Source organism: Stegodyphus dumicola, chromosome 3, assembly GCF_044657685.1.
Source record: "Stegodyphus dumicola isolate Sdum_Otavi_A_Nest chromosome 3, ASM4465768v1".
NCBI lineage: Eukaryota > Metazoa > Arthropoda > Arachnida > Araneae > Eresidae > Stegodyphus > Stegodyphus dumicola.
The window spans coordinates 12,652,254-12,932,111 of record NC_140770.1 but is presented as its reverse complement, the minus strand read 5'-3'; the positions used below and the strand labels follow the sequence as shown (position 1 = coordinate 12,932,111).

General features: G+C 34.7%; 3 protein-coding genes across 4 annotated transcripts; 1 reads left to right on the top strand and 2 right to left on the bottom strand.

Moving 5' to 3' along the window:
* Positions 1-11,109: 11,109 nt before the first annotated feature.
* LOC118196540 (UPAR/Ly6 domain-containing protein crok-like) lies at positions 11,110-54,953 on the top strand. Its single transcript, XM_035368002.2, has 3 exons — positions 11,110-11,414; positions 43,469-43,627; positions 47,377-54,953. Exons 1-3 carry the CDS (start codon positions 11,336-11,338, stop codon positions 47,595-47,597), a joined length of 459 nt encoding a protein of 152 aa, XP_035223893.1. The 5' UTR covers positions 11,110-11,335; the 3' UTR covers positions 47,598-54,953.
* A 32,762-nt stretch (positions 54,954-87,715) lies between these two features.
* On the bottom strand, positions 87,716-107,501 carry LOC118196539 (cysteine-rich protein 1-like). 2 transcript variants are annotated; one of them, XM_035368001.2, is made up of 5 exons: positions 107,341-107,483; positions 105,574-105,662; positions 92,994-93,088; positions 90,309-90,366; positions 87,716-88,021 (listed from the first exon to the last, which is right to left on the bottom strand). In XM_035368001.2, exons 1-5 carry the CDS (start codon positions 107,361-107,363, stop codon positions 87,978-87,980), a joined length of 309 nt encoding a protein of 102 aa, XP_035223892.1. In that variant the 5' UTR covers positions 107,364-107,483; the 3' UTR covers positions 87,716-87,977. The 2 variants fall into 2 exon arrangements, with proteins under 2 accessions (XP_035223892.1, XP_035223891.1); XM_035368000.2 differs by lacking the exon at positions 105,574-105,662 and having other exon boundaries at positions 107,341-107,501.
* An 8,301-nt stretch (positions 107,502-115,802) lies between these two features.
* LOC118182416 (uncharacterized) lies at positions 115,803-276,334 on the bottom strand. Its single transcript, XM_085812575.1, has 7 exons — positions 276,134-276,334; positions 188,857-189,007; positions 151,811-152,169; positions 146,737-146,891; positions 138,312-138,461; positions 121,596-121,883; positions 115,803-116,726 (listed from the first exon to the last, which is right to left on the bottom strand). The coding sequence occupies exons 2-7, from the start codon at positions 188,992-188,994 to the stop codon at positions 116,710-116,712; spliced, it is 1,107 nt and encodes a 368-aa protein (XP_085668701.1). The 5' UTR covers positions 188,995-189,007; positions 276,134-276,334; the 3' UTR covers positions 115,803-116,709.
* Between the last annotated feature and the right edge of the window lie 3,524 nt (positions 276,335-279,858).

Here is a 279,858-nt window from a genome sequence, read left to right as displayed (position 1 = left end):
ATTTTTTCAAACAATTTTAAAACCTTGAATGCATCAGAATAACAGCAAACACAAAATCAAAAATTCGTAAACATCTTGCACATGCACTCGTAATATTGACCGTTACACCGTTAGTGGTACCTCCACACTGAAACTTTCAAATTCATAATACGTAAACAGTATGTATCCAATTGGTTATACTATGCAGTAAGCTAAAATTTGTGTTTTGATTTAATTTACGTGACTAAATATGAGTATGTTGCCAAATGGCAACTACAGGCATTTAAGGGTTAAAAGACTTCCCTTTCATAATTTCATAAGCGCTGCTGTTTCATTCTTGTATCAATTATTAAAGACATTTTTTTAATTTAGTTCATTTCCATGTATCGTACAGTCGTACAGTCGCAGCTGTAACTGCTATTACAGCTGCGACTGTACGATACCAGCACAGTCAAAAATCGTTAATCCGGACTTGTCGGGACTTCGGCGATTCCGGATTATCGATTTTTCCGGATTATAGATCATCAGTTTAAATCTGGTAAGATGGATGAAGAAATTATAAAATTTAAAATATGAAACCGTAATTTATGAAATAAAGAACAATTATGATCTAAAGGGTGTCAAAATTTACAAAAACAAAAGCTAAATATTTGTTTACTTTATTAAACATTTCTTTCAATGTAAGTTGTTTAAGTTGCTTCTTTTTATGTGATAATACCTTCTCTTTAATTCTATAAACAGACATAATTTCTTGTTCAGTTACAAAGTTCCGCTGTTCAAGTCTTATAATTGCTGTGTCGAGAATACCGACTAATTTGTCAATCGAAATTTTTTCGTTTTCAATAACCTCTGTGTCACTTTCCTCACTATTGGAAGCGAATTATAATGACGAGGAATTTGATTTAAATCATATCAAAGACGGAGTACATCGAGATGAAAAAATACACGTTTAGTAAGGAATTATAAGCCAAATAAAATAAAAACATCTGCTCTGAAGATAAGGATAGTGCTGACAGTTCAACTTCCAATTCATTGCGCGCCGCGGCGTTCCCCCCTTCCGCCGCAGAGCAGCGTGAAATTGATAAACAGATTTCGGAATGGTTAGAGAAACAAAGAATATGCCTTTATCCATTTTTTGCAGCAATTCCACTTTTTGTTTGATGGACATCGAAACATACTTTTGCTTTGTAGATTCTTTGGGAGCTCCAGCATCGGAAATTCTATTTGACATAATCGAAAGTTCAAGCTTACTTTTATAAAATTGCTCTAACAGTCTGCAAAAATTAATAAGCCGGATCCAATTCGAAGATTAAGGAACAACGCAATCTGCAACATTAACTGAAATAGATAATTAGATAATTTTAACTTATACCGTCCGTTATACATTAAACGCGCATGCGTAAACTTATTATGCGTATGCGCACACGCATATGCGCAGCTGTAAAAAGTTTTACGCGTATGCGTCAACGCGACGCATGCTCAGGAAGTTTGTAGCTTTGAGGTCCGGATTATAGATCATTCCGGATTATGGGTGTCCGAATTAACGACTTTTGACTGTATTAAAGTCTAAACGATTTGATAATTTGTAAATTCAAAGGAAAATTTACGAGTTATATTCGGATCAAGAAATAGTAAATCGATGTTAATGATATCTTCGGGTAGCATGGGCGCTGTAACACTGATATGTTATACCTTACTGGACGGGAAATGGCGTAAACATTCGGTGCGCAAAGTACAGTGAAATCACAAATATAAGTTGCTTTTTAAAACCCGGGTTCCTCATCCGAAATGTGCGTAAAGTGAGTACTTAATGTAAAATGTATTACTCAGTTCAGACTTTTCAATAGTACTTTGTGGTACACGTTTGTAACGCAAAGCCAATCAAAATCATGAAATCTAAGATAACAAATCTGATGTCGACATCACTTGATTTCCTTGAGTAGCCTATTCAATTATACACCTTTTTGTGTAGCCTATTCAATTATACACATTTACACACACCATTATACACACACTTACATACACCAAAAAAAAAAAAAAATCCGAAAGCTTTCAGATTTTACATTACGCCCAAAGGGGATTTTTTAACGTTTTGCATGTTACCTTTGCTAAATATTATGTTCTTCGCACTTTAAAAATAAAATTCAATTCGATAGCAATATTGAAAAATAATTTTAAAAGGAGCATATCTTTAGAATTTCCGATAAACTGTGTATCGGAAATTCTAAAGATATGCTGTTTTAAATTCGTTCTGAAATCCAGAAGATCGCCAAAACTTCAGCGATGGATTTCAGAACGAATTTTCCATTACCTCTATCATATCATGATAACGCAATCATGCTCTTTTCATAACAGGAGATTATTTTTACCCACATGAACTAAACAAATGAAACCATCTTGCTATTGTATCAGAGTGAAGAAATCATTCCGCTAATGTAGTTTCAGATAAGTCCTACTATTTAAGAAAGCCACGTATTTATATTTCATTTAGAATTGTCACTGGATGATAATGCGAATATGATAGATTTAACTGAGGGAGCTAAATTTGGAATTATATGAAGAATTTTATTCACTAAATGAAGCTGATATTTTGCTAGAAGCCTTAAACTATGAATTTAAAAGTATTAATATTCAAATTAATGACAATCATTATACACCACGAAGAAGAGTTCTCGGTGTGGTGTGGTGTAGTGTATTTAATTATGGCAAAGCACACTAGGGCTATCTGCCTAAGGGGAGGAATGCCTTCGTGGAGGACTTTCTAAGGGAAACTGGCTCGTATACACGTTACACATGGGGAAAACCACGAAAACACCCATGCAGCCAGCCCGTTCGCGGGATTCGAAGCTCGGACCGAACTACCAGCGTTCAGCGACTTTACCGCTCGGCCGCTGGTGGGCCCAGAAAAGTTCTCGGAATTGGTGAGGAAGGAATCAGTTCGAGTTCTCGGGAACGAGTATTCGTGCAGAATCTTGGACGCAGTCTCTTCTAAATATTAAAGAAGACGTTGAAGCAGTGACAGGCAAAAAATATAATTTTATCTTATTGAACTACTATTTCGACGGACTTGCTAAGATATCTATGCATAAAGACAATGAAGTTTGTCTTGAATGTGATATACCCATCATCAGTTTGGTGCAAAACGTCGAATGATATTTTCCCGACTAACTTTTACATCGCATTCCGTGAACTTAGAAAAGCATGGATCACTCATGGTGATAAAGCGAATCAAACTACCAACGAATCAATTTTGGATGCATGGAATACCATCTCAACCTGAAGTTCAAGAGCCTAGAATTACTCTCATGCTTCGCAATATAAAAATTTCGAAAATTAAAAAACGGCGATTGGATAATGATGAGGAGGAACTTCCAGAGGATGACTGGCTTGTGAGCTATATGAAATCTACTCCTGAAAATATCTTCATGCCCGATAATCGAGAAAAGGAAAAGAAAAATTCTAAGTTGATAAAGCAGTGGACTCTTAGTTGGGGATATTTTGTATCCCTCATTCAGTTCGAAAACGGAGTGAACATTCATCTACGTGAATTTGTGGAACAAAAAAACTTGTATCCTACTAAAAAACTCAAAAAATAATAAAGATAGACGCCGTGTTGTTATGACTTCCTCTACATGGCAAGAATTTTCTTCCAAAATACAGTGTGTTTATAAAGTCCCGGACCCATTTTGATGTTTAATAACTCATAAAATAATAAAGATAGATTAACATTAATAACATAAATGGTTAGATAGACTCAAAAAGTTTCATGACTCTTGTCAATGAACTTCCACGTGTGCCCTCTTCGTCGCACGGAGAATGTCAAGTCGATATTCAATTTTACGCCAGTTACCGGAAGCATGTCGCCATCCACAGTCTTATACTTAGACATGTTGGAAAACTTCGTATTTCCACAACTAGAAGAGTTTCAGCCGCATGTCTTTTTGCAACAAGATGGTGCACCACTTAATTGGGGTACCATCGTTCATAATTCTTTGAATGACCATTTTACAGGAAGATGGATTGGGCGAGGAGGTCCAATTCCTTGGCCACCCAGATCACCTGATATAACGCCGCTGGACTTTTTCCTTGGAAGTGGGAATTTGTAAAGGACAACGTTTACAGGAGGAGAGTGTCGAACATGTATGACATAAAAGGCAGAATTACAATCGCAATAGCCTCTGTGGATGCCGACATGCTTGCCGGTACCTGGCGTGAAATTGAATATCGATTTGATATTCTCCGTGCGACGAAGGGGACACACGTGGAAGTTCATTGACAAGGGTCATGAAATTTTTTGAGTGTATCTAACCACTTATGTTATTAATTTTAATCTATCTTTATTATTTTTTGATTTATTAAACATCAAAATGGGTCCGGGACTTTATAAACACCCTGTATATCAATTCAATTTTGTGTATACAAGTGCCAGTCTCATTTGCGATAATGAGTTGATAGTCTTCAACAAAGGAGGTAAGTGTATTTTCACATAGCAGCCTAAAACAACTCAACTCAACTCGTGATTACCCCCCCCCCCCCGGTGTGATGTCATTGATGACGTTGCCCTTGGCTTCGCCCTCTGTATAACGTCATTGGCCACGCCCCTGACCCTTTGACACTCATGCCGCAGAACTCTCATTTTTATGCTACTTGCAGTCAACTGGGTCAGCACATTCTGTAATGTGTTATTTCAAAGATTTACGGAATGTCCAAGTAACAAAATTATATTCTTTAAAATTTGAAATTTATTATAACAGCTCTGTTTATTTTCAACTGTTACCAATCTACTGGGGTGTCAAAATATTGGGAAAAAATGTACAGGCAGGCAAAATGTTTTTCTGCCAATTTTCTTAATAGGCTAATTTACCTCAGCGAAGATTATTTAGATTTAAAAGCTAAAATAATTTTTCCTCACTTATGCGAGACGAGAGAATTAGAAAAAACGAACACCAAACTGTTATTTGATATGAAAAAACTTAAATTTACCAGTCCCTTTAGAGATACTTACTTAAATTTACCAGTTTTCCTTAGAAAGTCTTCCTCGAAGTCATCCCTCCCTTTAGAGTCTTCGAGGCTTTGTCGTCATCATATAAACCAAACCAACCTCTTTCCCGCATACTTTCGTGGTGGAACTGGCAGCACACTCCACGTGTATTCGGGAGGTACGGAGTTCGAGGGCATTGAAAAATTTTCAAGTCTCTAGCATCAAAAAACGTAATAACCCTACAGTGGCGCGCGAAATAAAATGTGGTGGACGGTAATTTGTGACCATCAGAACTTGGTCATTGAGTCCCTTCATCCCCAGTCGTCCTTTAAAATTTGATAGGCAGATATTTTAATTAATTAAAAAAATATTACATAATATTGTTACGTGTGTGTGTGTGATTATGGCAAAGCCTCGAGGGCTATCTGCCTAAGGGTAGGGATGCCTTCGTGGAGGACTTTCTAAGGGAAACTGGCTCGTATACACGTTACACATGGGGAAAACCACGAAAACGCCCATGCAGCCAGCCCGTTCGCGGGATTCGAATCTCGGACCGAACTACCAGTGTTCAGCGACTTTACCGCTCGGCCGCTGGTGCGCCCCTAATATTGTTACGAAATTCCCAGCTGTGCTAAGATAGCTTCACCGCAAAGCGGTTTAAGGGTTGCCAGAAGGTGGTGGCAAAGAAAGGCAGTGTTGCCAGATTTGCCGCGAAATCTCTCATTTGGCGACAAAATTGGCGCTATGCCATAGATAGAGCTAGATCGTTCTGGAAGGAATTCTTACCGGTGGTCCCGAGAATGTTCTCGAAGGCAGGTCAAAAGCTATTATCCAGCCTGTATCGTGACAGTGTATCTTGAGTTCAGAAGTTAACCTGAGAGTGATCGACCGAGTCGGAAGCTGTACTTTTAGTGCTTTGCCGTGAAGCTGTGTTCACCTTTATAGCCTGAAGGCTGTGTTGCTGATTGTTTCAGCGTATTTATCGTAGTTTTTAGACAGCTGTAACTTTGGAAATTTCCTCTGTAATACTGACGAATAAATTGTAATTGGAATCTTCATTAAGTGTTGTCATCAATCACTCCAAATCCATGAACCCGTAGAATTCAACAATATTAGTGGTATCAATGTTTAATTATGTAAATACAAATAACCAAAGGGTACTTTTCCGTTTCGCCGGCGCAAATTTCGGCAAGGAGACTTTATTGGCGACAACATACAGTATACACATAAAAAATGTTAACAAATGTTAGTTCTAAGATTTTTTTATATTGAAGGCATAAACATTTTAATATTTAAAATTTTATAAAGCGCCAATAAATAAAAACAATAAATTTGTAAAACGACATTAATTTAAGGATTTACTATGCTTTCAGGGTTCAACATCTTGATTCGCCGGTTCATATCACGTGATCCCAAATGATCTCATCTCGCGTAAACTACGCTACAAAAATCTAATTCTCTCAGTAATTCTCAGTAAATCTACATTAATTTCAAGTTAAATCTTAATTTGGAATGCAAGAATTATTTCAATTCGTACGAATAGCTTACTCAAATTATGTAAAACCGCAGTGCTTTACTTCGTTAGTGCATTCTCATTAGAATGGATGAAGTTAACCGTTGACTTCGTCTTTTCTATATTTTCGTCTTCGGGTGAGCGGTGTGATTGCATCCTAATTGACTTAATGACCGCGAATGGTCTTAGGGCATAAAATTGAACTATCTGGTAAAAATTCTATGTAATTTAATGCCAGTATTGAAAGAAACAGTGAATCTGATAAGAAATGGCTGCGACGTGTTTTGAAAATGATGCGTAAAAGGTTACCAGCGAGGATATTCTGTTTGGCATCAGTCGCCAACTGATGCCAGTACAACTGATGGTGGCCAGTACAACTGAGAGTGGCAAAACGGTAAAGTACCAACCAAAGTTTAATTGATTATAAAAACTAAGCTAAACATTTTGTATTTTGAAACATGAAAAACACATGAAATTTTAGATGCTGTTTTCTTGAGGAGGGGAGGGGGGTCTTCGTTAATGTAATAACATACATTAAAAAAAAAAAAAAAAAACTGAGATTTTTCTTAATGTAATTTAAAGAACGATTAAATTACGTTAACAAAAATATCTCTTAAATATTTTATCGGACAATTACACCATATACATTCACTTCCAAAAGTTAAGCACGAAGATGTAAAATGCAAAAAAATCAACAAATACCGCTTTAATTGACACAAAATTCGGCAGTAAAGTAGCATATATATTTATGCATAAAACAAACTCAATAATTATATACAGAAATGAAAGCAATATTAAATTTTGTAAGTTGTCAGATAATGACATACTGGAGACTTAAATAGAATTAAGTATAAAGGGGAAATAAACAGCATAAAATGAAAAAAAAAAAAAAAAAAAAGGACATTTATAGGGTATGTGATCCCCCCTCATCTGTATACAAAGTTTACACCTTGTGACCATGCTTTCAATTAGGTGGTCAACCACCGCAGAATTAAGCAATCGCCATTCTTCTTGTAGAGCAGTTTCCAGCTCAATAAGAGTGGCTGGAGGTGGGAAACGTGAAGATACAGCACGGCTGAGAGTATCCCAAAGATTTTCAATGGGATTAAGGTCGGGCGAATATGCTGGCCACGCCATACGTGCAATCCTTTCACTCTCCAGGTAGTCGTCGACGATGTCAGCTCTGTGGGAACGTGCGCTATCGTCCATTAAAACAAACGTAGGGCCAACTGCTGCAGCGTACAATCTCACAATGGGTTCTAGGACTTCATCTCGATACCGGGCAGCCCTCAAAGAACGCCGTTTAAAGATGTGAAGGTCGGTGCGGTATCCTAATGAAATCCCTGCCCACACCATAATGTTTCCGCTTCGGAATGCGTGATGTCTTATTGATTATTATTATTTTCGGTGATGTTTTGGGACTAATTGCGTGTTCGTTGTTCACGCCATATTTTTATACGCTTGTCATCTGGCTCCAGAGCAAATCTTGACTCATCAGTAAACATGACATTGCTCAGACACATTCCAATTGACATGTTCCCGGCACCACTGTAATCGTGCCCCTCTTGATTGGACGGATAGAGGAACACAAACTCGATGTACCTGGGCGTACAGTCCACTCATATGTAATCTTCGACGTACAGAAGCTGTAAATGTCGCCTTACCAATGGACGCTGTAACCATAGATGTCACACGTGTGGAGGTCGCTCTGCAATTCCACTTGGTTACAATAGCAATATATCGATCTTCCGTGGGGGTTGTAACCCTTGGGCGACCGGCTACGGGCCTTCGGACAACTGTCTGTGTGGTTTGGAGTTGTTTCCATATACGTGAAATTACAGAATGATGAACGCCGAAGAAAAGAGCAACATCTGTGATCGACTGTCCAGCTTCGATGCACCCCACAGCACGGCAGCGCTCAGAATCTTCCATTCATCTTATGGAAGTCATAGAAACACGCATGTCTTGAAAAAATTGTACGAAAGTTTTAAACACCTTCTATCAGCATTTACAATCAACTTCTGTAACCCTTCATAAAGCTGGCTTCTTATAAAACTGTCTTTTTTGCATATTTCTTGACATGAAAGCGCAATTGGCTGTTACCTAACATATTTGCATACTTTCATCTACCTCTGCAGCGAATTGCGTCCTCTTCAATTCTGATTGGCTTCCGGAAATAACCATTTTCCTCTTCGTGCTTAACGGTTGGAAGTGAGTGTATTTATAACTGCGAAACAAATGCAAATTAAAACGCAAACATACGCTCTCATGCGCGAAGATTTAGTGTCACAAGAGCAATAGCAGCTCATTGGTCCATTTTCGAAACCCCTCCCTCAGTGGCTACGCTGATGTGCACTTGTGAAATATGCTTCCCGCTCAGCCGTTAATTACTTTAAATCAGTTTTTAATTTGGTAACCTTGTTAGATGAGATCAAAAACCCACGTAATGGAATACAGTACAAAAGCAAATAAACAAACAAAAATTCCTCGCTTTCAGGCGACGGTTAAACGATTGTTGAGGGCTGAAATATGTAACAGTTTATGATTCATGAAATATTTTTTTATGAGTAATCTTCAAGTGCAAAATTTTATAGAAATTATCAATTAGATATGCAATAAATCCTAAGAGTTTTATGCGTATCAGGCTGAGGTAGTATAAAAATATTATTAAGATATGAATTATTAAGAAATATGTACGTTAGTTTGAAAGGCTTGGTTAAAAGAGCAATAAGCTGTTTTATTTTTAATAGTAAATTAAATATTAATATTATTATTTTCGGAGGTGCAGAAACAGAAAATCTCCGAAAGTAGGCAGTGTGACACTTCACGTGCATATAAATGAAAAATTTAATACCTCTTGCAACAGAAGTACTTGCCAAACCGAATGAATGATAAATGCTTTAGTAGCATAATGTAACCTAACTAGACAGTAATTTTAGAAAATCAGAAATAACAAAAGATGAAAATAACAGGATTTACCTGGCATATACCAATGAACTCTCTTCTGCTAAAGACACGGAAACAGAATTAAACTTACAACGACAAATCATTTTGAAGAGAAGCAGTATCTCAAGTATTTAAATTGCTGTTCCTTTGAAAAAATATTACACTTTCGCATTCTAAGCTTTGGAAAGAACGTATGAATTAAATCGTTATTTGAAAAAATGTTTACCGGAAGAGAATCTGGCAACAAATTTATACAAGCAAATCCATAGGGAAAACAGAATACAATTTACTTCAAATTTCTGGAATCGAAGAATTCTTACATTGCATTAATCTTCTAAAAAAAGAAAAATAGTGCCTTTTATTAAAAGGAAACTCCAAAATATTTTAAAAGTTACTCTTTTACAGAATTTGAGAATGTGGAATTAGACGATATAATATTTGATTTTCACAGCAGGAAGCTGCAGCGTTCGAGGGACAGAACAATTTTGATTTTGCGGACAGCAGTCTCTTCAGCTTAAATAAAGTCCATACTTTAAAATTTGCCCATATGTCGGAGCCCATCTTATTTAGGCTCTGGTGGTTTATGCTGTGAAGGTTTAGGCTGATGATTTAGGCTCTCATCTTATTTAGGCTTATGTGTTCTGAATCTCAAGTGAGAAGCACCAGAATTCAACTCCGCCGTAATTTAAGCATTGCTTACACATGGACAGTAATATAAATGTTCAACGAAAGTGAAAACAGCGTGAGAAGATGTTTCCATAATGTAAATACTAGATTAATCATTTATACCAACAAGAATCAGTATAAAATAATAGCCATAATCTTACCCAATAAATCTAAAGTGGAGATTTTATTTAAGAATTCTGACGTAGGAAATCTCCAGATTTATAAAGAATTGTGGTGAATTTTTGTTTTTCATGTCTCGTGATTCTCAATTCTCAAGAAAAGTTCTTAGTAAACTCAACAGTTCAATAGGTAATATCATTTTTTAGAAGAAGATTATTTGTTACATGATTTATTAAATATGAAATTAGCCCTTTCCTAAGTGTGTATCGGAATTGCATTTTTTTTACATGAGTTAAGTTGTGCGAAGTTAAATACCAGAAGCATACTGAACGGTTAATGAGAAATGATAGCTTGGATTATAATATTAATGCTCAATGGTTTCGATACGATGAGTTTAGACTTAGATTCATGGAATGAAATAACATTAAAATCATTAATTATTACTTTAAAAAGCAGGAATTTAATTACAAGGTGCAAGTCTGATCTATTCTTCACAAGACAAATCTAGGTAAAGGAATAAAATACTGTTAGTGATTATTTCATCAATTTTTCCTTATGTACAGGTACATCTCTCTATACTTATGCATAAGTATCTCCAGCAGTACCTCTGATAACGTACTGCTGGAGGATGGAGAAAAATTTCACGCACATAACCCATTTCCAAATTACTGCAAAACTATGGTAGTAACACGATTGGAGAGAGAATAATATAATTTAACCTTCTTTCCCGTGCCTACATCTATGGAGGACCCAGGGAAGGTGACTAAAATAATAACAACCAAAGAACAGTTTCACCTCAGGAGGATGGAAAGGACGACGAGAAGGTTCGAGCGCAGGATTCGAATATCGATCGCAGGACATCCGGGCATTTCATAGCAGGAAAAAGAGGGAGCGCATGCGTCGCATTTCCATCATTAAACACTTCCTTCTCCACAGCGCGAAACGTTTTTAGGGCACCTCCATATCTTATCTGTGAAATTTCGATATTAATTTCTTTCCACAACATCTATGGTCGACCATCATCCTTGAAAGGGAAACGCTCGGCCGTTTTGCCTCTGGATAGCAGCCTTAAACTGGCTGCTAACAGCTGCAAGGTCGTTGCTGCGTGACCTATCCTCTGGATTTCCATCATGGCCGCTTTCGACAACTGGACGAAATGCAAACTCTGGCTACCTCTCCTCGTTACCTTCGCCTTCACCATTCGATCAGGTAAGGATGGCTTGCTTTCTCAAAACTCATTCTTGAATATAATCTTATTCCGTAGCACTCCACCAGCTCACCTTAAGATGACCTCTATTTCTCCAAGAAAAGCCGGTTCCTTCTTGAAGATGGCTCGCCACCTTGTTCAAAGGAAGAATTTCAGCCATTTCTGGAAGTGGTACATAAGAGAACATGTACTTCATGTTCTTCGACCAGTTTTGATATATTATAGTATGGTTCCGGAATTAAAAACGGAAATATCATTTTGGTCTAAAATTTAAAGATCTTTGATTCAAAGTAAAAGACAAATTAAATGGACTTCACTTATCCTGCATTCTATCTACCCGGATCACTCAAAGTTATCTTTAGCCAAGTGAAATTTAGCTTGTTGTTAATTTATTGATGTTCTTTTCATTTTTACAGATGAACACCAGTTAGTGGGAAGCTAGTTGCTCGAAATTTAGTTAGCTACTAGATCGCTCTGTTCTTTCTAGCTCCGTAAAATTCATCTAATCATTAAGTTAGACATTATGTAATACAAACGCATATTTTATTATTATTTTAAATCATTTAATTATAGATTACTAATATATGTTCAAAAAGAAATGATATCTTATTTCAGTTGTATAGAAATGGGTTGTATGGATTTTGTTGTATTAGAATAAAAATGTAATTTCTTCCTTTTAATTTAGTATGAAAACGAAATGATTAAAATTATCTACCTATAATTTGTGTAAAGTATGTATTATAAAGTTTGCGTGCGTTTTTAAATCTGTGTGTTACTTTCTTTGCTTTATTCTAGTTGAAATATAAATGAGTTATGTGTTTAGGCAATAAAAAATTTCTTTTGCCTAAAGTATTTTATAGAAACAAAAATATTTTTTAACTCTGCAATTTTTCTTGATAAATAAAATACGATAACGCAAAAAATTAAATTCCTTTTTTCGAGTTAATTCAATACATAACTGGCTTACAGAAAAAGACCAATTATCCGGAGGATCTTTATCAATTTGGCCTCTGTTAATTCGGCTAACAGGAGCTCTTCAAGAAGCGAATGATTCAATTAGTTAATTAAAAAAATTCTTAATGCTTCATCAGGTGTGCTAAATCATCAAATCTTTTAAGAATTTTATTTTCGAAGTCATAATCTTAATTGGAATCGGCAGATTCTCAAACCTGGGTGAGATCAGGAGAAATCATTTATAAATTGTCTGGAGGGAGGGAAAAAATTAAATTTTTCAAATATTTTATATATATAAAAAAAGCTGATGAAATAATCATCTAATAGTATTTTATTTAACATGTATATCAGATTTCTGAATATGGTGAAGCAAATTTACTTTTATAATATTTCTAACATGGAATATTTAGTTCTCAAAAACGAATTGTACTTTGAAATATTGCTTTTAAATAAAACATTGAAAATATTTTATTTTCAATATATATATATATATATATATATATATATATATATAGTATTTTAACTCTTGGTAAGTTGCAGTACAAAGGAAGCTGTGATAAAACCGTTACTTTTTATTTGTATCCTACTGTATTTTTTTTCTATTGCCAAGCCCAACAATTCCCTTAAATATCATTTACCCAATATTTATTTTTAGCAAAATCTTCGTTACATTTTTCTCATCAAAAATTATAAAATGTTTCATCTCTTTACACTGACGGAAAAGTTGACAGCTTGGAATACGGCATTCAAATAAAAGCAGAAAAAAGCAAAAACATATTTTTACGATTAATGCCATAGTGCTATTTTTACATCATTGCAACACAGACATGAAAAAAATTCCATTCATTAGTACGTTCAGTGTAAGAAAATTTTTCAAGTACGAAATTAATTTTTAATCGCCTTAATAACCTCAAAGTTTGAAAACTGACATTATCAGGTTACAGGAAATACAATAAGAATTCCATCTCAGTCTAAGAAATAATAATAAAAAATGAAATTATTTGAATGCCCCATTCAAATAATTTAATTTTTTCAAAGTAACTTTCTGTTAATTTAAAAATATAACATATTTGAGCGAAATATTATGCTAAATTCCTTCTGTAAAGAAATTTTTGTCGTATAAATATTCTTTTGAAAGGTCATCGGGGACGGTCGATAAATGTCACTTGGTACGTCATATTCTATATTGTGAAGGTCATTGTTATAAACCTATAGCTCACAGTTACCAATGAATGTTCCCCACAGGGAGCATTTATAAAATAATTAAATTAATGATTTTATACTTTCTTAATAATATATTTATTTTAAAAGCTACCTCAATAAAACTGATTTTTGAAGTATTTTTTTATAACTGGAAAAATTTTGCCCATGGTAAATAGACTCTTGTGGAGAACTTCTGATATTTTTCAAAAATAATAATAACTATAAATAAAAAAATAAAGATCTGAAAGCTTTCAGATTTTATATTACGCCTGAAGATTTGAAAGAGCGTATCTTTAGAATTTCCGATAAGCAGTCTTGTGCGTTGGAGATAAAAATGTTCCCCCCGCCCTCCGTACAGTGTTGCCATTGCTCGATTTGAAATTGTTGAGTATCTTAATCAAAAATTCTTTAATATTTGACAAAATATTAAAGATAAAATAGAAGTTACAAAATGTGAAATAGATAATAAAACGAATTGCAAATTCGGGCTTCCAGATGCCCATTTTCGAATGGAGGACTACGTTATTCAAATTTGGATGTCTTTAGGTACCGTTGTTTTTTCACAGTGGGATAAACATGCAGATTCTTCATTATTTAATTTCTTTAAATATAATACAGGGCTTTAATATTTGGTGGCAAAAATTTGAAAAGTGAACCGACGTAAAATGCCAAAACGAAATTTATAGCTCTTCTGAGCAAATTGCCCCTTTGGAGTAAAATAAGAAAAGGAGGAAAGAAAGAAAGAAACGAAGAAAACAGAGAATTCATAAACATTTGAAACAAAACTTAAAATTAAAATTAATACATTAAAAAATTGCATTTTGAAAATTTCAGATTATAATCTAACTTTTCAGATTAGAATATAATGATTTATTAAAAAAAAAGGAATACTTATTAACCGATTCAATGACATATTTATTGTTAAATAAAAAAAAAGATACAATTTTTAGGCCTCAGATTTAAAAAGAAATATTTTTTTTAATATTTCGGTTTACATTCTAAAGCGTATAAGCGGGAAAATATGGAAATATTAAAAAGTTCATTTAAGTAAAATTTGAAAAAAAAGTTTATAAAGAAGATTGCAAATTGTATATTGGAACTTAGTTTTATCATTACCATTACATTTTGTTCTGAATGCTGACGATTCTGTACGCAAGAAAAAGAGTTAGAAATTTTGCACCAAATTTAGTCTAGGCTTTAGTATCTGAGTCTAATTTCATAAAAAGACACTTTTGGGAAATATTAATAAGAAGAAGGGGAAAAAATCTGAAAGCTTTCAGATTTATATTTTTATATTTCGCCCAATGGGCCCTTTTTTAACACATTGTGTGTTACCTTTATTTATTAAATATTATGTTCTTCGCACTTAAACCATAGAATTAAATTCAGCAGCAATATCAAAATAACTTAAAAAGGACCCATCTTTAGAATTTACGATACACAGTTTCGCAAGCTGGACTTTTTTTTTTTTTTTTGTTTTGTGTGTGTGTGTGTGTGTGTGTTTGCAGTGTTGCCATTGCTCGCTTTGAAATTGTTGAGTTTGTTAATCAAAAATTCGTTAAAGGTTTACAAAATCTGAAATAGATAATGAAGCAAATTCCAAATCTGGGCATACAAAGTGGAGGACCTTATAGTGTAAGTAAAAAGAATATTTCTGAAAGCAGTAACTTAAATGACTTGTTTGAAATACAGAATACAATAATATCCATAAATCTATTCATGGGCGTCTTTTAATTTACTAAGTTCTTCCTAAAAAATGGTACACTGAGAGGAAAAAATAACAATAATAATGGTAAAAAAAATCTGAAAGGTTTCAGATTTTAAATTACGTCCAAAGGGACTTTTTTTAACATTTTGTCTGTTACCTTTATTTATTGAACATCACGTTCTTTGCACTTAAACCATAAAATTCAGTTCAAGAGCACAATATCGCAAAAAAGTTTTAAATTGAGCATATCTTTAGAATTTTCGATATGCTGTATCAGGCGTTGGAGATAAATATGTTTTTCCTGTACAACATTGCCATGGCTCGCTTTGAAATCCTCGAGTTTGTTAATCAAAAATTCGTTAAAGGCTTACAAAATATGAAATCGATAATAAAACAAATTCCAAATTTCGACTTCCACATGCCCATATTCGCAGTAGGATTACGTTATCCAAAATTCGATGAATCTATGTACCGTTGTTTTATCACAATGCGAGAAATATACATACATTTATTCAGATTTTTAATTATTTAATTTCTTCAAATATAATGCAGGACTCTAACATTTGGTGGCGACAGTTTGCAAAGTAAAACGGACATTTATAGTGAACCAACGGAAAATCGCAAAACGAAAACAATAGTCCCTTTGGACTAAAAAAAAAGTTATCTCTTTGGTGGAAGTTTGTGTTTAGATGGCAGTTACGAGTTAATTCTTAGAAATTTGTGTTAACTACGCCACATACGATCAAACTCGTGGTATTTTCATGTTCTTTGAGGGCTGGCTGCATGGGCGGTTTTGTGGTTTTCCCCATGTGTAACGTGTATACGAGCCAGTTTCCCTTAGAAAGTCCTCCACGAAGGCATCCCTCTCCTTAGGCAGATAGCTCTAGTGTGCTTTGCCGTATTCTCAATACACCACCACCACCACCACCATGTTCTTTGAAGGTATGGCTTTGGGAATCAGAAAAATACGCAACAATTTGGCGCAATTCGATAGATTTATTATAATTAATAATTATAAAGTAAATAACGTAGGAACTGTCAAAGTAATCAAGCAATTTATAATAATCTTTGTTATAATAACTGTTGTTAAAATAATCAATCTTTGTTATAATCCACCGCCAACTACGAATGTACTCATTACAAGTACACTTGTAGTTGACACTATCATAAATAATTTTATCGCAAAACCCGACTACGATATAACTCTTCTAATTAATAAAGCAAATAAAATTATCCTAAATTCAATATCCTTCCCATAAATACATGTTTTGTATCTTTATTTTACAATGAATTAATTAAAATTTGTTTGCGGGGTCGAACTGTTTTTGAAAATGTCGCTCGGCAGGGGACGTGTTAAAACATTTAGTAGAATGTATCCTTTTGCATTACATTAAATTTAATGAAAATATCTAAAATGCATATTAAGTCAACAACAAGCTGAATTTGTTTCAATAAGAATAAGAAACCATCCATATAATTGGAGTTTCAGATAACTAGGACTCCATGCGTTTGAAGTTGTACTGCACTTCCAATTTCCAATTTCATTTTATAAAAATAAAGCAGATATAAGTTCAAAAGGAGTCCAGTTAAAATAATGCTCATTATGCTTTTATAAATTATATACAAGAAGTTTTGTGCCTTTACGTTAGCAAATAACGGAGATTTTAGTAATAAAGGTTTTCTCAGATCCACCTAGGAGCTAATAACTAAAGCTATTTAACTTAACATGGAAATATTAATCACCAAAACCAACTATTTCACTATAAGATATTTTCTCCCTCCGTTCTGCGTGCCTTCGAGGTGTAACGGTAGCACACTCGGCGCGTATTCGAGAAGTCCATGTTCGAGTCCATTGCTCATTTTTCGTCTTTCCTTCCTTAAAAATCCTAATGACTCTGCAGTGGCGCCCCGAACTAAAAGGTGATGGATGATGATTCTTCCCCACCAGGATTTGGCGACTGGATTCCCTAATTGCCCAGTCGCCTTTTAAAAGGTATTTTCGCACTCCTTCCAGCATGCCATCGTGGTGTAACGGTTAACGCACTCGGCGCGTATTCGAGAGGTCCAGTTCGAGTCCCGGCGAGTGCATGTTTCGTGTTTACTTCTTCAAATATCCTAATGACTCTACATCGCTTTGTAGTTTTTCTCTAAACCTGTGCAAAAAAACATTCAGATTTCAGATTTGCTCAGTAATAGGGTCTGAAATATGATTTAGCGCAGTAAATTTGCTCCAGGTTCCATGAACTTCTCGCAAAGAAGAAAGTAATATTTACCGATAATTTATGTAAGTAGTATTTACCGATAATTGATTATGTTTTAAAGTATTAAAAACTGATCAATGTTTAATTAGTTGGGAAGTTTGCTGCTCGATAGCAGTCTAGAAAGTGCTGAAATTTTCATTTACCGAACCTTCCTTCCCACACACAGTGTTCAGACTAATTTTATAAAATGTTTTGTTTTAAATTGAGAAATTTTGTAATAAAGGATCAATATTTTAAGAAATAGAAGTTTCTAGCCACAGTTCCCAAATATCCCGTAAAAGGCGTTTTCTTCCTCGCTTTGAATGCTTTCGTGGTGTAACTGTTAGCACACTCGGCGCGTATTCGAGAGGTCCAAGTTCGAGTCCCGGTGAGGGCACTGCTCATTTCTCGCAGCTCCAGCATCAAAAAACCTAATGTCTCTACACATGTATGTTACTCTCAGGATTCTTTTCCTAAGAGTGTCAGTACAAGAAATGAAAAGGAGAAAGGTTGGGAATTTCATTCGTGCTTAAATTACTAGTGATGAATTAAAATATACCTAAAGGGCTCTTTTCGATGTGTTATGTGGCATTTCAGGCTTTCTCAAATGAGGTTTGTTTAAAAATCATGCCATTTCAGCCTCTATTAATAGTATTTTCATTGACATTTTTTATTCCGTGTCTGTATGAAACCCGGAAACGCTAGAGAAGGTCGCGTGAGTGTTAAATATGTATAAAAGGATGTCAGCAGGACGCTAAAGCCTTTAAATCTATTTCAGGCACTGCTTAGGTACACCGTAAATTACACTGGTATTACACCTAATATTCCAGAGATTCCAGAGAATATTCCTAATATTCCAAACAAGATTTTTTTTAAATTTAAGTACAGTTCATTATTATTATTATCTTGAAGACCCACCAGCGGCCGAGCTGTAAAGTCGCTGAACACTGGAAGTTCGGTCCGTGGTTCGAGTCCCTCGAAAGGGCTGGCTGAACGGGCCTTTTCTTGGTTTTCCCCAATGTGTAACGTGGATACGAGCCAATTTCCCTTAGAAAGGGCTCCACGAAGGCATCCCTTCCCTTAGGCAGATAGCCTTCGAGGCTTTGCCATAATCACGTAAACCACTCTGGAACAGGATCATGTTGATTTTTGAAGACTAATTGCGGCGAAGATATTTTGAGAATTCTCTGTTTTGAAAATTGAAGCATTTTTTTTATTCATTACGTCCTCCGCCCTTAGGCACTGCACGGAAAGAGAGGAATGCCCCGTGGAGGTCTTTTTAACCAATTAACTGTGGCGCCCTCGTTTAAGAGTGAGCACTTTTTTGTTTCACGAGAATCGAGCCACGACGAGTATATTCATCCATCACAGACTAAGTTGCGCTAGTAAGATATTGGATGAAAAAGATGGGTTTATTTTATAAAATTGAAAATTTTATTACTAATATTGACATATTTGGTTAACATAAGCATATATTACATACATATTAAACTAAAAAAGCAGTAAATTAAATTAAATATTATGCATGTAAAAGTAAGAATTTAAATTCCTGCTGTGGAGTGATATTCAGCGAAACAGGGTACTATACACAATGGGACTTTGCAAATCGAACACCAGTAACGAGATTCCTTCCTGATCTTACGTTTGTAGCAATGCGAACACCTTCGCGTAGGGTTTTTTTTTTTTTTTTTTTTTTTTTTTTTTTCCAATGTTCCGGCTACATAATCCGGAACATGATTCCCGCCTATTTAGCTTATATTAAGTCTCAATGGCCGAGTTTGTGTCGATTTATTTCTTTCAATTGGATCCGTCGCGAAAGTGTCTTCAATAAATTGGAGCAAAAAGTGGATACGCGATCGTGTTCCATTAATTTTTTTTATGTAATATGAATGCATTCAGATCCATAATGTCTAAGAAATGGAGAGATATCTTTTTTAATACTTTTTGAGTCGTTTTCTTGCTGTGGAGTACGCTATGATAATTCCATCGCTCCTATCCACTCCACCCATTTTTTTTAATATAATCAGTCACTAGCTCCGGTTTCTTTGTTATTATTTTTCTTTTCTCTGTTTCTATTACGTTATTATTATGTGCAGTACTTACTAAACAAACCTCCCTCTTATCTTTCCATTTCATTATACGCATGACAAGTATACTGGTCACTACACAAAATCGTGCCGCTTCTCCATGACGAGTATACTCGTCAATCACAGTTAACTGGGTAAAGGAAACTGGTTCGTAACCACGTTACACATGGGGAAAATCAGGAAAACACCCATGGAGCCAGCCAGTTCGTCGGGACTCGAACTCCGGGCCAAACTACCAGTGTTCAGTGGCTATTACCATTCGGCCGCTGAAGGGGCAAACTGAAGCACTGAAAGCAAAAAGTGAAAAATTATGAGGATTTGGCTAGTATTAATGGTGCGTATTGTGAATACGGCAAAGCACACGAGGGCTATCTGCCTAAGGGAGGGATGCCTTCGTGGAGGACTTTCTAAGGAAAACTGGCTCGTATACACGTTACACATGCGGAAAACCACGAAAACGCCCATGCAGCCAGCCCGTTCGCGGGATTCAAACCTCGGACCGAACTACCAGTGTTCTGCGATTTTACCGCTCGGCCGCTGGTGGGCCCTGGCTAGTATTAAATCTGGGTTAAAAATACAATGCTCCAAAGAATCGTGAAAATCGTTACTAATTCTACTATTACAGTTTATAATAAAATAGATTAATCCTTTAACAGATTAAAAAAAAAAATGGTGACTTTCATGGAAGAGGAGAATATTGAGGCATGTATAGAAGAAAGGACTTTGTACAAGCACCTGACGAATGGAGTTACTACACGGTATTATAACAAAAGATATATCTTCTTCGTGGGGTGAAATAATTGTTCTTTTATGCATTTTAAAAAACCTCTTTTCTTCGATTTTTCTTGTTTCGTCGACAATTTTTCCGGACTAATTTAAAATATGCGATATTTTCTTACAACTTTTTTCTTCCACTTCCTTACCACCAATTATAATGAAAGGTTAAAAATAGACCTATGGCTAAAATTGTACGATTTTTGATATTCTCATCTGGAATATATGAAAAAGGGGAGGGGGGAAGACTGAACTGGCACGATTTTTATTGCCATCTCTAAAGAAAGCCAGAATTGGGAAAGCCCGAAATGAGACATCACGATTCGAGAATCGTTGCCATTCGCCATAAAAACAAATTGTAGAACCTGTGTGAGTGTTAAAATATTGAGAATCGATATATAAAAATCTCATTAATGCATATCCGTATTTATGAAAAGCAAATTAGAATATCCGTTTTGGTATAAAATAAGAGCCGAGGCTCGATATTTTTAGAAATACGGATTATTGATTGATAAGATCGATAGAATTATAGATTAGCAATCGAGAACGGATGCTTGGTGTGGGAAAACGGAGAATCGATATATCGAATAACAAATAAATCTTACGTGCTTTCCCTACGGTGCTAATTTTATAAGACTTCTTAGATTATTAAATTTCATTTTCAACTTGCAGTTAATTGCTAAAGTAATGCAAAGGATCTCCCAAGGGAGGTTGCCTAAACGTAATTCGCTACGGAAGCAAAGAGTGGTCAATTATGCCAAATCCATAAATTTTATCTGATTTCGATCATAAAAATATGATTATGAAAAGAAAAACCTAATCTGAAAGTTTCAGATAACAATCTAACACTTTAGAGGAAATTCTGCAATAAAATAAATAAAATCCGCTGTTGCCAACTGATAAAACTAAAACTTCACTTAAATTAAATCAAAACTCATCTCAAGAAAAGAATCTGAGTTTTGAAAATTACAGCGCTTGTTTGTGCATTTCTCTTTGGAACACTGAATATTACAAACCCAGAAATATCAGAATATGAAAAACGACAAATCACATAAAATTATAAAGACTTAAGGGGATTCATACACCTTAAATCTCATAAGATCTTCGAATAGGAGACTGTTGCAAGAATTGGGATAACTTATTTATTTTAAAAGCAATTACTTCCAACTTTTTACAGTTGACTACATAATATAGCTGCCTTTTGAAATAGTAAGCAGAAAGTTTGTGTTGCCACAAATATTTTTATAATTTAATCCGCTTTGTGGCAAAAGTTTTCGTCATGTTCCCAGCTTGCGAGCACAGTTTAAAACATTCTGTTGCATAATTTAGTTCCATATTTAATATATAGCTTTTATAACATTTGAAAACTACTCTGAAACAAAATTCCTAAGAACTTCATGTTAAATTTTTATTTTATTTGGAGTTGACTTTATGAAATGTATTTTTTAAAAAATCTGTAATGTTTTCGTGCATAAAATGTTTTAATATTAAAATATTCATCACATTTTAGGTTCAGTTAGAAAATAGTGCCCATATAAAGAATTCCTTCAAATTTCAAGTGTGTACCATTAGCCATTTTTAAAATATCATATGCGCAAGGTGGAAACATGACGAAACATTTTGTCACAAAGCGGATTAAATTAAAAAGATATTTGTGGCAACACAAACTTTCTGGTTACTAGTTCCCAAAGCAGCTATATTGTGAAGTGAGTGGTAAAAAATTGGAAGTAATTGCTTTTAAAATAAATAAAATATTCTAATTCTTGCAACAGTCACATATTCAAAGATCATAAGGAGTTTAAAGGTGTATGAGCCCCCTTAAATAGAAATTTTGCAATCGACTCATTGTAAGATGTCAGAAATATACTTTATTTGCTATATTTGTAAAATTTAACTCTCTTGGATATCATCCAGTGCTAAACTAGGTGCTATGCAGTTTAACCGAAGCCCTCGCCGAAACTGGAACCTCTCGAATACATGCCAAGTGTGCTGACCATTACTCCACGTAGGCATGCTAAGAAGGCGGGAGAAATACCTTATATACTACCCCTTTTAAAGGGCGAATGGGGGGTTAGGGGAACCAACCGCCAAATCCTGGTGGTGAAGAATCATCATCCACCACCTTTTAGTTCGGGCGCCACTGTAGACTCATTCGGTTTTTTTTTTTTTTTTTTTTTTTTTTTTTTTTTGAAGCAGGAGACATGAAAAATGTGTGTGTGTGATTATGCCAAAGCATGCTAGGGCTATCTGCCTAAGGGGAGGGATGCCTTCGGGGAGAACTTTCTAAGGGAAACTGGCTCGTATACACGTTACACATGGGGAAAACTACGAAAACGCCCATGCAGCCAGCCCGTTCGCGGGATTCGAACCTCGGACCGAACTACCAGTGTTCAGCGACTTTACCGCTCGGCCATGAAAAATGAGCAACGTCCTCGTCGGGACTCGAACTTGGACCTCTCGAACACGCGCGGAGTGTGCTAACCACGAAGGTATGCAGAAAGAAGGGAGAAAATATCTTGTAACTGTTTCGAAATTAAATTGCGTGTGATATTTGTGTAAGGCTTGAATGGCAGCTTTTTAGTACATTTCTTAGTTTTTAAGGCTGATTATGCTGAGCAATTTCTTATTTCCGTCATCGAATGATTGTGTACTCAATGAGAATTCATTTGTCTTGGGTGCCCACCAGCGGCCGAGCGGTAAAGACGCTGAACACTGGTAGTTCGGTCCGAGGTTCGAATCCCGCGAACGGGCTGGCTGCATGGGCGTTTTCGTGGTTTTCCCCATGTGTTACGTGTATACGAGCCAGTTTCCCTTAGAAAGTCCTCCACGAAAGGCATCCCTCCCCTTAGGCAGATAGCCCTAGTGTGCTTTGCCATAATTAAATACACCACACCACCACACCATTTGTCTTGGTATCGCTACAAGAACTTTAAAAAGCGATTTTCTAATTACTAAAAAATATATAATCAGATCTCGCTGCAGGATTTACACGAATTTCTCCGAATAGTTCATTTGTTCAAATAGTGAAAGAGGATTAATAAAATCTGTTTTTAATTGATTTGTTAAAGAATTTCTAGTAGTTGCATTTTGATATTATTGATTTCTTCAGCAGTAAATAGAGCTGTAACAAGCTCTCAAAGTTTCTGCATCAGATTTTTTCGAGGAATGTGAAATAACCTTTAGTAGGAGAAGACATTCTTCATTGTTATAACTTTCGTTTCTTTATTATCAGTTAATATAAAATGAATCGAGAATTTAAGCTTAAATATGCGTTAGACTATCAAAAAGCTTATTGATTTCAAGCGAGTCATACATGTTTCCGATTTTTCAAGCAGCAGAAGTGTTCGATAATAATACAAAACAAAGATATTTATTTTAATTCTCGGATTTTATAATCTGATAGAATAGAAACATTTTGTCACATCTTTCTAAGGAAATATTAGTTCCAAATTCCTGGACCTGCGATTTAGGGAAAAATTTCACAGTTACATCTTACATAATTAAGTCTTTCCTTTGCTAAATCAGTGAAGATATTGTCATACGATATTAATTTATAGCAATTATTAATATATATTACAACAATTTTTTATTGTTCTTTGTGATGGAATAGGTCTACCGTTTGGCAGTGAGATTTTGAATTGTTTGTTTTGTACATGATTTTATATTTTATTCCTTGAATTTTTCAGGATTCATTTTTAGATTAGTAGATTTAGTATAACTGTTTAGTTTAAAACCGCTTCCTATGCTAAACAGAATCTGAAAATGCATCGCGCTTTTTAAAAATTTTATCATTTAAAGAATTAAGGCTGCAATTTTTAATTTTTGAAATTTTTGTTTGTATTTAAATTTTAAAAATTTTAATGGTAAATTTTCTTTGAAGTTTTAGGTTGTAATTTAAAGCTTTCAGCGCGCAGTTTTTTAAAATTTGTTTACATTTTTTCCGAACTTCAGCTGCTTTTTTTATATTTGTGTTGTAAGCTATGAACTAAATTAAGTTTTTGACACACCTACATTTTATATCATAATTTCACTCATTTAAATTTACTCTTTTTACCCGCTTCTTTATCTTCTACTGCATTCAAATAAATCTTTTTTTTTTTTTTCCTTTCTCTCTCTTTTTTTCTCCCTGAAATGTGTGCAGTCCGTAAAGTAATGAACTTACGTATTAACGCAACCAGGCCAAAATTCGCATAAATCGCCAAATTTGGCGACCCTACTTACGGCAACCCTACGTGTTATACGTAGTTTTTCGTAAAGAAATTATTTTTCTTATTGGTTATGGAATTATACCGAACGAACGTACTCGTAAAAATTCTCATAAAATGAAACTGTATTTTGGAAAGCAAATCTTCTGGAAATATAACGTCGAAGAGTGCAATCAACATTTGGGTGTGAGAACCGGAAATTGGTTTGAAGGTAGCCGAATTTCATTTGTGACAGCGGTTTCAATCAGTGCTAAAAGCAATAGCCAAAAGATTTCCGCCAAAAAAATAATTCTGCAACTTATTCAAATTCGAAACCGGAAGGGTTTAATTGCTATTTTATATTTTAAAACAAAATAATATAAAAAACTGTATTAAAAATTATCTGTAATTAATAAATGTACATTTTCTTTCTATTCATACTTTTTTACTCAAACTTACAAATCGCGCCAACCTGGTTGCGATAATACGTAAGTACCAAATTTTCTAACTCTGTAATTTTCTTTCTCGTAAGCTTCAAATACATCAGCAATCAAGCTTTTTTCATTGGCTTAATTTGACTTCGCAGTTTCATTTGCTATGTCCAATTCGCCTAATTTCCATGAAATTAAAAATGTTACTCGAGCAGAGTAGTTTACAGTGGAACCTCGAGATACGAGTTTCATTCGTTCCAGTGTTAATCCGTTCCGCACTCCCAAAAATATCAACATAAAAATCCATTTTTCTAATAAATAACACTGGTAAATAATAAATTTAAACAAACATGTATATAAATTTAAACAAACATGTAAAAAAGCAAACTTAAAGTTAAAATAATTAAAAAAAGTGTGCAAACATATAAAAGATTAAATTTTCGAACTAATGTACAATATCATTTAAATTCAGATAGCATAAGTAAATCAAGTGCAAAACCAAACCATGAAAATAAATTCACCAATTTAGCAAATTAAAATTAATCTAAAATTTTTTTTAAAAATTCATAAGTGAATGACTGTAGAGCAGGCAGGAGACAGACTTATCAAGGGGAAGTTGCCTCCAAACCTAACTCCTCAATCATTCAATTCGTGTTTCGTCATTCATGCAGGCAAGGGTAAAAGTCAAAACCAAAAGTAAATACAGAGTGAAGAATGTCCAAAAAGAAATACCAATAAAGTGGCACTTTTAGAAATTAGTAATCAAAAATTAAAGGTCAAAAAGGAAAATACCAATGAAGTATTTTGAGAAATAAGCAATGTAAAGTATAGTATTAAATTAAATTTTTTAAAAAAAATTTTCCAGAAAAATTAATTTAGAAACCAATGCATTTTAGAAACCCTTGTCTACAGACACCTCCCCGACACGAATATGCATATCATTTAAAAAGAAACTAAAAAGGAACTAGAAATAATTTATATAAACAAAAAGAAACTAATAAGAACTAATTCATAATTCATAAAAAACAAATATATACTTAAAAATATAATTACATATCTAGAAATAGTTAGTTTCTTTTTAATTGATATGCATATTCGTGTCGGGGAGGTTTTTGTAGACAAGGGTTTCTAAAATGCATTGGTTTCTAAATTAATTTTTCTGGAAAATTTTTTAATTATTTTAACTTTAAATTTGCTTTTTTTCGTATATACATGTTAGTTCAAATTTAAATTTCATTCCTTGCAGCAATGGCGCAAAGAATTAATAAATTTGTATTTATATTTAATTTATTCTTTTGAAACTGGTAAATAATATAACCTCTATGATAGCTTTCGACACCGACATTAACTGCTTCTTGTTAACACCAACAACAGCTTCTAGGAGTTTTGGACGGTGCTCGAAAGTAAACGTTTGCTACATCAAATTTCGTAATTTCTTCCTTCTTCTTCAGAATAGTGCAGATCTTGGATATCGAAAGGCCGTAAGTCTTCGCCAATTCCGTCGTTCTTACACCACGCTTAAGTTTATCTATGGTTTCTTTCATAATTTCAACGGCCATGGCTTCTTTCCTTTTCTTTGCAGCACTATCTTCTTGGGAGGCATCGTGAAATAATTATTTTCACGTTAAATCTAATAAACAATTGACTCACAAGCATACAGACACATTAGGATTAGGTTATGGTTAATTGGTTTAGCTCCACGTCCTCCAACATCCAGAGCAAGGCCAGAAGAGGCCATACGTGAGACTCGCACCAGACGCCCAGACCCAGCACCCTATTCATCCGGGTAGCAGTCCAGCCGACCAAAGTGCCCCCGAGGAATACTTTAAACCAAAATGCCGGGTCCAGCATTAATTTGTTTCCAGGAGTAAAAAGTACAGTGCCAAACAAGGGCAGAATCTTTACATAGGTTTAACATACAATTACATAGTTGATTACAATAAGATTATAGAATTATGACATTATAAATAACTGGAATTATCCGCCATACAGTAGGTCTATTACAATAATATACATATGCAAAATTTTGGTTAAGAGTAGTAACAATTTGTGCGGATTATAGGATACTCGTATTTGACAAATTACCTTTTAAGTATAAATCGTACAATTGCACTTATATATGTCATGTTGTTTAGAAATTGATTACAAAATATAAATATGCAGACAGTGAATATGAGTTATAACAATTAATACATTATTCTGCAAATTAAGGCCTATTCACTTTGTATATATTTGAAATTCAAATTCGTACATTTGTACGTTTGAAATTCAAATCCTACAATTATGCATTATGTATTCAAATCATACATGATGGTGCAAGGATACATTACAAATACTTAACTTACCATTACATGTACACAAACACATGCAAATGTAAACTCCAGTTAAGAGTCTTAACAATTTGTACAGATTATGGGCTACACGTGTTTGACGTATTACATATTTTTAAAAATAAGTCTTACAATTACACTTAATTATGTTATACAAAATGGCAAAAGATTACAAGATACAAAATGCAAATATTGATAATGAGTAACAGCAGTTTTATACATTATTCTGCTGATTATGGGCTACTCACTTTTACATGTTACCGTTTTAAGTTTAAATCCTTCAAGTACATTCATGCTTTGTAAATTCAAAACGCACAAAATATTACATAGATATGATCAAAGAACACCGAGTGATCTAAAGAGAATTTCCCGAGTCGAGCCGGATCGAGAATAGGCGCCACGCATACCAAGAGCCTGGCTCATTGCTCGTTACTTGAGTACAAACTTACAAATTTTTCATTCATACTTTCCTCGTATCTCGAATTTCTCGTATATAGATGTGCTCGTATCTCGAAGTTCAACTGTATTTATTACGTGTTTCATTTCTACTCAGTTCCTACAAGTGTTATTGTACTACTATATCTGTAATACAAAGTCACTACTTATAGCTTTATATTAACAGTAAAGAACTGATTTAATTCTATTAGCTATATCTGTCATTTTACTGTCAAAATTCATATTCATAGACTCATATTTAGGTAAGTATGCCTTTTTTATTGAAGAAGAAACAAGTTCCCTCCTGAATATGAACTTTTAAGAAATGTAACAGTATATATATATTCAATTTCTGTTTATTTTTTCAAAAATTTCGTGTTTAACAATGGCTTTAATTTGGTATAATGTACTTATCAATGGTTATGTATCAAAGGCACAGTAAATAGTTCAAAAAGAATTTAATAATAATAATAATAATAATAATAATAATAATAATTAAAAAAACTCTGAATGCTTTCAGATTTTATATTATGCCCAAAGAGCGGGGGGGGGGGTTTAAACATTTTGTGCGTTTAACTTTATTTCTTAAATATCATGTTCTTCGATCTTAAACCCTAAAATTCAATTCAACAGTAATATCGCAAAATAATTCAGAAAGAGCATATCTTTAGAATTTCCGATACACAGTCTCGCGCGCTGGAGATAAAAATATTCCCTCCCCCCAACAGCATTGCCATTGCTCGCTTCGAAATCGTTGAGTTTCTTAATCAAAAATCCATAAATTGCTTTACAAAATATGAAATAGATAATAGAAAAAATTCCAAATTTGGGTTCCTAGATGCCTATATTCGGGTGGAGACGTACGTTTTTCAAAATTAGATGGCTCTAGGTACCTTTGTTTTATCGCAGTGCGAGAAACATGCATACATTTATGCAGATTCTTCATTATTTAATTTCTTTATAATATAGGGTGATAATATTTGGTGGCAACAATTTGGAAAGTGATTTTCAAACTTTTAAAGTTTTCGGGACGAAATGCTAAAACGAATTTGATAGCCCTTTAACGCCATTTCGTCTAAAAATAGGATTTAAATTTGAAATTTAATACGGTAAATTATAGTTAAGCTAAGAATGAATTATTGACAGCTAGATATACGATTGGTATGAACTGCTAATTAATTTCATTCAATGTAATTTGACTAAATAATATAAGATATACTATTGAACTTCTTCACCTCTTTACAAATGGTCTAAGTCCATGATTTCTAACTGCAACAGTTTTAAAATTATGAAAATGAAGTTTTAGATCTAGAAAGTTATTTTCATTTTGAAATGTGTTATCAAATCAACTATTTATAAAACAAAAGAAGCCGATCGCTTTTTGATGGAAGTTAACGCCATTCTTATCAAATGTTTTGGCATCAGTGTGTTTGAAAAATAAACTTTACGGTGCAGAACATGTCATTAATAAAAAAGAAAATCATTATATTGCAGTATTTTATTTTACTTTAAGTACAACGGGAAATTATAATAAAAAATAATCTCTTAAATTATCCAATGTGTTAGATATTATTTTTCAAGGAAAGCAATCAGTTTAAAATTTGATATATCCGCATTAGTTTATTGTACTTCCTTAAATATTTTATTCTAAAAATTTGTTAGGATTTTATTTTCAGACTAACTAATATCTTGTAAATGTTACTTTGCATTTAATTCTATTTTAAATATTAAAAAAATCTTCTGTTAAATTCTTAGTTTTTTTATGTTAGAAATGTTCACAGCGCAATCCTTACAATTTCTGAAATCGTAGCATTCCGGTACAGTACGCTACAAGCACATTTATTATCCACGTTTTCTGGAATGTGATATAAATAAAAAAAATCTGATGTGTACACCACATGACTTCCTTGTACGGAATATTAAATAACACGCATTTTTTCTTGCATTTCATTTAAACTTATTAGATTGAATTAAACCTACTTCGCCGACAGCGCATAAACCACAATAGAATAAATGCATTCTTTAAAATTCACTTTATTTACCATAGCGACACTCTGGCGCTAGGTTTACTTAACAGTATTATTTTTCCCTCGTATTATAACTCAGAATGCACAAAATTTATATCATTTAAAGAATTATCTAATCGTTGCCACATGTTTAATCAAATACTATAACAAAGCTAGAACGATGTATAAAAGAAATTAAGCAAACAAAACAAAAAAGAAACAGTTTTTCACAGACGATTGAGTATTTCTCATTCAATTAATTCAGTTTTCACTTCGCGACAAGGCAAAAATGCATAAAAACTCAAATAGCTGTATTAAAAATTACGAAGTAAATTTTAAACGCTTATTTCTTCGAAAAAATTCCAGAAATAGATAATAAATGAAGGTGTTATCTTTGTTGTTGCGAAGCTAAGTTTCTCTAGCTTGGCAACAAATCCGCTATCCTGCTGTTTCAAATGTAAACAAGAGCAATGGCCGCCATCAAAAACATTATTAGGCTTAGCGGCACTTAAACAATTTTAAAATTGTTGATAATTCTAAAAATATTACATACAGATTTACTAAAGGCATAAAAACCTTAACCTGAAGATAAGAACAACATAATTCAATTATTTTTAAAGCAAAAAATGTACAATTTACAAATCTATAAGGGTAAAGAAACTGAGATCACTGAGCCGGGTGACAGAGTGGATATATATATAAATTTATTTATATACGTTTGGTGCGGCCGATTGCAACCAAAATACGAGGTGCACATCTACATGTTATAGCAGTCCTATATACAAAATTTCAACGTTCTGAGGGTACTCGTTTTTGAGTTATGCGAGATACGTACGTACGCACTTACGTACATACGTTCGTACAGACGCCACGAAAAATTCTCTTCAGAATTCATTTTAAAGCAGTTTTATAATTTTTTTGGAGGAAAAGAGTGTTTTATTCTGTCCTTACATACAGATATCATGGAAATACATCGTTAAATTGCATTTGAAAGAGGTCAAAATGGGATATTTTCTTTGAAATATGCTGCCTGAGACTTTTCGCGATTACAATACTTCCTTTTTACTTCGTACAAGGAAGTAAAAATACATAAGGTCTTAAATTTAATTTTCATATGGTTAAATCACAAGGTATCACAGAGTATAGTTATATATTCTTTGCTATACTTTAAAATGCATTAATTTAGATCTCATCCGGTTAATAGTTTTTGCAAAACTATGCAGCATTACAGCAATAAATAACAAATGTATCCAACACGATATGTGACATACCTTAGGGCCGAATCTTTCTTTTCTGAGATTTTATATTGGAAATTATTTACGTGTTGCTCTGAGTAAAATAGTCACGCTATGGACAAATCGCATGTCATGAAATAATAACAGCGCTACTTAAAGAAATCTGATGTGTACACTACATGAGTTCCTTGTACAGAATATGAAATTATACGCAATTTTTCCCGCATTTCATTTACTCTTATTTCCCCCAATTTCAAAACAGATATATTTCTCTTTCAATTAATTTAGTTCTCACTTCGCGGTAAAGCAAGAATACATGAAACCTCAAAATATCTTTATCAAAAATTAAAAACTATAGAAAAATATAAAATACCAAATACAGTTAAAATAATTTAAAAACATTTTACAAATAAAATTAGAATTTCCACGCAAAAACAAGCAATTCGGCCGGATGGCAAGAAAGCAGATTTTTCGGTGCGCAAAACTGAAAGTTTACTTTTGATTACACCTGGCAAAAAGACACCGAAGGTGCAGAAACTGAATTCACTATTCTGCTAAGTTTAAAATGTAAACAAATATGGCTGCTATGGTAAAAAAAAACTTAGGCTTAACCGCACTTAAACAACTTTTAAATTGTTAATAATTATACAACTATTGTATGCAGATTAACTAAAGGCATAAAAACCTTAACTGGAAGAACAACATAATTAAATTATTTTCAAAGCAAAAAATGCACAATTTACCAACTTATAAGAGAAAAAAAGAGCGCTCACGGAGCCGAGTAACAGAGTGAGTATATATATATACTTTTATACTTTTGCTGTAGCCAATTGCAACCGAAAAGGGAGGTGCACAACTATATGTTATAGCAGTTCTATGTACAAAATTTCAAAGTTCTGAGGCTACTCGTTTTTGAGTTATGCGAGATACATACGTACAGATGCCACGAAAAAAATCGCTTCTGAATCCATTTTAAATCCTTTTTTGAAACCTGTTTTAGGAAAACGAGTCCTTTATTCTGTTCTTAGGTACAGATATCACTCAAATACATCGTTAAATTGTATTCCATAGCGGTCAAAATGGATATTTTCGTTGAAATATGATGCGCGAAAATTTTCGCGATTACATTATTTCCTTTACTTGCAGAAGGAAGTAAAAATAGACATGAATCAATGGAGTAAGAAGATTAACAATTCTGTAATAAATAAAAATTCAGTGGGATATTTCATTTGCTGTAAAAACTCTCCCTTAAAAGAGGAAATGTCATTACTGTATATAAGAATTGTATTTTAAACTGAATTTATCGAGAATAACTCTCAGAAAAGCATAACCTCATATTAGGAGTTATTACATTAAGACTATTATACTAATATTAACAGTATATTAAGCATCAAGCAGGAAACAAATATATTTGAAAGATAAAGCATTCCTCACACAACATTTTTAAGATACAGTGAAGGGTAGAATGGGGTCGAAGTTCAAACTAAAAAATAGGATGGTTCACAATTCTCTGCGGGGTTTAGAAAGCTACATTATTAAAGTCGTTTATATCAGTATATAAAGAATCTCTCGTTTACGCACATCAGTATATAAAGGTGGCATAGGTGGCATAACGCATTGACAGAGAAAAAATGCAACCTCTGTTAGTCCAAAGACCTGAGCACCAGACGTGTAGAAGACTGACTCAGCTCATTTGCCTGTAGGTGTTTAGCTGGTGTAGCGATTTGAGAACAGTCAGATTTTTATTTTGGGTAGCGTAAATAAAATATTATTTTTACTGAAGGATAGGTGTTAAATTACACAAGTTGAATTTTAAGGTAAGTTCAACTGCTTATCATAACAAAGTAGTTTGCTTAGCAAAATAGTCCGTTTACATAGGAAACGATAATCACTTGAGTTCAAAGTCCAAACAGAGGTAGCGGAGAAAAAGTCCGGCTACGCTTCTTTGAGAGTTTCTTTTTCCGCTCTTGACAGAGCTTAGTAGCGACTCGGGACGAGCCGTAAAATACACAACAGAGAAAGGGGCTCTCTAAAGCTTACTAGCGACTCGGGAAGAGCCTTAAAATACAAGAGAAAGGCTCTCTCTTCTCTACGCAACGACTGCGTATTCTTCAGACTAATCTCTCTAATTATTTTCACTCACTGCTTTTATGTCCAGGTTTTCTGGGCGTGTCTTGTGCGTCTCCTGCAGTGATTCGCTAATCGCCTTTTTCGGAGCATTTCTCCATTGGTTAACAGGCGCTGATTTGTTCTCAGATACTGTCTTGACAGCCTGAGAAACTGAGATTTTCCGTGGGAAAATTCAGAACGTCTTTTTGGGAGGTCTATCTAAATTATTTCGAGAAACAGGCAGTTGGCGACAGTCTATCGCATACACACAATGGACACTCCACAACCCGTGAGAACTTGTATGAAAGTTTTCTCCTTTCGTAAAAACAATATGCTTTCCGCACTTTGCTGGGGGTCACGTTCGACCTCAAGAATTCGTAAGTGTCATCAGGGTGGTCTTCTGGCGCCCATTTGAAGTCTCCTTTTCCCAGACTTCGTGGGAGTCCGTGGGAAAATAGCTGAGGACGTTACACTGGGTATAGTGGAATGGCCTTCACGCCCTTGGGTGACCCTACCAGGAGAATACTCTCCAACATGTAGTTCACCCATTCCAACCAGTGACAACCCTCGCCACGATGAGGCAACCTACAAGACTAGAGGAGGCCTATGTTAGTTTATGACTTTTTGAAGGTGAATAAACTCGTAGACCTCGTCTATCAAAAGCTGGACTCGAGGATTAGTAACAACAGCAACAACAGTATATAAAGAATCTCTAAGTAATCTTCCTGTTCTTCATGCAGTTTATATGTTCTTAAGTTGTGCATGGTTAACGACATGACAAACGGCAATCCCAAGCTGAGATTCCAGCTTAACACGTCCCGAGACATCAGCTGTTACACTGCTTGCTGAATTTCTCAGATAATCTAAATGATATGGTAAAGTGAGTTCGGACATAAGATTCCTTCAGAACCTGGTTAATTCCTGAGACACAAGATTTCTTCAGAACCTAATTAATGCCAAACTAAGATGCCAGCTTAAACGTCCCGAAATGTCAGGATTAGTGCCAGCTTGCTACTTTTTTGCAGATATTCTTAATCACATGGTAAAGTGAGTTTGGACATAAGATTCCTTCAGAACCTGGTTAATGCCTGAAGACATAAGATTCCTTCAGAACCTGGTTAATGCCTGAAGACATAAGATTCCTTCAGAACCTGGTTAATGCCTGAAGACATAAGATTCCTTCAGAGCCTGATTAATGCCTGACACATAACATTCCTTCAAAACCTGATTAATGCCAAACTGAGATTCCAGCTTAAACTTCCCGAAATGTCAGGATCAGTGCCAGCTTGCTACCTTTTTGCAGATATTCTTAATCACATGGTAAAGTGAGTTCGGACATAAGATTTCTTCAGAACCTGGTTAATTCCTGAGACACAAGATTTCTTCAGAACCTAATTAATGCCAAACTAAGATGCCAGCTTAAACGTCCCGAAATGTCAGGATTAGTGCCAGCTTGCTACCTTTTTGCAGATATTCTTAATCACATGGTAAAGTGAGTTTGGACATAAGATTCCTTCAGAACCTGGTTAATGTCTGAAGACATAAGATTCCTTCAGAACCTGGTTAATGTCTGAAGACATAAGATTCCTTCAGAACCTGGTTAATGCCTGAATAAGATTCCTTCAGAACCTGGTTAATGCCTGAAGACATAAGATTCCTTCAGAACCTGGTTAATGCCTGAAGACACAAGATTCCTTCAGAGCCTGATTAATGCCTGACACATAACATTCCTTCAAAACCTGATTAATGCCAAACTGAGATTCCAGCTTAAACGTCCCGAAATGTCAGGATCAGTGCCAGCTTGCTACCTTTTTGCAGATATTCTTAATCACATGGTAAAGTGAGTTTGGACATAAGATTCCTTCAGAACCTGGTTAATACCTGAAGACATAAGGTTCCTTCAGAACCTGGTTAATGCCTGAAGACATAAGATTCCTTCAGAACCTGGTTAATGCCTGAAGACATAAGATTCCTTCAGAACCTGGTTAATGCCTGAAGATATAAGATTCCTTCAGAACCTGGTTAATGGTGGTGTGGTGTGGTGGTGTATTTAATTATGGCAAAGCACACTAGGGCTATCTGCCTAAGGGGAGGCATGCCTTTCGTGGAGGACTTTCTAAGGGAAACTGGCTCGTATACACGTTATGCATGGGGAAAACCACGAAAACACCCATGCAGCCAGCCCGTTCGCGGGATTCGAACCTCGAACCGAACTACCAGTGTTCAGCGACTTTACCGAACCTGGTTAATGCCTGAAGACATAAGATTCCTTCAGAACCTGGTTAATGCCTGAAGACATAAGATTCCTTCAGAACCTGGTTAATGCCTGAAGGCATAAGATTCCTTCAGAACCTGGTTAATGCCTGAAGACATAAGATTCCTTCAGAGCCTGATTAATGCCTGACGCATAAGATTCCTTCAAAACCTGATTAATGCCAAACTGAAATTCCAGCTTAAACGTCCCGAAATGTCAGGATCAGTGCCAGCTTGCTACCTTTTTGAAGATATTCTTAATCACATGGTAAAGTGAGTTTGGACATAAGATTCCTTCAGAACCTGGTTAATGCCTGAAGACATAAGATTCCTTCAGAACCTGGTTAATGCCTGAAGGCATAAGATTCCTTCAGAACCTGGTTAATGCCTGAAGACATAAGATTCCTTCAGAGCCTGATTAATGCCTGACGCATAAGATTCCTTCAAAACCTGATTAATGCCAAACTGAAATTCCAGCTTAAACGTCCCGAAATGTCAGGATCAGTGCCAGCTTGCTGATATTCTAAATCACATAGTAAAATGAGTTCGGACAAAAGATTCCTTCAGAACCTGATTAATGCCTAACAAAATCCGGCCTAAATCGCTACATATTATTGGGCATCTTTATTACTATTGTTCCTCACAAGCTTTTTTTTTCCGTCATAAAAGCAAGAACAGGCTCTGGAGTCGTTATGACTAAGGTCCAAATCTTACATAATCGGGTCGTGCTTTGGGCTGTGTCACAGAGAGTGGAGGTCACGGAAGAAGAGGGCAGCCATCCCCAGAAGAATGCCTAGTCTAGAGATCCAAAGAAGTTTAGCAATGAGTTAAGCCTTCAAAACAATGTGCAGAACCACTTTCTGTCGAAGTTCTGTCTGTTTCCTGCAATTGTAGCATTAGCCACTGTTGTAGCTCGGCCTGGTACTAGATTGGAAAGAACGCAATTTGGGTTTGCATAAATAGATAGCTTTATGTTCGTTTTCGTATTCTTATATATAAATATTTTCTTTTGAGATTTTTGCAATTAACACTTTTAGATTGCTATAGAAAAATTCCGTGGATTTTTGTTCGGAACTGTTAGTTTATCGTCAAGTTTAACACGGGGTGTAAAATTAACAATTTGGGTATTTTTTGGATGTATTTTACTTTTTTATTTTTATAAAGGTAAGAAAACGGCTGAGGCTCAAAAAAGGAAGTACGAAGTTTATGATGTTGAATGCTTAACAGAACGCATGTGTCAGAATTGATGTATCACACACAACAATTGAAAATCACATGTCTTGGATTCGTTATGAAGCTCGATATTTCGGTTCCGCATGAATTGAAAGAAATTCTCTGAGCGCAATACACTTTAATACTATTTACTTAGCACTTGATTAATATTTGCTATACGCGTCTCAAATGTAATGCAGTCGTCTGTTTCTTAAAACAAATTGTCGCTGCTGATGAAAACTCGATTATCTACAATAACATTAATCAAAGAAGATCATGGTCAGAGCACGATGAATCAGAATAAATCATATCGAGAATTAAATTTCATCAGAAAAAGATCATGCTGTCCATTTGGCGGGATTACAGAGGTGATGTGTATTTTGAGCTGCTTCCAAATAGCCAAACGATCAATGTTTACTGCCAAGAATTTATGAAATTGGAAGAAGCAAATCAAAGAGAAAAGGAATCGTGTTCCACCACGCCAATTCGAGGCGTCACACATCTTTAGCAGCACATACAAATTTATTGGTGCTTGGCTGGTAAGTGATGTCGCACCCCTTCCCCCCATATAGTCCCAACCTTGCACCATCGAATTATCATTTATTTCGAATTTTACAAAATTTCTTAAATGGTGAAAAACTTTAGTAATAACGATGACCTCAAATCGCATTTGGTTAAATTTTATTGCTGATAAAGAACAGAATTTCTATGAGCGCGGAATCACGAAGTTACAGAAAGATGGCAAAAGGTCATCGAACAGAATGGAAGATATTCGATTAATTAAAGTTCATTTTTGGTATAGAAAAAACTGTTGCCACCCAATATTATCGCCCTGTATTATATTTGAAGAAATTAAATAATGAACAATCTGCGTAAATGTATGTATGTCCCTCGCATTGTGATAAAACAACGGTGCCTAAAGACATCAAATTTTGAATGGCGTAATCCTACTGCGAATATGGGCATGTGGAAGCCCAAATTTGAAATTTGAAATTTGTTTTATTATAGATTTTATATTTTGTAAAACTTTAATGAATTTTTGATTAACAATTTCGAAGATTTCAAAGCGAGCAATGGCAACGTTGTAAAGAAAAAATGTTTTTATCTCCAGCGCGTGAGATTGTGTATCGGAAATTCTAAACATTGGCTCAATTTAAGATTATTTTGCGATATTGCTGTTGAACTGAATTTTATGATGTAAGTGCGAATATGATATTTAATAAATAAAGGTAACACACAAAACGTTAAAAATAGCCGCTTTGAACGTAATTTAAAATCTGAAACCTTTTCCATTTTCGTTTTTTTATTTTTATTTTTTTTATTTTAGTAAAGATGGCATAAAATATGTTTGTTTCAGTTAAGTAAAATAAGGAATTTAGACAATATCGAGCGATGTAATATCGAGCGATGTTTGTTTGACTGAACACGTAACCCAATTTCAGGTAAAGAAAAAGCCTTAGAATTAAACCCCTAAGGTGATAGTTATTTACAGCTAACGAAAATTAAACAAATAAAAATGAAGTCTAGTTTTTTCTTTTTCGATTAAAACAGCACGTATGACCAATTTTTAAGCAACTAAAACTGTACGATAACGTATTAATAAATGGAATGTGAGAAATGCGCGTGGAAGGTTATTGATTGCAATAAATTATTTTTTATTACGAGAGATTCATCTGAATAAAATTAATATATCTTAAAATATATCCTATTTTTTATTACGAGAGATTCATCTGAATAAAATTAATGTATCTTAAAATATATCCTATTTTTAAATATTTTTTATTAATTAAATCATTGAAAAAATTAAAAATCTAAAGTCTATGGTGAAGTACGTAATAACGGTGGTTAAAAATTCTTTATCAATTATAATAATATTACAAATGTTCTAAAATGATCAGTTTTTTTTATTATGAATTAAATATATTTTAAAATACAACAGTTAGATATATTATTAGAAATAAAATGAAGATCTAAATTTATGAAAATTTTTTTATTACTTTTAAATAGTTCAGTGTGTTAAAAAAGTTAGTTTTAAAGGTTAAAAATCAAAAATCGTATCGAATGGCAACAATGTGGAAACTGGTTAGCTTGGCGTGGTAAAATAATATCTTATATTTGGCGCAATGAAAACACTTCCCGAGGTGGTTGGAGTCTAAATGCATGGTGACATAATACCATGTAACGTAACATATAAGTAAAAAAAAGTTAGAAAGGCTCTGTAGACTTTTAAATGTCAACGAAATTAAGGTTTAAATTATTAAGAATAGGAAAAAAAAAATCTGAAAGGTTTCAGATTTTAAATTACGTCCAAAGGGGATTTTTTTAACGTTTTGTATCTTACCTTTATTTATTAAAAATCATATTCTACGTACTCAAACTATAACATTCAGTTCAATAGCAATATCGCAAATTAATTTTAAAATGAGTGTATGTTTAGAATTTCCGATACAGAGTCTACTGTATCCCTGGAGATAAAAACGCTTTTTCCCCCTAAGTGTTGCCATTACTCGCTTTGAAATCGTTTAGTTTTTTAATCAAAAATTCGTTGAAGTGTTACAAAATCTGAAATCCATAATAAAACAAATTAGGGGGCTTCCACATGCCCATATTCTATGGAAGATTACATTATTCAAATTTGGATGGCTCTAGGTACCGTTGTTTTATCACAATGCCAGAAACATACATACATTTATGCAGATTCTTCATTATTTAATTTCTTCAAATATAAGACAGAGCGATAACATATGGTGGCAACGATTTGAAAAGTGATACAGCCTTTTAAAGTTTTCAACGCAAAATGTCAAAATAAAATTAATAGTCCTTCAGGGCCAATTGTCCCTTTTGACTGAAAAAGAAAAGATAATCTGAAAAGTTTTTAGATTTTAAATTACGCCCAAAGGGACTTTTTTAACATTTTGTGTGTTATCTTTATTTATTAAATATCACGTTCTTCGCACTTAAACCGTAAAATTCAGTTCAAGAGCAATATCGCAAAATAATTTTAAATTGAAGATATCTTTAGTATTTCCGACACGCAGTCTCACGCGCTGGAGATAAAAATGTTTTTTCTGTACAACGTTGCCATAGCTCACTTTGAAACCCTCGAGTTTGTTAACCCTTTCCAGCACGCTACCTTTTAAAGTTGAAGTTTCGTTTATAAAAAAAAAAAAAAAAAAAAAAAAAAAAAAAAGGTAGGCAGTCTAATTAGGCCTAGAGGAGTACACAAGTAACATTTTGTGAAGATAGCACTTATCGTTTTAATTCTGTGGGTGTGCCCAAAGTGGACACACTGATTGAATAGAGCTTCGAAAAGAGTGCTGAAACGAGCATTGTTGTCCAAGAACTGACCAATGAGATGCGGAGAAACAAAGAATACAGTTGTCTTAGATTATCGGTGAGCCCGGTCTGAGCACACCTAGGGTTCGCCGTTTGATTTTAGGCAAGATTTCAAGGTAAAAATTTAAAACTAATATAGAATAAGGAGATTAGCATACAGCCAAAAAAATAACATAGAAATTTCTTTTCCGAATTATTAAATTTGATTCCACGGACTAATAGAAAGAAAAGTCAAAGTATTAGAATTTTTTTCTTAATTAAAAAAATAAAGGAAGGACCTTTTGCTTTGATGGTAACCTTATTACCAGAATTCTGAAACAGAACCCAGTGTGTGCCTGCACCCGTACGTGCCAAAATGTAGCTCTAAAAATAGATTCTTTACCGAAAGGCCAAACGCCCAAATTTTTGTCATTCGTTGGATGTATCGATCGTCCGCGAAGGTGTCTGGGGCTGCCGTTGCCTAGCAACCATTGCGTCTGCACTTTACCTGGGGAAGGATTTTGACTGAAATAGCTTGGAGATTAACTACGAATCCAGAGTGTATTATATAATAGTGCCAACACCGTGCTTTAGAATTGTAATATAATATACTGAGCAAAACTGAGATTGCAACACCAAGAAATACTGCAGCAGTTCTGACGTTTATGAACATGCTTGCGTAAATGATTAATAGGAAAATGGCAGATTTGAGAGAGAAAGAATAAATTTATTACCTTTTGTAAGTGAACCTTTATACTAATAGTAATCAAGGTTGTCGTTGGAGGTTTGGCTGCACTTGGTCAACACTGAGGAGGGGGGACAGTCTTTGACTTCGTTCTCTTTGTAGGTGACTGCTTGCCGGTCGCTTCTGATTTGTGATCCATAAACTTTGTGTGCAATTTTGTCCCCTCTGGGTTGACGGGGAGGTTATGCCTTCTTGAATCGTCTGTAGGTGTTGGGTCATAGCTTCATATTGCCCAGGTCTGGAAGTGCCTCCTTCCTAAGTGGGCTAATATGAAGCGGCTGCACCACTTCTAGCAATGCATTTCGCTATCTGTTTCGGCATTCAAGTATATAAATGTCATATATGCTTTCGATAATCGCTCGCCATGCTCCTTTGACCGTTAAAAATATCCGATATTGTTTGAAAAGGCTCTAAATAAGCCCGTAGATCCAACCTGATAATATTTCAAGCATTTTCAAGTACCTATATGTCTGTGGATCTACGTTACCATGGTAACTTGGTGATATTTATTTAGTAGGCGCTCATTTGAGAAATGCGATTGATACTTGCATGCAGTTTCTACATTCTTAGAGTCTTAGGCAGTAATTGTTAGATTTTCATCAGCAGCTTCAAACGAGACTGCCTAGGGTAGCTAATAGTCATTAGATAATCAATTTACGTACTTGAGTTGTGTTTCACAAGTCATATAAGCCACACAAATCAATCACTCATCCTTGAAGCCAAAGAAAAAGCTACATTCCAGATATTGGGAGGCCATTCTGCATTTCCATTATATGGGCATGGTACCAATTCAAGGGTGAGTAACGATTAAGTGCAGTCAGTGGTGGCATTATTTTAAGAAATGTGACTACTGCTTGCATGCAGTTTTCTGCTGAAATGCGCCATTGATTCTTAATAAAAATGCTACAGATTTTAACAGTTCGTGAGCATATCGAATAGCTAGGAAAGAATTACAAGCCATGTAAAACTGATTCTAAGAAAACCATCTACCAGTAGTGAAAGGTATGCATGGGGCAGAAAACGTTGAAAGCGTTTGGTTTATACCATTTTACGTTCCAAAAAGAAATGCAGAAACATATAGAATTTTCAAAATTCTTTTTCAGTTTTTATTTTATTTAATAGTAAAGATTCAGTTTCATTAACGGACAGCTGCAAATACTGTTTTATTTTAGAAGAAAAGAGAAATATTTGTGTGGTTTTCCATACTTTTAAATTTTTTATCCCAAAGGGTGTTAGTTCCGAAGGCTATTAATTTCGCTTTGGCGTTCGTTCACAATAACTGTCGGTTCACTTGTCAAACTCTTGCCACCAAATATTACAGCTGCGTATTATATTAAAAAAATTAAATAATGAAGAATCGGCATAAATGTATGTATGTTTCTCGCATTGTGGTAAAACAAAGGTACCTAGAGCCATGCAATTTTGAATAACGTACATTTCCACCCGAATATGGGCATCTGGAAGCCGGATTTTGGTATTTGTTTTATTATCTATTTCATATTTTGTAAAACTCTAACGAATTTTTGATTGACAAACTCAACGATTTCAAAGCGAGCAGTGGCAACACTGCATTGAAAAAAATAATTATCTCCAAGGCGCGAGACTGTGTATCGGAAATTCTAAAGCTATGCTCTTTTTAAATTATTTTGCGATGTAATTGTTGAGTTGAATTTTATGGTTTAAGTGGAATATGATATTAAATAAATAAAGACAACACACAAAACATTAAAACAAGCCCCTTTGGGAGTAATATAGAATCTGAAAATTTCCAGATTTTTTTTTCAAAAAATATTTTCGACCAAAATTAAATTGTGCCTAAGTTCATAGAGTTCTAATAATTTTGATGGGCAACATTGCTGTCTTATACGAGTTGACGATTTGCCATTAACAATCAGTAATCAGTCATCCTGTGCAAGTGTTAGTCTTTTTATATAAAAAGTAGATTCCCCCTCCGCAGTGTACATGACTGTGAGATCAGTAGTTAAGTCGATAAAGATTGTAGAACGAACGTTTTATATGTGTGATCAGGAGATAAGATTCGAGAGACGTTTTCTTTGTATCTCCTTAAATATATCATGTCTTATGGTGTAGTTAGCTGGCTAGTTACCTTCTAGGTACTTACGTATTATGCCCTCGACCGTTATAGTTATTTCCGCCAGAGCTGTGAAAATCTAAAGAAACTGATATATTTTTATATAATTAACGACTAGTATCACACTGGCTTTGTTTTTGCGCTTCATAAAAAGGCATTCGTCGATTTTTGCTATTTTGTTAAGCCCTCCGATTTTGACGGAAGCTTTCTTTGTGATGCTATAAGTACAAACTTTCTGCATGCAATTGCTCTAATCTGGTACTGTTTTGTTGACCAGATTCAGCTGAATATCTCGTACCGACTGATACACACTGTTTCGATGGTAGGATCTCATATTTTTTTTAAATAATCAGCTGTTTACGGTTCTGTAGAAAAAAGGTGCCAAATTTTGAATCATTTGTTTCAAAATGCCAGGGAGAAAATATAGCATTAACAGTTAATTTATATCCTTGTTCATAAACACAAAAGAGGCTTATCAAGAATCAATCGGGGTTTATTAAACGAAAGCAACATATAATTGTGAGTATGCTGTTACGTCGCGCTTGTCCATAATTGGCGCTAAATCGCGCTGCTTGGCGACAGCTTCATAGTTGACGGGATAATACGTAAGTATCTTAATTTTTAGTTAAAGGCTTTGGGGGCTATGTACGCTTGGAATGAACACAGTACGCCTTGGGCTGAGTAAATTCCCTCACATTTGCATATACTGTGATTATTTATTTTGATTAATGTCTCTGTTTCAGGCTTTGCTATCAAGTGTTGGGAATGCAATTCTCGCTATGACAGAGACTGTGGAGATCCATTCAATAACGCGACCTTCGCCCTTACAGATTGCAACCAGAGGAACCTCGAGCACTTCCCTCAACAGCAGGCTACTGTGTGTCGGAAAATCCTCCAGAAGGGTAAGGTTTATAATCGACTGGATTCTTCCATCTGAACAGACTTCAAGTTTGCACTTACAATTGAAATTTTTAGTTTGCTTGTCTTTTCTCCTGCCACAATTTTAACAGGCATTTAAGAAGACGCAGTAAAGGTTTGAATATAATAGTTATCAAATGACATGTATACGAAAGAAGAAACTTCTGATCACGACACTCGAGGTTCCCTAGCTTCGGTCACAAAGTTGATTAAAAAATACTTTTTTTACTGTAGTAATCTTGGCGAATTGCTTTGGCAAACACAGTTTATGGATTAGCCGTATGTCATATACTAAATAAAGCATAACGTTAGTACAAATGGTGTTCTGAAATTACAAAAAAGTTTCTCAACATAGGTACACTGTGCAAGAAAAAAAAAAAAAAAAAAAAAAAAAAAAAGAGCTTTTCTATATCTCCCGTTCTACTGCGCCGATTGACTAAATTCAAATTGCGCTTTCCATGTCTCTAACTGTCGACTTAAAAGTAACAGACTTAAGTACACAGACGGTATAGTGGTTAGGGAAGCCTGACTGAGATACCGAAGGGCCTGAGGTCGAATCCCGAAGAATGCATGGATGTAAAATTGCCTGTGCCTTCATAGGAGGTAATGGTGGACACCTATTAGGTGCTTCCACAATATTAACCACCACTTCTGGCCTTAGGAGTGGCAAGTGCCTGCCATTGGGAAAAGAATTAGTTTTGAAGATCAAATAGAATCTTCCTTTTCAGTTGCGATTGATAATTGAGACAAAGAAGAACGTACACTTACCCGAGAACAAAGAAGCTTCGAAGAATTTCTAACCACATGTTAAGAAACAAAAGGCGTAACGTTATCTACTAATGAAAAAGTGAACTAGAAGCGGCTAAGAACTAGGAGCCTTTAACCAGTTAAGTGTGATTGACGAGTATACTTGTTATCGAGAAGCGACACGATTTTGTGTATTGACGAGCATACTCGTCATGCGTATATTATGTTAATGAAATGGAAAGATAAGAGGGAGGTTTATTTAGTAAGTACAGTACATAATGACAACGTAATAGAAACAGAGAAAAGAAAAATAATAACAAAGAAACCGGAGCTAGGGATTGATTATAACAAAAAAATGGGTGAAGCGATGGAATTAGCCTAGCGTACTCCACAGCAAGAAAACGACTCAAAAAGTACTACAAAAAGATATTTCTCTATTTCTTAGACACTATGCGTCTGAATGCATTCATATTATATAAAAAAATAATGGAACATTATCGCGTATCAACTTTTTGCTCAAATTTATTGAAGACACTTTTGCGACATATCCAATTTATAGAAATAAATCGACACAAACTCGGCCATTTAGACCTAATATAAGCCGATTAGGCAAGAATCATGTTTCGGATTATATAGCTGGAACATGGAGGAAAAAAAAAAAAAAAAAAAACCTATGCGAAGGTGTTCGCATTTCTACAGACGGTAAGATCAGGAAGGAATCGCGTTACTGGTGGTCGATTTGCAAAGTCCCATTGTGTATAGTACCCTGTTTCGCTGAATAGCACTCCACAGCAGGAATTTAAATTCTTACTTTTATATGTATAATATTTAATTTAATTGATTGCGTTTTTAGTTTAATATGTATGTAATATATGCTTACGTTAACAAAATAAGTCAATATTAGTAATAAAACTCTCAATTTTATAAAATAAACCCATCTTTTTCATCCAATATCTTACCAGATACTCGTCATGGTTCGATTCTGGCGACACAAAACAGTGCGCACTCTTAAACGAGAGCGCCACAGTTAACTGGTTAAAGGCTATCGGTAAATAATGGTTAGGATGAACGTATTTCAATGCTGTCGCTGTCATTTCGACAGCCCTCCTCCCTAAATGCAACAATTTCGGATGTTTAACTTATCCTTCTAGAGTAAAATGTACCTGAACTGGCGGTAGAATGTTCCAGGACATTTCGTCCACAACTATTATATTTTCGCGGTGGATTACTGAGCACATTATGCAGGGTTATTTTCTAAATTTTAGATTCATATTCTTTAAACCAAAAAATTATTAGATTTGTTAAATGATTTTAATAATAAATCCCATATTCTAAAAATATATTTACAGATTTCATCTCATAGATTGGTTTTTGCTGTTTTTCTTTGCAATTTTTTTATTAACTGTTTGAGACAATTGTTGCTACATAAAGGCATTTCCGACCCCATAAATGATTACTTCAAAGAACAGGCCGAACACTAAGAAAATTTGAATTTTTTAGTTTTCACTAAGGACAGCATTATCGAAATAGCTAGGATGGAGAACTATGGAGTCAGAACTACTCAAACGAATGCTGTTCTTTAAAAAAACTTATTCTTTGCTGAAAAAGAGAAATTCAGGCGGCAAAATTCTCTTGAAAATAAGTAGGTTATTTTAAACCTTTTTAAAAAGTTTTAAATTCAAATCTCAGCGCACTCGGTTGACGATGAAGGTCGTGGATTCAATTGCTGAAATTGTAACAAAGCACTGATTGGACATGAAGACACCAATGACTGCGTTGTAAACATGTACTGTTGGTCATATTCCCGATGCAAGACCTAGGAAAATGTGAATATTTTAGCTCATTGAGCGTAAGAGAGTGGCCATTCAAGTTTCCGAATTTAAACCAATGAGTAATGCTTAAGTGTCCCTGTCAAATTTTGGCTCGCTAACAGCCTCTAGCTTCTTTGACTATTTAAGAACAGAATTCATTGACAATTTAAATGAATAGTCATTTACTGAAAATTTAAACAAATAATCTGATTATAAAGTGTACCTATTCAATTTCAAGTTCACATATTTCACACCGAAAAAAAGTTTTGTTTATAAATACTAAACTTAAATTATCTCATTTTTCAGTGTAATTGTACGGCATGGAAAAAAAAAGGGGGTTGATCCCCTATTTGCTTTTCTTACCTCTGTGTATCTGTTGCCTGGAAACTTTTTCTTTGTAAAACATTTTCATTCTTTCAAGGAAATTAATTGTCTTAAATTCTGGACATGGGCAGACATGTCTTAAGGGGTGTTGGAACCCCAAAATCTTCAAAAAATTGTGGTTTCGGATTTTTGCATTTTCAAATTCTATACACTTTTATCTTTCTAAAAATACCATGCCTTAATCTCTATGAAAATTAGAACTGTAAAAAAAATCTAGTTTTAATTTGTCATCTACTGCTTTGATCAATGATGATTTTTACATACGAGTAAAAACGCGTTTTTCTCCAAACGTGATTTTTTTATACTCGATGTACCTTTTCTCAGGAACTACTGCTCACAGGTATCTAAACGTTTTATGGCTTATTTATGAGGTTCCCTAATATTTACTGAAATGAGCTCTTTGTAATAAACTTTGAAAAAAAAATTTTTTTTTTATTTTTTTGTGTGAGAAAAGTGCTAAATTCTACTATGCCTAACAAAATATTCTCTAATTTACTCTAAAATTCAAAATGTTTCAAAAGCTCATTTCAGTATAATCAGATAGGTATACTTTAATTACAGAAAAAAATTCAAGCTTGTATCTGCAGCAGATTTTGAGAAAAGGTGCATCAAAAATGGCCAATTTAACATTGTCGGTATAGGTGTTTCTGATACCCCTTAAATTCTCGACATGTCATAAATTCTGGAAATACAGGTGGATTCTAGAAGCACATATTGAAATGTTATTAAGAATTTTATTTTATTTCGTGTAATTATGACTGTAACCCTATTTCTTTTTTCTTCTCGTTTAGTGAGAGATGACTACCGAATCGTTCGTGGCTGTGGCTTTTTGAACAGTGAGAAAGAAGGTTCAGACTGCTTCAAACGAGCCGGCACTTTCAACGTCCTGATACAGTACTGTAGTTGTGATAGTGATGGGTGCAACGCCGCACCTGGCACCTTTAACCCCCACAGCTGGATTGGACTGCTTGCAGGAGTTGTTCTGTCCACCATTATGATGAAAGTCAAGTAAACGGCGGTACTCTTCTTGTAGAAAATGACCATTCGGAAGCTGGCTATGCCAGCCATTATGTTTTTGCAGGCTGCAATTAATAATCTGTGAATGTAAAAAAAAATCAGATACACGTATTTATGTATGCAGGGGTTTGGTTGATAGGACAGTTTTATTGCCAAGTACAATAGTCACCAACGGTTTTAGTCTCAGCCCTTATGTTGGTGACGTCACTGACTTACTGCTTTATTTTAAGTTTTTTTTCTTTTTAACGTTTTCCGTTAAAATGATAACGAATCTAAACGTGTACTGAGATGCAAAAGCTTCCTCCAACTAAACTAAACAAATAATAATAATAGTAAATTTCCCATTTCAACTTCTTGACATAGTCTAAAAATTACTACGTAAATAATCTTTAAAATGCATAACTTATATTCTGCAATTATTATTTCTATTGTAACATCACATCAAATCACGTGATGAACTGCGTAAGGTACTGACGTCGCCTAAAAGTCTGCGCAAGATGAGGATGGACTACCATCTTGTTGGAGGATCTTGTGCCTACTTTTCGCTCACAAGACATATTCGTTTCTCGGTTACTAACAAAAGATCCCCCATTTCACACGCATGGCAACAGCAGTATGGTTTTAGATATATTCGGCATTTCATTACATTAATCGCGCTGTTTCTAGATTTATTTTAGGCAATATGAAACGGTTGCTTTTGGAATACTAAAAAAATTTGATTAGTCGAAAGCGAAGCATACTTAAGAATTTCCTTTCTAAATATAAATAATTTAAAGAAAATTTAGTTCCTATATTCATAAATTTCTATACTTTAAATTAAAATTTCATTAAATTTTACAAAATGAAGAATTTTAGTCTGTAAGTTAAACAGAACGTAAGATCAATATGGTTTCACGAATTATAAATGACTCCATTTTAACAATCCTGATTGCCTCACATGATTGGATGTGAATTGGGAGCATCTTTTCATATACGAGATATAATTTATTTTTGTTAAATTCAAATTTATTTCATTTAGATGTTTGCTGTTATTGTATAATGTTGTTGTTTGGTGAGACTTGCTTGTAATATACTTAAAACTGCCTACAAATGATTAAGACCAAAAACGGTTAAATATCCTTATTATTTTCATCAAAACTTGAATCGAAATTCTTTTGTTTTTTATCACTATTTTAGACTAGGAATGCAGATAAAAGTTCATAGGATTCCTAGAATTAGTGTTTTCATACACACCAGAAATTTACAACTCTCATTTCAACGAAATTTTTACTTTTTGTGAGATTTGTTAATAATTATTTCACATCGTATTTGTATTCTGTACCACCATCACAAATATTCTAATTAATTTTGCCCTTTAACGGAACAGCAGTATTATAAATTATTTTAATTATTAAAATTTTCTCGTAGATCAGTCATGGAACATATTTGAACTAGCACAAACGTCTTCGCGTTTTTTGCCATGTTTCTCTAGGAAGGACCCTTAATCGAGGTTGATTATAGTGATTTTGTCATTTTGTTAGTGATGCAGCAATTTACTAAAACTTCTTTTCGTACAGCTCATTAAAATCATCCTTATTAAAAATATTCGCAAAATAGTTTTTCGTAAATAGGATTAATTTCAGATTTTGCCCAATGATTGCTTTCCTTGATTCTTCTTGCTTTTTCCGAAGTTACTTTACAATGAAAGAATCAATTGAAAAACAATTGTGCACCTCGGAAGAATTTATAATTTACATTATGTGCAACTTTCATTAAAAATTTTATCACTCATCGCAGTGTTAACGGTTAACTATTTAGAATTTTCTAATTTCATGTGTAAAATTTACGACTATAGAATTTACGACAAGCTTACCAAACTTTAATCAACCTTCCTTGAAATATCGTTCCAGATGATCATTTTATGTTCATTGACATAGACATGATATGGAGTTGCCTTAAATGCACATAAAAAAAAAATTCTTCGAATTAATTGATAACGCGCGCACTTGCATATAATTAGTAACTAAAAAAACATTGAGAGACCTGATTATTCTGTGTTACATGTTGTGTGTTTTAGTTTTTTAATGTGAAACCACGTTTGATTAGAAAGATTAAACATTTATTTTTCGTTTATGTAATAAATTCCTTATTCTGGCAAGTGGAAAAAAAAAAGACCTACGATAATTTTTTTCTTGAATTAGTTACTTCTTTAAAGAATTTTTTCTTTAATTCAATGCATTTTTTGGATTTTAAAATACAGTTACTGAAGATTTAAATACCGCTTTACAAGCATTAATTTATGAATGATCACATTCGAATTGGATGCCAAAGAAAAAAAATTATCTTTTATGGTTCATAAACTTTTATGTTCAAATTCTAATGAACTGTGGTTTCTTTTGTTTTGTTATACTGTGAGTGGCGTTTGATATTCTGTCCACTAGATGGAGCTACAGCTACTTTCCAAAAAAACTTAGTCCTGCGAAGAAAATGTTAATTTGCATATATTCTTCGTAGATAGCGCTGTCACATGTAATATAGACGTTCCACTATTTGTACAGTTAACTAGTAATGCAAAGTGTTCCTTTTTCATGAAGTATTCATATTTTTTCCAGACAAACAATATAATTGATTATACCGAGGCGAAAAATATGATTCAAGGAATTTAAAACAAATTAAAAAAATATTTATTTAAAAAACTTTTATAAATATCAATTAAAAATTTTAAAATAATTAAAAATAATACTTGAAGGCTATGAAATGCTAACAAATAAGTGGCTTTTAATTCACATCACTCAGATTCGAAAATATTTTTTACTCATATCAAACTTCGCTGGACAAAAAGCTTTTGAAATCATCTAATAATTGCTCAAAAATAACTTTTTAGTGCTCTGTTGATAAATGTTCTAGGAAAATGTTATAAAACAATCCAAAAATCTTGGAAAAGAATTCTTTTGAACATTAATCCCAAAACTACAACTGGAACTGCAAACAAAACTGCAACATTTCTGGAATTAACTTTTCTCCCTTTAATTTAAAAATCAGCGCTTTTTATATTAAAAAAATTTGGACTAATAAATTAACATTTCATAACTAGGAGTAATGTAAGAACATCTCTACTTTTGAAATACTTTATAAGAAAAATCTATAAAAAACATTACATTAGTAACGGGAGAAAAAGATTTCTAAATGCCGTAAAATTCAAAATATTAATTGCTAATAAATGAAAGAAATGCATTAAATTCATGAAACCTCTAAAAGTAGAGATTTCTGGACTTTATAAAATATTTTATATAATCATATAACTGACGTACATAAAAGCATATAACTGTCGTGTATAAATATTAAAAAGGACTGCTGGTAAAATCGTCAATTCTGGGAGCAATAATTTTGGAATATTTTTCTTTTTAAAAACCAGCAAGCAATTTACATAATAGAATCTCTCATTTTATTAAAAATCATTTTAATATCTTAAGCAAATGACAATATGAACAAAAATTTATAAAGGCTAATAGTATTTTCATAATGTGAATAAATGTTAATTAGAAAGGAATAATTAATTTTGAAAAGTACCTTTACTATAATAATATTAATTATACAAATAATTAATTTTGGAATTTAATAATTCATTTTGAAAAGTAATTTTACTCAAATTTAAATAGACAAGATGGTTTGGTATTACCTGGTTTAGATAAATCGCAGAATTTTTGGTTAAATTTATAAAAACCTGACACGAAATCTGTATTGAAATACATAAAGATTCTGTTGCAACATTTTTGAGCAAATTAATATATGACCTTTAAGAATTTTAAAAACATTCACTTTCTTAAGAACATGTTTTTCGCCTAAAACATGTATAAAATATATAAATGAAGTTAAACCTTTACTGTGTTGATGCTATAAATTGTGTATTATTTTAGTTATTTGTGATGTCATATGCTATTATTAAGTGTTTTTAATTTTTATATGGGCATGTATTATTCATTTATTTATCCAACAGTGAACATGTTACATATAAAAACAGCATGCAGGATGAGGCCAGTAAAAAAAAAAGGAAAAAAGGAAAAAGGAACAAAAAAAAAAAAAAAAAAAAAAAAAAAAAAAAAAAAAAGACGAATATGATGATTTTCCCATTTGTTACGTCATGGCTGATAACGAAAATATTATTTTATTACTAAATTGTAATATCAGTGAAAATTTGCGCAAAGTGTATAATAACATATATGTATTAAATTCCTTATTATTTTACTTTCCTTTCCTTTTAAAGTTTTCTTAAACGCCTTCGAAAATTTTCGCAAAATGCATTTTAGATTTACTAGCTGGAAGTATATATAATATTGGATAGAACGATATATAACAATGTTAACACAAATATAACCATTTACTATACAGCATAATTCTTTTAATTTTGATCGCACAAACTGTGACTATTGCATATTTGTAGTCTCTAGCTGGATTTAGAAATTTGTTTTTATTTTATTATAAATTTCTGGAAGTTAATTTGTGAACAAAGGTAGGAAAAACCTACCTTTTGAATTGCGGATTACAATCAACTAATTACCAGGCTAAAATATTTCGAGTAAGCTAATCAATTCACAAAGACACGCATTTCATTTGCAGAATATATTGCATTCATCACAGTTTTAATTTTAAGGAACAGACGATTTTTTGTATTGTTTTCTTCACTAATGTTTAATTGCCAGAATACCTCCATTAAAAATTTTAAAATATTTATATTTCCTTCGTATTCCAGTGGCAACATAGCGGTTGCCTGAAATATAAAAGCGTAGTTTTTGAAAAAGCAACATGCAAGTAGTCCTGTTACAAGTAATATAATATTATGCTTAAATTTCACGTTGAAGAACTTCAAATAAACAATCAGCAGGTGAAATATAAAAATATTTCCTGCGTTGCTACTTTATTTAATAAAGTGAAATCATATTTTAAAAATGTAATAATATTTATCAAATTATTAAAAATTATTGCTTTTCATGAATTGAAAGCGCAATAGATTTATCCTTTAATGTCGTAATGAATGAAATATTAGACATTCTGTGACTGACTGTGCACGTTTTTCTACACCTGAAGAACATTTTTTTTATGTTTGAGATTCGGCAACAAGAAAAGTGAATTGATGGCGGAAGTGGCACTCCTTTTTCCTTCAGTGGAACTCGCCCAAGTAATTGAGATCGAAAACATAACGCTTTCTTGATACAATCTGGAACAACGCGCGTATGTTTGAAACTTAATTTTCAATTTTGATTTTTGGCTGCGATTTTGTATTTGATTTCTACTCTTCAGGTGTGAACAACGTAGCACAGAAATCGGAAAATACTGACCTTACAATTAATATAATTCTATCTCGGTTTCACGAGAAAAAAACTGTGGCTTCGAAAGCGAACTTCGGTATGCAAACCCGCCTGAAGCATTATAATAAAGAACAGTGTGTATTCGCGTCTTTAATAAAACGTGGTTAGTTTAAAGTGCAACGAAATAGTCAAAGAAATAACGTAATAAGAAATGTTCTCTAATTCGAAAATTGAAATCGTTTGAGTGTTATTTACTGAATTATCACTCATTACAGCTGGAATTCTGGCAGCACGAATTGTAGTGCAGGTTTCTGCGTGACGACCTATTCATTATTTTGCTGGTATATAGCATGATGAGTTATTCTAAATGCTTGGTGTACTTTACAGATAATGATAATTATTTTTCCTCAGTAAAGATGTGATTTGAAAGGTAAGAGTAAGATCCTGGAGTTGAAAGACATTCCAATTTCTGCAACATTGAATGCTGTATTTGTGCATTTTATTTTACATCTACTTTTCTCAAAGACGCGCGACAATGTGTTCTAGCTCTACACATTTCCGAGAGAGCGTTTTTTAACAGCACGCGTTCGATCGTGGCGAGCTTCTTTGTTGGATGAGAGGCGCCATTTTCAAATGCCATAGAATGCCATTTTGATTTACTTTCTTCCCCGTAGTCTTTAGATATCTAGAAATTCTCCTCCATCTCCAGGATCTTATGAGAAAAACTGAGGCTGCAGCATTTTATTAGTATCCAAATTTTATAATCGTCACGATCTTTTCAAGAAATTCTATATTAACTGGGCGAAATCTGCGCCCTAATAAAATGGCGAAAGGTTGTCATAAGTACACTGTTTAGTTAAGCACTTCTTATCATATTGAGAAGCTGAGAAAGAATATGCAAATTCTATACTTGAAATATCTTAATACATAAACTTTAAAGAGTAATTAAATAATTCTATTTTGGTGTGAAAGAATGTTTTACTTCGAAAACAGACAGCTTTTTTGAATTGTAAAGACAAAGGTCTAAGGCTTAAGACTAAGAATTTAACTATAGCTATTTTTACTAAATGAATAACGCGAGAAATATCTGAGTCTTCTAAATTCGTACGTAGCAATGTAAAAGGAATTTTTCATGCTACTGAGATAAACTTCTGTATACAGGACTAACGAAGAAAAATTCTTGATGAATGCAAATATTCTTTCCGATTCGGATCAAGCATTTTAATACACTATTCTATGATATTATCCAGAAAAATTTCCTATTAAATATTCACAAAACTGTTAAATATTTAGAATTTTTGCTACCTTCTAACTATATAGGAAAGTTCTACTGTAAATAACTGCAAACAAAAAAAAAAAAAAAAAAAAAAAAAAAAATTAGTATCTTATAAAATATTTCTACGCTTAAATCAAACTAACATAAATTCTTTCATTCTAGGATTGTTAAATCCACAATGCAATGATAACACTTTTTCTACCCTTGCTTATTTCATATCCGATTTATCCAAAATCGTTATTTCTTTACACAGCTTTGTTTTATTACGTTCACTAGAAAGTCACAGCTATTAGCAAGACATTTTGTCCTTTTTTCCATTTTACTTGTTATTGAATTAAAAGTAAACTTAGAGGAAATATTAAATATCATTATAACACAAAAACACTAGCTGAAAAATTATCACAAAATGTAAATTTTCAGTTTCGTAACACTTTGGAAACGCAGTGAAATTAAACAAAATATCTTTCAGTAATGTGTTAATAAATATCAGAAAATTTCTTACGCATGACCTAACAAATGTGAAACAAAAACTTCCAAACATTTTTTTTGTACTCACTAATTTTAGATTTATCTTCCTTTATGCCTTTTCACTTCTGTATTTTCCAGGTTGTACATGAGTTCCATGTTTGAAATTTGTATTTGTTTATACTCTGTTATTTTAATATGTAAAGGATACGCTTATATTATATCTTATTAAGCGTTTTGCTTCTTTAATCATTTCAGAAAGTTTTGATGATTTTAATGTACATGATACTTGTGTTACTAATTTAAATAAATTGCTTTCAATTTATGCTGATTGAATCTTCAATTGCAAATTCAACTGCTAGCTATCAAAAATGCAACACCATGACGGAAGCATCCACGAAAATTGCAACATGTGTATACCGCGATGGAATATGTTAATGATTATGATTCAGTTCACGCGGCATATCATGGGGGACTGCTGCGTTCTTTACAACTGCTGTTCCGAATAACGTGAAATGTTCTTTCGTAAGAATTTTTGTGTGTCCAGCTTCCGTACACTTTGTAAAAAAACACAAGCATCATTCGAGTAAGTTTCTGAGTTCGACCGAGGCAGAATAATTGCAGCAGAGACTGATGATTATTCTTGGAAAAATCGGTCATCTTGTCGTATGTAGCTAAGCAACAGCCAAGCAAATATGGAATCGGTGGATGGAGAAGGGAGCAATTGACAAACCGCCGAACCGGCATACTGATGAGCGAAGACCGAAGAGCCCTGGTTCAAAATTCCGGAGAAAGCATGGATATTTGTAAATGTATTAAATCGCTAAATTAATTAATCGAGAGGTAGGGGAAGAGGGGGATGGAAATCCTCGGATGCGTCACCCCGGCTTGCTCGCTATCAAAACTGGGGGCGGAACTCGGCAAAGTCGTCCAGTCACCTGTATTGTGCTCAAGGCTGTTGCCAACGGCAGACGCAGTCTTGTACTACTTGCCTGGAGAATTTAGTGGGCTTGATGTTACTGTCGGACAAGTCAGTCACAACAACTACACAACTGACAGACAAGCGATTTGCAACCGCCTCGACGCGCCACTCCACGGGAAAAAAAAGCATATTGTGTAAATGTATTAAATCGCTAAATTAATTAATCGAGAGGTAGGGGAAGAGGGAAATGGAAATCCTCGGATGCGTCACCCCGGCTTGCTCGCTATCAAAACTGGGGGCGGAACTCGGCAAAATCGTCCAGTCACCTGTATTGTGCCGTTGGCTGTTGCCAACGGCAGGCACAGTATTGTACTACTCGCCCGGAGAATTTAGTGGGCTTGATGTTACTGTCGGACAAGTGAGTCACAACAACTACACAACTGACAGCCAAGAGATTTGAAACCGCCTCGACGCGCCACTCCACGGAAAAAAAAAAAAGCATATTGTGCGTATAACCTTGATCTAGCGCAATGTCACATCCGAAACCATATTACAATGAATGCAGTCTATAATAACGTAACAGTTGAAGCTACAGGAACAGTTCGACGTTGTTTACTGTACAACGAACTGCCCGCTAGGCGTCCATTGCTTCGCTTAACTTTAAACCACACTTTGCGTTTGAAGTGGTGCATGGAATGGCAGAAATTGACATCCCAATAGCATTATGTCATTTTCTGACCAATCATGCTTCTGACTGCAGTATCACGACGGTCGGATTAGGGTTAAAAGATACCGTGGACAGAGGCTCCCGACTGTTGTGTTATGCACCATCTTACTGATTCTGCACTTGTTGTTATGAGGGAATTATTGGATAAGCCGCATAGCACGCCGCGCTCCTAGTACACATTGTTAGTACACTTACAAGCGAATGCTGTATCTCTGAGGTTTTACAGCTTGTTCTCTTTTCCTATCTTCAGGGCTTCGGCCATATTTCAGTAGGAAAATGCACAAGCATAGTTACACACAGTGCTCAAGCTTTCTTTTAAGCCTACCATATTGCATTCTTGCCATGGCCTGCCCGTTTTCCAAATCAGTCGTCCATTGAACATGTCTGGTCGATGATTGAAGAACACCATGCCCGACATGCAAAGGCGGATTTAGACTTGATAAGGTCTTAAGCTATTTCAGATATGGGGCAGTGGCGTAGCTAGAATAACTGGCGCCTGGGGCAAAATATCTTTTTGGCGCCTCCCCCAGAAAAACATTTACAGTAATATAATGTATAGAGTATATGGTACTTTTCCGTTTAGCTGCCGCAGGCGATGAAGTCTTCAATAATGGTACAACTGATGCCAAACGGAATATCCCCGCTGGTAACCTTTTACACTTCATTTTCAAAACAAGTCGCAGCCATTTCTTATCAGATTGATTGTTTCTTTCAATACAGGCATACAATTAATTACATAAAACTTTTACCAGATAGTTCAGTTTTATGCCATTCGCGGTCATTAAGTCAACTAGGATGCAATCACACCGCTCACCCGAGAGCGAAAATATAGAAAAGGCAAAGTCAAGAGTTAAATTCATCCATTCTAATGAGAATGCACTAGTGAAGTAAACTGCGGTTTTACATAACTTCTGACTGAGTAAGCTGATCGTACAAATTGAAATAATTCTTGCATTTTAACTTGTATTACAAATTAAGATTTAAGTTGAAATTAGCGTAGATTAGCGTATAATTACTGAGAGAATTAGATTTTTGCAGCGTAGTTTACGTGAGATGAGATCCCTTGGGGCCACATGATATGAACCGGCAAATCAGGATATTGAACCATAAAAGCATAGTAAACTCTTAGAAAGAACGTTTTGTATGCGAAGATATTTGGTTGATGTACTTCAAACATTTTATTACACATTTTATCAGACAAATCAAGCAAATAATTAATTAATTATATTACAATAATTATTTATTTTAAATACATTTTCCAAACATCGATCAAAATAAAAACCGAAAAAAATCTTGTTTGGAGACCATTTGGCACCCCTCTGAGAGCGGCGCCCGGGGCATGCTACACCCCTTGCCCACCCTTCGCTACGTCACTAATTATGGGGCCCTTTATAAGTCTGTTATACTATATTTTAATATTATATTTATATAATATTTTAATTTTTGGAGGGCTCACAAGAGAGTGGGGGCGCTAAGCTGTAGTTTGTGTAGCCTTATACATAAAACATGCTCTGCCGGCATGCCGCACCCGTGTGTACCCCAGATGAACTTTGGCTGCGTGTGAAGGCAGCACATCCAAAGACCCTTTCATTCAGTGCCGTGGCGTGTTAACAGCGATTATTACAAAAGTGCAGTCAACACACTTTACTGATTTTCTCGTCTTCCTCACCCCAAAGAAAGCTATATTTCAAATCAATTAACACTGATTTGAAACTATAACTCTAAAATAAATTTCGCTTTAATATCTCTTGTCTTTCTTCGCGCTGCATTTTCGATGGCCAACAATGTATTATCATACTAAATTTAGTAATTTGATGCATTAAAATAATCAGAGTAACGCACAAATTGAGTGACTGCTCCTTACGAGCAATCACTCAGAAAAAGAGTCAAGAATTGCTAAAATGCATATACACTTAGCGATTGATGTTACAAAGCTATCAATCACCAGATAGTTGGTTCGGTGATCAGTAGCTGTGATAAAGTAAAAGCGTAATAAGAATTATTGTTAAACTGATTAGGACTTGCTGCGAAATCATTCTTAAATCTCAAATTTCGTTATTGATTACTTTCAGAAAATGCTGTTCAAATGCAGAAGAAAAAGTACCAAAAAGAAAACTTTTGAAAATCATTATAAAATGTAAAAGGAAGAAAGTTAAAATTTTTTCGAGAAATAAGTCAGCTTAATGATTATAATCAGAAAAAGAGAACACATATTAATTTGCATCCGCATATGCATGTGTATATATGCATAAAGAAACTTAATAAGAGGTAAAAATAAAAAGCAAAGTTTTTAAACCCGTCCTGCGCTATGGCTGCAAGATTGAAGTAAAATAAACTTGAAGCATCTAAAGTTAAAGTAAATTGGAGTCAAAGCAAGATGATTGCCCAACAATATTAATAATTGCTCACTTGTAAAGGGGTTAAACATAAAATCAAAACATTTCAAAATAAAAATGATCAAAGTAGTACAAACTCGAAAACTAAAAAAGCAAAAAGGAACGTACACTCTTCGACGCACCGAGAAGATATAGAGCAAATTCGACACAAATTGATATGCATACAGGTTTCGACAGAAAATGCAAAATTTTACATTTTGGCTGCCAATGAGTGAATGACTGTCGCTACAGCGCATCTGAACTGCGCAACTGGCAGGATATTTAAGAGGAGAAATTACAATTCCAGGTCATAAATTCTTCACGAATTTCATTCCGTGTACTCTGGTACACAGTAACTATGCCTCGCATACAGGTGCGCGAACGATATGCGCACATGTCAGAATTTGAAAGAGGTCGTGTAGCTGGCCTCAAAGAAGACGGTTGGTCTTATCGGAGAATAGCTCGACATTTGAGCAGGAGCGATGCCACTATTAGACGATGTTGCCAGGAATGGGTGAACCATGGCCGTATGAGTTTTTATGTAATATAAATTTGTTCCTTTTTACGGTTTTTGATCTCAAATTTACCGGGAGAACGAAACACGTTTTCGAAGCATATTACAATGATCATTTATATTTTGAAATATTTTGATTTTATGTTTAACCCCTTTACAAGCATGTAATTATTAATATTGTTGAGGAATAGTCTTGCTTTCACGCCAATTTACCTTTAACTTCATATATATATATATATATGTATATGGTTACAGAGTAATGTAAAATTAAAAAAAAGAAATTTCGACAAGTACTTCCAAAATTAGAATCCTGGGTATTTCTGCTAAGATTGACATAAATTGATCAAATTTTTAAATATCTCATAAAACAGTAAAATAGATGCAAATTTAGTGGATGAACGAAAAACATTCAACCTCCTTTAGCTGAGAATGACATCTGAAAGAGCATTAATTTTTTGAATTTTGTATTTAAAATAAAATCAAAAATCATAAGCTACATGAAAATTAAAAATTAAAACTTGTATGTTTTATCACTGTCAGTGAAACATCATCAGAAGATAGGTAAACCCGATACTGATACAACCGACATATCTGCCCCACTAGACATGTTTCTGTTCATCCTAAATTAAGAGGCATTAAAATGTATTGTTTTAAAATTATTTGCATTTCTGAAAATTTAAAGGCGTTTCCCCAATATATCCAGCCTGCCAACATTAATGTAAATATAATAGTATAAATAACACTCAAAATGAAAGTCAATGTATTAGAAAAATCCCCTTTGGGTAAGGTACAGTCCCAATTTTTAACAATTTGTCTCGCGACGTTTTAAAAAAGTCCCGATTTTTGGAAAGAATGCGCGATAAGCTATGGAACGGCGGGAGAATACGGTTTTCGGCGGCTATGTGGCTACTTCTTCAGGATATGTGTCTTATATTATTTTTGTTAATTTTACAATGTTAAATTTTAATAATAACAAATAATTGTTGACAACTGATTATCGATAACTGTTTATCAAAGTTCGCATTGTTGATTAGTTGTTAGAATTCGACCACCGTTGTTTGGACTTAATGGCATTTTTTGGCATTGACATAGACGAAAACATTTTGTAACTCTCTCAGACGATACACATCATACTGCATGCTAGTGCTAGTTAAACAAGTGATGTCAAAAAATCAGCTCTTCAGATAATTTAGGTACGTAATTTACTTATTTATTTTATACAAAAGTAAATTTTCTTGAATTTAGCAGACAGTACTCTTATTATTTATATTTTATAGTGTCGCGAAAGGTCTAGCGTCGGTCTTGAAAGTGACGTTTAAGACTTATGTTACGGCAAATTCAGAGGAAAAATAATACAAGTTAGTTATTATTTAGAAAGTATTATAGAATTAAAATAATTTTTAAAATATAGTTACTTTATAACAAATAAATTAATTTAATTTTTACACTAACAGTAAAATATGTTCATGTAATTATGTACCTAATTACTCTGTTTTTAAGCAATATATATAGATAAAAATTTATAATATAATTTATAAATTTATAATAAATAACTTCTTTAGATTTTTAACATAATGAGTAAGAACAGAAGATGCAAATTCAAAGATGATCTAAGAAGTGAATTTCCTTTTTCTAAAAAAAAAACAAAAGCAATCACATGGTAAAATGTGAGAAATGTAATGGTGAATTTTCTATTTCGCCCGGATGGAGGAATGATAGCTCTCGGAGACACAGAAACATAAAAGATATTTAAATACTACTGCATCTCCCTCCAAAATGCAGGAATTCTTTCGGAAAACAATTTATGGAGACGAAGAAAAAGAATTAGCATTAGCAGAAGGACTTATGTCTTTTCATGCTAAAAATCACAATCATTTCTTCAGATCTTGTACATCATAAGTTGTCCAAAAGTTATTCAACAAGAAAACGACAGCAATTTACTGAAATAATTCAGTCAAATGAGAAATATGCCAAAGAATAAAAAAATACTATACGTAATTTTGTAATGTATTATATTTGTAAATTGTACTTATATTGAAATTAAAAATATATATACTACAATACTATTTTTGCGTTCTATGAAAATTTGTGTTGCTCCATATAAACCAAATTTTTAATCAAGAATCTCCCCCCCCCCCGGTCAATGGTATCCCGCTTTACCAATGCTAAAATCTAGTCACCTTGCCTTTGGGGCATATACATAAAAATGGCAAAATGGCCCAAAACAGAACTTTGTACAAGAAAACTATAAACGATTGTGAGAAGTAACTGGCTACTAAAGTATAAGCAATCTGGAATTAATGAACATTAACCTGTTTTTGAAATTCTTGTCTAAATACAATAATTATGAACACAAAAAATGAACAAGTATAAATTAAAACTTACTGAAGTAGTAGCTTCTTCTAAACGACCGTTGAAAAGAATGCAGGATTATTCAGAAGTTGTCTATAGGTAAGCAGAGCAAAGATACTATTAAAGATTTTTAATCTCGCCAATTAATAGTGGTGAAATAATTTATGGTAAAGTCTTAAAGAAAAGCTCTTAAAAATGTAATTTAAATTCTGGTATTTAAAAAGTTAAGAAAAATGAAAAAAAAATATGGAAAGCTTCAGATTTTAGATTACGTCCAAAGAGGCATTTTTTTTTTTATATTTTGCGCATTACCTTTATTAAATGTCATGTTCTACGTACTCAAACCATAAAATTCAGTTTAACAGCAATATCGAAAATTAATTTTAAAATGAACATATCTTTAGAATTTCCGATACAGAGTCACGCGCCGCTGGAGATAAAAAAGCTTTTTTTTTTTTTTTTTTTTTTTTTTTTTTTTTCGTTTAGTGTTGCCATGGCTTGCTTTGAAATTGTTTAGTTCTTTTAATCAAAAATTTGCTGAAGTATTACAAAATCTGAAATCGATAATAAAACAAATTTCAAATTAGTCCACATGCCCATATTCTATGGAGGAAATACGTTATTCAAATTTTGATGGCTCTAGGTACCGTTGTTTTATCACAATGCGAGAAACAGACATACGTTTAATGCAGATTTTCATTATTTATTTTCTTTAAATGGTATAAGACAGGTTGATAATATATGGTGGCAACGATTTGAATAGTGATACAGCCTTTTAAAGTTTTAGATGCAAAATGCCAAAACGAAATTATTAGTCCTTCAGGGCAAATTGCCCCTTTGGACCAAAAAAAAAAAAAAAAAAAAAGAGAAAAAAAATGCTGATGTGTACACCACATGACTTCCTTGTACGGAATATTAAATTATACACATTTGCTGCATTTCATTTAAACTTATTTCCTCAAATTTCATTAGAGATAGATTTCTTATTCAATTAATTCGTTCTGACTTCGCGGCAAGTAAAAATACTTTAAAACTCAAAACATCTTCATCAAAAATTTTAAAATACGGAAAAACATAAAACACAATACACAGCTAAAACAATTTTTATAATTAAAATTGCAGTTTCTACGCAAAAACAAGCAGTTAGACCAGCATATTCACAAAGCCTACAGACTTTTTCTTCTATAGCCTGTTCTCATTGGGCAAAACAATCGCTTGGCAGTCCTATTTGGAATGGCGAGTTATCGCCTTGTAGGCTTGGTAATTAACGCCAAACAAACCTTATGGACTTTCAGTAAAGCGAGGAGAAACAGCGTTTATTCATTCGATAATTTTTTATTTTATGAATAAACTAGCGACTTGCTCCGGCTTCGCACGGGTATAAAATATATAGCCTACAGTGTCTCATGAAAGTGATGGGACACTTGTGCTTTACAAAAGGAAATTGTAATAAAATAAATTTAAAAAACATGTAAACATTTTTTGTGGGAATGTTTCATAGTTAAATTTAGTAACAATTATTACATAACATACATTTTCTCAAAATATTAAAATATTAATTTAATAAAAATACAATTGTTTAGAACGGAGCAAAAAACGGCTCACATAAGTGATGGGAAACCATTAGATACTACTACGTACTGCAATAAAAATATATTTTTGGGTTTTTATTTTTACTCAAAAGCAATTGGCAGTAATTTATAAAATCGTCTGCAGTATTTCACTCCAGTTTGTTTTAGAATTTTTGTGTTTTTAGATCTGTGCAGCAATGAATGCTAAACGAAAACAAACTTTGCCTGAAGTTCCAAAATTAGTTATTAATTTGCATATTGAACGTGGAAAATCTATAAGAAAAACTGCTTAAACAGTTAACTTGAGTCATTCAACAGTTTTCAATATCATTAAACGATATACAAAGAATCATATGATTCAGGCTAAAAGAAGACCTGGCCGACCATCAAAGCTAACCAATGGAATAAAGCGAATTATCATTCGAAATATTAAAAAAAATCCAAGAATGAGTGCTCCTAAAGTTGCTTCTGAATTACAAACATTATATGGAGTAATTGTTAATCCTGAGACTATTAGAAAAGTAATTAGATCTGCTGGATATCACGGTAGAGCAGCCGGGAAAAAATTCTTCGTAAGTGAAAAGAATAGAAAACTCAGACTGGTTTTCGCAAAATCCAACATAAATATGAATTCTGATTACTGGAATGAAGTTATATTTGCTGATGAGAGTAAATTTAATATATTTGGTCCTGACGGTAGAATCTTGATGTGGAGAAATCCCAGGGAAGAATTTCGCAAACAGAACTTGGTGCCAACAGTAAAACATGGTGGAGGAGGAGTTATGGTATGGGGGTGTATGTCGTCCGTTGGAGTTGGTAATCTTGTTTTTATTGACATTATAATGGATCAGTACAAGTATATTGACATTTTAAATCAAAATTTGAAATCTTCAGCACGAAAATTGAACCTTCATAACGATTTTAAATTCTACCAGGATAATGACCCCAAGCACACTGCTTTGAACGTTAGACTCTGGCTGCTGTATAACTGTCCTGAAATAATAAAAACACCACCATAATCTCCAGACCTAAATCCCATAGAGAATATTTGGCAAGAATTGGTATCAAGAATTCGCAAACACACCATTTCTTCAAAGCAACAATTAAAATCGGTGCTTCAAGAAGAATGGGGTAAAATCACTGCAGAAATCACACACATAAAAAAAAAAAAAAATTAGTTGAATCCATTCCAAGAAGATTAAATCATGTTTTAAAAGTAAAAGGGAATCCAACAAAATATTAAAACTTTTTAAAAAGTAAAATTTTTGGATAAATATTTGATGGAAAAGTAAGTGTCCCATCACTTATGTGAGGCATTTTTTGCTCCGTTCTAAACAATCATATTTTTATTAAATTAATATTTTAATATTTTGAGAAAATGTATGCTATGTAATAATTGTTACTAAATTTAAGTATGAAACACACCCACAAAAAATGTTTACATGTTTTCTTAATTTATTTTACTACAGTTTTCTTTTGTAAAGCACAAGTGTCCCATCACTTTTGTGAGACACTGTATGTCACTCACTGAAAAAATGATTAAAATCGATGCAGTAGTTTTGATTTATTCATTACTGCCCGTGGCCCGCACGCGTTAAATTTGGAGTCAAACAATTCCCCTTTCCCTATACCATGAAGATTTCCTGCTATCTTTGGAATATCTAAATTCATACACGACATTTTTACTTATTTACTTTTTACATTTTTACCTATTTATTTTATTTTTATAACAATTAATATATTACAGAATGTCTTTATATACAACGTTCACAGGTTTCTTGTCATTAGACAATACAAACATGTTTTCTCTAGAGGTGACTCTTGAAAGAGCGACATACAGTTGGCCACGCGAAAAACAGTCAACGCTCCAATCTAAGCCTGCAACGTTGAAGGTTTGACCCTGCGATTTATTAATGGTCATTGCAAAAGACATCTTTACCGGAAACTGTAAACGTTTCAATTGGAAGGGTAAATCCGATGGTATCAGAGGGATTCGGGGAATCAATACATCTTCTCCGGTACCACATCCTGTGAGTATTGTGCCCTCTATTATGAAAGTTTTCAGTGATTTTATTTATCGTAACTTACTTATAATGAGTGATACGTTATCGCGCTGAAAAACACGTTTTTATTAAGTATATTGTTATTTTCCTCGCTAGAGAGCTCCGATAATAAACGCGTTCGATCGCTGCTAATTTCGAAGTGCTATAGGGAGAACCGCGGCCTCCGACGCGCTGTTTATAGGCACGCTCCCGCCGCCCCGGCCGGCCGGTACCGCCGCAAACGCTACGTCCCGCAAATTTTAAATCTGTAGACCTTTTCAATGTGTACAATACTTAGTGCATTATTTTGATAAATCTCGTAGGGTTCAGCTTGCGTTTGCAATGTAAGCGGAAAAAATGTAATAATTTACGACATCCTATTAGAAACCTCAAAAATAACAGTATTTCTCCACTGTTTAATGGATGTTATTATACATATAAACCTTCCTCTTCAATCACTCTATCTATTAAAAAAAACCGCATCAAAATCCGTTGCGTAGTTTTAAAGATTTAAGCATACATAGGGATATAGGGACAGAGAAAGCGACTTTGTTTTATACTATGTAGTGATGAAGCTAAGGGGAATGGTATGAAATATATTTTAAATAACTTACTGATCCTATCAACAATTTATTTGTATTTGGTTAAAGAATCAATTTAAACTGTTAAAAGTCGATAACCGTTTTGCAAGAACTTTTTCGTCATTTCTGTTAGAAAGAGTCTATTGTGTACATTTCCATAGCGCATTAATTTATACAAATAAAGGAATATTAAAAAAAATAAAACCAAATGAAAACATTCTATAAACATTTAAGGGCGTCGGCCTATCATTTTTACTTAAATTATAAGACTATCATCGTTAGTCTTCTGAAATATAAGAAAAGTAGGTCCTGCATCAAAGTTGCCCTTTGTGTGTCATTAATCAGCATACGAGTTTGCCCGAAGTGGTTTCATTTAAATCTATAACAGGATGCTGATTTACTGACACAATGGAATGCTCAATATTATCGTTATTTAATCTGAAAGGACTTGTACATCAGATTTAACTCATGAATTTCCGCAAATGATAAGGAGTTATCTTTTCTCTACTCCGATATATCCAACAAAATGGATTGGTGGAAAGATAAAACGGCATTTTTAAGGATACGCTTCATTACGTAGTAGGGCAAGACCCTACTAACTGGAACTGATAAATACCATTTTTTTTTTTAGTGAGCATATCTACAAGTACCACTGAATTTGACTCTGTTAGGCTTATGCTAAAGGACAATTAGCAATATTAAAATCTACATGAGCTGGAAAACTCATGTTCCGTTAAAAGTTATAAAATCTGCATCAAATTATTTACAAAATTTCAAGATAAATCTTGAGAAAGCAGCAAAATAAACGTTATTAACCGCTGAGATGAAACGATAGGCTTAGCGAAATTATTTCAATTGACGGTCATCATTCAGAGATCTTAAGGCTGGAAAATAAGGATTATCTCTTAATAACCGATTAATCAAATAAACTGCATTGTTACGGATTTTGTACATAGATGAATTTAGTGCAAATATGTGAATTGTTTATTTTTCTGTGTAATGTAACGTAAGAAAAATCTAAAAGAGATAAGCTATGCCGGAAAAGTAAGAATACTGGAACAAGTGCATTTAACAAATGAGGAAATGGGTATCTAGGTAATATGGCGAGATATCGCAAGCTGATAATAATTTTTGGGGGTTTATTTTGTCGCCAAATTTGGCGAGAAATCGCCAAAAGTTGCCGAAGTTGGCGACCATTTGATCCGGTCCCTGTATCACTGTAATAACTATTGAAACTGAATAAATGTAATTGACCATTATGTTAGCTGTAACCATAATTCCACCATTATATTGCTTTCTAGTTGTTGCTTGCTTATTCACAAAGCCTACAGACTGTTTCTTCTGCTGTTTGCTCCGATTGGTTAAAAGAGGTAGGGTTATAGAATCTAGTGCTTGGCGACTTTTGGTTCATCGCCTATACAATTTGTAGTTGAGCGTCGTGTACCAAAAAGTGAGCATAAACCACCGGAGAAACCGCAACACAGTGGTAACGAGCGCGGGAATGATTTTCAGGCTTCTAGGTCGCCGGTTCTATCCGCGCTCGTAGCTTTCAAAAACTCTGCTCTATAAGGATTTATTTTTATTTTAACTTTATTGAATGACTTTGTCATTATTTGTCTTTTCGCCTTCGGGTACGGTGTTAAAAATTAAACGCCTTTATTTTCTCTATTTTTGTTAATGTTAATTTTTGTTATTTTTATTTACTGGTTTGTACTCTTTGTAGTAGGTATCATTAAGCAAGATTACGAGATTACCAAGATCTCAAAAAGCGTTTCAATAGAAATAGCGCATAATGGAATAAAATATAATTTTAGTTATACTTACTCGTAAAAAGAATAGGTATCCGACTCCCTTAAATGTTAACTAAATGTTTTCATTTGGTTATTTTTTTTAATATTCCTTTATTTGTATAAATTAATGCGCTATGAAAATTTACACAATAGACTCTTCCTAAGTGAAATAACGAAAAAGTGCATATGCTGTCTCCATATAAACACCTTTTCTTGTAAAACAATTACGTGGTTTTAAAAGTTTAAATTCAAATACAAATAAACTATTAATAAGATCAGTAGGTTATTTAAGATATATTCCACACAATTCCTCTAAGCTTTCATTCATAAACTAAAAAAAATGTTGAATGAAATAAACGCTGTTTCCGTTCGTTTAGCGTTAATTACCACGCCTACAAGGCGATAACTCGCCATTCCAAATATGACCGCCAAGCAGATATTTCCTCCAATGAGAGCAGCCCGTAGCGAAATTGTCTGTAGGCTTTGTGAATATGCTTGTTGCTTATGCTCACTTGTCTGACATAGTCATCCCAAGCCTACGAAATTCCTCATGGAAAGGTGCGCTAGAATACGCTTGCGTTGGCAATAGCCCTGACCACTATTCAAGTGACAGTGCGATTTAGCTCAGTTCCGCCCCAAATCCATCCCTCCTCTCTTCCACCAAACCACACGAGAGGACTTTCGACTCTCTGCATATTTAGAGTGTCACCATGCCGCACCGACTCCATACATTTACAAACATCCATGCCTTCTCCGGGATTCGAATCCGAGCCCTTCGGCAAAGCAGTCAGCGACATTAACCACTGTATCCGTTGAGCGGTATATTGGTTCTGCGCATGCTCGCGCCATATTGGTTATGTGTTTTCTGAGCTCTCGAAATTACGCTCTTATTTCGGTCGTTTTTACTTGTGTGTGGTTTAATATGTTATTTTCTGAAGCTATTTTGATTCCGGTTGTGATATTTTATCATATTTCATGGCTCCAATTAGTGATTTTGTGGATGCTTGTGTTTTTGTGTGTCTACGTAGCTCGGAGTGCAACAGTATCTGCTTTCGAATTGTTGTTTTTATAGTGTATAAAGGTTTAATTTCTCATCAAACGGTAAGTACGTTTGACTTTATTCTTACTTTACTGTTTTTGTGAAAACTGAGATACGCGTGAATGTTTTTAGTTTTTAGGCTACTTACTAGAATTTTACACTATGTACTTCCGAGGGCATAACTGTGTAGTAAACTCATTTTCACACATTTCAATTTTTTCATAATTTTTGTGGGATTTTGTGAGATTTTTCTGTTTGCATCATTTTATTTGAATTTAGGATTTGTACAGAAAATTGGGTAAAATCCTAGTATACGGTGCAGCCTTGGTGCGATTTTGAAAATTATCGCCAACACCAAACATGATCCAAAGAACGTCTATATGTATACTATACACTATATACTATAGTGTATATACATTATATATACACTATATACATAGTATATACTATGTATAACTATATATATTCTTCGAATGACCCGTTTACTACTCATCGTATATGTCCCGTTTTTACTGATCAAAGTCGCCAAAAGTGGCCAAATCCCGTGTGCACCGGATACTAGGATTAAACCGAAAATTGTACTTCTGACAAAAGAGTTTGTATCTAATGCGTATTTTGTATATTATTGTGTTATATTAGGTTAATTTGTCTTGATTTTCGTTTATTCTGATGTGATTTAGTAATTTTGTATGGCATCGCGTTGCGCATGAATGCTGTAGATGTTTTGCTATGCATTACGAATTTGGAATGTGAATTGATATTTTGATGCTATTTTCATGTTAGAAAACTATTAGCACACCTTTTTTGTGTAGTTTTTTGCATAATCTTAGTTGGATTTAGTGACTATTTATATTTTTTGCAAGAAATTCTGTTTCGCATGAATGCTTTAGATTTTTGCTATGCATTTGAATTCAGAGTGCGATTTGGTCTTTTGATGTTACTTTCATGTTTGAATTCTAGGGTCAGATGCAAAATCGTCCATTTGATTCTTCACTTTCCCCCATACTTCAGCATGCATTCATTTGCGTTTTCAACAATACTAATATCACTGGAGGTCACTGTGAGTATCTGTAAAAAAATATGTAAAGAAAAATTAATTTACCTGAAAAGAGGTAATCCACTCCGCTAGCTTCAGCCGAACAACGAAAAGTAACGAATTCTCGAAAGATTGTTTAAAATAACTGGGCTAATCTTTGGAATATGGTAACAGGTAGTTTGGCGACATTTTGGTAAGGCGATAAAGGTTACTAGCTAGGACTTTAGCAATAATCTGAGAGGTGAACAGTTCCAATCACAGATTATTTTGTCTCGGAAAAATGAGAGATCATGAGACATGTCATGTAACATTTATGGACAAATCAGAGTTCTTTAATCCAAAAAGGGGGAAAATTTTCAAAAATATTTGTAGTACTTCATACCATCTTGTATCTTGTGTGAAACAGTGTTGCTTAATATTTGGATCCCATGACCCTCTCTAAAGTACATTCAAAATCTTTATTGCATTTATGTGATCATCCAAAAGAGTTGCTTGAATGGTGTATGGGTGTAGGATTAATTGCAGATAAGTATGAATGTCCAACATGTGGGAATGAAATGAGATTGTGTGAAAGGAAGGATATTACAGATAAGTTTGAATGGCGGTGCAAGAAATCTGGTGAAAATGGACATTTTGTGAAACGGAGTGTAAGGAAGGGTACCTGGTTTGCTGAAAGTCGTTTGAGTATGGCTGAAATTTTATTAATCTCTTTCTACTGGGTGAATCGACTGCCAATTGACTACTGGATTTCTGATTTAGGAATTAGCAGTACTACTGCAGCGGATTGGAACTGTTAATGTAGAGAAGTGTTTGTGGAATTTTGCGAGAATGATATGGGTATGCTTGATCGTATGGATGTCATTGTTGAAATTGACGAAAACATGCCTTTACTTCGCATAAAATAAAAACATTGAAAACAAAATGGCGTCCAAAAAAAAAAAAAAAAAAAAAAAAAAAAAAAAAAAAAAACAACTAGCAGGTTGCTGTAGCAGGGTTGATCCGCAAAATTTTCGCCAAAAAATTGCCAAATTACCATAATTCGAAGATTCACCAATAACTGCACTTCTACCATCTATTACTGTCTACACCAATCAGAAATTCTCAATTTAAAATACACACTGAGCACACGCGAAAATGCTCCGAAATTCACGCTAAAAAAATCAGAAATTCTCAATTTAATATATACACTGAGCAAACGCAAAAATGCTCTGAAATTCGCTTTCCTGCAGAACGGCAAATTCGGCTTGAATACCATAATTGGCGCGCTTATTAATCTCACAAAAAGAGCCAAACAAAACGCGCCAAACAAGTGGGCGATTCTGAGTCTAACAAGAAGTATGCTGAATATTCTGAACGATTTTTCGCCACCAGGAAAGAAATCTTTGTTAGAATGGTCTATGAAAGAGGGATTGATTGGATCATCGTGTGCATGTCCGAAATGTGGGAAAAGCATTAAATTGGGAGAAAGAAAGGGTAAAAAGACAATAAATGGTGGTTTCGAATGGTTTTGTAGGAATGAGTTTGGCATGAAAGAGGAAAGGCATGATGTGCAGTCAACTGGTATACTTTTTGTAGGGAAATGTGTATTCATGTTATGGTGAAAGATACTTGCAAGATGGGAAAAGTGGAAAAGATTGCTGAAGTTGATTGAAATATGTTTGGGAAGATGAAGTATGGAAAAGGCAGGCCCTTGGAAGGAAGACGGATGTTTGGAGGAATTGAAAGAGATACGCACAGAATGTTTTTTAGAGTGTTTCCGAATTGAACGAGTGCCTACTTGCTTAATGTAATTAGTGAATAGGTGTTGCCTGGCACCCAATCATTTCCGACTGTTGGGCTGTCTAAAAATGTCTGGAAGACGAAGGATTTCGGCATTTAAAGGCAAACCACAGTTTGACATACCCCCACCCTCCTGGGGTGCAACTGGCTGGATTCTATATTCTGACAGAGTAATCTGGGGGGGGAAGCATTTTGAGCTTGGCGGTTCCAGAACTCGAGCGAAGGTCGTCTATACGGCCGGACCAAGGGGGATTGCAGAAGTTCCTGAACTTGGGGATCTGGTAGCGTAGTCAGTCTGCGTATTCCGGTTAATGACCTTCCGTGACGGGCAGCCGCGTATTACTGGCAGGAGCGCTTCAACGGCCAGTCAGATTGCAAAATTGATAACGGTGTCTGTTGAGGGCCTCCCTCCGGGGTAGTTTCCGAGACCCGAGGTGTGAAAGCATCCGGTGGCCCAGTTCAGCCCCGGAGGATTTGAAAGAGTTCTATAAAAAGTTTGTGCAGGGATTTGAGGCACCCCGACGTAGCAAGAGTACTTGTTTAATCCCACTAAGAGGTCTAGCGGACATGTCCGGCCCTCCCGCCTTATACGGAGGTTGATTTCGGGTGTCACCCCAGTTTCACATTTAGTTAGCAGGAGGGGCATGCAAAATATTGATTGATTGATACCCCCATGTGCTCGGTAACAGGTGCGCATACTAATACCATTGAGGGTGTGGGGGCAGGAATCAAACGATTTCGTGGAAATTCTTAGTGGTGGCCTATGCTGACGATTTATTTATTTATTTATTTATTTAGTTTTGTTTCTGTTTAGTCCTTAGAAAAGGTAGAAAAATTATTTGATTGTATTATTAGTATTTTTAATCAGTGGTGCACTTGCGAACAAGTGAGTTCGAATGCTGCAAAGACAAAGTTTTTATTTTTTCCTAAAGCTGGTCTCCAAGTTCGGCCCCCGAAACTTAGGTTTAATGGTACCATTTTGAAAATCAATATTGAAATTAAATACCTCGGTGTTTATTTGGATACAAAATTTAATTTTATTTATCATCATAATCCAAACCAAAAACGTACAGATTTTATTACAAATTTTTATAAGAGAAGTTATTCACCTAATGTTCTAATTAAAAAGTATACTATTTTAAAATCATTGTATAATAATCTTTTTTTACACATTGTTATGTATGGTATTACGGCATGGGGTCACAGGGAAGCGGGGGGGGATAATTCGATTACATTTGAAGTTGGATACTGCTCAAAGGAGCTGGCTTCTCACGCTCAACTCCTTGCTTCCATACGGCCCACCAGCAGCCGAGCGGTAAAATTGCTGAACACTGGTAGTTCGGTCCGAGGTTCGAATCCCGCGAACGGGCTGGCCGCATGGGTGTTTTCGTGGTTTTCCCCATGTATAACGCGTATACGAGCCAGGTTCCCTTAGAAAGTCCTCCACGAAGGCATCCCTCCCCTTAGGCAGATATCCCTCAAGGCTTTGCGTAATTGAATAACCTAACCTAACCTTGCTTCCATACAGTCTTGAGCGAGGTGCTAAGTATATTGGCGGGGCCACTGCTTTTATCTATTATTTATGGGTGCTATCTTGATTAAGAAGTGGTATTTTAAATGTTACTAATTATGATAATATCTCAATTCTCTCAGATTCATTTTCTGTTTTCAGTATTCACATAATAAATGCTGCATGTCGTATTTCTATTCCTTATAATGTCTATAATAAAGATTTGAGATAGTAGGAAATTTTTACTGACAGTTCAGATTTTTAGGGCGGAGTGGGCTCGGGTTTTGTGCTTTTTATTTTGATACTGAGATTTTTTCATGTAGACTGGGGTTGGAAAACTATAATTTAGTTTATCAAGCCGAGCTCACCGCAATTTTCTATGTCCTGTCCCTAAATGGATTGCTAAGAGTAATTATAACTCTATATTTATACAGATTGTTTACCATCTTTGGAGGCTCTCAATAATACTGGACATAATAATGCAATGAATATTAAGAATATTTACAAAGAATAATACAAAACAAAAGAATTATTACAAAGAATAATTAAGAATATTTACAAAGACGTGACGAAATTTTTTTAAATAAATTTTGGTTAGGTTAAGGCACATGTGGGTATAACCGGAAACTTGAGGGCGGATGTTCTCGCCAAAGAGGCTGCCCTGGGGAGTGTCTCAGGGACGCCCTATGTTCAAGGTTCAAGGACTATTGCTATTAGATCTATTAAAGAATATCATTTTAATGATTACAAAAATAAATGTTTTGCTTCTGAAAGGAAAGTTGAGTATTTTAAACATTAAAATATAATAAGGGAAAAACATACTGTGTATAATGACATTAGACGTTAACCAATTTTTAACCGGACATGGTCATTTCCTGGTATATCTCTTGAGATTTGGGTTGCAAGAAGATAAAAGATGCAATCTATGTGGAGTGGTGACGCTAAGCACGTCCTAGAGATCTTTCCTTATTTTAATGATTTGAGAAATGGTCTTAAGATTAATTTTGAAAATCCTCTTTGATGCCATGAAAGCATCTCATATTTATATAAGATAATTATGAAGAAAATCAACAGTGAGAGTGGGTTGGTGGGAATCGTGGGTTTTTTCCTATTTAAAGAAAAAGAAATCCTCGTACTCCACAAAGTATCACACGAGACTTAGAAAACGTAAGTAAAAAAAATCTGATGTGTATACCACATAACTTCCTTGTACGGAATATTAAATTATACGCATTTTCTTGCATTTTGTTTAAACTTATTGGATTTAATTATATCTACTTCACCGCCAGCGCATAAACCACAATAGAATAAGTGCATTCTTTAAAATTCACTCTATTTGTTTACCATAGCGACACTCTGGCGCTAGGTTCACTTCACAGTATTATATTTCGTTCATATTATAACTCAGAATGCACAAAATTTGTATCATTTAAAGAATTATCTAATCGTTGCCACATGTTCTATTCAAGTACTATAATAAAGCTAGAACGATGTACAAAATAAATTAAGCAAGCAAAACAAAAAAGAAACAGTTTTTCACGTTCTCACTTCGCGACAAGGCAAAAATACATAGAAACTCAAAATATCTCTACTAAAAATTACTAATTATTAAAAATTAAATTACTAATTATTAAAAATTAAGTAAATCTTAAACACTTATTTCCTCGAAAAAATTCCAGAAAGGATTAAGCATGATTTAAATCGCAATAATAAATGAAGACGTTTATCTTTGTTGTTGCGAAGCTACTTTTCTCTAGATTGGCAACAAATTCACTACTCAGCTGTTTCAAATGTAAACAAGCAATGGCCGCCATTAAAATAGGTTTAGCGGCACCTAAACAACTTTTAAATTGTTGATAATTCTAAAAATATTGCATACAGATTTACTAAAGGCATAAAACCCTTAACCGGAAGATAAAAACAACATAATTCAATCATTTTTAAAGCAAAAAATGTACAATTTACAAACATATAAGAGTAAAGAAACTGAGATCACTGAGCCGGGTGACAGAGTGGATATACTTATAAATATATTTATATACGTTTGGCGCGGCCGATTGAAACCAAAATACGAGCTGCACATGTACATGTTATAGTAGTCTTATATACAAAATTTTAACGTTCTGAGGCTACTCGTTTTTGAGTTATGCGAGATACTTGCGTACGTACGTTCGTTCGTTCGTACGTTCGCCACGAAAAATTCTCTTCAGAATTCATTTTAAAGCAGTTTTTTAGTTTTTTTGGAGGAAAAGAGTCTTTTATTCTGTCCTTACGTACAAACATCACGCAAAAACATCGTTAAATTGCATTCGAAAGCGGTCAAAGTGCATATTTTCGTTGAAATATGCTGCCTGAAGCTTTTTTTACTTCCTTTTTACTTCGTACAAGGAAGTAAAAACGCAAAATTGTAAGCAATAACATCAATTTTCAATACTACAACGAAATCAAATACAAAGCAAAAAACACACACACAAAAGTAAATACAAAAATACATAAATGTATAAAGAAATCATTTACAATTAAGACACAATAACACGCCGAATAAATACTAATTCAGAAGTTAAACAACAAAAATCAGCATTATATCTTCAAAATATTCACAGGACCAGTTTCGATGGTTTTACCGAACCACTATCTTCAGCTGCAAAACCGCAAATGAACAAGATAGGAAATAATGATTAAATAAGATAAGAAAGCCTGGACAAGAATTCTTGTCCAGGCTTTTTTATCTTAACCACCATCCTCAGCTGCAAAACCGCAAATGAACAAGATAGGAAATAATGATTAGATAACATAAGAAAGCCTGGACAAGAATTCTTGTCCAGACTTCCTTATCTTAACCACCATCCTCAGCTGCAAAACCTCAAATGATCAAGATAGGAAATAATGATTAGATAAGATAAGAAAGCCTGGACAAGAATTCTTGTCCATGGTGGCTCGGTAAAACCATCGAAACTAGTCTTGTGAAAATTTTGAAAATGTAACGCTGATTTTTGTTGTTTGACTTCTGAATTACTATCATTTATAATGTTTAAAATAAAAGTAAACTAAGTCGTCAAAGGCTCTATAGGCCGAAGCTGAAGATACAAAATCATAACATTTCGGCGGTCAATGAATTCCAATTAATTTTAACCTGCATTTAAATATATTTCTTGCATTATCAAGCAATGGGTAGTCAAAAAGCAAACGAAAAACACTTTGCTGAACGTTGAGATTGCAATAACATAAACTGGAAGATGTCAGCGTAAACCGTTCGAGATAAACTTTAAACTTACAATGTCCAGACAAAAATTGCGTAACTTTAAAATTGAGCAATAAGTCCTTACTTTTCAGTCTTTCACAAATAGTTGGGAAGAATATTTTTGTAACAGTTCCCTTATTAGAAGAGATATAATCACAATTCCATTGCTCAATCATTTTAGCTTTGAATGTTTTTTTAAATAAGATTTTGGAATATTTACATCAGCATTAACCTTTTGTTGCATACAAATAATCCAGAGAAGTTAAACGAAAATGTTTGCATTTTTTCTACTTAAAATAACCTTAGTAATAATAAAAAATTTATTTTATTCAAATTTCGTTTTAAATAATTGCTATAGTTTGTTCACTACAGTGGACAGCATGCCTATAAGTACATGCACACAAATCTCTTCCCAACGATTTGCGGTCATTGCATTTGAAATCCTTTCCTGCCTTGTTTGCAGTAATCGTTACCATCTTCTAAATGGTAAATCTACAACTGACCTGTACATACAGATCCCCCAAAATACCTTCATTTCGTCGATTGTGATCGAATTCATTTTGCTACGATTTTGTAACCTGTACCTATTGGATTCAAATGTCAAATGTTCTAGAAATTCCTTGCCAGACATAAACATTTCCAGTGGTGTTTCGGCTTGATAAAGCAGTCCATTTGGGTTTTAATTCACTCTTTTCGGTAGATCTTTATCTACCCACTCCACAATTTTCTCAAACTGGCATTTAAAATAAAATGTTTAAAATGACTAATTATGAATAAAAAATTGCAGTATAAGAAAATTTTATAATGTTTTTGTCTCACTTCCCGAGCGTGCATTCGTGGTGTAACGGTAGCACATTGGGCCGGTAATCCAGAGGTCCGTGGTTCGATTCCCGGCGAAGGCGGTTGCATATTTTTCATCTTTTCTGCTTCCAATTAACCTAATGACTCTACAAGTGGCGCCCGAACTAAAAGGGTTGTGGATGATGATTCTCCGCATCCAGGATTTGGTGACTAGGTCCCCTAAAACCCTAGTCGCCCTTTAAAAAGGGGAGTATATAAGGTATTTCTCCCACTTCCCGAGCGTGCCTTCGTGGTGTAACAGTAGCACACTGGGTCGGTATTCCAGGGTCCGTGGTTCGATTCCCGGCGAAGGCAGTTGCATATTTTTCATCTTTTCTGCTTCCAATTAACCTAATGACTCTACAATGTAAGCAATATTATATAAAGTTTACTATGAGAAATTGTACTAACTTGGAAACAGAAGTAACAGCCTTTCTCCAAATAGGAATGCTTTACTTAGTGATGCTATACATCCATCTATGATCGACAGTTGAAAGTTCTAATAATATAGAATGAATAAACACAGGAATGGAATCTGTTAAGGCATTTACAGAAGAATAAACAAATTTAAACTTTTGTCTACTAGAGCGGACATGATGCAACAAAGGGTTAATATAATTTTTAGTTGCATTATTAGCAAGGCAATCAGCTCTCTCGTTTCCATAATTACCTGAATGACCACGGACAAATGTAAAAAAACACTGAAATACCCTTTTTCTTCAGATCTGAGAGAGACTGTTGTATATTACCGATAATATCATTACATGATGAGGTTGTAGTGTTGCGTGGCCCCAACTTGTCAGCAATTGTGGTAGTAACTGCTATGAACTGTAATTTACGCAAACACGTAAGAAAGGTTTTAAAGCCCTTTTATTCCACTTCAGAAATAACAGCTGCGTTCACTTGACGCTCACAAACTACGCCGATCCGGAGGTATAACAAAAACAGAACTGTGAAACTAAAAATTAATGACAGGATGAATAAACGACTAGATCCCTACCTACGAGGCTCTGAAATCGTAACTAACTTAACCGCGTTCTAAAATACAGCTGAGATTCAGCAAGCTTCCTGATTAAGCAGTTGAAAGATTCAACGAACGGCCGAGATAGGGACACAGGCCGAAACGCGCGGTTCTTAAATTTCTACCTAGCAACTTTCACGCTAGCGATTCAAGAAACACACATACAATCTTGTTTCCCTTCTATTTAAACTCAACTTACTTCTGCTAAAATTTGAATATACTGCGCGTTCTACTACAATTTACATACTCTGGCATTGGCAATTCTAGAGGAAAGTAAAGGCTTGACAGGAAAGATAGCTTAAACTTAAAATAAATGTTAGTTAAAATAAATACAAACCCTACAAGGTATCTGTAAGGGACTCCAGGGAAGAGAGTGAATCCGTTCAGATTAAGTAGCTGTAACCACGTCCATCCTGGCTAAGTGTCCGTTTAATTGGAAACTTAATACACAGAAGCTCAGAAATCTATACAATACATTCATTTCTAATGCGAAATTAGTGGTACTCAATTTCAACATCATTTTCAAAAATAACATAAGCAAAAACAACTTTATCATCAATTCTATTACCATCCGATCCGTATAGCACACAAATGAGAATGAATTTACAGCAGTGTTCATGGTATCCAGAATCTGTACTGGTTGTCTTACAGAAGGATGTGGAAGAACAGGCAAGGGCAATAAACGATCAAAATGAGAACTGGAACAATTTGCAAGACTATTCTTGTAATCTATCAAGGTCATAATAGACAAATCAAGAGAGAAAACAGTATTGTAAACTAATAGTTCTGTAATCCCTTATACAATGGACGGACAAAAATATGGGAACACCTTGTGAAATGCATGTTTGAAAAGAAAGATTGATTTTAATGAAATATGTAGGTGGCGCTGGCGTTTTTGACTACTGAAGCCACCTATACAACTTCATAAATGTGCTAAACAGTTCAGTTGTTGTCGGAGTACTGTTATGTGAGGTTGTCATTCCATTATGTCAAAGTTAACAGACTTCGAACGTGGGCAAATTGTTGGAGGACGTATGGTAGATGCCTCCGTAAGCAAGGTAGCCGAGGTGCTGAATGTTTCAAGAGGTACTGTATCGAAGATTTATTCCGCATATTTGAAAAGCGGAAAAACATCCTCTGCTAAATCACAGCGCGGACGAAAGTGTGTCCTGAGTGATCGTGACAGACGATCATTAAGGGCAATTCTGACGAAAAATAAGAAGTTCACAGCTGCAAAAATTACTGCTGAAATGAATGTTGTGTTACCGAACCCTGTGAGTACCAAAACAATTAGAAGGGAGCTTCATAAACAGGGAATTGCTGGCCGTGCTGCAATTGAGAAGCCACTCATCAGTGATGCTAATGCCCGTAACAGGAAAAGGTGGTGTTTAAGTCATTAAGCCTGGACTATAGAGCAGTGGAAGGGAGTAATATGGTCTGACGAGTCTTCTTTCACATTGTTTCCCACTTCTGGCCGAGTTTACGTCTGGAGAAAGCCATCTCAAGCCTATAATACAGACTACTTGTTGCAAAGAGTGAAACATGGCGGGGTTTCTGTTATGGTTTGGGCAGCCATATCGTGGTTCTCTGCTAGCCCCATGATAACTGTGTCAGGGCACATGACTGCCAAGACATTTTGGCCGATCAAGTTCATCCCATGGTACAAACTTTGTTCCCCGATAATGATGGTGTCTTCCAAGATAACAAACCCCCTGTTCACACAGCTCACATTGTCCAGGACTGGTTTTCTGAGCACGAGGATGAGTTGTCCCATCTCCCCTGCCCACCACAGTCACCAGACCTGAATATTATCGAACCTTTGTGGTCTACATTGGAACGGAAAGTGCGTTCTCGTTATCCACCGCCAACATCGTTATCTGAACTTCCCACCGTTTTGCAGGAAGAATGGTATAATATTCCCTTGGCAAACATACAGGAACTGTATTTATCCATTCCGAGAAGACTGCAAGCTGTTTTGGATGCCAACGGGTTTCCTACACCATATTAAGCAAAGAAACATGTTTTTTAAAGGTGTTTCCATATTTTTGTCCAACCCCTGTAACTCTCACTAAAATTCATCTTTGAACTCGAAGCAGGCGGTTAGAATTAATTTCCTTTTTTAGAGAGAGTCCCCAAGCTTTACATCCATATGAAATAAAATATAAAATGCCGTGTTTATAAATAATTGCGCTAGCATTCGATTCAACACCAAAACCATTATATGCAATTCGATTCAGCCCACGCTAAAGTCTTTCACATTTATTAGAAACGTAGGAAATATGACTTTTCCAGTTCGCTGTCCAACAAAACACCTAAATATTTAATTTTATCCACCCTGTCAACAGGATTATCATTTAAAAGCAATTGATATCCTTCATAAGTAATATTTTTTCTATCAATATACATGGTCTTGGATTTTTCATGGTTTAAGTTTAACTTAAAATCTATTGACCTCTGATAAATGAAATCTAAAACACCTTGGGCAAGATGAAAAGCTTTATGCATTTCTTTAACACAAATCAACAAATCATCTTCACTTCACAACTGAAGAGATTAGAAAATTTCTGTAAGAGATAATTCATAATAGTACTGCAAAGCTTGGGCCCGGACACAGAGCCTTGTAGACATCTTTCTATTAATCAGTGATTGAAAAATAAATGTTTTTGTAAGTCTCTGTTCTTCGAAATGCAAGCGCGAGTTCAGACTTCGTACTTTTATGTATTGTTCCTTGTTAGTTTGTTTTTACATATGTTGTGTATTTTTGATGTCCTTTTCCTTTAGATTTTGGTTTTGTTTTTATTAATATATGGTTTATCCATATGTTAAATGTTATCCATATGTTAATAAAAACAAAGTTATTAGTTTTTATTAAACCAGTTAGTTTTTAATAGTTCTTCTTTCTATCCTAGTGTGCCGTCCTTATTCAGCCAATATTGAAGAGAGTTATAAGGTATTTCTCCCGCCTTCTTAGAATGCCTTCGTAGTGTAGTGGTCTGCACGCTAGGCGTGTATTCCAGAGGTCCGTGGCTCTATTCCCGGTGAGGGCGTTGCTTATTTTTCATCACTCCTGCTTTCAAAAAAAAAAAAAAAAAAAAAAAAAAAAAAAAAAAAAAAAACCTTATGTCTTTACAGTCGCCAATAATGGTACAACTGATGTCAAACGGATTATCCTCGCTGGTAACCCTTTACGCATCATTTTCAAAAGAAATAGCAGCCATTTCTTATCAAATTGATTGTTTCCTTCAAATACTGGTATACAGTTACATAGAATTTTTATCAGATAATTCAATTTTATCCCGTAAGGCCATTCGCGGCAATTAAGTCAATTAGGATGCAATCACACCGCTCACCCGAACGCGAAAATATAGAAAAGGGGAAGTCAAGGATTAAATTCGTCCAGTCTAATAAGAATGCACTAACGAAGTAAAGCACTGCGGTTTTACATACGAGTAATTTCTGAGTAAGTTATTCTTACGAATTGAAATAATTCTCGCATTTAAACTTACGTTCCAAATTAAGATTTAACTTGAAATTAATGTAGATAATTACTGACAGAATTAGATTTTTGTAGCGTAGTTTGCGCGAGATGAGATCCTTTGGAGTCACATGATACGAACCGCCGAATCAGGATATTGAACCATGAAAGCATAGTAAATTCTTAAATTAATGCCTTTATACAAATTTATTATCTTAATTTATTGGCTTTTTACAAAATTTTAAACGATATTAAAATAAAAAATAAAAAATTCGTAGAACTAACATTTTTTATGTGTATACTGTATGCTGTCGACAATAAAGTCTGCTTGGCGAAATTTGCATCAGAAAAGTACGAAATTTTCCAAAGGGAACAACGAAGAAATGCGTTTCCAAGATAGTCGCTGTTGCCGTGGTCTCCGCTATTTTCTGATGTTTTTTAAAGTGAAAATAGATCGTTGTGTACTTCGGGAGACGAAAAGGGCCGAAAAATTTGAAGAAAAATATGTGTTTTATTTTTTTAATGTATCACATAATCCTTATTTAATAATTAAAATTTGTATTTTAAATTACTAAAGTATGTTTTCTTTTCATATGTTGATAATGTTTACTGCTTTACCTAAGCCTACATAGCTTAGAAATCTTTTTAAAAAACAAAAAGGGGAGAAAACCGCAAGTTTGCACCCAATGAGTAACTTTTATCTTTTCGTTTGTAAAAAATTGCCTAACTGCGCTAAAGTGGTTAATGCGTAAGTACCGAACATTTAAATGAGCAAAAGCAAAAAATTAATAAAATTACTAGAGAAACGTTCTATCTGTTTTCAAGTAAAAGATTTCTAAGGTTGGTTTATACAAAATTAGGTTTCAGATGCAAATAAGGGGTAAAAAACGTACATTTATAAAATTTCTGAAAAAGTAACATAGACGAACAAACAAACTAATTAGAAGATTTAAGTACAGTGTCTCACAAAAGTGATGGGACACTTGTGCTTTACAAAAGGAAACTGTAGTAAAATAAATTAAAAAACATGTAAAAATTTTTTGTGGGTGTGTTTCATACTTAAATTTAGTAGCAATTATTACATAACATACATTTTCTCAAAATATTAAAATATTAATTTAATAAAAATACAATTGTTTAGAACGGAGCAAAAAAATGGCTCACATGAGTGATGGGACACTTACTTTTCCATCAAATATTTATCAAAAACTTTTACTTTTTAAAAGGTTTTAATATTTTGTTGGATTTCCTTTTACTTTTAAAATATGATTTAATCTTCTTGGGATGGATTCGACTAATTTTTTTGTGATTTCCGGAGCGATTTTACCCCATTCTTCTTGAAGCACCGATTTTAATTTTTCTTTTGAAGAAATGGTGTGTTTGCGAATTCTCGATTCCAATTCTTGCCAAATATTCTCTATGTGATTTAAGTCTGGAGCTTGTGGTAGTGTTTTCATTATTTCAGGACAGTTATACAGCAGCCAGAGTCTAACGTTCAAAGCAGTGTGCTTGGGGTCATTGTCCTGGTAGAATTTAAAATCGTTATGAAGGTTCAATTTTCGTGCTGAAGATTTCAAATTTCGATTTAAAATGTCAATATACTTGTACTGATCCATTATACTGTCAATAAAAACAAGATTGCCAACTCCAGCGGACGACATACACCCCCATACCATAACTCCTCCTCCACCATGTTTTACTGTTGGCACCAAGTTTTGTTTGCGAAATTCTTCCCTGGGTTTTCTCCACACCAAGATTCTACCGTCAGAACCAAACATATTAAATTTACTCTCATTAGTAAATATAACTTCATTCCAGTAATCAAAATTCTTATTTATGTTGGATTTTGCGAAAACCAGTCTGAGTTTTCTATTCTTTTCACTTACGAAGAATTTTTTCCCGGCTGCTCTACCGTGATATCCAGCAGATCTAATTACTTTTCTAATAGTCTCAGGATTAATAATTACTCCATATAATGCTTGTAAATCAGCAGCAACCTTAGGAGCACTCATTTTTGGATTTTTTTTTAATATTTCGAACGATAATTCGCTTTATTCCATTGGAAAGCTTTGATGGTCGGCCAGGTCTTTTGCCAGAATATTTGGCAAGAATTAGAATCAAGAATTCGCAAACACACCATTCCTTCAAAACAGCAATTAAAATCGGTGCTTCAAGAAGAATGGGGTAAAATCGCTCCAGAAATCACAAAAAAATTAGTCGAATCCATCCCAAGAAGGTTAAATTATGTTTTAAAAGTAAAAGGAAATCCAGTAAAATATTAAAACCTTTTAAAAAGTAAAATTTTTGGATAAATATTTGATGGAAAAGTAAGTGTCCCATCACTCATGTGAGCTATTTTTTGCTCCGTTCTAAACAATTGTACTTTTATTAAATTAATATTTTAATATTTTGAGAAAATGTATGTTATGTAATAATTGTTACTAAATTTAAGTATGAAACACACCCACAAAAAATTTTTACATGCTTTTTTAATTTATTTTACTACAGTTTCCTTTTGTAAAACACAAGTGTCCCATCACTTTTGTGAGACACTGTATATTTGAACTAAGTAACGCTGATACTGATAACATATCCGGCTGTTAGTATTAGCAAACAAGATGTTCCCATGTATCCCTGAATGACTTTCCAACGGAAAACGCAGTAGAATAAATAAATCACATTTAAAATCTCAACGTCAGACATTTTGAAAGGATATACCGCCAGAAGAACATAATTAGAGATCTTTTTTTTTTAAAACACACAAATTGAAATTTAAGTAGAAAGTTATAACACTGGACTAAAAAATACAGCTGTAACATCCTCCCAGCATGTTATAAATGAGGATTTAATACACTACAAAGAACTTTAGCAAAGCGCAAGTGACGACTATCATAAGTTTTACAAGTTAGAAACTAATAGAATCTCAGAAAAAACGGTGAGAGATTGAAATAGAAGTTTATGCCATAATTTAGAAGGAAAGTTTGAAAATTTCTTTTATTGAACTCATTCATTAATAATAAAGTAAATAAATAATGAAGTGATTAAATAATATTTTTGAATATAGAATTTTGATACTTTTCAATAAGCTGAAAAATTGGTTAATTTACCTGTAAACTTCAGAAATATTCCATGCCGATGTAGATAGAATTGGTATCTAATTTTTTCAGTCACCGACAAAAGACGATTTTTATCTTCCTATTCTGCATAAATTTCTTGAAAAATTCGCAAAACAACGGCACACGAACATATTTTCAGTCAATACATTAGCTATAGCACAAAGAATAGAATAAACAACATATTTTTAGTCAATACATTAGCTATAGCATAAAGAATAGAATAAACATCTATGCTACAAACTGTGATTCATGTTTTTAAAAATCGTTTGTCACAGATTGTTGCCATTTAACTGATTCCAACGCATAATTTGAATGAGAATGATTCGAAAATATTTGCGTTTTATACTTAAAAAACCAGGATTAAAAATAACATCGATTATTATATAAAAATACTCGATGCCACGAAATTTTTTCTCCGTGATACCGAATAGAAGTTTATAAAAAGAAAGAAAGGAAATCTGAAAGGTTTCATATTTTAAGCTGAAAAATTGGTTAATTTACCTGTAAACTTCAGTAATATTCCATGCCGATTTAGATAGAATTGGTATCTAATTTTTTCAGTCACCGACAAAAGACGATTTTTATCTTCCTATTCCGCATAAATTTCTTGAAAAATTCGCAAAACAACAGCACACGAACATATTTTCGGTCAATACATTAGCTATAGCATAAAGAATAAAATAAACATCTATGCTATAAACTGTGATTCATGTTTTTAAAAATCGTTTGTCACAGATTGTTGCCATTTAGCTGTTTCTAACGCATAATATGGGTGAGAATGATTCGAAAATATTTGCGTTTTATACTTAAAACCAGGATTAAAAATAACATCGATTATTATGTAAAAATACTCGATGTCACGAAATTTTTACTCCGTGATACCAAATAGAATTTTATAAAAAGGAAAGGAAGGAAATCTGAAAGTTTTCATATTTTAACGTCACACCAGAGGCTTTAAACTAAGGTTTTTTTATACTGTCGTTGAGCATCGCATACTATTCTGCTCTTGGACTCACTCCAACTAACACAATTTTTGCATATTTTTTTAGTTTTATTACTCTTTTAAATGATATTCGTCGTTTTAGGCCTTCGCTTTGCTTTGTAGAGTAGTTTAATTTATATTAAAAATTTTTAATTTTACGAATATCTGTTATGCTATTTTTCCCTTGAATTTTTCTTCAATTTAACCCTATCGTAAATACTATTTTGAAGATTATTTTAATGCTTCGAATTTTTGGCCAGATCGTCAGAATTTGGCGGTATCTGATTCCAGTCAAGATAACAGTACAATACCTTATTTCTTTTAAAACTAGCCGCCGTTAAGAGTTATCATACAAAAGAAAAAAGAATATATTGATTTTTTTGTAGCAAGTGTCATTTCATAAAATTTTTATATTTGAACAAATCATGATTTAAATGCATTTTTTTTTTTAAGTCAATCAGATTAAAACGTAGAAAAATTATTTTAAGAACTGCATTTATATTTTTTCAATTACTTGCGGTTTGCTACTCAATAACAAAATTAAATTTGAAAATTAAATTATCTTACCCTTTATTGAATGGCAACACCCTGGTGTGTGGAGCTCAGGACATAACAACATTGCTTTCAAATAGCCGAATTTTTGGATTAAAATTGAAAGATCTTACATTTTGCCGAATGGCGAAGTCTGACGGGCTGGAGACAAAAATGTTTTATATCTTACTAACAGAAATGTGTTAAATTTGTACAAAATATGAAATTAAAAAAAATCGGAAAACTTTCCGATTTTATATTAATCTCAAAGGGGGCATTTTTTTAACGTTTTGTATGTTGCTTTTATTTATTAAATATCATGTTCTTCGCACTTAAACCATAAAATTCATTTCAACAGCAATATCACAAAATAATTTAAAAAGAGCATATCTTTAGAATTTCCGATACACAGTCTCACGCGCTGGAAATAATTTTTTTGTTTTTCCTGTACAGTGTTGCCATTGCTTTGAAATCGTTGATTTTTTTAATCAAAAATTCATTATAGTTTTACAAAATAGGAAATAGATAATAAAAGAAACTCCAAATGTCAATTTTGGGCTTCTAGATGCTCATATTCGATGGAGGACTGAGTTATTCAAAATTTTATGTCTCTAAGTACCGTTGCTTTTTCACAGTGTGAAAAAACATACATACATACATTCATGCAGGTTCTTCATTATTTAATTTCTTTAAATATAATGCAGGGATGTAATATTTGGTGCCAACAATTTGAAAAGTGAAATGCCGTCTATAGTGAATCAACGCAAAATGCCAAAACGAAATTAATAGCTCTGGCAAATTTCCTATTTAGGCTAATAAAATGCAAATTCAAATCCAGTGTCCATATATTCGGGTGTAGGAGTACGTGTATTAAAAAGGTGTTGACGTTTTTAAACAATGCTAAAAATATTAATTTAGAAGTCAAACAGCAAAAATCAGCGTATATTCACAAATTTTCACAGGACTAGTTTTGATGGTTTTACCAAACTGCCATCCTCAGCTGCCAAAGTGCAAATGCCTTATTTGTTTGGCTTCTAATGTCTGAAAAAGTGTTTAACTTCTAAATTAATATTTCTTCGGCGTGTTATTTTACCTTAATGTTAAAAATATTACATATATGCATACCAGATTCTTCCTTATTTTCTTTTTGAATAATATATCGAGATAATATTTGTTAGCAACAATTTGAAAAGTTGTAGAGACATTAGGATTTTTTTGAAGGCCGGAGAGATGAAAAATTAACAACGACTTCGCCGGGAATCGAACCACGGACCTCTGGAATACCGGCCCAGCGTGCTACCGTTACACCACGAAGGCACACTAGGGAAGTGGGAGAAATACCTTATAAAGTGATTTGGAGCACAAAAACGATACAGATAAAAACAAGTTTGAAGAGTAGTAGTATCTGTAGTGCTAAAAATTATGATAGAAAATTTTCAAAGCATCTTAGTAAATCGTAAATATACTAAGGTGTACATTTCGTGTTTCTGAATTAAAAGTTTAGACTTTACGCGGCATTTGAATGAATACTGGAAACCACATTTTTAGGCCATCTCAGCCTATGTAGTGTTTTTATTAAGCAAAATGATAACAGGAAAGTATATATGCATTATAAAAAACCACAATATTAATAATAAGACAAGTGAATTAAAAAAAATTATTCCTATTAATATATAAAAAGACTGTCAGTAAAATTCACAATTGTAAAACTTCGCGACATTCATAAACTCTATTCAAAATTATGAGAAATTATTATTAATAAGCTATGTTTTTAGTACAAAAAGAAACTACTAGTGGATGAAAGGTGAAAAATATGGATCACAGTTATTCAGCCTCCAATTGTTACTATGAGTATATTATACTACTAATGAGTTAGTATACAGATAATCGCTTCCATTGTCAATGCTATTTCTTGTATTGGTAACTTTCCGTTCCTCCACGGCCAAATCCTATTAGAAAAAAAATAATAAGGACGTTTACATACATATCTATATTACTGAGATAAGTCTAAAATTAAAATTTTACTTAATATTCTTTTTAAATGCATATAAAGCTACAATTAGCAGTAATTAGTAAATACTTGAAAGAGCTAAGAAAAGGACAATTGATAATTAAAAATCTAGCATAAAAATTACTAATTAAATTTAATTTATCGAATCATTTTGATTATTCGACCCGGATTCATCTGCAGGAAAATAAAATGTCAAATTGAATGAAAAAGAGCAATTAAAAAGTATTAGCAATTAAAAGTATTAAGCAAGTATTAGCAAGTATTAGCAATTAAAAACTACAGATAATTAAATTTATAAAATTAATTATTGATAACTAAATGAAATTGACTTCAATTTTTGAAAAAAAAAAAAAAAAAAAAACATGCGAAAAAAAATTTTCAGTTGTAAAATGATGGATTCTAATAAAGAAATTACTTTCTTCTTAACAATAATATGGAATTATACGTTGTAGAGAATAGAAATCATTAATATAATGAGAACATCTAATAAAAAAAATTTGATGTATAATAGCGCATGACTTCCTTGTACGGAATATTAAATTATACGCATTTTTTGCGCATTTCATTTAAACTTATTAAATTCCACTTTGTAGATAGCGCATAAACCACAATAGAATAAATGCATTCTTTAAAATTCACTATATTTATTTGTCATAGCGACACTCTGGCGTCAGGTTCACTTAATATATCATTCATTTTATAACTCAGAATGCGAAAAATTAATATCATCTTAAGAATTATCTAATCGTTGCCACATGTTCTATTCAAATACTGTAATAAGTCTAAAACGATACATAAAAGAAATTAAACAAATAAAAAAGAAACAGTTTTTCACAGACGATTCAGCGCCGCTTGCCTAATGCGCATGCGCTACTCGTAAACATTCTCCCTTGTCCGAGTCAGACTGGAGACAATATTTGCTGCTAATACGAAACATTATTTCCTCGAATTTCGTTACAGATATATTTCTCATTTAATTAATTCAGTTCTCAATTCGCGTCAAGGCAAAAATACACAAAACCTCAAAATATCCTCATTAAAAATTGAAAGACGTAGGAAAACATAAAACACCAAATACTGTTAAAAGAATTTTAAAAGAATACAATTAAAATAAGAGTTTCTAAGCGAGAGCAGGCAATTCAGCCAGCAGGCAAAATTTCAGATTTTTCAGGTATAAATGGGTATATATATGTGACGTATCAGCTTTTGTCCAGAATAAATAGATCGTTGAAGAAATATAGATGTAGTAGTAGCTTAAATTATCAGACGATAAGTTTAAAAAACAGGATCCATTTATTATTATTCAGGAGAAATAGCAATTACAAAATCAGATATCAGGAGTAAATAAAAAGAATTACTAAAAACGTTTTGTATGAAGTTTACTGCATCGTTGCATTAAAAAAAAGCCCCGATATTCTTTTGCGAGTCCTTTTATAATCTCTTCCAAGAAATGACGTCAGCCTCGTCAGCCAATCCAGTTCGCTTTAAATATTTGCATAACATTCTATAACTGTTCGTGTACAAAAGGCGGGAAAAACAACTTGACTACGGGGCTGTGAATTTAATTCCACGTACTTTCAAATAAGAGACCGTCGCCATTAAAAATGAAAACAACATACAGTTAGAATTTTAAGCGTATTCTTCACTATGGAATTTTATTATTACATATATATATATATTTTGGTGCAGCCGATTGTAACCAAAAAGGGAGGTGCACATCTACATGTTATAGCAGTCCTACATATAAAATTTCAAAGTTCTGAGGTTATTTTATTTTTAGTTATGCGACATACATACATACGTACATACAGATGCCACGAAAAAAACTTCTTTTGAATCCATTTTAAATCAGTTTTATATTTCGTTTGTGGAAAAAGAGTCCTTTGTTCTGTTTAAAACATGCCCTGCTTACATTTTAGATGACCACAGAACAAGTATCCAGATCCCCCATAAATTTACAGTTTCGTGACCATCGTGATCCTCCGACTTCAGAGATGTCCCCTCATTAAATTGTATTCGATAGCGGTCAAAATGAACATTTTGATTGAAATATGGTACCCGAAACTTTTCGTGATTGCAATACTTCCTTTACTTCATACAAGGACATAAAATACTTCCTTTTTAGTTCGTACAAGGAAGTAAAAAGTGAAAGAAAAGGAAAAAGTAAGAAACATTACTTGAAAATATTACTTTTGTTGTTAAAAACTAATATAAATTACACTTACCTCCCGGGCCAAAAAGTGCTCCGTAACAGGGATTATTACAATAAGGTTTCCCTTCATGCTAAGGGGAAAAATATTGGATTAATAGCAAAATATATTCTATAACGGTAGAAATCGTCAACACAGTAACAATAATGGTATTTTATACAATTTAATATAACATGTATATACAGAGATATAACAGTACTAGAAAGCCCGGCGGTCATACAAAATGACCGCTGTTCTAGATATTATAAATTGTAATTAAAATGATTTGTGCAAAGGTATCTGCTAATAAGAACCACCGCTAGTTCAATGAATAAAGGTGATTTAAATAATAAAATGTTAAATCACATGTCAAAGATCTCTTTGTACACAAGAGTTCTTGTGTAGATCTTTCCATCATTTTTAAGCTCCTCTTGCAGAGGACCATCCATTATTTTTAATTTTACGTCCGTTCTTTCACGAACTCTTGAACAGGCAACATAAAGTTGACCGTGTCCAAATGCAGGCTCAAGTCAAAAAATACCACCACGCTTAAGCGTTTAGCCCTGAGACTTATGGATGGTCATAGCAAAAGCAAGTTTTATAGGAAATGGTCTACGTCTGAATTGAAACGGCAACCCTGTGCTGTGGCAATTTCACCCCCATTGGCTAGTACAGTTACGCAAGCAAACAATAAACTATCGACGACAAACAGACACTTAAGCCGCATATAATAAAGCTATTTATTTATTTCATTTCATTTGTTTTTTCATCGTTGCCGGTTTTTGCCGGTTTCATATTTCCGAATACTATTATATATAGATGTTAAATTTATTTATGAAATGTTAAATGCACGTGCTCTTGTATTTTCAATTTTTCCGGCTTAGCTTTCTCATAATATTCGTCACGCGCTGCACTGCAGGGGGAATAAAACAATTTACAGTTACGCAAGCAACCAATAAACTATCGGCGACAAACACTTAAGCTGCATATATATAAGATACGTCTGCTTTGAAATACGGCCAACTTGGCATACGTTTTATTTGGAAGCGAAAATTTTTGTTTTGTTAAAATTTTGATAAAAATTTTGATATTTCTTTGAAATACATACATATATATACATATATTTATATACTTTTGGTGCGGCCGATTGCAACCAAAATAGGAGATGCACATCTACATATTATAGCAGTCCTATATACAAAATTTTAACGTTCTGAGGCTACTCCTTTTTGAGTAATGAGAGATACATACGTGCGTACGTACGTACAGACGCCACGAAAAAAAAATCTCTTTTGAATCCATTTTAAACCAGTTTTATAATTCACCCTAGACTTGTTTATCTCTTTCGTGACAATGCTACGCTTGCCCATGCGCATCAGTACGCCTGTCAGTAAACAGCCTGTTAAAATTCAGAGTTATCAATCAATTATAACGCTGAATTTTAACCTTGCAGAGTACACATTTAGTTTTACTAATAAGTTTTTTATGCTAATTTCTCGCTTTCTGTTTTCCTGCCGGAATGCTAATTTCTAGTTCGCGCCTATTCAAATGAGGTAGAAAGAGACAGTATTTAAAGGAAAATTTTAGTGGGTAGAATCAGAGCGTGTTCTGCCTGTTGAAGGCCACGTTTGGTACATTGAGTTTTGAGCTAAGCCGTAAATGCTGGCTGATTCTGTAAGCACAAGCAGTGCCTTCTATAATTTTTTTGTCTGGGTTAAATGAAAGGGCCCTTCCCACGTGTCTCTCTTAATTCTAAACACTTAGGTAGAGTCTCATAATTTGTGTTACCCGAGCGTGTGATGATTGATAATCTGCTTTTGTGTGTTTTCGCGTGAAGGTTTTGTAAATTCGTTAACAAAAAGTTTTAAGAAAGTTAATGAGAAGAATCAAGCAACGAAGAAAATGGTTAGGATCATATCAACACGGAGGTGGAAAAAAAAAGAGAATGCTGAAAAATATGAATTACGTAAGTTCAAATATGAATACTTGTAATAATAATAGCACAGATAGAATAATAAAACATTTTACAAGATACTAGATTAATATACATCGTGACTAACATGGGAACGTTGTAAGTCGCGTATTTGAAAAGCGAAAAAGTACATAACGCCATTCTATAAAAATATTGCATGTTTTTAGTAAGATTTATCATGAATTAAATGCAAATTTGTTTACATCAACCAGATGAAAAGAAAAAAAGTATATATTTTTAAAAATTGCATCTGTTGCTTTTTAACAAGACAAAGTTTGTTAATCAATAACAGATAAAATTTGAAAGATAAATAAATGTCTTACATATTTCTTCAGTGGCAACAGATTCGAATGAAAAGTGAAACGACGCATTTACAGTGGACGACATTTAAAGTGAATCAACGTAAAATCATATTTCGAGACTAACAGTCTGATTGGACTAAGATAACATGTTTTCGAGATGATAGATATTTCGAAATTCAGAAAAGAATAAATGGGATTGTCTATAAGAAGCATAAAATACTAGATAAACATATTTAACTTTTTGTTACAGTGAATTTGACTTAATAATATTTGTGACAAAGCACTTCCAGAAATTCTGATTCTCTATCTGCGCATAGTTCTTTCCCTCCCCTCCTCCTTTAATAAGACTTATAATTTCGGAAAGTATAGATGAGAATCTTCATGAAAGTGACAAGTTTTATTTCATGATGTCATAAGACTAAAATGGCAACTGTTTCTTATTCTTACCTCGGCATGTGACCCGGGTGTCAAGGTCTTATTGCATTTTTCACACCTCAGACATCCTCTATGCCAGTCTTTCCCCAATGACGTCATCCGTTCGGCTATTGAAGAAACAGACGAGATTCGTAACCAAACATAAAAAAGAAAGAGATAATTATTATAACAAAGAAAAAATCTCTGGCTAAGAATTAAAAAAAAAAAAAGAAAAAAGAAAAAAAAGAAAACAGACAGACAGACGCGCAAGATTTTAACAGTATAGAAAAAAAAAAAAAAAATCTGAAAGGTGTCAGATTTTAAATTATGTCCAAAGGGGCGTAATTTTAACGTTTTGTGTGTTATTTATTAAATATCACATTCTTTGCACTTAAACCATAAAATTCAGTTCAATAGCAATGTCGCAAAATAATTTTAAAATAAGCGTAACTTTAGAATGTCCTTTAATATAAAACAACACCTCTTACCAAATGTTATTAAGAATCCCGGATAAAGTGAGTCTATAAATAAATCAATTTATTACACTGATGGGCAACTTATAATAAATGGTGGTAATTTACAATAAATAATGGAAGATAAATTAAAGCCATTGCCATTAACAGTTACTGATCTTTGATTTTATCGGGAAAACGTTTATTTAAAACAATAATATCTCTTCCAAAATTTGATTAAAAATATTCTGTTTCGAAATATGCAATACATATCAATTTTTTAATAAATTACAAACATGTTGCAAGCGTTCATTAAAATTATCGTTTACATTTGTTGTTAATTAAACATAATCTAAATTATATTGCTACTGATTTTTTTTCACAGAGAAATGATTTTAGTGCAATTATATGTGAAACTGTTGTATTTTTTTCTGTTTAATGTAACATTGAAGTCTAGAGAGATAATACGTTGCCGAAAAATAAACAATACGAGGGTTAAGTTGTAGAGTAATTAGGTTAATTGGAAGTAGAAAAGATGCAAAATATGCAACCGCCTTCGCCGGGAATCGAACCACGGGCCTCTGGAATACCGGCTCAGTGTGCTACCGTAACACCACGAAGGCACGCTAGGGAAGTGGGTTCCCTTTTTAAAGGGCGACTAGGGTTTTAGGGGACCTAGTTGCCAAATCCTGGGTGCGGAGAATCATCATCCACGACCCTTTTAGTTCGGGCGCCACCTGTAGAGTCATTAGGTTAATTGGAAGCAGAAAAGATGAAAAATATGCAACCGCTTTCGTCGGGAATCGAACCACGGTCCTCAGGAATACCGGCCCAGCGTGCTACCCGTTACACCACGAAGGCACGCTAGGGAAGTGGGAGAAATACCTTATAAAGTCAATTTCAAATTGCGTAAATGGCTATCTCGCCAAACTCGCAACGATTTTGGCGACTAATTTTTATCGCCAAATTTTGCTAGAAACCGCCCAAAGTCGCCGAACTCGGCGACCATTTGACGACATTATGGTGCGGTTCCTGTATAACCATAATGGTATAGTAATTGAGCAACTGTAATTGACGTTCTGTGTAACCGTGTAACCGAAAATACTAGAAATATCTCGGCAGCCGGATGGAAACTATATAAGAACAGAGAAAGAGCATCTGCCCTCAGTAGTTGTTGTTAGTTCAGATGTGAGTTCTGACTACTGAGATATCTCCCTTTTAGCTTCGCTTTTTTAATGCGCTTTGCACTGCGTTGTGTTTAACGTTCTAAGTGTAATTACTGATGGTACTCTGTGATACTGTGTGAAGAGTTGTATGACTGTTTTTGTAGAAAGTTCCAGAACTCTAAAGTAGTTCTTTTGATATAATAAATGTTATCTACCTCTCTGTGGACCTGTGTGCATTCAATCTATTACCCAAAAGTACACCAAAGTATACAACAGTATCAATTAGATGGATTATAAAACCAGCGAAACTTGAATTTAATAGAAAAAAGTCATTTTATATCGTTCAATTAACTATGTAATGAGACTATAACTTGAAAATCAAATTAAACATCTTATATCGCATTATAAGGTATTTTTTCCCTTCTTCCAGCATGCCTTCGTACCGTAACGGTTAGCACACTCGACACGTTTTCTAGAGGTCCAGGGTTCGAGTCTCCGCGAGGGCATTGCTCATTTTTCACATCTCCTGCCTTAAAAAAAAAAAACTAACGATTCCACTGTGGCGCCCGAAATGATAGGTGATGAATGATAATTCTTCACCACCAAGATTTGGCAACTAGGTCCCCTAGTCCCCAGCCGCCCGTTAAAAGGGGGAGTATATAAGGTATTTTCTCCCTCCTTCGAGAATGCCTTCGTGGTGTAACGGTAGCACACTCGGCGCTTATTCGAGAGGTCCAGCTTCGAGTCTCGGGTAGGGCATTGATCCCTTTCCATGTCCTCCTACTTCAAAAAAACCTAATACCAAATAGAGCTCTTCTTACAACTGGCTATTTGCAAAGTTGCTTTAAAGATAAATTTAAGATCTTATTCAGCCATATTAGCTAAATTGTAAGGATGATAAATGAGTAGTGGCGTAACATAGCGTAACGTAACGTAAATTTTGGAAAGAGTCCCCTGGTAACAACATTTTTAACTTCAGAAATGTACTGGGGCCATTCTTCTTTAACGTATTTCTTTTATCGCATTACCCATCGAACACACTGTCGCCGATCAAAGAAAAAGAATATGCAAATTAGATGTTATTCAGGGAACACAATAAAGCTTCTAGGGCGAGGTCCTACTTCCTTGTATCAAATTAACAAAGCTGAAACAATTAGAACATTATATTTGACGCTTAGATTCCCAGGATATAAATAGAATAGTTTAAGGGTGACTACTAATACTCCCCCTTTTAAAGGTTATTGGATAAAAGCTAATTTTCTTGTACACTGAAAATGTTTGTTCTTTCGTTTTCATTCTGAACATATCGCTTCTAAATTTAACATCCTCAGTGCGTTGAAAGATATCATATAATCTGTCATAACTGTGATAAAAGCCCACTCGATCTTGAAGAAATATTCTTATTTTGGACCTCAAGAAGGACTTCATCAGAGTGCTTCCAAAATTTTAGAGCGTTACGTTACACCAGTGGTGCCCAACCTTTGGCCTCTCGCGAGCATATTTCCAAAACATCAACATTTTTGTTAAAGATATTTCCAATCTTACGTGATAGATATGAAATATTAATTTCGGCAAATGGGTTCGAGATGAATAATAATATTGCTTGAACTTTGTGGAAATCAAAGAAGCGGAGTTTTTTTTTTTTTCCTTTGAGAACATACAGACTCCCCGTGCACCACATATGTACAACACGGGGCTTACAGAAGTAAGTTAACTAGAACATTAAAGGTTACATGTATAAATAAACATTAAAAATTACATGCATAAATAAAGCGAACAAAAGCAGAGAACAGCAGTCTGGACTTCACGAAAACAGATAAGTTCACTGGCCAAGTCACTCCGAACATTTTCAAATCGTTCTGTAAGCATAATCTAGGGCCATCAAATGTAGGGCACGAGAAAATCAAATGTTCCACATCCTGAGGAACTCTTTTTGAACATTCACATAAATTGTTTGATCGTAGATTAAAACGAAACAGATAACTTGCAAATTTACCGTGACCAGATAAAAACTGAGACACTTTAAAATTTAACGAGAGGAAAGACTCGGAATTCAGTCTATGGTAAATAAAAGGAAGGAACATTTTGGTGACTTCAGCATTACAAGATGAAACGTATTCCTCATTCCACATAGCTAAAAGCTTTTTATAATGAAAGGACTTCCAATAACTCTTTGGAATGCTAATGTTGATATCAATGGGTAAATTTAAGGCATCTTTAGCTAAGAAATCAGCTCTTTCATTTCCGTAGAAACCATCATGAGCGCACACATAAGCAAAGCAGATTTCAATACCTCTAATTCTAAGTGAACTAACAGTTACTAGGGTTTCGATAACTAATTTATCGCAGCTGGTAATACTGTTCAAAAGTTGAAGAGAAGAAAGAGAATCAGAACAAATAAGGTACTTTGAGGATGTTGTCCCATGATCCTGGATCTATTTGACGGCAAGATAAATGCACAGAAGTTCTGCTTGAAAAACTGTACATTCATTCCGTATACGATGTCTAAGAAAACAAATCTCGGAATGGCCTCAAAGAAGCGGAGTTCAAAATTATTTTTCAGTGTATATAGGTTTTCCGAGTATTTCTCTGTTTCAATTGCATTGTGGTTATTCATATGCCTTGATAAATTCTGAAAATGGGTGAAATTGTTTTCTTTCATCTGATTTATCCACAAATTTAACTTTATCTGAAAAGCAATTATAGTCCCAGTCAGTTGAAAAAGGATTATTTCTTTTCCTTGGAGATCTTCGTTCAGTTTCTTCAGTTTAGCTGTTATATCCGTGAGAAAACACAGATCGGATAACCAATTATTATCATCCGATTCTTTATAACTTTCGTTTCCGGATTCCCAAAACTGCTTTATTGGTGAAAGAAGTTCTACAAATCGTTGAAGTACTTTTCCCCTGCTGAGCCATCTAACATCGGAATGAAGCAATAGGATTCCATGTTCGCTATCAAGTTTATCAGTTAGCAATCAATTTTATTTTATAACGTCTTGTAAGGTATCGCTTATGACTATAAATGCTTACCATATTTTAACATTATGAAACATAAATGAATGGTTATTTTTAAAATATTTTTTGTTCATATGTATCTAATTGGGCTCGCGAGCACGAGGTTGGGCACCTCTGCATTACACTATTAAGTATTTGTCAGTTGGCAACTATTTGCATTCTGCTAGATGTAAGATCTTTAATGTATCATCTGTGCAGCCTTACAAACAGCGAAATTTTAAAGTACTGTCTTTCATACTATCGTAATATTTTTATCTGTTAAATTGTAATTATACTGACGTATCTGTACTGTAATTTTACCAACAAAATAAAGTTTTAAAAATAATAAAAGAACTGCTTCATTACGTAAATTGTTGTGTAGCAAAATTCCTTTAATTATTTTAATTACTGCTTATCAAAATTTAATTTATTAACTATCTTAAATTTATGCTACACAACGTATATTTCAATTAATTATTTGTACTGTTTGGTTTAATTTTAGTTGGGATTTTCTGTACGAAAGATTGGTAACTTCTTTTCACACGTTACTTGCAAACGCGCTGAAACACGTTACTACGTATTAAACAATTTCAGTAACGCGCTGAAACACGTTACTACGTATTGTTACTTTAATTATACTGACGTATCTGTACTGTAATTTTACCAACAAAATAAAGTTTTAAAAATAATAAAAGAACTTCTTCATTATGTAAATTGTTGTATAGCAAAATTCCTTTAATTATTTTAATTACTGCTTATCAAAATTTAATTTATTAACTAACCTAAATTTATGCTACACAACGTGTATTTCAATTAATTATTTGTACTGTTTGGTTTAATTTTATTTGGGATTTTCTGTACGAAAGATTGGTAACTTCTTTTCACGCGTTACTTGCAAACGCGCTGAAACACTTAACAAAATCTTTATTTTTAACTTTAGAAAGATCTATAGTAGGGAAAATTAACTAGGGATAAATTCCCCCGTGATAGGGAATTTCATATTTTCAGGTGGGAACACGGTCGGCCTTTTGTTTAGCTGTTAAATAAACTTTAGTTTTATAAATATTAAAAAAAGATTTCATTTATAAATAGAAAAAATATTACTTTTACTCAAGTTTCGGTGTTTATCAACAACGTCTATGGCTTTCTGTTGTTTAATTTATAAACACACCTTAAAAAATAATCTAAATTCAAATCAATCTATGCTGCGGAGGGGGAGGGAACAGTTCTATATCTCCCGTTCAACTGGGCCGATTGACGAAATTCAAATAGCATTTTTCATGTCTCGAAAACACGACTTAGGGGATATATATTAGATTTATATATAGCACTGATCTAATATAGGTATTGTGACACAAAATCGGACTTTTTCTGAAATGATATGCCAATTTGTTTCCATATTTCGATTCTACGACTCAAATTATGCCTAAATATTAAATTTTGTGAAATTTGATGAGAAATTTAAAATTTTATCTTAGCTCATTTTTTTTTCATTTTATGCCAAGAATAATTTACTTGGCGAAATTTTTAATTTTTAGTAACCTATTTTCTTTGTGCAGGAATGGGAAAAAGGATTCATCATTCATACTTTCAAATAATTTTAATAAAGTGCTTAAAGCACATTTGGCGTTATTATGGCTTATAACAAATATGCCAAGTTTCAAAACGCTTTACTATATAAATTCACTTATATCTTCACAAATTTTGAATTAAAAAAAAAACTCTAATTTTTTTGCAAATATGCTTAAAAATACATCTTCTTTAAGATGATGTTAATTATTTTATAAATTATAACTGAAAACATTTTACGAAAAATTTATAAAAAATATTTAAAAATACAAATTTTAAAATTAAATCAAATCTGGAAGAAGAAATCAAGTACGTTTAATAAAAAAGCAATACTAATAAATATATATATATATAATTCTATTAACATCGAGAAGCTACTTTTTAAAAACTATTGTGCGATTTTTACAAAAAATTGCAGTTTTACATAATTTGGATAGTAAAATCGAAATATGCAAAAAAATTAGCATGTCATTTCAGAAAAGGTTCGATTTTTTGTCAAAATAACTCTATTAGAACAATGCTATACATAAATCTAATATGTATCCTAAGTCACGCTTTTGAGACAAAAAAAAAAGCAAGTTGACTTTTGTCAATCGGCAGAGTAGAACGGGAGATACAGAACTGTCTCCCCCCTGTTTTTTGCTCAGTGTATATGTTTGTTTGTTTATGTGATTACGGCAAAGCCTCGAGGGCTATCTGCCTAAGGGGAGGGATTCCTTCGTGGAAGACGTTCTAAGGAAAACTTGCTCGTATACACGTTACGTATGGAGAAAACCACGAAAACGCCCATGCAGCCAGCACGTCGCGGTATTCGAGCCTCGGACGGAACTACCAGTGTTCAGCGACTTTACCGCTCGGCCGTTGGTGGGCCCCAATATACATGTGTTTTTCGAGTTACGGAAAGGAGAAGGGGGATAATCTTATGGCAATAGCGAAAGAGGTGCATTGTTAGTATATACACTCTTAGACAAAAAAAAAAAAAAAGTAAAATAGTAATAAAAAAATCTGAAATGTTTCAGATTTTAAATTACGTCCAAAGGGACTTTTTTTAACGTTTTGAGTGTTACCTTTATTTATTAAATATCATGTTCTTTGCACTTAAACCATAAAATTCAGTTCAAGAGCAATATCGCAAAATAATGTTAAATTAAGCATATCTTTAGAATTTCCGATATACACAGTCTCGCGAGCTGGAGATAAAAGTATTTTTTTTCTATATAACGTTGCCATTTCTCGCTTTTAAAGCATTGAGTTTGTAAATCAAAAATTCGTTAAAGTTTTACAAAATATAAAATCTATAATAAAACAAATTCCAAATTTGGGATTTCAGATGCCCATATTCGCAGTAGGATTTCGTCATTCAAAATTCCATGGCTCTATGTACCATTGTTTTATCACAATGCGAGAAATAGACAATCATTTATGCAGATTTTTCATTATTTAATTTCTTCAAATATAATGCAGGACTCTAACATTTTGTGGCAACAGTTTGAAAAGTGAACCGACGTTTATGAGTCCGACGCAAAATCGCAAAACGAAAACAATAGTCCTTCAGGGACAAAGCCCCTTTGGACTAAAAAAAAAAAAAAAAAAAAAAAAAAAAAAAAAAAAAAAAAAACACGACGCACCAAGAAGGAGTTATCCGAATTGGTCCAAAATCGGTACAAGTAATGTACATGTACAGAAAAACAAATGATTACAGTTTGAGAAAAATTGGATGATTTATTGAAGTGATAGAGCTTCACAAAGTGAAAAAGTCAGTAACGAGCTTGTCCACCTCTGGCCCTTATGTAAGCAGTTATTCGGCTTGGCATCGATTGATAGAGGTTGCGGATGTCCTCCTGGGAGATATCGTGCCAAATTCTGTCCAACTGGCGTGTTAGATCGTCAAAATCCCGAGCTGTTTGGAGGTCCCTGCCCATAATGCTTCGAACGTGCTCAATAGGAGAGAGATCCGGCGACCTTGCTGGCCAAGGTAATGTTTGGCAAGCACTAAGGAAAGCAGTAGAAACATGTGCAGTGTGGGGGCGGACATTATCTTGCTGAAATGTATGCCCAGGGTGGCATGACATGAAGAACAACGGGCCTTAGAACTTCGTCAACGTACCGCTGTGTGTAAGGTTGCGACGGATGCCAACCAAAGAGGCATCCGTCCATGAAATGGCACCCCAGACCATCACTTCTGGTTGTCGGCCTGTCTGCCGGAAGACAGTCAGGTTGGTATCACATCGCTGTCCGGGGTGTCTTCAGACTCGCCTTCGCTGGTCATCGGGGCTCAGTTCAAAGCGGGTCTCATCACTGAAGATTATTCTACTCCAGTCAGTGACATTCCAGTGCGAATGAGCCCGACAGCACTGCAAACGGGCTTGACGTTGTACAGAGGTCAATGCTAGTTGGCGCAAGGGGCGCCGTGATTTCAACCCCCTTTCTGTGAGCCGTCTGTGAATGGTCCTTGCGGTCACTGAAGCACTCGTTGCAGGTACAATTGATGATAATGATGCATCTGGGGCTGTGAGTGCCACTCTGACGATTTCTCGGTTTCACGTTCTGTCGTTTCTCTAGGCCTACCGCTTCCTTTTTGACGTTGTGTGCGGCCATGTTTCACTCATTCCTGCCAACATCGTCTAATAGTGGCATCGCTCCTGCTCAAATGTCGAGCTATTCGCCAATAAGACCAACAAGCTTCTTTGACCTCAGTTACACGATCTCTCTCAAATTCTGACAAGTGCGCATATCGTTCGCGCACCTGTATGCGGGGCATAGTTACTGTCTACCAGAGTACACGGAATGAAATTCGTGAAGAATTTATGACCTGGAATTGTAATTTCGCCTCCTAAATATCCTACCAGCTGCGGAGATCAGATGCGCTGTAGCGACAGCCGTGCATTCATTGGCAGCCAAAATGTAAAACTTTGCATTTTCCGTCGAAACCTGTATGCATATCAATTTGTGTCCAATTTGCTTTATAGTCCAAATGGATTTGAATCCCGAAGGACTATTAGTTTCGTTTTGGCATTTTACGTCGGACTCATAAATGTCGGTTCACTTTTCAAACTGTTGCCACAAAATGTTAGAGTCCTGCATTATATTTGAAGAAATTAAATAATGAAAAATCTGCATAAATGTATGTATATTTCTCGTATTGTGATAAAACAACGGTACATAGAGTCATCGAATTTTGAATAACGTAATCCTCCAACGAATATGAGCATGTGGAAGACCAAATTTGAAATTTGAAATTTGTTTTAGGATCGATTTCCTATTTTTTAAAACTTTGACGAATTTTTGATTAACAAACTCAAGGATTTCAAAGCGAGCAATGGCAACATTGTGCAGAAAAAACATTTTTATCTCCAGCGCGTGAGTCTCTGTATCGTTAATTCTAAAGATAGGCTCGTTTTAAAACTATTTTGCGATATTGCTGTTGCACTGGATCTTATGGTTTAAGTGCGAGGAACATGATATTTAATAAAGAAAGGTAACACACAAAATGTTAAAAAACGCCCCTTTGGACGTAATTTAAAATCTGAAACATTTCAGATTTTGTTTTTAATTTTTTTTTTTTGTCTAAGTGTGTATATAATGTGCAGTCTACTCAAAGTTTTCGCTCTCTTAGTTTCAGTTCCGCTATTATGAATTTATCACAAAGCATCTTTGGAAATGCTGACAAAGCACTAACCACAAGCTCTTAAATTTATCCTTCACCTAAACTTTCAAATAGATAGTTCTCAGGAATTGCCATTCTGAAAAACGTAAGATCTTTAAAATCTATTTTTTTACTTCTTCGTACGAAATAAAGAAAATATTGTGATCCGGAAAAAATCCGGTTACCCAAAAAGTTTCGCTCTTTCGACGAAAATATCCATTTTGACCTCTCTCAAATCCATTTGAAAGATGTTTTTGCCTTACTTGTACACACGGTCAGAATTAGGGATTCATTTTTCCAAAACGGATTGAAAAATGGATTTAAAATGGATTCAAAAGAATTTTTTTTTTTTTTTTTTTTTTTTTTTTTTTGTGACGTATGTCTCTATCTCGCATAGCTCAAAAACGAGTAACTATAGAACTCTGAAATTTTGTATATGGAACTACTATAATACCTAGTTGTGAACCTCCCTTTTTCATTGCAATCACCATACGAAACGTATATGTATATATTGTATTTCCTCTCTGTTAGCCGGCTCAGTGAGCTCAATTCTGCATTCTTATATGTTGGTAAATTGTGCATTTTTTGCTTTTAAAGCGCTTGAATTATGTTGTTCCTATGTTCTGGTTAAGGGGTTAAGGGTTTTATGCTTTTAGTTACTCTGCATGCAATAATTGTACAATTATCAGCAATTTAGCAGTTTAAGTGGCGCTAGGCCTAACGAGGTTGCCATTTGTTTAAACTCATAGCAGAGTAGTAAATTCAGTCGGTGCACCAACCTCTGTCTTTCCCCACAGTGGGACCAAAAGTTAACTTTCAGTTTTGTGCAGCAAATATTTTGTCTTCTAGCCCGCTGGCCGAATTGCTAGTTTTAACGTATAAACTTTAATTTTAATTGTAATTTTTTTAAAACTGTTTTTAACTGTGTTTGTTGTTTTATGTTTTTCTGTATTTTACAATTTTTAGTGAAGGTGTTTTTAGTTTTTATGTATTTTTACCACGAAATAAGAACTGAATTAATTGAATGAGAAATATATCTCTAATGAAATTCGAGGAAATAAGTTTAAATGAAGGGCAGCCAAAAATTTATATAATTTAACAGTCATGTGGAAGTCATCATTTGATTTAAACAATCACATGTTATTTAATAAAGCGCCACCACAAGAACTCTTTTTAATAATTTAAATATTTATTGTTTTAATAGTGCGAATATTCATCCAATTTAAATCATTTTCATACACTCATAGTGAATCTGATTAATTTTTATGAATATTTGAAGCCTTATTGTAATTAATAAGAGGGTTTTTTTAAGCCATGATTAATGACTCGTTACAGAACAGCTTGAATGATAGAAAATAATTCCCTTTCGGCAGGAGCATGTTATAGTTGACTATTTTTGAAGGGAAATCGGCTTTCGTTTACAATATAGACTGGCGCCTCTGAAGCCCATACATACAAGAGCCGGAATACTTTGAGTAAAATACCCCAGAATTTCGGCATTTAGAGAAAGCTCGTGTTGAACAGTATGAATTTAGGCCAGAAAGCATCTTTTAAGCAATTAACTGTCCTTCTTTTATACAAAGAATAAAAAGGTGATATAGAAAATTAACTTATAAGGTATTTTCTTTCTTGTTTCTGCATGCCTTCGTGGTGTAACGGTAGATCACTCGGCGTGTATTCGAGTGGTCCATGTTCGAGTCCCCCTAGGGCATTGCTCATTCCTACTTCAAAAATCTTAAGGACTCTACATTGGCGCCTGAACTAAAAAAGTGGTGGATAATGATTCTTCACCACCAGGATTTGGTGACTGGGTCCCCTAATATCCAGTCGCCCTATAAAGGGGGAAATATATAAGGTACTTTCTCCCTTCTTTTTGCATGCCTTTGTGGTGATAAGGTTAGCACACTCGGCGCGTATTCGAGCGGTCCAGGTTCGAGTCCCACAGAGGACATTGCTGAATTTTCGTGAACTTTTACTTTAAGTATAACCTAATGACTCTGCAAACTTGCAAACTGAAAACTTCAGCTAGCAAATTATTTTTGTATTTGGTATAGCAAATTATTTTGTATCTTTTCTCATAACTATAAGATTATTCCTTAACTATAAGATTATTAGTTAGAAGATTGTTTAATATAAGATTGTTAATATTTTTATTATTTTATTTATTAATTACTTTTAGTAGATCTTTAATATTTATATTTAGTCTACATTCTACAGAGCCCACCAGCGGCCGAGCAGTAACGTCGCTGAACACTGGTAGTTCGGTCAGAGGTTCGAATCCCGCGAACGGGCTGGCTGCATGGGCGTTTTCGTGGTTTTCCTCATGTGTAACGTGTATACGAGCCAGTTTCCCTTAGAAAGTCCTTCCCGAAGGCATCCCTCCCTTAAGGCAGATAGCCCTCGAGTGCTTTGCCATAATCTAATAAAACCAAACTACATTTTGCATTCTTCTAAATTTATTTAATGTTTATTCTATATTTAGTGTTTTTCTCGTTCTTTTTTAATTTGGCTTAATTATTTCTAAATTATATATGCCGAAATTCTTTAAATGTATAATGACATTTTATATTATATAATTTGCTTATTCTTCAAAATTAATATATAAAAATCAGCAAACACAAACTTTCAACTTAAGTAACAATTCTCTAAATATTTGTTATGAGCTTTATTGTAAACATTGCCATCTATGTAAACACCCCAAGACCTGTATAATATGTCTCTGTATGTCATATGTATATTTGCACAACCATTGTAACTTTGTAAAATTATATTTCAAATAAATACCGCTGATAGCCGATGTTAGATAGTTTCCATCAATAGAACACAAAAGCTGAAAGTCGTAATGATGGTGCAGTTGCTCTGTTGATGGTCTCCTGTATTTGGGAAGATTTTATATTGAAGTCTAACACCTTCAAGAATAGTCTATTATTAAACATTTTAAAAATTCATTCAAATATTCCTATTTTTTAAACAAAAATTGTTTCTGTTATTACCATATTATAAAACTAAAACTTAACCAATATAAGGAACAATGAATAAAAAATGCAACATTTAATACCTTACTTTATTATTAAATCGTAACCGATTAAATATAAAAATTAGTAATAAAATAATACCGAATAATAGCAGCAACCATACATTGATTTCGTTGAATTCCCTTTTCGTTTGACATTGAGCATATTTTTCTCGTACTGCGTTTAAATAATGGAATACTTGGAGATGAAAGTTTAAACATTGCGCGAATTTTAACAACGTTGTTATTGATTTCAGTTAAAGGTAAAAATTTGTCCATTGGAAATGAATGTTATTAACAAAAAAGCACGGTGTTCATAATTCAGTTATGTTTAAGAGCTTTTACGTTATTTCAGTTTCATAACAGGTGTTCCTGACCAACATAACAAAGAGAATCATTCAGGAAATGATGCCAATTATTGCTTTTGAAAAATCCATCATTTAATTTTCAATGACACTTTACAATAAGCGCTATATTATAAATAGTATAAATGAAACATTTTTCTAACATACTACATACAATACATCAGCTGCAAACTTTCTGACAATACACGCACGTTTTTAATACTCTATAATAATAATGACTGAAAATGTTCTAAGTGTACATCTGTATTCTATCCTCTGCATCCAAAATAAAAACGCATATTGATGACTAGTAGAAACTTACAATGATTTTAATAATTCTTAAAAATTATTTTAATTTTGAAGTTTGTCTGTTTATAACATTTTAAACTTTAAAATTAAACATAGAAACCAACGCGAGATCTTTGAAGAGCAAAATTCTTGCTCACGTGAGTTTTAGTTTATTTCTTCAGTAAGGATTTGGTTTCTTGGGTTGGCAACAGTAGATATTACTTTTATTTAACGAAGACATCTGATTCTTTTTTGAAGTATTAAATTGTAATCCTAAATTTATTTAATTCATTAATTAGTAGAAAGAATTAATAGCAATTAATTCATTAATTTTTTATATTATAAATGTATTATAACTGACAATTATACAAGAAAATGTATTATAATTCGCAATCATTTCTGATTTTAAGAATAATAGTTACATCCATTTAAACAAAGAAAATTTTGAATTTTGAAGTTTTTCTGTTTATAATATTTTAGACTTTAAAATTAAACATAGAAACCAACGCGAGATCTTTGAAAAGCAAAATTCTTGCTCACGTGAGTTTTAGTTTATTTCTTCAGTAAGGATTTGGTTTCTTGAGTTGGCAACAGTAGATATTACTTTTATTTAACGAAGACATCTGATTCTTTTTTGAGGTATTAAATCGTAATTCTAAATTTATTTAATTAATTAATTAGTAGAAAGAATTAATAGTAATTAATTAATTAATTTTTTATATTTTAAATGTATTATAACTGACAATTATACAAGAAAATGTATTATAATTCGCAATCATCTCTGATTTTAAGAATAATATTTATACCCATTTAAACAAAGAAAATTATGCTTTCATTATTAGAGTCTAGCCCATGGGCCAGCATTGTTTCATCTACAGAAATATATGTCATTTGGCCAGTACTTACCGAAATACACCGGCTTCTCGCATTTTGGGCAGTTGGGCATGATGACGGTCGGAGGATTTGGCGGAGAATGGCTGGCTTCAAAAGTGACCGTTTACGTGAGAAACTCAACGGTTTATCGCGGGCGGTGACGTAATTAGTTCCGCGTCTGAAACTGGTATTTGCGTAGAGGTGGAGAGAAGTTGCATCTTTTGACATTTTTTTTAATTCACTATTCCCTCCCCCCCCCCCAATCACCAACTGCCGAGGCTTTCCACTTCTCAACTTCCTCTCTTATCAACCGGATGCATTGTTCGATGCGTAGATCCAATGCTACGTTTGATTTATGGGAAGAGAAGAAAAAAAAAAAGAGCCTAAATAATAAAAAAACAACCAAAGCTTTAGGAATTAGCAATGCAATTAAACTGTACAGATAAAAATGCATAAAAAAAACTGAAAGCTTTCAGATTTTACATTACGCCCAAAGGGGCTTTGTTCCTGAAGGACTTGCGATTTTGTGTTGGTTCACTATAAATGTCCGTTTCACTTTTCAAACTCTAAAAACTTTGACGAATTGTTGATTAATAAATTCAAGGATTTCAAAGCGAGCCATGGCAACGTTGTACAGAAAAACATTTTTATCTCTAGCGCGCGAGACTCTGTATCGGAAATTCTAAAGGATAGGCTCAATTTAAAACTATTTTTCGATATTGCTCTTGAACTGAATTTTATGGTGTAAGTGCGAAGAACGTGATATTTAATAAACAAAGGTAACAGCAGACAAAATGTTAAAAAAACGCCCCTTTGGACGTAATTTAAGTGTGTGTGTGTGTGTGTGTGTGTTTCGTAGTGTTGCCATTTCTCGCTTTGAAATCGTCCTGTTTGTTAATCGAAAATTCTTTAATGTCTGACAAAATATGAAGTAAATAATTAAACAAATTCCAAATCCCAAATTAGGGCTTCCAAATACACATAGTCGCTGGAGAATTACGCTATTCAAAATTATATAGCTCTAGGTACCATTGTTTTGTCACAATGCGAGAAACATACATACATTTTTGCAGATTATTTAATTTCTTTAAATATAGCATTCATTATTTAATTTCTTTAAATATAGCACAGAGCTGTAATAGTTCATGGCAACAGTTTGAAAAGTGAATCAACGCAGAAAATGATCCGACGCAAATGCGAAAACGAAATTAAAAGCCCTTTGGGATAATAATGTGATTAAAATACATAGAAGAAATGATAAAATACTATGTACCGAAAGGTATGTACCGAGTTTAATAATATACAAGGAGTGCCTTTTGTTAACAACAATAATGCAGCAAATGCTCATAAAAATTATGACTCAGATACTATATCCTTTATTGTTGACGCTCAATCTTAAAATTTCAGATAAAGTTTAAAATGTTTAAAGGATCAGTTTGTAAATATTTAATGGTAAATTCCTTGAAAGAGAATTAAAATGTTAAAATTTTTTAAATGTTTAAAAAGGAATCAAAAAGTGTAGAAATGTAACAGTTCTGTTTTTACTTCCTTGTACGAAGTAAAAAGGAAGTATTGTAATCGCGAAAGGTTTCAGGCAGCATATTTCAACGAAAATATCCATTTTGACCGCTATCGAATGCAATTTAACGATGTTTTTGCGTAATATCTGAACGTAAGGACAGAATAAAATACTCTTTTTCTCCAAAAAAAATTATAAAACTGCTTTAAAACTAATTCTGAAGAGAATTTTTCGTGGCGTCTGTACGAACGTATGTACGCACGTTCGTACGTATCTCGTATAACTCAAAAACGAGTAGCCTCAGAGCGTTGAAATTTTGTATATAGGACTGCTATAACATGTAGATGTGAACCTCGTATTTTGCTTCCAATCGGCCGCACCAAACGTATATAAATATATTTATATATATATCCATTCTGTTACCCAGCTCAGTGATCTCAGTTTCTTTACGCTAATATGTTTGTAAATTGTACATTTTTTGCTTTAAAAATGATTGAATAATGTTGTTCTTATCTTCCGGTTAAGGTTTTTTTAAAGGCATACCTTTAGTAAATCTGTATGCAATATTTTTAGAATTATCAACAATTTTAAAGTTGTTTAAGTGCCGCTAAGCCTTTTCTTATGGCGGCCATTGCTTGTTTACATTTGAAACAGCAGACTAGTAGATTTGTTGCCAATCTAGAGAAACTTAGCTTCGCAACAACAAAGATAACGCCTTCATTTATTATTGCCAATTAAATCATGCTTAATCCTTTCTGGAATGTTTTCGAGGAAATAAGTGTTTATAATTTACTTCGTAATTTTTAATATAGATATTTTGAGTTTTTATGTATTTTTGCCTTCTCACGAAGTGAGAACTGAATTAATTGAATGAGAAATACTCGATCGTCTGTGATCGTCTTTTTTGTTTTGTTTGCTCAATTTCTTTTACACATTATTTTAGCTTTATTATAGTATTTGAAAAGAACATGTGGCAACGATTAGATAATTCTATTCTTTAAATGTATAAATTTTGTGCATTATGAGTTATAATATGAACGAAATATAATACTGTTAAGTGAATCTAGCGCCAGAGTGTCGCTATGGTAAACAAATACTGGAGTGAATTTTAAAGAATGCATTTATTCTATTGTGGTTTATGCGCTGTCGGCGAAGTAGATTTAATTCAATGATAAAATAGATGGGTTTAAAAAGTTTAAATGAAATACAAGAAAAAATGCGTTTAATTTAATATTCCGTACAAGGAAGTCATGTGGTGTACACATCAGATTTTTTTAAATGAAAATAATACCGGCTGTTGCCAATTCATAAAACTAAATCATTCCTACTTAATAGAAGACATCTGTCTGTTTGAAATTACAGCGGTATAAAATGAAAAATATCAAAATTGGATCGTACAATAATAAAGTACAGTAAAACTCCTATCCTTGGAATCGTACAATAATAAAGTACAGTAAAACTCCTATTATCTGAACTCCGACTATCCGAATCACTGATTATCCGAATGGCTTTCAGAATTTAAGAAAAAAAATAAGACGAAAAACGCAGTGTTGGACAATCAACGTTTTCAGACATTAAAATACGCAAACCTGCACTTTTAAACTTCGTGTGATTACTTGAAAACGAAGATGGAAGTTCTTGGAGAAAATCAATGACTGCAGCAACAAACAAAAATTTAGAAGATATCGTTTTCAAGTGGTTTTTGAAGCAATGTTCTGTGAGAAACCCGATTCTGGTTCCAATTCCTTGTGAAAAAGCTGAGATCTTAGCTCAGAAGCTTGGCTGGTAATCTTTAACCCTCTGCGGCAGAGTGTGTCCGGTCGGGACACACCTAAAAATTCCCTTCAAGTTCCTTCAAGCACAGAAAAATTGAATGAAAAAGGATTTATAGGTTACTATAGGTTACTCTGAACCTTCTTTATTTATAGTAGATGGCAGCTCAACACAAACCAGTCCATATATTTTAGCCATGTTGAGTTTTGTAAGACCCTCATTTTTCAAAGAAATCTTCCAGATTTTTTTTAGGGTATAAAAGGAATTATTTGAAAAGAAATTTCTATGTTATTTTTTTGACTGTATGCTAATCTCCTTATTCTATATTAGTTTTAAATTTTTACCTTGAAATCTTGCCTAAAATCAAACGGCGAACCCTAGGTGAACCCCGACCGGGCTCACCGATCATCTAGGACAACTGAGAGTCTGTATTCTTTGTTTCTCCGCATCTCATCGGTCAGTTCATTGACAACAATGCTCGTTTCAGCACTCTTTTCGAAGCTCTATTCAATTAGTGTGCCACTTTGGGCACACGGACAGAATTAAAACGATAAGTGCTATCTTTACAAAATTTTACTTGTGTACTCCTCTAGGCCTAACTAGAATGCCTACCGTTTTTTTTTTCTTTTTTTGTTTTTGTTTTTATCAAAATTCTGACTTTAAAATGTAGCGTGCCGGAAAGGGTTAAAGCATGTAATATGTGTGTGTGTGATTTTGGCAAAGCCTCGAGGGCTATCGGCCTAAGAGGAGGGTTGCCTTCGTGGAGGACTTTCTAAGGGAAACTGGCTCGTATATACGTTACACATGGGGAAAACCACGAAAACGCCCATGCAGCCAGCCCGTTCGCGGGATTCGAACCTCGGACCGAACTACCAGTGTTCAGCAACTTTACCGCTGGGCCGCTGAAGCATGTAATGACTGGCTAAGAAATGTATGCAGGCACGGTGTCCGTCAAACAGCTTGCTTTGACCGAGATGTTCAGCCAGTAATGACTTTCAGCACTCGTAAGTACTGTTACAGTACGCTATCTAACAAGGTACGTAAAAATGTTGCCTTTCATTTCAAATAATTAAAACCTCTTTTTCTTTAAAAAGAGCTGTTTTCTCCAATTTTCAACATACAGTACATACGGTAATTAATTAATATGTACGTAGATCATTTCTTCGGAAAACTCCAATTATTTGAATGGAGGCCGATCCCAACTGATTCGGATAATTGGAACTCTACCGTATTTAATTTTAGAATTTAAATTTTTAGAAATATTTCCAAAAGACAATTTCCTGAAACATTAACTTAATCGCTGAACTGGAGTTCATTAACACAGCTAAGGAGTTTTGAGTTCACTATTCCGCTAATCCTTGGAATATGGTAACAGGTAGTTTGGCGACATTTTGATAAGGCGATAAAGATTACTGGGACTTTAGCAGTGTACATGGATAAAGTCAAGAGTGTGCGCAATGCCATTTTTGTGCAATTCTGGGATGTTTTTTTTAAGTGAAAATAGGTCGACGTGTACATGGATACCGTGTATGTGCAATTCTTGAAAACGCGGCAAGCAGTGGGCGATTGTGCACTTTCTCCCAATTTCGCACCTAATCTTCGTCAGGATTAAGCACTTTTTGTTCCATAAAAGTTCTAGCATTAGCGTAATTCGGCTAGCAGATTGTTGGAAAAAAATGTTGAGTAAAAAAAATGTCTTTACTTCGTGAAAACAAAATGGCCTCAAAAAAAAAAAAAAAAAAAAAAAAAACTAGCAGGTTGCTGTAGCAGAGTTGGTCGCCATATTTTCGCCAAAAAATCGCCAAGTTACCATAATCCAAACATTAACCCACTATTCTTTATTCAGCAAAGACTCATTAAAGAATCACAAGTAACTATAAAATTCTTGTTTAATAAGAAAAAGAGTTTTGCTTACTTAAGAAGAACGTAATTATCAATCTTCACAGGCGTTTAAAACTGAAGGTGTTGAAAAGAACTTACATAGATTTTTTTTCATCTATCATAAATATCTTCAGGCGAAAATTGCAGGAGTATGTCCCAAGACGGAAGGTAACATGGCTAAAAAAATTGACTGGCTGACACACTGGCTCAAGTACAAGAGTGAATCGTCTTTTGTCCTTTGATTTTTGACTTTACTTCGTACAAGAAAGTATAGTAATCTCGAAAAATTCCGGATACCATATTTCAACGAAAATATTCAATTTGACCGCTATAGAATGCAATTTAAAGATGTTTTTACGTGACATCTGTAACTAAGGACAGAATAAAAGGCTCTTTTTCCAAAAACTGATCCCGAAATAGAGTTAAAATGGATTCAGACGACATTTTTTCGTGACATCTGTACTTACATATGTATCTTGCATAACTCGAAAAGCAGTAGACTCAGAGCGTTGAAATTTTGTGTATAGGACTGCTCCATTTTTGGTTGCAATCGGCCGCACTAAAAGTATATATATATATATATATACACATGTATATCCTTATATGTTGGCAAATTGTGCATATTTTGCTTTAAAAATGATTTGATTATGTTGTTCTTATCTTCTGGTTAACAGTTTTATGATTTAGTAAATCTGCATGCAATAGTTGTAAAATTATAAACAATTTAAAAATTGTTTAGGTGCGGCTAAACTTAATTTTTTTTACTTGTTTGCAGCCACATTTGTTTGTAGAGTCATTAGGTCAAATGGAAGCAGAAAAGATGAAAAGTATGCAGCCGCTTTCTCCGGCAATCGAACCACGGACCTCTGGAATACCGTCCCAGCGTGCTGAACCACTACACCACGAAGGCACGCTAGGGAAGGGGGAGAAATACCTTATATACTCCCCTTTTTAAAGGGCGACTAGGGTTTTAGGGGACCTAGTCGCCAAATCCTGGGTGCGGAGAATCATCATTCACAACCCTTTTACACTCATGTCCATAAATTAAGAATAATTCGGAGTCACGCGGAAATCGAACTCTAAAATAAATGTATCACCTGTAAAATCCCTTAACACATCTTCAAGAATCATATGCAAATTTCAGGAAGTAACCAGATGACACCGATGGAACGTCACAATGACAAGAGTGTAAGAGAGTGATATATAAGGAATACAGGCAAAGAAGTAAAATTGTTCGCAGGCGCTTTATAACCATTTCAGTGCAATAACCGAATAGTTATGACACAAAGGACGCATTTCGACGATTTTTTACGTGGTAGAATTATCGGCCGTCTAGAATGTGGGCGTACCCAACTGGAAGTATCAGACGAACTTGAAATTGCCCAGAGTGTCCTCTCCAGACTTTGGCAACGATTCCAAGATGATGGTAATTTGAGTAGACGTTACAGCACAGGTCGCCCCAGAGTTACAACGCCGAATGAGGACCGGTATTTGGCAGTTACTGCCAAAAGAAACACTCGGAGCACAGCCTCAGACCTGTCTCGTCAGCTCTCTTTAGCCACTGGTACGACAATTTCAAGGCAGATCATGTACAGACGCTTAGGGCATATTGGTCTATATGCTCGTAGACCTGTCAGATGCGTTCCACTTACTGCAACTCACTGTCGCCCGCGGTTAGCCTGGAGTAGAGAGCATGCATTATGGACACCGCAACAGTGGGCTTTTGTGATGTTTTCCGACGAGTCCAGGTTTAGCTTGCAGTCTGATTCTCGGCGGACTTCCATATGGAGAGCTCCAGGTATCCGTTAACACCAAGAAAACATCATTGAACGACACCGTTACGGTGGTGCAGGAGTGCTCGTTTCGGGTGGATTATTCTGGGTTCCAGAACTGACCTGCATGTTCAAATTGGAACCATGACAAGCCAAATCTATTGGGACTTCATTCTGGAACAACATGTACGTTTGTTTCGGGGCGCCATGGGCGCACAATTTGTGTTTATGGATGACGACGCCCGTCCTCACCGTGCAAACATCGTAAGCGAATGCCTTCAATCGGAGGATATCACCCGTACGGATTGGCCAGCATTCTCACCGGACTTGAATCCAGTAGAGCACGTGTGGGACATGCTTGGCCGACGAGTTGCAGCCCGTCAACCTCCTCCTACATGTCTACCGGAACTTCGGAGAGCATTGCTTTTTGAGTGGTGTAATATCCCCCAAGATCAGATTTATAACTTGACACGCAGCCTGCCTAGGCGTTGTACGGACTGTATTGCATCGTCTGGGAGACATACAATGTATTAACAATAATACCAACCATGTAATTTTTTTTTTTTTTTTTGGGTAAATAGTTTTTTTTTTTTTTTATTTACTCCAGGGAGAAAAAATCGCTAATTTTTTTAATAATATCGAATATATAGCATTCTTTTTTGCTCTTTACCTTTTGTTTATTAAATAAGCTTTACAAATAAGTCAAATTTGTTTTGCTTCTAACTCTTCCTTTGATTGATTTTGCATTATCCTTAATTAATGGACATGAGTTTAGTTCGGGCGCCACTTGTAGAGTCATTAGGTCAATTGGAAGCAGAAAAGATGAAAAATATGCAACCGCCTTCGCCGGGAATCGAACCACAGACCTCTGGAATACCGGCCCAGCATGCTAAACCACTACACTACGAAGGCACGCTAGGGAATTGGGAGAAATACCTTATATGTTTACATTTGAAACTTGGTAGAATAGTGAATTAAGTTCTCCTGCACCTTCAGTGTCTTTTTGCCAAGTGGTACCAAAACGAAACTTTTTGTTTTGTGCAACGAAAAACGGCGTTCTTGCCCGCTGGCCGAATTGCTTGTTTTTGCGTAGAATTTGTAATTTTAATTATAAAAAATGTTTTTTAATTGTTTTTATTATATTTGGTGTTTTATGTTTATGTGTACCTTTAAATTTTGAATGAAGATGTTTCGAGTTTTCGTGTATTGTTGGATTGCCGAGAAGTGAGAACTGAATTAATTGAATGAGAAATCTATCTTTAACAAAATTGGAGGAAATAAGTTTAAATGAAATGAAGGGAAAAATACGAATAATTTATTATTCCGTACAAGGAAGTCATGAGTTGTACACATCAGCTTATTTTATACCAGTTTCTGAGTTATCTCTATATTTTATAAGTACCAACAATATCAGATGATTTCAGATGGCAGAATTTAGGATCCTTCCTGGACAGCAGGTATTCTTTAAAAAATTCTTTTGCATTTGCGCGGGTGATGTTTTTATAATTATTAAAGTGTATTCATTCCAAAATAATTAACACACAGAAACGTTGTTTCAGACAATAAATCTTTATTTAGGGAATCAGTATGACAAAATATCACCAACATACCAGAAAATATGAAATATTTACATCAAATTTATTTATATTTTTAAGACGCCTAAAGTCGTAATAGACTTGAAACGACAGTTCAATACGTATTTGCACGTTCTTTCTTAAACATGCAAATTCTCAATCAAAGCACAAAGCGACATAAAAACCAAAAGTGTGATCATAAGCTATAACATTTGAATAAAATGAAAGTAACTCAAATAACCTGTCGAAGAAGTATTTAAAAGCATAAATATATACTATATATTAATATTTAAAAGTAATGTTAAATGTATGCAAAATGCAATTACATTTTTACACTCCCAAATTATGATAATTTCTGACAATTAAGAAGACAAGACCTTAAACCGCAATTTATTGCCGTTTTTGTTAGGCTACATTTCTATGTGATGAAAAACGCTCTGTATGCATAATTTAATGGAGTGCAGCAATAGAAATATAGATGATTAAAAATAAAGGGGGATGGAGAAGAAAAAGGAAAGAAAAAGAGAAAGGACGAGGGGAAAAAATTGTTCTAAAATGTTACTTCGAGAGTTTTGATAAATAAACCTTAATGTTGATTTCTTTCAAATGAATAAAACTGCAGAAAAACTTTGTTCTTTGCACAAAAGAATACATGGCATGTTTTCTTTAGATATCTAATATGAGATCAAAGGATGTAGACTAGTTTTCTCAACGACAAACAATCGAAAAGAGTTTTTTCGTGAAAATTAGTATTAATTCCCACATTAGGCCTTAGCTGTGTGATGATGAAGATGATATCATTTTACACGTTTTACACAGAAGAAATCAGAAGTTAAATCCTCCAGCTTGACTAGTAATCGACAGATGTTACAGATGGCAGCACTTAAAAATCTGTCCCAGCTGCAAAAAGGAAAACAAAAATGTGTATTAATAAGAATAACATTGAAAGTATTCGCTAAAAATTATCAGTTCTGTATATTATAAGTTAAATGCATGTAAAATCATATCAAAAAGAAGAATGTCTGTTTGTGTGTTTGTTTGCGATTTACTCAAGTCTCTACTATAGCTATCATCACCAAACTTTCTACCATTCTTTTCTGGGTCGTAGAAAAGTTCGACGTCCGCTTTCCCCCCTCCCCGAAAAAAAGTTAAATTCGGTGATATTAATAAAAAATTTGAAAATGATAATTTTCTCCCTCATTTTTCCGAGTGGCAACAGTATCTGGAGGTAAAAATCTGCTTTATTTCGAGAAGTGTTGCCACTGCTCGCTTTCAAATCGTAGAGTTTCTTAATAAAAAATTTCTAAGTTTTGCGATGAAATAAAAATAGCTTTGCCAAACATTATTCCCGATTCCAAAAATTCGTCGGAAGCCATTTCGACTGTTCCTATCTTCGTACCACTTTAACCAGCCGAGATATTAATTAAAAACTTTGAAAGCGATAATTTTCGTACTCATTTTTCCGAGTGGCAACACTCTCGCGCGTTGCAGATAAAAATGCTTAATTTCGAAAAGTGTTGCTACTACTCGCTTTCAAATCGTAGAGTTTGTTAATAAAAAAATCTTTGTAAGTTTTACAAAATCTACGCATATAAAGAAGAATGTATGTTTGTGTGTTCATTTGTTTGTTCGCGTTACTGATTTCTGACCAATCATGAACAATTTTTTGGCCACATTTAATCGACTGAAATTGAATGTAAGTGAAGAATGGGATGGAACTTGAGCTTTTATGACCATTTGATTAGAAAGACGAAAATCATTCAAAACTGCGTGCCACTGTTGCTGATATAATGAGATACTGAAGCTGTTCGCACATTTTTTAGATGATGTATGTTGTATTCACAAAACTAAATTACATAAAATTCTTGTGCTATAAATGTTCTATTTGACATCCCTTATTCTGAACTATCTTTCGACACCGCAATTTCCAAGATAATAATGCCTTTCGAAGTGGCAGAAGAGGTATCCCATTCCTCCCGAACAGCTTTCCAGAGACCTGTTAGGGTTTGGGGACAACGTTTGGATAATGCAGTTTTTAAAAGTCCGAAAGCACAAAAATCCATAGGTGACACATCGGGAGATATAGTAGGGATATCAGAGAAGGTATGGCCTTGATGCCAGTTTTTTTGTTCCATTTCTTTTAGGAAATTTACAGTGGATTTTGATATGTGACTGCTAGCTTTGTCCTGATGGAGTCTCACAGATAGATCGCACTGTGGGTAAAGCGATGGTATTTATTCAGAAAAATTGGCGATAAAATATGTTCCTGATAGTTAAGAAAAACCAACAACAATCATGAATCCCCTAGAAAAACTTTCTTTCGATTCTTTGTACTTAAATTTTTTTCTCCCCTTTTATGATAATAAACGGCTCTTTTTTTGTTACAGTCATTTAAATACACCCATGCTTCATCTATTGTGACAATTGTTTTCCATTTTTCTTTGGATAAGTGTTTCTCATATAGAATTCTGCAGCGTGTCCTGCGTTGAGCGATATGCTTTGGAAGAAGACGATGCACATTGCGTTTTTTTCGCTTTCTTAAGATTTAAATGAACGTTTATCATTTTGTTTACAGTGGACACCGAGCATTTAAATGATTTGGCAACTGTCCTCTGACTAGGGGGATTTTCTTTTAACATGAAATAACGCACCTTTGCAATAGTCGAAGATGTCCGTTTTTTCCTTGGATACTTGTTCGGAATTTTTGTCCCCCTTGAGGCTCCAATTTGACGTTTTGTTCCTTTCTTGTTGATGATATTACCTATCCATGCTTTAGATATCACAAAACCATGACTCTCGCATCGTGTTTGGATAACGGAGTATGCATATTTCTCTTCGGAAAGAGCGTCAATGTAGCCTTCGAACCACTGCTTTCTTAAATTCGCCATTTTGAATAAAAACTAAACGTTCAAGTCACAGACGATAATTTTGACTTTTAAAAACATGGTACAATTGCAATTACTTCTTTTGCAGCAAACGACGTTTTATTACCGCTTACAAAATCGTCTAAAAAATGTGCGAACAGCCTCTGTAGTATGTTTTAGAATCATATACTGTAGATCTTAGCTGAAAAGACCGAGTAGTGAATTCTCGCTGGGTCTTGGAAGAAGTGATGACGGCAGAAGAATGTTTAAATAATCATTTTCTTTGAACTTAAAAAATGCACTCGCTCGGTGTTCACATTCTACCACCATTTGTGGTTAAGAAACTTAAGAAAAATAAGATGTAAAATAATAATAAGGTAAGATTGGCTACATGACTGGCTCCTTATTTATAAAAACCGCTAAATCGGCTGCATGCAGTAAAGCTGAATATAGAAACATCAATATAATCTAACAAAAAGTGGCTAAGTACTAACTATTCATGTTCAAGTCTACTTGAACACGCGGCATGAATTCGTAATTAACTCTCCTACAACAAACTCTTAATCCTTTGCGGCACAGTGTGTCCGGTCTGGACACACCTAAAAATTTCCTTCTGTGCGCACAGAAAAATTGAATGAAAAAGGATTTTTAGGTTACTCTGAACCTTCTTTATTTATAGTAGATGGCAGCTCAACACAAACCAGTCCATATATTTTAGCCATGTTTAGTTTTTTAAGACTCTCATTTTTCAAAGAAATCTTCCAGATTTTTTTAGGGTATAAAAGGAATTATTTGAAAAGAAATTTCTATGTTATTTTTTGGCTGTATGTTAATCTCCTTATTCTATATAAGTTTTAAATTTTTACCTTGAAATCTTGCCTAAAATCAAACGGCGAACCCTAGGTGTGTCCAGACCGGGCTCGCCGATCATCTAGGACAACTGAGAGCCTTTATTATTTGTTTCTCCGCATCTCATTGGTCAGTTCATTGACAACAATGCTCGTTTTAGCACTATTTTCGAAGTGCCGTTTTGGGCACTTCGAAATGGTGCCATCAATCAATGTGCCATTTTGGGCACACCCACAGAATTTAAGATAAGTGCTATCTTCACAAAATTTTACTTGTGTACTCCTCCAGGCCTAATTAGACTGTCTACCTTTTTTTTTTTTTTTTTTTTTTTTTTAATCAGAACTCCAACTTTAAAAGGTAGCGTGGCGAAAATGCTTAAAACGGCTACTTAAATACTAATTCCGAATTCACTGCGATTTGCATACTACGTCATTAAAATTTACATTCTGGCAGGAAACTGAAATGAAGAGTGAAAGGAAAGTTTCTGAAATTTAAAAATAATTGCTTAGAATAAAATAAATAAGTCTTTTATAACTTAGCCCGGTTAAAGTGAAATCATAAATTAAAGATTACTTGCTTTGCCAAATGGCAGTACTGTAAGAACTGACTACGTGGGTGGGCAACTTAAATTTCGTGTAGTAAAAACACTTGCCAATGCACGTGGAAGACAATTGTAGAGTTGCGTCACATTACAATTCATCGGTAAAGTCAAAAATGTTTTAAAAACGACTCCGCGAAGGGCGTTTCCAGCATCGGAAAAGAATCGCATCTTTGCACTCTTTGAAGGGGTATCAGAAACCCCTATACAGACAATGTTAAATTGGCCGATGTACCTTTTCTCAAAATCTGCTGTAGATACAAGCTTGAAATTTTTTCTATAATTAAAGTATACCTATCTGATTATACTGAAATGAGCTTGTAGGGTTTATATTTATTTTAACTAACATTTATTTTAAGTTTAAACTATCTTTCCTGTGAAGCCTTACTTTCCCCTGGAATTGCCAATGCCAGAGTATGTAAATTTTAGTAGAACGCGCAAGGATTCAAATTGTCAGCGGAAGTAATCTGAGTTAAATAGAAGGGAAACGAGTTCGAAAGTGTGCTTTCTTGCTTCACGAGCGTGGAGGTGGCTAGTTAGAAATTGAAGAACCAGGCGTTTCGGCCTGTGTGCTTGCCTCGGCAGATTGTTAATCTTTCAACGTAATATTCAGAAGTTTGCTGAATTATCAGCGGTATTTTAGAACGCGGTGAGGTTAGTTACGGTTAGAGAGCCTCGTAGTTAGTCACTTGTTATTATTCATTTTAGTTTCTTATTTTTATTTTACCGCCGGGTCGGCGTAGTTTGTGAGCGTCAAGAGCACGCATCTGTAATTTCTAAAGTTGAATAAAAAGGGATTTAAACCCTTCTCAAGACTTTGTATGCTTTCCAGTTCATAGCAGTCACCATTATTGTTGCACCATTATTGTTCATAGCAGTCACCATTATTGCAATAATTGAAAGAAGCGCGCAACATTACAAGCTTTTGAAACATTTTGAATTTTAGAGTAAATTACAGAATATTTTTTTAGGCATAGTAAAATTTAGCACTTTTCTCACACAAAAAAAAATTTTTTAAATTTTTTATTCTAAGTTTATCACAAAAAGCTCATTTCAGTAAATATTAGGAAACCTAATAAATAAGCCATAAAAATTTTAGATACCTGTAAGCAGTAGTTCCTGAGAAAAGGTACATCGAGTATAAAAAAATCACGTTTGGAGAAAAACGCGTTTTTATGTAAAGATCCTCATTGATCAAAGCAGTCGATGACATATTAAAACTAAATTTTTTACAGTTCTAATTTTCATAGAGATTAAAGAATGGTATTTTTAAAAAGATAAAAGTGTAGAGAATTTGAAAATGCAAAAATCGGAAATCACAATTTTTTGAAGATTTTGGGGTTCCAACACCCCTTAATGCGTATACGATAGTGAATGTGTTAACTTTAAATTTAACTCAAATAACTATCTTATATCCAAATTCACATCCAAAAGGCATTTCGGGAACAAAGATCTTACCTGAAGGATTGAAAATCCTCCTGGGGCCATTTGCCAGAAAAGGGGGATGCACGGGCTTGATGCGGCTCAAGGGATCCGAGCCCGTCTTCATAGGCAAGAAGGCAGCCGGTCGCTTCAGAGCTGGGCTATTCGTCGGTTGCTCAGATGGAAGGATCCTTTGGTTGCTCATTGGCTGAAACTGAGCCACATGGTTCTGTTGTTGTCCAACATTCTGCGGGGCCGGCGTTGGCTGAGGCATGAAGCCCGGTCTTGACGACTGCTTTTCGAATGTCGCAGACCTTGGCGCTTCTAGAAAAAATATTAGACACTCAAATCAATTCGAGTACGATATAAATGAAAGAACTTTCAGAATTACTGTACAAACCAGCTCAAAACTAGGCAGAAAGGTCATTGTTGTAGAACAGTGCGAAACAGCTTGTTGCCAAAGAGGGTCAGGTGAATTTTATCCAGCGGAATTTTATCATGTTTTTGGCGTGTGTAAGAAGCATGGAGAAGAATGACTTGTAATGTATAAGAGACGAAATTAGGTTTTATTCTTAGCAGTGAAATTATTAGTTTCCGTATTGAAAAGTTAAACTGAAATTTTAGATTACAGTCTAACATATCTGAGAAGAATTTATAGTACTTTTCTGTTTCGCCGGCGTCAATTTCGCCAAGCAGACTTTATTGGCGACAATATACAATATACACAAATAAAAAATGTTAACAAATGTTAATTCCACGAATTTTTTTATTTTGAAGGCATAAACATTTTAATATCGTTTAAAATTTTGTGAAAAGCTAATAAATAAAGACAATAAATTTGTAAAAAGCCATTAATTTAAGAATTTACTATGCTTTCATGGTTCAACATCCTGATTCGGCGGTTTATATCAGGTGACCCCAAATGATCTCATCTCGCACAAACTACGCTACAAAAATCTAATTCTCTCAGTAATTATCTACATTCATTACAAATCTTAACTTGGAACACAAGTTTAAATGCGAGAATTATTTCAATTCGTACGAATAGCTTACTCAGAAATTATGTAAAACCGCAGTGCTTTACTTCGCTAGTGCATTCTCATGAGAATTGATGAATTTAACCCTTGACTTTATATATTTCGCCTTTTCTATATTTTCGCCTTCGGGTGAACGGTGTGATTGCATCCTAATTGACTTAATTTCCGCGAATTGCCTTAGGGCATAAAATTGAACTATGTGGTAAAAATTCTATGTAATTATATGCCTGTGTTGTGTCAATCTGATAAAAAAATGGCTGCGATTTGTTTTGAAAATGAGGCGTAAAAGGTTACGAGCGAGGATATTCCGTTTGGCTTCGGTTGTACCATTATTGGCGACTTTATCGCCTGCGCCGGCAAAACGGAAAAGTACTGAATATATCATTAAATTATCGATATTTTTTTAAAGAAGGATGAAAAGAAAATTATTTTTCTCTTCTTCTTAAATGAAAATGCTGCTGTTCCTAAATCATAAAACTAAATCTTTACCAATGAATGCTATTAAAAAATTAACTTCAGCAGAATTTCAATTTTAAAAGCTCCTAAGTTTGCTTTTGCATAACTTTTCCGAATAAAAAAATATTAAATAGAAAAATATTATAATAAAATTAAATATATATATATGTTAGCCCATTTATCAGACGATTTTCCTTGTATATACAGTAATATTTTACCTGACATTTTTGTGTCTTAAATTTCTAAGACAATGCAGCTTTCCAAAAGCCATGGAGGGTTGCAGGTCGAATTTAAAGAATCCGCATTTAAAAGTCCACATGAGCAAAAATCCATGGATGGTACATAAATAGATTTAGTAGGGACATGAGTGAAGGGAATGGCCTTGGTACTTGTTTTTTGTGCCATTTTTTCAAGGAATTAACAGTAGATTTTAACGTATCGCTGTTCACTTTCTCTACAGGTTGATGGCGCTGTGGGAAAGAAAAGGTATTTCATATCTGAAAATTGGGTTTATTATATGTTCCTATATATGTAATATCTGGAGTTGATCTTGACATTTTTCTCCATTCTCTTTATTACTTCTTTGCGCGAAGTAAAAAGGTGTATGTACGTATGTATGTATGTACGTATGTGTGTACATATGTATGTATGTACGTTGTTTTGAATCCATTTTAAATCAGCTTTATAATTCGTTTGGGAAAAAGAATTCTTTATTCCGTCCTTATGTACAGATGTCACGGAAAAACATCGTAAAACTATATATGTAATATCTGGAGTCGATCTTGACATTTTTCTCCATTCTCTTTATTACTTCTTTGCGCGAAGTAAAAAGGTGTAATGGAAAAAAATTTCGGGTATCATATTTCAACGAAAATATCCATTTTGACCGACGTCGAATGCAATTTAACGATGTTTTTCCGTGACATCTGTACATAAGGACGGAATAAAGAATTCTTTTCCCCAAACGAATTATAAAGCTGATTTAAAATGGATTCAAAACAACGTACATACATACGTACATACATACATACGTACATACATACATACGTACATACATACATACGTACATACGTACATACATACGTACTCACGTACACTGGTGTGCAAAAATTAAGGACGAAGTTGAAAAATTAGCATATCAGCTGAACGAAGAGGCAGAGCGAACAGAAAGACCAATCAGGAGATTAAGTAAGGTGATGTACGGTAGCACATGCGCAGATATGCAGGTAGACGTAATGGGGGAGTGTCTGAGTAGTATAAAGCATGTTGTCGGTGTAAGATCAGTATTTCTGGCAAAGAGATTGCACGCCGTATAGCAGTTAAAATCACACCGAATTGCTGCCTCAGCGAGAAATGGCGAATAATCAATCTGTTAACGACATCTGGATGCTTTTACCCGAGGTCGAATCATTGGGAAGTTGGAGGAAGGCCGCAGTGTGACAAAGGTGGCTGCAGAGTTCGGAATTGCTCACAGCATCGTTTCACGACTTTGGAGACAATTTCAAACTACAGGAATAGCTATCCGGGGGTTTAGTAGTGGTCGTTCACGAGGAACCACACCCGCAGATGACCGGTATATTGCCTTACAGGCCAGAAGAAACAGGCGGAAGACAGCGGGAGAAATCGCTAGACACAAGACACAGGCGACTGGACGACCGATATCGCGTTTTAACGTGGCCAGAAGACTGCACGGTGGTGGTCTGTTTGCACGACGCCCTGTACGGTGTGTACCTCTAACGCCTGCCCATCGGAGAAGGCGTTCTCTGTGGTGCCGGGAACACCGGAATTGAAGAGACAATGAATGGGGACGAGTACTCTTTACAGATGAGAGCTGATTCAGTGTGAGTAGCGATTCTCATCGCATTCTCATCTGGAGAGAGCGGAGAAGCCGCAATCCGTCGAACATCATTGAAAGGGACAGATATGGAGGTGGCGGTGTTCTCGTTTGGGGAGGCATCATGCTTGGTAGTCGCAGAGACCTTCACATCTTCGACGCAGGTTCAGTCAACGGGACCCGTTATTGTAACGAGATTCTTCTCCCATATGTGCGTCTTTTTAGAGGCGCTATTGGTTCGCAGTTCCTTTTCATGGACGACAATGCACCATGTCATCGCACAGTAGCTGCCGAACAGCTCTTAGAGAGTGGGGATATTGAACGTATGGATTGGCCGGCACGATCTCCGGATCTCAATCCCATCGGACATGTATGGGATTTTCTAGGTAGACGCTTGGCAGCTCGTACCTTACCACCAGTAACGATTCCGGAGCTTCGATTGGCGCTGCAAGACGAATGGGCAGCAATGCCTCAACAACTCATTGACACTCTCATTCTCAGCATGGGCAGACGCTGTGAAACCTGCCTAGCAGTTAGGGGAGATCATATCCCCCATTAAAGACCGGATGTTTCTTGCTGGACACCCATCACAGGGATGCTTCGGCCTTCAGTCGCATTGCGCTCCATGCTACTTTTTCAATAAAGCTTCTTTTTATCCCTCTGATTTCTCTTTTAGTAAGTGTTGCTTACATTACTCCTGTCCTTACGTATTGGGGAGCTTACGGTATTAAATGTGTTGATTTGGAAAGCTTTTGTACAAAGTTATATTGAAAAAAACCGTCTCGTCCTTAATTTTTGCATGCCAGTGTATGTTACGTACTTACGTATGTACACTGCGAAAAAAATGGGACAGTTCTATATCTCCCGTTCTACTGGGCCAATTGTCGAAATTCAACTTGCGTTTTTCTTGTCTCGAAAGCACTACTTAGGCTATGTATTAGATTTATATATACCGTTGTTTTAATGTAGGTAATTTTGACACAAAATCGGACTTTTTCTGAAATAACATACCCTTTTTTTCCCATATTTCAATTCTACGACTCAAATTACGAAGTTTCGTAAAAATTGCACGAGTATTTTTTAAAACATGAGCTCTCTAAATTTTAGCTCCTCAATGTTAATTGAGTTTGGTATATATTTTTTAATGTCTCTTTTTTTTATCAAGCTTATTTAATTCTTCCTTTGAGATTTCGAAATTTAGGTTCATTCCAAATAAAATTCATGCATTCTTTTATGATTTATTTTTAAAAATTGTATTTTTAAATAATTTTTATAAATTTTTCTGAAACAATTTTCTGTTATAATCTATACAATTTTTATCATCATCAGTAAATGTATTTCTAAGCATACCTCCAAAAAATTACAACTTTTTTATTAAAAATTTGGGAAGATATACGTGAATTTATATATTGTTGCGTTTTAAAATTTGGCATGTTTGTTGAAAGCGATAAAACATCAGATATGGTTTAAACACTTTGATAAAATTATTTGGTAGTAGAAACAATGTAATTTTTTTCCGCTCATGCACAATGTAAAATGGTAGGAATAAAAGTGCCTTTTTTTTTCCGCTCCGGCATAATGGAAGGGGAAGGAAAATAGGTTGCCATGTATTAAGAAGTTCGTTAAGTGAATTATTCTTGCCTCAAATTGAAAAAAAATTTCGCTAAGATAAATTCTTGAATTTCTCCCTAAATTTCGCACCAAATTTTACAAAATTTAATATCTGGGCATAATTTGAGTTGTAGAATCGAAATATGGAAAAAAACTTGGTATGCCTTTTTCAGAAAAAGTCCTATTTTCTGTCAAAATACCTATGTTAGAACAATTCTATATATAAATCTAATATATATCCTAAATCGTGCTTTCGAGACATGAAAAGCGCAATTTGAATTTTGTCAATCGGCTCCGTAGAACGGGAGATATAGAACTGTCCCCCCCTTTTTTTTGCGCAGCGTACGTGTATGCGCAGTGTATGTATTTTTGTACAATGTGTGTATATCGCATCACTCGAAAACGAGCAGCCTCAGAACGTTGGAATTTTATATATAGAACTGTTATAACATGTAGATGTTCACCTCTTAGTTTGTTGTTACTCGGCTCAAGTGAGCTAAGTTTCTTTATTCTTATATGTTTGTAAATAGTGGTTTTTTTTTTTTTTTTTTTGCTTTAAAAATGATTGACTTATGTTGCTCTTATTTTCCGATTAAGGTTTTTATGCCTTTAGATAACCTGCATGTTATTGTTGCAGAATTATCAATAATTCAAAAGTTATTTAAATGCAGCTAAGTTTAATTTTTTACCATAGCAGCCATATTTCTTTACATTTGAAACTCAGCAGAATAGTGGAGTTGTTGCCAATCTAAAAAAACTAAGCTTCGCAACAACAAAATAACGTCTTTTTTTATTATTTCGAATTAAATTATCATTTAAGTTATTAAATTATCCCATATATTGACTCATCATAGCGTCCACAACAAATTAAGTTATTTTCTACGCCTTCAGTGTCCTTTGCAGAGTCAAATCAAAACTAGTCTTTCAATATTCTTTTTGCGTAGAAACTAATTTTAATTGTAAGAAGCAATTCTCTTAATTTTTTTAAACTGTATTTACTATTTCATGTTTTTTATATATCTTTCAATTTTTAATATGGATATTTTGAGTTTTTATGTATTTTTACCTTGTCTCGAAAGCGAGAACTGAATGAATTGAATGAGAAATATATCTCTAATGAAATTCGAGGAAATAAGTTTCAATGAAAGGCAGGAAAAAATGCGTATAATTTAATATTCCGAACAAGGAATTAATGTTGTGCACACATCAAATTTTCTTTAATTTGCCTTTGTATGAAAAACCAGCAACAATCATAAATTCCTTTAAAAACGTTCTTTATATTCTTTGAACAATGTCTTAAAATTTTCTATTCTCCTCTTTGAAGATAATGAATGGATCTCTTTTCATTGCAGTTACTTAAATAGATCTTTTGTGAAAATATTGTATTTAAATACATCTATTGTAAAAACATTGTTTTATTTTTGTCGTGTAAGTGTTTGTCATAAAGAATTCCGCATCGCATTCTGCATTCGGCGATATATAGTGGAGAAAGACGATGCATATTACAGTGTCTCACAAAAGTGATGGGACACTTGTGTTTTACAAAAGGAAACTATAGTAAAATAAATTAAAAAAACATGTAAAAATTTTTTGTGGGTGTGTTTCATACTTAAATTTAGTAACAATTATTACATAACATACATTTTCTCAAAATATTAAAATATTAATTTAATAAAAATACAATTGTTTAGAACGGAGCCAAAAATGGCTCACATAAGTGATGGGACACTTACTTTTCCATCAAATATTTATCCAAAAATTTTGCTTTTTAAAAGGTTTTTACATTTTGTTGGATTTCCTTTGACTTTTCAAACATGATTTAGTCTTCTTGGTATGGATTCGACTAATTTTTTTGTGATTTCTGGAGTGATTTTACCCCATTCTTCTTGAAGCACCGATTTTAATTGTTGTTTTGAAGAAATGGTGTGTTTGCGAATTCTTGATTCCAATTCTTGCCAAATATTCTCTATGGGATTTAAGTCTGGAGATTGTGGTAATGTTTTTATTATTTCAGGACAGTTATACAGCAGCCAGAGTCTAACGTTCAAAGCAGTGTGCTTGGGGTCATTGTCCTGGTAGAATTTAAAATCGTTATGAAGGTTCAATTTTCGTTCTGAAGATTTCAAATTTTGATTTAAAATGTCAATATACTTGTACTGATCCATTATACTGTCAATAAAACCAAGATTACCAACTCCAGCAGACGACATACACCCCCATACCATAACTCCTCCTCCACCATGTTTTACTGTTGGCACCAAGTTCTGTTTGCGAAATTCTTCCCTGAGTTTTCTCCACAACAAGATTCTACCGTTAGAACCAAATATATTAAATTTACTCTCAAATATAACTTCATTCCAGCAATCAAAATTCGCAAAATCCAACATAAATATTCCTATTTATGTTGGATTTTGCGAAAGCCAGTCTGAGGTTTCTATTCTTTTCACTTACGAAGAATTTTTTCCTGGCTACTCTACCGCGATATCCAGCAGATCGAATTACTCTTCTAATAGTCCCAGGATTAACAATCACTCCATATAATGCAATAACTTTAGGAGCACTCATTCTTGAATTTTTTTTAATAATTAGAACGATAATTCGCTTTATTCCAGTAGATAGCTTTGATGGTCGGCCAAGTCTTCTTTTATCCTGAATCATATGATTCTTTTTATATCGTTTAATGCTATTGAAAACTGTTGAATGATTCAAGTTAACTGTTTCAGCAGTTTCTCTAATAGATTTTCCACGTTCAGTATGCAAATTAATAACTAATTTTCGAATTTCAGGCAAAGTTTCTTTTCGTTGAGCATTCATGGCTGCACAGAGCTAAAAAACACAAAAATTCCGAAACAAACTGGACAGAAATACTGCAGACGATTTTATAAATTATTGCCAATTGCTTTTGAGTAAAAATAAAAACCCCAAAAAATATTTTTATTGTAGTACGTAGTAGTATCTAATGGTGTCCCATCACTTATGTGAGCCATTTTTTGCTCCGTTCTAAACAATTGTATTTTTATTAAATTAATATTTTAATATTTTGAGAAAATGTATGTTATGTAATAATTGTTACTAAATTTAAGTATGAAACACACCCACAAAAATTTTTTACGTTTTTTTAAAATTTATTTTATTTCAGTTTCTTTTGGTAAAGCACAAGTGTCCCATCACTTTTGTGAGACACTGTATGTTTTTCGCCTTTTTAATATCAAATCAGTATTTATCACTTTCATTACAGTTGGCACTAAGCATTTTAATGATTTTGCTCTGTCCTTTAACTTGGCGGAATGTTTAAAGAACATTAGAGATTTTACTTTTGCAACATTCGAAACATTCCGTTTTTTTCCCTGGGTATGTATCTGGGACAAGTTTTATACTTGAAATTACTAATACTAAATTTTGAAGGTTTTTCCTTTGTTGTTGACAACATTACCTATCGTAGCTTTAGACATCGAAAGCTCATGGCTTTCGCAACATTTTTAGTGGCTAGATGTGAATAATGTTCTTCAGAATGAGCACAAACAAAGCGTTCCATCCATTGCTTCTTGAAAAGAGCCATTTTGCATGAAAACAAAACTGTCAAGTAGCAGACGATAGTTTATACTTTTAAAAGCGAAGTTGCAATTAAAAAAAAAATTCCAAGCTTATGATTTTTTAATAGCAAAGTCGTCTAAAAAATGCGTGAACAGCCTCTTTAAATAGTGATATATCCGTCATGAGATGGGTTCTGGATTAAATATAATATTCGAGCCGGCGTATAGATTATAATCTTGACATTTTCTTCTCTTAATCTCGACTCTGTGTCACGAGGGAGAAAAGTGAAAACGCGCCATTCGGTTGAAGTGCGCATGCGTAGTGTTCATCAGATCATGACAAAATATATAATAAACCTAAAGTTAAACTAAATACTAATAAAAATCTTTTGTGGCTTTTTATTCTTTAAGGTTAATTACAGCATCGCGAATGAACTGCAACGTTAAGCAAAAATCTTCGATTATCTGCTTAAAGTTTAATTCGAAGTTTAAAATTTTTATCATTTCTTCTCGTAGTATTAAATTTACTTGGAACACTCTAATCTTCCTTGACACATTTTTATTTATTTTTTGTTTCCATGCCTTAAACATCTTTTAAAATTGTTTCTGAAACTAACCACAACTACTACTTTTTTTGTTCAAAGTACTTCTACTTCTACTTAAATTGAGTTGAATTATTTGGCGAGATGGAAAACATTTGGAAGTACAATGTTCCAGCTACAGTAAAAATTAAGGTAACGTACTAGTTTTATATTCTACCAGAAATTTATTATTTTTGCGCTTCAGCACGTTAAAAGTTTTTTGGTGTAACAAAAATAAAAGATTTTTTTAAATTTTCTTTTAGAAAGATTTTTTTGCCTTAATTTAACAGTTCCGTTTCACATTTTTTAATTCCGTATCAAAGTTCATGTTAGGTTTTAGTTAACCAAGTGGTTTAAATATGCAAGGATTTATTTTTCAATGCTTCTAGCTCGTTTTATGGATTTTAATTTATATTTAATTAATCGACACAAGTTGCCTGCAATTTGATTATATTGTTACAAGCCCCCTGACGACAACGCAACGAAAGATGTAACTTTTTTACATTTCACTTTTTCATTACTTTTCTGGTTTGCATTCTTTTTGTTTTTATCTGCACTATTTATGAATTTGTTCACTATTTATGTCAATTCTGGGCTCTAGTGTAGAATTGGGTGCTCCCTCGATTAGCGAAAAATTTTGTTTCGTTTTGGCGATGAAACCCCATTTCTGGTTAGCATGATAATTTTAACTTTGTTTAGCTTCCTGATTTTTTTTTTTTTAAAGTGAAAGTAGATCAATGTGTACATGGACACAGAGTTTGTGCAATTCTTTTACTTCTTATTTTGGTTTTTGTGTAGTGGCTGTTTTGAAATTGTGCTTTCTTGGCATCAAAAAAAAATTGGAAAAAAAAAAAAAAAAAAAAAAAAAAACGAGGGGCACCCAATTGTAAACTCTTACCCAATTTGATTTTTAGTTTATTTTTCCACAGGGCTTAAATAATTTTTATTATACATTTTTTTATAATAGTATGATCCAGATTGAATTTGAAAGGGATTTAAATATTTTTTACTTCCTTGTACGAAGTAAGGAAAGTATAGTAAACGCAAAAAAATTTCGGGCATCATATTTCAACGGAAATATCCAATTTTTCCGTTCCGGAATCCATCTAGACGATTAACTTGCTGACGTCTGTACGCATGCGCATAGTAAAATAACTATGATAAGTACAGAGATATACAATGATATAATGAACTGTGCTATATTTATCTGCATACTAATTATGTTTATATGTTATTTTTGTTACACCAAAACATATGTTCAATTTAATTCGTGAATTTCAAAATGTATTAAGACTATATTTTAATCTCTATGTACTAAATCATTATTTTTAATAAATACTGGATGCGGGGCTTACGGTGGAACTGGACAATGTAGGTAAATCATTTGGAAAGCTTCAGTTGCTCATTTCTTTGAAAATTCTTATAAAGCTTACATTTTCACTCGCTGATACAAGGTAAAGGAAGTATTGTAACCACAAAAAATTTCGGATATCATATTCCAACTAAAATATTCATTTTGACCACTATCGAATACAATTTAACGATTTTTTTGCGTGACATCTGTACAAAATGTATTTAAAACGGATTCAAAAGAGATTTTTTTTCATGACGTCTGTACATACGTATGTATGTATCCCGCATAACTGAAAAAATAGTAATCTCAGAACGTTCAAATTTTGTATATAGGATTGCTATAACATGTAGTTCTGCAACTCCCTTTTTGCTTCATATAAGCTGCAACAATATATATATACCAACTCTGTTAATAGGCTCGTTGAGCTTAGTTTCTTTATTCTCATATGTTGGTAAATTGTGCATTTTTTGCTTTAAAAATAATTGAATTATGTTATTCTTATGTTCCGGTAAGGTTATTAGGCCTTTAGTTAATCTGCATGCATTAGTAGTAGAATTATCAACAATTTAAAAGTCATTTTAGTGCAATGAAGCCTATTAGAGCAGCCATATTTGTTTACATTTGAGATTTAGTAGAATAGTGAATTCAGTTTCTGCACCTTCAGTATCTTTTTGCCGAGTGGTACCAAAAGTAAACTTTCCGTTTGCGCAGAAACGCTAATTTTAATTGTAAAAGAAATTTTGTAACTGTTTTAATTGTATTTTGCGTTTTATGCTTTTCTATATTTTTAAATTTTTAATGAAGATATTCTGAGTTTATATGTATTTTTGACATGTCACGAAGTGAGAACTGAATTAATTGAATGAGAAATATATCTGTAATGAAATTCGAGGAAATAAGATTGAAACACGTGCAGCAAAAATGTTTATAATTTAATAGGACGTACAAGGAAGTCATATGATGACCACATCAGATTTTTTTTTTTTAAGCGTTAGTATGCGAGGGCGTTACCAGTTGACCCATTTAGATGTCTGATGTACCCCTTGCTTTTAACTGTACGCAGAATAAAAACTCTTTTTTTCCTAAACGGATTGTAAAATGGAGTGAAAAAGGGACTTTTTCGTGGTATCTATACATACGTACGTATGCATATATCTCGCATAATCAAAAACGGTTACCATAGAAAGTTGAAATTTTGTATATGGGACTGCTATAACATCTAGTTGGGCACCTCCCTTTTTTATTGCCATCGACAAGTTTAGTTAATGATAACAGTATATTGTTCATATTTTACTCACTGCTAGTAATGCCATCTGATGTGCGCAAATATTTATATGCAAATGTGTCGCTATATGTTACCTTTTTATAACAAATGTGTGTGCAGTTTGCGCTTCAATGTGATAAAACAGAACTAACAATGCCTACATGTATTTTGTATGTTAAACACATCGATATTTTTTAAAAAAGTTTTTGAGGTTTGTGAGGTACAGTACAAAGTCCGTAGTCCGGACTCGTCGGGACTTCAGCGATTCCGGATTAGGGGGTTTTCCGGATTATAGATCATCAATTTAAATCTGGTAAGATGGCATGCAGAAATTATACAATTAAAAATATGAAACCGTAATTTATGAAACAAAGAGCAATTATGATCTAAAGGGTATCAAAATTAAAAAAAAAAAAAAAAAAAGCTTAATATTTATTTGTTTACTTTAGTAGACATTTCTATCAATGTAAGTTGTTTAAGTTGCTTCGTTTTTTGTGCTAATACTTTCTCTTTACTTCTATAAACAGACATAATTTCTTGTTCGGTTACAAAGATCCACTGTCCAAGTCCTGTAATTGCTGTGTCGAGAATACCGACTAATTTGTCAATCGCAATTTTTTTCGTTTTCAATAATGTTCTCTGTTACTTTCTTCACTATCGGAAGCGCGCATAGATAAACGCTTTACTGGCTTTACGCGCATGCGTAGTGGACGTGCGCATCAAACGAGCATGCATAAGTTTGTGGCTTTGAGGTCCGGATTATAGATCATTCCGGATAATGGACGTCCGGTGTACAGACTTTGTACTGTATATTTTTTCGAGTACGGTAAATCTGTTGAAAAGTTTCCAGTGCATTTGATGGGAAGGGGGACTTTTATACCATATATGATTAGAAGTGCAGGTGGGGCAGAACTGAACTTCTACGGGATCAGATTAGAAAGTTTACTCGCTGAGCTGAGTCAGTTCAGTTTTATGACTCATTAATTTTACAAAATTAATGAATAATATTGGGAATGGAGAGGGAATTAAGAACGACGTGCGAAGAACATAGAGGAAAGAGTCGAATGCGTAATGAGAAATGCTATCTAACTCCCCGGGCTGATTTCTTTCAAGTGTAATTTGAGATTCTATCGAAACTCATTTCTGCGCAGAATAAACAACAGAATTCTGGCACAAAAAAAAAAAAAAAAAAAAAAAAAAAAAAAAAAAACTGTTTAAAAAGTTGGGAAATGGTAATATGAAAGGATAAACATTCTTTTCTTCTTTAAAATGAAACTGACTTCAGTGACACGCTTTCAACAGGAGCTCTGGGTTGGTGAACTCTAAAAAGAGATACAGCTCTTTTTTGACGAATCATTGCTCGTTCGTTCAGTTAAGTGAACCACTTCTTTGAATTAGTTCGCAAGGGAATAGCACATCTCCAATCAGGAGACATCAAAAATGTCTTTTATTAATTAGAATAATTATGCAAATGTTGATGATTTTGTTATTATGCAGTTGGACATATTTTAAGAGAGATGCATTAAAATTGCATTAAACAATAGACCTGAATAATTAATTAATCAGGTGTTAATTAATTTTTTATTGAGCTTAGAATAATTGGAAGTGTTACGATGAAACTAGTATTTTCTTATCTCAATGCTTCCTTCCTTTGATTTTGAAAGTCCAAGATTTGAAATATATACTGTGAATGATCGATCTGAAAGTTATATATGAATAAATTAAATATATTTGTTGTGAATAAGATAAATTTATTCTGTTTGAAGGTTATTCCTCGTGCAGACAATACGTTTAAGAGTGAACAGTAATTAATGTGAAATACTGTTGAACACTGTGAATGTGACTTTAATGTGAAATACTGTAATTTTAATGGCCAGCAGGATGATCTGACTAATGTCAAAATCATATGAAAGGAAGAAGAGGCTTGGATATGCAAATGATTAGTATTGCAGCGCAGTTAGATGAGGCAAGAGAGAGAAACGACATCTGAAGTACTAAATAAAAGAAAATTCTCATTCGTAAAGTGCTTTGTAAGGGTGGCGTTAACTCAGAATATCGTATTATGCTTCAAATCAGTAAGATTCGAAATCCGATAGAGGTAGTAGGATCGTTGCCCATCGAAAGTGTAAATTATCGTTCCGTGATATCGCCGATCGTAACTGGTCGACATCCAACCACTGTCATGCGAATATGGAATCAATGGATTGCTGAGGGTCATAGTAAACGGCATGCAGGATCTCAAGGCCCTCCCATGACTAACACCAGAGAGGACAGACATATTGCGAGCTAAGCCCTCCAAAACAGTACGACCGCATCACAGACTATTAGTTAGGAAATGGGCGTGTTTGCAGCACGCCCAGTTTTGTTTTGTTTTGTTAGGGCGCAGCCCGGTCCACCTTGCAAAACAAAGTTTGCCCTATGACTATATGCGGACTACAAAAATCACTACACAACTATACAAATACACGAATCACACAATGCCAATGGCTTTGTGTGATTCGTGTATTTATTGTTGTTAATAATATTCATAATTTTATGCGCTATTGCTCTTGCCCTAAGTAAACCATTTTTCATAAAATCTATGTTCGCTCCATCAATGCATCTGGTTAACTTACATTCTGTAATAAAGTGAACATTGTCTCCTACTTTTGTACATACTTTACATAAATCATTATCTTGAACATGGAATCTTTTCAGATAAAAGGGAAATCTCCCATGACCTGTAATTAACTGATTCAAGTCAATGTCATTGTTAATATTCATATTTTCCTTAGGAACAAAAATCTTCATGAACATATTATTTTTAGCAGAGTTTTCCCATTGAGTCCGCCATTTATCTACAATGTCACACTTCATAATGTTAATGCATCTTCTCATGGAGGCTTGAACATCGACAGTTTCAATATCATTACTCATTGTTGCCTCCTTTGCTAAGACATCCGTCCAGTATCCGCTCGTAAGGTACGTCAACGTTCGCAGCAGCGTGAATTAACAGCAGGGTGACCATTACTTCGGCCTCCATTGACGAGACGGCGACTCTGGTGCACCAAATGACAAGCTGGGTGGAGGAGTGGCACAATATCGCCTTTTCCAACGAGTTGCGGTTCTACCTGCGGTATTCTGGTGGTCGTATACGTGTCTGTAGTGTCCCGGAGACCGCACGTCGCCTGCTTGCATTCGATATCGGCCTAGGGGCCCTGCACCTGGTGTGATAATTTGGGCACCCATTGGGTACACGACACGCACATCTCTAGTTGGGATCGACGGTAATTTGAACACAGATGGGTACATTTCTGACATCGTATCTCCAGTGGTTGTGCCCTATCTTCGAGGCCCCCAGACGCCATGTTCGAACAAGATAATGCAAGACTACATGTTGAACGTCCTGTTCTGACCTTCCTCTTTACACAGGGTATTCCACTGATGCTCTAAACTACACAATCTCCAGGTCTATCACTCATTGGAAACATGTGGTCATAGGTTTCTGGAAGAGTGGCCGGCATCCCTCTCCAGCTAATACGGTTGATAAAGTGTGGCATAGATTTGAAGCAGCACGGAATGAGATACCCGTTTCTGTCATCCAAGTCCATTTTGAGTCCCTGCCTAACCGGGTAAGGGCCGTTAAACTGCTCACTTAATCATTTTGTCTTCATGCCATACTGTTTACGTGCAATACGTATCTTTTTTGTATTTGCTTTCCTTCGTGGTGTTGAAATTTTAATGCGCAGCAGTGCAGGAATGCAAATTAGGAAAGTTCGCTTTGAATAAAACTGTGCATTGGCTATTATTATAGAACATCATTTTCATATAGACTGAAAATTCTAAGACTTCTGCCATTTACATACATAATTATGCTTATATTTGAATGTAACTCCAATAACTAACGCACTGAAAATCTTCACGAGATGTTCACGATGCTTTAATTGTTTTGTAGAAGAAATTGCGTTGCAAAACATTTTCAACCATCTTGCCTAAAGCGTGTCAAAGGTCATGTGAAGTGACAGATATATTAATAGGACCGCATTGGTCCATTCTAGAAGACACTCTCTCGGTGGCGATATAGATGTGAACTTATGAAATATGCTGACGGTTCTTTGACTGCGAGCCCATGGTAACCAGATGCATTGATGATGAACCCATCGTCACCGGCGGGTGGCAGTACAATAATTTAGTCACATGGTTAAAATGAACAAAGAAACCGGTCCCGACAAGCCCATTGGTGTCTGCTAACCTTTTTACGTACACTTGTTACGGTGAAACACCGAAATCTGGAGAATGTCGACTTTCACCGGTGAATGTCAACATTCACATAGTCTCTTGGTGTATGTCCGAAATATTTTCCAAATACTCTTATTTCTGACTTACACCGGTCAATGTCGACATTCACCATGTACTAATGGTGAATGTTAAACATATAACAATATAATATTTTCTTCTCCGTCATTCAGTCGCGAATAAACGCACTTGAGGCTTGAAATAAGAGCTTAAGAACATGAGAATCTAAAACACACAATACATTCAACATGAGAAAGGAAAATAATAGAAGTTAAAAACTTACTTAATAATACAGTACGTTCTAAATGAGAAAATAAAATAACAGTCATAAAAAACTTACTAAATTATGTGATTCAAATTCTTATTTATTGCAACAACTTAAACTATTATGGCACTTTATGACCTCTCTTTTCGACTTTCACCAGAGCATATCTGTGATTTTCGACATCCACCGGTGAGGGTTCGAATATACAAGAATGTAGTGAAATATTCGGTCTTTCACCGACGTATTTGGTGAATGCTGATATTCTCCGGTGAAAGTTGACATTCTGCAATTTCGGTCTTTCACAGTAACATACTCACTAGTGCGGGAAATTGCATTGGGAAAGTTTGCCAGCGCGATGATTGGATTATAAATGTATGGTAACGTAATACAAGGTAATGCTTTGAAAATTTTGCAAGGGACTTTTTGTTAAGAGATTTCTAACGCCAAAAATCCCTATATTTCGGAATCAGCTATACTATTCTGTCGTACTTGACACGTATTTAAGCACCCCGATAATTTAGTAAACAAAAAGTGAATCTTACCAACTTTATTCATCTCAGTATTCTTTTGTTCTTCTTCGTCTTCCGCCGTGCCGGTGATCTTCTGCAAGTTGTGGAAGAATTTCGAGGGAATTTCTTTGCTTTCACGAATGCCAGTGAATCTCATCTCGTCTTGATGCTTCGAGGTTTTATCTGGAAAAATATATATATATATATATATTTTAAATATATATATGCAGATCTGCTGCAGCACAGCATTTCTTCTAATCAGTAGGGGTATAGCTTCTCTGAAAAGTTATTGTTTTAACATTTAGTAAATTGGCTAATGCATTGACAGGATTACTTAAAATTTATGAATTATTAATTTCAGTATCTGAAAAAAAATTAATATAAAAGTAATACTATAAAAATTCAGCCCAAAACCGAGACTTTTTGCAGCAACAAAAAATGTAAGTTAAATTTATTTGTTACTACATTAAGCAACTAAAATTCAGTTCCGGTTATTCATTTATATTCAAAATAAAACTGAACCTAATACACTCTAATGTATTTTCTTGATTTTTCGTTTAATTTATAATGCATTACATAATGGTGCGCTTTATTTCAAAAAGTAACAGGAGGTTAAGAAAAGGTTTTTTTTCCTAAATCAAAATTAGTTCTATTTTTCGAAGGTCACTCACTTGATCTCAGGGGCGTAGCTAGGAGTGGGGTCAAAGGGGAACATCTGTCGCCGGGTGCAGTATCCAGGGGGCGCCAAACTGACATTAAGAAATTTTATAATGAAATGTTTTCCATTTTTGGCAAATATTAGGAGGGTGCGAAATCTTCAATTGTCCCCGGGCCCTGGAAGCCCTAGCTACGGCTCTGCTTGATCTACTATTTACTCCCACATTATTTGAAAAAGAAACACATTGGTAGCGAGAAGACACACATCTAAACATCATATTTAATAATAAACACACATTAACAAACTCATATATAAATTTAATATTCCCATGGCTAACTTAAGAGCTCTTTGAAAATACAGCAGTCTACCTCTTCACAACAAAATCGTATTATATAAAGCAGTGCTCTGTCCATCCTTGCTTTACGTCTTCCGCATAAAAGGAACGTACTATAAAGACGAATCTGCATAAATTCTGTAAAGTCTGTTAGAGAAACGGCCAGCGTCCCCTGATTTTTAAGGAAAAGCGCATTTCATACCAATATCTAAACCATCAGAAGATCCAAAACTGCTCACACTTTTCCTACAATATTAAACAGATCAAAGAACAACGATCTCGTTTTAAAACCATGAACTACGACTCAAAAAAAAATATATATATAATATATATCACCCATAAGCAGCTCATATTCTTCCTTTGTAACAGATAGCGCTATTTTTTAAATTGGCACGTAGTCGTTATCTACTCTTTCCTCTACCTAAGAATATTAAACGTTTACACTACATTTTTTGTGTGTTTATTATTAGTACAGTGTCTCAAAAAAGTGATAGGACACTTGTGCTTTACAAAAGGAAACTGTAATAAAATTAATTAAAAAAACATGTAAAAATTTTTTGTGGGTGTGTTTCATACTTAAATTTAGTAACAATTATTACATAACATACATTTTCTCAAAATATTAAAATATTAATTTAATAAAAATACAATTGTTTAGAACAGAGCAAAAAATGGCTCACATAAGTGATGGGACACTTACTTTTCCATCAAATATTTATCCAAACATTTTACTTTTTAAAAGGTTTTAATATTTTGTTGGATATCCTTTTACTTTTAAAACATAATTTAATCTTCTTGGGATGGTTTCGACTATTTTTTTTTTTTTTTTTTAATTTTTGGAATGATTTTACCCCATTCTTCTTGAAGCACCGATTTTAATTGTTGTTTTGAAGAAATGGTGTGTTTGCGAATTCTTGATTCCATTTCTTGCCAATAGTCTGCATGGGACTTAAGTCTGGAGATTGTGGTGGTGTTTTTATTATTTCAGGACAGTTATACAGCAGCCAGAGTCTAATGTTCAAAGCAGTGTGCGTGGGGTCATTGTCCTGGTAGAACTTAAAATCGTTATGAAGGTTCAATTTTCGCGCTGAAGATTTCAAATTTTGATTTAAAATGTCATTATACTGTCAATAAAAAAAAAGAGTACCAACTCCAGCGGACGACATACACCCTCATACAATAACTCCTCCTCCACCATGTTTTACTGTTGGCACCAAGTTCTGTTTTCGAAATTCTTCCCTGGGTTTTCTTCACACCAAGATTCTACTGTCAGAACCAAATATATTAAATTTACTCTCATCAGGAAATATAACTTCATTCCAGTAATCAGAATTCTTATTTATGTTGGATTTTGTGAAAGCCAGTCTGAGTTTTCTTTTCTTTTCACTTACGAAGAATTTTTTCCTGGCTGCTCTACCGTGATATCCAGCAGATCGAATTACTCTTCTAATAGTCTCAGGTTTAACAATTACTCCATATAATGCTTGTAAATCAGCAGTAACTTTAGAAACACTCATTCTTGGATTTTTTTTAATATTTCGAACGATAATTCACTTTATTCCATTGGATAGCTTTTATGGTCGGCCAGGACTTCTTTTATCCTGAATCATATTGTTGCGTACGTACGGGTTCGTTATGAAATGAATGCACAAGTCCGATGAAAAATGAACAAAAATTTATTATTATCACAACAAAAATGCTTAAATTTTCTCAAATTATCACGCAGTATTACAATATCTCATAGTAGTTATCTTTTAACTACTCAAATGTACAATAGAACGTAATTCAAAACAGCTAAAGAACGCTAATCCGCGAATTCGCTATAATCAACAACGGCAGTTTTCTAAACAACAGCAAAGCAACTACTACAAACTGAGATGTTTTCCTCCTTTTATAAGATTTTAAAATCACGCGCTAGAATTTTCCAGTACTTTCTCGAAATCAAAAAGAGATATTTATTTATTTAATGCACGCGCTCTTGTATTTTCAATTTTCCGGCTTAGCTTTCTTTTAATATTCGTCACGCGCTGCACTGCGCGAGAAATAAAACCATTTAATTTATAATTAAACTAACATTAGCTTTTTAAATACCAAATTCGTAACACTGCCCCCTTCCCAAGGACTGCACGTCCCGGGCAGTACAATCCCTGGACAGGAAGCTAAACTTACGACTGTGGCATAAACATTACATTACAATATCAAACAACATGAACAATAAATGCAATAACTAACTTAAACAAATCAAATGCTATCAAATACTAAATACAAAACAATATTTCAGATTGTAATCCAGTGTTTCAGAGAAGATTTTTGTTGCTGCTCAATAGGTAAAAACATTACTTACGCTTACCAAACCACAAACATTACTTACCAAACCACAAACATTACTTACCAAATCATAAAAACCAAGTCTTTACCATTAAATAAAGCGAAATCTTAAGGGGACTCATACACCTTAAACCCCTTTTGATCTTCGAATATGTGACTGTTGCCAGAATTGGGATATTTTATTTATTTTAAAAGCAATTACTTCCAACTTTTTACAGCTGACTACATAATACACCTGCTTTGGAAAATAGTAACCAGAAAGTTTGTGTTGCCACAAATATTTTTGTAATTTAAACCCCTTTGTGACAAAATATTTCGCCATGTTTTCACGTTGCGCGCATGATATTTTAAAAATGGCTAATGGTACATACTTGAAATTGGATGGAATTCTTTATATGGGCACTATTTTCTAACTGAACCAAAAGTCTGATAAATATTTTAATACTGAAAAATTTTATGGACGAAAACATTACAAATTTTTTTAATAAAATATATTTTATAAACTCAACTCCAAATAAAATAAAAATTTAACATGAAATTTTTAGAATTTTAGGTTCACAGTAATTTCTAAGTGTTATAAAAGCTATATATTAAATATGGAATTAAATTATGCAGCAGAATATTTTAAACTGTGCGCGCAAGGTGGAAACATGACGAAAAATGCTGTCACAAAGCTGATTAAATTATAAAAAGATTTGTGGCAACACAAACTTTCTGATGACTATTTCAGAAAGCAGCTATATTATGTAGTCAGCTTTAAAAAGTTTGTAGTAATTGCTTTTAAAATAAATAAGTTATCCCAATTCTTGCAACAGTCACCTATTCGAACATCCCATGGGGTTTAAGGTGTATGAGTCCCCTTAACTCAGATAAAGAATCTGAATTTTGAAAGCTCGAGCGTTGGTGTCTGCATATCGTTTTTGAGTGTGAGTTACTGAAAATATTCAGTTATCCAGTAATACAAAAGCATATTACCATTTGAAAAAGATTTCTGTTAGAATTAAATTAAATAATAAAGGGAGAGAGAAAGTCTGAAAGAATTCAGATTTTTAATGTCTGATCAGAGGATTTCTTAAGCACTTTATTAAGGACCCAGAGCATCGCAGGTTAACAATCTGCTTTTGGAATCTCTTTTGAAAGCACCATTTTTACCCCAAACAGCTATAAGTCTCAAAACGACATTTTGCGTCGCTTCACTTTCTGCGTCGCTTCACTTTCTGCGTTGATTCACTTTTTCAAACTGTTGCCACCAAATATTATCGTCATGTATTCTATTTAAAGAAACTAAATAATGAAGAATCTGCATGAATATTTCTAGCATTATGAAAAAACAACGGTATTCTGGTGGTCGTATACGTGTCTGTAGTGTCCGAGGGGACCGCACGTCGCCTGCTTGCATTCGATATCGGCCTAGGGGCCCTGCACCTGCCCTGCACCTGCATTAATTATTTCTAATTAGTCATCTCGTAATTTAAATACTTTTAGGAGCTGCATTTACTGCTTTACAATCATTTGGTTACTTTAATCAGTAACAGAAAGGTTCAGTTTAAAAGTTAAATATCGTATGTTTTACAGAATGGCAGCACGTTGGTCCATGGAGATAAAAAGTATCCTATTTGAGGCAGTTGCAATATGTTCCTTTCAAATAGCCTATTTTTATGTTAAAATTGAAAGATAAATAAATATTTTTTTAAGCCAACAAATTTTTAATATCGTAGTTCTCCAACCGAACATGGGCACTCGGAAGCCCGAATTTTGAATTTCAAATTTGTTTTAATATCTATTTCAAACTTTTTGAAACTTTAATTAATTTTTGATTAACAAACTCGACGATTTCAAAGCGAGTTATGGCAACACTGTAGGGAAGAAAGCATTTTTGTCTCCAGCGCCCGAGGCTGTGTATCGGAAATTCTAAAGATATGCTGTTTTTAAATATCTTGTGATATTGCTGTTGAATTTAATTATATGTTGTGTAAATGCGAAGAACATAATATTTAACAAATGAAGGTAACATAAAAAACGTTAAAAAATGCCCTTTTGGGCGTAATATAAAATCTGAAAGCTTTCAGAATTTTTTAAAAATTTCTTAATAGTCCAAAGGATCGTTAGCCTAGAAGGGATATTAGTCTCAAAACAACAGTTTGGACTAAATCACTTTAATACGATGTATCACTTTTTAAATCATTGCCACCAAATATTATCGCTCTGTATTATACTTAAAGAAGCTAAATAATGAAGAATATTTATGAATGTATGTATGTTTCTGGCACTTGGAAAAAGCAACGGTACCTTGAGTCATCAAATTTTGAATAACATAGTCCTCCATCCGAACATGAAGCCTGAACTTTGAATCTGTTTTATTTTCTGTTTCATTCTTTGTAAAACTTTAAAGAATTTTTGATTAGAAAAACTCAACAATTTCAAAGCGAGCAGTAGCAACACTGTAGGAAATAAAACATTTTATTTACTGTCTATAGGAAATTCTAAAGATATGCTGTTTTTAAATATTTTTAGCCCAAAGTGGCGTTAGCCCAAATGCTCTCGCAACATGTCTGTATCTGTAAATGGAGAAAAAAAAAAGCACTTTTGGGCGCAAGATAAAATTTGAAAGGCTTTCAGATTTTATTTCTTTAATTAAAAAAAATGTTTTTTGTTTTTTAAGCTTAATTACTAAGCATCGCTTTTTCTCCCTGATGCCACATAAAATTCAAGAGAAAAATCACAAAACATTTAAAAACAGCATATTTTTACGATTCCTGATATAAGTGTTAGGAACCGAACACTTTTTTTTTAATATTCGCTATATTATTTCTTTGAAAACTACTCACTCGAGCGACCGACTGCCTAAAAGAATTACCATAGAAAAGAAAAAACATATACTGATTTTAATGACTCCAGCTAATGTCATTTCACAAAAATATTAATTCTAATTAGTCATCTCGTAGTTTAAATACTTTTAGGAGCTGCATTTACTACTTTACAATCATTTGGTTACTTTAATCAGTAACAGAAAGGTTCAGTTTAAAAGTTAAATATCTTACGTTTTACAGAATGGCAGCACGTTGGTCCATGGAGATAAAAAGTATCCTATTTGAGGCAGTTGCAATATGTTCCTTTCAAATAGCCTATTTTTACGTTAAAATTGAAAGATAAATAAATATTTTACTTTTTGTCTAATAAAAATAGTCTGGCACGTCGGAGATAAAAATATTTTATTTCGAACGGTATTATTCCCGCTTTAAAATTTATAATTTATTAAACGAAATTTCGTTAAATTTGTATAAAATATGAAATAAACCATAAAGAAATTTTGCGCTTCATTTAAATTCAAAATTTGCGCTTCGAGATGCTACGTTCGCGAGAGGAGGACTACGAGCATGAAAAAATCGGGTGGGTCTAGGTGACATCGTTATTACACACTGCGAGAAACATAACATACAAATAGTAAAAGTAAACTATATGCAAAACAAGAAGGGGGAAAATTATGTGAGTATATAAAAAATTTTTGTAATCTAGCGCCAAAAAAAGCTAAGGGAAGAATTTCGCGAAATACGCGAGGAAATATGGTACTACTGCCGAAACGTTTTCAAGATGGTCATTTCGTCGTTCAGCTTGAAGAGGATGATTACTAAAGTATGCTGGTGGACAAAATTAAGAGATGGAATACTTTGCCCCAAATATCTCGTGAAATATTGGATAGAGATAAATGAACTTAGGTATGGATATAGCTTATTGTATGACAATTACGTGTACAAAACAACAATGAAAATGCCATTCATAAGTATGAGTCATGGCCAAGACACCCATGTTGTCCACACTCGAGGTTGAAAGATGGCGCCTTTACTTTGCCACAAATGTCTCGAGAAATATTGCATAGAGGTAAATGAACATAGGTATGGATATAGTTTATTGTATGACAATTATGTGTACAAAACAACAATGAAAATGCTATTCATTAGTATGAGTCATGGCCAAGACTCCAGTGTTGTCCACACTCGAGGTTGAAAGATGGCGCCTCTACTTTGCCACAAATGTATCGAGAAATATTGCATAGAGGTAAATGAAATTAGGTATGGGTATTGCTTATTGTATGACACTTACGTTTACAAAACAACAATGAAAATGACATTCATTAGCATGAGTCAATGCCAAGACTCCAATGTTGTTCAGACTCGAGGTTGAAAGATGGCGCCTCGACTTTGCCACAAATATCTCGAGAAATATTGGATAGAGGTAAATGAAATTAGGTATGGGTATTGCTTACTGTATGATAATTACGTTTACAAAACAACAATGAAAATTCCATTCATTAGCATGAGTCATGGCCAAGACTCCAATGCTGTCCAGACTCGAGGTTGAAAGATGGCGCCTCTACTTTGCCACAAATATCTCGAGAAATATTGGATAGAGGTAAATGAAATTAGGTATGGATATTGCTTATTGTATGACACTTACGTTTACAAAACAACAATGAAAATGCCATTCATTAGCATGAGTCATGGCCAAGACTCCAATGTTGTCCACACTCAAGTTTGAAAGATGGCGCTTCTGACACAGTCAGCATGCACAACACGTAGCCATACTGTTAATAAGAGAGTTTAGGACTGCCTATGGAAGTGGCACTCGCACCCCTGCCACAGCAGTTTTTAACTCCTGAGCAGATCTAGGTGGGTATTGACTTATCGCTATAGGCTTCCCAAGAGCATCCTAAGCATGTTCATTAGGCTTACGATCAGGAGATTTTGCTGGCCAATCCATTTGTAATATCCTCGCTTTCCAGATAATCATCAGCCAGGTGGTCGTGTATTGTCTCACATAAAAATGAACAGCTAACATAGTGGTCAATTACATTTATTCAGTTTCATCATGATGATACAGGGACCTAATCAAAACGTCGCCAAATGGTCACCAAGTTTGGCGATTTCTCGCCAAATTACTGACATACCCATTTACACAATGTTAAACGGACTTGCCCCTGTATTCGTAGTTTTCCGGCTTAGCTTCTTTCTAAGCGTTTTCACGTTACATTATGCAGCAAAATACAAGGATTTTACATATAATTGCACTAAAGTCATACATCTATATACAAAATTAGTAGCACTTTATTTCGGAAATAAAACATTGAAGTGATCACTGACCTTTGCTAGAGGGCTCTTCCTCGGTGTCCGTGATAATCTGCAGCACTCTGAAAGCCTTGGACTGTGCGACACCTCGAGCGGAATCGTAATCTGTGTCTTGGAAGCGGAAGGTGTGGTTTCGTGGCAGAGTCGCGGAGCGGGAAGGAGCAGAAAGACTAAAAATGATCAAAGTGAATGAGTTGTTTTTTATATCACTCTAAAAATATCAGAAATGATTGACTGAATCAGTATTTAATTAATGAATAAATTTCTAAATCCACCTTAAAATAATTATTCGCAGCACGAAAACTTCCCGTTACAGCCTGACACTTCACAAAAGAGTTTAACATTAAAAGTTTTTGAAAAATTAAAATATATATGCAAAGAATTCAAAACCACGAAAGAAAACATAAAAATGCTTCACTTTATTTCATAAATCAAAACAGTTGCCATTCATGAAAATAAATATTGACTGTTTGGAAAACAAAAATTCGACTTAAAATAAAACTAAAAACTTTCTGCTTGTTACTTCCTTGTACGAAGTAAATGATGTATTGTAACCACGAAAAATTTCGGGTATCATATTTCAGAGAAAATATCCATTTTGACCGCTATCGAATGCAATTAAACGATGTTTTAGCTAGTCATCTGTACGTAAGGACAGAATAAAGGACTCTTTTCTCACGAAAAATTATAAAACTGATTTAAAATGAATTCTAAAGAGATTTTTTCGTGGCGTCTGTACGTACGTACGTACGTACGTATGTATGTATCTCGGATAACTCAAAAACGAGTAGCCTCAGAACGTTGAAATTTTATATATAGGACTGCTATAACATGTAGATGTGTACCTCGGATTTTGGTTGCAAGTATGATTGAAATCAGCTGAAAATTTGGTCACAAACCGTTTCAGTGTTTAGCCACATACAAGTTATTGTCACGAAGTCTTTCGTGTCACAAGATATTCCTTCTTCAAGGAGATACTTGCTTTATTGCCACAAGCCACATACTTGCTGTCATTTCCCAGGGACACTCGTATCACTTTTGTAACCACAAGGTGGGGTTTGTTTGAGAAACTGTAGCTCCTCCCAAAAAAGGAACATCGTTTTGAATCACTAATTCCCTCCTCCCTACTTATTCTCGTCAACCTTAACTTAACATCGTGAAATATAAAGCATCTCTGTTGTCCATGCGTTAAGTTTCTGTGCTGGCTGATTTTTTCATAGTTGAATCTGTATCTTCACAATTAGATATAATTCACATTTTGAGGTACTTAAACGCAATCACAGAAATTCATCAAAAATTCACAATAACTACGCAAGATTCCTGAATTTTTCACTGCAAAATCTGATTTGATTTAGGTAGAGCAGCTATTTAATTTAAGAATTACAGTAACAAGTATATGGGACACCACGACATCGTCATTGATAAAAATGGTATAACCCGCATATACTAACTAACTAGAGAACTGCACCCCCATGGGCACATCAGTGCCAAGCTTTGGATCTTTGTTGGATACTATTAAAAGGCTGCATTTTGCATAATAGGATAATAGTTACAATAGGTTACATTTCATTTGTGGGCGCATGGTAATTGTGCACAGAAAGATAATTTGACAGGGTACTGAGAATTGGTTATGCAAATAAGCATAGTAATTAAATTAAATCCATAATTTGAAATGCTAACAGAGTACAAAATACAATATGAGAATACAAAGTACAAAATACAAAAAGCAGTGTGCATTGAGAGAATTACATATTTATGAAGTTGGTGCTTTGGTATTGTGCATGTTTATGCATATGTAGTCTAGGGTTCAAAGTTCAGTTCGTTGAATTGTGTGCACTAGTAGTTCAAAGGTCACGATCAAGTTTAGTACGTTGGAACATGTACACTTTTGTTTTGTGGTTTGATTTCTGGGTTCACAGTCAGTTCATTCGCATTTTAGATGTGTATTGCAGAAACTTAAGGCACTCTCTTGGATGAATATTTAATTTTACATATAGACTACCAGGGAGGGACTCCTGCATTAGCAGTTTGTCCTTTCAGGAATCAGCATCCATACTCCGGAGACCATTCGAGCGGGCGAATCCCCCGCTGTCCCCACCAGACGACAATAACACTGCAACCGTGTGCTACCCCGGTCAGAACTTCAAAAAAAGCTGATGGAGTTCCGTCGGAAATGTCGGTCCCGCAGAGTGAACAAAAGGGAACCAAGCCCCTAAGGACAGCCATACTATCTAACAATGTTACGAACCCACAGTCAAGGGGGTACAAGTAGGGTACTGGTACAAGACAGTACTAGTACGGTCCCTGTCGAGCCTGAAACATCCCCCGAACGAACGGAGGTTCTAGTCCTGTGAAGACTGATCATATACCCCCGTCATTGAGACATGTTGTAAGGATCCTAAGTTTTAGTAATTCCGAAGTCAAACAACAAAAATCAGCGTTATATTTTCAAAATTTTCGCAGGACTAGTTTCGATGGTTTTTACCGAACCACCATCCTCAGCTGCAAAACCGCAAATGAACAAGAATAAGCAAGTGGCGCCATCTGTTGGTGAAACCAGAACTAAAACAATGTTTAGTTCTGTTTATTGTTTTAGTTCTGGTTTCACCAACAGATGGTGCCACTTGCTTATTCTTGTCCAGGCTTTCTTATCTTATCTAATCATTATTTCCTATCTTGTTCATTTGCGGTTTTGCAGCTGAGGATGGTGGTTCGGTAAAAACCATCGAAACTAGTCCTGTGAAAATTTTGAAAATATAACGCTGATTTTTGTTGTTTGACTTCGGAATTAGTATTTATTCGGCGTGTTATTGTGTCTTAATCCTAAGTTTTACTAACGTTTATTTTTATTTTAAAACTGTACTATCACTTCTTAGTTTCTACTTCCGGCCAGAATTAAATGCTTTAACTTGTTTATGTAAATTGTCTTGCTAACGCCCAAGTATTTAAGTTGTGGCTTTTTGCCAAGAGAGAGAAGGAGATTTAGGGAAGCGAGCCGCTTGCCACTGCAGTCTTACGAGTTTTTCACTCGGTTGCTGTTTGCCTTTAAGGCCAGAGGCTTAGCCCTCTTGATATATGTACACGTATTGTAATTTCAGAAGCTCGGCGTACTACATACGTACTCTTTTAAATAAAGGCCAGTCTTAGTGCTAGGCATTTGTATCTAATTTAAAATTAGCTTTTAGTTAGTAGTTTTATATTTTTACGTTCAGACCACAAGTGGTTGGTCTCTGTATCCCGAAGTTCGGGAGTACCTGCAAAGTAGAGAATAAAGGGTTTCGTATACCCTTCCTGCTTGTGTCGTCTACTCCACACGATCTGGAACAGAGCTTCAGTAAGTTAACTGTTCTTATTCAGGATACAGTATGTTCCCAAAACAAGTGAAGAGACATATATCTCCTGACAAGGTCCTAGCCAGTACTTCGCAAGAATCCCCTGGGGTGTTTAATTCTACAGTATTACAATTAAACAGCTTAATAACTAAAAAAAAAAATATATCTGCAGTCACCATTAAGATGCCTGACTTTATTATGCTGAGCCATTAGTATGCAAATAATAATTTTCGTTTACTTTACTAATCACAGTATCAAACTGAAACCTTGCTTGCATAATGAAAACCAATGTATTACAATCGCGACATCTGTAAGAAAGTTATTTTCAGGTTAAAAACTGGCCTTCCTAAAATCTTCTGATTTTGAGGTCACTAGACTTAGGGCTTCTGATTTTGAGATCGGACCTTGCGCCGATTTGCACAAAGATGGTGGTAATTTTGTGACGAGGATCAACTAAAGAAACAGCTTATTGAGAGCTGCCGAGACGGTAGAGTGGTTAGGGGAGGTAAACCTCTGAGTTGGCTTCCGACCCAGATATAGATATACCATTGTGGTTAGGGGAGCCTGACCTGCGACACCAGCGGGCCCAGGCTCGAATCCCGAAGAAGGCATTGGATGTAAAATTGTCAGTCCCTTCATAGCAGGCTACGGTGGCCGCCTATTAGGTGCCTCCGCAATAAAATGGCCACCACCAGTTCTGGCCTTAGTAGTCGCCAATGCCGTTATAGGCCGCCATTGGGAGAAAAAATTCCATTAAGAAGATTTTTTTTTTCCATTTTTTAAACCTGAACACTTCTTTTTAGAAGCCGACGAATTACCTCCTTAAAAATTGAAAACTTGTTTTTTGGGTTGTTGTAAATCTACAACTGACATATAAATACAGATCCTCCAAAATACCTTTATTTCGTCGACTGTGACTGAATTCATTTTACTACGATTTTGTAACCTGTACCTATTGGATTCAAACGTCAAATGTTCTAGAAATTCCTTGCCAAACATAAACATTTCCAGTGGTGCTTTGGCTTGATAAGCAGTCCGTTTGGGTTTCAATTCACTCTTATCGGTAGATCTTTATCCGCCCACTCCTCAATTTTCTCAAAGTGACATTTAAAATAAAATATCTAAAATGACTCATTATGAATCAAAAATGGCAGTCTAAGGAAACGTAAGCAATATTATGTAATGTTTACTATGAGAAATTGTACTAACTTGGAAACAGAAGTAGTAACCATTTTCCAAACAGCAATGCTTTACTTTGATGCTGTACAACCATCTATGATCGACAGTTGAAAGTTCTAATAATATAGAATGAGTAAACACAGGAATGGAATCTGTTAAGGCATTTACAGAAGAACAAACAAATTTAAACTTTTGTCTACTAGAGTGTACATGATGCAACAAAGGGTTAAAAGTTGTTATTTTTGGATTAAAAATTGGTTTTTGCAAAGGTTCCTGATTTTGAGGCCACTATCGACTTGCACAAAGATGGTGGTAATTTTATGACGAGGATCAACTAAAAAAACTCCCACTGAGACAGTCCCCACCCTTTTTCTTAAACCTGAACATTTCTCTTTAGAAGCCAGTGACTTACCCCTTTGAAAATTGAAAAACTTGGTTTTTGGATTTTAGGGATACTGCAAAATTAAATTTCTCGAGTTTGATATTACAGCCGACAGATATTGAATTGAAATAAACAATTGCATTTCATAAACAAGTCGCATTGCATTTCATAAACAAGTTAACAAGTCGTGTTTTACCTCTTATCTGCAGCCACCAGTTCCGCTTGAACTTCGAGGGCCTCTAGAGCGTTCTCCATAGAGTACATATCCAAGGGCGAATTATAAGTGGGCATCACGATCACTTGCTTCGGTGGCTCGAACTTGGGCAAGCTGTCGACGGGGTTCGAACTCTCTTTCTTCTCGTTCATGTGTTCTTCGGAATACCTCTTCTTCCTCTCGAGTCGCTTCTGCAGCCGGGCGTTAAGCACCTCGGACAAATTCACACCGCCGGGGGTGTAAGTGAAAGGCTTCTTCTCCCTTTTCAGCGTGTTGAGCAGCGCGGCCGGCATGTTGATGTACTGGTTGGCGAGCATTTGGGGCTCTGGAGAAGAAGAACTCTGGGGAAAAAATGCACCATCCGTTAGAACGTGCTTTGTGAGATTTAAATAAATAAATAATTTTTTTTTTTTTTTAAATCTGAAATGTTTCAGATTTTAACAGTCACATTGAAAGGTTTCTTATGCTTTCGCTTAGTTCGCAGTCTACCAATCTGCTGTTGCACTCACTCCTGCCAACCGAATTTTTTTTGTCTTTTTAGTTTTATTAGGCACTTATGTATTATCGCAATCACATTAGAAAAAGTCGCCAAATCTTCAGAAGTCGCCAAACTAAGTCAAAAATGAGCATAACAGTTCTTTAGGTAACCATATACATTGTAAACTGCAATCGCAAAATTCACCGAATCACGTTTTTCTTTTGCAAAAATCTCCAAACCTCGCCAAGATGGTTGCGTTAATATGTAAGTATCCTTTATTCTTAGGCCTCGTTTTTTTCGCGTTATATGCGAAATATATATATATATTCGTTATGCAATTCAACAGCAAATTCAGGAAAAAATTAAAAATAGCACAGCAGCACATAGTATTTAGAATTCCCGATGCAGTGTTAAATGTTGGCATACATTTTTTTTTCCTTTTTATTATTAACGTTTTGTATTTTAACTTTACTTATTAAACATCACGTTGTTCATACTTAACGAGAAGCAAAATTCAACAGCAGAATCACCAAATATCTAAAAACAGAATAACTTTTATGTTGTTTTTAGATTTTTCAAATGGTTCGGTAACTATCCAATGGACACTTACAGGGATCGTTATTGCTACAGCAAAACATCAAACATTTTCAGTTTTTAATATAAATAGAATCAAACTTTTTCACAGTTCTCTACATTTCATCTTTTCATTTGCTCATTCTAATACGGATAATTAAGAATACTGCATTTGCTAAGTCTAATGCGGGTAATTAAGAATACTGCATTTGTTCAGTCCAATGCGGGTAATTAAGAACACTGCATTTGCTTAGTCTAATACGGATAATTAAGAATACTGCATTTGCCCAGTCTAATACGAGTAATTAAGAATACTACATTCGCTCAGTCTGATACGGAAAATTAAGAATACTGCATTTGCTCAGTCTAATGTGAGTAATTAAGACTACTGCATTTGCTCAGTCTGACACAGATAATTAAGAATTTTTCATTTACTCAGTCTAATGGCGGTAATTAAGAACACTGCATTTTCTCAGTCTAATGCGGGTAATTAAGAACACTGCATTTGCTCAGTCTAATACGGATAATTAAGAACACTGCATTTGCTTAGTCTGATACGGATAATTAAGAACACTGCATTTTCTCAGTCTAATACGGATAATTAAGAACACTGCATTTGCTTAGTCTGATACGGATAATTAAGAACACTGCATTTTCTCAGTCTAATACGGATAATTAAGAACACTGCATTTGCTTAGTCTGATACGGATAATTAAGAACACTGCATTTTCTCAGTCTGATACGGATAATTAAGAACACTGCATTTTCTCAGTCTAATACGGATAATTAAGAACACTGCATTTGCTTAGTCTGATACGGATAATTAAGAACACTGCATTTTCTCAGTCTAATACGGATAATTAAGAATACTGCATTTGTTAAGTCTAATGCGGGTAATTAAGAACACTGCATTTGCTCAGTCTAATACGGATAATTAAGAACACTGCATTTGCTCAGTCTAATGTGGGTGATTAAGAACACTGCATTTGCTTAGTCTAATACGGATAATTAAGAACACTGCATTTGCTTAGTCTGATACGGATAATTAAGAACACTGCATTTTCTCAGTCTAATACGGATAATTAAGAATACTGCATTTGTTCAGTCTAATGCGGGTAATTTAAGAACACTGCATTTGCTCAGTCTAATACGGATAATTAAGAACACTGCATTTGCTCAGTCTAATGTGGGTGATTAAGAACACTGCATTTGCTTAGTCTAATACGGATAATTAAGAACACTGCATTTGCTTAGTCTGATACGGATAATTAAGAACACTGCATTTTCTCAGTCTAATACGGATAATTAAGAATACTGCATTTGTTCAGTCTAATGCGGGTAATTAAGAACACTGTATTTGCTCAGTCTAATACGGATAATTAAGAACACTGCATTTGCTCAGTCTAATGTGGGTGATTAAGAACACTGCATTTGCTTAGTCTAATACGGATAATTAAGAACACTGCATTTGCTTAGTCTGATACGGATAATTAAGAACACTGCATTTTCTCAGTCTAATACGGATAATTAAGAATACTGCATTTGTTCAGTCTAATGCGGGTAATTAAGAACACTGCATTTGCTCAGTCTAATACGGATAATTAGGAACACTGCATTTGCTCAGTCTAATGTGGGTGATTAAGAACACTGCATTTGCTTAGTCTAATACGGATAATTAAGAACACTGCATTTGCTTAGTCTGATACGGATAATTAAGAACACTGCATTTTCTCAGTCTAATACGGATAATTAAGAATACTGCATTTGTTCAGTCTAATGCGGGTAATTAAGAACACTGCATTTGCTCAGTCTAATACGGATAATTAAGAACACTGCATTTGCTCAGTCTAATGTGGGTGATTAAGAACACTGCATTTGCTTAGTCTAATACGGATAATTAAGAACACTGCATTTTCTTAGTCTGATACGGATAATTAAGAACACTGCATTTTCTCAGTCTAATACGGATAATTAAGAACACTGCATTTGCTTAGTCTGATACGGATAATTAAGAACACTGCATTTTCTCAGTCTAATACGGATAATTAAGAACACTGCATTTGCTTAGTCTGATACGGATAATTAAGAACACTGCATTTGTTCAGTCTAATGCGGGTAATTAAGAACACTGCATTTTCTCAGTCTAATGTGGGTGATTAAGAACACTGCATTTGCTTAGTCTAATACGGATAATTAAGAACACTGCATTTGCTTAGTCTGATACGGATAATTAAGAACACTGCATTTTCTCAGTCTAATACGGATAATTAAGAACACTGCATTTGCTTAGTCTGATACGGATAATTAAGAACACTGCATTTTCTCAGTCTAATACGGATAATTAAGAACACTGCATTTGCTTAGTCTAATACGGATAATTAAGAATACTGCATTTGTTCAGTCTAATGCGGGTAATTAAGAACACTGCATTTTCTCAGTCTAATACGGATAATTAAGAATACTGCATTTGTTCAGTCTAATGCGGGTAATTAAGAACGCTGCATTTGCTCAGTCTAATACGGATAATTAAGAACACTGCATTTGCTCAGTCTAATGTGGGTGATTAAGAACACTGCATTTGCTTAGTCTAATACGGATAATTAAGAACACTGCATTTGCTTAGTCTGATACGGATAATTAAGAACACTGCATTTTCTCAGTCTAATACGGATAATTAAGAATACTGCATTTGTTCAGTCTAATGCGGGTAATTAAGAACACTGCATTTGCTCAGTCTAATACGGATAATTAAGAACACTGCATTTGCTCAGTCTAATGTGGGTGATTAAGAACACTGCATTTGCTTAGTCTAATACGGATAATTAAGAACACTGCATTTGCTTAGTCTGATACGGATAATTAAGAACACTGCATTTTCTCAGTCTAATACGGATAATTAAGAATACTGCATTTGTTCAGTCTAATGCGGGTAATTAAGAACACTGCATTTGCTCAGTCTAATACGGATAATTAAGAACACTGCATTTGCTCAGTCTAATGTGGGTGATTAAGAACACTGCATTTGCTTAGTCTAATACGGATAATTAAGAACACTGCATTTGCTTAGTCTGATACGGATAATTAAGAACACTGCATTTTCTCAGTTTAATACGGATAATTAAGAATACTGCATTTGTTCAGTCTAATGCGGGTAATTAAGAACACTGCATTTGCTCAGTGTAATACGGATAATTAAGAACACTGCATTTGCTCAGTCTAATGTGGGTGATTAAGAACACTGCATTTGCTTAGTCTAATACGGATAATTAAGAACACTGCATTTGCTTAGTCTGATACGGATAATTAAGAACACTGCATTTTCTCAGTCTAATACGGATAATTAAGAATACTGCATTTGTTCAGTCTAATGCGGGTAATTAAAAACACTGCATTTGCTCAGTCTAATACGGATAATTAAGAACACTGCATTTGCTCAGTCTAATGTGGGTGATTAAGAACACTGCATTTGCTTAGTCTAATACGGATAATTAAGAACACTGCATTTGCTTAGTCAGATACGGATAATTAAGAACACTGCATTTTCTCAGTCTAATACGGATAATTAAAAATACTGCATTTGTTCAGTCTAATGCGGGTAATTAAGAACACTGCATTTGCTCAGTCTAATACGGATAATTAAGAACACTGCATTTGCTCAGTCTAATGTGGGTGATTAAGAACACTGCATTTGCTTAGTCTAATACGGATAATTAAGAACACTGCATTTGCTTAGTCTGATACGGATAATTAAGAACACTGCATTTTCTCAGTCTAATACGGATAATTAAGAATACTGCATTTGTTCAGGTTAATGCGGGTAATTAAGAACACTGCATTTGCTCAGTCTAATACGAGTAATTAAGAATACTACATTCGCTCAGTCTGATACGGAAAATTAAGAATACTGCATTTGCTCAGTCTAATGTGAGTAATTAAGACTACTGCATTTGCTCAGTCTGACACAGATAATTAAGAATTTTTCATTTACTCAGTCTAATGGCGGTAATTAAGAACACTGCATTTTCTCAGTCTAATGCGGGTAATTAAGAACACTGCATTTGCTCAGTCTAATACGGATAATTAAGAACACTGCATTTGCTTAGTCTGATACGGATAATTAAGAACACTGCATTTTCTCAGTCTAATACGGATAATTAAAAATACTGCATTTGTTCAGTCTAATGCGGGTAATTAAGAACACTGCATTTGCTCAGTCTAATACGGATAATTAAGAACACTGCATTTGCTCAGTCTAATGTGGGTGATTAAGAACACTGCATTTGCTTAGTCTAATACGGATAATTAAGAACACTGCATTTTCTTAGTCTGATACGGATAATTAAGAACACTGCATTTTCTCAGTCTAATACGGATAATTAAGAACACTGCATTTGCTTAGTCTGATACGGATAATTAAGAATACTGCATTTGCCCAGTCTAATACGAGTAATTAAGAATACTACATTCGCTCAGTCTGATACGGAAAATTAAGAATACTGCATTTGCTCAGTCTAATGTGAGTAATTAAGACTACTGCATTTGCTCAGTCTGACACAGATAATTAAGAATTTTTCATTTACTCAGTCTAATGGCGGTAATTAAGAACACTGCATTTTCTCAGTCTAATGCGGGTAATTAAGAACACTGCATTTGCTCAGTCTAATACGGATAATTAAGAACACTGCATTTGCTTAGTCTGATACGGATAATTAAGAACACTGCATTTTCTCAGTCTAATACGGATAATTAAGAACACTGCATTTGCTTAGTCTGATACGGATAATTAAGAACACTGCATTTTCTCAGTCTAATACGGATAATTAAGAACACTGCATTTGCTTAGTCTGATACGGATAATTAAGAACACTGCATTTTCTCAGTCTGATACGGATAATTAAGAACACTGCATTTTCTCAGTCTAATACGGATAATTAAGAACACTGCATTTGCTTAGTCTGATACGGATAATTAAGAACACTGCATTTTCTCAGTCTAATACGGATAATTAAGAATACTGCATTTGTTAAGTCTAATGCGGGTAATTAAGAACACTGCATTTGCTCAGTCTAATACGGATAATTAAGAACACTGCATTTGCTCAGTCTAATGTGGGTGATTAAGAACACTGCATTTGCTTAGTCTAATACGGATAATTAAGAACACTGCATTTGCTTAGTCTGATACGGATAATTAAGAACACTGCATTTTCTCAGTCTAATACGGATAATTAAGAATACTGCATTTGTTCAGTCTAATGCGGGTAATTTAAGAACACTGCATTTGCTCAGTCTAATACGGATAATTAAGAACACTGCATTTGCTCAGTCTAATGTGGGTGATTAAGAACACTGCATTTGCTTAGTCTAATACGGATAATTAAGAACACTGCATTTGCTTAGTCTGATACGGATAATTAAGAACACTGCATTTTCTCAGTCTAATACGGATAATTAAGAATACTGCATTTGTTCAGTCTAATGCGGGTAATTAAGAACACTGTATTTGCTCAGTCTAATACGGATAATTAAGAACACTGCATTTGCTCAGTCTAATGTGGGTGATTAAGAACACTGCATTTGCTTAGTCTAATACGGATAATTAAGAACACTGCATTTGCTTAGTCTGATACGGATAATTAAGAACACTGCATTTTCTCAGTCTAATACGGATAATTAAGAATACTGCATTTGTTCAGTCTAATGCGGGTAATTAAGAACACTGCATTTGCTCAGTCTAATACGGATAATTAAGAACACTGCATTTGCTCAGTCTAATGTGGGTGATTAAGAACACTGCATTTGCTTAGTCTAATACGGATAATTAAGAACACTGCATTTTCTTAGTCTGATACGGATAATTAAGAACACTGCATTTTCTCAGTCTAATACGGATAATTAAGAACACTGCATTTGCTTAGTCTGATACGGATAATTAAGAACACTGCATTTTCTCAGTCTAATACGGATAATTAAGAACACTGCATTTGCTTAGTCTGATACGGATAATTAAGAACACTGCATTTGTTCAGTCTAATGCGGGTAATTAAGAACACTGCATTTTCTCAGTCTAATGTGGGTGATTAAGAACACTGCATTTGCTTAGTCTAATACGGATAATTAAGAACACTGCATTTGCTTAGTCTGATACGGATAATTAAGAACACTGCATTTTCTCAGTCTAATACGGATAATTAAGAACACTGCATTTGCTTAGTCTGATACGGATAATTAAGAACACTGCATTTTCTCAGTCTAATACGGATAATTAAGAACACTGCATTTGCTTAGTCTAATACGGATAATTAAGAATACTGCATTTGTTCAGTCTAATGCGGGTAATTAAGAACACTGCATTTTCTCAGTCTAATACGGATAATTAAGAATACTGCATTTGTTCAGTCTAATGCGGGTAATTAAGAACGCTGCATTTGCTCAGTCTAATACGGATAATTAAGAACACTGCATTTGCTCAGTCTAATGTGGGTGATTAAGAACACTGCATTTGCTTAGTCTAATACGGATAATTAAGAACACTGCATTTGCTTAGTCTGATACGGATAATTAAGAACACTGCATTTTCTCAGTCTAATACGGATAATTAAGAATACTGCATTTGTTCAGTCTAATGCGGGTAATTAAGAACACTGCATTTGCTCAGTCTAATACGGATAATTAAGAACACTGCATTTGCTCAGTCTAATGTGGGTGATTAAGAACACTGCATTTGCTTAGTCTAATACGGATAATTAAGAACACTGCATTTGCTTAGTCTGATACGGATAATTAAGAACACTGCATTTTCTCAGTCTAATACGGATAATTAAGAATACTGCATTTGTTCAGTCTAATGCGGGTAATTAAGAACACTGCATTTGCTCAGTCTAATACGGATAATTAAGAACACTGCATTTGCTCAGTCTAATGTGGGTGATTAAGAACACTGCATTTGCTTAGTCTAATACGGATAATTAAGAACACTGCATTTGCTTAGTCTGATACGGATAATTAAGAACACTGCATTTTCTCAGTTTAATACGGATAATTAAGAATACTGCATTTGTTCAGTCTAATGCGGGTAATTAAGAACACTGCATTTGCTCAGTGTAATACGGATAATTAAGAACACTGCATTTGCTCAGTCTAATGTGGGTGATTAAGAACACTGCATTTGCTTAGTCTAATACGGATAATTAAGAACACTGCATTTGCTTAGTCTGATACGGATAATTAAGAACACTGCATTTTCTCAGTCTAATACGGATAATTAAGAATACTGCATTTGTTCAGTCTAATGCGGGTAATTAAAAACACTGCATTTGCTCAGTCTAATACGGATAATTAAGAACACTGCATTTGCTCAGTCTAATGTGGGTGATTAAGAACACTGCATTTGCTTAGTCTAATACGGATAATTAAGAACACTGCATTTGCTTAGTCAGATACGGATAATTAAGAACACTGCATTTTCTCAGTCTAATACGGATAATTAAAAATACTGCATTTGTTCAGTCTAATGCGGGTAATTAAGAACACTGCATTTGCTCAGTCTAATACGGATAATTAAGAACACTGCATTTGCTCAGTCTAATGTGGGTGATTAAGAACACTGCATTTGCTTAGTCTAATACGGATAATTAAGAACACTGCATTTGCTTAGTCTGATACGGATAATTAAGAACACTGCATTTTCTCAGTCTAATACGGATAATTAAGAATACTGCATTTGTTAAGTCTAATGCGGGTAATTAAGAACACTGCATTTGCTCAGTCTAATACGGATAATTAAGAACACTGCATTTGCTCAGTCTAATGTGGGTGATTAAGAACACTGCATTTGCTTAGTCTAATACGGATAATTAAGAACACTGCATTTGCTTAGTCTGATACGGATAATTAAGAACACTGCATTTTCTCAGTCTAATACGGATAATTAAGAATACTGCATTTGTTCAGTCTAATGCGGGTAATTTAAGAACACTGCATTTGCTCAGTCTAATACGGATAATTAAGAACACTGCATTTGCTCAGTCTAATGTGGGTGATTAAGAACACTGCATTTGCTTAGTCTAATACGGATAATTAAGAACACTGCATTTGCTTAGTCTGATACGGATAATTAAGAATACTGCATTTTCTCAGTCTAATACGGATAATTAAGAATACTGCATTTGTTCAGTCTAATGCGGGTAATTAAGAACACTGTATTTGCTCAGTCTAATACGGATAATTAAGAACACTGCATTTGCTCAGTCTAATGTGGGTGATTAAGAACACTGCATTTGCTTAGTCTAATACGGATAATTAAGAACACTGCATTTTCTTAGTCTGATACGGATAATTAAGAACACTGCATTTTCTCAGTCTAATACGGATAATTAAGAACACTGCATTTGCTTAGTCTGATACGGATAATTAAGAACACTGCATTTTCTCAGTCTAATACGGATAATTAAGAACACTGCATTTGCTTAGTCTGATACGGATAATTAAGAACACTGCATTTGTTCAGTCTAATGCGGGTAATTAAGAACACTGCATTTTCTCAGTCTAATGTGGGTGATTAAGAACACTGCATTTGCTTAGTCTAATACGGATAATTAAGAACACTGCATTTGCTTAGTCTGATACGGATAATTAAGAACACTGCATTTTCTCAGTCTAATACGGATAATTAAGAACACTGCATTTGCTTAGTCTGATACGGATAATTAAGAACACTGCATTTTCTCAGTCTAATACGGATAATTAAGAACACTGCATTTGCTTAGTCTAATACGGATAATTAAGAATACTGCATTTGTTCAGTCTAATGCGGGTAATTAAGAACACTGCATTTTCTCAGTCTAATACGGATAATTAAGAATACTGCATTTGTTCAGTCTAATGCGGGTAATTAAGAACGCTGCATTTGCTCAGTCTAATACGGATAATTAAGAACACTGCATTTGCTCAGTCTAATGTGGGTGATTAAGAACACTGCATTTGCTTAGTCTAATACGGATAATTAAGAACACTGCATTTGCTTAGTCTGATACGGATAATTAAGAACACTGCATTTTCTCAGTCTAATACGGATAATTAAGAATACTGCATTTGTTCAGTCTAATGCGGGTAATTAAGAACACTGCATTTGCTCAGTCTAATACGGATAATTAAGAACACTGCATTTGCTCAGTCTAATGTGGGTGATTAAGAACACTGCATTTGCTTAGTCTAATACGGATAATTAAGAACACTGCATTTGCTTAGTCTGATACGGATAATTAAGAACACTGCATTTTCTCAGTCTAATACGGATAATTAAGAATACTGCATTTGTTCAGTCTAATGCGGGTAATTAAGAACACTGCATTTGCTCAGTCTAATACGGATAATTAAGAACACTGCATTTGCTCAGTCTAATGTGGGTGATTAAGAACACTGCATTTGCTTAGTCTAATACGGATAATTAAGAACACTGCATTTGCTTAGTCTGATACGGATAATTAAGAACACTGCATTTTCTCAGTTTAATACGGATAATTAAGAATACTGCATTTGTTCAGTCTAATGCGGGTAATTAAGAACACTGCATTTGCTCAGTGTAATACGGATAATTAAGAACACTGCATTTGCTCAGTCTAATGTGGGTGATTAAGAACACTGCATTTGCTTAGTCTAATACGGATAATTAAGAACACTGCATTTGCTTAGTCTGATACGGATAATTAAGAACACTGCATTTTCTCAGTCTAATACGGATAATTAAGAATACTGCATTTGTTCAGTCTAATGCGGGTAATTAAAAACACTGCATTTGCTCAGTCTAATACGGATAATTAAGAACACTGCATTTGCTCAGTCTAATGTGGGTGATTAAGAACACTGCATTTGCTTAGTCTAATACGGATAATTAAGAACACTGCATTTGCTTAGTCAGATACGGATAATTAAGAACACTGCATTTTCTCAGTCTAATACGGATAATTAAAAATACTGCATTTGTTCAGTCTAATGCGGGTAATTAAGAACACTGCATTTGCTCAGTCTAATACGGATAATTAAGAACACTGCATTTGCTCAGTCTAATGTGGGTGATTAAGAACACTGCATTTGCTTAGTCTAATACGGATAATTAAGAACACTGCATTTGCTTAGTCTGATACGGATAATTAAGAACACTGCATTTTCTCAGTCTAATACGGATAATTAAGAATACTGCATTTGTTCAGGTTAATGCGGGTAATTAAGAACACTGCATTTGCTCAGTCTAATACGGATAATTAAGAACACTGCATTTGCTCAGTCTAATGTGGGTGATTAAGAACACTGCATTTGCTTAGTCTAATACGGATAATTAAGAACACTGCATTTGCTTAGTCTGATACGGATAATTAAGAACACTGCATTTTCTCAGTCTAATACGGATAATTAAGAATACTGCATTTGTTCAGTCTAATGTGGGTGATTAAGAACACTGCATTTGCTTAGTCTAATACGGATAATTAAGAACACTGCATTTGCTTAGTCTGATACGGATAATTAAGAACACTGCATTTTCTCAGTCTAATACGGATAATTAAGAATACTGCATTTGTTCAGCCTAATGCGGGTAATTAAGAACACTGCATTTCCTCAGTCTAATACGGATAATTAAGAACACTGCATTTGCTCAGTCTAATGTGGGTGATTAAGAACACTGCATTTGCTTAGTCTAATACGGATAATTAAGAACACTGCATTTGCTTAGTCTGATACGGATAATTAAGAACACTGCATTTTCTCAGTCTAATACGGATAATTAAGAATACTGCATTTGTTCAGCCTAATGCGGGTAATTAAGAACACTGCATTTCCTCAGTCTAATACGGATAATTAAGAACACTGCATTTGCTCAGTCTAATGTGGGTGATTAAGAACACTGCATTTGCTTAGTCTAATACGGATAATTAAGAACACTGCATTTGCTTAGTCTGATACGGATAATTAAGAACACTGCATTTTCTCAGTCTAATACGGATAATTAAGAATACTGCATTTGTTCAGTCTAATGCGGGTAATTAAGAACACTGCATTTGCTCAGTCTAATACGGATAATTAAGAACACTGCATTTGCTCAGTCTAATGTGGGTGATTAAGAACACTGCATTTGCTTAGTCTAATACGGATAATTAAGAACACTGCATTTGCTTAGTCTGATACGGATAATTAAGAACACTGCATTTTCTCAGTCTAATACGGATAATTAAGAATACTGCATTTGTTCAGTCTAATGCGGGTAATTAAGAACACTGCATTTGCTCAGTCTAATACGGATAATTAAGAACACTGCATTTGCTCAGTCTAATGTGGGTGATTAAGAACACTGCATTTGCTTAGTCTAATACGGATAATTAAGAACACTGCATTTGCTTAGTCTGATACGGATAATTAAGAACACTGCATTTTCTCAGTCTAATACGGATAATTAAGAATACTGCATTTGTTCAGTCTAATGCGGGTAATTAAGAACACTGCATTTGTTCAGTCTAATACGGATAATTAAGAACACTGCATTTGCTCAGTCTAATGTGGGTGATTAAGAACACTGCATTTGCTTAGTCTAATACGGATAATTAAGAACACTGCATTTGCTTAGTCTGATACGGATAATTAAGAACACTGCATTTTCTCAGTCTAATACGGATAATTAAGAATACTGCATTTGTTCAGTTTAATGCGGGTAATTAAGAAAACTGCATTTGCTCAGTCTAATACGGATAATTAAGAACACTGCATTTGCTCAGTCTAATGTGGGTGATTAAGAACACTGCATTTGCTTAGTCTAATACGGATAATTAAGAACACTGCATTTGCTTAGTCTGATACGGATAATTAAGAACACTGCATTTTCTCAGTCTAATACGGATAATTAAGAATACTGCATTTGTTCAGTCTAATGCGGGTAATTAAGAACACTGCATTTGCTCAGTCTAATACGGATAATTAAGAACACTGAATTTGCTCAGTCTAATGTGGGTGATTAAGAACACTGCATTTGCTTAGTCTAATACGGATAATTAAGAACACTGCATTTGCTTAGTCTGATACGGATAATTAAGAACACTGCATTTTCTCAGTCAAATACGGATAATTAAGAATACTGCATTTGTTCAGTCTAATGCGGGTAATTAAGAACACTGCATTTTCTCAGTCTAATACGGATAATTAAGAATACTGCATTTGTTCAGTCTAATGCGGGTAATTAAGAATACTGCATTTGTTCAGTCTAATGCGGGTAATTACGAACACTGCATTTGCTCAGTCTAATACGGATAATTAAGAACACTGCATTTGCTCAGTCTAACGTGGGTGATTAAGAACACTGCATTTGCTTAGTCTAATACGGATAATTAAGAACACTGCGTTTGCTCAGTCTAATACGGATAATTAAGAACACTGCATTTGCTCAGTCTAATGTGGGTGATTAAGAACACTGCATTTTCTCAGTCTAATACGGATAATTAAGAATACTGCATTTGTTCAGTCTAATGCGGGTAATTAAGAACACTGCATTTGCTCAGTCTAATACGGATAATTAAGAACACTGCATTTGCTCAGTCTAATGTGGGTGATTAAGAACACTGCATTTGCTTAGTCTAATACGGATAATTAAGAACACTGCATTTGCTTAGTCTGATACGGATAATTAAGAACACTGCATTTTCTCAGTCTAATACGGATATTTAAGAATACTGCATTTGTTCAGTCTAATGCGGGTAATTAAGAACACTGCATTTGCTCAGTCTAATACGGATAATTAAGAACACTGCATTTCCTCAGTCTAATGTGGGTGATTAAGAACACTGCATTTGCTCAGTCTAATGTGGGTGATTAAGAACACTGCATTTGCTTAGTCTAATACGGATAATTAAGAACACTGCATTTGCTTAGTCTGATACGGATAATTAAGAACACTGCATTTTCTCAGTCTAATACGGATAATTAAGAATACTGCATTTGTTCAGTCTAATGCGGGTAATTAAGAACACTGCATTTGCTCAGTCTAATACGGATAATTAAGAACACTGCATTTGCTCAGTCTAATGTGGGTGATTAAGAACACTGCATTTGCTTAGTCTAATACGGATAATTAAGAACACTGCATTTGCTTAATCTGATACGGATAATTAAGAACACTGCATTTTCTCAGTCTAATACGGATAATTAAGAATACTGCATTTGTTCAGTCTAATGCGGGTAATTAAGAACACTGCATTTGCTCAGTCTAATACGGATAATTAAGAACACTGCATTTGCTCAGTCTAATGTGGGTGATTAAGAACACTGCATTTGCTTAGTCTAATACGGATAATTAAGAACACTGCATTTGCTTAGTCTGATACGGATAATTAAGAACACTGCATTTTCTCAGTCTAATACGGATAATTAAGAATACTGCATTTGTTCAGTCTAATGCGGGTAATTAAGAACACTGCATTTGCTCAGTCTAATACGGATAATTAAGAACACTGCATTTGCTCAGTCTAATGTGGGTGATTAAGAACACTGCATTTGCTTAGTCTAATACGGATAATTAAGAACACTGCATTTGCTTAGTCTGATACGGATAATTAAGAACACTGCATTTTCTCAGTCTAATACGGATAATTAAGAATACTGCATTTGTTCAGCCTAATGCGGGTAATTAAGAACACTGCATTTGCTCAGTCTAATACGGATAATTAAGAACACTGCATTTGCTCAGTCTAATGTGGGTGATTAAGAACACTGCATTTGCTTAGTCTAATACGGATAATTAAGAACACTGCATTTGCTTAGTCTGATACGGATAATTAAGAACACTGCATTTTCTCAGTCTAATACGGATAATTAAGAATACTGCATTTGTTCAGCCTAATGCGGGTAATTAAGAACACTGCATTTCCTCAGTCTAATACGGATAATTAAGAACACTGCATTTGCTCAGTCTAATGTGGGTGATTAAGAACACTGCATTTGCTTAGTCTAATACGGATAATTAAGAACACTGCATTTGCTTAGTCTGATACGGATAATTAAGAACACTGCATTTTCTCAGTCTAATACGGATAATTAAGAATACTGCATTTGTTCAGCCTAATGCGGGTAATTAAGAACACTGCATTTCCTCAGTCTAATACGGATAATTAAGAACACTGCATTTGCTCAGTCTAATGTGGGTGATTAAGAACACTGCATTTGCTTAGTCTAATACGGATAATTAAGAACACTGCATTTGCTTAGTCTGATACGGATAATTAAGAACACTGCATTTTCTCAGTCTAATACGGATAATTAAGAATACTGCATTTGTTCAGTCTAATGCGGGTAATTAAGAACACTGCATTTGCTCAGTCTAATACGGATAATTAAGAACACTGCATTTGCTCAGTCTAATGTGGGTGATTAAGAACACTGCATTTGCTTAGTCTAATACGGATAATTAAGAACACTGCATTTGCTTAGTCTGATACGGATAATTAAGAACACTGCATTTTCTCAGTCTAATACGGATAATTAAGAATACTGCATTTGTTCAGTCTAATGCGGGTAATTAAGAACACTGCATTTGCTCAGTCTAATACGGATAATTAAGAACACTGCATTTGCTCAGTCTAATGTGGGTGATTAAGAACACTGCATTTGCTTAGTCTAATACGGATAATTAAGAACACTGCATTTGCTTAGTCTGATACGGATAATTAAGAACACTGCATTTTCTCAGTCTAATACGGATAATTAAGAATACTGCATTTGTTCAGTCTAATGCGGGTAATTAAGAACACTGCATTTGTTCAGTCTAATACGGATAATTAAGAACACTGCATTTGCTCAGTCTAATGTGGGTGATTAAGAACACTGCATTTGCTTAGTCTAATACGGATAATTAAGAACACTGCATTTGCTTAGTCTGATACGGATAATTAAGAACACTGCATTTTCTCAGTCTAATACGGATAATTAAGAATACTGCATTTGTTCAGTTTAATGCGGGTAATTAAGAAAACTGCATTTGCTCAGTCTAATACGGATAATTAAGAACACTGCATTTGCTCAGTCTAATGTGGGTGATTAAGAACACTGCATTTGCTTAGTCTAATACGGATAATTAAGAACACTGCATTTGCTTAGTCTGATACGGATAATTAAGAACACTGCATTTTCTCAGTCTAATACGGATAATTAAGAATACTGCATTTGTTCAGTCTAATGCGGGTAATTAAGAACACTGCATTTGCTCAGTCTAATACGGATAATTAAGAACACTGAATTTGCTCAGTCTAATGTGGGTGATTAAGAACACTGCATTTGCTTAGTCTAATACGGATAATTAAGAACACTGCATTTGCTTAGTCTGATACGGATAATTAAGAACACTGCATTTTCTCAGTCTAATACGGATAATTAAGAATACTGCATTTGTTCAGTCTAATGCGGGTAATTAAGAACACTGCATTTTCTCAGTCTAATACGGATAATTAAGAATACTGCATTTGTTCAGTCTAATGCGGGTAATTAAGAATACTGCATTTGTTCAGTCTAATGCGGGTAATTACGAACACTGCATTTGCTCAGTCTAATACGGATAATTAAGAACACTGCATTTGCTCAGTCTAACGTGGGTGATTAAGAACACTGCATTTGCTTAGTCTAATACGGATAATTAAGAACACTGCATTTGCTCAGTCTAATACGGATAATTAAGAACACTGCATTTGCTCAGTCTAATGTGGGTGATTAAGAACACTGCATTTTCTCAGTCTAATACGGATAATTAAGAATACTGCATTTGTTCAGTCTAATGCGGGTAATTAAGAACACTGCATTTGCTCAGTCTAATACGGATAATTAAGAACACTGCATTTGCTCAGTCTAATGTGGGTGATTAAGAACACTGCATTTGCTTAGTCTAATACGGATAATTAAGAACACTGCATTTGCTTAGTCTGATACGGATAATTAAGAACACTGCATTTTCTCAGTCTAATACGGATATTTAAGAATACTGCATTTGTTCAGTCTAATGCGGGTAATTAAGAACACTGCATTTGCTCAGTCTAATACGGATAATTAAGAACACTGCATTTCCTCAGTCTAATGTGGGTGATTAAGAACACTGCATTTGCTCAGTCTAATGTGGGTGATTAAGAACACTGCATTTGCTTAGTCTAATACGGATAATTAAGAACACTGCATTTGCTTAGTCTGATACGGATAATTAAGAACACTGCATTTTCTCAGTCTAATACGGATAATTAAGAATACTGCATTTGTTCAGTCTAATGCGGGTAATTAAGAACACTGCATTTGCTCAGTCTAATACGGATAATTAAGAACACTGCATTTGCTCAGTCTAATGTGGGTGATTAAGAACACTGCATTTGCTTAGTCTAATACGGATAATTAAGAACACTGCATTTGCTTAATCTGATACGGATAATTAAGAACACTGCATTTTCTCAGTCTAATACGGATAATTAAGAATACTGCATTTGTTCAGTCTAATGCGGGTAATTAAGAACACTGCATTTGCTCAGTCTAATACGGATAATTAAGAACACTGCATTTGCTCAGTCTAATGTGGGTGATTAAGAACACTGCATTTGCTTAGTCTAATACGGATAATTAAGAACACTGCATTTGCTTAGTCTGATACGGATAATTAAGAACACTGCATTTTCTCAGTCTAATACGGATAATTAAGAATACTGCATTTGTTCAGTCTAATGCGGGTAATTAAGAACACTGCATTTGCTCAGTCTAATACGGATAATTAAGAACACTGCATTTGCTCAGTCTAATGTGGGTGATTAAGAACACTGCATTTGCTTAGTCTAATACGGATAATTAAGAACACTGCATTTGCTTAGTCTGATACGGATAATTAAGAACACTGCATTTTCTCAGTCTAATACGGATAATTAAGAATACTGCATTTGTTCAGCCTAATGCGGGTAATTAAGAACACTGCATTTGCTCAGTCTAATACGGATAATTAAGAACACTGCATTTGCTCAGTCTAATGTGGGTGATTAAGAACACTGCATTTGCTTAGTCTAATACGGATAATTAAGAACACTGCATTTGCTTAGTCTGATACGGATAATTAAGAACACTGCATTTTCTCAGTCTAATACGGATAATTAAGAATACTGCATTTGTTCAGTCTAATGCGGGTAATTAAGAACACTGCATTTGCTCAGTCTAATACGGATAATTAAGAACACTGCATTTGCTCAGTCTAATGTGGGTGATTAAGAACACTGCATTTGCTTAGTCTAATACGGATAATTAAGAACACTGCATTTGCTTAGTCTGATACGGATAATTAAGAACACTGCATTTTCTCAGTCTAATACGGATAATTAAGAATACTGCATTTGTTCAGTCTAATGTGGGTAATTAAGAACACTGCATTTGCTCAGTCTAATACGGATAATTAAGAACACTGCATTTGCTCAGTCTAATGTGGGTGATTAAGAACACTGCATTTGCTTAGTCTAATACGGATAATTAAGAACACTGCATTTGCTTAGTCTGATACGGATAATTAAGAACACTGCATTTTCTCAGTCTAATACGGATAATTAAGAATACTGCATTTGTTCAGTCTAATGCGGGTAATTAAGAACACTGCATTTGCTCAGTATAATACGGATAATTAAGAACACTGCATTTGCTCAGTCTAATGTGGGTGATTAAGAACACTGCATTTGCTTAGTCTAATACGGATAATTAAGAACACTGCATTTGCTTAGTCTGATACGGATAATTAAGAACACTGCATTTTCTCAGTCTAATACGGATAATTAAGAATACTGCATTTGTTCAGTCTAATGCGGGTAATTAAGAACACTGCATTTTCTCAGTCTAATACGGATAATTAAGAATACTGCATTTGTTCAGTCTAATGCGGGTAATTAAGAACACTGCATTTGCTCAGTCTAATACGGATAATTAAGAACACTGCATTTGCTCAGTCTAATGTGGGTGATTAAGAACACTGCATTTGCTTAGTCTAATACGGATAATTAAGAACACTGCATTTGCTTAGTCTGATACGGATAATTAAGAACACTGCATTTTCTCAGTCTAATACGGATATTTAAGAATACTGCATTTGTTCAGTCTAATGCGGGTAATTAAGAACACTGCATTTGCTCAGTCTAATACGGATAATTAAGAACACTGCATTTGCTCAGTCTAATGTGGGTGATTAAGAACACTGCATTTGCTCAGTCTAATGTGGGTGATTAAGAACACTGCATTTGCTTAGTCTAATACGGATAATTAAGAATACTGCATTTGTTCAGTCTAATGCGGGTAATTAAGAACACTGCATTTTCTCAGTCTAATACGGATAATTAAGAATACTGCATTTGTTCAGTCTAATGCGGGTAATTAAGAACACTGCATTTGCTCAGTCTAATACGGATAATTAAGAACACTGCATTTGCTCAGTCTAATGTGGGTGATTAAGAACACTGCATTTGCTTAGTCTAATACGGATAATTAAGAACACTGCATTTGCTTAGTCTGATACGGATAATTAAGAACACTGCATTTTCTCAGTCTAATACGGATATTTAAGAATACTGCATTTGTTCAGTCTAATGCGGGTAATTAAGAACACTGCATTTGCTCAGTCTAATACGGATAATTAAGAACACTGCATTTGCTCAGTCTAATGTGGGTGATTAAGAACACTGCATTTGCTCAGTCTAATGAGGGTGATTAAGAACACTGCATTTGCTTAGTCTAATACGGATAATTAAGAACACTGCATTTGCTTAGTCTGATACGGATAATTAAGAACACTGCATTTTCTCAGTCTAATACGGATAATTAAGAATACTGCATTTGTTCAGTCTAATGCGGGTAATTAAGAACACTGCATTTGCTCAGTCTAATACGGATAATTAAGAACACTGCATTTGCTCAGTCTAATGTGGGTGATTAAGAACACTGCATTTTCTCAGTCTAATACGGATAATTAAGAATACTGCATTTGTTCAGTTTAATGCGGGTAATTAAGAACACTGCATTTGCTCAGTCTAATACGGATAATTAAGAACACTGCATTTGCTCAGTCTAATGTGGGTGATTAAGAACACTGCATTTGCTTAGTCTAATACGGATAATTAAGAACACTGCATTTGCTTAGTCTGATACGGATAATTAAGAACACTGCATTTTCTCAGTCTAATACGGATATTTAAGAATACTGCATTTGTTCAGTCTAATGCGGGTAATTAAGAACACTGCATTTGCTCAGTCTAATACGGATAATTAAGAACACTGCATTTGCTCAGTCTAATGTGGGTGATTAAGAACACTGCATTTGCTCAGTCTAATGTGGGTGATTAAGAACACTGCATTTGCTTAGTCTAATACGGATAATTAAGAACACTGCATTTGCTTAGTCTGATACGGATAATTAAGAACACTGCATTTTCTCAGTCTAATACGGATAATTAAGAATACTGCATTTGTTCAGTCTAATGCGGGTAATTAAGAACACTGCATTTGCTCAGTCTAATACGGATAATTAAGAACACTGCATTTGCTCAGTCTAATGTGGGTGATTAAGAACACTGCATTTGCTTAGTCTAATACGGATAATTAAGAACACTGCATTTGCTTAGTCTGATACGGATAATTAAGAACACTGCATTTTCTCAGTCTAATACGGATAATTAAGAATACTGCATTTGTTCAGTCTAATGCGGGTAATTAAGAACACTGCATTTGTTCAGTCTAATGCGGGTAATTAAGAACACTGCATCTGCTCAGTCTAATACGGATAATTAAGAACACTGCATTTGCTCAGTCTAATGTGGGTGATTAAGAACACTGCATTTGCTTAGTCTAATACGGATAATTAAGAACACTGCATTTGCTTAGTCTGATACGGATAATTAAGAACACTCCATTTTCTCAGTCTAATACGGATAATTAAGAATACTGCATTTGTTCAGTCTAATGCGGGTAATTAAGAACACTGCATTTGCTCAGTCTAATACGGATAATTAAAAACACTGCATTTGCTCAGTCTAATGTGGGTGATTAAGAACACTGCATTTACTTAGTCTAATACGGATAATTAAGAACACTGCATTTGCTTAATCTGATACGGATAATTAAGAACACTGCATTTTCTCAGTCTAATACGGATAATTAAGAATACTGCATTTGTTCAGTCTAATGCGGGTAATTAAGAACACTGCATTTTCTCAGTCTAATACGGATAATTAAGAATACTGCATTTGTTCAGTCTAATGCGGGTAATTAAGAACACTGCATTTGCTCAGTCTAATACCGATAATTAAGAACACTGCATTTGCTCAGTCTAATGTGGGTGATTAAGAACACTGCATTTGCTTAGTCTAATACGGATAATTAAGAACACTGCATTTGCTTAGTCTGATACGGATAATTAAGAACACTGCATTTTCTCAGTCTAATACGGATATTTAAGAATACTGCATTTGTTCAGTCTAATGCGGGTAATTAAGAACACTGCATTTGCTCAGTCTAATACGGATAATTAAGAACACTGCATTTGCTCAGTCTAATGTGGGTGATTAAGAACACTGCATTTGCTCAGTCTAATGTGGGTGATTAAGAACACTGCATTTGCTTAGTCTAATACGGATAATTAAGAACACTGCATTTGCTTAGTCTGATACGGATAATTAAGAACACTGCATTTTCTCAGTCTAATACGGATAATTAAGAATACTGCATTTGTTCAGTCTAATGCGGGTAATTAAGAACACTGCATTTGCTTAGTCTGATACGGATAATTAAGAACACTGCATTTTCTCAGTCTAATACGGATAATTAAGAATACTGCATTTGTTCAGTCTAATGCGGGTAATTAAGAACACTGCATTTGCTCAGTCTAATACGGATAATTAAGAACACTGCATTTGCTCAGTCTAATGTGGGTGATTAAGAACACTGCATTTGCTTAATCTAATACGGATAATTAAGAACACTGCATTTGCTTAGTCTGATACGGATAATTAAGAACACTGCATTTTCTCAGTCTAATACGGATAATTAAGAATACTGCATTTGTTCAGTTTAATGCGGGTAATTAAGAAAACTGCATTTTCTCAGTCTAATACGGATAATTAAGAATACTGCATTTGTTCAGTCTAATGCGGGTAATTAAGAATACTGCATTTGTTCAGTCTAATGCGGGTAATTACGAACACTGCATTTGCTCAGTCTAATACGGATAATTAAGAACACTGCATTTGCTCAGTCTAACGTGGGTGATTAAGAACACTGCATTTGCTTAGTCTAATACGGATAATTAAGAACACTGCATTTGCTCAGTCTAATACGGATAATTAAGAACACTGCATTTGCTCAGTCTAATGTGGGTGATTAAGAACACTGCATTTTCTCAGTCTAATACGGATAATTAAGAATACTGCATTTGTTCAGTCTAATGCGGGTAATTAAGAACACTGCATTTGCTCAGTCTAATACGGATAATTAAGAACACTGCATTTGCTCAGTCTAATGTGGGTGATTAAGAACACTGCATTTGCTTAGTCTAATACGGATAATTAAGAACACTGCATTTGCTTAGTCTGATACGGATAATTAAGAACACTGCATTTTCTCAGTCTAATACGGATATTTAAGAATACTGCATTTGTTCAGTCTAATGCGAGTAATTAAGAACACTGCATTTGCTCAGTCTAATACGGATAATTAAGAACACTGCATTTGCTCAGTCTAATGTGGGTGATTAAGAACACTGCATTTGCTCAGTCTAATGTGGGTGATTAAGAACACTGCATTTGCTTAGTCTAATACGGATAATTAAGAACACTGCATTTGCTTAGTCTGATACGGATAATTAAGAACACTGCATTTTCTCAGTCTAATACGGATAATTAAGAATACTGCATTTGTTCAGTCTAATGCGGGTAATTAAGAACACTGCATTTGCTCAGTCTAATACGGATAATTAAGAACACTGCATTTGCTCAGTCTAATGTGGGTGATTAAGAACACTGCATTTGCTTAGTCTAATACGGATAATTAAGAACACTGCATTTGCTTAATCTGATACGGATAATTAAGAACACTGCATTTTCTCAGTCTAATACGGATAATTAAGAATACTGCATTTGTTCAGTCTAATGCGGGTAATTAAGAACACTGCATTGGCTCAGTCTAATACGGATAATTAAGAACACTGCATTTGCTCAGTCTAATGTGGGTGATTAAGAACACTGCATTTGCTTAGTCTAATACGGATAATTAAGAACACTGCATTTGCTTAGTCTGATACGGATAATTAAGAACACTGCATTTTCTCAGTCTAATACGGATAATTAAGAATACTGCATTTGTTCAGTCTAATGCGGGTAATTAAGAACACTGCATTTGCTCAGTCTAATACGGATAATTAAGAACACTGCATTTGCTCAGTCTAATGTGGGTGATTAAGAACACTGCATTTGCTTAGTCTAATACGGATAATTAAGAACACTGCATTTGCTTAGTCTGATACGGATAATTAAGAACACTGCATTTTCTCAGTCTAATACGGATAATTAAGAATACTGCATTTGTTCAGCCTAATGCGGGTAATTAAGAACACTGCATTTGCTCAGTCTAATACGGATAATTAAGAACACTGCATTTGCTCAGTCTAATGTGGGTGATTAAGAACACTGCATTTGCTTAGTCTAATACGGATAATTAAGAACACTGCATTTGCTTAGTCTGATACGGATAATTAAGAACACTGCATTTTCTCAGTCTAATACGGATAATTAAGAATACTGCATTTGTTCAGTCTAATGCGGGTAATTAAGAACACTGCATTTGCTCAGTCTAATACGGATAATTAAGAACACTGCATTTGCTTAGTCTGATACGGATAATTAAGAACACTGCATTTTCTCAGTCTAATACGGATATTTAAGAATACTGCATTTGTTCAGTCTAATGCGGGTAATTAAGAACACTGCATTTGCTCCGTCTAATACGGATAATTAAGAACACTGCATTTGCTCAGTCTAATGTGGGTGATTAAGAACACTGCATTTGCTCAGTCTAATGTGGGTGATTAAGAACACTGCATTTGCTTAGTCTAATACGAATAATTAAGAACACTGCATTTGCTTAGTCTGATACGGATAATTAAGAACACTGCATTTTCTCAGTCTAATACGGATAATTAAGAATACTGCATTTGTTCAGTCTAATGCGGGTAATTAAGAACACTGCATTTGCTCAGTCTAATACGGATAATTAAGAACACTGCATTTGCTCAGTCTAATGTGGGTGATTAAGAACACTGCATTTGCTTAGTCTAATACGGATAATTAAGAACACTGCATTTGCTTAGTCTGATACGGATAATTAAGAACACTGCATTTTCTCAGTCTAATACGGATAATTAAGAATACTGCATTTGTTCAGTCTAATGCGGGTAATTAAGAACACTGCATTTGCTCAGTCTAATACGGATAATTAAGAACACTGCATTTGCTCAGTCTAATGTGGGTGATTAAGAACACTGCATTTGCTTAGTCTAATACGGATAATTAAGAACACTGCATTTGCTTAGTCTGATACGGATAATTAAGAACACTGCATTTTCTCAGTCTAATACGGATAATTAAGAATACTGCATTTGTTCAGTCTAATGCGGGTAATTAAGAACACTGCATTTGCTCAGTCTAATACGGATAATTAAGAACACTGCATTTGCTCAGTCTAATGTGGGTGATTAAGAACACTGCATTTGCTTAGTCTAATACGGATAATTAAGAACACTGCATTTGCTTAGTCTGATACGGATAATTAAGAACACTGCATTTTCTCAGTCTAATACGGATAATTAAGAATACTGCATTTGTTCAGTCTAATGCGGGTAATTAAGAACACTGCATTTTCTCAGTCTAATACGGATAATTAAGAATACTGCATTTGTTCAGTCTAATGCGGGTAATTAAGAACACTGCATTTGCTCAGTCTAATACGGATAATTAAGAACACTGCATTTGCTCAGTCTAATGTGGGTGATTAAGAACACTGCATTTGCTTAGTCTAATACGGATAATTAAGAACACTGCATTTGCTTAGTCTGATACGGATAATTAAGAACACTGCATTTTCTCAGTCTAATACGGATATTTAAGAATACTGCATTTGTTCAGTCTAATGCGGGTAATTAAGAACACTGCATTTGCTCAGTCTAATACGGATAATTAAGAACACTGCATTTGCTCAGTCTAATGTGGGTGATTAAGAACACTGCATTTGCTCAGTCTAATGTGGGTGATTAAGAACACTGCATTTGCTTAGTCTAATACGGATAATTAAGAATACTGCATTTGTTCAGTCTAATGCGGGTAATTAAGAACACTGCATTTTCTCAGTCTAATACGGATAATTAAGAATACTGCATTTGTTCAGTCTAATGCGGGTAATTAAGAACACTGCATTTGCTCAGTCTAATACGGATAATTAAGAACACTGCATTTGCTCAGTCTAATGTGGGTGATTAAGAACACTGCATTTGCTTAGTCTAATACGGATAATTAAGAACACTGCATTTGCTTAGTCTGATACGGATAATTAAGAACACTGCATTTTCTCAGTCTAATACGGATATTTAAGAATACTGCATTTGTTCAGTCTAATGCGGGTAATTAAGAACACTGCATTTGCTCAGTCTAATACGGATAATTAAGAACACTGCATTTGCTCAGTCTAATGTGGGTGATTAAGAACACTGCATTTGCTCAGTCTAATGAGGGTGATTAAGAACACTGCATTTGCTTAGTCTAATACGGATAATTAAGAACACTGCATTTGCTTAGTCTGATACGGATAATTAAGAACACTGCATTTTCTCAGTCTAATACGGATAATTAAGAATACTGCATTTGTTCAGTCTAATGCGGGTAATTAAGAACACTGCATTTGCTCAGTCTAATACGGATAATTAAGAACACTGCATTTGCTCAGTCTAATGTGGGTGATTAAGAACACTGCATTTTCTCAGTCTAATACGGATAATTAAGAATACTGCATTTGTTCAGTTTAATGCGGGTAATTAAGAACACTGCATTTGCTCAGTCTAATACGGATAATTAAGAACACTGCATTTGCTCAGTCTAATGTGGGTGATTAAGAACACTGCATTTGCTTAGTCTAATACGGATAATTAAGAACACTGCATTTGCTTAGTCTGATACGGATAATTAAGAACACTGCATTTTCTCAGTCTAATACGGATATTTAAGAATACTGCATTTGTTCAGTCTAATGCGGGTAATTAAGAACACTGCATTTGCTCAGTCTAATACGGATAATTAAGAACACTGCATTTGCTCAGTCTAATGTGGGTGATTAAGAACACTGCATTTGCTCAGTCTAATGTGGGTGATTAAGAACACTGCATTTGCTTAGTCTAATACGGATAATTAAGAACACTGCATTTGCTTAGTCTGATACGGATAATTAAGAACACTGCATTTTCTCAGTCTAATACGGATAATTAAGAATACTGCATTTGTTCAGTCTAATGCGGGTAATTAAGAACACTGCATTTGCTCAGTCTAATACGGATAATTAAGAACACTGCATTTGCTCAGTCTAATGTGGGTGATTAAGAACACTGCATTTGCTTAGTCTAATACGGATAATTAAGAACACTGCATTTGCTTAGTCTGATACGGATAATTAAGAACACTGCATTTTCTCAGTCTAATACGGATAATTAAGAATACTGCATTTGTTCAGTCTAATGCGGGTAATTAAGAACACTGCATTTGTTCAGTCTAATGCGGGTAATTAAGAACACTGCATCTGCTCAGTCTAATACGGATAATTAAGAACACTGCATTTGCTCAGTCTAATGTGGGTGATTAAGAACACTGCATTTGCTTAGTCTAATACGGATAATTAAGAACACTGCATTTGCTTAGTCTGATACGGATAATTAAGAACACTCCATTTTCTCAGTCTAATACGGATAATTAAGAATACTGCATTTGTTCAGTCTAATGCGGGTAATTAAGAACACTGCATTTGCTCAGTCTAATACGGATAATTAAGAACACTGCATTTGCTCAGTCTAATGTGGGTGATTAAGAACACTGCATTTACTTAGTCTAATACGGATAATTAAGAACACTGCATTTGCTTAATCTGATACGGATAATTAAGAACACTGCATTTTCTCAGTCTAATACGGATAATTAAGAATACTGCATTTGTTCAGTCTAATGCGGGTAATTAAGAACACTGCATTTTCTCAGTCTAATACGGATAATTAAGAATACTGCATTTGTTCAGTCTAATGCGGGTAATTAAGAACACTGCATTTGCTCAGTCTAATACCGATAATTAAGAACACTGCATTTGCTCAGTCTAATGTGGGTGATTAAGAACACTGCATTTGCTTAGTCTAATACGGATAATTAAGAACACTGCATTTGCTTAGTCTGATACGGATAATTAAGAACACTGCATTTTCTCAGTCTAATACGGATATTTAAGAATACTGCATTTGTTCAGTCTAATGCGGGTAATTAAGAACACTGCATTTGCTCAGTCTAATACGGATAATTAAGAACACTGCATTTGCTCAGTCTAATGTGGGTGATTAAGAACACTGCATTTGCTCAGTCTAATGTGGGTGATTAAGAACACTGCATTTGCTTAGTCTAATACGGATAATTAAGAACACTGCATTTGCTTAGTCTGATACGGATAATTAAGAACACTGCATTTTCTCAGTCTAATACGGATAATTAAGAATACTGCATTTGTTCAGTCTAATGCGGGTAATTAAGAACACTGCATTTGCTTAGTCTGATACGGATAATTAAGAACACTGCATTTTCTCAGTCTAATACGGATAATTAAGAATACTGCATTTGTTCAGTCTAATGCGGGTAATTAAGAACACTGCATTTGCTCAGTCTAATACGGATAATTAAGAACACTGCATTTGCTCAGTCTAATGTGGGTGATTAAGAACACTGCATTTGCTTAGTCTAATACGGATAATTAAGAACACTGCATTTGCTTAGTCTGATACGGATAATTAAGAACACTGCATTTTCTCAGTCTAATACGGATAATTAAGAATACTGCATTTGTTCAGTTTAATGCGGGTAATTAAGAAAACTGCATTTGCTCAGTCTAATACGGATAATTAAGAACACTGCATTTGCTCAGTCTAATGTGGGTGATTAAGAACACTGCATTTGCTTAGTCTAATACGGATAATTAAGAACACTGCATTTGCTTAGTCTGATACGGATAATTAAGAACACTGCATTTTCTCAGTCTAATACGGATAATTAAGAATACTGCATTTGTTCAGTCTAATGCGGGTAATTAAGAACACTGCATTTGCTCAGTCTAATACGGATAATTAAGAACACTGAATTTGCTCAGTCTAATGTGGGTGATTAAGAACACTGCATTTGCTTAGTCTAATACGGATAATTAAGAACACTGCATTTGCTTAGTCTGATACGGATAATTAAGAACACTGCATTTTCTCAGTCTAATACGGATAATTAAGAATACTGCATTTGTTCAGTCTAATGCGGGTAATTAAGAACACTGCATTTTCTCAGTCTAATACGGATAATTAAGAATACTGCATTTGTTCAGTCTAATGCGGGTAATTAAGAATACTGCATTTGTTCAGTCTAATGCGGGTAATTACGAACACTGCATTTGCTCAGTCTAATACGGATAATTAAGAACACTGCATTTGCTCAGTCTAACGTGGGTGATTAAGAACACTGCATTTGCTTAGTCTAATACGGATAATTAAGAACACTGCATTTGCTCAGTCTAATACGGATAATTAAGAACACTGCATTTGCTCAGTCTAATGTGGGTGATTAAGAACACTGCATTTTCTCAGTCTAATACGGATAATTAAGAATACTGCATTTGTTCAGTCTAATGCGGGTAATTAAGAACACTGCATTTGCTCAGTCTAATACGGATAATTAAGAACACTGCATTTGCTCAGTCTAATGTGGGTGATTAAGAACACTGCATTTGCTTAGTCTAATACGGATAATTAAGAACACTGCATTTGCTTAGTCTGATACGGATAATTAAGAACACTGCATTTTCTCAGTCTAATACGGATATTTAAGAATACTGCATTTGTTCAGTCTAATGCGGGTAATTAAGAACACTGCATTTGCTCAGTCTAATACGGATAATTAAGAACACTGCATTTGCTCAGTCTAATGTGGGTGATTAAGAACACTGCATTTGCTCAGTCTAATGTGGGTGATTAAGAACACTGCATTTGCTTAGTCTAATACGGATAATTAAGAACACTGCATTTGCTTAGTCTGATACGGATAATTAAGAACACTGCATTTTCTCAGTCTAATACGGATAATTAAGAATACTGCATTTGTTCAGTCTAATGCGGGTAATTAAGAACACTGCATTTGCTCAGTCTAATACGGATAATTAAGAACACTGCATTTGCTCAGTCTAATGTGGGTGATTAAGAACACTGCATTTGCTTAGTCTAATACGGATAATTAAGAACACTGCATTTGCTTAATCTGATACGGATAATTAAGAACACTGCATTTTCTCAGTCTAATACGGATAATTAAGAATACTGCATTTGTTCAGTCTAATGCGGGTAATTAAGAACACTGCATTGGCTCAGTCTAATACGGATAATTAAGAACACTGCATTTGCTCAGTCTAATGTGGGTGATTAAGAACACTGCATTTGCTTAGTCTAATACGGATAATTAAGAACACTGCATTTGCTTAGTCTGATACGGATAATTAAGAACACTGCATTTTCTCAGTCTAATACGGATAATTAAGAATACTGCATTTGTTCAGTCTAATGCGGGTAATTAAGAACACTGCATTTGCTCAGTCTAATACGGATAATTAAGAACACTGCATTTGCTCAGTCTAATGTGGGTGATTAAGAACACTGCATTTGCTTAGTCTAATACGGATAATTAAGAACACTGCATTTGCTTAGTCTGATACGGATAATTAAGAACACTGCATTTTCTCAGTCTAATACGGATAATTAAGAATACTGCATTTGTTCAGCCTAATGCGGGTAATTAAGAACACTGCATTTGCTCAGTCTAATACGGATAATTAAGAACACTGCATTTGCTCAGTCTAATGTGGGTGATTAAGAACACTGCATTTGCTTAGTCTAATACGGATAATTAAGAACACTGCATTTGCTTAGTCTGATACGGATAATTAAGAACACTGCATTTTCTCAGTCTAATACGGATAATTAAGAATACTGCATTTGTTCAGTCTAATGCGGGTAATTAAGAACACTGCATTTGCTCAGTCTAATACGGATAATTAAGAACACTGCATTTGCTTAGTCTGATACGGATAATTAAGAACACTGCATTTTCTCAGTCTAATACGGATATTTAAGAATACTGCATTTGTTCAGTCTAATGCGGGTAATTAAGAACACTGCATTTGCTCCGTCTAATACGGATAATTAAGAACACTGCATTTGCTCAGTCTAATGTGGGTGATTAAGAACACTGCATTTGCTCAGTCTAATGTGGGTGATTAAGAACACTGCATTTGCTTAGTCTAATACGAATAATTAAGAACACTGCATTTGCTTAGTCTGATACGGATAATTAAGAACACTGCATTTTCTCAGTCTAATACGGATAATTAAGAATACTGCATTTGTTCAGTCTAATGCGGGTAATTAAGAACACTGCATTTGCTCAGTCTAATACGGATAATTAAGAACACTGCATTTGCTCAGTCTAATGTGGGTGATTAAGAACACTGCATTTGCTTAGTCTAATACGGATAATTAAGAACACTGCATTTGCTTAGTCTGATACGGATAATTAAGAACACTGCATTTTCTCAGTCTAATACGGATAATTAAGAATACTGCATTTGTTCAGTCTAATGCGGGTAATTAAGAACACTGCATTTGCTCAGTCTAATACGGATAATTAAGAACACTGCATTTGCTCAGTCTAATGTGGGTGATTAAGAACACTGCATTTGCTTAGTCTAATACGGATAATTAAGAACACTGCATTTGCTTAGTCTGATACGGATAATTAAGAACACTGCATTTTCTCAGTCTAATACGGATAATTAAGAATACTGCATTTGTTCAGTCTAATGCGGGTAATTAAGAACACTGCATTTGCTCAGTCTAATACGGATAATTAAGAACACTGCATTTGCTCAGTCTAATGTGGGTGATTAAGAACACTGCATTTGCTTAGTCTAATACGGATAATTAAGAACACTGCATTTGCTTAATCTGATACGGATAATTAAGAACACTGCATTTTCTCAGTCTAATACGGATAATTAAGAATACTGCATTTGTTCAGTCTAATGCGGGTAATTAAGAACACTGCATTTTCTCAGTCTAATACGGATAATTAAGAATACTGCATTTGTTCAGTCTAATGCGGGTAATTAAGAACACTGCATTTGCTCAGTCTAATACGGATAATTAAGAACACTGCATTTGCTCAGTCTAATGTGGGTGATTAAGAACACTGCATTTGCTTAGTCTAATACGGATAATTAAGAACACTGCATTTGCTTAGTCTGATACGGATAATTAAGAACACTGCATTTTCTCAGTCTAATACGGATATTTAAGAATACTGCATTTGTTCAGTCTAATGCGGGTAATTAAGAACACTGCATTTGCTCAGTCTAATACGGATAATTAAGAACACTGCATTTGCTCAGTCTAATGTGGGTGATTAAGAACACTGCATTTGCTCAGTCTAATGTGGGTGATTAAGAACACTGCATTTGCTTAGTCTAATACGGATAATTAAGAACACTGCATTTGCTTAGTCTGATACGGATAATTAAGAACACTGCATTTTCTCAGTCTAATACGGATAATTAAGAATACTGCATTTGTTCAGTCTAATGCGGGTAATTAAGAACACTGCATTTGCTCAGTCTGATACGGATAATTAAGAACACTGCATTTTCTCAGTCTAATACGGATAATTAAGAATACTGCATTTGTTCAGTCTAATGCGGGTAATTAAGAACACTGCATTTGCTTAGTCTGATACGGATAATTAAGAACACTGCATTTTCTCAGTCTAATACGGATAATTAAGAATACTGCATTTGTTCAGTCTAATGCGGGTAATTAAGAACACTGCATTTGCTCAGTCTAATACGGATAATTAAGAACACTGCATTTGCTCAGTCTAATGTGGGTGATTAAGAACACTGCATTTGCTTAGTCTAATACGGATAATTAAGAACACTGCATTTGCTTAGTCTGATACGGATAATTAAGAACACTGCATTTTCTCAGTCTAATACGGATAATTAAGAATACTGCATTTGTTCAGTTTAATGCGGGTAATTAAGAACACTGCATTTGCTCAGTCTAATACGGATAATTAAGAACACTGCATTTGCTCAGTCTAATGTGGGTGATTAAGAACACTGCATTTGCTTAGTCTAATACGGATAATTAAGAACACTGCATTTGCTTAGTCTGATACGGATAATTAAGAACACTGCATTTTCTCAGTCTAATACGGATAATTAAGAATACTGCATTTGTTCAGTCTAATGCGGGTAATTAAGAACACTGCATTTGCTCAGTCTAATACGGATAATTAAGAATACTGCTGCGAATCTTATATTACAAAAGGCGAAGAGAAAAACGTATGTGGCGTGGATGAACTCTGTTGATCAATGTTTACGTTTACAGAATATTAAATGTTTGCGTGCTGTTTTATTTATTCGTTTTATAATTTATATTTACCATGTAAATTGATGAAGTTATCTCAATTTGCTTCGGTTATCTTCAAACGTGCCGCCCAACCGGGATGTTGGTGAGTGACTCTGAATGCTGTGCCGAAGGCCCCGGGTTCGAATCCTGGAGAAGATATGGATGTTTGTAAATGTAGAGTGTCTGTGCGGCATGTGAACCCTGTAAATATGCGGTAAGACGAAAGTCCTCTCGAGATGTTGGTGGTAGAGGAAAAGGGGTGGGAGACCATCGGACCCTTTCTCAATCAAAATTGACGACAGAACTGAACAAAGTTGTATGGTGCTCAAGGCTGTTGCCAACGGCAGGCGCAGTTTTGCCCTCCTTCCCACGAGGAATTTTGTGGGCTTATTGTGATGTTACTCTCAGACAAGTCACAATAACAACATTATCTTCAAATGTAAAAATTGTAACTGCTTGAAATTGTAAAAGAGGTTATTCTTTGTTTCGCATCTGAGGTTGATAACTATTTGTAAAGCAATTTAAATTCGAATACCAAGTTTTAAGACATTTTTCCGGGAAAAGAGTTAAGATGTTATTTTTATATATTCAAAAGAGTGCATTTTAAGATCCCAAATGTGATACAATAAATAGTATGTTATAAACCTTATTTTAATAGTCTAATTTTATGATTAATATTCTGTGAATTGTGTGGATGTTGGTTTTAAAATATGAGATAAATGGGTTTTAAGTCATTAAATTGCCTACTTTAGTTATTGCTTAAGGTATTATTTATTAATATAGTAATAGCAGTGACATCAGTATCATATCAGATCTTATTTAGTTCGTTAGAGAACTTAATTTTTAATTTATAATTATAAATTAATCGCTAGTAGTTTTTTCTAAGTATTTTTTTTTTCTCCCTCTTCTTTTTAGAATACTATGTGCAAGTGGATAGCAATAAACCACAAATGTATTGTTACGAATTTGGTATTTAAAAAGCTAATGTTAGTTTAATTATAAATTAAATGGTTTTATTTCTCGCGCAGTGCAGCGCGTGACGAATATTAAAAGAAAGCTAAGCCGGAAAATTGAAAATACAAGAGCGCGTGCATTAAATAAATAAATATCTCTTTTTGATTTCGAGAAAGTACTGGAAAATTCTAGCGCGTGATTTTAAAATCTTATAAAAGGAGGAAAACATCTCAGTTTGTAGTAGTTGCTCAGTTTGTTGTTGTTTAGAAAACTGCTCTTGTTGATTGTAGCGAATTCGCGGATTAGCGTTCTTTAGCTGTTTTGAATTACGTTCTATTGTACATTTGAGTAGTTAAAAGATAACTACTGTGAGATATTGTAATACTGCATGATAATTTGAGAAAATTTAAGCATTTTTGTTGTGATAATAATAAAAAGTTTTGTTCATTTTTCATCGGACTTGTGCATTTACTTCATAACGAACCCGTACGCACGCAACAGTATATACGTTTGTGGCTTATTGCTACAAACGTATATACTACGTCCGTATAACAAATGTATATACGGACTGAGAGGCTAAAGCGTTTGATAAATACTGCTGTATATTGTACTAGCCGTTGTACAGCTACTTAAAGAAAGTGTTTTTGTTTTAATTCTGTTTACTGAAATGTTTTTTGGATACAAAATATTTTTTTCCTATCTGGTGCGGGCAATTTCCCTTTGCTACCCACACAGCAATATTCCTGGTGCTTCATTCTTAAATTTGAGGACTCTGCAATACATTCTAATTTATACATCTTTTCCAACGACTCCACTCGCATGAAGACTGTAATCATAATAAGCATCGTAATGGAATGGACCAAGATTTAAATCAGCGGGTAGTGTGCGTCTCGATCAGAGTTTCTTAAACTGTGGGTCGCGACTCCAAAGTCGCGGGTCGCCAAACATTTTAGCGATTTTGATATTTCCTTAATTATAATAATTTTATAAATACCAAATATTTTTACATAAGCTATAACGTATTTCTCCCACTTTCCTAGCGTCCTTCGTGGTGCGGTAGTTCTGGCCGCTGAGCCGGTATTCCAGAGGTTTGTGGTTCGATTCCCGGCTATTTTTCATCTTGTCTGCTTTAAAAAAAATACCTAATGTATCTACAAATGTATTTGAAAATAGATAAAAGATAAAACTGTACAGACAAAGAAAAAACAAAAACGTTTCAACGAATTTTTTTTAAAATATAAACGTTCATTTTACTTTAAAAAGTAAACTTAATGACCTAAAACTGCAATAGTAATTTACAAGTGAAGAAACTGACAGTTTCACTCACTCGTGTGTCCGATTTGCACAATGCTTATGGGGGGTCCCATAAATTTTCTTAAATAATATGGGATCCCCACACAAAAAAGTTTAAGAAACCCTGGTCTAGATCAAGTAGTGGATACTCGAATATTTTCCAATTTTGCTTCCCGTTGTTCGTTTGTTTCACTCGAACAGTCTCGAGCAGTACGTACACGAACGTTTCCCTGTCTTACTTCCCGTTGCCAGTTTGTTTCTGAAGCTCGTGATGCCCCCTTTTTTTTACCGTACTTAAGGAGACTCATACCCCTTAAACCCCTTATGATCTTCGAATATGTGACTGTTGCAAGAATTGGGATATTTTATTTATTTTAAAAGAAATTACTTCCAACTTTTACAGCCGACTACATAATATAGCTGCTTTGGAAACTAGTAGTCAGAAAGTTTGTGCTGCCACAAATATTTTTGTAATTTAATCCGCTTTGAGACAAAATTTTTCGTCATGTTTCCACCTTGCGCGTATGATATTTTAAAAATGGCTAGAGGTACATACTTAAAATTGTATGGAATTCTTTATATGGGCACTCTTTTCTAACTGAACCAACAATCTGATGAATATTTTAATATTAAAAGATTTTATGCACGAAGACATTATAGATTTTTTTAATAAAATACATTTTATAAACTCAATAAAATAAAAATTTAACATGAAATTCTTAGAATTTTTGGTTCACACAGTAGTTTCCAAAAGTTATAAAAGCTATATATTAAATATGGAATTAAATTATACAACATATTGTTTTAAACTGTGCGCGCAAGGTGGAAATATGACGAAAAATTTTGTCACAAAGCGGATTAAATTATAAAGATATTTGTGGCAACACAAACTTTCTGATGACTATTTCAGAAAGCAGCTATGTTATGTAGTCAGCTGTAAAAAGTTGGAAGTAATTGCTTTTAATATAAATAAGTTATCCCAATTCTTGCAACATTCACATATTCGAAGATCTTATGGGTTTTAAGGTGTATGAGTCCCCCTTAAGGTACAAACCGAGCAACCGATTTTCGCTCTAGTAACATAATTGATTTCACAGCAAAAGTAATGCTTTGTGACGACTATTACATAGTCACTTTCAAAAGCAAAGCAAACTCGTGTGATGCAATAACACGCATATTGATGCGTGCGTGTTATTTCGTGAAAATTAAATATTTTACGCTATGCCGAACAATAGCACACTTGAAATATTTTAATTTGAGCTGTGCAGCATACTTCTTAAATAGTCGAGTTTTTTTTATTAAATTCGAGACAAATTAATATAATTGGGTTTTCCCGAGTGGCAACACAATTTTTTTTTATATTTCTGAGTATTCTCATTCAATGAGATACATTTCGCAACAGAAGAAGAGGAAGAATGACCTTGCTTGTTTGCATTAGCTGTACATAAGTCACGTGCTCTCTGAGGTCATCTGCATTGTTTTGTAGGTATACATAAGTCACGTGATCAATGAGGCCATCGGAATGTATCTCATTTGAAACACATCTATCTTACGCTTTTGCAGGATGGCAATGCAAAAGCTTTCAGATCGCTGAGGTTTTTTTTATCAGAGGTTCGTTAAATTCACGTAAAATATAGGGATATTGAATTTTTATTTTTAGAAAAAAATGGTCGATCTTTCCCAGGACCAGAAAAGAATTGTAGAAAGTTTGGTGACGATAGCTATAGTAGCGTTTGATTGTATCGCAAACAAACAAACAGACATTCTTCTTTACATATATTAGATTTTTGTGGGGAAAGACAATTTCGCTGTAAAATAACAAAAGTTTATGCCACTTCTGGTAATTATGCCACTATATGACCTATTACTAATGTTTCATAAAGTGCCTCTTTCCATGAGTGAAAATTCAAAACGGTAATGGTGAGCATACCGTAACTGGCGAATTCCGAGCCCCGCTGTCTCGACCCGGCGGTGAGGATCCGACTGAAGAAGAAGCATTCTCTGTCGTCCAGTTGTAACCCCACGGAGAGGGACGGGGATTGAAACCACCAAAAGGACGAGCCTCCATTGGACGGCCTTACCTGAAACAACCAAAGAAATTATAGCAAAACAACTGCAAATAAAACCTTAACATATTTGCACAAATTTAACAAAGGTATCCAGATTAAAAACGATGTCTTCATGAAAGGTTTAAGGGAAAAAAAAGAATCTGATGTGTACACCACATGACTTCCTTGCACAGAATATTAAATTATACACATTTTTTCTTGAATTTCATTTAAACTTATTGGATTGAATTAAACCTACTTCGCCGACAGCGCATAAACCACAATAGAATAAATGCATTCTTTAAAATTCACTTTGTTTGCCATAGCGACACTCTGGCACTAGGTTTATTTAACAGTATTATATTTTGTTCATATTATAACTCAGAATACACAAAATTTATATCAATTAAAGGATTATCTAATCGTTCCCACATGTTCTATTCAAATACTATAATAAAGCTAGAACGACGTATAAAAGAAATTAAGCAAACAAAACAAAAAAGAAACAGTTTTTCACAGACGATTCAGTATTTCTCATTCAATTAATTCAGCTCTCACTTCGCGACAAGGCAAAAATACATAAAAACTCAAAATATCTATATTAAAAATTACGAAGTACATCTTAAACACTAATTTTCTCGAATAAATTTCAGAATAGGTGAAGCATGATTTAATTCGCAAAAATAAAAACCTCTTGCTAATAGACCTCACCCTCCTGCTAATAGAATTCGTAGTTCAAAAGTACCTATTAGAGATAAAATCGTTGAAAATTGGTAACTGCAACTTGCATTTGATTCCAGGCAAACGGGCTTGCTGTATGGACGTTTTCGTGGTTTTCCAGATGTGCAATGTGTATATGAGCCAGTTTTCCTTAAAAAATCCTCCACGAAGGCCTCCCCTTAGATAACCTTAGTGCGCTTTGCCATAATCAGCTAAAAGGCCCACCAGCGGCCGGCCGGTAAATTCTCTGAAGAATGGTAGTTCCATCCGAGGTTCGAATCTCGTAAAAGGGTTGGCTGCATGGGCGTTTTCGTAATTTTCCCCATGTGTAGCGTGCACACGAACCAGTTTCCCTTAAAAATCCTCCACGAAGGAATTCCTCCTCATAGGCAAATAGTCCCCATAGGCTTTGCTGTTAATCACATAACCCAATCCATAATCAACTAAACCACACCAAACCAGATATGTAGACTACAACAGTCTTTCCCAGTGTGGCTTAATTTGCACATTGGTCAAAAGAGATAAGCTTTGAAAGTTTCCATCAAAGAACGCGAAATGGAAGTTTGGAAGAAAGAAACTAAAAAATTCTTTACTGCAAATCATTATTGTTTGGAGAAACACACTTTACGGTTCTCCGTTATTAAAATGCTTTAAAAAACACTATGCTTTAAGAGGAATCACACACCTTAAAACCCATAAGATCTTCGAATATGTGACTGTTGCAAGAATTGAGATAACTTATTTATTTAAAAAGCAATTACTTCCAACGTTTTGCAGCTGATTACATAATATAGCTGCTTTCTGAAATAGTAATCAGAAAGTTTGTGTTGCCACAAATGTTTTTATAATTTAAGCCGGTGACAACATTTTTCGTCATGTTTCCACCTTGCGCGGACAGCTTAAAACATTCTGTTACATAATTTAATACCATATTTAACATATAGCTTTTATAACATCTGGAAACTACTGCGAACCAAAAATTCTAAAAATTTCATGTGAAATTTTTATTTTATTTGGAGCTGAGTTTATAAAATGTATTTTATTAAAAAAATCTGTAATGTTTTCGTGCGTAAAATTTTTTAATATTAAAATATTCATCAGATTTTTGGTTCAGTTAGAGAATAGAGCCTATATAAAAAATTCCATCCAATTTCATGTATGTACCATTAGCCATTTTTAAAATATGCGCGGAAGGTGGAAACATGACTAAAAATTTTGTCACAAAGCGGATTAAATTACAAAAATATTTGTGGCAACACAAACTTTCTGGTTACTAGTTCCCAAAGCAGCTATATTATGTAGTGAGATGTAACAAGTTGGAAGTAATTGCTTTTAAAATAAATAAAATATCCCAATTCTTGCAACAGTCTATTCGAAGACCATAAGGGGTTTAAGGTGCATGAGCCCCTTAAAATGCTTTAGAAAAACTATTATTTAACGAAAAAAAAGTTTCCGAAACAATGAAAATCTCAGATCTAAACTTATCATAACCCGTCTGTTTATCATAACCCGTACAAATACAGTTTTAAATATCTTCTCATTGAATGGATGGCTTAGAGGTTCTTTTACTAGCATCTGGGCCAAACCATATGTATCTGTCCTTGAACACACCTTTCTGGTCCTCTCCTTTTGGCAATTTTTTTTGGCTTTTTTTGTTCTTACAACTATGCAAAGGGGGAGTATATAAGGTATTTTCTCCCTTCTTCCACCATGCCTTCATGGTGTAACGGTTAACACACTCGGTGCGTATTCGAGAGGTCCAGGTTCGAATCCCGGGGAGGGCATTGCTCATTTTTTATGTCTTCTCCTTTAAAAAAAAAAAAAAAAAAAAAAAAAAAAGCCTGGTGATTCTACTGTAGCTCCCGAACTAAAGCGTGGTGGATGACGATTCTTCACCACCAGGATTTGGCGACTGGCTCGCCTAATCCCCAGTAGTTCTTTAAAAAGGGGCAGTATATAGGGTGTTTTCTCCTTCCTTCCAGCATGCCTTCGTGGTGTAACACTTAGCACACTCGGCGCGTATTCGAAAGATCCATGTTCGGTCCCGGGGAGAGTATTGCTCATTTTTGATGTCTTCTGCTTTAAAAAAAAAAAAAAAAAAATTATCATGATTAGAATTATTTAGATTAGGTCGAAGTACGGAAGGGAATTGGAATTTATGAAATTGCGAAAGAAATATTGTTTGGTTTCGGTTTATTTAATTACGGCAAAGTCTCGAGGACTATCTGCTTAAGGAGAGGGATGCCTTCGTGGAGGACTTTCTGAGGAAAACTGGCTCGCATATACTGTAAAGTCAGGTTGGTTGGGTGCAAGGAAAGACAGGTTGTCTTTTAAAATATTTATTTTGAAAACTTGATAAAAATTCTTGAATAAATATTAAAATAATTAAATCATTTTAACCATAATTCATACAAAGGCCGCTGACGCGGCAACGACGCTGAAATGTGTCTGCTTTCACTCGCTTCCAACATCAAAAGCTGTTACACAAAGCTCTCTCCTCGTTTTGTTAAAAACCTTGAAAGAGAATAATTAGTCCCTTATGACCGGAAACCGGGGGTTTCCGCTGCACCTTTCTTCAAAGTTCTGCTGTCCATTTTGTCTCTGAACAAAACAGGAAGTTCTCATTAAGCACCTGGAAGTCCGAGGGGTGCATATGTCTGAACGTCACAGTATGGGGAAAACCACGAAAACTCTATTCAGCTAGCCTGTTCACGGGATTCGAACCTCAGACCGAAATACCAGTGTTCAGCGACTTTACCGCTCGGCCGCTGGTGGGGGTGGGCAAGAAATAGTGATGTTTAACGGGAAAATACTGAAGTATCATTAAATGAGGTGGTTAGTTGGCTGATTTCATTATGTCATAGCACATGAAGGCAACGGATTCCAACGGAGGCATGCTTCCAAGGAGGATTTCTTAAGGTAAAGTATCTCGCGTGTACCTTAGATACGGAGGCAAAATCACAAAACTTCATGCCGCCAGGCTTTTAATCGGTAGTGAAACTTTTAACGAATTGGCAACATTCAGAGGATATGTTTTTAGTGATTGAGGTTTAGAATGGCTGTTTCAAGGGAAAGCCTCGAGAAGTAAAAATGCAAAATTAGAATTCTTATGAATCATCTACTCATGCTGCTAAGAAAACTTAGCAGCTGTACTAGAATAAGTACTGTGCATCTAGCAGTGTACATTAAATTGTAGTCCTCGAATATCAGAATACGTACCCTTTTCTCTTATATGTGTGACAAGAAAAAGGAGGTTTCTAAATTCAGAATTCTTCCGTCATATACATGATGGAAAGAAAATTCTCATTTGGCGCTGTACCCTTGTTTACGGTGTTTGGCGACATCGTTTCCGGTTTAAACATACTCATCTCTTAAATTAGAATTGCATTCCTAAGCGTGCATTGAGAGAAAAAGAAGATTCACATTTCCCTTTCAAATTCAGAAGTAATAAATTGTTTCAAAATGGGTTTTTTTCCCGGTTGGAAGCGGTCTCCGGTGTAATACTTTGCATGAGTTCATTTAATAAGAAATAAGTAAAACAAAAATTAAATCTACTTCGGCGTCAGCGCATAAACCACAATAGAATAAATGTACTCTTTAAAATTCACTGTATTTGTTTACAAAAGCGACACTCTGGCGCTAGGTTCACTTAATATTTCGTTCATATTATAACTCAGAATGCACAAAATTTACATCATTTGAAGAATTATCTTATCTTTGCCCCATGTTCTATTCAAATACTATAATAAAGCTAGTACGATGTGTAAAAGAAATTAAGCAAACAAAACAAAAAAGAAACAGTTTTTCACAGATGATTCAGTATTTCCCATTTAATTAATTCAGTTCTCACTCCGCGACAAGGCAAAAACACATAAAAACTCAAAATATCTGTATTAAAAATTACGAAGAAATCTTAAACACTTATTCCCTCGAAAAAATTCCAGAAAGGATTAAGCATGATTTAATTGGTAATAATAAATGAAGGCGTTATTTTTGTTGCTGCGAAGCTTAGTCTCTCTAGATTGGTAAGAAATCTACTATTCTGCTGTTTCAAATGTAAACAAACATGTCCGCCATGTTATTTAAACATTAGGCTTAACCGCCCTTAAACAGCTATTAAATTGTTGATAATTCTACAAATATTGCTTGCAGATTTCTTAAAGGCATAAAAACTCTAACCGGAAGATATGAACAACATTATTCAATCATTTTTAAAGCAAAAAATGCCCAATTTACAAACATATAAGAGTAAAGAACCTGAGATCACTGAGCCAAGTAACAGAGTGGATATATATATAAATATATTTATATACGTTTGTTGCGGCCGATTGCAACCAAAATACGAAGTGCACATCTACATGTTATAGCAGTGCTATAAACAAAATTTAAATGTTTTGAGGCTACTCTATCAGGTTCAATGTTTCTTCTAACCTTCTTCGGAAACATACAATGACCTGACTAGGAACAGAGAGCTTACTAAAGCTATGTTCACTAATTGTAGTAAGTAGACAGGATACAGACGAAGGGTATACAAAACCCTTTATTTTTCTTTATATACAATGACTTCCGTACTTCGGAATACAATGACCCTCCACTCGGGGGTCTAACGTAAAAGGTATAAAAAATAAAACTAAACTCTAATTTAACTTTGGAATAACACACGTGGAAGATTGGCCTTATAATAACAGGAAGCGTATGTAGCACAGAGACTGTGAACACTACAATACGTTTAATTTATTAAGAGGATTAAAACCTCTGGCCTGGAAGGCAAATAGCAACTGCGTAACTTCTAAGGTAAGCGGCCTGCTTCGAACTCACTGCTTCCTCCCTTTCGCTTGGCAAAATGGCCACACTTAAATACTTGGCGTTCGCCAGACAAACTTTGCATAAAAACCTTCACGCTTATAATTCTGGCCGGAAGTAGAAAATAAGAAGTGATAGTAAAGATTTAAAATAAAAATAAACGTTAGTAAAACTTAAGATCCTTACAACTCCTCGTTTTTGAGTTATGCGAGAAACATACGTACGTACTTACAGATGCCACGAAAAATTCTCTTCAGAATTCATTTTAAAGCAGTTTTATGTATATATAGATGTATATAGTTTTTTAGATTGCTTAGTCGGTGCGTGTTCCTCCTGCTGAAAGCCACGTTATTGGTTGAAATTTTACGATAGCATTCTGTCCACGGCGTTGTTTTAATCTTGCGGATATTACTGTCACACCGGTGTAGTTTGAGCCCACTTGGGGATTAAATATTTCTGTGTACGTTGTGGCCAAATTAAGACTTATTTTTAATTCGAATTTCTTGCTTTTGCGTTACGCTATAAATGCTGGCTGTTTTTTGTACATCAATGCACATGGGGTGCCTTCTGTTCAACTATTTGAGCTCTTAACAAAAGGGTACTTTGCCCCGTTTTGACGTTTCTGTTTATAGAGATAATTAGCCGAGTTCTTATCACAGTCTTGACTTAGTACCTGTTACCAACAAGAATGAGATTCTACAAATATATATATATATATATATATATATATATATATATATATTGTAGGAAAAGCGTCTTTTATTCTGTCCTTACGTACAGATGTCACGCAAAAACTTCGTTAAATTGCATTCGATAGCGGTCAAAATGGATATTTTCGTTGAAATATGCTGCATGAAATTTTTCGCGATTACAATACTACCTTTTTACTTCGTGCAAGGAAGTAAAAATGAAAAGGACAGAAATTAGTTTTTAAGAGATTATTTTCTGTTTTAATATCTTTGGAGAAGAAGAATTACCTATTGAAGAAGGATCAAAAGATGCTGAGAATGAAATAATTACAGTAATTTCTAATGAAATTAAATCTATTATGAGAAAAGTGTAATCAGAAATACAATATTTGACAAGTTCTAACTTTGACATCAGACTAAATCACAAAGACCAGTTGGATATGACTTGATAAGATTCATTTTGGGGGCTGTCTGGAGCATATTGACGAATATTTTTATAATTTTATGAATCCAAAGATATCACTGAAAAAACGCTTCACTGGATTAATGTTTTATGTACGATTGCATCCATCATATTTTGTCTGAGCATCCGTTAATATTTATTTCAATAAAATATATACGATAACAGAAGTAGCGTGTAAGGGAAACATGGTGCCAGATAAGCTCGTATTTTTCAGGAAAAAATACCAGCAGACAGAAAGAGAAATTTTTACATTCCTAGAACGGATTTGGTTGTTAGTGTGCAATAAAATCTTGAGCAATTGCATTGGATTTCCTTGGTGAGGTGCTTATTTTCTGTGCTGTGAAATACTGACGAATTCCGATTAATCACGTACGTCTGGCATTGAATCAAGTACGTCACGGAGAAGGCATGAGTGTTTGTAAATGTATTGTTGCGTTTTTCTTTCTGACACCAGTTGTTACGATATTTTCTTCGTACGGGGTTCGTAGATTTGGAGTGAATGACGATGACACTTGATGAAGAATGGAAACACACTTTATTTAGGCAATATTAATCAGGACAGCTCCAAAGTCACTTTTTATAGTCGTCGAAGATCTACTATACACTCGCTGGAACAATCAGCGACACAGCCTTCAGGTTATCTGGCTATAACGGTGGAGATCGCTTCACTGATACGCAGTCGCATGCACCTTCGACATAAGGTTCTACACCAATCAGAGTTATATGTCCACACAACGGAAAAGAATCAACCATCCACCTCCAGCGGCATTCACTGAATCAATGATAGTAATATTACAATGCTAAATTGACAATGTCATCTATACAATAATTGTTACATAATAATCCGTATGAAAAATAAATATACGATCAATTAATAATTACATTGTCATGGATAGGATCTATGTTGTGGAAAGTGGAACTTATATATTAACCATTCTCTAAACCTATGTCTACTTCCATTATGTCTTAACTTCATGTTCTTATCAGTTACACACCTAATGATGTGTGTCCGAATTATTGTTGCAGTTATCCACAGAGTAAGCCAGTCACACCAGTTCAGGCAGTTGATAGTTCCATAGCCCAAAGTATATGATGTGTAGGCTATTCTATGTTCACTTTTGTAAAGCTCATCGTTCAAGTAAATACTACTTGTCCACTTCGATACATCATAACTTCGTGTCCTTAACAGTTTGCACACCTCATTATGTGTGTCCATAGCAATCTGCACACCACTGTGTCGCCATTATCCACAAGTCAATCACTAAATTGCAATTGGGAAGTTCATTGTATTATGTACACTATTTTACTATTATCCACAGAAGTAAATGTTTTCTAAATAATGACTTGGCTCCCAGATGATAAAAAAGAAGGAAACTAATTCTTAAATTTACAAATACAATTCTAAATTGTGCAAAACTACAAATTTGTTAAACAGTTCCAGTCAATACAAATTGACTGGTATTCCAACAATATAAAGCACATATTCTAAAATAAAACGTCTAATGGAAAACAGTTATTCCCAATTAAAATAGGCATAAAATACATAATTATTTAGCACATATTATATACCAATCATCATACCATAAAAATACACATGTTTCAAATGCTGCAACTAATTTTTTTTTACAGTTAGAATATTTACCAATCAAATCTACTACAAATTTACATGAAAAAAAAACTGCAACTAATTGCAAAGCACCAGAGTACAGCTCCCGACACTGCTTGTTCGTTCTCGGAACTCAACGTACTCTCGAGACTCTACACGCTACAACTCGCGATGCACTCGACGACATACAGAGCACGGCTCCCGACTCTTCGGTTCAGTCGTTCCCGGAGCTCAACACGCTCTCTCGACGATGCACTACGAGACTGTTTCGGTGCGCTCGACGATTTACGCCCCACTCGCTGCCCGGCTGTCAACTTGATAAACGAGACACCAAGTGGATACTAACTATCTCGCTTTCGATAAGGCACTCTGACTCGCCCTCTCGACGAGGCACACACACTCACTGACTGTGGACCAGCAGGCTTTATATAGATTTCGGCTTGTGTTCGGGAACATTCTGGCGTAATTCATTCTGGCGGTAAGAATTCGTACCAGAAGGTTCTCCAACAGTCCATGGTACATCGCCAATTTTTCTTTCATAATTTATGGAACATTCTGGCGTATTCTGGCGGTAAGAATTCGTACCAGAAGGTTCTCCAACAGTCCATGGTACATCGCCAATTTTGTCGCCAAATATGGAAACCCTGCCTTCACTTGCTATTTTATGGTAACCCTAAAACTGCTTTGCAAGGAAGCCGGTGTCCGCCGCGACGCAAGGAGAAAACGTCGTGCTACAAAACATCGTGGGAGAAAACATCGCAAAGAGAAAACATCGCAGTTCTAAAACATCGTGGTACAAAATATCGTCGTCGAAAATAAAGCGGTTCAAAAACTTCGCAGTTTAAAAACATCGTCGTGGAAAATATCGTGGTAAAAAATGAAGTATCTACAAATCATCGCATGACGATAACATCGCAGACATTTTTTTTCAGGTTTTAATAATTGGAAATAGATATTCCCATAATGATTTGTGAGCGCAAGATGCAAAGAAGGATAATTTTTACTTTCACATTTTTTTAAATAACTAATAAATTTTTGCTGAAAAAGTAAGAAGGAAACTTAAGCATAGATAATTAAATGCAACTTATAGCTTATACTTTTCATGAAAAATTACCAGTAAAAGCATTACAAAAATTATTTATTAATGGCCTTTGTTAGTTAAATATGTCGGTTTAAAATTCCATTAAATGCTATAAGTTGCATTAATTTTCTATGCTTAAGTTTCCTTCTTATTTTCTCAGCAAAAATTTATCAGTTAATAAAAAAATATGAAAGTAAAAATTATCCTTCTTTCCATCTTGCGCTCACAAACATTATGGGAATATAAATTTACAATTATTAAAGAATGTTTGCGAAAAGCATGTCTGAAAAAAGCATATCTGCGATGTTATCGTCATGCGACGATTTGTAGATACTTTATTTTTTACCACGATATTTTCGACGACGATGTTTTTAAACTGCGAAGTTTTTGAACCGCTTTATTTTCGACGACGATGTTTTCTCCCACGATGTTTTGTAGCACGATGTTTTTGCCTTGCGTTGTTTTCTCCGCGACGTTTTCGTCCGCGATGTTTTTGCCGCGATGTTTTCGGCTGTAACCAGGAAGCCATCTTACCGCGCCTGTTCATTTCGTAACAGTATAGTGTTGGTGCGGCATGGCGGCATTCTAAATATGCGGCGAGCCGAAAGTTCTCTCATGTGGTTTAGTGGAATAGGAGAGAGATGAGAGTCCCTCGGACCCGTCCCCTCGGAGTGCTGTCCATCAAAATTGGGGGCGGAGCTGAGCCAAGTCGCATTGTTACCTGATAGGTGCTCAAGGCTGTCAATGACTGGCGCAATTTTGCGATCCTTTCCACGAGGAATTTAGGGGAACTTGGGCAGACTACGTCAGAAAAGTGAGCATAAGCAACAACTACAAAACATCTTTGCACATATTTCTCGTCTTCTCATTCTATAGCAGTGGTTTCTCAACTGGATTTACTCCATGGACCGGTAAAATATTCCGGTATGTTCTCGCGGACCGGTAAGTTTAACAATTCGACCCATTGGCACAATTTTTTCACATAAATAAATCATGAAAACAAAAATAATTTTTATAGCATTTTATTAGTTATAATTTACCTATGTACATTCAACGTACTTAAAATATTGCATCGAGAATAAAACTACCAAGACTTAACTAAAACACCAAGAAAATTCCATTTTCGCGGATCGGCAAACCTTTCTTGCGGACCGGTGGTTGAGAAACACTGGTCTATAGCATCCAAGATATTGTAATTTTCCCAAAAATCTCTCGATTGTTTATCTTCTCCATCGGTTTTGTAGAGTCTCAGTCTTGTTGGGGCCCACCAGCGGCCGAGCGGTAAAGTCGCTGAACACTGGTAGTTCGGTCCGAGGTTCGAATCCCGCGAACGGGCTGGCTGCATGGGCGTTTTCGTGGTTTTCCCCATGTGTAACGTGTATACGAGCCAGTTTCCCTTAGAAAGTCCTCCACGAAGGCATCCCTCCCCTTAGGCACATAGCCCTCGAGGCTTTGCCATAATCACACACACACACTATGTCTAGAATGCAAACAGAAACGTCAAAACGGGGCAAAGTACTCTTTTGTTAAGAGCTCAAACAGTTGAACAGAAGGCACCCCATGTGCATTGATGCACAAAAACCAGCCAACATTTAAAGCGTAACGCAAAAGCAAGGAATTCGAATTAAAAATAAATCTTAATTTAGCCACAATGTACACAGAAATATTTGATCCCCAAGTGGGCTCAAACTACACCGGTGGGACAGTAATATCCGCAAGATTAAAGCAACGCCGTGGACAGAATGCTATCGTAAAATTTCAACCAATAACGTGGCTTTCAGCAGGAGGAACACGCTCCGACTAAACAATCTAAAAACCTCCGTTTAATTACTGTGTTTTTCTACCTAACTTAAATTCGCGTGAGCTAAAATTTGCATACTGGCAGGACAACGGAAAGGGAGAGGTCACAGTAAAATTTCTGAACGTAAAATAACTAGTTAATTTAAATAAATACCCCTACAGTTTTGTCAATCAGTTTCCAGAATGTTCGGACAAATTAACTCAGAAATAACCCGGAGTCTTCCTGTACTGAATATACACTCATGTCCATAAATTAAGGATAATTCGGAGTCACGCGGAAATCGAACTCTAAAATAAATATATCACCTGTAAAATCACTACACACATCTTCAAGAATCATAAGCAAATTTCAGAAAGTAACCAGGTGACACCGATGGATGGTATGTCACAATGACGAGAGTGTAAGAGAGTGATATATAAGGAATACAGACAAAGAAGTAAAATTGTTCGCAGGCGCTTTATAAGCGTTTGAGTGCAAAAACCGAATAGTTATGACACAAAGGACGCATTTGGATGATTTTTTACGCGGTAGAATTATCGACCGTCTGGAATGTGGACGTACCCAACTGGAAGTATCAGACAAACTTAGAATTACCCAGACTGTCATCTCCAGGCTTTGGCAACGATTCCAAGGTGATGGTAATGTAAGTAGACGTTAAAGCACAGGTCGGCCCATAGTTACAACGCCGAATGAGGACCGGTATTTGGCAGTTACTGCCAAAAGAAACAGGCGGAGCACAGCCTCAGACCTGTCTCGTCAGCTCTCTTCAGCCACTGGTACGACAATTTCAAGGCAGACTGTGTACAGACGCTTAGGGCAGATTGGGCTATATGCTCGTAGACCTGTCAGATGCGTTCCACTTACTGCAACTCACTGTCACCCGCGGTTAGCCTGGAGTAGAGAGCACGCATTATGGACACCGCAACAGTGGGCATGTGTGATGTTTTCCGACGAGTCCAGGTTTAGCTTGCAGTCTGATTCTCTGCGGACTTTCATATGGAGAGCTCCAGGTACCCGTTACCACCAAGAAAACATCATTGAACGATACCGTTACGGTGGTGCAGGAGTGCTCGTTTGGGGTGGAATTATTCTGGGTTCCAGAACTGACCTGCATGTTCAAATTGGAACCATGACAAGCCAAATCTATCGGGTCGTCATTCTGGAACAACATGTACGTTTGTTTTGGAGCGCCACGGGCGCACAATTTGTGTTTATGGATGACAACGCCCTTCCTCACAGTGCAAACATCGTAAGCGAATGTCTTCAATCGGAGGGTATCACCCGTATGGACTGGCCAGCATTCTCACCGGACTTGAATCCAGTAGAGCAAGTGTGGGACATGCTCGGCCGACGAGTTGCAGCCCGTCAACCTCCTCCTACATGTCTACCGGAACTTCGGAGAGCATTGCTTTTTGAGTGGTGTAATATCCCCCAAGATCAGATCGATAATTTGATAATCAGCATGCCTAGGCGTTGTACGGACTGTATTGCATCGTCTGGGAGACATACAATGTATTAACAATCATACCAATCATGTAATATTGGTTTTTTGTAAACAGGTTTTTTTTTTTATTTTTTATTTATTATTATTATTTTTTTTTTTATTGTAATTTGCTCGAGAAAAAATCGCTAATTTTTTTAATAATATCAAACATATAGCATCTTTTTTTGCTCTTTACTTTTTGTTTAATAAATAAGCTTTACAAATAAGTCAAATTTGTTTTGCTTCTAACTCTTCCTTTGCCTGATTTTGCATTATCCTTAATTTATGGACATGAGTGTAATTAATTAACATATATTTGATGCTGCAAGCCGGCATAAAACTAAACGAAAGAAAATTCAGCTGAGAATAATTATTTACGAATATGAAATGTGACTGTAAAATATCGGAATTTAATGTAAAATTTAGTGAGTGAATTTAAAAATTCATATTTTGTGTATTTCATCATTTCACGTCATAAAAATATTTATTTAATAATGCATCATGTAAATGTAGCTTACTGAGTAGGTAGCTTGCATTAATTAATATAGAATTTAAAAAATACCGAAAAAGATTTATAATTTTGTAAATGAGGAATATAGATGTCCTTTATGAAAACTCAGTTATCGCCGCATATATAACAGCATTTTAAAATATCTGCCGTCATTTAGTTGCTATTGGCTCTAGTGATGGTTTAAAATGTTTTACTCAAGGTGCCCAAAGCAGCAAAAAGGATACAATTGATATCTAGTTAATTGGCATAGCGTGTTCGAAATATGCTGCTTTGCACGGCGGAAAGCTAGCCAACCCATGTTGCGGCATTTCAGCATAACTTCAGATACTACTCAAGAGATGGCGCCACCAACCAATGGCTCTTAAATTCCTTCCTTTAAAAAAGAGAGGATATATACTTGAAAGCTGTCAAAAATTTTGATATGATTGTAGATTCAGTTTAAACAGACCTTTGCTAAACCCAGGCAATTTCTAAATTGAGAAGTGCCGGAGCCCTCTGGAAGGGGGTCAGGACAAAAGGGAAAAAATAAATAAATAAAATAAAATTTTAAAAAAATCTGAAAGGTTTAAGGTTTTAAATTACGTCCAAAGGGGCGTTTTTTTAACGTTTTGTGTGTTACCTTTATTTATTAAATATCACGTTCTTTGCATTTAAACCATAAAATTCAGTTCAGTAGCAATGTCGCAAAATAATTTTAAATGAGCCTATCTTTAGAATTTCCGATACATAGTTCCGCGCGCTAGAGATAAATCCCCCCCCCCTCCGTAGAGTGTTGCCATGGCTCGCTTTGAAAGCCTTGAGTTTTTTTAATAAAATTTCGTAAAAGTTTTACAAAATATGAAATCGATTATAAAACAAATTCCAAATTTCAAATTTGGTCTTCCACATGCCCACATTCGTAGGAGGATTACATCATTCAAAATTCGATGGCTCTATGTACCGTTGTTTTATCACAGTGCGAGAAATATACATACATTTATGCAGATTTTTCATTATTTAATTTCTTCAAATATAATGCAAGACTCTAACATTTGGTGGCAACAGTTTGAAAATTGAAACGGACATTTATAGCGATTCAACGCAAAACGAAAACAATAGTCTTTCGGGGACAAAGCCCCTTTGGACTAAAAATGGTACGTTTTGTGGAATGCAAATGTGTAAAAATATTTATTTTTTGCCGAAGCAGCTTATTTTCCACCATTGACAATTAGGTTAAATTATAGGCTTTTGATTACGAATTCGAAGCTTTTTCCCTTTAAAGTTACTGTTTACTTCCACGCCTCTGGAATTAATTTGCACTTTTACATTGCCTGCGTTGACAGCGCGCTTTAGATTTGTCATCGGTTAAATTCTAGGATGTAGCTGACTTATAACTGTTCTTTTTCTTATTTTTAAAACTTAACTTTATGATCGGTTCAGGTTTTTCATTACGACCAAAAGCGGCCTTTTTTTTTTTTTTTTTTTTTTTTTTTTTTTTTTAACATTTTGTGTCTTACTCTTATTTATTTAATATCATGTTCTTCGTACTTAAACAATAAAATTCAGTAATTCAGTTCAACAGCAATATCGCAAAATAATTTTAAAATGAGCTTAGAATTTTCGATACAGAGACTGACGCGCTGAAGATAAAAATGTTTCTTCTGTACAACGTTGCCATGGCTCGCTTTGAAATCCTTGAGTTTGGTAATCAAAAATTCGTTAAAGTCTTACAAAATAGGAAATCGATAATAAAACACATTCCAAATTTCAAATTGGGTCTTCCACATGCCCATATTCGTAGGGGGATTACGTCATTCAAAATTCGATGGCTCTAGGTACCGTTGTTTTATCACAGTGCGAGAAATATACATACATTTATGCAGATTTTTCATTATTTAATTTCTTTAAATATAACACAGGGCGATAATGCTTTGTGGCAACAGTTTTAAACGTGATTTGCCGTTTGCAGTGAATCGACGCAAAATCGCGAAACGAAAACAATAGCCCGATACACAGTTCCGCGCGCTAGAGATAAAAAGCTTGTTTCCCCCCCTCCCCCCATAGAGTGTTGCCATTGCTGCTCTTAAATCGTTGAGTTTGTTAATTAAAAATTCGTGGAAGTTTTAAAAACCATGAAATAGATAATAAACCAAATTCCAAATTTGGGCTTCCAGATGCTCATATTCGGGTGGAAACGTATGTTATTCAAAATCGGATGGCTCTGGTACCGTCGTTTCATCATAATGCGAGAAACATACATACATTCATGCAGATTCTTCTTTATTGAATTTCGTTAAATATAATACAGTCAAAAGTCGTTAATCCGGACTCGTCGGGACTTCGGCGATTCCGGATTATCGATTTTTCCGGATTATAGATCATCAGTTTAAATCTCGTAAGATGGCATGCAGAAATTCTAAAATTAAAAATATGAAACCGTAATTTATGAAATAAAGAACAATTATGATCTAAAGGGTATCAAAATTTGCAAAAAGAAAAAGCTTAATATTTATTTGTTTACTTTATTAAACATTTCTTTTAATGTAAGTTGTTTAAGTTGCTTCGTTTCATATGATAATACTTTCTCTTTAATTCTATTAAACAGACATAATTTCTTGTTCAGTTACAAAGTTACGCCGTTCAAGTCCTATAATTAATTGCTGTGTCGAGAACACCGACTAATTTGTCAATCGAAATTTTTTCGTTTTCAATAACCTCTGTTACTTTCTTCGCTATCGAAAGCGAATTATAATGACGAGGAACTTGTTTTAAATCATATCAAAGACGGAGCATATCGAGATGAAATACTACATTTGGTAAGGAATTATAAGCCAAATAAAATAAAAACATCTGCGCTGAAGATAAAGATAGTGTTGACAGATCAACTTCCAATTCATTACGCGCCCGCCGCGCGGCGATCCCCCCGCCGAGCAGCGTGAAATTGATAAACAGATTTCGGATTTCAAAACATAATTTCGCTTTAGATCCTTTACATATTAACAAATATATATCGGAAATTCTATTTAATATAATCGAAAGTTTAAGCTTACTTTTATAAAATTGCTCTTACAGTCTGCAAAAAATAATAAGCCGGATCCAATTCGAAAATTAAGGAACAACGCAATCATCAACATTAACTGAAATAGATAATTAGATAATTTTAGCTTATACGTCCATTATAATAAAACGCGCATGCGAAAACGTTTTCTGCACTTGCGCAAACTCATATGCGCAGTCGTAAAGGGTCTTACGCGCACACGTAAACGCCTATGCGCATGTGTCAACGCGGCGCATGCGCAGAAAGTTTTTAGTTTTGAGGTCCGGATTATAGATCATTCCGAATTATGGGTGTCCGAATTAACGACTTTTGACTGTACACTGCCGTAATATTTGGTGGCAAGAGTGTGAAACGTGAACCGACATTTAACAGTTTTCAACGCAAAATGCCAAAACGAAATTAATAGCTCTTCTGGGCTAACGGCCTTTGGGGTGATAAGTAATAATTAAAGCGATGAAATTAAAATTTAAATTCAATAAATATAAAGATATAAATAAAGACTTAATAAGTTATTAAATTGATTATAAATAGTTAAATAAAAGAAATAAATTATTGGACTTCGTGTTTTTTGGAGCTCCGATTCGACTTACAGTTTCAGCAAAAAACTAAGAAATAGCTTAGCTGGTCTCCGGCTGAATTTAGACTTTAAATATGCAGTACAAAGTACGATTTTAAAGGTGGGGGGAGGGACTTCTTTTTCTAGCACGCCAGTGGCAAAGATAAAGCAATTAAAACGTCACTAAAGAAAATAGAGAGAATACTAGAAATAATATGTAAGTATGGAAAGAAATTATAATACAGAATTGTAGCTTCGGGAATCAAAGAGAGTAGAGTCCAACGCTTTCTGACCGCGATGCCCTGCCAATATAATTCTAGCTGTCAAACAGAATGAAAGTATCTTCCCCGAATATGATCCGATGACAACATGCGAATAAACGTAAGGTCTACTTAAGTGGCAATTTTTGTCCGCAGTAGTTGGTTATATAGTTCAAGTCTCACTAGCACTGGACATGAAAGACCAGGGTAATCATTGCTAATACTTTTGGGAAAAAAACACTTTACCCGCTTACACAAATTTGTTGCACTACCTGGAGAATAAGCCTTTGACATGTGCATGGGGGCTTTTCTTTCCTTAAAAGGGCCCACCAGCGGCCGAGCGGTAAAGTCGCTAAACACTGGTAGTTCGGTCCGAGGTTCGAATCCCGCGAACGGGCTGGCTGCATGTGTGTTTTCGGGGTTTTCCCCCATGTGCAAAGTGTATACTAGCCAGTTTCCTTTAGAAGTCCTCCACGGAGGCATCCCTCCCCCTTAGGCAGATAGCCCTCGAGGCTTTGCCGTAATTAAAATAACCTAACCTAACCTTTCCTTAAAAGTCTTAACGTTCATCAAAGCGTTTTTTCCCCCAGACAAAGACAGGCATGAATTCGGAAGTTATAATCGATTTTAGAAGCATATTTATTTTAAACATAAAATGCGCTCCGGCTAGAATAACCTCAGAAACTAAGAAAAACCAGAACCAGACTCCGGTGTGCTCCAACGTTAGCTCTGGGTAAACTGACCTTGAAAAGTACCTAGGACTAGTACTTATAAATACGCATTTTCCTTTTTCCAAAATATTTAACAAAACAAGATCGTGATTATGGCGCATGTAATGCAATAATGATTTAAATTAAAAATTGTCGAATTTCCAATGATGGTTGAAATTTATTTAAGCAGCAATTTTTGAGTAAAAGTAAAGGGGAAAATACAAGGTTAACCTCCAAAAAATTTTATTTAATTAAATTAAAGACTATGAAGATAGCATTAAAATTTTAAAAAATAACAGCCAGACAATTATGATAGATATTGTTGCGTGCGTAAGGGATCCTAATAAATTGAATGCACAAGTCCGATGAAAAGTGAATAAAATTCATTCTTATCACAATAAATAAAAACAAAATGCTGAAATTTCCTAAGAGATATTCGTACAATATCGCAATATCTAACATTAGTTATCCTTTAAACTATTAAAACGTTCAACAGATACTAATTCAGAAGTCAAAGAACAAAAATCAGCGTTATATTTTCAAAATTTTCACAGGACTAGTTTCGATGGTTTTACCGAACCACCATCCTCAGCTGCAAAACCGCAAATGAACAAGATAGGAAATAATGATTAGATAGGATAAGAAAGCCTGGACAAGAATAAGCAAGTGGCGCCATCTGCTGGTGAAACCAGAACTACAGATCTTAATTCAAAACAGAGAAAGCTAGTCAGATTTCACCTCGAATTCGCTGCAGTAAACAGCAACAGTTATCCAAACAACAACTGAATTGAGATGTTTTATTCCGCCTTTTATAAGCTTTTTTGTCTGCCACGAGAAGCTTCTCGTAATTTCTCGAGTTTTCTGGAAAGCAAAAGAGTACAATTACGAGATATCTATTTATTAATTGCGCATGCTCCTGTGTTTTAACTTTCCCAGCGTAGCTTTCTCTTCAAATAAATCTCGTGCGGCATTGCACGGGGATATAAAACGATTTTAATTCATTCTACTAAACATAGCTAAATAAATACAAAAACCGTAATACTATAATAGTTTCAGATTAAATCCCGTATGTTCAAAACACACAACACAATATGATAACTATACAATATGATTTAGTTTAACTATACAATATGATATAGTTAAAAAAAAACAGCTGTTGTGATAAGAAAGATAAAATGGGAGAAAAACATTTCTTTCATATTCTTCCGCCTTAAATGGAGCGTCCGTGGAACTTGTAATGAATAAAGGAAAGACCTTCAAGACGTAACTGGACATTTTTTCTCACACAATCTTCTGACTCACTCAGCGGCCGAGTAGTAAAATCACTGAACCGTAATATACTTGATGTGGGATCGATTCCAGGTGAACAGGTTGGCTGCATGGGGTTTCCCATGGTTTCCCCATATACCGGGTGGCCATAATTAAACTGACAGTGCTCACTCACAGTGTTCTGTAGCGCGATCTATTTGCGAGAATGACTTTACATTTTGTAGGACGATTAAACAAGACGGGGGACGAAGGATTCTGCGAAAAAAAAAAATAATTCCAAACGTCACCGCTAGGGGAATATTTGGCGCTGTGTAATAGAAAATAGAGTGTTAACAAATGCAGATTAATACGGAATAAAATTACCTTTTATTATGGATATGCCTTATGGAATATGGATATGCCTTACAATACGGTATGGAAAATCTTACGAAAGATTATCAACTTCTATCCGTACAAGATCAGCCGTGTACAGGAGTTACTGTACCCCGACCATGATAAGCGATTGACTTTTGCTCTCACCTTTCTTGCCAGAATGGAGGTGGATAATGCTTGGCCGTGGAAAAAATCTTATGGAGAGACGAGGCCCATTTTTACCTGAATGGAACTGTGAATACCCAGAACCGCCGAATTTGGGATGACAAGTCACCATATGCAGTCACAGGAATTCCCTTACATTCACCAAAGGTAACTGTTTGGTGTGGGTTCACAGTGGAATTTATCGTAGGTCTGTTCTTCTATGAGAACTTTACCCCGACAGGACCGGAAACCTGTTCTGTTACAGAAGAGAAATATCGCCACATGTTGAACAGCTTTGTCATTCCGGCACTTCAGCAAAGACAATGCCTGGGAGAAATCATTTTCATGCAAGATGGAGTCCCTCCACACGTTGCTGTACTGGTGCAACAGATGCTACGACAGAAATTCGCAACAAAAAGAGTCATTAGCCGCTACTTTCCAACTGCATGGACACCTCCGTCGCCTGATCTTACCCCATGCGACTTCTGGCTATGGGGTTACCTTAAGTCCGAGGTCTATCAAGGAGTGGTCCGGGACCTGGCTACGTTGAAGGATAACATATCACGGACTGTACAGGAGATTCCTGCAGACATGTTACTTTCTGATGTTGTGCATACTGTGCACAGAATGCAATATGTGGTCCACAACAACGGCAACCACATTGAATCTCATTTGAATGCAAAATAAAAGATAATTTCCGTATTGATTTGCATTTGTTAACACTCTATTTTCTATTACACAGTGCCAAATATTCCCCTAGCGGTGACTTTTGGAGCTATTTTTTTATTTTTTATTTTTTATTTTTTCCCCCCCGCGGAATCCTTCGTCCCCCGTCTTGTTTAATCTTCCTACAAAATGTGGCGTCATTCTCGCAAATAGATCGCGCTACAGAACACTGTGAGCACTTTCAGTTTAATTATGGCCACCCGTTACATGAGCCATTTTCCCTTAGAGAGTCCTCCACGAAGGTAACCCTCACCTTAGGCAGTTATCCCTCGAGGGCTTTGTCATAATCAAATAAACAAAACCAAACCAAAAGCAATCATTTATGGAAAAACCTTTCCTGCTTAGGCAAGAATTGTTCCCTGCAAATGAAGGGCAACAACTGACATCTCAGAAGGATGGAGATTCACTCAATGAAAGCAGTAAGATCTTAAGATCTTTTTCAAGATAATAAATTAAAAAAAAATTAAAAATGGCCGCAGTAAATTTTATATAAATTATATAAAAGGAAAAAAGTTTGAAAGCGCTCAGCTTTGTACATTACGCCAAAAAGGGCGTTTTTTTCATTTACACATGCATACACATTTTTAAAGCATTTGGTCTAAAGCCCTTTTGGGTTAAAAATATTTAAAAACATCATACCTTTAGAATTTCCGATAGGCAGACCCGCGGGCTGGAGATAAAAATATTTTATTCCGTGCAGTATGTCGCTACTGCTCGTTTTGAAGTCGTCGAGTTTCTTAATCAAAATATCGTTAAAGTTTATAAAATATGAAATAACTAATAAAACAAATTCGAAATTCAAGAATCTGGCTTCCAGGCGCCCGTATTCGGGTACAAGACTGCGTTATTCAAAAACTGACGGCTCTAGGTATTGTTATTTTTTTCACAATGCAAGAAACATACATACATCCATGCAGATTCATTATTTAATTTTATTAAATATAATGCAAGGCGATAATGTTTGGTGGCAACAGTCTGAAAACTGACCCGTACTTTTGTCGTACGGGAGTAATACGTCTTCTAATTTTATTTTTTTCTTAACGAGTGTAAAATTTTCCCAAATATAAGTAATAGGAAACAGAAGACTGCATTCTAAATTAGATTTCGTTTTCTCTTCAAAATTAATTTTATTTTAAAATTTGAAATTGCCAAAACATGAATATTTTCGTCATTTAAAACACTTTTGTAACTGAATGTATATGACTACCCCCAACGACTGTGAGAATTAAGGCCGGATAAGGACTTCTAAGCCTGGTAAAGAGTTTGGGTAGATATCTATGCTTTTGGCACTGCCAGTTGCTATAAAAAAGGGAGATGCACAACGAGATGTTGTAGAAATCTCTTATGCAAAATTTCAACGTTCTGCGATTGGCCATTTTTGAATTATGCTAGAAGGTACCAACAGATTTCACGGAAAAGTCGATTTTGAATCCAGTCGTACAGACTTCAACAAAAAATCCATTTTCAATCCATTTCATAATTTATTTTGGAATAAAGTGTCTTTTATTTTGTCAGTATATGCAGATGTCACGCAAAAAATAGTCAAAATGGATCCAGGATCCATCAAAATGGATATTTCCGTTGAAATCTGATGACCGACATTTTTCGAGTTTACCATACTTCTATTATATTGTATAACGAAGTAAAAAATCTGATGTGTGCACCACATGACTTCCTTGTACGGAATATTAAATTACACGCAATGTTTTCTTGCATTTCGTTTAAACTTATTGGATTGAGTTAAATCGACTTCGCCGACAGCGCATAAACCACAATAGAATAAGTGCATTCTTTAAAATTCACTCTGTTCGTTTACCTTAGCGACACTCTGGCGCTAGATTCACTTAACAGTATTATATTTCGTTCATATTATAACACAGAATGCACAAAATTTATAACATTTAAAGAGTAGAATTATCTAATCCTTGCCACATGTTCTATTCAAATACTATAATAAAGCTAGAACGATGTATAAAAGAAATTAAGCAAACAAAACAAAACAAAACAAAACAAAAAAAAAAAAAAAAAAAAAAAAAAAACAGTTTTCAAAGACGATGGAGTATTTCTCATTCAATTAATTCAGTTCTCACTTCGCGACAAGGCAAAAATACATAAAACTGAAAATATCTGTATTAAAATTTACGAAGTAAATCTTAAGCACTTATTTCCTCGAAAACATTCCAGAAAGGATTAAACATGATTTATTTCGCAATAATAAATGAAGGCATTATCTTTGTTGTTGCGAAGCTAGTTTCTCTAGATTGGCGACAAATTCACTAGTCTGCTTTTTAAAATGTAAACAAGCAGTGGCTGCCATCGAAAAAATTATTAGGCTTAGCGGCACTTAAACAACTTTAAAATTGTTGATAATTCTAAAAATATTGCACACAGATTTACTAAAGGCATAAAAACCTGAACCGGAATACAAGAACAACATAATTCAATCATTTTTAAAGCAAAAAAAAATGTTCAATTTACAAACATATAAGAATAAAGAAACTGAGATCACTGAGCCGGGTAACAGAGTGGATATATATATATAAATGTATTTATATATGTTTGACGCGGCCGATTGCAACCAAAATACGAGGTGCACATCTACATGTTATAGCAATCCTATATACAAAATTTCAACGTTCTGAGGCTACTCGTTTTTGAGTTATGCGAGATACGTACGTACGTACAGACGCCACGTAAAATTCTCTTCAGAATTCTTTTTAAAGCTGTTTTATAATTTTTTTTTGGAGGAAAAGAGTCTTTTATTGGTCCTTACGTACAGACATCACGCAAAAATATCATTAAACTGCAAAATGGATATTTTCGTTGAAATATGGTGCCTGAAGCTTTTCGCGATTACAATACTTCCTTTTTACGTCGTACAAGGAAGTAAAAATGGTCATTAAAAATCAGGCCCATCAGATGCTTTTAGATTATATTTTCAGACCACGAACAATTTGACATTGGGCCGCCCAAAGAGGATAGGGGTTAGTGTCTCTGACTGCTGTACCGAACAGCGCGGGCTTGAATCCCGGAGAAGGCATGGATGTTTGTAAATGCATAGTGTCTTTGTATGTAAATGAAACCGCATCGCGGCACTCTAAATATAGGATGAGCCGAAAATCCTCTCGTGGGGTTTAGTGGTAGAGGAAGAGGGGTGGGAGATTCAAAATTGGATGGCTCTAGGTACCCTTGTTTTATCACAATGCGAGAAACTTACATACATTTAAGCAGATTTTCTATTATTTAATTTCTTTAAATATTATAAAGGTCGAGAATATTTGGTGGAAACAGTTTGAAAAGTGAAACAACGCTTTTAGTGCATCAACGCAAAATGCCAAAACGAAATTGATAGTTCTTCTGGGCAAATTATCCATTTGGACTTAAGTTTTTTAAAAATCTATTTTATATTTTGTAAAGCATTTATGAGTTTTTGATTAAGAAACTCAGCGATTTCGAAGCGAGCAATGGCAATACTGTTGGGGGGGAGGATATTTTTATCTCCAGCGCGCGAAACTGTGTATCGGAAATTTTAAATATATGCTCTTTTTAAATTATTTTGCGATATTGCTGTTGAATTGAATTTTACGGTTTAAGTGCGAAGAACATGATATTTAATAAATAAAGGTAACACACAACACGTTTAAAAAAGTCTCTTTGCGTGTGATATAAAATCTAAAAAGCTTTGTCTTTTTTTTTTTTTTTTTTTTGTATGTGTGTGTCTGTCTAAAGGGGCAATTTGCCCTTAAGTTAATTTCGTTTTGGCATTTTGCGTTGAAAACTATAAACAGCGCATGACTTTTCAAATTTTTGCCTGACAATGCCTTCTAGCTACTACTTTTATGCAGGGTGGTGTCCCTCGAAATAAAGAACTCTAAATGCAGAAGTTTTGCGGCAATATTTTATTGATGCAGAATGAATAGCTGTTCATTTTCCACACATTCACCAACCTATTCCCTCAATTTCATGGTTTTTTCCTATGTGTAACGTATATACGAGCCAATTTACCTTAGAAAGTCCTCCACGAAGGCATCCCTCCCCTTAGGCAGATAGCCCTAGTGTGCTTTGCCATAATTAAATACACACACCCTCAATTTCATCCTGCATAATTTTTTGTTATGGTGATACTCTGGATTTAAGAGGCTTTTAAGATACGCATTTTTCACCAACCCTTAATTAAACTGTATTATATTAATTTTGAAAAAGCTAATTCCTTTTAGTATGTTATACAGGAAACAAAGTACTAAACATAGTTTGATTTGAGCAGTCACTAAATTCTCATGTAAGCATGTTAGGGCTAGATTATTTTTAAAAATTTTAAGTTGTCTTTTTATTTAATCATCGCCCTCTATTATATTTAAAGAAATTAAATAATGAAGAATCTGCATGATTGTAGGGATGTGATGTTTCTCGCATTTTGATAAAACAGCCGTACCTAGAGTCATCAAAATTGAAATAACGTTAATCTTGCAATAGAATACGGGCATGTGAAAGCCTTAATTTGAATTTGAAATTTGTTACATTATCGATTTCATATTTTGTAACATTTCAACGAGTTTTTGATTACGAAACTCAACGATTTCAAAGCGAGCAATAGCAACACTGTACTGAAAAAGAAACGACATTTTTGTCTCTAGCGCGCGGGACTGTGAATCTGAAATTCTCAAGATAGGCTCATTTTAAAATTAAACTGCTCAAAACAATTAAAGGATATTGTAAGTTTTATATAAAATAAAGATATAAGTGACATTTGTTTCCCGAAAATGGAAGAAGAGAATCACAAATGCAAATTTTTCTGATTTTCAAACTGTGGAGTATGCTAATTTTTAGTTCGACGTCGAAAACGTCGCTTCAGCGGCAGCGAATGAAATTTGACTTTCAAGTGAACAAAAGACAATGAAGGCAAAGATGATCGGCATTCAGTGACTGCTTTGTTTTGATGAGTACGATGTCTCAGCGAAGTCATTTAACCGATTCAGAAGCTTGGAGAGTTGTTGGTAGGTTAGAAGGGGGCCAAACTCAAGCCGAAGTAGCGCAAACCATTGAGTGTCACAAAGTGTGATTTCCAGGATCTGGAACCGTTTTTTGGAAACTGGAAATGCAGGCCGAAGACCAGGGCAAGGTCGTAGACGGGCAACAACGCCCAATGAAGATCGTTATTTAGTGTTAACGGCTCCGAGACACGGAAATATGAATGCTACTCTTCTCCAACAACACCTTCGCTCGGCTACTGGCACCACGGTTTCAACTCAGACTGTCCGAAACCATCTCCATGGTGTAGGTCTGTATGCTCGCCGACCGATGGTATGTGTTAGACTAACATCAAGGCATCGTCGCGACCGCAGGGAGTGGGCAACAGAGCGTATGAACTGGGGGAGAAATGAATGGAGCCATGTTCTTTTTTCTGACAAGTCCCGTTTTTCTGTTCATCCTGATAATAGGCGTATTTTCATCTGGCGGGACTGTGGCAGTAGGAATAATCCTGCGCTCGTGCACGAAAGTGTCAGATTTGGCAGTGGGGGAGTGTTGGTGTATGGTGGCATCTCCATTGACGGGCCCAAAGACCTCTACATCATTCGAGATGGACCTCTGACTGGTCGCCGATATAGGGATGAGATCCTCAGCCCTATTGTAGTCCCTTACGCTGCAGCAATCGGAGATGACTTCATTTTAATGGACGATAACTGCAGGCCCCATCGTGCTAACCTGGTGGAGGATTTCCTTTTCGAGGAAGGAATCGCACGAATGGAATGGCCAGTGTGTTCTTCAGACATGAATCCAATAGAGCACGTTTGGGACGCCCTAGGAAGACGAGTTGCTGGCCGCCAATGACACCCACAAACTCTCCAAGAACAGGAAAGAGCTCTTCTGGAAGAGTGGTACAGAATACCCCCAACTCGTGAGTAATAGCCTCATTGACTCCATGCCTCAAAGGTGTTCAACGTTGCTGGCCGTCCGTGGAAACCATAAACCCTACTGAAAATGATTTCCTTTGAAAAAAACACATTTTCTTATTCTTTTTTTCTCATATGCACAAATTGTGTTTTTTTTCCTTTTGTACACAAATGCGCAATAAAATGCATTTTTTTTTTCTGCCAAACATGTGTAATTTATTCTCATATAACCTACTACGTCTGTCGACCATGTATCAATTAGCTAAAAAGTTTCCCAGCCACAAGATCCACCTAAAACCGCAATATCCTTTAATTGTTTTGAGCAGTGTATTTTGCAATATTGCTGTGGAACTGAATTTTAGGGTTTAAGTGCGAAGACCATGATATTTCAATAAAATGATAAATAAAAGTAACACATAAAATGTTAAAAAACGCCTCTTTGTAGGTAATTTAAAATCTGGAACCTTTCGGATTTTTTTTCCCTTTATTTTATAATTATGAATATAAATGAAAAATCGTGCGTCTCGTCAATTAGCGACAACTTTCCTTTAGACGGACGACCTTTTTTCTCAATCTTATGATCATAAAAAGAATATTACTTACTTTTAGGTGTTAACAAACACAAAGGAGGTTAAGCTATACCTTATGTCAGCAGAGTATTTACAGAACTAAAAGCAAAAAAGTTGCCATTATTTATTTATTTATTTTTCTCATGGAAATGAAACAAGAATAGGAATAGCATTCTTAATGAGGGAGGGTATGTCAACAAGCGCTTTGAAGATACAGGAATCCTCTTTTTTTATGTTGATTGACTAAAAAGATATTCCAGCTCCGAAAATTGGGAGCAAGTTTACATCACATTATGAGAGGTTAATTAGAGAATCATTTTCTTTTTTCTGTTGCTTACCCGTGCCCCCTCCCCCCCGAAAGAATGTTAAAAAATATGGCAGTTTTTAAACAGGAAGCAGGGCAGCTATATATACCCTGAGCGTACGCTTTCTAGAATTCTAAACACTTTTCTACTTGCTGATTTTCCGCAGAAATTGTGAAATCTGCTAGCTCGTAGGAAGTAGAACAGTGTGTTTATTTAAAGCGATTAACACATGCTTTACCCACAAACGCAAGCTATATTTCAGGGGTTTTTAATGTTTTTCTATCTTTCTATCTTGCTCAAAAAATCTAATGTGTACACCACATGACTTCCTTGTACGGAATATTAAATTATACGCATTTTTTCTTGCATTTCATTTAAACTTATTGGGTTGAATTAAATCTACTTCGTCGACAGCGCATAAACCACAATAGAATAAATGCATTCTTTAAAATTCACTCTGTTTGTTTACCATAGCAACACTCTGGCGCTAGGTTCACTTAACAGTATTATATTTCGTTCATAGTATATCTCAGAATGCCCAAAATTTGTATTCTAATCGTTGCCACATGTTCTATTCAAATAAAAGCTAGAACGATATATAAAAGAAATTAAGCAAACAAAACAAAAAAGAATAAGTTTTTTACAGACGATTGAGTATTTCTCATTCAATTAATTCAGTTCTCACTTCGCGACAAAGCATAAATTCTTAAAAACTCAAAATATCTGTATTAAAAATTACTAATTATTAAAAATTAAACTATAAAAAATTAAGTAAATCTTAAACACTTATTTCCTCGAAAAAAATTCCAGAAAGGATTAAGCATGATTTTAATCGCAATAATAAATGAAGGCGTTATCTTTGTTGTTGCGAAGCTACGTTTCTCTAGATTGGCAACAAATCCACTATCCTGCTGTTTCAAATGAAGACAAGCAATGGCCGCCATCAAAAAAGTTATTAGGCTTAGCGGCACTTAAACAACTTTAAAATTGTTGATAATTCTAAAAATATTGCATACAGATAATCTAAAGGCATAAAAACGATAAGAACAACATAATACAATCATTTTTAAAGCAAAAAATGTACAATTTACAAACATATAAGAGTAAAAAAACTGAGAACACAGAGCCCGGTAACAGAGTGGATATATATATAAATATATTTATATACGTTTGCGTGGCCGATTGCAACCAAAATACGAGGTGCACATCTACCTGTTATAGTAGTCCTATATACAAAGTTTCAACGTTCTGATGCTACTTGTTTTTGAGTTATGCGAGATACGTACGTACAAAAAGGTTTGTACAGACGCCACGAAAAATTCTCTTCAGAATTCATTTTAAAGCAGTTTTATAATTTTTTTGGAGGAAAAGAGTCTTTTATTCTGTCCTTACGTACAGATATCACGCGAAAACGTCGTTAAATTGCATTCAGTAGCGGTTAAAATGGATACTTTCGTCGAAATATTCTGCCTGAAACTTTTCGCGATTACAATACTTCCTTTTTACTTCGTAGAAGGAAGTAAAAAACATGTATGTCCAAAGAACCATGTATAAACCTACTTCCAACCCAGTTGTATTCGGGTAATGTAATATACAAGTGCGCTAAAACCCTGCTGACCGATAATTATCGGCCTCATGGTTAACGCAGCACACCTCACGCAGACAAACAGAAATACAGTCAAAAACATCAAATAAAAAGTCCCAATATTAATCTATTGCCATTTATAAAGTTCATCAAATCCTTTGCGAATCTAAACACTTTATTGAGGAAGTAGAATTCCTTTACGTTACAATGTTGTAGAGTCATTAGGTTAATTGGAAGCAGAATAGATGAAAAATATGCAACCGCCTTCGCCGGGAATCGAACCACCGACCTCTGGAATACCGGCCCAGCGTGCTACCGTTACACCACGAAGGCACGCTAGGGAAGTGGGAGAAATAACTTATAATGTTTTTCACCAATATGTCGCAATAATGCGCAGTCTTCGATGAAATGTTGGGCATGTTTCCAGCACGACAAAAACTACAAAGATTATTAGTCCAAAGGGGGCAATTTGCCCTGAAGGATTATTCTTTTCGTTTTGGCATTTTGCGTTGAAAACTTTAAAAGGCTGTATCACTTTTAAAATTGTTGCCACCGAATATTAGAGCCCTGTATTATTATAAGGTATTTATCCCGCCTTCCTAGCGTGCCTTCGTGGTGTAGTGGTTCTGCACTCTGGGCTGGTATTCCAGAGGTCCGTGGTTCTATTCCCGGCGAAGGCGGTTGCTATTTTTCATCTTTCCCTCTTCCAAAATTATACCTAATGTCTTTACAGTGGCGCCCGACCTAAAAGGGTGTTAGGGATGACTGTCCTCACCCAGGATTTGGCGACTGGTTCCTCTAAAAATCCCAATCGCCCTTTAAAAGGGGAAGTATATAAGGTATTTCTCCTTATAGTATCTTCTATTAACAATCTCAAAGATTTAAAAGCGAGCAATGGCAACGTTGTACAGAAAAAACATTTTTATCTCCAACGCGCGAGACTGTGTATCGGAAATTCTAAAGATATTATTTATTTAAAATTATCTTGCGATATTGCTGTTGAACTGAATTAATTTTATGTTTTAAGTGCGAAGAACAGGATATTTAATAAATAAAGGTAACACACAAAACGTTAAAACAACGCCATTTTGGACGTAATTTAAAATCTGAAACCTTTCAGATTCTTATTTTACTGTTATTTTTTATTATTTTGTAAATTAAATATTTTCACGTACGCCGGTAATTGTTTGCTTGTAATCAAAATCACATATCATTGTCATATTTTTAGAAACTTCAAATTTTAACAAATAATCTTTCCTTTTCCCTGAAATGCACCATTTCTCTTTCTAGCAATCATAATAGAAATCCTTGATTTTACCAATTCATTTTGAAGCTTGAATATAGAACGCATACCCGGCATATTACCCATAGCACCCTCTTTAGCCAGCATGTCCACCCACTCATTCCCTATAACACCAATATGGGCTTCACCCACTTCATTTTCACTTCAGGTATTTTCTCAACTTTTACAAGGAGATCTTTTATATATATGAGACCAAAGCTGTGTTCGGGTATCATATTACAATGGGGAAATATCCATTTTAACCTTTCCGGAATCTACCTGTACGATATTTTTATGTGATGTCTATATATACGGACAGGATAAAGGACTCTTTCCAAAAGGGTTTATACTAAAATAGATTTAAAAATGGGTTCAAAAGGGATTTTTGTGACGTCTGAACGTACTGACTTGCGTACTTACGTATGCATATCCCATAACTCAAAATTAATTAGCCGTAGATTGCTGTATATGGGACTGCTATAACATCTTTCAATTCGTTGCAGATGTCTTTGCTCCTGACGAAGAGGGGCCAATGCACTAGGAATCTATATCTCGGAATTGACTAAAATCTAAGCCAAAGGCAGGATTGTTGTTTTTCTAATTTTAGACATATATGTACATATTTTTTTCCCAATGGGGGACTTGCCTATGCCGGCATTGGCCACTCCTAAGGCCAGTGGCCTCTTTATTATAGAGGCCTCTATATTATTTATTATATAGGCCACCTTTGCCTCCTATGAAGGGACAGCCAATTTACATCCATGCCTTCTCCGGGCTCTTCGGCATCGCAGTCAGACTTCCCTAAGCCCTATACCGTTCGGGCGGCTATATACACATATAAGGTATTTCTCCAGCCTTCTTAGCGTGCCTTCGTAGTGTAGTGGTCTGCACGCTCGACGCGTTTTCGAGAGGTCCGTGGTTAGAGTCCCGGCGAGGGCTTTGCTCATCTTTCATCTTTCCTGCTTCGAAATAACCTAATGTTTCTACGATGGCGCCCGAACGAAAAAGGTGGTGGATGATGATTCTCCAGCCCCCCCAGGATTTGGCGGTTAGGCCTCCTAATCCCCAGTCATCCTTTAAAAGGGGGAGTATTCAAGATATTTCTCCCGCCTTCTTAGCATGCCTTCGTGGTGTAGTGGTCAGCACGCTCGACGCGTATTCGAGAGGTCCGTGGTTCGAGTCGCGACAAAGACTTTGCTCGTTTTTCCTCTCTCCTGCTTCGAAATAACCTAATGTCTATACACACGCATTATGATATTATTATTTACGTGTTCTGCCTTAAGACACTACACGGAAAGGATGGATGCATTCGTGGAAGAAGTGTAAGGGAAACTGGCTCGCATTAATACATTACATATGGGAAAAAAACACGAAAAGTCAGCCCGTCCTCGGGATTTGAACCTGGGACCGAACTACCAGTGTTCAGAGATTTCAACTGCTCGGTCACTGGTGGGCCATATACACACATATTAACACACTTGGCTTAAAAGTCCTTATCTTGTTTTTATTTTTGCAATTGTTAGTCGTAGTCATATACTTCCAATTTAATAGTGTTCTGAATGTAAAAATGTCATAAATATAATGCAAGTGCGTCTTTTTTATTTTTTTATTTTTTTTTTAATTAAGGATAGTGTTTTAAAATATTTTAATGTGTAATGTAATGTATGTAAGCAGCTGGAAATGTGTGTAATTATGCAAATAGATTGAAACGCAGTAATTAATGTAGTGATTAACTGAAGCAGTGTATTAGACGTAATGTACATAATCAGACGTAAATATAAGCGTGTATTGCAATAATAGCGTCTTAAACGTAAAAGTGTTCTAATTGTAAAACAAACAAGTAGATGTAAAAGCAAGAGTGTTTCTAAAAATTAATGATTTTTTTTTTAATTTGTCATGTGTAATGTAATTAAATGTATGTATGCAGTAGTAAATGTAAGTGTGTACTCAAGCAATTAGGTTGAAATGTAATAATTAATGCAGCGATTAACAGAAGCAGTGAAGTAAACATAATGTACACAAGCAGATAGCAGACGTAAAAGTAAATGTGTATTGCAATAATAGAATTCTAAACGTGAAAGTGTTATAAATGTAAAGCAAACGAGTAGATGTAAAAGCAAGAGAGTATTAGAAATTAATGATAGTGCTTTTAAAAAAGTTGTAATGTGTAACATAATGTATATAAGCAGTTGTAAAATGTATGTGTGTATTGCAGTAACAGTAACGTAATAGTGTTTTAAATGCTAAGCATGTATTGTCAAGTGTAGTAATACATTAAGCAAATAATGTCAATGCAGTTCTAATATGAATTACAAAATGTATCTCTAGATATAGGTGGACGTGGCGCTATACTAATTGACCTCAATGGTAGAGGCATGGTGCTTACGCCCTCCGTCGCATATCGCATACCGCATATACTTCCAATTTCAGAAGTGTTTTAAATGACGAAAAGTTTTAAAGTATTCATATTTTGGTAGTGTCAAATTTCAAAGCATTTTTTCGACAAATAGCGAAACCTTTCTTTTAATACAGTCTCCGAGTTCCTATGTTTATATTTGTGAAATTTTTATGTTTGTTATAAAAAAATAAAATTTAAAGAAGTTTGCCTCCCGTAAGACAAAAAAATTCATCGGGATATTTAATTTCAAAATTTGCAGTTTTTTTATGTCATTTTCAACTTCCCTTGAGCTTGGTTAAGTTAAGTTAGAATAATTGGAGGAAATAAGTTTAAAAGAACTGCAGAAAAAAATGTGTATAATTTAATAGATCGCGTAAGGAAATCGTTTGCTGTCCGCCATTTGTTTAAATCTATTATTACTGTATTTGAACAGTATTTACGCTAAACAACACGGTAAGTGCAATTATGTGTTGCTGAGAAAAAGAATTAGAAATTGTACTAGTAAAACTCTTATACATTCGGACCATAAATAGCTATTATTACATGCTTAAGAAAATTGTCGCAAAATGAAAATCAGCAATTTTTTGCCACTGTTGTTTTGGCAGCAGTTTTTGTTTTGTAAGTGTATACATATGTGTAAAATTATCAAAGTAACAACCTTAGATTTAGCTTAGATTTTAGTCAAAACTCTATCGATTTTGGGAGTAAAACAGTTACAGGTCCCTCTTCATCACGAGCAGCGAAAGGTTTTTTGAAAAGTTTTAAATTGATGATTCTATGTTCTATATGTCGAAGTTCAGAGAAGTAATTCTTGAACTAGTAAAAGCATACTGTAAGTGTTTAGCTGAAAACTGTTTCGAGTGTTAAATTAGTATTTGAACGAGGAGATCACATTACAGTTAGATAAAATTTTAGTAATTTTTATATTTTTAAATTATTAATATTTTTTAAAAACCTTTTAATGGCAAGCTGTTTTTTTAAGTACTAGATTACAACAAGTAGTTTTATGACTGAAATTTCTGTAATATTAAATAAAGCAAAATTTTTCTGAAATTAAAAAAAAAAAAAAAAAAAAAAAAATTAGTGGCCTGTCTTTTCTTTGTTATTAAAATCATGCAATTATTTTTTAGGCACCTGTAAATATTATTTATTAGTCCAAAGGGCGTCAGCCCAAAATGGCTATTAATTTTAAAACGGCATTTTTGCGTTTTCAAACTGTTGCCATAGGCCCTGTACTATATTTAAAGAAACTAATTAATGAAGAATCTCGATGGATTTATGAATTTTCTCGCATTGTGCAGAAACAACGGTACCCAGGGCCATCAAAATTTGAATAATGAATGTAGTTAAACATGGACACTTGGAAAGCCCAAATTTTGAATTTGCTTTATTATCTGTTTAAAATTTTGTCAAACTTTAACGAATTTTTGCTTAACAAACTCATGATGATTTCAAAACGAGCAATGGCAACACTGTAGGGGGGAATTAATCTCCAGCGCGCGAGAGAGACTGTGTATTGGAAATTATAAAGATATGCTGCTTTTAAATATTTTGTCATACTGCTGTTGAATTGTATTTTAGCATGATATTTAATGAATAAACGTTTCAAACAAAACGTTAAAAACAAATGCCCTTTTGGATGTGATATAAAATCTGAACACTTTCAGATTTAAAAAAAAATTTTTTTTCCACTAAATTTAAAAAAAAAAAAAAAAAAAAAATTAATAAGTCATTTTAGTTTTATACCAGTATGTAACGCTTTCAGATTAAAAAAAAATTTTTTTTTCATTAATTTTTTTTTTATATAAGTCATTTTAGTTTTATACCAGTATGTAACGCTTTCAGATTAGAAAAAAATTTTAATAAGTCATTTTAGTTTTATACCAGTATGCAACGCTTTCAGATTTAAAAAAAAATTTTTTTTTTAAATAAGTCATTTTAGTTTCATACCAGTATGTAATGTAAGATTGTGATTTGTTGCGTAAATGAAAAATCTCACGCCACATGATTTGGCAGGGAAAAGGTAATTTTCATTGTAGGGCTCATACTTAAAGATGATATTGCTTCCATCTCGTTACGTATGAGAAAACAACATTTCGCAAGAATACAGAAAGAACTGCAGTCAAGTACAGGAAGCTTGAGTAAAGAACACAACAGAAGATACCCCATCTGCGTTAATATCAATAATCTCTTCTGAGAAAGTCACAATTTATTCCTTGAGAAATCTGAAACACAAAACATTCCACGCAGGCACACTCCCTTAACCTCGTGACATACTGCTGCAAATGAGAAATCCTTCCAAAAGGAGGCACCGGTATCAGTTCCCTTCGTTGTAAATATTTGCCTCGAGTTCCAGAGCGCCTCGAAGAGAACAACCATCGAAGCGTGGGAGTTCCTCAAGAAAACTTGTGGCGGGATCGCTGCCAATGGCTGCTTGCCAGTTCGCGCATGCGGGGATAAGCAAGAAAGACGAGAACTTTCTTTCCGTCGCGATTTCGAAGAGCAGTTCCATTCAAGTGACATGGCAATTTGAATGTCACAGGGAAGAAATGCCGACGCTAAGGTCGAAGATGAATCAGACACATATACAGTTCGAATGCACAGGTATATCCCGTGTAAACACGAGAACAATGTACACACCATCAAAACATTTACTTTCATAGTCTCAAGAAGTTCCTGTTATTTCCTCTTACCAAAAACTAACAGCTGCAAAGACAGATCAATATGTTTTTATTCTGATACATATTGATCTGAACTAACAGCTGCAAAGACAGATAAATATGTTTTTATTTTGATAAATGTTGATTTGTCTTTAACAGATGCATATTGATTCGAACTAACAGCTGCAAAGGCAGATCAATATGTTTTTGTTTTGATACATATTGATCTGTCTTTAACAGATACATATTGATCCGAACTAACAGCTGCAAAGACAGATCAATATGTTTTTATTTTGATACATATCGATCTGTCTTTAACAGATACATATTGATCCGAACTAACAGCTGCAAAGGCAGATCAATATGTTTTTATTTTGATAATAGGGTGTAGCATAAAAAATCATCAGGTTTCGTAAAAATCATACCATATCATTCCATAACATTAGAAATTATTCCATATCGTTACAATTTATAGCTTTAAACAACAATTACATTTGCCAGTTTGACAGGCCTAACATCTTTAGGCAAGACAAGGGCCAAGGTGACCTATCGCGAGCATAATAATAAAGAAATTACAACACAACTTAATTAGTAACAACTGTAAATTTATTGGAAAGCATATCTTTAGAATTTCTGATACAGAATCGCGCGCGTTGGAGATAAAAATGTTTTATCTGTACAACGTTGCCACGGCTCGCTTTGAAATCCTTCAGTTTGTTAATCAAAAATTCGTTAAAGATTTACAAAATATGAAATCGGTAATAAAACAAATTCCAAATCTGGGCTTCTAGATGCCCATATTCGCAGTAGGATTACGTCATTTAAAATTCGATGGCTCTATGGTTGTTTATTACAATGCGAGAAATATACATACATTTATGCAGATTTTTCATTATTTAATTTTTTCAAATATAATGCAGGGCTCTAACATTTCGTGGCAACAGTTTGAAAAGTGAAACGTACATTTATAGTCAACAAACGCAAAATCTCAAAATGAAAACAATAGTCCTTTTGGACATCTCCCGTTCTACTAATCGATTGACGAAATTCAACTTCCGTTTTTCATGTGTCGAAAGCGCGACTTAGGATATGTATTAGATTTATACATAGCCATTGATCTAATAGAGGGATTACGGCATAAAATCCTACTTTTTCTGAAATGACATGCCAATGTTTTCCCATATTTCGATTCTACTATTCAAATTATGCGAAACTACCAAGTTTCGTAAAAATCGTACGAGTAGCCTTTAAAAAATTAGCTCTAAAAATTTTAGCTCCTCCGTGTGAATTTGGCACATATTTGTTAATATCTCTTTTTTTGTTAAACGTATTTAATTCTTCCTTTCACATATCGAAATTTAGGTTCATTCCAAATAAAATTCGCCCACTTTTTATGATTTATTTTTAAAATTTGTATTTTAAAATAACTTTTATAAATTTTTAGAAAACAATTTTGAATTATAACCTATAAAATTTTTACCATCTTCTTAAAGTAGATGCATTTCTAAGCACACCTGCAAAAAGTTAGAGTTTTTTATTTAAAATTTCGGAAGATATATGTGAATTTATATACTGCGCGTTTTTAAATTTGGCATATTTGTTGAAGGTGATAAAATGGGGTTTAGGCACTTTGTTAAAACTATTTGAAAGTAGGACCGCCCCTCGTGTACAATGTAAAAAGGGTAAGGAAAATAGGTTGCCGTATATTAAAGAAGTTCGCCCAGTGAATCATTCTTGGCGCAAACTGAAAAAAAATACGCCAAGATAAATGTTTAAATTTCTCCGTAAATTTCGCACCAAATTTTACAAAATTTAATATTTAGGCGTAATTTGTATCGTGGAATCGAAATATGAAAAAAAAAATTGGCATGTCATTTCAGAAAAAGTCCGATTTTTGTGTCAAAATGCCTATATTAGAACAATGCTATATTTAAAGTTAATACATATCCTAAGTCTCATTTTCGAGACATGAAAAACGCAATTTGAATTTCGTCAATCGGCCGAGTATAACTGGAGATATAGAACTGTCCACCCCCCTTTTTTTCCCGCAATGTACCACACAAAAACGGGAGAAAGCGCTAGTATGAACACTATAAAAGTTGGACTGAAGCCAGTAACAGTTTGCAGTTTCAAATTAACATACCGATAACTGGGATTTATTCTTTTAAATTTTTGTTTTCATTTATCAGAAGTCTTACAATACAGAGCATAGCCAACGGTCAGCGCAGGAACGACCACGGAAGTGCAGCACATATTCTGAAACAGGAACTGATTTCACTAGCTTCAGGCATGTAGAACCCATAGTATTTAAACCCAGTGGCATAAATGAGAAATTGGAACCTCTGAATTGGAAGAATTAGTGTAACCTAAGCCAAGAATAATAAGAAAATGCAAAAAACTTAAAGCTTAGCCGTTTAAAAATTAACATAATTGTTGCCGAGCAGCACAAGAGGTGAGAACTGAACTACTTGTATTACACATTGAAGCCAGTATACGTGCAGGTTACTTTTACGAACGCCATACTTCTCTTTAAATTTACTTTTATTTTGGCTTTCTGTTCATGGGATGTACATGCATCGCAATCTGTGTGTTCATGTAATATTTTTAATGATGTTCATGTAAAATTTTTAATTTCCTGAAGTCAATATTGTTGGTCATAGAAAAGGCACATTGAAATAATTCCTAAAAAGCCAGCTATCAATAGCATTGGCATTTACAAAGTCAATTATGGAGCATATCTTAATGGTTGAAGTGTTCACTTCGAGTAAACCTTATAGAGTTCAAAGCAGAGATATACTTATGATGATAAATATAACTAGAAACCATCTTGCCGTTCAAAATATCGACCGCAAGATAGACAGAATTACAGCGCATTGTAGTGAGTGTCAGATCTCGAAGTAGTCTCCATCAACATCCTTTGTCAATTTTCTGCAGCTGCGCGAAGCGATTTCGATAAAACTCGGGGTCATGTACGCAAAGAAGTCAGTGTCAACATTCCAGAGAATGGAAAGGTGGTAATACGTGGGAACTAAATCCGGCGGGGAGAGTAGATGGCACATTGTCGTCTAGCCAAGTTGCTAAATGGTACACCCGGTCGTTCTTGTCACATGTGTTGTTGTCTTGTAGTTGAAATACAGTACACCGCTTTGGGTGTACTGTATTTCAACGAAAACCAAAGCTGGTTTGTTCTCCTGTAATGCATGTAGCACTCTTTGGAACTGATGTAAATACAAATCTGTAGTGATAATGTGGCCTGTTGGTAGTAGCTCGTAATAGACCATTTAGAGACTAACACATCAGAATATAATGTTTCGAGGCCCCAACTAGTCAGCAACAGTAGTAGTGACTGCTATAAACTGTAAATTACACAAACTCTTAAGAAGGGTTTAAATCCCTTTTTATTCCATTTTCGAAATACAGCTGCGTTCACTTGACGCTCACAAACTACGCCGACCCGGCGGTTGAACAAAATAGACAAAAATGCAACTAAAAATAAATGACAGGATGAATAAATGACGAAGTCACTACCTACGAGGCTCTATAATCGTAACTAACGTAACCGTGTTCTAAGATACAGCTGAGATTCAGCAAACTTTCTGATTAAGAAGTTGAAAGATTCAACGAACTGCCGAAATAGGCACACAGGCCGAAACGCGCGGTTCTTAAATTTCTACCTAGCAACCTTCACGCTCGTGATTCAAGAAGCACACTTACAATCTCGTTTCCCTTCTATTTAACTCAATTTACTTCTGCTAAAATTTGAATACTCTGCGCGTTCTACTACGATTTACATACTCTGGCATTGGCAATTCTAGGGGAAAGTAAAGGCTTGACAGGAAAGAAATAAGTTGGTTAAAATAAATATAAACCCTACAAGAGATAGAGCACGATCTCGTGTGGGTGAATAGATAATCTTGTGGTTATGTCACCAATGAATGTTATGTACCAAATATAAGCGTATATACGCTTTTGTCTATATGTAATTGTGTCTATATGTCCTTGTTTATATGTAATTGTACACATGTATCTACTAGTATTATCACATATCTTGCACTATATAGTTAATATACCGTCGATACCGCGTATAAGTCGGCCCCCCACTTCGGCATAAAAAAATTCGTAGAAAATAAGAAACCCGCGTATAAGTCGACCCCCCACTTCGACATAAAAAAATTCGTAGAAAATAAGAAACCCACGTATAAGTCGATCCCCCACTTCCGAGATCGATTGAGAAACTTCGAAACAAATTTTTTAAGTACTACATTTATTCAAAATCATCTGAGAAAAAAAGTAAATATACGATAAAAAATACCTTGGTAAATAAACAAAATCAAAATCCTTCAACGTCCGATTCATGGTCAGATTCGCCAAACATTTCATAGAACTCTTCTGTCGTCATTGGCTCGTCATCATACATATTTTCAGTCTCGAACTCTGTATTGTTACAATCACTACTACAGCCTTCGTCGTCATTTTCACTTTCAAAAACAGCATCATCTTCCATGCCGTCTAGTTCGTTGCTAATACAACATTTTTTAAATGATTTTATAATCATTCAGAGGGTATTTCGCAGGCATTCGCATTTTTCAGGGCATAAAAATTTCCAAAAGTGTCCACAATTTTGGCCACCACTGTAGTTCGTCACATAATTTAAGTCATGAAATTACTTCAAGTAAGTGACTTATTTGATAAGTCGTCCAATTCGAGTGCGGGAAGAAAACAACTGCATTATACAAAGAAATTTTTGAACTTCCGATTCTTTTAATTTTTTATGGCCCCGTGTATAAGTCGACCCCACACTTTGAAGTCTTTTTTTTTTTTTGCCCAAAATATCTCGACTTATACGCGGGTATATACGGTACATATATTACGCACTGAATAATCATGTACATAATGTGTCTGTACTCAAAATGTCTGTATATATGTATATGAATTTATGTTCTGTATATATGATAATGTAACTATGCATCTGCACATTTTATCCTGTAACGCGGCACCGATCGCAAAAATCAATAAAATCCCACTCTAAAATTAATTGCACCAATTATCTGTTCAGTATTGTATTAAGTACCTATTGTTAATGTATGTTAAAGTAGCACTTACCTAACGCTTGGGTACCCGCTACTTACTGTGTACCAAATACACGTGTTTTAATGTCTTTGTACATTGGTTAATGTACTTAGGAAACGGCACAAATAATCCAGTAGCAAGACACTGTACCACACAGTACTAATCTTGGGTCTAACTTTTAACTCACTGTACTGACAAGTTCAGCCCACCCTCGATTTCTCCCCTCTTCCATGGCTGCCTTCAGGGCCTCGTTTTCCAACATCTGTAATAGCCCACTGCAGAATTCTTCGCAAAGCCTCATATTTCGCGACCTAAATTTCTGAAACCAATGCCGTTATCCACCCCAACTGCCATCAGGCAATCCACGCAAAAACTGATGAATGGTTGCGTATTTTCATAGAATTGCAGAGCGATATTCATCTTTGCCAGCACACAATGTATTGAAGCTTCATTGTATACCCAATGAATTTTGATGATTCCGGCGACAATCTTATAAACCAGGCTTTCTTAAACTTTTTTCAGTCGCGACCCTTTTTTATCACTGAGAGTTTTTAGTGGTGTGGTGTTGTGTATTTAATTATGGCAAAGCACACTAGGGCTATCTGCCTAAAGGGGAGGGATACCTTCATGGAGGACTTTCTAAGGGAAACTGGCTCGTATACACGTTACACATGGGGAAAACCACGAAAACACCCATGCAGCCAGCCCGTTCTCGGGATTCGAACCTCGGACCGAACTACCAGTGTTCAGCGACTTTACCGCTCGGCCACTGGTGGGCCTGAGAGTTTTTAGAGACCCCTAGGACTTCAACATATTTATGTAAATTTTGTGGGACTCCATGAGTATTGCGCAAATCCGACACACGCGTGAGTGAAACTGTCTATTTTTTCACTTGTTCTATATACTATTGCAGTTTTATGTTATTAACTTAATTTTTAATTTTAAGACATAGAACAGCGTGAACATTTTAAATAAGTAACAGAGGAAATGACAGTGTCACGTGCAAAGCAAGGAAAATGAACGTTATATTATAAAAAGAAAGCGTCGAAAACGTTTTCTCTTTTTCTTTGTCTGTATTGTCTTATCACTATCTATTATCAGACACATTGTGTAAAAATATTTGGTAACTCTAAAATGATTATATTACAATAAGTTAAAAAAAAAATGTCAAAAATGCTAAAATTTTTGGTGATGCCCTGCACTGCATTTGGCATTTGGTGCATTTGGTCGCTGCAGGTCCAGCGACCTCCATGGGTGTCGCGACCCACGGTTTAAGAAACTCTGACCTATACTGCTGCAAAAGAGATTTGTACTATCAATAAATAGTACTTACATTTAGAGAACGCAAATCATTTAATATTAGTTCGTTTCTTAGCAACACTTAACATCCAGTGTTATCGCTGCATAATACTAACCTCGATTTATAAAATTTATGGATATTTACTTATTATCTCTGCGACAGTGAACATTAGCTACCATAAATATGAATACTCGCTGCGATCTCGCCAAAGTTTCGCCAGTCGTTCATACGGAATTTTGAAGGAACTGACGCCTTTTTAATTAATATTACAATCATTATTCAACGTGCTTCATTTTTGCCCCTCATAAATAAAAGGCTTGGTTTCTACTACTTTCTATTCAATCTTGTTAGAAACTCTAATTTTACCGGATGCTCAGTTTAGAACGCTATGTATACAAAATATCTAAGGTTAACTGTTCTAATCTATTAGTGTTTCACCGGCCAATATGAAGCTGACCATATTGTGTCGATTAATACCCTTTTTTCTCATGGAGGAATCCTTGTAATTTTCAAAATAATCCACTGCTTTCTGTTCTGTGAAAGTCTCAATGATTTAATGAGTCCTTTCAAAATGCAAGAAGCAATTCATCATTAACAATGAACTTATATACTTGTTGATAAGAAAAAAATTGGCTTATAGAGAATTAATCGATGTTACATCAAATGAAAGAGTAGATGTCTCAGAACATCTACTCTTTCATTTATTCATTTCATGTATCATTTCATGAACTCATTTCATGTATCGCTTCACGCTTATCCACAACTGGTGTTGTATGGTACTAATTGGGAATAGGTTTATGGTTGGCAGGTTAATACGTAAGTGCCAATTTCTAATATTTTCTGAATTTACTAAATAATTTTGTGCCATAATTTTGTGCTTCGCAAGCTCAATGGATAAATCATTTACCAAGGTTGCCGTCCCCTTTGGAAAGATACTCCTAATGTTATCGTTGAATAATCTATTCCAAACTACTTCTGAGAGATCAAGAGCATTCACATCTGTCCGAATGTCGAATAGAGTCGAACGGGTGGCTTCACGATTGTTTAAAGAACATGTCGCATGTTTGCTGGGTTTGTTTGTCACAGGGTGCAAAAAAAATTGCCCCAAGTGGGTGCAAAAAAAATTACCCCAACTGGGTGCAAAACAATTGCCCGAACTGGGTGCAAAAAAATTGCCCCAAGTAGGTGCAAAAAAAATTGCCCTAAGTGGGTGCAAAAAAAATTGCCCCAAGTGGGTGCAAAAAAATTGCCCCAAGTGGGTGCAAAAACAATTGCCCCAAGAGGGTGCAAAAAATTGCCTTAACTGGGTGCAAAAAAATTGCCCGAACTGGGTGCAAAAAAATTGCCCCAAGTAGTGCAAAAAAAATTGCCCTAAGTGGGTGCAAAAAAATTGCCCCAAGTGGGTGCAAAAAAAATTGCCCCAAGTGGGTGCAAAAAAAATTGCCCCAAGTGGGTGCAAAAACAATTGCTCCAAGAGGGTGCAAAAAAATTGCCTTAACTGGGTGCAAAAAAAATTGCCCCAAGTGGGTGCAAAAAAATTGCCCCAACTGGGTGCAAAAAAATTGCCCCAAGTGGGTGTAAAAAATTGCCCCAACTGGGTGCAAAAAAAATTATTAATTATTAATATTAATGAACGTTTCTGTTGTAAAAAGAATGCGTCAAAACGTTCTCGTTTTTTCTTTGTCGTCTTTTATCTATTTTCAGATACAGTGCGAAAAAATATTTGGTAATTGTAAAATTATTATAATAAGTTAAACATATATTCTTACTTACCCTTCTTTATTTCTATATCAAAACTGCTAAAATTTTTGGCGACTGACAGACATTCGAAGTTCACACTAGGAAATTCGTATGTTTCATGTGATAAAATATGTATGGTAATTTTAAAATTTTGTTTAATTTTTTTTAAAAATATATGATCATAAGCGTATGTTTCATTTTTAAATAATTTGTACGAATTTTGTGATTTTTTGCTTAATTATGGCCCACAGATAGAAAAACACGTATAACGGACTTAATATGCGGCATTTCCTACAGAATACAGTAGGTTTTAGAAATATACAGGATCTTTGAGCAAGTCGGTTACAAACTATCATGAAAGATAGAGGATCTAGACGATGGAAAAACACAGCAATGCGTGGTCGGAAACGCTTTCCTGGCGCGGCAGTAATCACACAGAACACAAGAAAAGAAGGGTAAGAATATATGTTTATTGTGCTTGGTGCAGTGGAAACCAAGAAATAAGAGGAAAAACAGACGATCGTCATAAAAGAAGGTGTTCGAAATTACGTATCCTCAACATGGGATCGGCAAGGGTGGTCCGGTGCAATGACCACCAAAGATCGCCAGACCTCACTTGCATTGACTACTTCCTCTGGGGACTACGTCAAGACACCGGTGTCCAAAACCCCTCGTTAGATGTGCTGAGGAACTTGTTGCACGCATCATGACAGCTGTTGGTGAAGTCCGGGACATGATCGTTGCCCACATCAGAGTTCGGGGGTCTTAATTTCGAAAACCACCTTTGATGATGATCGTTGCCTATTTTTGTTCTTATTCCTTGATTTTCTGCTAAGCAAAATAAACATGTTTCCTCACCCTGTTCGTGTTCTTCCTTTCTTCTATTTTATGTTGTCACTATCGCACCAGGAAAGTCTTTTAGACCATGCATTACTGTGTGAGTTTCCATCGTCTAGGTGTACTCTATCTCTCTTGAAAGTTTGCAACTGATTTGCTGAAACCCCTTGTATATTCAGTTAGCTTGAAAAATCCTTTTATACAATGTTAGTTTATTTAATTGCTTTGTAGAGATATTAGGCATTTTTTTAAGCAGGCAAGATGAAAAATAGCAAACACCTTCGCCGGGAATCGAACCACGGACCTCTGGAATACCAGCCCAGCGTGAAGAACCACTACACCACGAAGGCATGCTAAGAAGGCGGGAGAAATACCCCATACACTCCCCCCCCTAAAGGGCGACAGGAGTCTTCTTCGACCCAGTCGCCAAACTCTGGGTGTGGAGAGTTATCATCCACAACCCTTTCAGTCCAGGCGCCACCGTAGAGACAATTAGGTATTCCTTGGCCGGAGAGATGAAAAATGAGCAAGCGTCTTCGCCGGGAATCGAACCACGGACCTCTGGAATACCGGCCCAGCGTGCAGAACCACTACACCACGAAGGCACGCTAGGAAAGTGGGAGAAGTACCTTATAGCTTATCGCAATGGCTATGGAGTGTATTTTCTTGTGGGAGGAATGTATTCATCGAGGACCTTTTAAGAACAACTGGTTCGTCATTCCATTACACACGAGGAAAACCACAAAAAAGCAGGATTCCAATACGGGTCGAACTGTCTATGGCAGTGCTCCGCAACCTTTTCTCACCTGCGACGCACAAAAAATCTTTCTGGAATTTCGTGGCACACCAAAAAGTTCCGAGTTATCAAGGAAGTGCCGAAAAAATTCAAATGCTGACACACTTACAATCACACACACAACCACACAACAGTGAAATATATAAAAACATTTAAAATAGACATTATTAAGGAAAAAAAAATTGTCATTGTGTATTAAATACATGATAAAAAATTGCAAAATGTCAAATACATGTATTTGATTGCGGCACACCTATATCCTACTCATGGCACACCAGTGTGCCGCGGCACACCGGTTGCGGAGCACTGGTATATGGCATCGATTTTATTGAGACTACAGCTAGTAAGTTCGTTCAATACTATGAATCTCATAAACGAAATACATTTCTAATACTCTATGAGTACAAATTTTCTAACTCGCTTCTTTCGTACGCTATAGTCCGCATCCAAAATAAAATATTCACTTTGGTGAACTTCTGTTGTAACATAGCGATTACGAGTCTCTTTTTATAAATTTCTATTTCTAATTTGGTACAAACTGCAATATATTATTTTTTATACTTTGAGATTTCGCGTGTACATCATTTCAAGTTCAAAAATGAAATACAAAAACAAACGAGCTTTTAAAATTGAAATACCTTTTCTGTAGAATTTTTATTTTATTCAACAGTGAATATTTAGCTTCATGAACATGCAGCAATAAATATTAAGAAGTGAAATATGTTTTTTAAAATGATTTCAATTTATTCTATTCTCTCTTTTTTTAGAGTTTTAATATATTATTATTATTCTTTTTACTGTCAATGATGAGCTTGTAAATTTTAGTTTAGCTAACAAGTTACTTTTATCTTAATTCTTTCCTGTTCCTTCCATTTCTTCCCTCAGCCGCCACCAGAATGAAAATTCGGTTGCTTTTAAACAGCGAGGGAATTTGTAGCTTAGGTAGAGAACTGTGGCAAATTCTCGAGACACTCACATGCAGCCAATCTGCTTTATTTTAGGAGAGGAGAGCCCGCAAGGCTCGAGTTCACTTGAGTTAGAACAGAATTAAAGAGTCGTTTAAAATTAATTTCTCTAATATACATATTTACGTATTTGTATTCAGATACCTCGCAAGTGGCGGTAGTTAGTTTTCGTTAAATTTAATAGTATTTAGTAATAATAGTAATTCCTAACTTTTGATGAAACCTTTAATGAAATTTACCTCTTGTCTATGTTCTTGACGTTAGCCTTCAATTATGTGTGAAGACGAAAATTCATCCAAGTAAGAGAAGATTAACCAGATGCAATTAAAGAACTAATTAAATCTAACTTTGGAAATTGTTCTTCGAGGCGTTAGATTGTAATTTATTAAATTACCTTTTTGTTTTCCTTGACGAAAATTTTACCTGTTCTCGCCTATAAAGCGCTGTGGTGAATTAGAAATAATTTCCTCGCTCATATTTATCAAAATGGTAGTGTTTTATTAAAAGAAATAAAAACTATTTAATTTTTTAAGTGTAAAATATTAGTTAAAAAATACAGGATAAACAACAAAATTAAATAAAAAAAATTTAAAATGTCCTTATTTGCATTCATATCAATACGTAATATTTCGGCCGCAAGAGAAAGCTTTTGTGTTATCTAGATAAGATCCCTTTGCTTTGGATAATTAGAAGTTAATTCTTGTTTTTCTGTTCTGTCATTGGAAGTTGCTGTTTTCTTAATCAATCAGTGATCAGTTTTGCAAGCAAGACGTAGACAAATTTTGTTTAAATTTAAGAGAAAAACAGCTTCAAATTACTTCCTTTATATTTTATACAAAACTCTCTTTTTTAATTTGAAGACAATGAATGACACAGGTCTCATTTTTTCAAGGTTCCTGCACTGGAAGAGGAGTCGACTTACAGCTCAATGGGTAAGCTCAAAGCTGCCTCAATGGGTAAGCTCTCATCAACGTAATATGTCCTGCCGACTGATTGGGTAAATTTCACAACTTGGACCTCTGTCTTTTGAAGAATGTTGCAGATATGTATGAAGGTAAATGAAAATAATGATATTTAATTTTGCATTATTTACAATACGCTCATAAACATATCAGTAGAACTGTAGATACAGAAATAGCCCATTTTTTGTCCAAAGGGGCTTTGTCCTGAGGTTCAATTGTTTTCGTTTCGCGAATAACTCTGAATGTCCGTTTCACTTTTCAAACTGTTGCCACCCAATATTATCGCCCTGTATTGCATTTGAAGAAATTGAATAATGAAAAGTTTACATAAATGTATGTACGTTTCTCGCATTGTGATAAAACAACGGTACCTGCAGCCATCCAGTTTTGAATGACGTAATCCTACTCAGAATACGGGTATCTGGAATTTGTTTTATTATCGATTTCATATTTTGTAAATTTTTAAAGAATTTTTGATTAACAAACTTAAGGATATCAAAGGGAGCCATGGCAACGCTGAACCGAAAAAATCTGATGTGTACACCACATGACTTCCTTGTACGGAATATTTAATTATACGCATTTTTTTTCTTGCATTTCATTTAAACATATTGGATTCAATTACATCTACTTCGTTGATAGCACATAAACCACAATAGAATAAATGCACTCTTTAAAATTCACTCTATTTGTTTACCATAGCGACACTCTGGCGCTAGGTTCACTTAACAGCGTTATATTTCTCTCATAGTATAACTCAGACTGCACAAAATCTATATCATTTGAAAAATTATCTAATCGTTGCCACATGTTCTATTCAAATACTACAATAACAAAACAAAAAAGAAGCTGTTTTTCGCGAACGATTCAGTATTTCTCATTCAATTAATTCAGTTCTCACTTCCAGACAAGGCAAAATTACATAAAAACTCAAAATATCTATATTAAAAATTACGAAGTAAATCCTAAACACTTATTTCCTCGAAAAAATTCCAGAAAGGATTAAGCATGATTTAATTCGCAATAATAAATGAAGGCGTTATCTTTGTTGTTGCGAAGCTTAGTCTCTCTAGATTGGCAACAAATCTACTATTCTGCTGTTTCAAGTCTACCAGCGGACGAGCGGTAAAGTCGCTGAACACTGGTAGTTCGGTCCGAGGTTCGAATCCCGCGAACGGGCTGGCTGCATGGGTGTTTTCGTGGTTTTCCCCATGTGTAACGTGTATACGAGCCAGTTTCCCTTAGAAAGTCTTCCACGAAGGCATCTCTCCCCTTAGGCAGATAGCCCTAGTGTGCTTTGCCATAATTAAAATACACACACACATTGCTGTTTCAAATGTAAACAAACATGTCCGTCATGTTATATAAAAATTTGACTTAATAGCAAAAAATGCACAATTTACAAACATATAAGAGTAAAGAAACTGATATAACTGAACCGGGTGACAGAGTGGATATATATATATATATATATATATAAAGATTTATATTTTTACCTCAATCTATTGATTAGTATTTTACTGTGTTTTAAATCTACTTAATTCGTTTAGCATATAGCTTACTATTTTTGTTAATTTTACTTGTAAATATTCAAATGTTGTATATTTCTCTTTTTTTCACACATTTCATAGCAACTGAATTCGCTATGTTGAAGTTTTCGCGGAGCCACAGTTTTTGGCAACTTTTTAGCGTGCGTACTAAATTTTATTTTCTATATAAATGCATTTATATACGTTTGGTGCTGCCGATTGCAACCAAAATACGAGGCGCACATCTACATGTTATAGAAGTTCTATATACAAAATTTCAACGTTCTGAGGCTACTCGTTTTGGAGTTATGCGAGATACATACGTAAGTACATACGCACAGACGCCACGAAAAGTTCCCTTTAGAATTCATTTTTAAATCAGTTTTATAATTTTTTGGGTGGAAAAGAGTCTTATTCTGTCCTTAGGTACAGATGTTACGCAAAAACATCGTTGAATTGCATTCGATAGCGACAAAATGGGTATTTTCGTTGAAATATGCTGCCTGAAACTTTTCGCGATTACAATACTTACTTTTTACTTCGTACAAGGAGGTAAAAACATTTTCATCTCCAGCGCGCGAGACTCTGTATCGTAAATTCTAAAGATATGCTAAAAACCTATTTTGCGATATTGCTGTTGAACTGCATTTAAAAGTTTAAGTGCGAACAACGTGATATTTAATAAATAAAGGTAAGAGACAAAATAGACTAGAAGAGAAACACGCTAATGTGACAATCAAAATCGTAAAAAACAACCTTATATTTAGCGTAGGTATAATAAAACACTCAATCGATTTCGAGGGCAGCTAAAGGTCCCTCCTCATCAGGAGAAAGAAATACATAGAAAGAAGAAAATAGGAATCACAGAAACACGTGGTGCTTATCAGCACTGCACGTGGTTATAACTAGATTTTTAATCAGAGTTGCACTGGCCGCCTACTTTTACTGAGCCAGGCTGTCTGATCAAGCATAAAGAAATATTAGCGAAGTTAAAATAGGGAGCGAGGGGCAAATGCTCCCTATTTTAACTTCGTTAAATTTTAACTAAATTAATAGTTAATGATTTGAAGTCCAATCCAGTCCTTCCTAATGCCTTTAAAATTCTACTGTCTTAATTCAATTATTTTTGCCGATAGATGGCGTTACCTCCTCGCACTTGGTACTACCAGAGGGTATCAAAATCCGTTCAGTGGTTGCTTTCCATTATTTGAAGTTCAGATTTTGAGCGTAATGTGCATTTGCCCCTCGCTCCCTATTTTAACTTCGCTAATATTTCTTTATGCTTGATCAGACAGCCTGGCTCAGTAAAAGTAGGCGGCCAGTGCAACTCTGATTAAAAATCTAGTTATAACCACGTGCAGTGCTGATAAGCACCACGTGTTTCTGTGATTCCTATTTTCTTCTTTCTATGTATTTCTTTCTCCTGATGAGGAGGGACCTTTAGCTGCCCTCGAAATCGATTGAGTGTTTCATTATACCTACGCTAAATATAAGGTTGTTTTTTACGATTTTGATTGAAGAGACAAAATGTTAAAAAAACGCCGCTTTGGACGTAATTTAACATCTATGCGATTAGCAGATTCTTACAGTGATAATATACATGTTGACAAATAATCAGCTACTATGAGCAGGTATACATTGAAAAAGGGAAATTAAAACGCAATACGCGATTTGTAGCTCCGAGAGTGATAATATACAACGGCAAACATTCAATTTTTAAATTATAGTAAAAGAAAATCAGTTACAAATGACAATTACGCATCAATAAATGAACACTGAAACCCTGCATGCGAATAATACTTCGTTACTCTTCGTAGAGAGTGAGCTACATGATTGCTGTAATTTTATATTATTTCAACTGTAACAGTAGCTGCGTTATAATACGTCTACCAAATACCTTATCAATATTTACAACAGTGTTGCGTTCTACGGGTTCGTGGATTTGGAGTAACGGATGACAACACTTGATGAAGAATCAAAGTTTATTCGCCAGTAGGTAGTATTATATAGGGCAGTTCCAAAGACACGTTTACACTTGTCGAAAAACTAAGGGAAACGAGCAGAAACAATTAGCAACACTGTTTTCAGGCTGTAACGGTTAAGACAGCTTCACGGCAAAGCACTAAAGTGCAGCTCCCGACTCGGTCGATCACTCTCAAGCTCATCTCTGAACTCAAGACACTACTTGCTTTCCATGCAGGCACGGTGTATATAGCTTTAACCTACCTCCGAGAATATTCCCGAGAAAACCGCTAAGAATACGTTCTAGAATGTTCTCGCTACGTCTATGGATGGACCATGTCCTCTGAGAATTTATTTTGGGTAAGACTCAGTGGCGTAGCGAGGGGGGCAAAAGAGTGTATGATGCCCCGGGCGCCGCTTACAAAGGGGCGCCAAATGGTGGTCTCCAAACAAGATTTTCATCATATCACTGTTTTTTTCGGGGGATGGGGAAGGCTGCAGAGGTATTTTGTCCCGGGAGCCAGTTATGCTCGCCACTCCACTGGTAAGACGGTAGAGACATTAGGATTTTTGGAAGCAGACAAGATGAAAAATTAGCAAACGCCTTCGCCGGGAATCGAACCACGGACCTCTGGAATACCGGCTGAGGGTGCAAAAGCACTACACCACGAAGGCACGCTAGGAAAGCGGGAAAAATAAGTTATACATTCCCCTTTTTAAAGAGCAACTGGGGTTTTTAGGAGACCCAATCGCCAAATCCTGGGTGTGGAAAAACCTCATCCAACACCCTTTTAGTTCTGGCACCACTGTAGAGACATTAGGATTTTTGGAAGCAGGCAAGATGAAAAATTAGCAAACGCCTTCATCGGAAATCGAACCACGGACCTCTGGAATACCGGCCCAGCGTGCAAAACCACTACACCACGAAGGCATGCTAGGAAAGCGAGATAAATACCTTATAAGACTTAGCCCAAAATAAATACGAAGCCTATTTATTCGTTATGCAGCCTATTAATCCATGTCATCTTTTTTATTACATGTTCCGACACATTTGATAGAGCACAACATGAAGTGACCCTTACTCTGTATCAGGTGGGTGGTAGGCTGTCTTGCGAAAAATCTCTTTTGAGCGGAGATCTATAATTACTCGGTTCCGCAAATGCCTCTGGGTTCTCAATCCACAGGAATTTTTAAAATGAACTCTTGCACCCATCGCTGAACCGGCACCTCAGATTACCACTTCCCGGAGGCACGATGATTACGAAAGGTGAGGTGCATAACCGAGTCTGTATATTTTATGCCCCCCCCAGGCCAAGGCTATCCTAGGCATGGCCTTCTATCTGCTCCAACGGGTAGATTGAAGGCTATCTACTCCAAGGGGCTGCAAAAATTAAACTTACATCCTACAAGGCTATCTATTCCAAGGGGTTCATTGTTCTATAAACTGCACTTATATTGTTCTATAAACTGCACTTATATTGTTCTATAAACTGCACTTATATTGTTCTATAAACTGCACTTATATTGTTCTATAAACTGCACTATAAACTGCCTTTAAATGTGAGTTTGTAAGCTGTACGTGCATTGCTCTGTTATGTTAGGAATTATAGCTGCCGTTTCGCAACTGTGTGGACTCTTCCGTTACTGATAACTTCCTTGTGTGTGGTAAATGATTTGAGTTCCTGTCTAGTGTTCTTTGGAAAGGCAAACAGAATTCTCTGAATGTTTTTGACAATATTATTTTTGCAGTATTGGCCTTGGATGGACTTGACTTAAAACCCTGTAAATGCTTGTGATATTGTAGGGTTTCCCTTATTTTGCATAACAAATTGTTTTAAGTTTTGGTACCTTTGCTGAATCTCTCATTTTCCCTTCGCGTTTCCTCGCCAGGATGCAAATTTAATAAGCGAGTATTTAAACGGACTAATCATGTAGTTTATTCAGAGCGGGATTTAGTTAGCCAGCGCACTTTACTAGTTTGTTCTTGCTGTTACGCTGAGTTTCTGATACGCCTTGGGGCTATTTCATAAGTACGTGGTAGGGCAGGTTGTTGAGTCAGCCTAGTTAACTTTAAATTAAATTGTCAGTCCAGCACTACTTTTATCTGCGAATTAATTTGTGAACTATGCTTAAGTTCTACCACAAGTCGTCGATGTTATTGGATGCAAGAAGTGCATGCATTTGTGTTAAGAGTTTGACGAATAATAAAGGGTTATTTGACCATTCTTCTGTGCTGGTATTTATCGACGCCTGTGGTGAGAAGTAGCCAGGTTCCTTAGTGAGATCTTGGGATATCTGATCTCACTAAGGAACCTGGCTAGCAAAGTGAGTAAGATCTTGCAGTATATTCTAATTTGATAATGTTTCCTTATTGCAGCTCTCAAGGAAGTGGAGTGAGTAGGAAAATAAACAAGACAAGCTAAGTAACTAAACAACCAAAAGATAAAATTATTATTTTTTGTTTTTAAAGAGATTTTACAGTAAGGAGAATATAAACTGATATAAGTCCAAATTAATACGTAACTTAACTAAGTTATAACATAGGTAATTATAGGTTAGGTTATTTAATTACGGCAAAGCCTGAGGGCTATCTGTCTAAGGGGAAGGATGCCTTTCGTGGAGGACTTTCTAAGGGAAACTGGCTCGTATACACGTTAAACATGGGGAAAACCACGAAAACACCCATGCAGCCAGCCCGTTCGCGGGATTCGAACCTCGGCCCGAACTACCAGTGTTCAGCGACTTTACCACTCGGCCGCTGGTGGGCATAAGTAATTATAACTTGGCATTAGGGTCTTCAATGGATCAATTGTTTCTATGCCAATCAGTGAGTGAGTTCACCGCTATGATGGCTTCCGACCACGGACATGAACCAAACGGAATTATATACCATCACGACTCCAAAGTAACAAGGTTGAATATTACATACTAATAACAGTTTTTACATATTGATGACTGCAGGCACTAAGCGTTATTCTGGTTATCTGCTTTAAGTTCTGAACATTTGAAACATAATATTATTCACGGTTGTTTCTGCTTAGGCAGTGTCTTGAGATATTCTCTATTTTATCAAGGGGTACTCTTTTTTTTTTGAGTGTCCCCAGGCGTCCACATTACCCAGGCACAGTCCGCTGGTTTCTTCAAGTGCCAGGTTATTGTATGTACACAATGGAAGTAATAATGGTCCGTATCGCCTTCCTCTCCGCATTCGCAGAAAGGAGTATCCCTAAGTCTGAATCAGTTCAGGTATACTGGGAATGGTCCATAACCTGTCAAGAACTGTGTTAGGCTAGCACAGTGGGTCTTTATTTCCATGTTATCAAAATGTAGAATATCTTTTACTTTAATTTATTAACTTATAAGGTATTTCTCCCGCCTTCTTAACGAACCTTCGTGATGTAGTGGTCTGCAAGCTTGGCGCGTAATTGAGAGGTCCCAGGTTCGATTCGCGGCGGAGGCGTTGCTAATTTTTCATCTTGCCTGCTACCAAAATTTACCTAATATCTCTACAGTGGGGCCAGAACTAAAAGGGTGTTGGATGATGATTCTCCTCACCCAGAATTTGGCGATTGGGTCCCCTAAAAATTCCAGTCGCCCTTTAACAGGGGGAGTATATTAGAAAATCTGTAGTCTATTACTTATAGAGTATTAGAAATGTGTTTCGTTTATGACATTCATGGTATTGAACGAACTTAGTAGCTGTAGTCTCAATAAAGTCGATGCTATAGACAGTTCGACCCGTATTGGAATCCTGCTTTTTTATGGTTTTCCTCGTGTGTAATGGAATGACGAACCAGTTGTTCTTAAAAGTCCTCGAAGAACGCATTCCTACCACTGGAAAATACACTCCATCCAGCTATAAGGTATTTCTCCCACTTTCCTAGCGTGCCTTCGTGGTGTAACGGTTCTGCACGCTGGGCCGGTATTCCAGAGGTCCGTGGCTCGATTCCCGGCGAAGGCGGTTGCTCATTTTTCATCTCTCCGGGTTTTCCAATTAACCTAATGTCTCTACAGTGGCGCCCGAACTAAAAGGGTGTTGGATGAGAATTCCCCGCACCCAGGATTTGGCGATTGGATCTCCTAAAAACTCCAGTCGCCCTTTAAAAAGGGGAGTATATAAGGTATTTCTCCCACTTTCCTAGCGTGCCTTCGTGGTGTAGTGGTCTGCAAGTTGAGCGCGTAATTGAGAGGTCCCAGGTTCGATTCCCCGCGAAGGCGTTACAAATTTTTCATCTTGCCTGCTTCCAAAAAATTATCTAATATCTCTACAGTGGCGCCCGAACTAAAAGGGTGTTGGATGATCTCCCAGGATCTGGCGATTGGGTCCCCTAAAAACTGCAGTCGCCCTTTAACAGGGAGAGTATGTAAGGTATTTTTCCCCTCCGCTTAAGGGGACTCGTACACCTTAAAACCCATAAGATTTCGAATATGTGACTGTTGCAAGAATTGGAATAACTTTTTTATTTTAAAAGCTATTACTTCCAACTTTTCACAGCTGACTACATAGTATAGCTGCTTTCTGAAATAGTGATCAGAAAGTTTGTGTTGCCACAAATATTTTTATAATTTAATCCGCTTTCTGACAAAATTTTTCGTTGTGGTTCCACCTTGCCCGCACAGTTTAAAACATTCTGTTGCATAATTTATTTCCATATTTAATATATAGCTTTTATAACATTTAGAAACTACTGTGAACCAAAAATTCTAAGAATTTCATGTTAAATTTTTATTTTAATTGGATTCGAGTTTATAAAATGTATTTTATTAAAAAAATCTGTAATATTTTCGTCCATAACATTTTTTAATATTCAAATATTCATCAGATTTTTGGTTCAGTTAAAAAATAGGGCTCATATAAAGAATTCTATCCAATTTCAAGCATGTTCCATTAGCCATTTTTAAAATATCGTGCGCGCAAGATGGAAACGTGACGAAAAATTTTGTCACAAAGCGGATTAAATTACAAAAATATTTGTGGCAACACAAATTTTCTGGTTACTAGTTTCCAAAGCAGCTATATTATGTAGTCAGCTGTAAAAAGTTGGAAGTAATTAATTTTAAAATAAATAAAATATCCTAATTCTTGCAACAGTCACATATTCGAAGGGTGTTAAGGGGTTTAAGGTGTATGAGCCCCCTTAACGAGCCTTTATGGTGTAGTGGTCTGCACCCTCAGCATGTAATTGAGACGTCCGCGTTTCGATTCTTGACGAAGGCGTTGCTAATTTTTCATCTTGCCTGCTTAAAGAAAATACTTAATGTCTCTACAAATTAATAGATTATATTAATTCTGAATTAAAACACAGATTATATTAATTCTGAATAAATATAATCTGTGTTTTAATTTTTTTGTTCCGGAGCCGAGTATGACATAATAATATTTCCATCGGGCTACTATGTGGTGATTTTATACGTAGAAAATCGAAATACATGGTGACGAACACTTCAACCTGTCATTTCAAATTAATATTAGTCTATGTTATTTAAAAGCATTTGATGAAACCATAATACAATTCTTCACCAATTTTGGGGTTGAGTGTTTTATACATGAGATAAACTATATTTAGAAATAAAATTACAGTAACATGAAATGTACAAAAGAATGGTCTAAAAGAAATCTGATTTACATTTAATTTGTTATAGCGATGAAAAGGCCACTGCTGTTTTTTATTATTTTTGTCCCCTCTCGGCAATGGAACAATACAAATTCTTTCAAAAATTCAAGGTTTAATTTCTAGGAGTTGCTCACCAAACATCATCTTTTCAATATCCATAACTAAGGTTAAAAAATTCCTAGATATAATCTGATAAATTCAAAGATATCTGACACTTTAATAAATGTTTTTAATGGAGGGGTACTCAATTCAATTTTTTACTTCCTTGTATGAAGTAAAAAGGAAGTGTTGTAATCGCGAAAAGTTTAGCATATTTCAACGAAAATATCCATTTTGACCGCTATCGAATGCAATTTAACGATGTTTTTGCGTGATATCTGTACGTAAGGACAGAATAAAAGACTCGTTTCCTCCAAAAAAATTATAAAACTGCTTTAAAATGAATTCTGAAGAGAATTTTTCGTGGCGTCTGTACGAACGTATGTACGTACATACGTACGTATCTCGCATAACTCCAAAACGAGTAGCTTCAGAAATCCACTCTGGGACCGGCTCAGTGATCTCAGTTTCTTTACTCTTATATGTTTGTAAATTGTACATATTTTGCTTTAAAAATGATTGTATTATGTTGTTTTTATCTTCCGGTTAAGGTTTTTATGCCTTTAGTAAATCTGTATGCAATATTTTTAGAATTGTCAACAATTTTAAAGTTGTTTAAGTGCCGCTAAGCCTTTATTTTCATAACGGCCATTGATTGTTTACATTTGAAACAGCAGACTAGTGGATTTGTTGCCAATCTAGAGAAACTTAGCTTTGCAATTGCAAATATAGCGCCTTCATTTATTATTGCCAATGAAATCATGCTTAATCCTTTCTGGATTTTTTTCCAGGAAATTTATGTTTAAGATTTACTTCGTAATTTTCAATAGAAATATTTTGAGTTTTTATGTATTTTTGCCTTCTCGCGAAGTGAGAACTGAATTATTTGAATGAGAAATACTCAATCGTCTGTGAAAAATTGTTTCTTTCTTTTTTTTTTTTTTTTTTTTTTCGTTTGCCTAATTTCTTTTATACATCGTTCTAGCTTTATTATAGTATTTGAATAGAACATGTGGCAACGATTGGATAATTCTATTCTTTAAATGATATAAATTTTTTGCATTATGAGTTATAATATGAACGAAATATAATACTGTTAAGTGAATCTAGCGACAGAATGTCGCTATGGTAAACACATACTACAGTGAATTTTAAAGAATGCATTTATTCTATTGTGGTTTATGCGGTATCGGCGAAGTAGATTTAATTCAATGCAATAAGTTTAAATGAAATGCAAGAAAAAATGCGTATAATTTAATATTCCGTACAAGGAAGTCATGTGGTGTACACATCAGATTTTTTCGAATTCGGATCATGAAAAGTACTGTAATATCTCGAATATTTTATACCAGAATAATAATAAGAGATTTTACTTCAGAAATTTTTATTAAAGCAAGATCTGTAATCTTCTGTAATAACTGACAAATTTCAGAATACAGTTTTTAAAAATACACATATGGTACTTTTCCGTTTCGCCGGCGCCAATCTCGCCAAGCAGACTTTATTGGCGACAACACACAGTATACACATAAAAGATTTTAACAAATGTTAGTTTTAAGAAATTTAAACATTTTAATTGCGTTTAAAATTTTGTAAAAAATCCAACAAATTTGTAAAAATACATTAATTTAAGAAATTACTATGCTATCATGGTTCAACATCCTGATTCGCCGATTCGTATCACGTGACCCCAAGTGATCTCATCTTACATAAACTACACTACAAAAATATAATTCTCTCAGTAATGATCTACATTAATTCCAAGTTAAATCTTAATTTGGAATACAAGTTTAAATGCAAGAATTATTTCAATTCGTACGAATAGCTTACTCAGAAATTATGTAGAACCGCAGTAAAATCTATTAGTCTGTAGAGGCATTAGGTATTTTTTGGAAGTAGGCAAGATGAAAAATTAGCAATGCCTTCGCCGGGAATCGAACCGGGGACCTCTCAATTAAGCGCTCAGCTTGCAGACCACCACACCACGAAGGCATGCCAAGAAGGCGGGAGAAATACCTTATAAGTTAATAAATTAAAGTAAAAGGTATTCTACATACCGACGACTTCGCTAGTGCATTATCATTAGAATTAATGAATTTAACCCTTGACTTTGCCTTTTCTATATTTTCGCCATCGGGTGAGCGCTGTGATTGCATCCTAATTGACTTAAATACCGCCCGCGAATGGCATCAAGGTATAAAATTGAACTATCTGATAAAACTTCTACGTAATTGTTTGCCAGTATTGAAAGAAACAATGAATCTGATAAGAAATGTCTGCGACTTGTTTTGAAAATGTAATCTGATAAAGTAAAAGGTTACCAGCGAGGATACATGGCATCGGTTGTACCATTACTGGCGACTTTATCGCTTGCGCCGGCAAAACGGTAAAGTTCCACACATATTATATTCGCTTAAGAAGACTCACATGCAATTTAGTAAAATGAAGTATATAATTAATTCTTTAATACTGAGGTTCGTTTTCTAAAAAAGTAAATGATTTTATTACTTTAAATGTTGCTCTAAAACAGTCTGAAGGTTGCTCGAAACCATTTGAGCAACAGTTCAGATGAGTTACATTTTCCCCAGCATCTTCTTAGTATTTATAAGCAGATATAGACGGGATAATTGAGAGAGGTTACCCACATCAACGGCATACTAAAGAGGGAGGCAGTCGCAACCACAGGAGAGGTTTTGACATTCCAGTTGTGAAATTCTAACCCATAAGTAGATTTTGCAAGCCTTTTTTAATTTTATGAGGTTCCAGATGGTGCAGAAAAGCTTTGAAACACCTGCGCGGTGTTGCAGAAAGTTTATTTTCAACGAAAAACAAAATAACATCCGGGACATGAGAAGAGGACGCACGCCAGAATCGAAAATAAAGTTAGGCAAAAATTCAACTTCAAGTTGGAATAGTTTGTTAGGAAACTATCAGTTCCGTGTGATGCAGGTGATGTAGATCCTTCTTCTGGATGGAGAACTAGCACGTTGCAAAATACTTTCTTTATAAAAATGAATTTTGCTTCTTGAAGTTGTAGAGACATTAGGATTTTTTTGGAAGGCCAATGAAAAATAGGCAACCGCCTTCGCCTGGAATCGAACCACGGACCTCTGGAATACCGACCCAGCTTGCTACCGTTACACCACGAAGGTACGCTAGAGAAGTGGGAGAAACACCTTATATACTCCCCTTTTTAAAGGGCGACTAGGGTTTTAGGGGACCTAGTTGCCAAATCCTGGGCGTGGAGAATCATCATCCACAACCCTTTTAGTTCGGGTGCCACTTGTAGAGTCATTAGGTTAATTGGAAGGCCGGAGAGATGAAAAATATGCAACCGCCTTCGCCGGGAATCGAACAACAGATCTCTTGATTAACGGCCCATCGTGCTACCGTTACACCCCAAGGCACGCTAGGCAAGTGGGAGTAATACCTTATAAAGTAAACGGATCTACAATGCACAGATTACTTCAGTCAAATCGAAAAAGTTTTCTAGTAAGTCAGTTTACGAATGAAGCAAGGCTATTTAGCGTCATTTTTGTTGCAGTAGAAGTTCTTTATTTTATGAAAAATGCTTCATAATATTCAACAGCTTAAGGGGACTCATACACCATAAAACACAGAAGATGTTCGAATAGGTGCCTGTTGCAAGAATTGGAATAACTTATTTATTTTAAAAGCAATTACTACCAACCTTTTACAGCTGACTACATAATATAGCTGCTTTCTGAAATAGTCATCAGGTAGTTTTGTTTGCCACAAATATTTTTATAATTTAATCCGCTTTGTGACAACATTTTTCGTCATATTTCCAACTTGCGCGCACAGTTTAAAACATTCTGTTTCATAATTTAATTCCATATTTAATATATAGCTTTTATAACATTTTGAAACTAGTGTGAACCTAAAATTGTAAAAATTTCATGTTAAACTTTTATTTTATTTTCAGTTGAGTTTATAAAATGTATTTTATTAACAAAATTTGTAATGTTTTCGTCCATAAAATTTTTCAATATTAAAATATTCATCAGATTGTTGGTTCCGTTAGAAGATAGTGCCCATATAAAGAATTCCATCTAATTTCAAGTATGTACCATCAGCCATTTTTAAAATATCATGCGCGCAAGGTGGAAACATGGCGAAATATTTTGTCACAAAGGGGATTAAATTACAAAAAGATTTGTGGCAACACAAACTTTCTGGTTACTAGTTTCCATAGCAGCTATATTATGTAATCAGCTGTAAAAAGTTGGAAGTAATTGCTTTTAAAATAAATAAAATATCCCAATTCTTGCAACAGTCACATATTCGATGATCATGAGGGGTTTAAAGTGTATGAGTCCCCTTAAAACGTTTCTGCTAAAACAAAGCAGATACTTAAAGAATTGTCTTATTATATTATAATTGTCTTATTCGTATTCAATTTTACTTGGTGTGATATAATTTTATAAACCCGTCAAGAAGACTCACTATTTACATCCCACTCCCTTCTGCACTTAGCATTATAGGATCTAACTTTTTTTGGTCACATAAACGCCACCAGATCCTACTAATAAACCTGGCGGCTTCTTGCACAGGCGTGAAATAATAGCAGTACAGAAGAAGGGGGGAAAATAACTCTTTATTATTCTCAACTAAGAACAGAAGAGCACGTACTTCGTGCTTTACAATAACATCGACAACTTGCGGTGGTAACACAATAAATGCAAGTCTAAAAGAGAAGTGCTGGACTAGCACTTTAAGTTACGGCTAACTAGGTTGACTCGACAACCTACCCGGCGTGACAATTATTCAAATGCCTAAAAGGCGTATCAATAACTCCGCGTAACAGGAACATCAGAAACGAGATGTGCGCTGGGTAGCGAAAACACACTCTAAATAAACTCCAAGATTCACCCGTTTCAAATACTCACTTCACTTAACTTTAAATTAGCACCCTGGTGAGAAAATGCGAGAGGAAGTTGAGGAGTTTAGGAAAGATTACAAAACTTTGAACAATCGGTTATATGAATTAATAGAAATCCTACAGCATAATAGTATTATACTTAGCGAGAAACATCAGTGGAGGACCTTTTTCTTCACGGATGAGTCTCCATTCCTTCTAACCACTGATTCTTGACGTACATTCATCTGAGAAGAACCAGGCACCAACTATATGTCCTCTAAACTTAGAGAAAAGTAACTGGGAGTTTCAGGGTCTGCTCAGGCATTATATCGGACGCGGGCTCAGGACATCTTGTCTTTGACACACTCTGTGATTGCTGTAGTGTGTACCGAAGAGATCTGAGAGTCTTATGTTGTACGCCTTTCAGGGGTATACAATTCAATTTTGTGGACGATAGCGCTCATCAACATGGCGATAATCTGTTGGATGATTTTTGATAAAGATTTTAATCGGCCAGATCTTCAGATGTGAACACAACAGATTATGTCTGGGCCGTTCTTGGGGTAGTCAATTGCAATTTTTTCTCCTAGAGGGCTCTCGGATCAGAAAAGAGTGGGATCGATTCCTTTAAGGATTCATAAACTGCCTCTTTTCCAGTATTAAGTTCCGTTGTGAGAATTGTATGACTGACTGAGGGGACCCCCACCCCCCTATTAGCCTCCTTTTTTCGGATATTGCAAACTCTTTTTTTAATCCTTTCTACGCCGATGGACGTTTTGAACGATTATAAGTATGTACCATAATTGTCGTACGCCCTTTTGGAAGGAGGAGAGTATTACATAAGCCTCTGGCCATAGCAATTTGATTAAAATCTGCCGATCAGTACTACAGAGGCTGTTCGCACATTTTTTAGACGATTTTGGTAAGCGGTAATAAAAAATCATTTGCTGCAAAAGAAGTAATTGCAATTGTACTATATTTTTAAAAGTCAAAATTATCGTCTTTGGCTTGAAAGTTTTGTTTTTATTCAAAATGGTGAATTTAACAAAGCAGTGGTTCGAAGGCTACATTTACGCTCTTTTCGAAGATAAATATGCATACTCCCTTATCCACAAAACGATGTGAGAGTCATAGTTTTGTGATATCTAAAGCGTCGATAGGTAATATCATCAACAAGAAAGGAAAAAAAACGTCCAATTGGAGCCTCAAAGTGGGACAAAAATTCCAAACAAGTATCCAAGGAAAAAACGGATATCTTCGACTATTGCAAAGGTACGTTGTTTAATGTTAAAAGAAAATCCCCCTAGTCAAAGGACAGTTGCAAAATCATTAAAATGCTCGGTGTCCACTGAAAACAAAATGATAAACGTTGATTTAAATTTTAAGAAATCGAAAAAACGCAATGTGCATCGTCTTCTTCCAAATCAATCAATCTTCCAAATCAATCTTCTTCCAATCGCTGCGGAATTCTCTATGAGAAACATTTATCCAAAGAAAAATGGAAAACAATTGTCACAATAGAGGAAGCATGGGCGTATTTAAGTGATTGTAACGAAAAAAGAGCCATTTATTATCATAAAAGAAGAGAAAAAATTTGAAGTACATGGTTCAAAGAATCGAAAGAAAGTTTTTCTAAGGAATTCATGATTGTTGCTGGTTTTTCTTATAATGGCAAGTTAAAAATAAAGAGAGTGCAAACAAAATGTCAAGATTAACTCCAAATACTCTCAGGAACATGTTTCTGAATGAAATACCATCGCTTTACCCACAGTGCCATCCATCTGTGAGACTCCATCAGGACAAAGCTAGCAGTCGCACATCAAAATCCACTGTAAATTTCCTAAACGAAATGGAACAAAAAACTGGTATCGAGGCCATACCCTTCACTGATATCCCTACTAAATCTCCTGATGTGTCACCTGTGGATTTTTGTGCTCTCGGACTTCCAAAAACTGAATTATGCAAACGTTGTCCCAAAACCCTAACAGGACTCTGGAAAGCTATTCGGGAGGAATGGGAGAGAATACCTCTTCTGCCACTTCAAAAGGCATTATTATCCTGGAAATTGCGGTGTCGAAAGATAGTTCAGAGTAAGGGATGTCAAATAGAACATTTAAAACACAAGAATTTTATGTAATTTAGTTTTGTGAATACAATAAACATCGTCTAAAAAATGTGTGAACAGCCTCTGTAGAAATAATTTATTTAAATGTGAAAAGTCTTTTAAGTTTTGAACTCCTTTGCATAACCCATTCTCTCCGAATACTCCTTTCTTCCTATGAAAAAAACAAAAAAATTTAAGAACCGATAGAATAGATTTTAAAACAGACTAAAGCATATGCAACTGTGCCTTTGAAAAATTTGACATTAATATAATACACTTAGCCAAATGGAGTTCAAGGATTATCAAAGAAATATTCATGAAGTTGGATAGCCCGATATTTACGAGTATATAGATGGATCCATGGAGGTAGGAAGTAAGAGTCCATGGAGGTTCTTTCGTTCCTCCATGGATGGATCTGGTGGGTAGGGGAGAATGTAGCCTTCGCCTTGATTGTGTGGTTTTACCGAAATCCGGTAAATCTTTGAAACCGATCACAAATTCCTGAATGGAACACGTACAATTCAGTTTTCCTATGAACCGAAAAAGGACGTAATTATAACAATAATTTATACTGATAGTCTTCCTGCCCTGCAGGCGCTCTTCACGCAGACCGGTCCAATCAACTTTTGAAAATCTAAGAAAATTATTACGAGAATTGCAAGAAAGGTAATGTTGTCTTCAGTTGGACGAAGACGCATGTGAGCTTCTTAGGAAATGAGAGGGCAGACGTGGGTTAGACAAAGCAGTCGCATGACCTGGGCGCCTGGACAGTGTCCATTTCTGTGTGCAATGACTTTGTTAAACGGGAACATTTCTTTTGACCAACAAAACCTTTTAGATGGAGGTGCAAAGTGATAAGCTTGTAAAAGCTCTTACGACAGTCAACATCGGTCGAGACGAGCTGTGATGGGTAGTTAGCATACTTCTGAACTGTGTCGCTATATTGCAAAAGAGGGTTGACGCATTGGAAAAAGAATCAACAATGCAAAGTGGGATAGACGTTTCAACTGCAGAGGCCAAAGAGGAAGACTGTAATTTAATGAAAAACTGTGCATGGACCGTCTCTGAGGATCACGAGTTTCATGAAACACGTCAAAATTAAAGAAAGGATTTATTTACAATGGCACTTTGTACAGTATATTATAAACCGGTAATTACTAATTGGTGGAGGGCCCATCAGCGGCCGAGCGGTAAAGTCGCTGAACACTGGTAGTTCGGTCCGAGGTTCGAATCCCGCGAACCGGCTGGCTGCTCCGAAGTACGCGTACCACACCTACATGGTGGTACGAGTACTTCGGAGAATAAGTGATGGATCAGTCAGGAAATACGTGAAAATGTTATCTGTAATGGAGGAAAATAACAGTATGTGGTACTTTGTCTTTTGTAGCGGCCTTAGCGACAGAAAACGGCTTTGGCCCAATACGGTCTTATGAAAATGCGATTCTTTGCAATCAAAAAGGAACTGACTGTGATAAACGGTAAATCGGCTATTCACTCAATATCTGTAAAACAAAAGTTAACACGTGGAGAGCGGCGCCGGTCCCTGGGGACCGGCAATGGAATTTTCGTTTGGCTGGCGTCGGTCCGCGGGACCGACAGTATTAAAGTTAAAAAATAAATATAGTCTCAATGAAATGTCATCAAATTTAGTTTTAATGAAATGTATTGAAACATTCTAAATACGGCTTAGCTCGCTGTCTGCTGAACGGAAAGTACAGCAAATTTGGCGCCGCGCTCAACGTGTTAAGATGCACATTTGGAAAGAATTTAATATAAATATTTATAGCATTTAATACCAGTTTACCAGCAATTTATGTAAAACAACAACCTCATTCAACAGAATGTATCGCATTTAATACAATTCTACAAGCAATTTATTTAAAGTAACAACATATATGAAACTAACTGGAGTGAAAGCAACGAGAATCAGCGTGATAGTCATAATTTGCAGCAGTAGTTTCTAAGGTTTAAGTACAGAATCTTCTTCTTCTGCTTCAGAGTAATAACATGAGGCATATGTTAGGAAACTAAAAACACATTAATTCTCCGTTGCCTAACACTGTTGGTCAGGAAATTTTTTGAACCAAAACTTCTTCAAAAACATCTTCCGTTGGCTAATTAGATTTTCAAGGAGCATTTCACATTCATAAAAATCTTTCAGTTCTCGTTGAAGATACCAATTCCATTCCGTCTTTACCATCAGCTAGGAAAGTATTTCATAGTTACTTTCATTCTTCACCAATAGATGGCGTCAATAGCTTGATTTCCTTCCTTTCATTCTTATTGCCTTACCTTATTTTATCGCTGACTTCTCTTTCATCATTTGCACTTGTTCAACTGAAGAAGCAGATTCTATATTTAACCTTCCAGCACGCGCGCTTGGCATTTTTACATAAGTACGCGCGCGTCATATTTTTTACGACATCCGTTATTTTACCGTTTTTGGCACGAAAAATGACAGAAATGAGTGAATATTGATATTAAATTTGTTAAGAAATAAAATATTAAACTTATTATTACAAAATACAAATGATATCACATTCAAATAAAAGTAAATTAGTTTTAAGTTCTTATGTTAGTGAGATGGAAATGCAATGATGTGTTTCATTATACAAAAATTTAAATTTATTATTTAATAATTATATTTTAAAATCGAAGCTAATTTTAATATTCCTCAAAAGCAAGTATAAACAGATAAAAAAGGAAAACACACTCACCTTGGTAGGAAAAGTAAGTTTAGCATTACTTACTTCTGCAAGGAAATTTGCTTCTTACTGATTACAAAAACGCACTTTAAATTAACTTTAATATTTTTATTTATTTCTAAAAAATAGGAATAAAAGAAAATAAGGAATGGAAATCGCTATCGTTCTCCCATCCAAAGACTTCCTTGTTTTCCTTTTCCTCATCAGATAATTCTTGAAGAATGCGAGCAAAATCAGCTGGTTGCACATAATTTTTGCCATAAAAACTGATATAAAAATTACAGAGTCAAATGTATAAAAATTAAAATAATACACGGAAATTAATAACACAAAATTACAAAATATTTGAGAAAAAATATTTTTCGAATTTTCACCTACGACCACGAGGGTGTCGTAACTTTTACGAGAAAGCTGCCACGTAGCAAAAAAGCCCCCCAAAAATAAAGAAAGTAAAATGACATCCTGCTGGCACATTCCATGATGTGGGGAAGGGTAGAAAGGAGGAAGAATAGAAATGACCTTCAGACTTCTCAGCTTCGATATACGAAAATTGTGCAATAAGAACAGAATTTGTTGTAAATTCTGCGCATACGCACATGCTGGAAGGTCAAACCTTCGAAACTAGTCGTGTAAATTTATGAATATTACCCTGATTCTTGTTGCTTCTGGTAGGTTTACATGGTGTTCAAGTGTCACATGAAGATTTATAGGACTCTAGTACGTGCAGTTATGGAGCCATTTAATTTAAAGGATGCCTCATCACTCCACACAATTTTTTGTGAGAACCCTGCATCTTCTGCGCATTTTTTCGGCTACCATTCACAGAATTGAACTCTCCGGTCAGGATTATCTTCGTTGATAGCATGGATTAGTGTTGGAATGTAGCATTTCCATTGCAGACGCTTCATGATGCGATAGACGCATCTTTTGAGAAGTGGGTGTCCAGAGCAGTTTGTAGAAGCGATTTCTGTAGTGATCGAAGGAGTGTTTCCTGCACCTGCTCTTCTTTTTCAGAGCTCGTGGATGTCCTGGATGTCCGTTGTCGTCCAGAACGTTTCTTGTTGACATTCGTTGACATTCTTCAAACTTGTCTCTGATGTGGTCTGAGCGTTGGTGGCGGTTTTGCATATTCCCTTCTATATCGTCTTTGCACTTCAATGACGTTTTCGGTCTTCCAATATCATTTCAGGACAAATTTCCTCTCTTCTACGCTAAGTTGATTTCCCGCCATGCTGTGATAAATTAATTACACCTGCAACTCAAAAAGGCAGCATGTTAACGACAGTTGAAGTGTGAGTACACTTTTTGAAACACCCTGTATAACGGTCTCCCATTATTAAATACTCATTATGTTTACTTCCAGTCTTCTATTAACTGAAAAAGAAGCTACACTTGATATTTGAAACATTATTAGTATCAGTTTTGAACTGTGGCCATCAGAAAGAATACGAAATTTTAACTTTTCCGGGATGAGTTTTGAGGATATAACAAGCCGAATAACTTGTTATTGGAAGAGTTAAAACAACAAGAATCAGGGAAATATTCATAAATTTACACGACTAGTTTCGAAGGTTTGACCTTCCAGCACGCGCGTATGCACAAAATTTACGACAAATTCTGTTCTTAATGCACGATTTTCGCATATCGAAGCTGAGACGTCTGAAGATCATTTCTATTCCTCTTTTCTACCCTTCCCCACATCATGGAATATGCCAACAGGATGTCATTTTACTTTCTTTATTTTTGGGGGGCTTTTTTGCTAAGTGGCAGCTTTTTCGTAAAAGTTACGACACGCGCGTGGTCGTAGGTGAAAATTCGAAAAATATTTTTTCTCAAATATTTTGTAATTTTGTGTTATTAATTGCTGTGTATTATTTTAATTTTTATACATTTGACTCTGTAATTTTTATATCGGTTTTTATGGCAAAAATTATGTGCAACCAGCTGATTTTGCTCGCATTCTTCAAGAATGATCTGATGAGGAAAAGGAAGACAAGGAAACCTTTGGATGGTAGAACGATATCGATTTCCATTCCTTATTTTCTTTTATTTCTATTTTTTAGAAATAAATAACTTTTCCGGGATAAGTTTCGTGGTTTTCCATATTTATAAAGTGAATACAAGCCAGTTTCCCTTAGAAAGTCCTCGACGAAGTCATCCCTTGGCTTAGGCAGATAGCCCTCAAGTGCGTTGCCGCAATCACGTAAACCAAACGAAATTTTTAAACTGGGATAGGCAAGCCAATTTGTGTGTTGAGTTTTATTTTAAATTGCTCTTTTGATTTACATGCTAACTTTAGAATAGAAGCCAAACACAGTGCTGCTGTTTTGCATGGTAATTTAAAAACCAAACAAAACAGCAACATTGTGTTTGGCTCATATTTAAATTAAAACTATCCGTTTCGAGTTCGGTCAAGTTAGAGGCAGAGATTTTTTTCCTCCTGATGAAGTGGAGCTCCAACTGTTCGCCCTCGAAACCTTGTTTTGTCTAACTTGAAGTTTTACTCTGACGTATTTCTCTTCTGTCTTGTCTTTTTGATGTTTTTAAATGTTTAATGATGTTTATATAAAAATGGATAAATAATTAAAAAGTAGATCTCTACAGTACACAATCTCCTTGTGGTTACTCGTTCCGATTTGGCGTCTGTACCAAGAAAATTGTTGGGAAATTACCTATTTTTATTACCTACCTAAATTACCTATTTGAAATTTTGCAATGATGAATGGCTTCGAGTTAGGCCCGGTGGCGCAGTGGCTAGAGCATAGCGCAGCAGCACCACAGGTCCGGTGTTCGATTCCCGGGCTGGGCAAGGTCGACTCAGCCATTCATCCTTTGATTTCCATCACTTGGGAAGATTTTACATTTTATCCACGCATCACTTGGGTGGATAAAATGAGTACCAAGTTCGCTTGGGGACTAAACACTGGGGGCGGGGCTGCGATAAGCTGACGACTTGTTCAGGGCATATGCTTACGCACCCCGGGGCGCACGGTTAAGAAAGCAGATTTCGGGCACTGCAGGCCTTGGCCCATTAGGGCTGTTACGCCACTGAGTTTAGTTTTAGAATGGCTTCAAGTACTAGCATAACAAATCGACAGTTTCTTAAAAATAATATACTCAGCTTAGGATGCCTTACAGTAACATAACCGATTTCAAAACGCCTGACAAAACTAATTCCTTGCTCAAAAAATTAAAATATTGGGACTCATATATATATATATATATATGTAATAATAAAATTCAATACTCAAGAATACACTTAAAATTCTAACTGTATGTTCTTTTCATTTTTTAATGGCGACGGTCTCTTATTTGAAAGTACGTGGAATTAAATCCACAGCCCCGTAGTCAAGTTGTTTTTCCCGCCTTTTCTACACGTACAGTTATAGAATGTTCTGGAGATATTTAAAGCGAACTGGATTGGCTGACGAGGCTGACGTCATTTCTTGGAAGCTCCGCCTTTCCAGAGGCTATAGAAGGACTCGCAAAGGAATATCGGGGGCTTTTCTTAAATGTCACGATGCAGTAAACTTCATAAAATGTTATTAGTAGTTCTTTTTTATTTACTCCGGATATCTGATTTTGTAACTGCTATTTCTCCTGACCAATAATAAATGGATCCTGTTTTTTAAACTTATCGTCTGATAATTTAAGCTACGACTACATTTATGATTCTTCAACAATCTATTTATTCCTGACAAAAACTAGTACATCACACACACACACATATATATATATAATAAAAACATCAAACACTTTGCACGTTTTCGTAAGGAAAATGAACTCTAGTTTGCAAATGAAGTCAAAATGAACATAATAATCCATTCAAAGGCCTCTAAGTGCTGTTCAAACATCACTTGCTGAAACGAAGGACAATTACATATCACATCCTTTCAATTCATACCTCTTCAAACTCACCTCAAAATTATCATGCCTGTGAAAAAAGGAATAACTTTTATATTTCTCTCCTTGTTCATTGCTCCTTGTTAATTTTATACCATTAAAATAATATCAATGTAAGATATATTGCGAGGATACTGAAGGAGGGTTATAGATTCTGAAACTCGTGTGTAATTATAACATCTCATTAAGAGCTACGCAGGTTTGGAAGCGTTGCCGAAAGCAATCCTAAGATAACTGGCAATTTGCCATGAAAAGTGAGTCTCCTTCTATCCGGTTCGGTTTTTAAATATAACTGCGATGATTAATATTTCTGACAGAAAGCACTTAAAAATGGCTGCCTTTAACAAAAACGAATTAATGTGGAAACTAATTAAGAGATTAAGGTGGAAAATATATCAATAAAAGGGCATAGAATTGTTTTCTATTAAAAATTTTTCATCCAAAACCGAAGTGCATATCAAGGATTACTAATACAGTTTCCGTTTGGCTTGTGGGTGTTCCATAAAAAAATTAAACTGTAGCAACATATTGCTACGAATTTCGCATTTAGATAGTTAATTTTAATAGAGTTATAATTAAAATTGCTGTACAAAGCAGCGTGAGACAAGTTTTGAGAAAAAGCTACGTCGCAAAAGTAATCGTAAGTAAAAATACACAAGCACGTGCATTTAACATAAATTAAATAGGTATCTCTTTAATTTGTATCGAAAATGAATAAATGTTATTGACCGCTATGTTAGCTGTAACCGTAATTCCATCCTCTTATTGCTTTCCAGAAATGTCGAGAAGCAGAAAGAACTGGAAATTTCTCACGCCGGTATAAATGATCGGAGAGAGAAGTTCTCAGTTGGTTGCTTAGTTACTGTTATTGCGAGTTGTTTAATTTTGCGTGAAATGCGATATCAGATTTAGCTTTCTCTTTAGATACGGACGCGTTATATTTTAATGTTTCTAGTAGTTTGAAGTATAACTACTGATTATACTGCGCGATATTGTGAACACTTATACGAATATCTCTCAGGAAAATTCCAGCGTTCTGGTATATTTCTTTTGATAAAAATAAATTTTATTAGCCTATTATAGGGCTTGTGGATTCAATATATTACGAAGTCGTAAGCACGCAACAATATTTATTAACTAAAAACACCTGTATGCTGCAGAACGACGATTTTACTGATTGCGCAGAAATGAATGCTCTCGTTTGAAAATAAGGCTACGCACTTTCATTAAGTCGAATTTAACCTCCCTCCCCCCCAAAAAAAATTAAATTGTAGAGACATTAGGATATTTTGGAAGCAAGTAAGATGGAAAATTGGCAATCGCCTTCGCCGGGAATCGAACCACGGACCTCTGAATACCGGCTCAGTGTGCTGACCACTACACCACGAAGCTACGCTAGGAAGGCGGGAGTAAAATAAATAATAATATAAAATAAATAATAATAAAAAATAAGCCCAAAGGGGTGTTTTTTTAACGTTTTGTATGTTACCTTTATTTATTAAATATCAAGTTCTTCGCACTTAAACCATAAAATTCAATTCGACAGCAGTATCGCAAAATAATTTTAAAATGAGCATATGTTTAGAATTTCCGATACACAGTCTCGCGCGCCGGAGATATAAATGTTTTTCTTTTTTTCCCCCTCCCGTACAGTGTTGCCATAGCTCGTTTAGAAATCGTCGAGTTTCTTAATCAAAACCGATTTTGAATAATTATTTAGATTTTTGTTCTAATAAGTGCATAGAATTGTTGTATTGAATCATTGCATTTGAATAATCGTATAGAATCATAGTATTGAATTATTCATGAGTAATCGTACGGTATCATCGTATTAAATTATTTATTTGTATAGTATTTCCAATGTGCAAGTAAAATTGTACTGTACATATCTTATTATTGAATTGCTCGCTAGTAATATGTAACATCATTTCAGTAATAAGCACCTATATGAAAAAATTATTATTTTGATGTCAACATGGCATATATGATTAATAATATGAATGGTATTATCATTAATTTTAGTAATAGTATTGAATCATTGTATATTTATAGTGAATCATTGTTTTAATATTCGCATATAATCATTGTTTTGAATCATTGCATTTTACAAATTGTATAGAATTAATGTTTTTATAGAGTATTTATAGTCTAAGTGCAATTATTCATTTAACTGTATTAATATCCAATTTTAATGTAATAACTGTGTCTTTAGTAGTAAGCTGTAATATATAAGTTAACAATGACATTCAGAATAATTAGAGACTTATGTGAGATCTAAGCATTTTTATACTTCACTATAAATTTTTAAGTTGGCAATGTATGAAATATAAGCATTTGTATGTTCTTCGGTTTTTGTATACTGAGTTTAAATGTTGAATTTTGCATTAGTAAATTCATGTTGACTATGTCATCACTTATCAGTCACAACAGTATAATATAATCATTATGTATGATATATCTTCTTTATGTATTGAATTGTAAACTTTATATGTAACTTGATAAAATTACTTTCTAGGGTATTGAATTGTAATCTTATGTGTCACTTGCTAAAGTTTTATTCATAGCTCAGAAGTACTATGTTCACACAGATGTAACCATTTTTAATATCAATTTTTTGTAACATTAATCAATGTGCCCTATGAGTGGATCTCGTGTGACCCTAACATGAGTCAGCTTTAGATAAGGGTGGACGTGGCGCTAAACCAATTAACCATAATGGTAAAGGGGTGGTGCCCACGTCCTCCTTCACTAAACTAAACTAATCAAATCCGAATGTTTCATAAATGCTTTGCAAAATACGAAATAGATAATAAAGAAAGCAAATTTAAAATTCCAAATTAGGGCTTCCAGATGCCCATATTTGGGTGGAGACGTACGTTATTCAAAACTGGATGGCTCTAGGTACCGTTGTTTTATCACAGTCCAAGAAACATGCATACATTTATTGAGATTTTTCATTATTTAATTTCTTTAAATATAATACAGGTTTCTAATATTGGTTGGCAACAAGTCGAAAAGTGATTCGCCGTTTATAGTGAAGCAACGCCAAATGCCAAAACGAAATTAGTAGCCCTTCTGGGTAAATCTAGCTTCTTTTTGTCTTAGAAATTAATTTTTAGGCTAGAAATCTAGCTGCTGGCCAAAGTAATTGCAAAGTCACAGTAATTTATGCTTTAGTATAAATAAAACTCTGTACAGCAATCTCATTAAGTCAACTTACCAGTTGCTGTCATAATATTTCTACAGTAAATAAACTTTTCTTCTTTAAGGGGGCTCATACACCTTAAACCCCTTATGATCTTCGAATATGTGACTGTTGCAAGAAATGGGATATTTTATTCATTTTAAAAGCAATTACTTCCAACTTTTTACAGCTGATTACATAATATAGCTGCTTTAGAAACTAGTAATCAGAAAGTTTGTGTTGCCACAAATATTTTTGTAATTTAATCCGCTTTGTGACAAAAACTTTCGTCACGTTTCTACCTTGCGCGCATGATATTTTAAAAATGGCTAATGGTACATAATTAAAATTTAATGGAATTCTTTATATGAGCACTATTTTCTAACTGAACCAAAAATTTGATGAATATTGTAGTATTAAAAAACTTTATGCACGAAAACATTACAGATTTTTTTAATAAAATACATTTTATAAACTCGACTCCAAATAAAATAAAAATTTAACATGAAATTCTTACAAGTTTAGGTTCACAGTAGTTGCCAAATGTTATAAAAGCTATATATTAAATATGAAATTAAATTATGCAACAGAATGTTTTAAACTGTGTGCGCAAGGTGGAAACAGGACGAAACATTTTGTCACAAAGCGGATTAAATTGTAAAAATATTTGTGGCAACACAAACTTTCTGATCACTATTTCATAAAGCAGCTATATTATGTAGTCAACTGTAAAAATTTGGAAGTAATTGCTTCTAAAATAAATAAGTTATCCCAATTCTTGCAACAGTCACATATTCGAAGATCTTATGGGTTTTAAGGTGTATGGGTCCCCCTTAAAAAAAAAAAAAAAATCCCCCTTAACACTTAGTAACAGTATTTTAGAATGTTTATCTCTATTCTGTCTGAGAGCGGTTCACTTTTATTGCAAATTTACGCTACTATCTCCAAAAATTGCAAATATTATCAAATAAACATTTCCTCTGCATTAATCCATGCACACAAGTCACCTATCGATCAGCCATCTTACATTCGGCAAAATATCAAAATGCGCAGCAGAATATAAAAAACAACAAGTTGAGAAACTATACGCGACCCGCTATTAAAGGACATGCCTTAAATAACCAAATCAAACATGATATCTAAAACACCAGTAACCATACCGGTAATGGAGACACGTGACGTCAAACACACTTACAACATCTGCACTTTCGTTCGATGTAACCCTGACTGGTTCTCGTTAAGTCACCTTTTGTATTAATGAATAAAGATATAAATGAATTGCTATTGTATTTATTGCTATAAATGTTTGTTGCGTTTTGAAAAGTGAAATGAGTTTGAGAGGTATAGAACCAGATTTGTGACTGCACTTGCTCTCCGGTTCACTTACAAGTGGTCAAAAGAATTATTACTGGTGTTTAAAAATGAGCCAGCTTTTTTAATAAGAGGCACTACACCATGACTATGTTCTGATTCAGTATATCACAGGGCACGGCCCTTCCCCCCCCTATTCGCATGACAAAGACATGTGCCCACGGATCTCTGCATATGTGGCGAAAGGGGTGACCCTGATCATTACATTTTTGACTGTAATCTGACAGACGGTAAATATCTAATTAAGCCTAACAACAATTAAATACCATTTAAAAAAATACGCAATAAAGAACCGACATCCTTAGGGCCAACATCAGACACATTCTTATATATATATATCCAAAGATTCGAACTGTATATTTGTCATATCTAACGTTAATGCATCTCCATAATATTGCCAAAATGTATTTTTTTAAGATTGTATAATTTAACTAGCAGCAACGCGGCAGCCTTCGTTCGGCCTTTTAAATGTACCTAAAAGCAAACATCAAATATTAAATTTAAAAACTGCGCAGAATTTTACTCTGCAGAACAACTTCATTAAAAAATAAGCCTCAAAAATTTTTTAAAAAATGTATTACATATAACAAAATTACAAAGAAATAAGTAATATCCCTTAATACAAATATTAATTATCCTAATAAATAAATTAATCGACTTTCCGTTGCAAAATCTCAAGAATTCAAATGGTGTAAAGAAAGTTAAGAAATTCGTTTCCTAAAAAAATCCTGCAAAACCTTTTATATAATTGAAACATAATATAAAAAAAAATAAGAATGAATCTCATATTTTCAAGAGAAAGCAGTCCATCATATCCGAAGCAATGAATGAAAAACTGTTGCCAAAACCACATTTCTAAAAGAATGAAACTACCACCGGATAGCAATAACAATTAAAATTGTGGCTTGTAGATGACATAATTCAAACTATACAAACCTCTTTGCCATTAGCTAATAAAGAGAGAGGGGGAAGAAAGGAAATTATTTTTATTGTGCATCGCGAGACACATGCGCATCAGAATAGCAAGATTGCGATCTGTGTGTTGTATGTTCAAAAAACCAAAGAAAAAAAGCTGCATTATATCTCATATTTTCAACAGTCAGCAGTCTGAATGGAACACTGTTGCCAAAAACCACATTTCTAAAAGAATGAAACTATTCAAAATGATGCAATAAAATCGAAAAGATATAAAAAAAAAATCTCATTTGAATTTTGAAAAAATCGCTTCGAGGTGCACTGGTTCTTGTCTAGATGCACCTATATACCAAATTTAGTAGTGTGTCTATTAGCTTACGCGCAGCACGAACGAAAAGACACACAGAGTCTTTCTTTTATTATATGTAGAGATGACCCAACAATTTCATTTTTCTATATATGTAATGCTGATGGGCGCGAATTCCAAGGACTCGCCTGTTGCACCTTCCGCCTTAGAAAGGACAATTGTACATAAATTTAGACTTTTGGAATCATCAGTTGTTCAACTTTTCAAGGACAGTTTCTTCTCCGTACGATTTATGTACACTAATAATGCAGTACGATGCTCCGTACGATTTATGTACACTAACAATCAGTATTACCAGAAAGTCCTCTCGAGTGGTTGATGATAGGAGAGAGGCGTGGGAGACCCGCGACCCGCCCTGGGTTTTTCTCCTTCAAAATTGGAATGGAAGCTTAACAGTTAACTAGGTTCATCAATACCTCAATTACCTGAGGTACTATGGAGGTGCTGGGCTACCTTCTACCTGTACTTGTAGTAGGCGATAATTTCCCTCAGGACATTTCACGTCCGTATAGTGGTTAGGCAAGCCGACTGGGATACCGAAGGGCCTGGGTTTGAATCTCTGAGAAGGCATAGATGTAAATTGTCTGTCCCTTCATAGGAGGTAACGGTGGCCACTTAGTGGGTGCCTCCATGTTAAAATGACCACCACTTCTGGCTTTGGTGGTAGCGAATGCCTAAGAATGGCTAGTGCCCGCCGTAAAAAATAATAATAGTAATAAACCCATTCGCCTGGTTCATGTAATCAAGGACCTTGCACACATCCCATAAGTAAAATTTCAGTATAATCTAAAAAAACCATACAATGATAATTAAACTACGCATGATAAGAAAAAACAATTATCAGTTACCTACGTGCTTCCCCGAGGACTAAATCTCTCTTTGTTGTCTCAACTTCTTTGTCAGGGAACGTAAACAAACTTAAAACCTACGAAGGTAAGATACTACCAAAAACTTAACTCGAGAAATATCCTGCTCAAAGCTATTTTTGTGCATTACAAAAATCGTTAATGCCATTTTGAAATTTGTTAAGGTGCTTACGTATTATCACGCCGACCATAACAGTTGGCGTAGATCTCCCCCCCCCAAAGTTGCGAGTTTCGGACCCTCACTTTCATCAGCAACTCTTGCATTAAAGTATTCGCCAGTTCCTCAGCACAATTCACCAAATAGAGCCACTGTTGTGGAAGTACACGACATGCTTCGTATTTGAGCTTTTCTGGATTTTTATTACTTTCTTAGGCCTTCTGATTTTAACGGAAGTTTTACTTTGAGCGGTGTAAGGATTGTCCTAATTTTATTAAGAGTTAAATTTTGAGTTAAACTTCTTTCCTGTCAAATTCTTAACTTCAACTTACTACTTCCGGCCAGAACGAAGTTTTAGAATCACGCCTGAATACATAATGAGGAGGAGCGGTGTTTAACCGCGATGTTCTACTTGCTGAGTGAGAGAAAATCAGAATTTCTGATTTACGTGCGTCTGCCTTTTTGGCCACTCTCTCTCTCAAAGCTGTTATTACGCTCGGCCGTACTCAGGCCCTTGATAGCTTCGCAGTCATCTCGTGTTTAAGGGGCCAACTCCATTAAAACTTTGATAGCTTCTATATCTCTTTAGTTTAGCTTAGTTTTAGTTTACTTCTTAGCCTCTTAAGTTGAAGCCCAAGTGTCGGCTTTTATTTTGCACTCCAGGACGGAGTTCTATTAAAGCTTATCTGAATGATAAAGGGTTATTTACCGTTCCATCTTGTTGTTTCTTGTCGCACGAACTCAAGCGATTATTTGCTGACCAGTTCTTAAGGTTCTTCACGTTCAACTGTAACCCAGCATTTACAAAGTGAGGAACTCTACAACGGTTAGAGTACAAACCTCCTTGGGGATTGTCCCAGGTTAGTTAATCTTTCATCCGCTATATATAGGTATTCTCTTCCCCATTCAACAGATCTTAATTCTCTCGATCTACTGTAAATGAACCGAAAAGCAGGTGCTGTAAATGAACAAATCTGATTCTGTGGCACTCAAAATAATTTTTCTTTTCAAAATGCAAAGAATATTTATATTGACAGCAAAATAACAATTAATTTATAAATTTGTTCAGTAAAACAAAAGGTGATTTAACGAGAATCAGTCGGGGTTACATCGAACGAGAGTGCAGATGGATTAAATGTGTTTCACGTCACCTGCATCCATAACTGGTGCTAAAACTTTAACAAATGAAGCGAACACACAAAATGTTGAAAAAAAAATGTCCCTTTGGACGTAATTTAAAATATGAAACCTTTCAAATTTTTACTTCCTTGTACGAAGTAAAAAGGAAGTATTGTAATCGCGAAAAGTTTCAGGCAGCATATTTCAACGAAAATAGCCATTTTGACCGCTTTCGAATGCAATTTAAGGATGTATTTGCGTGATATCTGTACGTAAGGACAGAATAAAACACTCTTTTCCTCCAAAAGAATTATAAAACTGCTTTAAAATGAATTCTGAAGAGAATTTTTCGGGGCGTCTATACGAAAGTATGTACGTACGTATCTCGCTTAACTCAAAAACGAGTAGCGTCAGAACGTTGAAATTTTGTATATAGGACTCCTATAACATGCAGATGTGCACCTCGTATTTTGGTTGCAATCGGCCGCACCAAACGTATATAAATATATTTATATATATATCCGCTCTGTTACCCGGCTCAGTGATCTCAGTTTCTTTACTCTTATATGTTTGCAAATGGTACATTTTTTGCTTTAAAAATGATTGAATTATGTTGTTTTTATTTTCCGGTTAAGAGTTTTATGCCTTTAGTAAATATGTATGCAATATTTTTAGAATTATCAACAATTTTAAAGTTGTTTATGTGCCGCTAAGCCTAATAATTTTTTTGATGGCGGCCATTGCTTGTTTACATTTGACATAGCAGAGTAGTGGATTTGTTGCCAATCTAGAGAAACGTAGCTTCGCAACAACAAAGATAACGCCTTCATTTATTATTGCAAATTAAATTATGCTTAATCCTTTCTGGAATTTTTTCGAGGAAATAAGTGTTTAAGATTTACTTCGTAATTTTCAATACAGATATTTTGAGTTTTTATGTATTTTTGCCTTGTCGCGAAGTGAGAACTGAATTAATTGAATGAGAAATACTCAATCGTCTGTGAAAACTGTTTCTTTTTTGTTTTGTTTGCTTAATTTCTCTTATACATCGTTCTAGCTTTATCATTAATTGCATGTGGCAACGATTTGATAATTCATTAAATGATATAAATTTTGTGCATTTGTGAGTTATAATATGAACGAAATATAATACTGTTAAGTGAACCTAGCGCCAGAGTGTCGCTATGGTAAACAAATAGAGTGAATTTTAAAGAATGCATTTATTCTATTGTGGTTTATGCGCTGTCGGCGAAGTAGGTTTAATTCAATCCAATAAGTTTAAACGAAATGCAAGAAAAAATGCGTATAATTTAATATTCCGTACAAGGAAGTCATGTGGTGTACACATCAGATTTTTTTAATTATGATAACAGTTAATAATTAAGATTAGATTTATTAGTTTTGTAGTTAGGTTTATTACATCTTAGCGGGTGCGCATTATTATTATTATTATTTTTAACCAATGGCGGGTTCGCAAATGTCTTAGGCTGGCCCACTACTAACGCCAGAAGTGGTGGTCATTTTATTATGGAGGCACCTAATAGATGGGCCACCTTTGTTTTCTAGGAAGGGACGGACAGTTACAAACATGCATTCTTCAGGATTCGAACCCGAGCCGTTTGGTATCGCAGTCGGCTTCCCTAACCACTATACCGTCTGGGCGGCTGTTTTGTTATTGTTGAGTTCATCTGTTTTTCATTAGCAATTTTTCATTGCTTCCTCCTAAACAGCGAAATTGCTAATATTTTTACCTATTATTTAAGGCTTTTAAGTTGGATATGCTAAAGAAATGGATTAAATTTTTCCTGTCCAAAACCTACAAAAATCTGCACAAATTTCCCGTACAAAATCTGATAATCTTCTTAAATCATTCAATCAACAAATTATCTATAGAGCTTCAAGTATATTACATAATAACAAGTATAGTATAGTGTGACATAGTATAATAACATGCAGGGATGTGGAGTCGGAATCGGAGTCGGGCAGATTTTGGGGTAAACGAAGTCGGAGCTGGAGTCGCAAAAAACAGCTCGACTCCGACACCAGTTTTTCTTGGACAGTTTGAATTTGAAATGAAATTAAAATGAACTGAAAAAAAATAATGACAAGCTGAGTTATTATTTTTATTTATGGACTAATGAGGTTTATACATTAATAAATAGTTATTTTCTGTTTTATTGACATATTAATAAATAAACATAAGGGAGAAAGATGGATGTGATATTTGCCATTAGTGATTAAACTGATTCATTTAGTTGCAAATTTCACTGGTAAATTTAGGTAAGCAGCAATAGACACAAGAACTCCCAAAACTGATGCCATTCTTAGGAAGCGAACAGGAAAAGGAACAATTATTGAACAAGCAACGCGATAAGGAAGTACATATTTGATGATAAAGATATTTTTAGAATTAAGAACCTTTTTTAGAAGATGTGGATAACCCTAAAGTTTCACTAACAGAAAGACTGTGGAATGATCTTGTAGAATCGGAAACTCTTCTTTCTACACCGTATATAGCCATAAAAAAGCTGCAGTCTGAAGAATCGACAGGAGACGAGAATGGAAGAATGGGATGTTTGTTCTTTCTGAAATGGAGGGTTTATTGCAGAAGGAATCATTTCTTCAATGAAGAAAAGAGAAACTAATTTGCTAGATAATGAGATCGTGCTGGGTTCAATATATGTAGATCCGAAACACCGAATTTTTTTGCATGACGAACAAATTAACAAGGGCAAAGAAAGCCATCTCTTAACTTTCATTAAGAATGGAATTATTCTCAGAACAATTGGAGAATTCGAATCAGAACAGTCAAACTGCAGACATTGCAATTGAGTCTCTATCATCCTCTTCCAGTGATGAATTAGATTTTGAGAAATATTTTTTCATGGCAATATTTTGGATTTTTGGATTTTGAAAAAACTAAGGCAAAGCTAATGGAAATAAAGAACCAAGAGCCTTTCTATATAAAAAATGAAAAATACAAACAAGATTTCTACACGGCCTTTAAAGAAATAGAGATATATGATTGCGCTTGCAAGACACCTGTTTTAGAAGTTATAAAAATCTATCCTGAAAAGTTAAAAGTAGCCCTAACAGTAACAGCTCTTCCTCCTATTCAAGTTAGAGTGGAAAGACACTTCTCAGCTGTGAAGTTTATTAAATTAAATCTATGACCCTCCAACAAAGAAGATCTAGCGGAAGCTATACTGTTTCTTAGAAATAATTAATGCCAATTTTTCGATTTCATAATAAAGGCTAACTAATATAAATAATTTGTTACGCCATCAATTTTTTTCTGTAGCATCTATTAATTCTTTTATATTAAAGAAATAAGCTGTAACCCATGTGTATATATTTACATATATATATCTATCTCTCTCTATATATAGATAGATATATATATGAGGGAGTCGGAGTCTTTAAAATTCCAGGAGGCGGAGACAGAGTCGGAGTCGGTCATTTTCCCTACGGACTCCACAGCCCTGGCAACATGTTTAGTATAGTAGCATGAGTATGACATAGTATATTACTAGCGACCCGCTCCGGCTTCGCACGGGTATAAAATATATAGCCTATGTCACTCACTGAAAAAATGATTAAAAAGCGATCCAGTAGTTTTGATTTATTCATTACTGCCCGTGGCCCGCACGCGTTCAATTTTGAGTAAAACAATTCCGCTTATACCATGAAGATTTCCTGCTATCTTTGGAATATCTAAATTCATGCACTACATTTTTACTTATTTACTTTTTACATTTTTACCTATTTATTTTATTTTTACAACCATTAATATATTACAGAATGTCTTTATATACAACGTTCACAGCTTTCTTGTCATTAGACAATACAGACATGTTTTCTCTAGAGGTGACTCTTGAAAGAGTGACATACAGTTGGCCATGTGATAAACAGTCAACGCTCCAATCTAAGCCTGCAACGTTGAAGGTTTGACCCTGCGATTTATTAATGGTCATTGCAAAACATGTCTTTACCGGAAACTGTAAACGTTTCAATCGGAAGGGTAAATCCGATGGTATCAGAGGGATTCGGGGAATCAATACATCTTCTCCGGTACCCCATCCTGTGAGTATTGTGCCCTCTATTATGAAAGTTTTCAGTGATTTTATTTATCGTAACTTACTTATAATGACTGATACGTTGTCGCGCTGAAAAGCACGTTTTTATTAAGTATATTGTTATTTTCCTCGATAGAGTGCTCCGATAATAAACGCGTTCGATCGCTGCTAAATTCGAAGTGCTATAGGGAGATCCGCGGCCTCCGACGCGCTATTTATAGGCACGCTCCCGCCGCCCCGGCCGGCCGGTACCGCCGCAAACGCTACGTCCCGCAATTTTTAAATCTGTAAACCTTTTCAATGTGTACAATACTTAGTACATTATTTTCATAAATCTCGTAGGGTTCAGCCTGCGTTTGCGATGTAAGCGGAAAAATTTAATTATTTACGACATCACATTAGAAACCTCAAAAATAACAGTATTTCTCCACTATTTAATGGATGTTATTATACATATAAACCTTCCTCTTCAATCACTCTATCTATTAAAAAAGCCGCATCAAAATCCGTTGCTTAGTTTTAAAGATTTAAGCGTACATAGGGATGTAGGGACAGAGAAAGCGACTTTGTTTTATACTATGTAGTGATGACATAATATAGTATTATATAGTATAGTAACATGAGTATGACATAGTATAGTAACATGAGTATGATATAGTATAGTATGATATAGTATGAGTACAGTAACAGGTATATGATATGCAACAAATTATGACAATAAGTGAATGTTTAGGTTCCTCTTTTATCAGAAGTTTAACCTGGACTAATACATATATCTAATTCCTTTAGCCATTTGTTTAAGACCAGATTAATTGCACATCAGTGTCTTCATCATTTTCAATGAAATTACTGGGCATATTTTTGTGTTCTTAAAATAAAATTACTTAGTGTTTCTCAGAAGACTTGTTACATTTTATTGCTTACTTTATATTAATTAAACAAAAATTACAGTCAAAATATTTTTACTCTCGTTAAAATAAACCCCCCATTTCTCGAGAAGAATTTTTAAAAAATAATTTGGGCAAACACAAAAACTCACTTCAACTAAAATAAAGCCGATGAAACAAATTTTTATTAAAGTAAGCTCTCAATGCATAACTTTTTTTTTATTTGACCAAAATAAAATTAATAAAGAAAAAAAAATCTGAAAACTTTCGGGTTTTATATTATTCCCAAAGGGACCTTTTTTTTTTCATCTACATATGCATACACGTTTCAAGGGCATTTGGGATAACACACCTTTGGGCTAAAAGCATTTAAAAACATCGTATCCTTAGAATATTCAATAGGGAGTCTCGCTCGCTGGAAACAAAAATGTTTTATTTCGTATAGTGTTGCCACTGCTGGCTTTGAAATTTTTGAGTTTTTTTAATGAAAAATTGGTTAAAATTTTACAAAATATGAATAGACAATAAAACAAATTCGAAATTCAAGATTCGTGCTTCCATATTCGGGTGGAGGACCACGTTATTCAAAATTTGACGGCTGTAGGTTTCGTTGTTTTTTCACAGTGCGAGAAACATACGTTCATACATGCAGATACTTCCTTATTTAATTGCTTTAAATATAATAAAAGGCAATACTATTTGGTGGCAACAATATGAAATGTGATTCTGACATTTAAAGTGATTGGGCGCAAAACGCCGTTTCGAAACTAATTAGGCTTTCTAAGCTAATGCCCTTTTAGAGTAAAGTACTTGGTATTCTCGGAATCTTAAGTTATAAGCGACGGAGGACGTGGGCACTGTCCCTTTACCATTTGCGTTAATCAGTACAGCACCACGTCCACCTTTATCTTACATTTCGTATTACATTATATATTACGATACATGATTTACACATTGTATTATATACTACATATCAAATTAATACCTTACCCTAACATTGCATTAACTTCACATCAACTTATTACATTAAAATTCTTTCCTAATAAACCCTATATTGGTACATTATAAAAGGGTTATTTTGCACAGTATTCGCATTATATTATCATTATGCACTGGGTACGCATTACATTATATACGGGGAAATTAATGATACATAGGAACATTATGCGCAGTAGGGGGTTATAAGCACGATACGGGTTAAATTATTCACAGGAAATTAGTTATACACAGGTATTGCATTATACAGGATAAATTATACACATGATAGGCTTTATACACTGGACGCATATTGAATTGTCATCTGGACCATGCCAATTGTACCCGTTGCTCGATACACTTCCTACATCGTTATGCATAATACTATTATAAAGTTTGCATTCACATTGTTTCAGTTGGGTTTTGCATTGTGTTTCATGTTGCTTATTAATCAGTACATACTACATTACATATTACATAACATATTATGATACATATGACACTATTACTATTACATTACATATTACATTATATATTATGATACATATGACACTATTTCGATTACATTACATATTACATTATATATTATGATACATATGACATTATTACGATTACATTATATATTATGATACATATGACACTATTACATATTACATTATACATGATACATATGACATTATTATGATTACATTACATATTACGATATTTGGCTTACGTATTATATAATGTACTACATATCAAATCAACAAGATAGTTTATCAGTACATAGTACACTACATATTACATTATATATTGCGATACAAGCAAAGAAGATGCAATTTCGAATTCAGTGTAAGACTTGGATGTACGTGTGTGTCTGCTTCCCCCCCCCCTCCCCTTGGCAGATCAACATCTAACCATCTTCTGTGGTGCAACTCGAGCAATGTTTTCGAAGATGAAACAGCTAAAAGACATCTTTTGAGGTTGCTTTCAAGTAAATAGTTGTACACTGAAGGGGGAGGGGATCACATCTATGCTTCATATAGGCAAATGATTTTATTACCTAAGTTATTTCTCAGTGATTAAGAAAGCTGCGAATTTTTTTTACGTACATTATTTTATTACTGGTTTCACTATTTTACACTAATAGATATTAAATGTCTTGTTTTAATTTTACTTGAATAGAAAAAGAATATATGCTCCGTTTCACGAAAATAAGTAATAATCACTTTGTATCATTTTATTACGGTATATAAATAAATATTTTTTTTTTTTTAATCTGTAAGCTTTCAGATTTTATATTACGCCCAAAGGGTCTTTTTTTAACGTTTTGTGCGTTGCCTTTATTTATTAAATATCATGTTCTTCGCACTTAAACCATAAAATTCAATTCAACAGCAATATTACAAATTAACTTAAAAAACAATATTACAAATTAACTTAAAAAAAGCATATCTTTAGAATTTCCGATACACACTCTCGCGCGATGGAGATAATTTTCCCCCAGCGTACAGTGTTGCCATTGCTCGCTTTGAAATCGTTGAGTTTCTTAATAAAAATTTCTTTAATGTTTGACAAAATTTGAAATAGATAAATAAAACAAATTCCAAATTTGGGCTTTCAGATGCCAATGTTCGGGTGTAGACGTACGTTATTCAAAATTGGATGGCTCTAGGTACCGTTGTTTTATCACTGTGAGAGAAACATACATAGTTTATGCATATTCTTCATTATTTAATTTCTTTAAATCTAATACAGGGCTCTAAATTTGGTGGCAACAATTTGCAAAGTGAAACACCGTTGATAGCGACACGCCACAAAATGTCAAAACGAAATTAACCCTTCTGGGCGCTTAAGTAATTAAAAGCTAGTAAAGTGTTTAACTTTTTGGCTGTTGTAAAAAAAATCATTAATTTAATTGTTTTATTTTATCAACTAGCAGCTTCGCTGCCAGCCTTCGTCTGGCTTTTAAATGTACCGGAAAAATGGGTGAAGGGAACACCGAACGTTAAATTTAAAAACTGCGTAGAATTTTACTCTGCAGAACAACTTCATAAAAAAAAAGTTATTACGTATAACAAAATTACAATGAAATAAGCAATATCCCTTAATACAAATATTAGTTATCCTAATACATAAATTAACCAACTTCCCTTTGCAAAATCTTAAGAACTCAAATGGTATAAAGGAGGTTAAGAACTTTGTTTCCTAAAAAAATCACTCAAAACTTTTCAATATCTTAAAGACAGTGAAATGAGCAATAAATAACATAAAAGAATACAAAAAACAAAAAATTATGAAAAGCAAAGTATAATTAATGATATTTTATCTTATATTTTCGAGAGAAAAAAATTACAATGAAATAAGCTATATCCCTTAATACAAATATTAATTATCCTAATAAAAAAATTAACCAACTTTCCGTTGAAGAAAAAAAATCATGCAAAACTTTTCAATATCTTACAAAGAGTGAAATAAGCAAAAAATAACATGAAAGAAACTCAAAAAACAAAACATTCCGCGTAGAATTCTCTGCCGAACAACTTTATCAAAAAAAGAAAAAAAAGAAAAAAAAAAAAAAGCATTATATCTATATAAAAAAATGACAATGAAAAATGCCAATCTCTTAAAAACAGTGACATAAGAAATGCGATAAAAATTGTTGCCAAACCCATATTTCTAAAAGAATGAAACTATTCAAAATAATGCGATTTCATCAAAAATCTATCAACAACAATAAGAAAGGAAAATTGTTGCCAAAATTACATTTCTAAAGATGTGAGATGTGAGAAGTGTACTCGGAAGCTTCTTTAAAAACATTTTTAAAAATACAAAATATTATCATTTTTCCAAAATTCTTTTTTCAAAAGCATTCGCAAGGATGAAAGTTTAACGTGTCCAAAAATCAAAGAAAAATAAACTGTACATTTTAAAAAATAAACCTTTTTAGAAAAAATCCCGTTGAAAAGGTGTTAAGCTCCCTTTCTTAAATGAATTCGTATTGACTCGATTTATTGAAACACGAAATTTATTTTACGTTCGTAAAATAGCTAAGTGCCTACGTTTCACGACGATGTGAAAATGGAATGTGTAGAGTAAAATATCGCTTTCCTATAGCGAATGTTGTCTCAAGATGACGCGATTTCGTAACAAAACATAAAATTAAAAAAATTCTAATTCGAATTTCGAAAAAGTCGCTTCGAGGTGCACTGGCTCTTGTCTAGATGCACCTATGTACCAAATTTCGTAGCCGTGGGTCTATTAGCTTACGCTCAGCGCGAACAAAAGACACACACACATACACACAGACAGACCCTTTCTTTTATTATATGTAGAAATTGCGTGCTTTAGTCAAATAATGAACAATATTGTTATTCAGTCTTGTTCCAAGGTATGCATTTAAATTTTTTTGATAGAAATAAAATTATTTTTTCCTTTTAATTGTATAATTTTTTCCAAAGTAAAATAGGAGACAAACGAATGCAAATTCTTTCAGTCGTATTATATCGAATATATGTTTGCCCGTAGAAAAAGGACTACTTAAGATATAATATTTAAGGTATAATATAAATAACGTTTATATGTATAACATTATAGGAAAAAGGTAGCTGACTATTTAGGATATTTATATTATCCGCATACACTAGGGACTTAATGGTTTAGGTAACTTAAAGTTTACAGCATATTTAGTTGAAAAATCTTTCTTTGAGATTCAAATTTGAAAGAATGACGAAATTGCGTGCATATAAATTCTGAATTCCTTTCTACTCTAAAAATACACTCTTGCAAATGTCAGCTTGGGTCTTAACAAACGCTCTTTGTACAACTACGTGATATATTTTTTTAAAATTGTAAAATTCGAGCAAATCTTACCTTTAAAAAAAGCAGGTAATCCGTCCGATTAATCTCGCTCGCTGAAAATCGTTCGAAAGCAGACTTAATTCGCTCAGAGATCCTTTCAGACGTTTTTTCCTTTGAAAAAAATGAGCTCTCTCAACCACCGAAACAGTTGTATGGCAAAAATACCACCTGATTCCTTCGAAATCCGATGTGTCTCGTTTATTTCGGGCACTGCCAACTGTAGAACGCAGCCTTGGCGCAGCATCGAGGTCTTGGCGACTTTTTTTTTTTTATTTCGTTCCACTCCCCACCTCCTTGCCCTTCAATTTTCAGAATAAGTCTCTGTACAACGGATTTGGCATCTTCGAAATGATTACAGAACGTGAGTCATTTCCTTCAGACTCTTTAAATTTTCACGTAAGCTTAAGTTTGGCTAGTTAATTACGGAAAACATTTCGTGGATGATTGCCATCAAACGCGTCCGATTCTCTAATTAAATAACTAAAATGACGAACCGACATACCTATGTCCTGCCCAATGTTCAACCCTTGTTTACAATTCCCAACGATCTGTCTCATGTAATTACTTCCCTGTACGTTGTAAAAGAAGTATTGTAATCCCCAAAAATTCCGGGTACCATATTTCAACGAAAATATCTATTATTTTGACCGCTATCGAATGCAATTTAACAATGTTTTTGAGTGATATTTATAGGTAAGGACAGAATAAACGACTCTTTTTCCCAAAACGAATTATAAAATGGATTGAAAATGGATTCAAAAGAGATTTTTTTCGTGGCGTCTGTACGTACGTATGTATGCATCTCGCATAACTCAAAAACGATTGCCTTAAAATGTTGAAATTTTGTGTTTAAGGGGACTCATACACCATAAACCCCTCATGATCTTCGAATATGTGACTGTTGCAAGAATTGGGATATTTTATTTATTTTAAAAGCAATTACTTCCAACCTTTTACAGCTGACTACATAATATAGCTGCTTTAGAAACTAGTAACCAGAAAGTTTGTGTTGCCACAAATATTTTTGTAATTTAATCCTCTTTGTGACAAAATATTTCGCCATGTTTCCACCTTGCGCGCATGATATTTTAAAAATGGCTAATGGTACATACTTGAAATTGGATAGAATTCTTTATATGGGCACTATTTTCGAACTGAATCAACAATCTGATCAATATTTTAATACTGAAAAATTTTATGGACGAAAACATTAAAAATTTTGTTAATAAAATACATTTTATAAACTCAACTCAAAATAAAATAAAAATTGAACATGAAATTTTTAGAATTTTAGGTTCACAGTAGTTTCCAAATGTTATAAAAGCTATAGATTAAATATAGAATTTAATTATGAAACAGAATGCTTTAAAATGTGCGCGCAAGTCGGGAACATGACGAAAAATGTTGTCACAAAGCGGATTAAATTATAAAAATATTTGTGGCAACACAAACTTTCTGATCACTATTTCAGAAAGCAGCTATATTATGTAGTCAGCTGTAAAACGTTGGTAGTAATTGCTTTTAAAATAAATGGGGTTTTAAGGTGTGTGATTCTCCTTAAAGCATAGTGTTTTTTAAAGCATTTTAATAACAGAGAATCGGAAAGTGTGTTTCTCCAAACAATAACAATAAGTCGCCTTAAGACTACTATATCATGTAGTCGTACATCTCCCTTTTTGGTTGCAATCGGCCGCACCAAAAGTATATAAATATATATCTACTCGTATATATATACCCACACTGCTACTTGGCTGCGTGAGCTCAGTTTTTTATTCTTATATGTTGGTAAACTGCGCATTTTTTGCTTTATAAATGATTGAATTATGTGGTTCTTATGTTCCGGTTAAGATTTTTATGCCTTTAGTTAATGCGTATGCGATAGTCGTAGAATTACCAAGAATTAAGAAGTTGTTTAAGAGCGGCTAAGCCTAATTATTTTTTACCATAGCAGCCATATTTGTTTACATTTGAAACTTAGCACAATAATGAATTAAGTCTTTCTGCAGCTTCAGTGTCCTTTTGCCGGGTGGGACGAAAGTTAAACTTTCAATTTCGTGCACCGAAAAATCTGTCTTGTTGCCCGGCTGGCCGAATTGCTTGTTTTAGCGAAGAAACTGTAATTTAAATTGTTTTTTTTTAAACTGTTTTTTTTTAAAAAATTGTTTTAACTGTATTTGGTGTTTTATGTTTTACTACATCTTGCAATGTTTAATGAAGATATTTTGATTTTTTATATATTTTTGAATTGCCGCGAAGTGAGAAGTGAATTAATAGAATGAGAAAAATATTTCTATTGAAATTCGAGGAAGTAAGTTTAAAGGAAATGCAGGAAAAAATGTCTATAATTTAATATTCCGTACAAGGAAGTCATGTGGTGTACACAACAGCTTTTTTTTTTTCATGTGTTAATATGGATGCTAACTCGTTGAGAGCACGAAATGATAATAGCTTTTTAACTGCTCAATGCTGTCTCTCTCTCAAACTGTGTTTGATTAATCTCATTTTCACTACAAGCAATGTTTCGGAACTGAAAAGTAAACAATAATTAGCTGAGTGTAATTATCTGAAAAGTAAACAATAATTAGCGAGCACATTTTATTCAAACTTCCCTTCTTCGTCCTTCTTCTTTCGACAATTTTTCTCCCTTCAACTTTCTGAATCATACTTACCACAATGCTGATGTCAGTGCTATTGCTGGAAATAATAACTTAAGTAAACGATAACTAAGTAGACAAGTTTATTGATGTCATAATGCTTTAACACTAACACCGAAACAATTCGCAGAAACCAAATCATAAATTTAGATCAAAATAATAAGGTTTATAACTGCTTATTTTATATTATTGGAATCTTAAAATTCACAATTTGAAATTGATAAAAATAACTTCTTACTTATTGTCCAAAGTAGAGGTTACAAAATTTAATATTCCATTTTAAATTGCTTAAGAAATCGTTGCTATCCACAGTTTCAAAACAAAGAATATATAATACAGTTATCAATCAAATTATTCAACTGAAAAATAGTTTTTTATAATTTAAAAATCATTTTTCAAGTCTTCCAAAAATTATATTACGTTAAATAGTCGGAAAAAATCCAGCGATTTTACTTAAACATTTCAAATTACTTTACTTACTAAAATTTTAAATAATCCGTTGTAAAGATTTTTATGATTCCTGATATAAAATTGTAGATGAATTTTGTAAACACAAGTTTTTAGTCTCTTGTAGCCATTAAACAAGTACCCATTAACCGACAATTATTTTTCTCCTTTTTGTTCATCAATAAATGGGCAATTTTACCTGAAGGATTATTAATTTCGTTTTGGCATTTTGCATCGAAAGCTTTAATAGGCTGTATCACTTTTCAAATCGTTGCCACTCTATATTATCGCCATGTCATATACTTAAATAAATTAAATAATGAAGAATCTGCATAAATGTATGTGTGTTTCTCGCATTGTGATAAAACAACGGTACTTAGAGCCATCGCATTTTGAATGGCGTAATCCTACTGCGAATATGGGCATGTGGTAGCCCTAATTTGAATTTGAAATCTGTTTTATTATCGATTTCATATTTTGTGTAACACTTCAACGAATTTTTTATCTTAAAAAAAGCTAAACGATTTCAAAACGAGCAATGGCAACACTATACGGAAAAAAATATTTCTTATCTCCAATCAAAAGTTCGTTAAAGTTTTACAAATAATGAAACCGATAATAAAACAATTTCCAAAC

Coding starts and splice junctions, on each gene's coding strand:
- LOC118182416 (XM_085812575.1), bottom strand. CDS start 188,994: ATGGAGGCTCGTCCTTTTGGTGGTTTCAATCCCCGTCCCTCTCCGTGG. Junction 146,892..151,810: donor CTGGTGGCTGCAGATAAGAG/GTAAAACACGAC, acceptor GATCATTTTTAG/TCTTTCTGCTCCTTCCCGCT. Junction 121,884..138,311: donor TACTGAGATGAATAAAGTTG/GTAAGATTCACT, acceptor TATTTTTTCTAG/AAGCGCCAAGGTCTGCGACA.
- LOC118196539 (XM_035368001.2), bottom strand. CDS start 107,363: ATGCGAGAAGCCGGTGTATTTCG. Junction 105,663..107,340: donor CGAGAAGCCGGTGTATTTCG/GTAAGTACTGGC, acceptor TCCCAAATACAG/GAGACCATCAACAGAGCAAC. Junction 88,022..90,308: donor AGCACTTTTTGGCCCGGGAG/GTAAGTGTAATT, acceptor TTTTTCTAATAG/GATTTGGCCGTGGAGGAACG.
- LOC118196540 (XM_035368002.2), top strand. CDS start 11,336: ATGGCCGCTTTCGACAACTGGACGAAATGCAAACTCTGGCTACCTCTC. Junction 11,415..43,468: donor CGCCTTCACCATTCGATCAG/GTAAGGATGGCT, acceptor TCTCTGTTTCAG/GCTTTGCTATCAAGTGTTGG. Junction 43,628..47,376: donor TCGGAAAATCCTCCAGAAGG/GTAAGGTTTATA, acceptor CTTCTCGTTTAG/TGAGAGATGACTACCGAATC.